Source organism: Pseudorca crassidens, chromosome 4 (assembly GCF_039906515.1).
Source record: "Pseudorca crassidens isolate mPseCra1 chromosome 4, mPseCra1.hap1, whole genome shotgun sequence".
Classification (NCBI taxonomy): Eukaryota; Metazoa; Chordata; class Mammalia; order Artiodactyla; family Delphinidae; genus Pseudorca; species Pseudorca crassidens.
The window spans coordinates 5,962,970-6,251,327 of NC_090299.1; the positions used below are offsets into that span (position 1 = coordinate 5,962,970).

At 37.1% G+C, this 288,358-nt stretch overlaps 1 long non-coding RNA gene across 1 annotated transcript; it reads right to left on the reverse strand.

The window, feature by feature from the left end:
• Positions 1 to 55,963: 55,963 nt before the first annotated feature.
• On the reverse strand, positions 55,964 to 170,673 carry LOC137223071 (uncharacterized). The gene is made up of 3 exons (XR_010942707.1): positions 170,550 to 170,673; positions 136,241 to 136,361; positions 55,964 to 56,043 (listed from the first exon to the last, which is right to left on the reverse strand). It is a non-coding gene; the product is annotated as an uncharacterized lncRNA (long non-coding RNA).
• Positions 170,674 to 288,358: the final 117,685 nt, after the last annotated feature.

The window sequence follows — 288,358 nt, forward strand, 5'->3', positions numbered from 1 at the left end:
TGCAAATATTTCCTTCCATCCCATAAGTTCTTTTCATTTTGTTGATCCTTTCTTTTGTTGTGCAGAGATTTTTAGTTTGATGTGGTCCTACTATTTTTGATTTTGTTACTTGTGCTTTAGGTGTCATATCCGAAATATCACTGCCAAGACCTGTGTAATAGAGCTGACCATTTGTTTTCTTCTAGGAGTTCTATAGTTTTGGCCTCATATTTTAGTCTTTAATGCATCTTGAGGTAATTTTTGTGAGTGATGTAAAATAAGGGGTCTAGCTTACATGTGAATATCCAGTTTTTCTAGCACCATTTATTGATGAGACTGTCTTTTCTCCATTGGATCTTCTTGGCTTCCTTGTCAGATGTTGGTTGACTATACATGTATGGTTTAATTTCTGGGTTCTAAACTCTGTTCCATTGGTCTATGTGTCTGTTTTTGTGCTAGTATCATAATGCTTTGATTATTATACCTTTATAATATAGCTGGAAATCAGGACGTATGATGCCTCCCACTTTATTCTTCTTTCTCAGGATTTCTTTGGCTATTTGTGGTCTGTTGTTTTATATAAATTTTAGGATTGTTTTTTCTATTTCGGTAAAAAAAATGCCTTTGGAATTTGGTAGGGATTGCTTTGTAGTAGTATGGATATTTTAACAATATTAATTCTACCCATTCATGAACTCAGGATACCTTCCCAATTATTTGTGTCTTTTTGGATTTCTGTTATCAGTGTCTTGTGGTTTTTGATGTAGAGACCTTTCACCTCCTTGGTTAAACTTATTTCTAATATTTTATTATTTTTGATGCTATTCTTAATAGGATCATTTTCTTTGTTTCTTTTTCAGATAATTTGTTATTAGTGGAGAGAAATGCTATTAATTTTTGTCTGTTAATTTTGTATCCTGGAACTTTACTGAATTCATTAATTAGATATAACAGTTTGGGGGAGGCTTTAGGATTTTCTGTACATAAAATCATGTCAGCTGCAAATGTAGCCAATTTTATTTCTTCCTTTCCAGTTCTGATGCTTTATTTATTGTTCTTGCCTGGCTGCTCGAGCTAGAACTTCCAGTACTATAATGAACAGGAGTTGTGAGAGTGGGCACTCTTGTGCTTTCCTGATCTTGGAGGAAAAGTTTTTCAACTTTTATTATTGAGTAAGATGTAAGCTGTGGGCTTGTTATATACAGGCTTTATTATGTTGAGGCACTTTATTTCTATACCTAATTTGTTAAGTGTTCTTATCATGAACAGGTAATGAATTTTGTCAACTGCTTTTTCTGCATTTATTGAGATACTTTTTTCATTACATTAATACAATATAACACATGTACTGATTTGTATATGTTGAACCATCCTTGTATCCCAGGGTTAAATCTCACGGATCATGGTGAAGGATGCTTTTAATGTGCTGCTGAATTCATTTTGTTAGTTTTTATTGAGAATTTTTGTATCTATATTCATCAGGGTTATTGGCCTGCAGTTTGTTTGTTTTTAGTAGTATCCCTTTCTAGCTTTGGTCTCAGGGTAATGCAGGTTCTGAAAAATAAATATGAGAGTGTTCCTTCCTCTGGGATTTTGTGGGAGATTTTGAGAAGGATTAATGTTAATTCTTTAAATGTTTGGTAAAATATATCAGTGAAGCCACTTGGTCCTGAGTTTTTGTTTGTTGGGAGATTTTTGATTACTGATTCCATCTCTTTACCAGTAGTTGGTCTTTTCAGATTTTCTATTTCTTCCTGATTCAATTTTGGCATATTGTACGTTTCAAGAATTTTTCCATACCTTCTAGATTTTCCAGTTTGTTGGCATATATTTGTTCACAGTAGGCTCTTATGATCCTTTGTATTTCTGTGATGTCACCTATAATGTCTCTTTTTTCAGTTGTAATTTTGTTGATTTGGGTCCTCTCTTTTTTTCTTGCTAATCTTTTCAAAGAACCAACCCCAGTTTTGTTCATCTTCTCTATTGCTTTCCTGTTCTCTGTTTTACTTATTTCTGCTCTAATCTTTATTCTTTCTTTACTTCTGCTAACGTTGGGCTCAATTTGCTCTACCTCCCCTGTAATTTCTTTTTTGTTCTATTGGTTTTTCAGGAGAATGTTCTTTAATTTCCATGTATTCGTGAGTTTTCCAGTCTTTCTCCCGTTATTAATTTTTATTAATACCACAGGATCAGAGAAGATATTCGTATGATTTCAATCTTCTTGAATTTGCTAAGACTTACGGACTAACACATGATCTATCCTAGAAAATGTTCCATGTGTGCTTGAGAAGAATGTGTCTTCTGCTGCTGTCAGATAGTGTTCCGTATATGTCTGTCATGTTCATTTGATCTGTAGTGTTGTTCAGATCTGTTGTTTCCTTATTGATTTTCTGTCTGGATGACGTATCCATAGTTGAGAGTGGGATTTAAAGTCCTCAACTATAATTGTATTACTGTTTATTTCTCCTTTTAGCTTGGTTAGTTTTGTTTTATATATTTAGGTGCTCCAGTGTTGGGTGCATAAATATTTACAATTGTTATGTCTTCTTGACGGATTAACCCCTTTATCATTATAAAGACCTTCTATGTTTATTTTTACCATTTTTAAAGTATATTTTTGTCTGACCTAAGTATAGCTCTTCCTTCCTTATTATGGTTACCATCTGCTTTCCCGCCCTTCACTCTCTATCACTTCATTCTCGCTCTATGTGTGTCTTTAAGGCTAAAGTGAGTCTCTTAGAGGCAGCATATCGTTGGATCTTCTTTTTTGATTCATTCAGCCATTCTATGTCTTTTGATTGGAGAATTATATCCATTTACATTTAAAGTAGTTATCCATTTGTAAGGACTTACTTTTGCCATTTTGTTCATTGTTTTCTGGCTGTTTTGTAGATGCATTGCTCCTTGCTTCTTATCCCGGCCTCTTTTCTTGTGTCTTGATGTCTTTTGGCATCAGTATGCTTTGATGTATCGTGCTGTTTTATGTAGTTACTACAGGTTTTTTCTTTGTGGTTCCCATGAGGCTTATATTAACATGCTATTTTAAGCTAATAGCAATTTAACATGGATAGCATTTCTAAACATTCACCTCCCCCTCACATTTTAGGGTATTGATGTTACACTTTACATACTTTTATATTGTGTATCCAATAACAGATTATTGTAGTTACGGTTATTTCTACCATATTTGTTTTTAGCTTTTAAACAACTTGTAACTAAATTATGCACCATCATTACCATATTACAGAATCTAATTTTGACTAAAAACTTACATTATTTTCTTCTATTATTTGTTGTTGTGCTTTTAATTTCTATTTTATATTGGATTATAGTTGATTTACAATACTGTGTTAGTTTCAGGTGTACAGCAAAGGGATTCAGTTTATATATATATATATATATATATATATATATATATATATATATATATACACATACATTGTTTTACAGTTTCTTTTCCATATAGGTTATTACAGAATATTGAGTAGAGCTCCCTGTGCTATACAGTAGGTTCTTATCGGTTATCTATTTTATATATAGTAGTGTGTATATGTTAATCCCAAACTCCTAATTTATCCCTCCCCCCAACCTTTCCCCTTTGGTAACCATAAGTTTGTTTTCTAAGTCTGTGAGTCTCTTTCTCTTTGGTAAATAAGTTCATTTGTATCATTTTTTTTAGATTCCACATATAAGTGATATCAAATGATATTTGTCTTTCTCTGACTTATTTCACTTAGTATGGTAATCTCTAGGTCCATCCATGCCATTGCAAATGGCATTATTTTGTTCTTTTTTGTGGCTAATAGTCCATTGTATATATGTACCACATCTTCTTTATCCACTCCTCTGTCGATGGACATTTAGGTTGCTTCCATGTCTTGGCTGTTGTAAACAGTGCTTCAATGAACATTGAGGTGCATGTATGTTTTCTAATTAAAGTTTTCTCCACATATATGTTCAGGAGTGGGATTGCTGGATCATATGGTAGTTCTATTTTTAGTTTTTTAAGGAACCTCCATACTGTTCTTCATAGTGGCTGTACCGATTTACATTGCCACCAGCAGTGTAGGAGGGTTCCCTTTTCTCCACACCCTCTCCAGCATTTATTGTTTATTTTTTTAACGAGGGCCATTCTGACTGGTGTGAGGTGAGATTTCATTGTAGTTTTGATTTGCATTCCTCTGATAATTAGTGATGTTGAGCATCTTTTCATGTGCCTCTTGGCCATCTGTATGTCTTCTTTGGAGAAATGTCTATTTAGATCTTCTGCCTATTTTGATAGGATTGTTTGTTCTGACGTAGAGCTGCATGAGCTGTTTGTATATTTTGGAGATTAATCCCTTGTTGGTCACTTTGTTTACACATATTTTCTCCCATTCTCTGGGTTGTTTTTTCATTTTGTTTATGGTTTTCTTTGCTGTGCAGAAGCTTTTGAGTTTAATTATGTCCCATTTGTTAGTTTTTATTTTCATTACTCTAAGAGGTGGTTCAAAAAATATCATACTGCGATTTGTGTCAAAGAGTGTTCTGCCTGTGTTTTCCTCTAAGAGTTTTATAGCATCTGACCTTACATTTAGGTCTTTGACCCATTTTGAGTTCCTTTTTGCATACAGTGTTAAAGAATGAAATTAGAACACTCTCTAACATGTAGCTGTCCAGTTTTCCCAGAACCACTTATTGAAGAGACTTTCTTTTCTCCGTTGTATATTCTTGCTTCCTTTGTTGTAGATTAGTTGACCATAGGTGCATGAATTTATTTCTGCGCTTTCTATCCTGGTCCATTGATCTATGTTTCTGTTTTTGTGCCAGTACCATACTGTTTTGATTACTGTAGCTTTGTAGTATAGACTGAAGTCAGGAAGTCTGCAGTTCTGTGTTTCTTTCTCAGGATTTCCTTGGCTATTCAAGGTCTTTTGTGTTTCCATATAATTTTAGAATTGTTCTAGTTCTGTGAAAAATGCCACTGGTAATTTGACAGGGATTGTATTAAATCTGTAGATTACTTTTGGTAGTATAGTCATTTTGACAATATTGATTCTTGCAATCCAAGAACATGGTATATCCTTCCACCTGTTTGTGTCATATCTGATTTCTTTTATCAACATCTTATATAGTCTGCAGTGTATAGCTCTTTGGCCTCCTTAGGTAGGTTTATTCCTAAGTATTTTATTCTTTTTGATGTGATGGTAAATGGGATTGTTTCCTTAATTTCTCTTTCTGATCTTTCTTTTTTAGTGTATAGGAATGCAAGGGATTTCTGGGTATTAACTTTGTATCCTGCAACTTTACCATATTCATTGATGAGCTTTAGTAGTTTTCTGGTAGCCTCTCTAGGATTTTCTATGTATAGTATCATGTCACCTGCAAACAGTTACAGTTTTACTTCTTCTTTTCCAATTTGGATACATTTTATTTCTTTTTCTTCTCTGATTGCTGTCTAGGACTTCCAAAAAACTATGTTGGATAAGAAAGGTGACAGAGGATATCCTTGCCTTGTTCCTGATCTTAGAGGAGATACCTTCAGCTTTTCACCACTGAGAATGATGTTATTAGCTGTTGGTTTGTCATATATGGCCTTTATTATGTTGAGGTAAGTTCCATCTATGCCCACCTTCTACAGAGCTTTTATTATAAATCGGTTTTGAATTTTATCAAAAGCTTTTTCTGCATCTCTTGAGATGATCCTATGGTTTTTATTCTTCAATTTGTTTTTCTTTTTAACATCTGTATTGGAGTGTAATTGCTTTACAATGGTGTGTTCGTTTCTGCTGTATAACAAATCAGCTATACATATACATATATCCCCATATCTCCTCCCTCTTGCATCTCCCTCCCACCCTCCCTATCCTTCCCCTCTAGGTGGACACAGAGCACTAAGCTGATCTCCCTGCGCTATGTGGCTGCTTCCCACTAGCTATCTGTTTTACGTTTGGTAGTGGGTATATGTCCATGCCACTCTCTCACTTCGTCCCAGCTTACCCTTCCCCCTCACCATGTCAAGTCCATTCTGTACATCTGCATCTTTATTCCTGTCCTCCTCCTACGTTCTTCAGAACCATTATTTTTTTTTAAGATACCATATATATGCGTTAGCATATAGTATTTGTTTTTCTCTTTCTGACTTACTTCACTCTGTATGACAGTCTCTAGGTCCATCCACCTCACTACAAATAACTCAATTTTGTTTCTTTTTTGTCTGAGTAATATTCCATTGTATATATGTGCCACATCTTCTTTATCCATTCATCTGTCAATGGACACTTAGGTTGCTTCCATGTCCTGGCTATTGTAAATAGAGCTGCAGTGAACATTGTGGTACATGACTCTTTTTGAATTATGGTTTTCTCAGGGTATATGCCCAGTAGTGGGATTGCTGGGTCGTATGGTAGTTCTATTTTTCGTTTTTTAAGGAACTTCCAAACTGTTCTCCATAGTGGCTGTATCAATTTACATTCCCACCAACACTGCAAGAGGGTTCCCTTTTCTCCACACCCTCTCCAGCATTTATTGTTTGTAGATTTTTTGATGATGGCCATTCTGACTGGTGTGAGGTGATACCTCATTGTAGTTTTGATTTGCATTTCTCTAATGATTAGTGATGTTGAGCATTCTTTCATGTGTTTGTTGGCAATCTGTATATCTTCTTTGGAGAAATGTCTATTTAGGTCTTCTGCCCATTTTTGGATTGGGTTTTTTGTTTTTTTGATATTGAGCTGCATGAGCTGCTTGTATATTTTGGTGATTAGTCGTTTGTCAGTTGCTTCATTTGCAAATATTTTCAACCATTCTGAGAGTTGTCTTTTCATCTGTGCAAAAAGCCTTTAAGTTTCATTAGGTCCCATTTGTTTATTTTTGTTTTTATTTCCATTTCTCTAGGAGGTGGGTCACAAAAGATCTTGCTGTGGTTTATGTCAAAGAGTGTTTTTTCCGTGTTTTCCTCTAAGAGTTTGATAGTGTCTGGTCTTACATTTAAGTCTTTAATCCATTTTGAGTTTATTTTTGTGTATGGTGTTAGGGAGTGTTCTAAATTCATTCTTTTACATGAAGCTGTCCAGTTTTCCCAGCACCACTTATTGAAGAGGCTGTCTTTTCTCCATTGTATATTCTTGCCTCGTTTATCAAAGATAAGGTGACCATAGGTGTGTGGGTTTATCTCTGTGCTTTCTATCCTGTTCCATTGATCTGTATTTCTGTTTTTGTGCCAGTACCAAACTGTCTTGATTACTATAGCTTTGTAGTATAGTCTGAAGTCAGGGAGCCTGATTCCTCCAGCTCCTTTTTTCTTTCTCAGGATTTCTTTGGCTATTCAGAGTCTTTTGTGTTTCCATGCAAGTTGTGCAATTTTTTGTTCTAGTTCTTGAAAAATGCCATTGGTATTTTGATAGGGATTGCATTGAATCTGTAGATTGCTTTGCATAGTATAGTCCTTTTCACAATGTTGATTCTTCCAATCCAAGAACATATATCTCTCCATCTGATTGTGTCACCTTTTATTTCTTTCATCAGTGTCTTACAGTTTTCTGCATACAGGTCTTTTGTCTCCTTAGGCGGGTTTAATCCTAGGTATTTTATTCTTTTTGTTGTTGCAGTGGTAAATGGGAGTGTTTCCTCAATTTCTCTTTCAGATTTTTCATCATTGGTGTATAGGAATCCATGAGATTTCTGTGCATTAATTTTGTATCCTGTTACTTTACCGAATTCATTGATTAGCTACAGTTGTTTTCTGGTAGCATCTTTAGTATTCTCTATGTATTATATCATGTCATCTGCAAACAGTGACAGTTTTACTTCTTTTCAATTTGCATTCCCTTTATTTCTTGTTCTACTCTGATTGCCATGACTAGGACTTCTAGAACTGTGTTGGATAAAAGAGGTGACAGTGGACATCCTTGCCTTTTTCCTGATCTTAGAGGAAACACCTTCAGCTTTTCACCCTTGAGAATGATGTTACCTGTGGGTTTGTCATATATGGCCTTTATTATGTTGAGGTAAGTTCCGTCTATGCCCACTTTCTGGAGAGCTTTTATTGTAAATTGGTGTTGAATTTTGTCAAAAGCTTTTTCTGCATCTGTTGAGATGATCATACGGTTTTTATTCTTCAATTTGTTGATGTGGTGTATCATACTAATTGATTTGCAGATATTGAAGAATCCTTACATCCCTGGGATAAAATCCCACTTGATCATGATGTATTATCCTTTTACTGTGTTGTTGGATTCAGTTTGCTAGTATTTTGTTCAGGATTTTCATGTCTATGTTTATCAGTGATATTGGCCTATAATTCTTTTTTTGTGATATCTTTGTCTGGGTTTGGTATCAGGGTGATAGTGTCCTCACAGAATGACTTGGGAGTTTTCCTTCTTCTGTAGTGTTTTGGAAGAGTTTCAGAAGGATAGGTGTTAACTCCTCTGTAAATGTTTGATAGAATTCGCCTGTGAAGCCATCTGGTCCTGGACTTTCATTTGTTGGGATTTTTAAAATCAGTTTCAATTTCAATTTCAGTAATTGCGATTGGTCTGTTCATATTTTCTGTTTCTTCCTGGTTCATTTTGGAAGGTTGTACCTTTCTAAGAATTTGTCCATTGCTTCTATGTTGTCCATTTTGTTGGCATATAGTTTTTTGTAGTAGTCTCTTATGATCCTTTGTATTTCTGTAGTGTGCATTGAAACTTCTCCTTTTTCATTTCTAATTTTATTGATTTGAGTCCTCTCCCTTTTTTTTTTAACATCTTTATTGGAGTATAATTGCTTTACAATGGTGTGTTAGTTTCTGCTTTATAACAAAGTGAATCAGTTATACATATACATATGTTCCCATATCTCTTCCCTCTTGCGTCTCCCTCCCTCCCTATCCCACCCCTCCAGGCGGTCACAAAGCACCGAGCTGATCTCCCTGTGCTATGCGGCTGCTTCCCACTAGCTATCTACCTTACATTTGGTAGTGTATATATGTCCATGCCACTCTCTCGCTTAGTCACAGCTTACCCTTCCCCCCCCCCATATCCTCAAGTCTGTTCTCTAGTAGGTCTGTGTCTTTATTCCTGTCTTACCCCTAGGTTCTTCATGACATTTTTTTTTCTTAAATTCCATATATATGTGTTAGCATATGGTATTTGTCTTTCTCTTTCTGACTTACTTCACTCTGTATGACAGACTCTAGGTCTATCCACCTCATTACAAATAGCTCAATTTCGTTTCTTTTTATGGCTGAGTAATATTCCATTGTATATATGTGCCACATCTTCTTTATCCATTTATCTGATGACCTTTTTTTTTTTTTGATGAGTCTGGCTTAAGGTTTATCTTCTCAGAGAACCAGCTTTTAGTTTCATTGATCTTTGCTATTGTTTCTTTGTCTCTATTTCATTTATTTCTGCTCTGATCTTTATGATTTCTTTCCTTCTACTAGGTTTTGTTTGTGCTTCCTTCTCTAGTTGCTTTAGGTGCAAGGTTAGGTTGTTTGAGATTTTTCTTGTTTCCTGAAGTAAGATTGTATTGTTATAAGCTTCCCTCTTAGAACTGCTTTTGCTGTATCCCAAAGGTTTTGGACTGTCATCTGTCTCGAAGTATTTTTTGATTTCCTCTTTGATTTCTTTAGTGATCCATTGGTTGTTTAGTAACATATTGTTTAGCCTCCATGTGTTTGTGTTTTTTACAGTTCTTTTTCTTGTAGTTGATTTTTAATATCAGAGCATTTTGGTCGGAAAAGATGCTTGACATGATTTCAGTTTTCTTATATTTACTGAGGCTTGATTTGTGGCCCAAGATGTGATCTATCCTGGAGAATGTTCCATGTGCATTTGAGAAGAAAGTGTATTTGGCTGCTTTCAGATGGAATGTTCTATAAGTATCAGTTAAGTCCATCTGGTCTAGTGTGTCATTTAAGGCCTGTGTTTCCTTATTGATTTTCTGTCTGGATGATCTATCCATTGATGTACGTGCAGTGTTAAAGTCCCCCACTATTAGGGTACTTTTACTTCCACTCAAAGAACTCCCTTTAGCATTTCTTGTAAGTCAGAGTTAGTGGCAATGAATGCCCTCAGCTTTTGTTTGTTTGTTTGGGACAGTATTTCTCCCTCCTTAATTTTTGAAGGATGGTTTTGCCAGATATAGATTTCTTGGTTGGTGGGGGCTTTTTTGTTTCAACATTTTAATATAGTATTCCATTTTTCTCTTGGCCTGAAAAGTTGCTGCTGAAAAATCTGCCAAGTCTTAGGGAGGCTCCCTTTTATTTAAGTGTCTCTTTTCCTTTGCTGCTTTCAAAATTCTTTCTTTGTTTTTGACTTTTGACAATTTAATTGTAATGTGTCTAGGTGTAGCCCTGTTTGGGAACTTTGGAGTCTCATGTGTCTGGATGTCCATTTCTCTCCCCAGGTTTGGGAAGTTGTCAGCCATTATTGCTTTAAATACACTTTCTGTTTTCCTTCTGGAATTCCCATATTGTTTCTTTTGGCTGTGTCCAATAAGTTCCATAGGCTTTGTTCACTTTTTCCTTTTGGCGCCTCTTACTGGGTAATTTCAAACATCCTGTGTTCTAGGTCACTGATTCTTCTGCATGATTGAGTCTGCTCTTGAAGCTCTCTGTTGAGTTCTTTAGTCATTTTATTTTTAAACTCTGGGATTTCTGGGGGTTTTTTCCCCAATGGTCTCTCTTTCTTCATTGGACTTCTCATTTTGTTCATGCATTGTTTTCCTGATTTCATTTAGTTGTCTGGATTTTCTGGTATTTCACTAAAATTTAAGAGGATTAGTCTGAACTATTTATTTGTCTGATACTTCCTATACCTCTTTCTTTAGGGTCAGTTATTGGAGCTTATTAGTTTCCTTTGGTGGTGTCATGTTTACCTCATTTTTTATGGTCCTTGATTTCTTTCACTGGTATCTGTGAATTTGAGTAAGGAAGTGTTATCCTCTTCCAGACTTCACAGGTTCACTGTGGCAGAGATAGTTTTGGTTTTTTTTAACCAGTCAGCTCAGTTTGAGTTTCTGGATGTGTCCACAGGTAATTGCCTTGGGCAGGTTTGGCTTGATATCAGGGACTATTTTTGGGTGCGGCAACTGTCTGAGCTCTGAGGTCAGAGTGGGATATCTGCTAGTGGAGGAGATTTAGATAGGATTGCTGGCTTTCTTCCCTGCCCAAGCAAGGCTGAAGTATGGTTTCTGCAGTTGCTTGGTGAGATTTAGACGGTTGGGACTGGGTTCTATATTTATTTAGTAGTAGTTGGGGGGCTATGAATTAGCTCACCTGCCCTGGCAGGGCAGCAGAACTGTCCCCAGGACCTGCACAGCTTCTTGTTTGGGGACCCAAATCAGGCAAAACTATGAATTCCCTGGCCAGAGAAACCACCAGATTTGCTCTGCAGATGGGGCAAGCCACAGGCTGTGCTCTCTGTTCATCTATACTTTAAACAGATCTGCTGGGTGGGCTCTGGTTAGATCACCTGGTTGGGAGGGCCTGAAGCTGGGTTTAGCAATGAACATAGCTATGAATTAGTTTTCTTGCCAGGGCAGCGTGGGCGAACTGGATCCAAATCAGTAAGGCTCTTTTTGCTCTTGACTGAAGTTGAGCTGCACCCCAAGTTCCCTGGCCAAGTGGGGCCACTAGCTTTGCTCTGTGGACAATTAACTCTGCCTGCTGGACTCTTCAGTTGAGCATTATTGGGCTACATGGCTCTCCAGTCAGATGACGCAGGGAGCTACACTCAGCAATAGATGGGGCTGTGAATTAGCTCACCTGCCTGGGCAGGGGCCGAATAGGCTCCAGAGCTAAGAGGCTCTTGGTTTGAGGACCCGAATCAGGCTGACCTGCACCCTGCCAAGTTCCCTGGTCAGACTGCACCACCATCTTGGTTCTGCAGATGAGCAAAGCTGCTAGTCGGGATTACTACTTGGGCACTGCAGGTAGGAACTTGGTCTGCCAAGATCTGAGTGTTGATTGTTGAAAGCCCTTTCCTCCTTCTCTGTCATAATTAGATTCCCAGCAGTAAAGCCTGTCAGATTCCCCCATGGGGCAGTACCAGAATGGGGGCTCCCAAGAAGTGACCGACAATGCTGGGGGAGATGGATGTTTACCCTGGGTTCTCCTTCTCCTCTGGAGGAACCACAGGCCCAAGGACAACCATGCCGTGGGATGCTATGCTGGCCTGAGGGAGGGGCAACGTGGTCAGCATATGGCTACTTTTCTTACCTTCTAATGCCATCTGTCTTGGTCTCTGGTGCAGGGGGTGCTTCCTCCTTCAGTCCCGTGTTCTAGGATTTTTTCATTCATGTCTTGCCTATGAATAGTTGTTAGTTGTTCTTCTTGTGCTGGGGAGCAAAGTCAGGAATGACTAGGTCACAATCTTGGTGATATCACTCTTTAGAAGCATTTCTTTATATGTTCATTTGGGAACCCAAATGATGGGGGAATCTACCATCTTCAGCAGAAGCTCCAGATGTCACCTTGGAAGGCTTGATTCTGAGCAACAATCAGGATTATAGGATCTAATAAGAGGTTTTTATGGGCCAGGGCTAGAATTGCTATAAGAACTTTGGCCCACGTTCCACTGGTCAGAACCCAGTCACATGGACATAAGATGTTTAAGGAAGACTGGGAAAAAAATAATATTGTCTACTCAGGCAGTTGCTATCAGTAGGAATTGTACACAATGATTAGGGAGCAAAAATTTTTGGCAGACAACTAGCCATCTTTGCCACAGGAGATTTAAAAATATATAAGCCCAAATTAACACACACAACATTGTAAAGCGACTATTTTCCACTAAAAATTAATTTTAAAAATATTTAAAGGTCCTATTCATGTTGTCTAGTATGTAGTTGAAAAGATATAACTCTCATAGAAGGTCCGCTTATGTAGCATGTTCAAATATATTATACCCTGTCTGAAGATTCCTTTACCTGAAGGGAATGATTTGAATATTTACATAGAAGCTAGAAAAAGGGTGGCAAAGAAGAAAATTTTAGTATCTTCAGCAGGTCTAGTAAAGAACCTATAACGACCAGTAGAGTTAAGCATCTAGACCTCTTGACAGGCATATCTTTTTAAGAGAATAGATGCATCAAACTTGTGTGTTGGTGATGGTAGCCATCCAGATTACCCAGTAAGCCTTACCCCGATTGTATATTTATTTAACGTAAAATCATCTAATAATCATATGATTTCCTACATCATTTTTCTTATAGGAAAAGAAGATGATACCAGCTAACAAGTATTCTCTTTTGCCTGCCTGTTTTATTTCTCTCTGTAAGACAATTAATTAGTATTTTGGTTAATATATAGGTTTTAGAGTTTTATAGCACTAATTTCATCATCCAATTTCTAATCAATTGGGAAATAAGACCAACAGAGTGAGGCAGATGAGAGATCAAATATGACTTTTTTAAATTAATAAAGTTAGTGTTGGAAAATGGGGCATATATCTGCGGTCAAGTGGATTACTGTATTTTGAAAAATTACACAGGTTTACCCTTCCAATTAAGGCAATGGTGTCAGGATGCAGCCCATCCTCTATAGAGCTTCCCCTGCACAGTTTATGGCAACAAGAAGCGAAGGATAGCATTGGACACATGCTGGCAGCTCAAAGAAAGTGGCACAAGCATGCCCAAACTAGCAAGTCAGAGAAGTCATCTATTTTCCATGAAGCAGAGAAATGTTTGTTAGAAGAATTAAACTAGAAGAGCTCATGTGAAACTAATTTGATTGGGGGCAGCTGAAGACAGCAGCGTTAACATATTACAGATGACTTAGCCTCCTAGAGATAACCAGTGACCTATGGCTGTATGTAATTTTTTTTAGTTGTAGGTCTGAGAACCAAGGTTTATACCGCAGAAAACAGTGAGTGTTTTCTAAGTGCTTAGGCATCATTTTCAAATAATATTTCTATCTCATTGCTCCTCACCTTCAGCAGTTTCTAATAGGTATAGTTTCTTATAATACTTGTTAACGCAACATTCTTACTTTGTCCAACCACTTTTGGTACAGAGCAGTTAGTCTTAACATGTAAATAATAGATGCTCATTTTTTCTATCAGAGCATTTGTGTATTTCCAAAAGTTTAAATCGTACATCTGAATGAAAATAGGAAACGGAAAACATGTACGATGCTGTTATATTAAGGATGATTTCAAAGTTATATTGCCAGTAAGAAATTTCTTAGATAGGAAGAAAAAAATTAGTATCATGATATACTGAATGAGAGCACAATCAGATTTTAAAGATCTATTACTGAGGGTTTACAGTTGAAAGGCAGATGTGGTGCTCATGCAAAAATCAAAGAAAATGGTCTGATATGCCAAGGAAGCAAAACACTACTTCAGCAAAGCTGAAAAATTAAGCACTGACTCATGGAAATAAGACACTGAGGAGACATTTTTGTACCTTTTGCCTTTAAAAGATAAAAGGAAACCTTTGAGAAAGGAATAAAGTAAATTTGACATTGTTTGGGCAAGTGACATTTAGAAGTTGCATATTTTAATTTTAGCATGCTCTCCTTTTCTTATGGAAGACTAATGCGATAGCAGATAGTTGCTAGTTCATTTAATCGTATAGTAACTCAGTAAAAGAGTGAATATTGCTATTAGTATATCCAGAAATAATTTTTCTTGCTTTAAACAATTTGGAGTTCTATTTCAAACACTTTTCATAATTTTTGCAGTACGGCACGTAAGTCGCAACTTCATTTAAACCTACTGTGAACAATCCGTTGCAGTGAAAGTGACACAGACCTTTCCCCAGTGGTCATCAGGTAATTGATGCTTTACGTGAAAGAATCAATGCAGAGCAAGAAGTTTACTTCTGGCTTCATGGAAATAGTAATTAAACTGTGATTTACATATACAACCAAGTGAGTTGGATTAAATTTATAAAGTGAAATTCAGAAAAGATATATTCAGTGGCCAAAATGAGGAAGAAAGAAAGCTGTTGGTAAAGCAGTAGCCTGTGTATACTACATTTCTTCTGAAACCCGGTAGAACATTATGGATAAAGGAAGGAAGGATATTGTTGAGGCACCATCTCTATTTCTAAGCCAAGAAGAGCATCAATCGTCACGGAGGCTAGGATATGAGTAGCATCCAGTTTTACAGCAGGGGATGGAATGGACTAAACAGAAATCAACACTAACCATCATACAAAATACCCAAGCACTACAAGCTTCACTGAGAAGTAACATCCTCTGTCTGGGTGACTGCTTGTCCTGAGGGTGGAATGCCAAAAGCTGAATTGTCAGCGTTTTCTTCCTGAAGTTGTGATCACAGATCAATATCCATTTACTTGCCTTAACCACTGCTGAACAAACAGCTGTACCATAGAGAATTACCTCGTTCAAAGATGAAGTGGAGACAAAGAAGAACACATGCACAGATACGGTAGAAAAGGGAGGAGTGATTGATTGATAATGAAAATCCAGATGAATTGTTAGGTGTAACACACTTCAGAAAAAATAATTCTGTCCAGGTAACAGAAAACATTTCACACAAATACATCTACATACCCTTAAATAAACCAAAGGAAAAAATTCTAATATAAAAAGGAGATTGCAGTAGTGATTCACAAAGAGAGGAGACGTACTAGCAGATCAAATAGGAATCAGCAAAACACAGAAAACAGAGAAATAAAATAAAACCACTACAGAAATGAAAACTACATTTGAACCAGAAAGAAACAGAATAAATACTACTGAAAAGAGAGATAGGAACAAGGACAAACACAAGGTGACTATGAAAAACAAATTACTTAAAAACATTTTAATAACTGTGCTTAATGAGATGATAGACGTGGAAAAACATAGGTAAACAAATGGGTGGATTTCTAAAAGAAAAGAATATTTTAAAAATCAAAAGGAATAAGATATTTCCTGAAATAATAGACGAATTGACTCTCTAGACCAAAAATGCAAAATTTGTTCCAGGAAAAGTTGATTTAAAATGACGAACACTGATACATGTGTTGATAACATTATTGAACTTGAAGGATCAAGAAAGAAACCTATGGTATTCAGACAGAAAAATTAAATTACTTGTAAAGATGAAGCATAAAATAACTGGCTCCAGGATTCTCCTCAGTAAATTTGATGTAAGCCAACCGTTGCGCTATATAGAGAGTGTTCCTGAAAATTTTGTAACACTCATGTTTTTATTCACTTAAAATATGAGTGGGAGTTCTGGTTCAAGATGACGATGTATGAAGACCCTGAACTCACCTCCGTCCACAGACACACTGAATCTATGCTACCTATGGAGCAATATCCCCTGAGGAAGAAGAAAAAACCTAGCTGAGCAGCTCCTGCGTAGCAGGTAAGTGAGAAGGAAAACTCATCAAAGTGGGTAGGAGAGGCTGAGTCAAACGCAGCATGATCCCCACCACCCCACAGTGGTGACTCACAGGAGGGGACTCCAAACCCCACCTTCTGCCTGAGAAGCAGAAGGTGTGAACTACACACTGAGCACCCCAACTTTGAAGACTTCCACCTGAGAGACAAGACACCAAAGCATCTAGTTTTGAAAGCTAACATGGCTTGCATCCGTGAGAACCAGAGGGCTAGAGCGAACGCAGAAATGGTTCCTAAAGGGCTCTCACACTCAGCCTCACCTGCCCCAAAGCCCAGCGCCGAGGCAGCCAACCGAAAAGCACCCAGACTTTCTGTGAAAGAGGTTATTTGCTTCTAGCGTTGATGTGAGGCGCAGGCCTCTGATTGACACACGTTTAGGAGCCGACTGAAATACTCTCCGGGGATAAATTCTCACAGGCACCATTCTTACACTCTCCCTGTGCCTCACTCCAGCTCACTGCTCTCTTCCAGAAAGATCTTGAACCCTTGTTGGTACCCTGATGTTTGTGGCTGCTGCCCAAAGGACACCCCTATGTCACCTGGCTCTGGTAGCCAGAGGGGCTTATGCTCTCAGACCCCACAGGCCTGTAAGAAACTGAGAAAGAATTCGTAACTGGTTACCAACTCCAGGGCACAGCAAGAGGCAGCAAACAGAAATGCCCAGTCTTTCTATGAAAGACGCCTAGGAGCTAATATTCGTAGGTACAGTCTGAGAGGCAGGGTTGTACTTCAACACATATGTAAGGGCCAACTTCAATCGTCTCCAGAGGCCTCAGAGGATGGGCGATATCTTTATGCTGTCCCTCTGCCATGCCCCAGAGTGCCAACATCTCCCAGAAGGGAACCTGTACACGTGTCTGGTGCCCCAGCTTTGTAGCTGCTGCCCAGGGGATGCCCTGTGATCGTCTGGCTGTGGTGGCCAGTGGGGCTTGAATTCCTGAGTCCCGTGGCACTGTACCAATGGAAAGACAGTTCTTGGCTGGCTGCCACCTCCATGGCACAGTACAGACGGCAGACTGAAACACATCCAAAGTCTTTCTGTGAAAGAGGACTATTATTGACTTGTCCTGGAAGCCTGAAGGGCAGGCATCTCCTTTGGCACACAATTAGGTGCCTACTGAGGTGCTATCCAGGGACGAAAGCTAGTGGGAGCTGTCTTTGCTCTCTTTCCCTGAATCACTATGGCTCACCAGTATCTCACAGAAAGGAGCTCGTACACTCTTCTGACACCTCAACTTCTGTGGCTGCACGCAGGAAACACCTCTAAATTACTTAGCTCTGGCTGCCAGTGAGACTTACGCTTGCAAGGTGCCAAGAATATGCAACGGGAACAGGGCAGTCTCTTCAATAAATACTGTGGGAAAACTGGACAGTCACATGCAAAAGAATGAAACTGGATCACCATCTTATACCATTAACAAATAACTCAAAATGGATGAAAGACTTGAACATAAGACCTGAAACCATAAACTCCTAGAGGAAAACATAGGCGCTAAGCTTTTTACATTGGTCTTGATATTTTTTTGAATTTGACACCAAAAGCAACAAAAGCAAAATTAAACAAGTGGGACTACATCAAATTAAAATGCTTCTGCACAGAAAAGGAAACCATTAACACAATGAAAAAAACAGCCTACTGAATGAGAAAAAATATTTGCAAGTGATGTATCTGATATCTGAATTCTTTACATATTTTTTGCATCTATAACTCAATAACAAAGAAACAGGCAATCCATTAAAAAATAGGCAGAGGACCTAAACAGACATTTTTCCAGAGAAGACATACAGATGGCCAACAGGTACGTGGAAAGATGCTCAACATCACTTATCATCAGGGAAATAAAAATCAACACCACAGTGAGATGTCACCTCACACCAGTTAGAATGGATATTATTGAAAAGACAAATGAAATAACCAATGAAATATGACATAACAAACGTTGGCAAGGATGTGAGGAAAAAGGAATGTGCACTGTTGGTGGGAATGTAAATTGGTGCAGCCACTATGGAAAGCAATATGGAGGTTCCTCAAAAAATTAAAAATAGAACTACTGTATAATTCAGCAATTTCACTTCTGGGTATTTGTCCTAAGAAGACCAAAACAGTATCAAAAAGATATCTTCCCAATTCGCTGAAGTGTAATTACCATAGCCAAGATAGGGAAGCATCCCAAGTTTCCACTGATGGATGAATGGATAAAGAAAGCATATAGAGATATAGAGATAGATAGATAGGGATATAAACACACACACACTGGAATATTATTCAGCCTTGAAAAAAAGAAAATATTGCCATTTGCAATAATATGGATGGATCCTAGGGCGTTCATGCTAAGTGAAATAAGTCAGAGAAAGACAGATACCACATGATCTCATTCACATACAGAATCTAAAGAAAACCCCGCAAAAGACACAACCAACCAAGCTCATGGATACAGATAACAGATTGGTGATTGCTAGATGTGGGGTGTGTGATGGGTGAAATGGATGAAGAAGATCAAAAGCTTCCAGTTATAAATAAGCCATGGGGATGTAATGTACAGTATGGTGACTACGGTTATACTGTATTGTAGATTTGAAAGTTGCTAAGAGTAAATCTTAAAAGTTTTCATCACAAGAAAAACTTTGTAACTTTGTAACATGATGAATATTAACTAGACTTATTGTGGTGATCATTCTGCAATATATGTAAATGTTGAATCATTATGTTGTATACCTGAAACTAATATATTGTTATATGTCAATTATATCCCAATTAAAAATAATTAAAATTTTAAAAACATGAATATAAAGTATTTCCTAAGTATATACATTTAACAAATACATGTATAAACCTTTCTTGATAAAAATTATTTGATAAAGATATTCAACCAAGAGATAAATTTAGCATATACAAATCAGGAATCATGCAACCATATTTTAAAGGTGTTGTTTCTTTATATAGAAATATATATATATATATATATAGAGAGAGAGAGAGAGAGAGAGAGAGAATAAATATAAAAATAAATCTAGGAGAATCCAGGAGAAATTTGGGGATTATTGATACAGATGACAATGGTTTAAAGCTTATTGATACAGAGACGACAATGTCTTGGGAGAATCTCTCTCTTTCTCTCTCAAAGGATCCTTTCCCCCTTCTCCTTCTCAATATTCAATGAGTTATAGAAGATGCAAATTTTCATTTGTGCTGTGTAAGAGCCAGTAATATCTTTTACTAGGTTTAGTGGCTGTTTAAACAAATCGTTCTGTAACTCTGAAAGAATAAGAAATCTCTAACTACATTCTTTGTTCCTCATTTGTAATGGTACCTGTGAAATGGACATTTACAGACTCTGATTTGTACTTACCTTTCTTCATGCAATGCCTCTATTCAGTCTTTTTCAATTTACTTATTAATTGTACATCCTTACATCCTAACCCTTTTTGTGTATCATAGATTTCTTTCCAAAGAATCACTTCTTTGTCCTGCATGTCACCAATAATTTCTTCAAAAGTTTCTAAAATTTCATGAAATACACATGAAACAGGTGCTAAACTGAATTCAGTTTAATCATATCAGACCAAAAAAATCTTTATCGAACTAACTCAAAACGCCTTTTTCTGTAGGTAAACCACAAGAAAGAAGAAAATATCAGTTTTACAGCTCATTCACCCCAAAATATTTATGGAGTCTTAATTATCAGTGACAATTTGATGTCTGGCAAATTATGTATCTGTGCTTCTTTATTTGTTAAATGTTAAATTAAGTAGCGATAATGCTATCAGTAAAATTTTTTAAAGGACATTAACTCACAGAATTATGATGATTGAATTAAATGATGCAATGAGAAATCTCTCAAGTTAGTGCCTGCGATTTATCAAATGCTCAGTAATTATTCAGTTTGCTTCTCCCAGAGAATTGGCCCACCCAATGCATTCACATAAAACAGCCCTACTGTCTACAAGGTGTAACGCCAAGCGCTCCCAACAGAATAGCGCTCCCCAAACAAGACGCTTCTAGCCAGAAATCGCTTTGGGGAATACAAAACCGTATCGCCTCTTTCTTTTCAGGTCTGAGAAATGTAGCTTGGATAGGTCTCCCTTCCACAGAGTGACATTTTGGCCTTTGCTCTGTCTTCCTGCTTGTCTAAATCCTGTTTTCTGCCAATTCTCTTTCAAGACTGACATGATTCCAGGTGCTGTCGCTGCCAGTTCTACAACATCTTGCCTGTTTGGCATCACAGGACTGGAAGGACAGTTTATACGAGAGAGAGATCCTTACTGCCTGCTGTGGCAAGGAGCCTGTTACTGTGGTCACCTTGGCTGTTCACTTTCTCTATGTGGGATCTGGCTGTCTTCTTGGATTACCCTGTCTTGGACTTGGATGCAGAGCTTCTGAGATTAATACCACGAGTCTTCCCTGATACACTACCCAGACTATTTTGTCCATTATATAAACGCTCACAGCTTGTCGTTTATCAGACACTGCGGAAACAAAAATTAATTATCGAGTACCACACTAAGTATTAGGGACATAAAGATAACTAAAGATAGCTCCCTATCTTCAAAACCTTCTGCTAATAAAATAATCCTTAGTCATTTTTTCTGACATCCCTCAGAGAACGGAGATCCGGTATCACAACTCCTCATTTCATCCGGCCACACTGCTCTACCAGATTCCTCAGCATAGATGGTCAGGGGATATTATAGGCAAAAAGCTTCAACAAAGTAATAATAAAAACAGCAACCAACATTTCTTGAGAGTGTAAAAATAGCAAAAGGGTTTGACATGTATTCATTTATTTGCCTAACAATCATAGAAGTGTGGTACCATTATTATCTGTTTACTGATGAAATGGAAGCATAAGGAAATTAACCCAGGTTACATAGTAAATTAGACCTATATTTTGAACAGATAAAATAAAAATTTGTATTCTATGGCAAGTCAAGGAAGATTTAAACATAAAAATTTTTCTCTGCCTTTTGGCCTCCTCTCTCCCCTCTACTGTGCATTAGGTATCTGTATTATGCATCGAGCGGACCTCCCCATCAGCAGAAATACTTGCTCAACTATAAAGAACAACATTCTCCTACCACCAACACCTAGCACCTTAGGAGATAACCTTCCTTCTTAATTTTGTAAGGGGCCACGGTGACCCATAACCCACTATTCGTCTCGTACTTGCAGACCTGGATTGTGCAAACTGTCTACATCATTTAATGTACGGCCCTTTGTCTCCAAAACCCGTATAACTGTGCTTTGACCTCCCAGGAGCAGGACAGTTCTCAGAGCTTTCTGAGAGGCTCTTCCCAGGTTATAATCCTCAACTTGGCTCAAATACAATTTTCTATTTCTTTCTTAGATCGACTGATTAATTTTTTTCATCAACAGAACTCAGCTCTCGAGTACTAGAAAAATCACACATACACAAGATCATTAGTAATAGATATAAATACACGTAGAGGTACCACTAGACGTTTGGAATGCTAGAATATTACTTTACTAGATCACTGCATTGCTCCACTAGTATTCTGAGATTCAAGTGCTTTAAATTGTACTGCAGCCATTCCACTAAATATATATGGGCTTGGATTTCAAGAAATCTTTAAATTACACAGCATAAACTTTCCTTAACACAAACTAAAAGACCAATAGCATACAAAGGCTGACACGTAGCACGCATGCCTTACACATTCACTGAATTATTTCCCTGGGTTTATACTTTTTGTTGTCCCAATTAGAAGATTACTCTTTCATAGCCTATTCTTCTACTTATGTTTAGACTTTGTTCAATCAAATATCAGACTTTATGCAAGAATGCAAATTTCTTAAAATACTTGAGGGTGCTGTCAATTTAGGTATGATTTGTTAATCCTGTGTGTATGAATTTTGTTCTTGTAACCCATCTTACATTTTCAGGTGCATATATCTCACCTAATAAACTAGGAAGGAAAAAGTTTCATAAACTCCATAAGCTTTAGCACTGGAATGGAACAATTTCAGAAGATAATGGTCGTTATTTTTAGTGCAGGGATTATTTCACAATACCAGACACATACAGGTAAAAAAGAGTTTACTATAATTTACTATCTTTACATGCTTTTATTACTAGAAACTTATTATTACATTTACAGTGCTCTAAGGGTGTGTTCCCATGTAGGGACAGCAATGCTTTTAGCTATTGTAGCTGTTCTGGGATCACTGTCAAGCTTTATACGTGCTCCTTCCACAGTTTTTCAGGGTGAATCAAAGTAGTCTTTAAAATCTGTGGCCTGACACATTGTGTATATTAGCCCTGTCAATATTGTGTGTTGATTTGAATCCTAGCTACATTGAAAGTGCTGAATTCCCAAACTTTAGAAGAAATCAGAGCTATCTAAACTCCATTTTCTGTCATCTCTAGAAAACGCGTAGTGGCAGTTATCTTTTTTTTTTCTCTCTCTCTCTGAAAGTCATTTCTTCAGCTCACCTTCCTTCCAGTATCTGTTAACGAGCTTTCTATGCCTGGCCGATTTTGAGTAAGTTAAAAATTTTATTGGGTATGAAAAAGCTCATGTCCCTTGGACTTTTATCCCTGTAATGTGGAAGCATGGCACGTCCAAGTGTGAAAAGTACCCGTGAATAATTGAGAATTTACAGAGCAATGGAAAATAAGACCCTTTAAATATAAAAACAACTTGAGCAAATTAAGCCTTACCAACACCTGTATGTTGACGGCTGACTCATAATGAATGTTGGATCAATCATTGCCAGATTTTAAGGTGCCCCTAACGATCACTCAAGATACATAGAAATTATTAAGTTATGAGATGATTCTCGTTGACGCAGGTGTCAGAACCCATGTTTTAAGAATAGTTTATTAGAAGATTGGGATATTCTGGACAAATTTTTAAACACCTAAGAAAATATGGAACATGCTAACAAAACCAAGAGGGAGAATGGAAACTAACTTGCTCTGACAAAAAGGTGCAGTGAAAAAGAGTCTTTAAAGGTACCACACTGCAGTCTGCAGCGGATTGCAGAAATGCTCTATACATTTACACTTGCCAGAAAAGATTGCATATAATGTCTGATTCTTTTAGAGAATTTGTAAAATTCTCTAAAATTTTACCACTGGCCTGATTTGTAAATGTGTGATTAATTTACAGCCCATTATTCAGGAATGGAACTGGCCTCTTCCTTTCAACTTACTCCGAAGGTTAAGCAATGTGGTTGAGTTTAGCCCAGATGTTAGCTATCACTGGCTTTCATGGAATTATCATGCCGTATGTTGGCAGAAATATAGGTGTTTCGTAGCTTGCGCTTAAATGGCTCAGTTTTCAAATAGGAAAAATGAATGACCAATAGATGTGACATAAGCCTTAAAAAATCCACGCAGCAGTCAACTTTAGCTACAAGATTTAACAAGCTTGGGCAATACTAAGTTTTCGACGGTGTTGTCTATAATTTGCACATAATTTATATAGCCTTTGGAGCACAACTTTGTATTTAAAGTTGAGCACAACTTTAAATATTGTAGCATACTGGCATCACAACAGAGCACACTAACCATTAGAATCTCAAGGAATGCAAAATGAAATTCAGTGTGGGTTTTTGTTCTTACTTAACCTTAAAAGTGTATAGACTATTTTAATCTAATAAGCCATGTGAAGGTGACTTAAAACATTCAAAAACTCACTTTTTTCAAGATATATAATTAACTCTAAGATATTTTATTTAATAAATGCTTGGTATGGCTTAACTGCCCTTTAATAAGATAATGAGCCTTTTATGAACATCTCCCCCGTTTTGTGTCTCATAAAAAAAACCTCCTGAAGGGCTTCCCTGGTGGCGCAGTGGTTGAGAGTCCGCCTGCCGACGCAGGGGACACGGGTTCGTGCCCCGGTCCGGGAAGATCCCACATGCCGTAGAGTGGCTGGGCCCGTGAGCCATGGCCGCTGAGCCTGCGCGTCCGGAGCCTGTGCTCCGCAACGGGAGAGGCCACAACAGTGAGAGGCCCGCGTACCGCAAAAAACAAACAGTTTAACAAAACCTCCTGAAGCATCTGCTGTCGACTTTATATCCAAGAGACTGTCTTTACATAGAGTAATGAAGAGCCGTCTGTCTCAGTTTTATAGTCATTGGCATTATGCTACCTAAGAATGAGACTCGATATCTATTTTACAACTATTTTTTGGCATATATGATTATGTCTTCTAAATGGGAAGACAGAATTTTTGAAAAAAAAAATTAAATAATTTTTTTGGTCTTAATGTTTCCCCTATATTTTCTCGGTTAGAATAATGGGAGAGTTACAGGGAAGGTGCTATTATTGGGAAAAAACCCTGTCTTTACATAGCAAAGTTAACAAAAGCTCATACTTATTATATTCTTAAACGTTATAAAACCTCTCTTATTGTGGAATTTTGTAGTCCCATATCAGCAAACACAAGTGTATGTTATAGGATGTATTTCTCTATATAGAAGAAGCAACAAGTGAACACACATTAAAGAGCTCCTGTTTTGCAGAATGTGTCCAGTAATCTTAAAGATATGCCAAAGCGATGAATCAGATAAGAACACACCTGGGCGGTTGAGGTTGAAGATGCAGTTCTCAAAGACGTTGCTGTTTGAGTAGGGAGAAAAAGAACCAGGTAGCAGGACACATTTTGCTCACTGGAGGCTAAGGAATCAATTCTAGAAAGGCACCTAGCTCTCAAAATTAGACCTGACGGACATAATCTGAGCTATGTGAATCCAGGCAACCTAATGGTATAATAGAAGAGGTCAGTTACATGGGTAGGACTGAGGGCTTAATCCAACAGATGGAGAATTACTGCGAAGCCAATCTAGGGGAGGAGGAAAACACAGGGGAGTAATTTACTTTGGAGATTTGCCTATAACAGAGGATGGCAGGGCACATGGGGGAAAGGTCCAGTGCTTCAAGGAAAGAAAGTAATGGAGAAGTATTCTTTCTGACTACTGTAAGATTAGCCATTCTTCTCAAATACATTTAAAATGTTTTGTTTTGTTTTTGTTTTTTCCTCTTTGGATATTTTGCAGAGTTATCTCTGTTGTTTTTAATTTGATTTGTCAAGTCTTTTCTGTGTACTTCTATGCTTATTTACAGGTGTAACAAATATCTTTTCCCTGTGGATGGATTTGCTTTTAAATTGTTTATGCTGATTCAGGTGTCCAGAAGATTTTAATTTTAATTATAAAGTAGTCAAATGTATTAAATGTTTCCTTAATGGTTTATGCTATCTTGATTCTTGCCAATAGAGTCCTTCTCTGCCCCACCTTCAGAAAGATTTTCTCCTATATTTTCTACAATTTTCATACTTTGCTCTAAATATTTAGGTTGAATTTTACTGCGATTATTTGTATACATGCATGTGTGTACTGAATAATCCACTTTGATTTTTTTAACTATTAATAATCAATTTTCCCAGCAAATTTACTAAATGATTTAACTTTTCCCCACAGATTTGGAAAATCATCTCTATCACACATTAAAACCTCATTCACTATTGGGTCTATTTCTGACTCCTTAATCTCTTCCATTGTTTCTTTTTTCCTGCATTGTCCTAATTCCTTAGCTTTCATCCTTATTTCCCTTCCCTTTCACATTTTTAAATGAATTCATACGAATCCTTATTTTTTAAATGACTACATAAATGCTATTTTACTGTTGATCCAAATGGGGTACTGTATTTATTTAGCTTTTCTTATACTATCTCCTAATCTCTTCTCTGGCTTAACTTCCTATTGGTTTTCTCTTTCTTAATTTACATGTGATAAATCTCTGGCTAATTTTGGATATTCTCTAACCTTTATGGAAATCACCTCTCAATCAAATATTTCTCATATTTATATCTTTGTTATTCCACTCTGAGAGGGTAGAATAAAAGAGCAGATAAATAAAATTGGAAAGTGGAAGACAGGAGGGTAGAAGAGAATGAGTGCATCAAGTGATCATGCATTAGGAGTATTTTCAGCTGAAAGTAAGAGACTAGTCAAATAAACCTGACATAACCCATACGGTCACTTATTATTTTCTTCAACAAAATGTTTGGAATTAAGCATCCCCAGAGCTTTTTTTTGAGACTCATTCAGGGTATCAAGGACCAGGGTCTACGTTTCTTGTTGGCCATTCTTAGTGCGTTAGTGGTTTACCCCACAAGGTCAGCCATAGCTCTAAGCAGCATCCTTACATGGGATAATCCTAAACAGAATGTAAGGGTAGAAGGGAGATCAGTAGAAAATATTATCCTGTAAACCAAGCAGGAAAGGGGGAAATAGCTGCTATCTAGACATCCAACAGTGTCTTCCATGATACTCTGCATAATTTATCGAATAAGAAACAGATGTGCAAGTACATTACATATAGGTACCAAGTAAATTTACTTGAAGGTTTTAAAGAGTGGAATTACAAATACTGACATAACTCTATTGAAAGAATGGAGAACTCAGGACAAGACGGCAGAGTAAAAGGACGCTGAGCTCACCTCCTTTCAGGAGCACACCAAAACCACAACTAACTGCTGAGCAACCATTGATAAAAAGGTCTGGAATCTACCAAAAAAAGATATCCTACATCCAAAGACATAAAGAAGAAACCAGGAGGTGGTAGGAGGGGCACACTCATGATGTAATTAAATCCCATACCACCCGGCTGGGTGACCCCCACCCTGGAGAATAATTATATCACAGAAGTTCTCCCACGGGAGTGAGAGCTCTGAGCCCCACACTGGGCCCTTCAGCCTAGGGGTCTGGCATGGGTAGGAGGAGCCCCCAGAGCATCTGGCTTTGAAGGCCAGTGGGGCTTGATTGCAGGAGCTCCACAGGACTGGCGCAGAGACTCCATTCCAGGAGGGTGCACGCAAGGTCTTGTGCACACCGGGACCCAGGGCAAAAGCAGTGACTACATAGGAGCCTGGGCCAGACCTACCTGCTGGTCTTGGAGCGTCTCCTGGGGAGGTCAGGGGGTGGCCGTGGCTCTCTCTGGGGACATAAAAACTGGTGGAAGACATAGCAGGGACCTACATGACCACTGGCTGGAGGCAGATATCTTGGGTCCTTGGCCCAGAGACCTGGCCTCACCCAACAGCCTGTAAGTTCCAGTGCTGGGATGCCTCAGGCCAAACAAACAACAGGGTGGGAACACAGCCCCACCCATCAGCAAACAGGCCACCTAAAGACTTCCTGAGCCCAGAGCTGCCTCTAGACATACCCTTGACATGGCCCTGCCCACCAGAGGGCCAAGACCCAGCTCCACCTACCAGTGAGCAGGTCCAGTCCTTCCCACCAGGAAGCCTGCACAAGCCTCTAAACCAGCCTCACCCACCAGACACCAGAAGGAAGGAAACTATAATCCTGCAACCTGCAGAGCTGAGTCAACGAACACAGGTCAGAACCTACCCTGGGACCAGCCGATCCCTGGCCCTTGGGTGACAAGAGGGGAGTGCACTGCTGGGACACACAGGACATCCCCTACAGAAGGCCGCTTCTCCAAGGTCAAGAAATGTAGCTAAGCTACTACATACATAAAAATACAAATAGAAATTTAAACAAAATGAGATGGCAAAGGAATATGTATGTTCCAGACGAAGGAACAAGATAAAACCCCAGAAGAACAACAGCTAAGTGAAGTGGAGATACTCAATCTACCCAAGGAAGAGTTCTGAGTAATGACGGTAAAGACGATCCAGGAACTCGAGAAAAGAATGGATGCACAGGAGAGCTTCAAGATGGCAGAAGAGTAAGACGCAGAGATCACCTTCCTCCCCACAGATACATCAGAAATACATCTACGTGTGGAACAACTCCTACAGAACACCTACTGAATGCTGGCAGAAGACCTCAGACCTCCCAAAAGGCAAGAAACCCCCCACGTAACTGGGTAGGGCAAAAGAAAAAAGAATAAACAGAGACAAAAGGATAGGGATGGTATCTGCACCAGTGGGAGGGAGCTGTGAAGGAGGAAAGGTTTCCACACACTAGAAGCCCCTTCGCGGGCAGAGACTGCGGGTAGCAGAGGGCAGGTGCTTCGGAGCCACAGAGGAGAGCGCAGCAACAGGGGTGAGGAGGGCAAAGCGGAGACATTCCCGCACAGAGGATCGGGGCCGACCGGCACTCACCAGCCCGAGAGGCTTGTCTGCTCACCGGCCGGGGTGGGCGGGGCTGGGAGTTGAGGCTTGGGCTTCGGTTGGAGCGCAGGGAGAGGACTGGGGTTGGCTGCGTGAACATAGCCTGCAGGGGGTTAGTGCACCACGACTAGCCGGGAGGGAGTCCGGGGAAAAGTCTGGAGCTGCCGAAGAGGCAAGAGACTTTTTCTTCCCTCTTTGTTTCCTGGTGCGCGAGGAGAGGGGATTAAGAACGCTGCTTAAAGGAGCTCCAGAGACGGGCGCGAGCCGTGGCTAACAGCGCAGTCCCCAGAGACGGGCATGAGACGCTAAGGCTGCTGCTGCCGCCACCAAGAAGCCTGTGTGTGAGCACAGGTCACTATCCACACCCCGCTTCCGGGGAGCCTTTGCAGTCTGCCACTGCCAGGGTCCCGGGATCCAGGGACAACTTCCCCGGGAGAACGCACGGCGCGCCTCAGGCTGGTGCAACGTCACGCCAGCCTCTGCCACCGCAGGCTCGCCCCACATCCATGCCCCTCCCTCCCCCCGGCCTGAGTGAGCCAGAGCCCCCAGTCAGCTGCTCCTTTAACCCCATCCTGTCTGAGTGAAAACCAGACACCTTCCAGTGACCTACATGCAGAGGCGGGGCCAAATCGAAAGCTGAAACCCAGAGCTGTGCGAACAAAGAAGAGCAAGGGAAATCTCTCCCAGAAGCCTCAGGAGCACAGGATTAAAGCTCCATAATCAAATTGATGTACCTGCATCTGTGGAATATCTGAAGAGACAATGAATCATCCCAAATTGAGGAGGTGGACTTCGGGAACAAAGATATATTATTTTCTCCCCTTTTTGTTTTTTTCTGAATGTGTATGTTTATGCTTCTGTGTGTGATTTTATCTGTATAGCTTTGCTTTTACCATTTGTCCTAGGGTTCTATCCGTCTCTTTTTTTTGCTGTTTAAAAATTTTTTTCTTAATAATTATTTTTTATTTTAATAACTTTATTTTATTTTATCCTCTTTCTTTCTTTCTTTCCCTTTCTTTCTTTCTTTCTTTCTTTTTCTTTCTTTCTTTCGATTTCTTCTCCCTTTTATTCTGAGCCATGTGGATGAAAGGCTCTGGGTGCTCCAGCCAGGAGTCAGTGCTGTGCCTCTGAGGTGGCAGAGCCAACTTCAGGACACTGGTCCACAAGAGACCTCCCAGCTCCATGTAATATCAAACAGTGAAAATCTCCCAGAGATCTCCATCTCAACACCAAGACCCAGCTTCACTCAATAACCAGCAAGCTACAGCGCTGGACACCCTATGCCAAACAACTAGCAAGACAGGAACACAGCCCCATCCATTAGCAGAGAGGCTGCTTAAAATCATAATAAGGCCACAGACACCCCAAAACACACCACCAGACGTGGTCCTGCCAACCAGAAACACAAAATCCAGCCTCTTCCACCACAACACAAGCACCAGTCCCCTCCACCAGGAAGCCTACACAACCCACTGAACCAACCTTAGCCACTAGGGACAGACACCAAAAACAATGGGAACTACGAACCTGCAGCCTGCGAAAAGGAGACCCCCAACACAGTAAGTTAAGCAAAATGAGAAGACAGAAAACCACACAGCAGATGAAGCAGCAAGGTAAAAACCAACCAGACCTAATAAATGAAGAGGAAATAGGCAGTCTACCTGAAAAAGACTTCAGAATAATGATAGTAAAGATGATCCAAAATCTGGGAATAGAATAGAGAAAATACAAGAAACATTTAACAAGGACCTAGAAGAACTAAAGAACAAACAAACAAGGATGAATAACACAATAAATGAAATTAAAAATTCTCTAGAAGGGATCAATAGCAGAATAACTGAGGCAGAAGAACAGATAAGTGACCTGGAAGATAAAATAGTGGAAATAACTACTGCAGAGCAGAATAAAGAAAAAAGAATGAAAAGAACTGAGGACAGTTTCAGAGACCTCTGCAACAACATGAAGCACACCAACATTCAAATTATAGGGGTCCCAGAAGAAGAAGAGAAAAAGAAAGGGACTGAGAAAATATTTGAAGAGATTATAGTTGAAACTTCCCTAATATGGAAAAGGAAATAGTTAATCAACTCCAGGAAGCACAGAGAGTCCCATACAGGATAAATTCAAGGAGAAACATGCCAAGACACAATCAAACTATCAAAAATTAAATACAAAGAAAACATATTAAAAGCAGCAATGGAAAAACAACAAATAACACACAAGGGAATCCCCATAAGGTTAACAGCTGATCTTTCAGCAGAAACTCTGCAAGCCAGAAGGGAGTGGCAGGACATATTTAAAGTGATGAAAGAGAAAAACCTACAACCAAGATTACCCAGCAAGGATCTCATTCAGATTTGATGGAGAAATTAAAAGCTTTACAGACAAGCAAAAGCTGAGAGAATTCACCACAAAACCAGCTTTACAACAAATGCTAAAGGAACTTCTCTAGGCAGGAAACACAGGAGAAGGAAAAGACCTACAATAACAAACCCAAAACAATTAAGAAAATGGTCATAGGAAGATACATGTCAATAATTACCTTAAATATATGTGGATTAAATGCTCCCACCAAAAGACACAGACTCCCTGAATGGATACAAAAACAAGTCCCATATATATGCTGTCTACAAGAGACCCACTTTTGACCTAGGGACACATACAGAGTGAAACTGAGGGGATGGAGAAAGATATTCCATGCAAATGGACATCAAAAGAAAGGTGGAGTAGCAATTCTCAGACAAAATAGACTTTAAAATAAAGACTATTACAAGAGACAAAGGCCACTACATAATGATCAAGGGATCAATCCAAGAAGAAGATATAACAATTGTAAATATTTATGCACCCAACATAGGAGCACCTCAATACATAAGGAAAATACTAACTAACAGCCATAAAAGGGGAAACTGACAGTGACACAATCATAGTAGGGGACTTTAACACCCCACTTTCACCAATGGACAGATCATCCAAAATGAAAATAAATAAGGAAACACAAGCTTTAAATGATACATTAAACAAGACTGACTTACTCGATATTTATAGGACATTCCATCCAAAAACAACAGAATACACATTCTTCTCAAGTGCTCATGGAATATTCTCCAGGATAGATCATATCTTGGGTCACAAATCAAGCCTTGGTAAATTTAAGAAAATTGAAATCATGTCAAGTATCTTTTCTGAACACAACACTATGAGACTATATATCAATTACAGGAAAAGATCTGTAAAAAATACAAACACATGGAGGCTAAACAATACACTACGTAATAACCAAGTGATTACTGAAGAAATCGAAGAAATCAAAAAATACCTAGAAACAAATGACAATGGAGACACGAAGACCCAAAACCCATGGGATGCAGCAAAAGCAGTTCTAAGAGGGAAGTTTATAGCAATACAATCCTACCTTAAGAAACAGGAAACATCTCAAATAAACAATCTAACCTTGCACCTAAAGCAATTAGAGAAAGAAGAACAAAAAAACCCCAAAGTTAGCAGAAGGAAAGAAATCATAAAGATCAGATCAGAAATAAATGAAATGATAGCAAAGATGAATAAAATAAAAGCTGGTTCTTTGTGAAGATAAACAAAATTGATAACCCATTAGCCAGACTCATCAAAAAAAAAAAAAAGGGAGAAGACTCAAATCAATAGAATTAGAAATGAAAAAGGAGAAGTACCAACTGACACTACAGAAATACAAAGGATCATGAGAGGTTACTACAAGCAACTATATGCCAATAAAACGGACAACCTGGAAGAAATGGACAAATTCTTATAAAAGCACAACCTTCCAAGACTGAACCAGGAAGAAATAGAAAATATAAACAGATCAATCTCAAGCACTGAAATTGAAACTGTGATTAAAAATCTTCCAACAGGGGCTTCCCTGGTGGCGCAGTGGTTGAGAGTCTGCCTGCTGATGCAGGGGACATGGGTTCATGCCCTAGTCCGGGAAGATCCCACATGCCGTGGAGCGGCTGGGCCCGTGAACTATGGCCACTGGGCCTGTGCGTCCAAGGCCTATGCTCCGCAATGGGAGAGGCCACAACAGTGAGAGGCCCGCGTACTTCAAAAAAATAAATAAATAAATAAATCCAACAAACAAAAGCCCAGGACCAGATGGCTTCACAGGTAAATTCTATCAAACATTCAGAGAACAGCTTACACCTATCCTTCTCAAACTCTTCCAAAATATAGCAGAGGGGGGAACACTCCAAAACTCATTCTATGAGGTCACCATCACCCTGATACCAAAATCAGACAAAGATGTCACAAAGAAAGAAAACTACAGGCCAATATCACTGATGAACATAGATGCAAGTATGCTCAGCAAAATACTAGCAAACAGAATCCAACAGCACATTAATAGGATCATAAACCATGATCAAGTGGGATTTATTCCAGGAATGCAAGGATTCTTCAATATATGCAAATCAATCAGTGTGATAAACCATATTAACAAACTGAAGGAGAAAAACCATATGATCATCTCAATAGATGCAGAAAAAGCTTTTGACAAAATTCAACACCATTTATGATAAAAACCCTCCAGAAGGTAGACACAGAGGGAACTTCCCTCACCATAATAAAGGCCATATATGACAAAACCACAGCCAACATTGTTCTCAATGGTGAAAAACTGAAGCCATTTCCACTAAGATAAGGAACAAGACAGGGTTGCCTACTATCACCACTATTATTCAACATAGTTTTGGAAGTTTCAGCCACAGCAATCAGAGAAGAAGAAATAAAAGGAACCCGAATTGGAAAAGAAAAAGTAAAAATGTCACTGTTTGCATATAACATGATACTATATATAGAGAATCCTAAAGATGCTACCAGAAAAGTACTCGAGCTAATCAATGAATTTGGTAAAGTAGCAGGATACAAAATTAATGCACAGAAATATCTTGCATTCCTATATACTAATGATGAAAAATCTTAAAGAGAAATTACAGAAACACTCCCATTTACCACCGCAACATAAAGAATAAAATACCTAGAATAAACCTACCTAGGAGACAGAAGACCTGTATGCAGAAAACTATAAGACACTGATGAAAGAAATTAAAGATGATACAAACAGATAGATATACCATGTTCTTGGATTGGAAAAAACAACATTGTGAAAATGACTATATTACCCAAAGCAATCTACAGATTCAATGCAATCCCTATCAAACTACCAATGGCATTTTTCACAGAACAAAAAATTTCACAGTTTGTATGGAAACACAAAAGACCTCAAATAGCCAAAGCAATCTTGAGAAAGAAAAATGGAGCTTGAAGAATCAAGCTCCCTGACTGCAGACTACACTACAAAGCTACAGTAATTAAGACAGTATGGTACTGGCAGAAAAACAGAAATATAGATCAATGGTACAGGAGAGAAAGCCCAGTGATAAACCCATACACATATGGCCACATTATCTTTGATAAAGGAGGCAAAAATATACAATGGAGAAAAACAGCCTCTTCAATAAGTGGTGCTGGGAAAACTGAACAGCTACATGTAGAAGAATGAAATTAGAACACACCCTAACACCATACAAAAAAATAAAGTCAAAATGGATTAAAGACCTAAATATAAGGCCAGACACTATAAAACTCTTAGAGGAAAACATAGGCAGAACATTCTATGACACGAATCACAGCAAGATCCTTTTTGACCCACCTCCTAGAGAAATGGAAATAAAAACAAAAATATACAAATGGGACCTAATGAAACTTAAAAGCTTTTGCACAGCAAAGGAAACCATAAACAAGTCCAAAAGACAATCCTCAGAATGGGAGAAAATATTTGCAAATGAAGCAACTGACAAAGGATTAATCTCCAAAATTTACAAGCAGCTCATGCAGCTCAATATCAAAAAAACAAACAACCCAATCCAAAAATGGGCAGCAGACCTAAACAGACATTTCTCTAAAGAAGATATACAGATTGCCAACAAACACATGAAAGAATGCTCAACATCATTAATCATTAGAGAAATGCAAGTCAAAACTACAATGAGATATCACTTCACACCAGTCAGAATGGCCATCATCAAAAAATCTACAAACAATAAATGCTGGAGAGGGTGTGCAGAAAAGGGAACACTCTTGCACTGTTGGTGGGAATGTAAATTGATACAGCCACTATGGAGAACAGTATGGAGTTTCCTTAAACAACTAAAAATAGAACTACCATATGACCCAGTAATCCCATTACTGGGCATATACCCTGAGAAAACCATAATTAAAGAGCCATATACCAAAATGTTCATTGCAGCTCTATTTACAATAGCCAGGAGATGGAAGCAACCTAAGTGTCCATCGACAGATGAATGGATAAAGAAGATGTGGCACATATATACAATGGAATATTACTCAGCCATAAAAAGAAACGAAATTGAGTTATTTGTAGTGAGGTGGATGGACCTAGAGTCTGTCATACAGAGTGAAGTAAGTCAGAAAGAGAAAAATAAATACCGTATGCTAATGCATATATATGGAATCTAAGAAAAGAAAATAAAAAGGTCATGAAGAACCTAGGGGCAAGATGGGAATAAAGACACAGACCTACTAGAGAATGGACTTGAGGATATGGGGAGGGGGGAGGGTAAGTTGTGACAAAGTGAGAGAGTGGCATGGACATATATACACTACCAAACGTAAAATAGATAGCTTGTGGGAAGCAGCCGCATAGCCCAGGGAGATCAGCTCGGTGCTTTGTGACCACCTAGAGGGGTGGGATATGGAGGGTGGGAGGGAGGGAGACACAAGAGGGAAGAGATATGGGAAGATATGTATATTTATAACTGATTCACTTTGTTATAAAGCAGAAAGTAACACACCATTGTAAAGCAATTATACTCCAATAAAGATGTTAAAAAAAAAAAGCAAGAAAAGGAATGCATGCACAAATCGAGAAGTTAAAGAAGTTCTTGGCAAAGAGGTAGAATATATAGAGAACAACCAAAGAGAGTTGAAGAATACAATAACTGAAGAGAAAAACACACTAGAAGGAATCTAACAGGAGAATAAATGAGGCAGGAGAACGAATCAGGGAGCTGGAAGAAAGAGTGTTGGAAATCACTGCCACAGAACAGAATAAAGAAAAAAGAATGAAAAGAAATGAGGACAGTTTAAGAGACCTTTGGGACAACGTCAAATGCACCAACCTTTGCATTATAGGGGTTCCAGAAGAGAAGAGGGAGAGAAAGGGTGTGAAAAAATACTTGAAGCGATAATGGCTGAAAACTTCCCTATAATGGGAAAGGAAACAGTCACCCAAGTCCAGGAAGTGCAGAGTCCCAAACAGAATTAATGAAAGGAGGAAGACGCTGAGACATAGTAATCAAATTGACAAAAAATAAAGACAAAGGAAAAATATTAAAAGCAACAAAGGAAAAGCAACAAATAACATACAAGGGAATCCCCATGAAGTTATCAGCTGATTTTTCAGCAGAAACTCTACAGGCCAGAAGGGAGTCACATTATATATTTAAAGTGATAAAAGGGAAAAACCTACAACCAAGAATACTCTACCCAGCAAGGCTCTCATTTAGATCTGACGGAGAAAACATAAGCTTTACAGACAGACAAAAGCTAAAAGAATTCAGCGCCACCAAACCAGCATTCCAAAAAATGCTAAAGGAACTTCTTTAGGCAGAAAAGTAAAGGCCACAACTAGAAACAAGAAAATTACAAAGTGGGAAAACTCACTGGTAAAGGCAAACATACAATAAAGGTAGGAAATCATCCACACACAAATGTGATATCAAAACCGGTAATCAAGGCTGGAGGAGAGTACAAATGCAGGATATTTGAAATGCATTTGAAATTAAGCGATCAGCAACTTAAAACAATCACGTATACATGTAGACTGCTGTATCAGAAGCTCATGGTAACTGCAGCGGAAAAATTTATCATAGATAAACAAATTTTAAAAAAGGAAGAATGGAGAAGGGAAGGGAGGATAAGGAAATTTGTAGTTGAGCTATATTCTCTCTTTTTTTTTTTAGAGTAAAAAGTCTATAGATAATGGTTAAAATTGATTTTAAAATATCTATATGAGAATACACTTTAGATAAAATTAGGTTTCAGAAGAAAGATCCAAGAGAATACAAAGTATTTTTTTCCTGCAAGGAACAGGACAGAATATGAAAAAAATAGAGAAGGGACAGTTGCTTTTATGTCAAGTAAGTATGTTCCATTTTTTTAAAATCATGTGCATACTTTATTTGATCAAAACTTAAAACATTTCATTTATTTCTCCACAAGGTCTTCCACTAAGATAAAAGATCTATTATGATGACAGTTAAACTTCTATTTCCTACCCTAGGTATATTAAAAAATCTATCTATCTCAAAATCAATTCCTGCCTATTTCAGTCTCTTTGAAGCATTTAGTAGTATCTCAGAAATTGCCACATCTTCAATTATACTATAATTCAGTGAGAACTCCGTACCACTGGACTTTGAACTAGACTGTTATGTTCCCCAAACACCAATTCTGAAGCTAAGTCGCAAGTCTATAGTGAAACACTGTTACTTTAATTGTTCTCTCTGTCAGTTTTTTGGCTTCCTAACTCTAGGTTTCTCTCCACACACTTGTTAAGTGATATAATTCTTTAACTCATTAATCCTTTCAATCCTCTATAGTTCCTTTAAAGCATTCCTTGAAAATTAACTGGGTCATTGAAGCTCCCCAGTGGTGCTTGTGCCCCTTATTGACCACCACACAGACATCTTGTAACATCCTCAACAAAATCACAGCAGTCCGTGGGTTTCATCATGTCAGAGTGCTTTTAAAGAACTATAGTTGTCAAATGAGACATTTAGTAGGATTTTCAGGGTTTCCTCAATTGGCACTGACTCCTGAGGACAAAGAGAACTTATGTGCCTCAGTTCTAAAATAAGCCTTAAAATTTGGGACCAGACAAGTCTTTACAAAGAAGCTGAACTAGTCCAACCACAGTCAAGCACTACCATGACTGCCTTAAGAGTGGCATTCCTATGTCTAGGAACTACCTTAGGATCTTTTAAAAGTGTAACAGGAACTCTCCAAGATAGAGCCAGCATTTTATACTTGCCACATGGAGGTCATCGATGCCCAGACAGTAGCTAAAGACAGTGGCAATGAACAGAAGCTGCCTTCAATGGGCAGTTGAATTGAGATAGTTGCCACTTCTGCCCCATGTCCCTCCTATTTCACTTTACCAATGTAGCAGGAGAAGAGAGATTGTAGGGCCAGTCCAGGCATCAGACTCTCCTGCTTTAAGGAGGTAGAGTGGGAAAAAGAGTAAAGAGCAGAGCAGGTTGGCTTTCACCAGCCTGCGTGGCACCTGCCAGAGGTAGCAGGGTAGGGATGGGGATGATGGACATCATTTTAAACTGATCAGACTCTTAAGAACCACAATATTATAAAGCACTTCATAAACAATGGACTCTATTCAAAATACAGAGCATTAGCATTTAATTATGTACTATTTAGCATTCCTTGATACAGATAAGTTCAATGGTTCACATGGTTTACTGGAATTGAGATGTCAAAACAAACACTGTACTTTGAGCTGCTTTATCAAGACTTAAACATATTCCTAGAATATAGTTACACAGTTATAGGCAATACACTTCTCCTTAACTAGCCCTACAGGCATTTACAGAAGGATTATTTTTGTGAAGTCACATATAAACACAACCCAACAATAGGTTACTAGTCTGAGTTAGAAAGAAAGAAATTGAGGAAAAGACAAATGTGAAAAGAAGGAAAGGGGAAAATGAAAAGATAACTAGAGCTTAAGTTGATGGATATGTAGATTGTAAGTGAAGGAATCTGAGTTTTCCAAATGTCTGTATTTATCTATTTATTTTAGTTTGCCAGGCTAAAATTCTGATTAAGAAAATGGACAGGTTGGATAATATATAGTAATGGCTGTGTCTAAAACTATGAAAGTTTCTTTATGCCACTACTTCTGTTGTGAGTATGAGTCCTTAACGTCCTGCTAAAGTCAGATTAAATTCCACTTACATCTCCTAAATGGCAGAGCATTTGTTTCTGCTCCCAGAGCATTTTGTGCTCGATCAGAGAGGCACATTTTATATATAATACTTACGATCAAGTAATTGTAGCGTAAGATTCTATCTGTTCAAAAGTCAGAAGTAAAAAAACAGTAAAAAAAAAAAAAAAAAGTCAGAAGTAGTGTTAAAATATTCAGCCCAGCCATGCACATGGTAAAAGTCTAAAGAAGCTAAAGCTTTTCCTTTTTTGAAAAAATCATTTGAAGAAGAATACAGCAATCCATTATTCGTTAGACATATGCATTATACAAAGCAGCTGTTTTAGTTTTACAGAACATTTCATTTCTACCAAAGCTATCTTCCGAATTCAGCTCATCTATGGAATTTAGCAGTGTCTGAATACGTGCTTTATTTCATCAGTATTTCACAGATTCTTTGTTAAATTTAACTATATCTATGGTGTGTTTCTGAAAATAAAGCTTTATAAGAGGCAAGTTTTATGGTCAATGTATTTTTTCACTGGGATAACTAATCAACTGTTTAACTTACCACAAGCTAGAATGGTAAAGTTATGTTCTGTCATTTGAATTATGAAAAAAGAAGAAAAATTAACAGCTCAAAGTTCAACTAAGCTTCGGTGAGTTTGCCTTTAGAGCAGCATTTATTACTCTGACTGATAAATAATGTGCTCCACGTGTCAATGCTGTATAATCCATTTCCATGCCTCGCTTGATTCAAGTACTCAACTCCCTAATTAGACATGTGTTAGACAATGAAACTTTGTTTTCCCGCACATAATATTGGTCTCTTCACTAGTATAGCTTGAATAACAACTTCTTTCTCAAGAGATTGATTTGATGCCTAAAGTGTCAGGAGGAAAGATTCAACATTTACTTTATATTAATTGTTAGGGTGTGAATATGACATTGTTATTACAGAAAGCCACATATGTTAAAATTCAGTCATGGAAACCAAAACTCAACAATTTTGAACACAGGAAATACTGCCACATCAATGAGATATCAATGAATATGGTTTCCATGACTGTTTATTTTGTAGGCTATTATATTCAAATAGACTAACTGACATATCATTCTTCTTTGCTTTGTCTATAAATATGAGTCTAGATAGCCAGTAGTTTTATCTGTATTCTTAGGAGAGGACATTTTCTCCATTAGAAAATTCAGTGTATAAAAATATCTGTGTTGGTTGGTCATTAGTTTCATAAAAAGAAATTTGTTTAAGGAAAACCACCCAATGAACAGAGAAGACTTATCAGCCATGTAGAGCTCTCAGATGTCAAAGTGGTCAATTAGGATACCGAGTCAAAACGGAGGTAACAAGCATGCCTATTGACTCACTGCAACAGCATAACAAGAGACAAAAGTAGATGCCAGTTCCCCAGTGTTCCATGTCTCACACAGAACAGCAAGGCAAGGGTTCAGTGATGCACAGTGCAGACAGGAGGCTTCGTCTAACTGCCAAGGATCCCCAAACAGACAGCCCCTATCTCTTTATGGAACTGAGGGGCTTGGGAGAAGGGAAGGGCTAAGAGTAGAGAAGTACTGAGCCACTGGATAAAAGTGTCTTAGTCAAGGTTCCCCACTGAGAAGGTCCTGGCAGAGACACCTGAAAAGTGCCTCGGCCAGTTGCCCCAGTAAAGAGGCTTCTGGATGGGCACCGAGGCTAGGAAGCAGGTATGTGTCTGAGCATGGCTGGCCTGTGGGACCTCGAGTCCTGAACTTGACTCTCTCCGGACAACTCTAACATGTGGGCTGCACACCAAGTCTGGTGAGGAGGGAGCAGCTTTCCCCATGAGACCTGTAAGGCAGAGCCTGTGTAATTGCCTATAGTCGGGCCTGAAAGGTCACACAGGGATCTCTGGCCTGGAACCAGACGCCTCGAACCAAAGCTGTCAGATTCACCAAATACATCCCATACTTCTGAAGACCTGTCGCCTTCACAGATAGCACGGCGGAAAACGTTTTTGCTATTTTTCGTCATTAAAATTAAAGCTCAATTCCTCATTCAAATTTTCTATTGTATAAGAAAAGACTGGCTTACTTTATTTTGTTGAGTTTGGTATGTTGAAGTGTTATATAACTATAATTTCAGTGTTCACAGAATGCCTGACCTCAGATGCTACGGCATGTGACATTTACAACGTGGATGAAATACTAAGCCTGTGAATGACTGCTTTCTTGGGTTGGAATTTATTGCAGCAATGGTACAGCTTGTCTGAAAGGAAAACTGTATTTTTTTCAAGATGCATCATTGTGAAGCAAAAAATATTGGCTACAATGATGCAGTTATATACCAGCAATAATGAGGAAAGCAGAATTACTGTTGAGCTGAAGTAACGGTTAAATAGTTTTTCATTAACTTGAACGGTACATGAGATGTAATAAAGATGAAATTTTTACTGAAGTAATTTTCTCTTCATTATGGAAACATTTCTGACAATATTGAAAAGCAATGAGAAGGAAAAAAAACAATCCTGTTTAGCTTTAAAGAACTGTTTGAAAAAGTAATGGATAAATAGAGAAGTTCTACTGAGCTGCAAATCCAAACAATTATTTCCTTACCAAGAAATCCCAGCATTTAATAAAATACAGTTCCCATCTCATTTTTAAATTTGTTTTTTTAAGCAAAAAGAAATGTATGTTATATAGAATAGTGAGGACAAAAAATAAGCAGGAAAATGAACACAGTTAATATCTGTATGTATTATAAACAGATACCCCATACATACACATAAGCCCTAGTCCTTGAAAATGTATTAACAATTTTTGAGCATTAATTTTGCTTTAATTTTTTAAATTCGTTTTAAGTCAGAGTTTCCTCTGATTTATCGAACAATATGAATATGCATATAAAAGTACTGGGCAAAACACTGAAAGTAAGTACTACAAAAATATATACATGCAAAACATATGACATGAAAGGATGTTATATACACTATTTTATAGCTCCCTTTATAAAACCATACGACATGGGGTGATGATCTGAAGCCTAGAAACTAGGTTCGTGTAATTCCCAGCTATCCCTGGTTTGCCACTTGGCTAGTCACTTGACGTAAGGCATTGACTAATAACAATCCTGACAGTTAAATTCACTGAACTAATAGGTCTATTGTAAGTAGCACAAGAATAATAAGTATAAATGACTTGGGAATTATGTAGGACTGTTTAGACTAATCTTAAAGTAATAACACATTTGTCAGAAAAGTGAGTCATGAAAACAATATTTTTCCTAATTAGAGCTGAAAAATCATATTTAGTGCGTATAAATATAAACAGGATTCAAGTATCCTTGGATTGTCACAGGTTATATTTCTTTATATTTCCCTTCTCAAAGTAATGTGGTGGTGCTGTGTAAGATTTTCAACATTCATATCTTTAAATAAGTTCCTTCACACTTTATTTATGGAATAATTTTGTAACTTACGGTTATATGATCAGTAAATGTCAATATTTCACAGTTAGTTTTTCAAATATATTTGCCTACCTGATCATTTGAATTACAATGAACACATTTATAAAATTGGAAATTGTAGTTACTCAGTAGAACTAAATACATATTGTCTTACCAAATGCAATATGGGTGCTCAAAAACAAAGACTCCATTTATTGCAACCAAAATCACATTCTTGTCCTGATTCCTGTTTCTGTTGCACTTAAACATTAACCATGTTAAAACGAAAGCGACAGGGCTGTAACAGTTTTTGTTGTTGTTCTGCTAGCACATTTTTGCTTTCCTAAACAGGCAAATATCATAGTGAATTACATGGATCTTCTTAATGCCAAGACAACTGCTTTTCAGTACCAAATTATCTTTGATATTTGAATTGAAAACACAATATAAGCGAGCATAGCATTCTAAAGATGACTGATAAAGCAAAATTCAATTAGTCAGATTTATCTCAGCTCCTTCTTCCTTGAAGCTTAATCTTTATAACTGGGTAACTTGTGAAACCTGTAACTTTTGCAGAGGCATAATGTCACAAACTACTTTAAAATAAGAATACCAGGACAGAATCAGGATTATGATATAGAAACTAAAACTGCTTCTGGTAGTTTCACTTTACAAAATAGCAGGATTAATTTAGCTATTTTACTGAGAACATATTCATTTTTGTTTCATCTAGCTTATGTCCTATAGGCATAATGGAAAGCCATGTGCAAGGCTAAAGAAATGCCTACTTATGAGGGTAGAAAAATAAGGATTCAATAGTCAAATAATAATACCATCATGTCTTCGTGTCTTTGGCATTCGTGGAGATTTTCACCTTGACCTGAAAGTATATACAAACTACAAGTTGCTTTCCAACTATGTAGATTTGAGTAACATGTTTTTGTGTATGCCTTCAGTATAGCTCTGACCAATCTTCATACATAATCCGAACATAAAATCCCAGGCTCGACAACCTAGGTAGAGGAATTCTGGCTTTGGTAATATGGTGAAATAGATAACGTGGCTTCAATCTCTGACCCCGACCGACAAAAACTAACCCTGCTACAAATGTGGGATAAAATTTAAGAGGCATTCTCACAGGGAAGAAAGGGAAATCCCCAAGCAAAAGAAACAAAATAGAACTTCAACGTGTATTATAAGAAAATGAGCTGGCAGTGGGCTGCAGGGAGATCTTAGTTATTGCTCTTTGTAACCTGAGCAGGGATGTAGTACTTAGACTCCTGTGTAAAGCTGAGACCCTCAGAGCCTCCATTCATGTGAAGAGGGTACACAGAGAAAGTTTGCCTAATTGCACATGCAGATACCTGAATAATGATGCAAAACCATGGATCTTTTTCTACTGGGCTTTTGGTTCAGTGTATAGCAGTGGTCCCCAACCTTTTTAGCACCAGGGACTGGTTTCCTGGAAGATAATTTTTCCACAGACGGTGGATGGGTGGGGGAGGGGGGGGTGTCAGGTGGTAATGCGAGCAATGGGGAGCGGCAGATGAAGCTTTGCGCGCTTGCCCACCGCTCACCTCCTGCCGTGCAACCCAGTTCCTAACAGGCCACAGACTGGTACCGGTGCATGGCCAGGGGGTTGGGGACCCCTGGTATATACTAACTAAATGGTTCTGGAAAACCTACGGTAAGAAACCTACACTATGACATAAGTGTTGGCCCAGAAGACAGTGGTAGGCTTGGGGTACTAGGGAAAAGCAAGTGCAAGATCTCTTTGACCCCTACAGGATGCCCATAAATAAGGCCCAGAAGGCAAGCTCACAGTCCAAAGTTATAACACACTCAAACAAAACTATCCCATACAAGAGAGTCACAGCCATGACGAGCCAGTTGAATAGAACCTCCGAAATTCAGGTAATAAAGCAAACTGGTAGACATTATGAAAATGTATGTTTCAAATGATTTAAAAATATGTAAAAATGAAGTTATAAAACTAAAAAGCAAATTTAAATAAGAGGAGTATTTGAAAAGAACGAAATATAAGTTTCAAAAATTAAAAATTGGCATTTAAACATTTATGAAGTTAAACAATTGATTAGAAACAGGTGAATAGGAAATTAGTGACCTGGAAGCTACATAATAACTAATGCCTATAGAGTGCTTACCAAGCCTACAAATGCTAAAAAGGTCATTGCTATACTATGATTTTTTATTGTCGTTCGTCACTAATTTTATTATTATAAGTATGTTCATTAGTATAGTCTTGCTGGATGGAATTTGTTAGTGACAAGCAAACTGGCTCTGTGACCTGTGCTATCAACCACTCTGCTCTACTGACCCTGAGGAAATTATCTAGAATTCAGCATAGAGTTATAACTAGATGGATAATATGAAAGGGATTAGGAGATGTGGAGAATGAAATTTAAAAACCTAACCTGTGACTCTACTCAGTCTTCCCTGACACTCTTGTGAGACGTACACACTCCTGGATTTCTGGCTTCTTCACTGGCTACTGCATCTCAGTGACTTACACTGGTTCCTGCTCATGTCTCTGACCTCAACAGTGGAACACCCAGGGCTCAGTCTGCAGACCTTTTTCCTCCCTGGATTGCTCACTCACTAGATGATCTCACACAGTCTCATAGTTTTAAACATCTCCAGGCTGTTAATTCCCAGTTTCTATCCTATGTATACCTATATCATATATATGACTGACTTAGTAATACCCCAAATTAATATGTTCAGAATTGATATGATCTCCCATCCCCCCAGTCTGGCTCTAAAAGTGTTCCTCATCTTAGTTCCTTCTAGTTCTTTAAGCCATATTTCTTCTCTTTCTCTTACAAACCACATCTAAGTCATCAAAAAATTCTGATGGCCTAAGGGTCTAACCCTGCTTCCCACCTACACCATTAACCACTCTGGTCCAAGCTACCATCATCATTCTTCTGGATAACTGCAATAGTCTCCTAACTTGATCCCTTTCAGTCTATTCTGAATACTGAAGCCTGTATGATCCTACTTCAATGTAAGTCAGATGATGTCACATCTTTGCTCAAAGTTATCTAATGGCTTCCTAGTTCACCCAGAGAAATAAAAGTGTATAAGGTGGTAAATAATGATGTGCCATCAGCAGTGTTCTCATAATTTTCCACTCTTCTCCTTTTTTCCTGTGTTCCAGGCACACGGGCCTCCTCTAATAATCTAGGCATGCTCCTACCTCAGCATATTTGCACAGGTTCTTTCTCTGCTTGGAACATTCTTTTCCCCAGGGATGTCCACATAGCATTTTCCTACACCTCCTTTTCCGTTCTCTTTATACAACTATCACCTTCCCTCATCATCTATATGAAATTACAACCCTAAACAACTCATCATTTCCTCTACCTAATTTTATTTAATTATTTAAAAAATTTCTCCTTAGCACTCACTACTGTACACAAAATATGTCCTTTTAATTTTTTTTCAGTCTGAACCTCACAGAAGGTAAACTCCATAGTCACTGCTGAGTCCCCAGTGCCCAGAAGAAGAGGAGGTCCTGAACAAGGTCCTGAAAACATGACTAGGTTGCATGAGCAGGTAGCTTGCACTCCCAGTGCATGTATTCATCCCTGTTTTATTGCCTTGTCTTTTTCAACCCTTATCAATGGCCTCATGGAAAGTTCCTGTGACTGGCTGACTAAGGGATTAAAAAAAAATGTACCTGTCCTCTAGATGGCGCTACGTGATACACTATCACCAAACGAAAATGGAAGTCTGTAGCATTAAAACCTTCTTTAAAGGTCGTGGGAAGAGAAATCTTTGCAGAGGGTAGAATTTGGACCAGTGCACCTGGCTGTCCACTTTGTCTATATTGATTATACTTATTTATGAATGACAAATAGTGGTTGAATGGTGAGGAACTTTGATGAAGTAAGATTAGTGGATTGGAGTAAAATACAGCAAGCCCCTGACTCTGCACTCTTCAGGTCTATCAGATTCTTCCCACCACATATGCAGTCCTGATCAAACTTTGTGCGCACCTCTGTGAGGCTCTAGGAAGAAACTGGGCACCTGCCTCCAGTCATGTTGATTCTTCCCTCATAAATCCTTTGCATGGCTTCTGCTAGTTCGATAATAACAACAACCTTGAAGCAGCCTGAAGTTCCCCTTCTGGTAAACTTTGTAATCTAGTTGGCCCTGAAAGGTGATAGCTTGCTGTATGTTGGAAGTATTTCAGAATTAAAATCTAGGTATTTAGAAATAGAAATGAAAACCTAGGATAATATTTCAAAAGTGGCACAGTGGCCAAAGTAGGTGGCTCTAGACAAAATAGTTATGAGAGTTATTTCACTCTCACTTATATATTCTAGGTCTGTTTGTCTCCAAGACCTTCAGTAACTTTCACTTTACTGTTCCCTAATTGACCACAACCCTACCATGACATCCTATCCAGATTTTCCCACCTTTCTACTGTCCCACACTTCAAAATTCCTTCCATGACTTTTCTTTTCATAACTCTTATTCCTAATATTTAACATATACAACATATATAATTCATATTTCCTAATATTTAACATTTCCTGAAGCCTTCACAACTAAATCTTCATAAATATATAGAAGATTCCTATTCCCCCTAATTTCTGGGGATTATGAAAGAGGATGCTGTTGATCCTTATGGATTATTCTCTCTCACATTCCACTTTCTAAAATGAGGGACCTATTTTTACCAGGACAGAAGGTAAGATCAACTTTGGTCGAGGGAGATCTAGAAGTAGTTACAGTTTTTGCACTTCTTTTCTTTCTGCCCCTCTCTTCCAACTCCTGTCTCACTATCCCATTTTCCTATTTTTTTTTTTTTATCATAGGGAGAGGTTTCTCTCACTTTTAAAGATTTTTTTATAAAGTTAGTAACTAATTATATTATGTATTTTCTTTGTATACAACATAATTATTTCTTGCTTAGACATTCAGAGCCTCTGGCTTTTCACAGTTATATTTCTTCAGTTTATACTGAATGTGGAGGATTTTAATTTGACTAAATTGTTACTCAACAGTATTAAATTTCAAGATAACAAGCATAGACTGGTTATAAAATTTTTGTAATTAGCTTATTTAAATATTAAAACAAATAAAACCATAAGGTAAAAGGCAAGATAATTTTCATTTTTGAAATAAGGCAAGTTAATTAATAAAATTCCACCAATAAATAGGGCTTAACGTTGACAGTTCCTTGTCGAAATATGCAAGTATTTATCTGTTCCAATTGCAAACATGGATTTTTTTTTTAAAACTGACATTTTTACATTTATATTAAATGTTTATATTATCCAGAAAAACAGGTAAAATTTAATTTATTAACCTATTTTTCCCAAAATTTTAATGTTCCAGGTATCCTTGGAACTCCATATATTTAACAGGACTTCACTTTTAAAGTATTTTCAAACCATGGAAAGAGAATTTTCTATTATGTAAATTAATTTTATTTTGGAAGAGCAGAACATATTTCTGTAACTGAAATACTCATTCGATCTTTAAAAAAATGTCCTAAATAAAAAAGCTAAATCGTTAAAGGATAATACCATGACTTGTATTGTGGAAGGGCATTGAACCTGACTGTCTAACTAGGTTTTTGAGATGTTTTGAAAGAATTTATTGAAGATAAGAATTGGTTGGCTAGATATTTGTATGGTTAGACCTAGTGTACCAAGAGATGATTATGAAGAATACCTTAATTTATGATGAAAAGTGGCGATTCCAATGACTTTACTGCTATTTTTGGATGGCATGTAGAACTTAGGTGTGCAGACAACTAGGAGCTATCTCTGTTCCTAGTCCCTCCATTCATGATAACTGTATTTTTTTTTTTTTAATTTTTTGCGGTACGCAGGCCTCTCACTGTTGTGGCCTCTACCGTTGCGGAGCACAGGCTCCGGACGCGCAGGCTCAGGGGCCATGGCTCACGGGCCCAGCTGCTCCGCGGCATGTGGGATCTTCCCAGACCGGGGCACGAACCCGTGTCCCCTGCATCGTCAGGCGGACTCTCCACCACTGTGCCACCAGGGAAGCCCAACTGTCTGTATTTTAATAATCAAAGTGCTGGGTTCTGGTTCAAGATGGCAACATAGCAGAATTCTGAACTCACCTCCTGCCTTGGACACACCAAATCTGTGACTATACATGGAAGAACTTCCTCTGAAAAATCTTAAAAACTGGCTGAGCAACTCCTACACATCAGGCAAATGAGAAAAAGCCCACATTGAAGTGGGTAGGAGAGGCTGGAACACAATCTCACCATGAATCCCACCCCCAGTGCTATGACCCACAATCAAGAGGGAACTCAAAACCTGAAGGTTCCCCTGAGGAGTAAAGGGTTTGAACTACATCTTTTAGGGTGGCCCATCTTTTAAGACCTGCATCTAAGAGATGAGATTCCAGAACATGTAGCTTTGAAACAAATGAGGCTCATATCCATGAGAGCAACAAGACCACAGTGAAGTGAGAAATGGTTAATAAGGGGCTCATGCACGAACTCACCCAACGCAGGGATCAATGCAGAGGCAGTCGATCAAGAGATGCCCAGACTTCAGGTGAAAGAGGCTCATTTGCTAATCCTAAAGTTTCAGCTTGAGGAGCAGGAATCTAATTTAGTACACATCTGGGTACTTGATGGCTGGCAGGCACCGTCTTTGCACTCTCCCTCTGTCTCAGTCCAGCCAGTGGGCACCACCTAACCACCCACCCCAGTGGGTGCCATTTATACGCTTTCCCTCTGCCTTCCTCCATCTTTTTTTTTCCCCCCCGAGCAGACACAACCTTCACACTCTCCCTCTGCCTTGCTTCAGCCTGTGGGCACCATGTTCAGGCACACTCTCTGCCACACTCCATAGCACAAGTATCTCCCAGATGGGAGCTTTCACATGCATCTGGTTCTCTGGTTTTTATATCAGGTGCCCCAGTTTTTATGGCTGCCACTAAGGGCATATGCTTCGATATCTGGCCCTGGAGGCCAGGGAAGCTCGTGATCCTGGGTCCCATGGTACTGGAACAATCAGACAGACAGTCCTTGGCAGACTACCAGCCCAGAGCCCTGCACAGACAGCAGAGAAACATACCCTCAAACTTTCTGTGAAAGAAGCCTATTTGCTTGCCCAGGGACTTTGGTCTGAGGGGCAGCCTTCTACTTTGGCACACGACTAAGAGCGCTATGGTGGTGCTCTCAGGGAAAGGAGGCTGATGGATGCAATCTTTGCACTCTGCCTCTGCCTCACTCCAGCACACTGGTATCATCCAGAAAAAAAAAAGTTATACCTTTGTCTGGCACCCCGATTATTGCCTGTGGCTATAGGACATCTGTATATCACCTGGCTCTGGTGGCCAGTGGGGCTTATGTTTCTGGTTCCCACTGGGCTGTAACCAATAGAAAAAAATCTCAGATGGCTACTACCCCCTAAAACAACTAGAGAAAGAAGCACAAACAAAACCCAAAGTTAGCAGAAAGAAAGAAATTGAAAAGATCAGAGCAGAAATAAATGAAATAGAAATGAAGAAAATAATAGCAAAGATTAATGAAACTAAAAGCGTGTTTTTTTGAAAGGATAAACAAAATTCATAAACCTTTAGCCACACTCATCAAGAAAAAAAGAGAGAGGGCTCAAATCAATAAAATTAGAAATGAAAAAGGAGAAATTACAATGGACACCACAGAAATACAAAGGATCATTTGAGACTACTACAAGCAACTGTATGCCAATAAAATGGACAACCTGGGAGAAATGGACAAATTCTTAGAATGGTACAATCTCCCGAGACTGAACCAGGAAGAAATAGAAAAATATGGACAGACCAATCACAAGTACCGAAATTGAAACTGTGAATTAAAAAATCCCAGAAAACAAAAGCCCAGGACCAAATGGATTCACAAGCAAATTCTATCAAACACTTAGAGAAGAGTTAACACCTATCCTTCTGAAACTCTTCCAAAACATTGCAGAGGAAGGAAAACTCCCAAACTCATTCTATGAGGCCACCATCACGCTGATACCAAAACCAGACAAAAACACCACACACACAAAAAAAATTACAGACCAATATCACTGATGAGCAAAGATGCAAAAATCCTCAACAAAATACTAGCAATCCAAATCCAACAATACATTAAAAGGATCATACACCATGATCAAGTGGGATTTAATCCCAGAGATGCAAGGAATTTTCAATATCTGCAAATCAATCAGCGTGATACACCACATCAACAACTGAAGAATAAAAACCATATGATCATCTCAATAGATGCAGAAAGAGCTTTTGACAAAATTCAACACCCATTTATGATAAAAACTCTCCAGAAAGTGGGCATAGAGGGAACCTACCTCAACATAATAAAGGCTATATATGACAAACCTATAGCTGTTATCATTCTCAATGGTGAAAAGCTGAAAGCATTTCCTCTAAGATCAGGAACAAGACAAGGATGTCCACTGTCACCTCTTTTATCCAACATAGTTTTGGAAGTCCCAGCCATGACAATCAGAGAAGAAAAAGAAATAAAAGAAATCCAAATTGGAAAAGAAGAAGTAAAACTGTCACTGTTTGTAGATGGCATGATACTACACATGAAAAATCCTAAAGATGCTACCAGAAAACAACTAGAGCTCATCAATGAATTTGGTAAAGTTGCAGGATACAGAATTAATACACAGAAATCTGTTGCACTTCTATACACTAACAGCAAAAGATCAGAAAGAGAGATGAAAGAAAGAATTCCATTTACCATCGCATCAAAAAGAATAAAATACCTAGGAATAAATCTACCTAAGGAGACAAAAGACCTGTACTCTGAAAACTATGAGGCACTGATCAAATAAATCAAAGATGATACAAATAGATGAAAAGATATACCATGTACTTGGATTGCAAGAATCAATACTGTCAAAGTGACTATACTACCCAAGGCAACCTACAGATTCAATGCAATCCCTATCAAATTACCAATGGCATTTTTCACAGAACTAGAACAAAAAAATCTTAAAATTTGTATGGAGATACAAAAGACTCCAAATAACCAAAGCAATCTTGAGGGGAAAAAAAAAAAAATGGAGCTGGAGGAATCAGGCTCCCTCACTTCAGATTATACTACAAAGCCACAGTAACCAAAACAGTATAGTACTGGCACAAAAACAGAAATATAGATCAATGGAACAGGATAGAAAGTCCAGAGATAAACCCATGCACCTATGGTCACCTAATCCATGACAAAGGAGGCAAGGATATTCAGTGGCGAAAAGACAGCCTCTTCAATAAGTGGCGCTGGGAAAACTGGAAAGCTACATGTAAAAGAATGAAATTAGAATACTTCCTAACACCATACACAAAAATAAATGCAAAATGGATTAAAGACCTAAAGGTAAGACTGGCTACTATAAAAGTCTTAGAGGAAAATGTAGAACACTCCATGATATAAATCGCAAGATCTTTTCAAGCCATCTTCCAGGATAACGGAAATAAAAACAAAAATAAACAAATGGGACCCAATTAAACTCAAAAGCTTCTGAAAAGCAAAGGAAACCATAGACAAAATGAAAACACAACCCACAGAATGGGAGAAAATATTTGCAGACAATGCAACCTACAAGGGATTAATCTCCAAAATTTATAAACAGCTCATGTGGGTTAATATCAAAAAAACAAACAACCCAACCAAAAAATGGGCAGAAGACCTAAATAGACATTTCTCCAAAGAAGACATACAGATGGCCAAGAGGCACATGAAAAGATGCTCAACATCACTAATTATTAGAGAAATGCAATCATAACTACAATGAGATATCACCTCACAACAGTCAGAATGTTCATCATCAAAAAAATCTACAAATAATAAATGCTGGAGAGGGTGTGGAGAAAAGGGAACCCTCTTACACTGTTGGTGGGAATGTAAATTGGTACAGCCACTATGGAGAACAATATGGATGTTTCTTAAAAAGCTAAAAATAAAGCTACCATATGATCCAGCAACCCCACTCCTGGGCATATATCTGGAGAAAAACATGGTTTGAATGGATACATGCATCCCAATGTTCATTGCAGCACTATTTGGAATATCCGGGACATGGAAGCAACCTAAATGTCCATCAACAGAAGAATGGATAACGATGTGGTACATATATACAATGGAATACTACTCAGCCATTAAAAAGAATGAAATAATGCCATTTGCAGCAACATGGGTGGACCTGGAGATTATCATACTAAGTGAAGTAAGTCAGACAGACTTACATATGATAAAATTTAAAAATTAAATTAAATTAAAATTTAAAAAAATGATACTAATGAACTTATTTACAAAACAGAAACAGACTCACAGACTTAGAAAAGGAACGTAGGGTTACCAGGGGGAAGGGTGAGAAGGAGGGATAGATTAGGAATTTGGAATTGACATGTACACACTGCTATATTTAAAATAGATAACCAACAAGGACCTACTGTATAGCACAGGGAATTCTGCTCAATATTCTGTAATAACCTAAATGGGAAAAGAATTTGAAAAACAATATATACATGTATAAGTGAATCACTGTGCTGTACACCTGAAACTAACACAACATTGCTAATCAACTCTGCTGCAATATAAAATAAAAAAATTTTAAAAATAGAAAATACTAGATATGACTTGAAGTTATGGTGGACAGATGAGAATCATAATGGAATACAATGGAGCAGAAACATGAAATGTTGAAAACATATGTAATGATTAAAAATAGAAAAGCCTGTAATAAAGTAAAAACTTAAAACACTTTAAAAAAATGGCTACTGCCCACAAGGCACAGCAAGAGGCAATGGACCCAGGAGTTCAGTCTTTCTTAGCTTAACATCACAGCTGTAGCCTGAGGGACATGTTCTAATTGAACATACAGATAAGAGCTAATACAGTCCTTTCCAGGGACCTTGTAGAGTGGGCACTGTCTTTGCATTCTCTGTCATGCTCCAGAGCAACTGTACTTCCCAGAGGAGAATGTGTACAGTGTCTGATGCCCTGGTTTCTGTGGCTGCCACCCAAGTGATGCCACATGAATACCTGGCTCTGGTTGCCAGGGGAGCCTGTGTTCCTGGGTCCCATGGGACTGTAACAATCAGAGAGACAGTTCTACACACCCAAAGTCTTTCTGTGCTTGTTCTGGAGTTTCAGCCTGAGGCACAGGCTTCAGGTGTGGCACACATCTAGAGGTCTTTGGAGCTACTTTCAGGTAACACAGAGTAGTGGAAGCCATCCTTGCACTCTACTTCTGCTTTGCTACAACTCATGTGTATCTCCTGGAAAGGAGGCCCAATTTTTGTCACTGGTAACCAGGCAACACCCTTGATTGCATGACTCTGGTAGTGATACTTATACTTGCTGCCCCTCAGGTTTGTATATATTTGCATACCTTAATAGCTGTTGCCGGGCTTCCTATCAGCCTGAATCTAGGTGCTGAATGAGATCCTCCCCTCTGGGACAATGACAAGTCTTGCACAACCACAACTAATGAGAGCCATTAAAAATAAAATAGACTGCATTGGCAATCACACAAGTCTGAGAGAAAAATAAGAGCGAGGGCAGGATAGAACAATAAGATTCATCTCCTACACAAAGCCACTCTTTCAAGACTGGGAGAGGCAGCTGTTTTATCTAATGCATAAAAACCAATATAGAGATTCAAAGGAAATAAAGAAACAGAGGAATGTGTCCTAAGGGAAAGAAAGAGATGAAACCCAGGCATGGGGGAGGGGGGATGAATGAAGCAGGGATAAGTAATTTACCCGATAAAAAGTTCAAAGTAATGGTCAACAAGATGTTCACTACCTATGGAAAAGAACAGATGACCACAATGAGAACTTAAGCAAAGAGATAGAAAATATAAGAAAATAGCAAATAGAAGTCACAGAGCTAAAGAATACAGTTAATGAACTGAAAAACACAATAGAGGGGTTCAATAGCAGACCAGACAAAGCAGAAGTGAGGATCAATGAACTTGAAGACAGGGCATCGGAACTCACCCAGAGCAGGTAAAAGAAAAGGAAAAAAAATGCAAAAGCACAGATAGATTAAGGAAATAACATGACAATATCAGATGGATTAACATCCACATTACAGGTGTCCCAGAGGAAAAGAGAGAATGAAAGTAGCAGAAAACTTATTTCAAGATAAAACAGCTGACAACTTCCCTAACAGGGAGAAGGAAAAAGGCATTCAGATCCAGGAAGGACAGAGAGTTCCAAAAAAGATGAATCCAAAGAAACCCACACCAAGACACATTATAATTAAAATGTCAAATTTAAGGGGAGAATCTTAAAATCAGCAAGAGATAAAACAACTTGTTATATACAAGGGAACCCCCATAAGATTATAAGCTTAGCTTTCAGCAGGAATTTATAGGCCAGAAGGTGTGACTTTTAATTTTAATTGTATGTGTATGGCAGAGGGGAGTTTACCATAAACACATATATACTGTACATTTTCTTATTTACTGCTTGTCCTACTTACCTTAGGTCAGGAGTATAATTTTTTTTTTCAGAATTCTGAGCACTTGCCAAAGCTTTCTGACAATAAATATACCCTATCTGTCAACATACAGTAGACATTCATTTATGGTTCATAATATTCTTTGTCTTCCCTCATTTATAAAACAGAAACCAAGAGTTTTCTTACTGTATTGAATGAAGTATAGAAATCTCATTTCAAAAATCTGTTAATTATAAATTAAGTAAGTCAAAATCATATTTTACAGATTTACTAAAAAAGATAATGTACATTGTCTATGTGATCTTGACTTCTCCAGAAGATGACATCTACCAGAAATTTTTTTTTCTAAACCATGAATTATAAAATTGGAGGATTTATTAGGAATGATGTCAGCTTCATGGTGGTCTAAGTCATTTCTCTTCTTTGCTCTCCCTTTTTTAAACAACTAATTAGATATCCATAACCAAAGTGCCTCTGCATTTTACACCAAGGGACCTAGGAGGTTCCTAGCCCACAAAAGCATCCAAAGCTAAACAAGAACTTTGTAAGGGCTGTGGATCCAAGGGATTCAGTGAAACTGCTCCACCCCCCACCCCAAAGTGGGCTTGATTAGGAAAAAAAAAAAAAATTGGAGAGCGTAAAACTGGGCAGATACCTCTGGGCAAGAGAGAATTTATAAAAGTATAGCCTGCCAGAGGCGAGATTCTATCACCCCAATGAATCAAGAGAGAGGTCAGTTTGGACACAGAGGAGAGGGAGTAACACACCACCCTGCTACCAGGGCAACACTGCAAGGGGCTAAACTTTTGGCTGCTGTAGTGGTGACCCCTCCTACAGAGGAGGTGGGAAGCAAAAGTTGTGAGTGATTGCCCAGCCACCCCAGGTGTGTGGGTTACATCTGGAGAAACCTGCTTGTTTCCAGCAGTTCTTGATTTCCGAGGAAATTCCATGACTGGGGGGAAGGAGGAGAAAGAGAAGGAAGCCGATAAGAATATCGAAGGGCATTAAAGGAATATATTTCCTGCGGTCTGCTTCAGGACTTCAGCAGGAAGTCTACCCACCAACCTCTGGGAGTATCGCACTCAAGGATCTCCCTACCAGCCTCTGGGTAGCCCCAAATCACCAAGTGTTAAACCCACATCTCCCCACCACTGCACTCTGTTGCTGGCTCCTTCTGCAAGCTCTCAAGTGCATCCTTAAGAGGGAACTGGAGTAGACGCATAGGGTGATCAGATAATAGGCAAGGGAGAAAGTACAAAACTGAGGTATAGCACCACCTTCTGGAATACAAAAGAAAGGTTTCTAATGGCCAGTCTGTTGAGTTGTAAGAAGCAAAAAAGTCATAAAAACTTAGTTACAGAGATGTCTGCTACTTAGAAGAAACACATTTCAGCTCTAAAGACACACATAGGCTCAAAGTATAGGATAGAAGAAGGTATTTCATGCAAGTGGAAACCAAAATAAAGTGGTTATAACCATACCTATGTCAGATAAAATAGACTTGAAGCCAAAAATGGTAACTAAAGACAACGGTCATTATATAATGATAAAGGATTCAATACATCTAGAAGCTATAACAATCATAAACATATACACACACAACATTGGAGCACCTAAATGTATTAAGCAAATACTTACAGATCTGAAGGAAGAATTAGAGAGCAATGCAGTAATAGTAGGAGATTTCAACACCCCACTGCCAGCAATGGATAGATCACCTGGAAAGAAAATCAAAAAGGAAATATTGGAATTGAACCATGCTTTAGACCAAAGAGACTTAGCAGACATATATAGAACATTCTCAAGTGGCTTGACCATCTGATAGGGAACAGATCAAGTCTTAGCAAATTTTAAAAGATTGAAATAATACCAACTATCTTTTCTGACCACAATGGTATGAAACAAAAAATCAAAAACAAAATGAAAGCTGGACAGTCTATAAATACGTGGAAACTAAACAACATATTTCTGAACTACCAATGGTTAAACAAAAAATAAAAATGGAAATTTAAAAAAATCTCTTGAAACAAATAAGAATGGAAACACAACTTACCAAATCCTATGAGATGCTGCAAAAGCAGTTCTAAGAGGGGAGTTCATGGCAATAAATGCCAACATCAAGAAACAAGAAAGATCTCAAGTAAACAACTTAACTTTATACCTCAAGGAAGTAAAAAAAGAGGAATAACGTAAGCCCAAATTTAGCAGAAGGAAGGAAATAATAAAGATCAGAATGGAAATAAATGAACTAGAAATGAGAAAAACAATAAAAAGGATCAATGAAACAAAGAGCTTGTTTTTCAAAAAGGTAAACAAAATTGAGAAACCTTTAGCTAGACTCACCAAGAAAAAAAGAATGCTCAAATAAATAAAAATAGAAATTAAGGAGAAAAGTACAACTGATACTACATAAATACATAGGGACATAAGGGACTACAGGCATACCTCAGAGATATTACAGGTTCAGTTTCAGAACATTCCAATAAAGCAATTATTACAATAAAGTGAGTCACATAATTTTTTTGGTTTTCCAGTGCATATAAAAGTTATGTTTACACTATACTGTAGTTTATTAAATGTGCAATAGCATTGTGTCTGAAAAATGTGTATACCTTAATTAAAAATACTTTATTGCTAAAAAACTCTATTGCTAAAAAATACTTTAGTAATAAATCTTAATCTTTTTAAGATAGTAACATCAAAAGATCACTGATTACAGATCACCATAACAAAGATAATAATAATTAAAAGTTGGAAATATTGTGAGAATTATCAAAATGTGACAAAGAAACATGAAGTGAGCACATGCTGTTGCAAAAAATGGCACTGACATAACTTGCTTGACTCAGGGTTGCCACAAACATTCAATTTGTAAAAAAAATGTAATATCTGGAAAGTGCAATAAAGCAAAGGGCAATAAAATGAGGTATGCCTGTACTATTAACAATTATATACCAATAAATTAGATAACCTAGGGGAAAAATGTTATCTATTCCTAGAAGCACACAACCCACCAAGACTAGATCAGGGAGAAATAGAAAATCTGAACAGACCAATAATGAGTACTAAGATGTTAAATGAGTAATCAAAAATCTGCCAACACAGAAAACCCCAAGACCAGATGACTTCACGGGTGAATTCTATCAAACATTTAAAGAATTAATGCCAATGCTTCTCAAACTCTTCCAAAAAATTGAAGAAAAGAGAACATTTCCCAACTCATTCTATAATTCAGCATTACTCATACCAAAACCAGATAAGAACACTACCAAAATCAAACAATAGAAATAAAAACTATAGATCAATGTCCCTGATAAAAATAGATGTAGAATTTTTCAACAAAATATTAGCAAACTAAATTCAAGAACACATTAAAAGTATTATACATCATGACCAAATGGGATTTATCCTTGGGATGCAAGTATGTTTCAACATACACAATTCAATACATATAATACATTACATTAATAGAATAAAAGATAAAAATTGCATGATCACCCCAGTAGGTGCAGAAAAACGTATAAGGTATAGAAGAAACATACCTAAACATAACAAAGGTCATATACAACAAACCCACAGATCATATCCTTAGTGGAGAAATATTGAAAGCTTTTCCTCTAAGATCAGGAACAAAACAAGAATGCACACTCTCACCCCTCTTATTCAATATAGTACTGGAAGTCCTAGCTAGAGCAATTAGGCAAGATAAAGAAATGAAATGCATCCAGATTGGAAAGGTAGAAGTAAAACTGACATTTTTATCAGATGATATGATTTTGTATACAAAAAATTCCAAAGACACAATCAAAAAATTATTGGAATTGATCAGTGAATTCATTAAAGTTGGAGGATGTAAAATCAACATACAGAAATTACTGTATTTCTATACACTAATAATGAATCTTTTGAAAAATTTAAAGAAACTATCTTATTTACAATAAAATTACCTAGGAATAAATTTAACCAAGGAAGTGAAAGATCTGTAAAATGAAAACCACAAGACTTTATTGAAAGAAATCAAAGATGACACACAAAAAAATGAAAAGACATCCCATGTCCATGGATTGAAAGAATTCATATTATTAAAATGTCCATACTACTGAAAGCCCTCTATAGATTCACACAATCTTTACCAAAATTCCAGTGGCCTTCTTCACAGAAATTTTAAAAAAGTCTAAAATTTGTATGGAACCACAAAAGACCCCAAATAGTCAAAACAATTCTAAGCAAGAAGAATAAAGACAAAGGTATTATACATCCTGATTTCAAACAATACTACAAAGCTATAGTAATTAAAACTGTATGGTACTGGCATAAAAATTGACACATAAACCAATGGAATATGAATAGAGAAGCAACAATTAAACCCCCAAATACACAAAAAATTAATATTTTACAAGAGAGTCAAGAACATCCAATGGTGAAAGGACAGTCTCTTCAACAAATGGTGCTGGGAAAACTGGGTAAATACATGCAGAACAATGAAATTTGATCCCTATCTTATATCACTCACAAAAATTAACTAAAAGTGCATCAAAGACTTAAACATAAGACCTGAGGCCATAATACTCCTAGAACATAGAGAAGAATTACTCAACATTGTTCTCATCAACGACTTTTCGTATATGTCATCAGAAGCACAAACACAAAAAGTAAAAATTAACAAAAGGGACTGCATCGACTTAAAAGCTCTACACAGCAGAAGAAACAACAAAATGAAAAGGTAACCTACGGAATGGGAAAAAAAGTTGCAAACCATATATTGGATAAGGAGTTAACATCCAAAATATATCAAGAACTCATACAACTTAAAAACAAACAGACAAAAAATAAAAGAATCCAATTTAAAAATGAGTAGAGAAAGTAAAGAGACATTTCTCCAAAGAAGACATCCAAATGGCCAAGAGGTACATGAAAAGATGCTCAACAGAACTAATCATCAGGGAAATGCAAATCAAAGCCACATTGAGATACCACTTCACAACTGTTAGAATGGCTATCATCAAAAGGCAAGAAATAACAAGTGTTGCAAGGACATGGAGAAAAGAGAAAACTTGAACACTGTTGGTGGGAATGTAAACTGGTGCAGCCACTATAGAAAACAATATGGATAGTCCTCAAAAAATTAAAAATAGATTTACCATATGGTCCAGCAAAGGAAATGGAAATGGAATATAGATGGAATATATGCACTCCCATTTACTGCAGCATAATTCAAATTAGCCAAAATATGGAAACAACTTAAGTGACCATCAATGGATGAGTGGATAAAAAAAGACGTGGTATGTATACACACACACAGGCACATGGAGAAATATTACTGAGCCATGATAAAGAAGGACATCGTGCCATTTGCACCAACATGGATGGACCTTGAGGACACTACGCTAAGTGAGATAAGTCAGACAGAGATAGACAAATACTGTATGGTATCACTTATATGTGGAATCTAAAACAGCCAAACTTGTAAAAAGAGAGAGTAAAATGGTGGTTACCAGGAGGTAGGAGGGTGGGAGTGGAAGGATAGGACAAACACTGTTTAAAGGTACAAACTTGCAATGAGTAGTAAATAAATCCTAGAGATCTACTGGGTTGGCCAAAGAGTTCATTCAGTTTTTCCATAGCATCTTACAGAAAAACCCAAATGAATTTTTTGGCCAACCCAATAAATCAGCACAGTGTAGTGATGTATTATAATCATCAAGCTTGGTAAGAGAATAAATTTTAATTATTCCATCCAATAAAAAGAAATAATTAGGGACTTCCCTGGTGGTCCAGTGGTAAAGAGTCCACCTTACAATGCAGGGGATGTGGGTTCAATCCTGGGTCAGGGAACTAAGATCCCACAACTAAACCTGTGCCACAACTACTGAGCTTGTGCGCCTCAACTAGAGTGCCTGCATGCCGCAAACTACAGAGCCCACGTGCCCTGGAGCCTGCGTGCCACAACCTAGAGAGAGAAAACCCACATGCCACAACTAGAGAGAAACCCATGATCCGCAAAAAGAGAAGCCACTGCAATGAGAAGCTGCACACCATAACTAGAGAAAGCCCGCATGCAGCAACAAAGACCCAATGCAGCCAAAAATAAATAAATTTATAAAAAAAGATAAACTGTCACTTTTTTTGGCTCACCGAGAACACTGGTTCACAGAAGTAGAAAATTTAAATCATTAAATATTTCAAAGAAAATAGAGCAGTACAATTAATTCAAACAAAACTCAACAAGTAGTATTCATTCTGAGTGCTGGAATGTGGGGTTTGGAGGGCAGACCTAAGGGAGAGGACTGCTGTTGGCTGTGAGGAGACAGCCTGAGGGGACTGGAGTGAGGAAATCAGCTACTGGGAATGCCTGTGGAGGAAGCTCGGACCACCACAGAAGTGAAGCACCATTGCTGAGTGTCATGCAAGGGGTGGGGCCACCACTGCAGCTTCTCTCCCCATGCACCGGCCCCTGCCTCCCCAGGCACTAGGAAGGGCCCCTTCTGGGGCCAGCTCTCTCGTGCCTGCAACTGAGCACTAGGAAGGGTCCCCACCAGGGCTGCCTCTCTCATGCCCATGGCTGCCAGCTACCTTGCATGCCCCATCCCCACTGGGGCTCCCATGGCCAAGGCCGCTGCCACCTCTGTACCCCTTCCTCACCAGGGTGGTCTCATGTGATCCTGGGCAGCCTCGGGAACAGACACCTGTGGGTGGCCCACACGCAGTGGTGGGGCTGAAACCACAACTGAGCCCCAGGGGCCATGCAACTAAGGAAGAAAAGCTGAAATCTCTCCTTGCAGCTGTGCAGACCATGCACTGACACCCCCGCAACCGGCTTTGTAAACTCAGTGCATACAGAACATCTGAATGGACAAGTGCTCCCACAGCCAAGACTGGTCTAACTTTAGCAGCTGTAGACTTTATGGGCACATACACATGGGGGTTGGGCCAGGCCAGAGCCTGAGCTGCCCCATAGCGTCAACAGCAGGTCCAGATCCATAATTATTGCACTCCTGGGACCTGAATTCATTGGATCTATGCTGGTGCCCTCGTGAAAATAACGTCTGAGAGACACCAGGGCCAATTGCCAGCATACCCACAGTTAAGGTGGGCCCGAGAGCAGTGTCAACAACAACATATCTGAGAGCGCACACAATGGGTGAAAGGTGACACAACAGAGCACACCCACAGGTGAACGGCTCCAGAGGAGGAATACTCATTGTCTTCTCTCCCAGTGGGAGTGCTCCAATCCCACCTACCTTGCACCGCAGATCAGAAACACAGCTAGAAACAGATCTGGGGGCCTCTACTCCAACAACTAAGGAGGATACCCCACCTCTAACAGTGCAGTAACAACCACAGAGAAAAGGGGAGGCCCTGCTCAATAGCCAGTGCAGGCTCTGGTCATCACACCTCCTATAAAGAGGATAAAGGCCACGATACACTAAGGAAAGAGATAGCAGACATGTATACTGAAAACAACACTTGCACCAAAAAATATTAAACTCACGTAGGCTACACAGGGACATTCCCACATAAAATGGTCCTTGAAGACCCTCTGAGGGTCTGGCATTGGCGGGAGAACCTCCAGAGCATTTAGCCGTGAAGGCCAGCAGGGATGGAGTGCAGAAGATCCACAGGGTTGGGAGAACAGAGACTGCACTCTTGGAGGGAACACACAAGGTCTCATGTACACTGGGACCCAGCATGAAGCAGTACCTCCATAGGAACCTGGGTTCTACCTACCTAGGGGTCTTGGAGAGCATCCTGGGAAGGTGAAGGTCAACTAGAGCTCACTGTGAGGGCAAGGACACTGGCAGCTGAAGACCCAGGGAATACTGACCAGAGTGAGCTCTCCCGGAGGTCCACATTTCAGCACCAAGACCCAGCTTCATCCAAAAAACTGCAGACTCCAGTGCTGGAAGGCCTCAGGCCAAACAACCACCAAGATAGGAACACAGCCCCACCCATCAGAAGAAAGGCTGCCTAAAGTGGTACTGAGCTCACAGCCACCTCAAAACACAGCCCTTGACATGGCCCTAGCCATCAGACCAACAAGACCCAGCTCCACCCACCAGACGGCAGGCACCAGTCCCTCCAAACAGGCAACCTGAACAAGCCTCTGGAACAATCTCACCCACCAGGGGGCAGACACCAGAAGCAAGAGGAACTACAATCCTGTAGCCTGTAGAAAGGAGACCACAAACACAGAAAGTCAGACAAAATGAGACAACACAGAAATATTGGGTTGGCCAAAAGGTTCATTTTTTTCCCCTGTCAGATGGTTCTAGTAGTGCTTAGTTGTCTTTAACTTCATTCAAAACAATTTTGTTAGATTATATTGTGACAGCTGTCATATCATTGTGCATTTTTAAAAACATTATCAAAATTGGTGAATTTTTGTGTAGCCATTTTAATATTGAAGATGGAAGGAAAAAAATCAACATTTTTGGCATACTATGCTTTATTATTTCAAGAAAGGTAAAAACCCAAATGAAACACAAGAAAAGATTTGTGCAGTGTATGGAAAAGGTGCCGTGACTGATTGAACGTGTCAAAAGTGGTCTGCAAAGTTTCCTGCTGGAGATTTCTTGCTGAACGATGCTCTATGGTCAGGTAGACCAGTTGAAGTTCACAGTGATGAAATCCAGACATTAATTGAGAACAATCAATGTTATACCACACAGGAGATAGCCGACATACTCAAAATATCTAAATCAAGCACTGAAAATCATTTGCACCAGCTTGGTTATGTTCATCATTTTGATGCTTGGGTTCCACGTAAGTTAAGCAAAAAAACCCTTCTTGATGGTATTTCTTCATGTGATTCTCTACTTAAACATAATGAAAACTTTCTGTTTTTAAAACAAATTGTGATGGGCGATGAAAAGTGGGTACTGTCCGATAATGTGGAATGGAAGAGATCATGGAGCAAATAAAATGAACCACCATCAATCACACCAAACCCCTGTCTTCATCCAAAGAAGGTCATGTTGTGTATATGGTGGAACTGGAAGGGAGTCCTCTATTATGAGCTCCTTCTGGAAAACCAAACGATTAATTCCAACAAGTATTGCTCCCAATTAGACCAACTGAAAGTGGCACTCGATGAAAAGCATCCAGAATTAGTCAAGAGAAAATTCATAACCTTCCATCAGGATAATGCAAGACTGCATGTTTCTTTGATGACCAGGCAAAAACTGTTACACCTTGGCTGGGAAGTTCTGATTACTCTGCCTGTATTCACCAGACATTGCAGCTTCATATTTCCAATTATTTCAGTCTTTACAAAATTCTCTTAATGGAAAAAATTTCAATTCCCTGGAGGACTGTAAAAGGCACGTGGAACAGTTCTTTGCTCATAAAGATAAAAAGTTTTGGGAAGATGGAATTATGAAGTTGCCTGAAAAATGGCAGAAGGTAGTGGAACAAAAGGGTGAATACATTGTTCAATAAAGTTCTTGGTGAAAATGAAAAATCTGTCTTTCATTTTTACTTAAAAACTGAAGGAAGTTTTTGGCCAACCCAATATGTTGCAAATGAAGAACAAGATAAAAACCCACAAGAACAATTAAATGAAGAGGAGACAGGCAAGCTACCTGAAAAAGAATTCAGAGTGATGATAGTAAAGATAATCCAAAATCTCAGAAAAAGAATGGTGGCACGATCAAGAAGATACAAGGAATGTTTAACAAGGAGCTAGAAGATTTAAAAAACAAACACACAGAGATGAACAATACAATAACCGAAATAGAAATATACTAGAAGTAATCAATAGCAGAATAACTGAGGCAGAAGAAGGAATAAGTAAGCTGGAAGACAGAGTGGTGGAAATCACTGCCACAGAACAGAATAAAGAAAAAAGAATGAAAAGAAAGGAGGACAGTCTCAGAAATTTCTGTGACAATATTAAATGCAACAACATTCACATTATATGGGTCACAGAAGGAGAAGAGAAAGAGAAAGGGCCTGAGAAAATATTTGAAGATATTATAGCCAAAAACTACACCAACATGAGAAAGGAAACACTCACTCAAGACCAGGAAGTGCAGAGAATCCCATACAGGATGAATCCAAGGAGGATCACACCGAGACACATATGAATCAAATTAACAAAAATTAAAGACAAAGAAAAATATTAAAATCAACAAGGGAAAAGCAACAATTAACATATAAGGGAACCCCCAAAAGTTATCAGCTGATTTTTCAGCAGAAACTCTGCAGGCCAGAAGGGAGAGTCATGATATACTTCAAGTGCTGAAAGGGAAAACCAACAACCACGAATACTCTTCCCAGCAAGGCTCTCATTCAGATTTGATGGAGAAATCAAAAGCTTTATAGACAAGCTAATGCAAAGAAAATTCACCACCAAACCAGCTTTAAAACAAATGCTAATGGAACTTCTTTAGGTGGGACAGAGACCAGCAACCTAAAACAACTGTGTACATACATAGACTGCTATATCAAAACCTCATGGGAACAGCAAATGCAAAAACTACAATAGATACACACACAAAAAAGAAAAAGCAACCCCAAAACAACACTAAAGATGGTCATCAAACCACAAGAGAAGAGAAGAAAAGAGGAAGGGAAGAAAAAATACCTACCAAAAAACCCCCCAAAACAATTAAGAAAATGGCAATAGGAACATACATATTGAAAATTACCTTAAGTGTAAATGGATTAAATGCTCCAACCAAAAGACACAGACTGGCTGAATGGATATGAACACAAGACCCGTATATATACTGTCTACAAGAGACCCACTTCAGACCTAGGGACACATAGTGACCAAAAGTGAGGGGATGGAAAAATATATTCCATGCAAATGGAAATCAAGGAAAGCTGGAGTAGCAATACTCATATCAGACGAAATAGACTTTAAAATAAAGACTGTTACAAGAGAAAAGAAAGGACACTACATAATGATCAAGGGATCAATCCAAGAAGATGATATAACAATTGTAAATATATATGCATCCAACATAGGACCACCTCAATAGATAAGGCAAATGCTAACAGCCATAAAGCAGGAAATAAACAGTAACACAATAATAGTGGGGGATGTTAGCACCCCACTTACACCAATAGACAGATCATTCAGACAGAAAATTTATAAGGGAACACAAGCCTTTAAATGACACATTAGGCCAGAAAGACTTAACTGATATCTATAGGACATTCCATCCAAAAGCAACAGAATACACTTTCTTCTCAAATGCATATGGAACTTTCTGCAGGATAGATCCCATATTGCGCCACAAATCAAACCTCAGTAAATTTAAGAAAATTGAAATCATATCAAGCATCTTTTCTGACCACAAAGTTATGAGATTAGAAATTCATTACAGGAAAGAAATGTTAAAAACACAAACAAGTGGAGGCTAAACAATATGTTACTAAACAGCCAATGGATCACTGAAAAAAATCAAAGAAGAAACCAAAATACCTAGAGACAAATGAAAACGAAAATCTATGGGATGCAGCAAAAGCAGTACTAAGAAGGAAGTTTATAGCAATACAATCTTACGTCAGGAAACAAGAAAAATCTCAAACAACTTAACTTTACACCTAAAGCAACTAGAGAAAGAAGAACAAACAAAATCTAAAGTTAGTAGATGGAAAGAAATCATAAAGATCAGAGCAGAAATAAATGAAATAGAGATGAAGAAAACAATAGCAAAGATCAATGAAACTAAAAGTTGGTTCTTTGAGAAGATAAAATTGATAAACCTTTAACCAGACTCATCAAGAAAAAAGGAGGGGACTCAAATCAATAAAATTAGAGATGAAAAAGGAGAGATTACAACTGACACTGCAGAAATAGAAAGATCATAAGAGACTACTTCAAGCAACTATACGCCAGTAAAATGCACAACCTAGAAGAAATGTACAAATTCTTAGAAAGGTACAACCTCCCAAGACTGAACCAGGAAGAAATACAAAACATGAACAGACCAATCACAAGTACTGAAATTGAAACTGTGATTTAAAAACTCCCAACCAAAAAAAGTTCAGGACCAGATGGCTTCACACGTGAATTCTATCAAGCATTTAGAGAAGACTTAACACCTATATTTCTGAAAATATTCCAAAAATTTGCAGAGGGAGGAACACTGCCAAGCTCATTCTATGAGGCCAACATCACCCTGATACCAAAACCAGACAAAGATATTTAAAAAAGAAAAGAAAATTACAGGCCAATATCACTGATGAGGAAAGACACAAAAATCTTCAACAAAATACTATCAAACCAAATCCAACAGAACACTAAAAGGATCATCCACCATGATAAAGTGGGATTTAACCCAGGGATGCAAGGATTCTTCAACATATGTAAATCAATCAATATCATACACCACAGTAACAAACTGAGGAATAAAAAACATACGATCATCTCAATCAGTGCAGAAAATCCTTTTGACAAAATTCAACACCCATTTATGATTTAAGAAACTCTTCAGAAAGTGGGCATAGAGGGAACATACATCAACATAATAAAGGCCATATATGACAAACCCACAGCAAACATCAGTCTCAATGGTGAAAAATTGAAAGCATTTTCTCTAAGATCAGGAACAAGACAAGGATGTCCACTCTCACCACTTCTATCCAACATAGTTTTGGAAGTCCTAACCATGGCAATCAGAGAAGAAAAAGAAATAAAAGGAATCCAAATTGGAAGAGAAGAAGTAAAACTGTCACTGTTTGCAGATGACATGATGCTTTACATAGAAAATCCTAAAGATGCTACCAGAAAACTACTAGAGCTCATCAATGAATTTGGTAAAGTTGCAGGATACAAAATTAATGCACAGAAATCTCTCGCATTCTTGTACACTAACAGTGAGAGATCAGAAAGAGAAATAAAGGAAACAATCCCATTTACCATTGCATTATAAAGAATAAAATACCTAGGAATAAACCTGCCTACGGAGGCAAAAGAGCTGTACTCAGAAAACTATAAGATACTGATGAAAAAAATCAAAGATAACACAAACAGATGGAGAGATATACCAGTTTCTTGGATTGGAAGAATCAATATTGTCAAAATGACTATACTACCCAAAGTAATCTACAGATTCAACACAATCCCTATCAAATTACAAACAGCATTTTTCATAGAATTAGAACAAAAAAACTTTACAGTTTGTATGGAAACACAGGAGACCCTGAATAGTGAAAGCAATCTTGAGAAAGAAAAACAGAGCTGGAGGAATCAGGCTCCGTGACTTCAGACTATGCTACAAAGCTACAGTCATCAAAACAGTATGATACTGGCACAAAACCAGAAAGATAAATCAATGGAACAGGATAGAAAGTCCAGAGATAAACCCACGCTACTATGGTCACCTAATCTACCACAAAGGAAGCAAAAATATACAATGGAGGAAAGATAGTCTCTTCAATAAGTGGTGCTGGGAAAACTGGACAGCTACATATAAACAAATTAGAACATTTTCTAACACCATACACAAAAATAAAATCAATATGGACTAAAAACCTAAATTAAGACTGGATACTATACAACTCTTAGAGGCAGAACACTCTCCAACATAACAGGCAGAACACTCTCCAACATAAGTCATAGTAAGATCTTTTTGGATCTACCTCCTAGAGTAATGAAAATAAAAACAAAAACTAACAAATGGGACCTAATAAAAAATTAAAAGCTTCTGCAAATCAAAGGAAACCATAAACAAAAGGAAAGAAAACCCACAGAATGGGAGAAAATATCTGCAAATGAATTGACTGACAAGGGATTAATCTCCAAAATATACAAACAGCTCATGCAGCTCAATATCAAATAAAAAATTAATCCAATCAAAAAATGAACAGAAGGGCTTCCCTGGTGGCTCAGTGGTTGAGAGTCCGCCTGCCGATGCAGGGGACACAGGTTCGTGCTCCGGTCCGGGAAGATCCCACATGCCGCAGAGCGGCTAGGCCCGTGAGCCATGGCTGCTGAGACTGTGCATCTGGAGCCTGTGCTCTGCAACGGGAGAGGCCACAACAATGAGAGGCCCACGTACCACAAAAAAAAAAAAAAAAAAAAAAAAAAAAATGGGCAGAAGACCTAAATAGACATTTCTCCAAAGAAGACATACAGATGGCCAAGAGGCACATGAAAAGATGCTCAATATCACTAATTATTAGAGAAATGCAAATCAAAACTACAATGCGATATTACCTCACACCAGTCAGAATGGCCATCATCAAAAAATCTACAGACAATAAATGCTGGAAAGGATGTGAAGAAAAAGGAACCCTCCTGCACCACTGGTGGCAATGTAAATTGGTGCAGCCACTATGGAGAACAGTATGGAGGTTCCTTAAAAAACTAAAAGAGCTACCATATGATCCAGCAATCCCACTCCTGGGCATATATCTGGAGAAAACCAAAATTCAAAAAGATACACATACCCTAATGTTCACTGCAACATTATTTACAATACCCAGGATGTGGGAGCAACCTAAATGTCCATTGATAGAGGAATGGATAAAGAAGATGTGGCATATAAATAAATATATATATATATACATATATATATATTCATACATACTCACACACAATGGAATATTATTCAGCCATAAAAAAAGAATGAAATAATGCCATATGCAGTGACATGGATGGACCTAGAGACTGTCATACTGAGTGACGTAAGTCAGACAGAGAAAGACATGTATTATGTGATATCGCTTATACGTGGAATCTAAAAAAATGGTACAAATGAATATACTTACAGAACAGAAATAGAGTCTCAGATGTAGAAAACAAACTTATGGTTACCAAAGGGGAAAGTGGGGGAAGGGATAAGTTGGGAGACTGGGATTGACATATGTACACTACTATATATAAAAGAGACAACTAAGAATCTACTGTATAGCACAGCAAACTCTACTCAATACTCTGTAATGACCTATATGGGAACAGAATCCAGAAAAGAGTGGATATATGTATTTGTGTAACTGATTCACTTTGCTGTACAGCAGAAGCTAACACACCATGGTAAATCAACTATACCCCAATAAAAATTAATTTAAAAAATCTAATTAAAATTAACAGCTTTTGTGTTGCAAAAATCACCATCAAGAAAGTGAAAAGATACCCCACAGAACTGGAGAAAATAACTGCAAATCATTTATATGATAAGGAGTTAACATCTAGAATATATAAAGAATTACAACTCCACAAGAAAATGACAAGCAATCCAATTAAAAATGAGCAAAGATCTGAGTAGCCACTTCCCCAAAATTGATATACAAGTGACCAATAAGGACATGAAAAGATGGTTAACATTAGCCATCAAGGAAATACAAATCAAAACCACAATGAGATACCACATCACACCTATGAGGATGGCTATAATAAAAAAGATAGAATAACAAGTGTTGATGACAATGTGGAGAAACTGGCACCCTTACATACTGCTGGTGGGAATTTAAAATGGTGCAGTTCCTTTGCAAAACACTTCGGCAATTCCTCGCAAAGGTTAAACATAGAATTACAATAAGACCCAGCAATTCCACTTCTAGGTATATACTTGGAGATTTGAAAACATATGTCCACGCAAAAACTCGTACACAAACATTCATAGCAGCATTATTCATAACAATGGTGGAACTCCCAGAAAGTGAAAACAATCCAAATGTCTATCAACCGATGAGTGGGTTAACAGAATATTATTAAGCAATAAAAGGAAATGGGGGCTTCCCTGGTGGTGCAGTGGTTTAGAATCCACCTGCCAATGCAGGGGACACGGGTTCGAGCCCTGGTCCGGGAAGATCCCACATGCTGCAGAGCAACTAAGCCCGTGTGCCAGGACTACTGAGCCTGTGCTCTAGAGCCTGCAAGCCACAACTACTGAGCCCATGACTCGCAACTACTGAAGCCCGCGTGCCTAGAGCCTGTGCTCCACAACAAGGAGTAACACCCACTCACCACAACTAGGGAAATCCCGCACGCAGCAACGAAGACCCAATGCAGCCAAATAAATAAATTATTTTTAAAAACGAAATGAAGTATTGACACATTCTACAACATGGATGAACCTTGAAAATGCATATTAAGTAAAAGAATCCAGTCATAAAAGACCACATATTATATGATTCCATTTATACACAATATTCAGAACAGACAGATCTACAGAGACAAAAAAAGTAGACTAGTGGTTGCCTAGGACTTGAGGAGGCGGGGAGTGTATGAAGGGGAAGAGGGAAGTGACTGCTAACAGATACAAGGCTTGGGGGGAGGTAATAAGAGTGTTCTAAATTGTGGTGACGGTTGCAAAGACTGCTGTACAATTTTGGTTGTACCAAAAATCACTGAATTATACACTTTAAATAGAAAAATAAAGTGCTTAGCTTTATATATACACACACACATAAATACAGGGTTGGCCAAAAAGTTTGTTCGGTTTTTTTCCGTAAGCTGTTACAGAAAAATCCAAACAGATGTTTTGGCCAATCCAATACCATCTCCCACTATTTGTGGATTGTTTATTTAGATATATTCTCACCAGAGAATATACCAGAAGAATATACCAGTGCACTTTTGATAACTGCCATAGTTGAGAATACACGACCTACAGAGGAAATTTCTTTCATCTTTGGATAGCTCTGCAATGAGGAAAGTTTTGGTCATTTCGAACCCCAAATCAATATTCTGGAATCTTGCAATCTAACACAACTACAATTCTATTCAACTAGGCTAGCATTGTATTAGTTATACAGGTTGGTACTTTATACCAATATATTGGGTATTAATTGAGATTGATATTGAATTTAGTAACTAACATTCAGATGTCATGCCTTCTCAATTCCCAGGTACTGTTTCCCAATCAAATTTTATTTTCTTCCATCCTTTGTGGAACCAAATGCGAGAATTTTTATTTACCCACTTTTAAGTTCATTCTACTAGGCACATTGCTCTATTGCATTGCACCTCCTTTAGATTTTAATTACTTTCACTAATGACCATTCCCTGTTATTTGCAAATTTTGCAAAATATATTCAATGTCTTTATTCATATTATTGGCTAAAATGTTATGAAAAAATGCCTCTCTAAATTTCTGTGTCACCCATATTTCTGTTCCTATCCACTAGGTTACATGACAAACCTTGACAAATGTCTTGCTAATTTCACATAAGAAAAAAAAGAGAAAATTAGATTAGTCATAATGGCACGTACTAAATGAAGCCATTAATACTCCTAGTGATTAATGGTTTCATTTTCTAAGCACACAAATTTTAAGTACCTAATTCTAGAAACTTAACCAGGACCTGTATAATCACATCTGCTAATAATTATCAGAATTTAATTTCTTTGTCTCTTGGAAAACTCAAGCTACATCTTTCCTTCTTTCTCTTCTTCATAATTCTTCCAATAGTAATGCAACCACTCAGTAACTTTATCTGAAACTTTACTTAGTATCCTGGTATATAATTCATCAGAATTTTATTGTCAAATGATTCCTAGATCAGGTTCTTCCTGTCTGGGAGACTTATCTCTTCTTCTCTAATAAACCCAGGAGCCTTCCTTAAACTTGAGGAACAGCCCAGCAGCAAGGCGTGCGCTGTGCTTGAGGCCAACTTGCCTTCAGATGCTGGTGCTGACTCCTATTGGCTGAATAAACTGAAGGCCAGGTTTTTAGTTTTACTGAACATAGTTTGTCCTGGCTACATAATTCCATAATGAAATCAACACTGCTGGGATGTAGGGATTTAGAAATTTTGCATTCAAAGCAATGGTGCATAGCACTAACAAAATTTTCAATCCATTTCAGCTTTTATGATCATTCAGTGCCCAGTTTCTAATTCTTACATTTCCCTATTCTTTGTGCTATTCTCTTTTATTCTTTCTTGTCTATGTTCATATTAACTTATCTATAGACTCAGAAAATCAGAGATTTTCAACGGTTTGTTGTTTGATTTATAAAGCTGCATTGGGTATTGGTTTTTGTAATCAATGCTCTTTTTTTTTCTTCCTCAAGATATTTTGTAAATTCCTTTTGTTTTTACAGTGAGTATAGTCTTGGATATTCTTTCATTTTAACATAAATATAACTGAAGCAAAAATAATCATGTGTGATAATATTAAGAATTAAATATAGAAAAATATTAATAGAAAGTAAGAACAGGGTATTATATTAATGGCTTCAATTATTCCTATTTTTTTTTTATCTTTTACCCCCATTGATGACATGAATTGCCTAAAATAAATAATAAGCTAAAAGGACATGCATTCTTAGGAACTGAGGGTGAAACACGTTTCTGTACTGCTTATTACTCTTGCTTTATTCTAAGGATTGGGTATGTGATTTAAATATTTACACTGACGCCTTGAGGAACATCTGTCTTACCTGTGTGAGTAATGTGCTTACACAGAATTATTCAATTCAGAACTAGGCAATTAATTCCATAAGTGCCTTCATGACCCTCTACATATTTCATGAAGCTGCTGTTACTACATTTGCCTTTGTACTTTGTGTTTGCAGATTACATCATAATTATTTTATCTGTAATTTATTATTTCCATCAGTTCTTAATACCATTATTTTCCATATTTGCAATGTAGAGTAACTGAAGCGTAAAATAGGTTGTTGTCCACACTAAATAACAAAGGCAGCATCCAAACAACCTGTTTCTTTGTTTAAATTAAAGCAGCAATGTTGCCATTTTAACTAGTAACTTCTTTTCAACGGTAAGGGGCTAGAGTGTGTTGCTTTTAGGAAGAGAAGATGTGACATTTATGTTTTCATAGTCTATATGTTTACTACAGTAAATAAAATACATGAAGCAATAAAAAAGTGAAAATTCATTTTGACATTTGACTTTATGTCATAAGTTATGTCTGGCTCTGAGTCTAGATTTTTCTGGTTCACTCAGCAGCAATAATAGCTTTATTCATCATAAAGCAAGTGATTGCAATAACAGGATCACAGGAATCAGAAAGTATTGATTTTTTTTTCTTCTAATCAAAACTTCTGCAACACGTAAGTACTGGCTCAGAGTCTCTAAAGTTGAAAGCTGTAGAATGTGAACATTTTTCTTTCTCAAGAGGCTATAACTTTATTTTTCCCACCTAGCTCTAGAAAGAGGTTACAGAGGGGTATGTAGTCAAACCTTAGTACTTTGCAAATTGCTCCTAGAGCCTAATTGGTGACTCAGCTGCCGGTACAGCAGCTGTAACAAAAGACTTTGCCTACAGACAAATGTCCATAGAAACCATTTTTTCCCTAACTTGCTTAGAAGCTCTGCTCCAGGCTATACTTAGGGCATTAAAACTCTGCATTTCCAATGATTTTATCTGAATACCAAGTCACATTGTAGGTTTCTTATATTTTAAAAAATTTTCATTAACACACTCCTGCTCCCCAGCCCCACAGCCCAAATATTCAAATGACTTCAAAAAATCTTTTGGGGCTTCCCTGGTGGCGCAGTGGTTGAGAATCTGCCTGCTAATGCAGGGGACACGGGTTCGAGCCCTGGTCTGGGAGGATCCCACATGCTGCGGAGCAACTAGGCCCGTGAGCCACAACTACTGAGCCTGCGCGTCTGGAGCCTGTGCTCCGCAACAAGAGAGGCTGCAATAGTGAGAGGCCTGTGCACCGCGATGAAGAGTAGCCCCCGCTTGCCGCAACTAGAGAAAGCCCTCACACAGAAACGAAGACCCAACACAGCAAAAATAAATAAAAATAAATTAATAAACTCCTACGCCCAACATCTTAAAAAAAATCTTTTGAAGTACTAAAGTAGGACTAGACCCTCACAGATCTCATCAACATTAATGTCTACTTATTCAAAAATTCTCAAAAACAATGAGAAAAACAAATGTTTTAAAGTATTTACAGAGCTGACATTTGAGACTGACTCAAATCAAGGGTGTGGTAATAATTAAAGTCTCTGTGATGGAGCATAATGCTCTCCTGTGTACTCTGTAGTAAGAAATAATCTGACATTTTAGTAAAGATGAGTTAAATGATAAATTAGAAAACACAATTGTATACAAGGGATAGAAAGATGGAAGACAACCAGAAAATCCTTAAGACTGGCCAATATTTATACCAGATTCCAATAGGGAAACTGGTAGTTGACATCAGAACCCCCCAGAATACTGCATTTTAATGATTTTTTAACATAATAAGTAAATAGACATCATAAATGTCTCAAAAATTCCTTTCACATCTTCGTTAATTCCCAGGTGACACAATGTGGCATATGGAATGCAAGACTGGGTGGTTCCTATCAGGGCTATGAAAGTCAAGGTTAAATGTCCACAGTAAAAAAGAACAAGCAAACTGCACTCCTGACAGATGCTGTCTTAGGAGATACAGTGATGCCACCTATCACTTCCATCACATAGTCTGTGGTATCATGAAATTTATGCAACTTCCTGTGGATGTTTTTATATATACTATTTTCAAATATCTGTGTAAGTTTCTGAAACCATTAAAAAAAATCCTCCCAGAGAATTCATTTTTGCCTGAGGGTGTTCCTGATTAGGCTGAAATTCTACTGGGATTCTCATCTTGTTTTTATTATCACCATCAAGTTTCCTTCTTTTTTTGTGTACTCAGAAACATATAGGTAGTACTTTAAACTTTAAAATCAAAAACAACAAATGACAACACATTCATGACAGGCATGTAATTTGTGTGTGCATATACACACACATTTAGCACTATTTATCTTGCTAATGTTGATATGTTGAAATGGCACATTTACGTACTTTTATTAACATTCTAATGGAAAATTAATATATGCATATGATAAACAAAGAGGGGTTAAAAGATTCTTTTCTACAGAAGACTCCACAAGGCTCTTTTTGCTATGCAAACATTGTTAGTATTATTTTGTGTATCTTACCATAATTTGCCTATGAATATGCCCAAATACATTTATATTTTTTAACAAAAATGAGATCATGTTATACACACACACACACACACACACACACACACACACACAAGTGTTCCCTCTCATGCAGTCTTCAATTTTCAGTAAATAAGCCAATATATATTTTGGCTCATTCTACATCATCAAATTAGATCTACTCCATTATCTTAGCAGCAGCAGAGTCAGTATTTCATTAGACAATTGCATTTTGATACATTTAATGAGCCCTATATTAACTGGCATTTGATTCGTTTCTAGCATTTTATTAATACAAACTATGCTACTAGGAGAAACTTTTTTCGGGTGTGTTTGCACACTTGTAGACTGTAATGTACTTTAACTAAAAGAATGTGGAGGACAAGGCATTTGTGCTGCTTTTGTGTTACCAGAAGCAGGTTACGAAGCGAGAAATGCAACTTCGAGGGACTGTCATACCCTCCCCAATTTCACAATTGTGAGGAAATAATACAATGTTTTAAGTTGCTAATTTTGATGGTAGGTACTCATACAGCAATAGCAAATGGAAAGAGGTTTTGTTAAATTTAAGACTTTCTGTTCATCAAAAGATATCATTAACAGAATGAAAAGGAAGTCACGGATTGGAAGATATTTACAATACATACAACTGAAAAAGGAATTATATTCAGATTGTATAAAGAAACTCTATGAATCAATAAGAGAAAAAAATCTAAACAGTAAATGGGCAAAAGACTTGATACACTTCACAAAAGAATATATTGAAATTATAATAATTATATAAAAGGTGCTCATCATTAGTAATCTGAGAAATACATATTAAACTGCAAGGATATATCAGTATACATCCATCAGTGGCTAAAATAGAAAGTTTGACAATACCAAATGTTGACAAGGATTTCTGTAGCAAGTGAAATTTTCTTTCATAGTTAGTGACTGTAAACAGGTAAAACCATATTGTTTAGTAAGTACTGCCAAACATACTTCCTATCAGCAATTCCTCTCTTAGGCAGATTATCAAGGTAAATGAGCGCACATGTCCACCAAAGACACATAAAAGAATATCATAACAGCTTTACTCAGAGTAGTCAAAAATTAGAAGCAACTAACCATAGAATAAGTGTTACATTTATGCAGTGAATACACACCAGTAAAAAAAGTACTCTACCACAATCTACAATTACATGGATGAATATTGTTTCTCTTTTTTACTTCATACCTGGCATCTTTTCATCTAAATTTTAAACCTTTTGCTTATAAAGGACTTCCTCAACTAAGAATCTTTTTAAAATATATTGTTTTATTTTAGTACTGTTATAGATTCCATTTTAAATATTTAAATCTTTGATTCATTTGCAGTTAGTGTTTGTTTCAAGAGGAATTAAAAATCAGCATTATTTCTTTCTAATGGCTAGCCATGTATCCAACATTTACAGAGTATCTGTATTTTCTTCACTAACTGGGAATGGCAGTTTATCATATGTTATATTCCCATACTTGTTTGTGTTTACTTCTTAATTTTTTAATTGGTACCATTAATGTCTGTAGATTTTTTTGCACCAATATGAAGCTGTTTCAATTACTAAAGCTTTAAATATTTCAGTTATCTGATGAGACTACTTACCCTTTACTCATTTTTCTCTTTAGACTATCCTGGCCTTTTTAAAAAATATATATTGTTAAGAATTTTAACATTAGAACTGTTGAGTTCCAGAAACTATGATACATACATTTCAGATTGAGGGGAGAAATGACATAGTTAAATATGAAGAACTTATAATCAAAAACAATGTTTATGATTCCACTTACTCAACTCTTATTTTATGTCTTACACAAATATTTCAAGTTTCCTTTGTAGATCTGCAATTCCTAAACACATCCACCATATATTATCTATTGTCTTTTTCTCTTCCTTCCTCCCTCCCTCCCTCTCTTTTCTTTCTTTAAGGAAATGTTGCAAATGAAATCTTTTTTCTTGTTAGATTTTCTCTGTTACAGTACACAAATGATTGACTTTATTACTTGTGTAGCTAACCATTTTAATACAGTTTCTAACCATATTCTGGTTGAGTCTTCAGAGTTTTGGACAAATACAACAACACCATCTGCCCAAAGTGTTCTTATTTATATACTGCATGTGTAATTGGACTACCTAGTACTATCAAGAATATTCAAAATAATTATGTTTTTGGAGTAGTCTTCATGATGATATTAAGCTTAAATAATGTATTTGAATTCCTTATATACTACCCAATTGTTTTTTAAAGACATCACAAACTATTTTCCCAAATCTTACCCTTATTTTAGGTGGAGTGTCTATATTGATTGTGTTTGTTTTCATTAACTAATGCAGAAAAGCACCTAGTGAGTTATCTTTTTTTTCCTTTGAATCAGTAAATCTAATAAATGTCCTAATACTGAAGAATTTTTACATTCCTTAGATAAAATTCAATCAGTTGACAGTACTTATGTATTAATACATTTTTCATTTAGCATTATTGGACTCATATTCTTAAGTAATATTGGTCAGTAATTTTCTTCAATTTATTCTTTACCATTTTTAAGTTTTTGGTGACAGTATTTTCCTACTTTTCTGAAAACCATTTTACAAATTTTTCCTTTTTTCTATGATCTAGATGAATTAGTTAATTCATCTAGATCATAGGTTAATTGATTTATGTTATATTAATTTCACATCTACAGCCTAGTGATTCAGTATTTTTACAGGTTATACTCCATTAACAGTTATCAGAACATAATGGCTATAATTCTCTGTACTGTACAATATATCCTTGTTGCTTATCTATTTTATACGTAGTAGCTTGTTTCTCTTAATCCCATAACCCTATTTTGCCCCTCCCCCTTTCTTTAAATATAATTGGAGCTGTTTGTTTCCTAATGAAAAAGAGTGCACCTGTAAAAGATCTGGAAATAAGAGTTTTGGAGAATAGTTCCTTTACAATTTTCTCAAACATCTCCTTAGAATTTTCTTTTAGATTTCCATCTCTTTTAGACACAGTTTTTCCAATCCAGCTTTTCAAATTAACTCATATGGAGCTGAGAGAAGTGGTCAAAAGTAAGTCTTTTGTATTCTGCCATTCATTTTTCTAATATCATTTGTGCTTAAACTTTGCCAATTTTCTGATTTCTATTTTATAAATTTTTGCTTGCTTTTATCTTTTAAAGTTACTTTCTTCTCCATTCCTTTGTTATGTTTTGTTGTTCTTTTAATTATTTTATAAACTCAATGTTTTCCTTTGTTTCCATTTTTTTCCTTTTTCTTGTAAGCTAGGTGCATAATAGTATTAATTTTTCATCTGAACTTTTTTACCAGATACTACAAAAGAGCTGATAGTGTTTACTGCCTTTATATTTTGTGAAGTGTATTCTATGCGTTCAGTATATATAAGTACAAACATGTATCTTTTTCTTTGTGTCCTACCATAAATGCACTATTTATTTCTCCTATATACTTGATTTTATTGAAATTATTTAATCTATTATTGGCTAATAGATAAGTAGAAGTTCCTGGTATTTTTCCAGAGAGTTCTTGCTTTATTAATTTTAATGCTCCTTAACTATTTAACATATGTATAATACTCACCTGACTTCATACTAAGTCTTTTATAAGTATTAACTAATTAAATTCTAGAAGTAACTTTTTTGAAAAAAAGACTATCGTCTGCATTTTAGAGATGAGGAAATTGAAATATTGAGAACTTAAGTGACTTGTTCAAGTTCACATAGCTATAGCTGGTGGACCAAGAATTTTAACTCAGCCATACTGACCCAGAGTCCCTCTTCTATATTATGGAATTATTGGCACATATAGAGTATAAAATATTTGAGTTGTGCTTTCTGATATAGCCCTGAGAACACTGTGGACATTTGCCCCACAGTTTTTAGTACTGAATGGTGTTAATTACAAGTCTGCAATGAGCTCTATTTTTTTGTCCCTTTTTTAAGTGACTTGATCTTTTACCTAAATTCCCTTAGAATTTTATTATTTGTTATTGAAGTTCTATAACTTCACCAGGATTGGCCTGGTATTGATAATCTCTGGGACAGTATGGACTATTTAAGGTGATAATACAGGTCTTCCTTTTAAAATAATTTCTTTCTTTGATTATATATATGAATTTTTTCTAGGTTTATTTATTCTATCCTCTAAAAACACTGATTTGTTACATGCTGTTTTGCACATTGCTCATTATCTTTCTCTTTCTTTACAGTCTTTGTTTCTAATCTGATTTTGTATATTTTCAAACCTTTGACCAATGACCGCTTTATTGGCTAATATTATTTGAATTTTCATTATATATTTTCTTTTTCCTTTTCATTTATTTTCTGGAACCAGTTGGCTCACTTTTCATCTCTTTATGTTACCTTGTCATTGCTTTTCTGGGAAATTATTTCAGAGGGGCCATATCTTTCACTGTTCTTTGTTTCCGTTGTTGATTTTTAAGATTTGATCTACTTTGTGATAGAATTCGTCTTTTGTTCGTCCACTCCAGGTCATTTGTTTTGGAGTGTCCTTGCTCAGTCCTTTCTAGATTTCACTCATCCCTGAATGGAGACTGTTCTCCACAGTCCAGCTTTTTGTAGACGTGATTTTAAGGGGAAAGGTCCATGAGCTGTAATAGCCCAGCTTGAACATTTTTTTCCTGTGGTTTCTAAATTTCTCTGTCCTTGAGGTAGCAAGCAGTCCTCTTGGTTCTCAATCTTCCTACACAGACTTATTGTATGCTGACATGGCATTTTCTTTCTTTCTTTTTTTTTTTTTAACAGACAAGATTGAAAACTGCAGGGCTGCATACTCCCCAAAGCTGCTTCATCCTGCCTCCTAAAAGCGTGCTTCTTTCAAGGACAGTATGTACGGATGGGTCCTTCCCAGCCCCTTTTCCCCGACACACCTCTGTGATAAATATGTTTAAGGACATCTCCTTGTTTGTTTTTCTAGACATTGCTATTTCAATCAAGGACACCTTGCAATAGCCTCTGAGAAAGTGACACTGAATTTGTCATTCTCTGTGCTCCTCTCACTCTGACCTAGATACACAGAGACAATTTTCTCTCTGTCTCTCTTTACTGCTCTGGTCCAATAATTTCTGCTGTTGGCAACTTTACTCCATGTTTAGTTTCTTTTTTTTTTCTTTCTTTCTGTGTGCTTTGTCCTAATTTTATCAATTTTATTATTTTCTATTTCTCATTTCCTTGTCTTGGAGAATTGGATTCAGGACGAAGGTGAACAAAGTGACCTTTGTTGTCTCCAAATGGAAGTCAAAACATGCTTTAGACCTTGGTGTAATGCCTTGTAAAATACTCAGGACACAGAATAATTAAAAGATAAAATGAACTTGATGTAAAAGTAATGGATGAGTACATTAACATACTTAACAATTCTATTCTTCTCCAAAGCTTGTAGCTGTATGTCTCATCTATATTTGGTATTATCATATACCATATTCAGTATAAAATACACCACTGTACAAAATTCAAATTCTGTATTAAATTGTGTTAATATACACTACCAATAACATACCAAATATCTCAACATCTACTATGTAACTGAAAAAAAAGCACATGAATGTTACTAAGGAATAAAGTACTAGATCTGTGTAATATTATCATTTAAAGTGTTTTGATTTTTAATCAAATTTTCTGGGTCACTAAGAACTAAATTATCTGTGTCCTTCCACAAAGTATGTCGAAAAACAAAACATTTTCTCAAATTACATTCTTAACCCCAAGATAGTATATTTTTTTCTCATATATTTTGATTCATTTCAAATTTATTTCCAATGGTTACTCCTGACTTTGGTTACCTAATGTGGGTAACTGAATAGTGACTTCAAATGTTATTTGAGTTCAGAAGGTTTAGATGCTCTATGACAATTTGGGACACTTGGATTGGAGGGAAGATTGTTGTGTCATTAAGACATGAAAGAGTGGGAGTGTCTAAAGATGTTTTATGTTACTGTATTGTTTATCTATTGCTATGTACCAAAATATCTCAAAATTTAGATATTTAAAAATAACATTTATTAGCCACAGATTCTGTGGGTCTGGATCTGGTCACAACTGATCTGGGTGCCTCTGAATTTGGTCTCTCTTGAGGTTTCAGTCTAGCTCTTAGCTGAGGCTGCAGTCTCATCTGAAGGCTCACTGCGGGGAGGGATCCAATTTACAAGCTCACTGATATGGGTGTTGGCAGGTCTCAGTCCCTTGCCCTGTGGGCCTCCTCATGCTCCCTTAAGGGATAATGCATCATGAAGGGATGCTTCCTGATGTGGCATCTGGTTTTCCTCAGAGTAACTGAGGTTGCATTCTCATTACCTGATCTCAGAAGTGACACGTCATCACTTTTGCCGGTTCTCTAAGAAAGGAGTTGGTAAATTCAGCCCATATGAAGGGAAGAGGATTACACAAGGGCATGAATATCAAAGGGTGGGAATCACTGCCCCCCATCTTAGAGGCTGCCTACCACAGCTATCTTCTGAAAGGGTGTAAAAAAGGGTCAGAAACACCAACTTTAAAATACCCTGTTCTGATTTATACCTTTTCATCCTTTCAAAGTGGCTCAAGGGGATATTTGTAAAACTCTTTCAAAAAAAGGTACACAGTGATAGAAGAGGCTGTGTATCTGTGTCCAATGGAAATAAGGATGTTTATTGATAGGTAATTGTTCCACTCCCTAGACAGTCTCAGAAATAGCTTGACTATTTGGGGTTCATTTCAGAAGCAACAAGAGAACACAGAAAACTAGATAGATTGTAAATTGTCCTGGATTTTAGAAGAGGAATATGTGTGGGATCCCCTGTAAGTTTCCAAACGTCTCAACCAATGGAATCGTGGAAAGGAGGTTATTTCAATTCTTCAAGCTTCATCTGTCAAATGAAGTGTAAAGTACGAACAATTCAGGTTTTTTCTAATGCAGGGGACACGGGTTCTTTATATTAATAAAGGAAGAAATATCCTGGCAGAGTAGGAATCTTTCTGCTCTCTTCTTTATCCTCATCCCCTCTTGTTTCCTTTCTCCCTCCATCATTTCTTTAACACTGCAGAATTTCTGGACCCATCAAACTTCATGGGATTTTTCCCTTCCTCCAAAAATCTATAGCAGTTTGAGTATCTAATGCCATTGACTGTGCTTATTATTATATTTCATATTTATTATAATTGCTCATCTCTATATTTTGTAGTATTTAGCCTAGTTTCTGCACATTGTAGATGTTCAACATATATTTATTTAATTCTACTGAGTTGAATTCATAAATGAATCCAAATATTAACATATTTGCATTAATCAAAGCAAACATTATGTGCTAGTTTACATTAGTATTCTACAAAAATAATGGATACCAAATTTATACATTGCAATAGTTGTGATACTGTCCTTCAGATGTGGTCATTTTGCTTTGAGCATTGACATTAACTCAAAATCCATTTAATCCAATTTTTCAGTTTATTTTTAAAGAATCAAGATGATTTGCAATGTGAAATGAATCCAGTGCAGTGGTATGAATAATATTTAAATTGTTTCATGTATATTTTGACATAGAAACATTTTTTTCTAGCTTTTGCTCCTTTGAGGGTATTTGGAATTTTAATATAAATTCATGTACACACATATTAGAATAAACTCAAAATCACCAAGCAAGGGCTTCCCTGGTGGTGCAGTGGTTGAGAATCTGCCTGCTAATGCAGGGGACACGGGTTCGAGCCCTGGTCTGGGAGGATCCCACATGCCGCGGAGCAACTAGGCCCGTGAGTCACAACTATTGAGCCTGCGTGTCTGGAGCCTGTGCTCTGCAACAAGAGAGGCCACGATAGTGAGAGGCCCGCGCACCGCAATGAAGAGTGGCCCCTGCTTGCCACAACTAGAGAAAGCCCTTGCACAGAAACGAAGACCCAACACAGCAAAAATAAATTAATTAATAAACTCCTACCCCCAACATCTTCTTTAAAAAAAAAAAAAAATTACCAAGCAAAACTATATATAGCAAGAGACTTTATACTACTTTTTTCCCCCCCAATAAAATGCCATCTTCAAATTATGAGCTACTTATTTAGCTAAGGGAAAGTACCAAGTGTCTTAGGAAAACGTAAGCCATATTTATTTGCTGTTCAGAATGGCAATTTTAGCTAGTTTGGAGAGATCAATATTGTTTCTTATGACTATGACATTGATTCAGTTTTACGATAAAGAAGAAAATTTATATTTGAGAAAAATACAACTATTTCTTCTATTCTTTTGGCATAGTAAAATATACAAGACAGGGAAAAGTTACACAATTATCCTAATTGCATTTCTTTATTCCGAAAATTATTTTCATAAGACAATACAAATCGTTCAGAAGATTGCCTGGTACCCAATAAATATTTCTAAATGAGTTTTTATGATTATTTAATTTTTAAAAATAGTTGTATTATCTTTCCATTAACAGTAATTAAAGTATGCAACAATAGAAACAAACCAAAATGCAGACACTAATCCTTCCTAATTTGAAACCACATCTCTTCAAGTAAATAAATAAATAACATTCAATCTTGCCTTCTTATTACAATGTGCGTGTGTGTGTGTGTACATACTGCATGTGCAGGTGTCTGAATATTTATATGAGAGTAAGGATTTATATATTTATCAACTGAAATAATTTTAAAATATTTAAAATAATTTGAATTCTAAATTCTAGTATTATAGCATATTCTATCATTATTACAATGCAAGTATGGTAAAATTTCAATTTAAAAATTCTCCTAAATTGCATGTTTTACTTGCCATCTTCCTTCTTCTTGTCCTTTTTCAAATACTTTGTGCATTCTTCCATACACATTTTCTCCATGTAAGTATGTGTGTATGTATATTTATATAGGTAGGTAGATAACAGGTAAATTGATAAATGTGCAGAATGTCTTGACCATTGTTTCCAAAATTCATACCACATTAAATATACTTTTCTGAATTATGAATGTATATCACCTAATAACAGGGCTTTAAAATATATGAAGCAAAAATTGACAGTTCTTATAGGAGAAATCAACAAAGCCACAATAATGGCTGGAGACCTTAATACATTTCTGTCAGTTACCGATAGAGAAGCTTGATAAAAATAAAGAGTAAGGATATAGAACATCTGATTGACAACATTACCTACTTTAGTCAAAGTGACATTTAAAGAACACTACATCCAATAACTGCAGAATGTGCATTTTTTTCAGAGTAGATATAACACATTCAATATGCTGCACCATAAAATAAGTCTCAGTAGATTTCAAAATCAAATAATGACAATCCCAAGGAAACTTTTCTATGATAGAATTAAATTAGAAAGCAATATAAATATAACATCCAGAAAAGCCCTCAAATATTTGGAAGTCTGAGAAATCACACTTAAATATCTCACAGGTAAAAAGAAAAAATAATTATGAAAATTACAAAATATTTTGAAGTAGGTGATCATAAAAAACATGAAAATTTAAAGCATTTAAAGAGAAATATATAACTTTAAATATTTCTATTGAAAAAGAAGAGTCTAAAATTATCTAATCTCCCACCTTAAGAAGTCAGAAAATGAACTCAAGTAAGTAGAGTGATAGAAAATAAAGACAAGATTAGAAATCAATAAAATATAAAACAGATGAATAGAGAAAAAGTTTTAAAGTCCAAAGCTGTTTGTTAGAAAACATCAACAAGACTGACAGTCTCCTAGACTGAATAATTAAGAAAAAAGGAGTGAGAACAAAACTACCAGTGCCAAGAATGAAACTGAGGGCCCCACTAAAGATCCTACAGAAATTAAAAGTGTAAGAGAATATTAGAACAACTTTACACCAATACTATTGACAGCTTAAATGAAGAAGATAAATTCCTGAAAGACATAAATTACCAAAACTGATAAAAGAAATAGAAAAATCTGAATTCTCCTATATCTATTAAAGAAATTGAAATCATAATTGAAATCTTCCCATGAAGAAAACTCCAACATTAAATTGCTTCATTGTTGAATTGTATCAGATATTTAAGAACAAAGACTAAGCCAAGATGAATACATTCCAGAAATAGATGAGTAGGAAGTACTTCCCAACACATTTCATTTTGCTAAGATTCCTCTGGTCCCAAACCCAGGAAAAGACATCACAAAAAATGAACCTCATACTAATTATTTCATGAATGTCAATGCGAATTCCTTAATAAAATATCACCAAATCAAATCCAACAATATATAAAAAGAATAATATATTTTGACCCAGTGGAGTTCATCCCAGAAATGCAAGTTTGTTTAACATAAAGAATCAGTCAGTCTTATATTCAGAAGATACAAAGAACTCTTAAAAATCAACAATAAGTAAACAATCTGATTAATAAATGGGCCAAAGACTAACAGATAGCTCAACAAAGAAGATATACAGATGGAAAATAAGCATGTGAAAAGGTGCTCCACATCATAGGTCATCAGGAACATGCAAATTAAAACAACAATGAGATACTATTACACTATTGGGATGGTCGAAATCCAGAACACTGACAACACAATGCTGGTGAGGGTGTGGAGAAACAGGAACTCTCATATGCTGCTGATGGGCATGCAAAATGGCACAGTCACTTTGGAAGACAGTTTGGTAGTTTCTTACAAACAAACATAATCTTACTGTATGATCCATCAATTGTACTCCTAGATGTTTACCCAAATAAGTTGCAAACTTATGTCCAAAACAAACCAAGAAACTTATGTCCTGCATACAAATGTTTATAGCAGTTTTACTCACAATACCAAAGCTTAGAAGCAACCAAGTATCCAAGGTGTCCTTCAATAGGTGAATGGATAAGCAAACTGTGGCATGTCCACAGAATGCACTATTATTCAGTGATTAAAAACAGATGAGGTTTCAAGCCACGAAAAGACATGGAGGGACCTTTAATGCATATTGCTAAGTGGAAGAATCCAGTCTGAAAAGGCTTCATATTGTATGATTCCAGCTATACGGCATTCTGTAAAATGTAAACAGTAAAAAGAACAGCTTCCCATGGTTTGGGGTGGGTGTTGGAGTAGAGGTCAAGTTGAATGGATAGGTCAAGTTTAGGAGATTATTAAGGCAGTGAAACTATTCGGTATGATACCATAATGGTGAATACGTGATATTATGCATTTGGCAAAACCCATAAAACTATGCAACACAAAGAATAAACCCTAATTTAAACCATGGATTTTAATTATGAGGTATCAATGTTGGATCATCACTTGTAACAAATGTAGCATAGCAGTGAAAGATGTACGCTACTGTGGGAAACTGGGTGGCAAGAGATGGAGCATATAGGAACTCTCTGTACTTTCTGTTCACTTTTCTGTAAACTCATTACTGCTTAAGAAATAAGGTCTATTAAAAATTTTAAAAAATCGATTTGAGTCCCCATGCCACTAAATAAAGGAGGAAAGCTAATTATTTCAATATATGCAGAAAAAAGCATTTGACAAAATTGAACATTCTTTTATGATAAATAAAACATCTTTGCAAGTTAGGAAAAGGTATATAAAAATAGATTTGCCTTCAATCTGGTCTGGGGTAGCTCCATGCTTAAGTTTGATAATGCTTGAAAATCTGGTTCTAACCCTTGGCCAAGATAAAAAAAAATTGTGGTAGCTAGTCCTTTTAATGTCCTGTTTAAAGTTCACAATTTCCCTGGAGACAACTCTATACTCTTGTCTCCATTGTTTACCAAAAATGTATTAATTAACGGTTTAGACCTTCTTTAACTGGTTTACACAGCCTGGTTTTAGGTACTTTACCAGTGGAATATGGGAAACCCCGCAGTCAACTTGTACTTTGACTCCCCTGAAATCAAGACTTATCACATAGTTTGAAAATGAAGCATATTCTGTATAACTGAGAAAAATCCCTAAACGCTGTGCTTGGACGTTTTCTTTATTAACACCATAAATGAGTTTACCCTATGGATGTTCTTTCAATGATCTGATTGTTTAATTGCTACAGCTGGTACTGTAAGCAGGTTATTTGTAATACACTTGACTCTATAATTAAGTAATTGCTAAGGCTTTTGGTTTAGGAAAAAGAAGGATGAGGAATCCAGAATGGAGAATCTGCAAAGGCAGGATGGCTTCCTGACAACCTCTGCTTTGAGGTCCTCACTCAATCACTGTGACAACTGAAAGGAAGGAACAGTCATCAGTGGGAGTCAGAGGTGGCAGATCCACAACAGAGGGGAATAGCTAAACGGATATTTAAAAATTCAAAGAAGGAGGAAGTCAGCCCCTTAATATGGTACTTTTGTTGCTTTTGGTTGCTTTGGAGAAAACAAAAGTAACTGATAAAGATCTCAAGCTGCCCAGGCCCTCAAATTATGGCCCATGAATCCGTGTGTTCAGAGGACACACATGACACCAAAGAGAGGCATTTTTTTTTTATAACATGTGGCCATCATCCAATAATAAATCACTGAAAGGAGTATATAGATTATAGGAGATAGGAATGAAGAGACACCTAAAAGATGGGAATATTGATTCAAATAGTCAAGTCACTTTGTGTAACACTACTAGTACATTACTTTTAAGACATTATTGAAATAGATCATTGGTGATCAGGGAGCTATTTCCCTTGCATTAGATATTACCAAATGAAAAGGCATATTTGGTCTTACTCAGGATCTTCATTAATCTCAACTTTTGCATGAAATATAGCCAGACAAACTCCCAACCTGTTGAGTGAGATAAAGTAGAGATATAGCCTAAGAAAGAAATTGTCCAAATCCATCCTAAGCTATTAAATGGAATACTGTTTCTGAGGCTGCTGAAACGTGGAAGATGCAAACACATATGGATTAATTTTAGGATGATACTGAAGTATTTCTTAATTCTATTCCTTTGACCCAAGTGATGTTAGATGCTGAGAAAAGAGTTTCCAATTGCTTGGACTCCTTATGTGACCCTATCGTCAGAATAAAGTCACATAAGGCAGAGAGATGTGACAGATGTTGTGGAGTACATCCTTGCTGAGCTTCCACAGGATGGGGTTGAATAACGGGAAAATAGTTACAATTTAAGGAACAAGTAAACAATACAAATTAAACGGATGAAATATTCTTGGGACAATTAAACTAGGTAGAAGTGTTTAGATAATTTAAAATGACATAAAAAAAGAGGAGATAGATGGAGTAGCTATTAAAAATTTAATGGATTGCCGTAAAAAATAGGTGGTTTGGCTACTCTCAACCCCTAATACTGCACAAAGGCCACAATGAGTTTACTCAATTTGCTATAGCCTTGATTAATTTTAAAAAGTGATAATAACACAAAGGAGGCATCTACAGTCCCTTCCAAACAGTGCCAATTAAAAGGTGTGAAGCAAAGGAGATGTTATAATTTGAGTGGATGGCTAGGATCTCTCAGTACAACCCCAGCAGGGGACCAAAGTCCATTTGCCTTAATAAAATGGACTAGGTATTGTGAAGAAATTTTACTGGGATTTCTGGACACTGGTGAAGAAAGTACTGTCATAACTAAACCCACTAATCAAAACCTAAAGGGCAATAGAATTATGTTAAGAGGGTCTGGTGATGCAACTATAATAGACTCCAAAGTATGAGTAAGACTTAAAGAATTTAAGAACAAATGTTATCTCTGATTGCTGTCTCACCCACCAGAGTATATTACTGTAATGGGAGAGATGTTTGAATGGGAGACTATGTCCTTTTCCAAACCATTGGAAAAGGGATATCATTCAAATCTGCTGTTGAACTGTTTTCAAATCTGTTTGTACTATTTTAATTTGTATGCCAAATAAGAACTTTTACAATTACCTCAACACACTCAAATGGTTAGTTAAAGCAATATCAGATACATTGGAGAGTATCAGTACATTTCAGCTTTAATTAAGGATATATTAGATGCGCGTCTATCAGTACCCACAATTTTTTTTTTTAATAGTCCAGTATGGCTATTGGAGAAAAGGTGATGGATCCTGGTTAACTTTATTTTCTTTAACTTTTTTTTAAAAATGAACTTATTTATTTTCATTTATTTATTTCTGTCTGCATTGGGTCTTCATTGCCGCTTTCTCTAGTTGTGGCAAGCGGGGGCTACTCTTTGTTGCAGTGCACATGCTTCTCATTGTGGTGGCTTCTCTTGTAGTGGAGCATGGGCTCTAGGCACACGGCCTTCTGTAATTGTGGCACACAGGCTCAGTAGTTTTGGCTCGCACGCTCTAGAGCACAGGCTCAGTAGTTGTGGTGAAAGGGCTTAGTTGCTCCGCGGCATGTGGGATCTTCCCAGACCAGGGCTCGAACCTGTGTCCCCTGCATTGGCAGGCGGATTCTTAACCACTGCACCACCAGGGAAGTCCCCTGGTTAACTTCACACTACAAAAGATTACATGGAGTGTTGCCTTCAATAGCATCAGTTCTTCCCAATGTGTGGTGTATTCAAACTGTGTAAGAAACTAAGGCAGATCAGTATTCTGTGTTCAATTTGGCTAACACTTCCTTTTCAATAACTACTTCAAATTTTTTTAAGAAAAGAAGAAAATCGGGGTGGTGGGGAGCCAGAACCAATACACAATCATGTGAGACAAACCCAAATATACTTTTAGAGTTTATAATATTGTGTTTACATAGGGATATTTAAATTCTCAGGCTTATTGCCAGAGCCTAGAGATGAGACGTATACTTGATTAACTTGGAAGTACAGACAATCACACACACAGACACACACACACACACACACACACACACACACATAATGTTCATGATATAATGTTGATTCTCAATTGGTAGATCAACCTAAGATTGAGTTACAAATTCTGGTTAATCATATGAATTTCAGTGTGTAGCTGATTATTCTGGATGAGGTACACTGCTCATCACAAATGGGGAAATCCTTAGAATATTCAGTTAGCAAATCGAATCCAATAACGTATAAAAAGAATTCTCCACCATGATCAAGTAAGATTTAACCCAGCTGTGGAAGGCAGGGTCAAGATTTGAAAATCAGTTAATAAAATCCATCACATAAATAGGCTAAAAAAAAGCAAAATCACATGATCATATCAATAGATGCAGGAAACATTTGACAAAATCCAACACTCATTCATGAAAAAAACTTTCAGTAACCTAAGAATATAAGGAAATTATCTCAACTTCATAGAGAATATATATGAAAAAATCTACAGCTAATAATGTACTTACTGGTGGGGAACTTGAAACTCACCTACTAAGATCAGGTATAATTCAAGGATGTTCCCACATTCCACTACTTTTAAACATCATACTAGAAGTCTCTGTTAATATAATAAGTCAATAAAAGGAAATAAAAGTTAGATTGGGAAGGAAGAAATGAAACTGTCTTTGATTGCATATGACGTGATCGCCTATGTAGAAAATCCAAAATAAATTCAACAAAAAACTTCCTGGAAGTAATGAGCAATTCTAGCGAGGTGGCGGCATACAAGATTAATATAAAAAAGCCAATCACTTTCTTATTTATTAGCAAGGAACAAGTGGGATTGGAAATTTAAAATACAATGCACCCGCCAAAATTGAATTCTTAGGTATAAATCAAGACCTATATGAGCAAAACTACAAAACTCTGATGAACAAAAAGAAAAACTGAATAAATGGAGACATTTGGCCTACATAGATATGGTCAACTGATCTTTGACAAAAGAGCAAAGGCAACACATTAGAAAAAAGATAGTTTCTTCAACAAATAGTGCTGGAATAAGTAGATATTCACATGTAAAAATAAACACATAAGTAAATCTGCATACAGACCTTACACCCTTCACAAAACTTAAGTCAAAATGGATCACAGACCTAAATCTAAGATGCAAAACTATGAAACTATGTAAGATAACAGAGAAGAAAACCTAAATGACCTTTGGCATGGTAATGACTTTTTAGATAAAATGCCAAAGGCACAATTCATGAAATAAAAAAGGATGAGTTAGGGCTTCCCTGGTGGTGCAGTGGTTGAGAGTCCGCCTGCCGATGCAGGGGACGCGGGTTCGTGCCCCGGTCCGGGAAGATCCCACATGCCGGCGGAGCGGCTGGGCCCGTGAGCCATGGCCGCTGAGCCTGCGCGGCCGGAGCCTGTGCTCCGCAACGGGAGAGGCCACAGCAGTGAGAGGCCCGCGTACCTCCCCCCCCCCCAAAAAAAAAAAAGAATTAAAAGGCAAAAAGGATGAGTTAGACTTCATTAAAGTTAAAAACTTCCGCTCTGTGAAAGACATGTCAAAAGAATAGAAGATGAGGTACAGACTGAGAGAAAATGTTTGCAAAAAATTATATCTGATAAAGGGCATTTATTGAAAATACACAAAGAACTCAAAACTCAGTGATAAGAAATCAAATAATCCTAACAAAAATGGGCCAAAGACCTTAACAGACACCTCAACAAAGAAGATACGCAGATGGAAAATAAACATATGAAAAGATGCTCCAAATCATATCAAAGAAATGCAAACTAAAACAATAATGAGATACTACTATACATCTATCAGAATGGCCAATATCTGGCACAATGACAGTCCCAAATGCTGGTGAGAATGTGGAAATACAGGAACTCTCCTTCATTGCTGGTAGAAATGGAAAATGACTCAGCCACTTTGGAAGAGCTTGGCAGTTCCTACAAAACTAAGCACCTTATCTTACCACAAGATCCAGCAATTGTAATCCTTGCTATTTACCCAAAGGAGTCCAAAACTCCTGTCCACACAAAGATCTGCACATGGATGTTTATAGCAGCTTTATTCATAATTGTCAAAACTTGGAAGCCAACAAGATTTCCTTCAGTAGGTGACTGGATTAGTAAACTGTAGTATACAAAGACAATGGAATATTATTCAGCACTAAAAAGAAGTGAGCTATTAAGCCATGAAAAGGTATACAGGAAATTTAAGTGCATATCACTGAGTGAAAGAAGCCCATCCGAAAAGGCTGCATACTGTATGATTCCAACTCTGACATTTTAGAAAAGGCAAAACTATAGAGACAATCGAGGGATCACTGGTTGCTAGCAACTGGGGGTAGAGGGGAGGGATGAAGAGGTGGAACACAGAGGTTTTTTATTTAGGACAGTGAAAATACCCTGTAGGATATCATAATGATGGAGACATGACATTATAGAGGTGTGCAAACCCATGGAATGTACAACACTAAGAGTGAACCATAATGTAGACTACAGGCTTTGGGTGATAATGATGTGTCAATGTAGGTTCATCAATTGTAACAAATATACAACTCTGGTGGAGGATGTGGATAATAAGGGAGGCTGTGCATGTGTAGGGGCGGGGGGTAGAGGGGAAATCTCTGTACCTTCCCTTCAATTTTTCTGTGAACCTTTAACTGCTCTTAAAAAAAGAAAGTCTTAATAAAAAATAAAAGCAAGTCACAAGTCCCATCCACAATCAAGGGGTGAGAATTAGTGGGAGGTGGGCAACATAGCAGCCACCTTAAAGTCTGTCAGCCACTATAAGTTTCTTTCTCCCCTGTATTATACTAATTTTACTTAGTTTATTTTTCAAATAATACTTCTCTGAATTGCCTGCATCCTTTTTTTTTTTTTGGTAGCAAATAACACTGTCAAAATAGTATATAGGTGTGAAGGACATTTAGCAGGTAAATGTCTATTCCATTTTCTTTTTTTTTTTCTTTTTTTTTTTGCGGTACCATTTTCTTTCTAAAGAAACTTATAGTAGTGGTAAACTGAGTATAGTCAAATGTAAAATTGACCAACTGACTTGCAGCTCTGCCCTTATGAAGTTCACAGTCTGCCAAGTCCTGATGTCAATCTAATGTGATAACATCAAGCTAGATAATCTCAAAAACACACTTGAACATGAAATATTTAGGAATTCAATGTACTAGCAAGAGCAGATTTTTAGATTAAGAAATTAGTGTTCAGTACTCCAAAAATGCCCACTTTGTATCCATGGACTTATTTTGGTAGATCATCAGCTGTTTGCCAATTAGGCCATTTGTACCTATAAACTCATTATATAGACTAAGTCTGAAATTCTAGCATTTTTAAAAATTCATAAGCACATTGGATATTATCTAAAAAGTTAAACCTTTCTTTCTCAGGGAAAATTATTTTAAAGCACAGAAGAGGTTGATCTTGTGAAATTTAATTTGCATTCTATGTAAATTAGTTTTAGTAAAGAAATTGAAAAGTCCTGTTTAACTTGACTCTTTTCTGGTGATTAAAAAAATATTCTGAAACAATGTTATTCCAAAAAAAATTGATTGTTTTCCACAGTTTGAATTTCTGCCACAGCCTACATAGAATACTGGTCAATTTAGATGCTGTTAGTTCATTCTTTTCTAGACTTATGGACTCAAAAATTCTCCGACATTTTAGAGAAACAGCATGCAACTTTCTATTTTATTATAATCTTGTAATCTCTATTCTCATCCTCACTGCATTTCCAAATTAGAGAAGGAAATTTTATTTTTCCTACACTTTCCAGATATTTCTAGAACAACATTTCCATGCAGCAGGCCAACATTTTAGCACTTTTTTATGGTGCACAACAATGAAAGCCTTCTTGTAGAAACACATCTAGGAGGACACTTGTGATTACGTTTAATGAGCCTAATTGGCTAATCCAGAATAATCTCACCATCATAAGATTAATAATCACAACTACAAAATTCCTTTGCCACATAGGGTAACATTCACAGACTCCAGGGATTAGGACGGGGGTATCTTTGGGGAACATTACTAAACACCACATTTATCCATGACTTACATTACAAAAGCCTCAATATCACAGGTGAGAAAATCACACCCCTATTTAGCAGTATTTTTTACATGTATAAGACATTAAGCAGGTAAGATGTTTTCACTGTCCCTGATATGAAATTTATAAATGGAATGGAGCTTGCCAAAATTTATGTTTTCACTGTCTGCCAAATATGGAGAGAGGTAAACAAAGTCTAGTTTGTATTTTGAAAAGATATTAGCGATATTTTGATTTACGCTTTCTGTGGTTTCACTAAAATCTTCACAGAAACAAGGATTTCATTTGAAACTACATTTTTTTGAAATGAAAGTACCTAAGAGTTAGAGAGAACATCTTTGGATGCTTATTCAGCACATCACTTTATATATCCTAGAAAGCATGATAGTTGGTAAGGTCTGACAGAATGAGCTCTATACTGTATTGATTTCCTATGGCTACCATAACAAATAACAGTAAACTGAGTGGCTTAATAGTATAGAAATTTATTCTCTCACTGTTCTGGAGGTTAGAAGTTCAAAACCAAGGCACTGACAGCACCATGCTGCCTTTGCAGGCTCTGGGAAATAATCCTTCCTCGCCTCTTCCTAGTTCTGCTGTTTGTCGACAATCCCTCGTTTTCCTTGATATATAAACGCATCATTCTAATCTCTGCCTGTCATCACATGGCATCCTTATAAGGACACCAGTCATTTGATTCAGGACCTACTCTAATCCAATATACCCAATTTTAACTTGATTAAATTAACCTGATTACATCGGCAAAGGCTACTTCTGAAGAGGTTCATATTTTGAGGTTTTGGAAAGATATGAATTTTCAGGGACACTATTCATCCAAGTGTAATACTATAAGACACCAACACATCCGTTATCAAAATTTCTTCTTTTGCTTGCCCATAGGACATTATAGTTACAATCTTTGACTCAGGGAATACAACTCTATCCTGTTTAAGGAAGCAATGGAAAGAGCACAATGATAACGCATGTTCACTCATGTGGTATGTCCAAGCTAATTCAGGGCTCGCTATTTTGGACTGAGCATTTGGGGAAACAATAAACGTTTCCATTGCTTTAGAAGAACTTGCCCACATCATCTGAGACTTGTGAGAGTCAGTCTCCTTTATGTGATTTTATACCTCCTTCTCCACTCTGCCCAATTTTGAATTCTTTTTTGCACATCATACAGTATGCTCTGTTTTGGTCCTAATGCCATTGTACGTGTCCTTCCATTGCCAATAAAATAACCCAGTTGTTAACTTTCTTTGTCAGTGATATCTGAGTCTTGCTGGCATTGGTATTGTAATCATCCACATATTCATTATCTGAACTCTCAGAAAACACTGTCACAACATTCACAGTATTATAAATAAAACTAGCAGTATTGCAATAAAAGGCACAACAAGTACTCCACAAGCAATCATATCACACTTAAATCACATCATTTCAAATGATTCAACAATGGATTATTTATTATTGTGAGTTGTAAATCATGGTTAGCAATATCAACAGTCAGGTAAAAGCAGTGACTGTGATTATGGAAGTTATATAATCCCATACCCATTTGACACCAAAAACAGTGTTTCTTTCAGCCCCTATATTTGGCCCATCATATGGGTTTTATACTTTTCCTCAGCCTTCTACAGTGACTACTGAAACTTTTTATAGCTTAGGGTGGGTTTTCCTGGCATTCAAGACTTTCAGTGCTAAACTTATACAGTCCAGACAAATCAGGACAGTTGATCACCCTTCTTAGGACCTAAATGTTTGAATGATATTAAAAGTGTCAGTAACTCAACATCATGCTGACTGCTAAGATTTTGGACTAGAAAATTAATTACGTATTCTTATCATATATACCCTTTGAAAGACAATTAGTGGATTATTTTTTGGCTTTAGTTGAAACTACTTCTATTACCAGAAGCACAGAAAATTATTTGAGATAATACCCATCATGTCATGGTTTATGTCACAATAGCATTTCAATAGAAAAGGAAATACAAAGAAGGGTTACCTTGTCAAATGGATATGGTATGTTTAGGACATTGTTACAGGGGTTACACTTGGGAATAGATATTGCATTTATAAACAGGTAACTGGCATGACTTTGAGTCCTACATTAGATACCACTGAGGAGTTAACTAACCCCAAAGCTGAATAGTTCCTTTCCTATGATCAGTATCTGAGGATGCCAAACTAGCACATGATCTAAAGACGGTAGCTCAAGAGTGGAGTAGCAACCGGTAATTCGGAAAACAGCTATATTGCCCCTGTTTAAGGGCTGTATTTTGACCAAAGAAGGAAGAGGTAAATATGCTTAATGGGCAGAAGAATTAGATAATAACAATTATATGGCCTCCAGAATAATTAGATAACAACAATAATTACCTGATATATATTTTTTAGCAACACAGGTGATAGACAATGGATTAACAGTATAGTTTAAGATGGGTTTTAGATAACTGGAAAATTAAATTTCAATTTGGGCGCTATGTTATAAAAAATTTTGTGGGTTTAAAAAGGAAAAATCAAAGGGGGCGTGCTGATAATCTGAAAAGAATCTTTTTCCAACTTCAGAAGTATTCTGGGACCCGTGAGTGGATGCCTGTATTCATCCTTTCAAAGAAGTCTCTCCTGTACATGAGATGAGTGGTGTGGATGCATTTAATCATTGAAACAATTGGTGGATAGAAAAGCATCCCACTAACCTAAGGCACTTAAAAGCTTGAAATGTGGTAACGATTGTTCTGTTTTTCAACAGAAACGAAAGAGACAGAAAAAGGACAGCCATGGGTCACCCACTAAGAATGTCTTAGTGTAGCTGCTATAATGAAATACTGCAGACTGGGGCGCTTAAACAACAGACATCTATTCTCCACAGTTCTGGAGTCTGGGAAGTCCTAGATCAAGGTGCTGGTAGATTACAGTCTTGGCTACAGACAAATGCCCTCTTCCTACATTCTAGCAAGGCAAAAAGCAGAAGCTCTGGTGTCTCTTCCCTTTCTTATAAGGGGACTAATCCCATCATGGGATTTCCATCTTTATGACCTCATCCAAACCTAACTACTTCCCAAGGGCCCACCTCCTAATACCATCACATTGGGGGTTAGGGTTTCAACATATTCATTTTTGTGGGGGAAACAAACATTCGTTCCACAGCAGAGAAGTTAAGAGTTGGCCCGGAGCTGTCCTATTGCCCATGGCTCCAGGTGATACTAGCAGGTATCACCAGTATATTGCCAGGGGTATATAATTTATTCCAGATTTGTATTGGCATACCCAGTAACTGAAGCCAGTGTTTTACACACTACCATAGGTAGTGCCTGACAGAATTCATAGCATACCCTTTTCTTATGCTCTCCTGAGGAGGGGTAATCATAACCAGTTCAATCTGTCTATGCCAAAGAGACCTAAAATCACTTATCACATACTCTTCTGTCAGCCACATAGCACTTGTCATTGCAGCTATCCTCATCCAGACTCCTTGAAGTCACATAGGAGTTACCACTCTAATAATCGCCCATGGCCTCCCATCATCTATATTATTCTGCCTAGCAAACTCAAACTACGAGCGAGTCCATAGCTGAACTATAACTTTAGCCCGAGGCCTACAAACCCTCCTCCCACTACTAGCCACTTGGTGACTACTGGCAAGCCTGACAAACTTAGCCCTACCCCCAACCATCAATCCAATCGGGGAACTATTCGTAGCTATAACAACCTTCTCATGATCAAATCTCACCATTATCTTAATAGGAAGTAACATTGTAATTACAGCCCTATATTCTATATACATATTAATTATGACACAACACAGTAAATACACACACCATATTAATAATATTACACCCTCCTTCACATGAGAAAAGGCCCTTATAGCCCTCCACATTCTACCCTCCTATTCCTGTCACTAAACCCCAAAATCACCCTGGGCCCCCTGTATTGTAAATATAGTTAAAAAAAAAACCCCACTAGATTGGCAATCTAGTAACAGAAGACTGAGACTTCTTATTTACTGAGAAAGTATTGCAAGAACTGCTAATTTGTGCCCCCATGCCTAACAGTATGGCTTTTTCAAGCTTGTAAAGGATAATCGTTATCCATTGGTCTTAGGATCCAAAAAATTGGTGCAACTCCAAATAAAAGTTATAAACCTATTTCCCTCTTTTGCCCTGGTCACACTACTGATACTAATCATCCCGATTATAATAACGCAAATTTCTACAAAAGTGATAAATATCCATCATATGTAAAAAGTACTGTCTCACGTGCTTTTATTACCCGCCTAGTTCCAACAATAATATTCCTCCACACAGGCCAAGAAATAATCATTTCAAACTGACATTGAGTCACTGTTCAAACCCTTAAATCCACACTTAGCTTCGAAATAGATTTCTCAATGACATTCGTACCAGTAGCATTATCTGTTACGTGGTCCATCATGGAGTTCTCAAGATGGTACCTACACTTAGGTTCTTACATTAATCGGTTCTTCAAGTACCTACTCCTTTTCCTCATCACCATGCTAATCCTTGTTATGGTCAATAACCTCTTCCAAATTTTCATTGGATGGGAGGGGGTTGGAATGATATCCTTCCTACTCATTGGGTAAAGGTATGGAGAGGCAGATGCAAACAGAGCTGCTCTTCAAGCAATCTTACATAACCACATTGGAGATATCAGACTCATGATATCAATAGCATGATTCCTGTTTAACTCAAAACACATGAGACCTGCAACCAATTTCTATACTCGACCAAAGTCCCTCAGACCTCCCCCTTATAGGATTCATACCAGCCGCAGCCAGAAAATCAGCCCAATTTGGACTTCACCCCTGGCTCCCCTCAGCAATGGAGGGCCCCACCCCTGTATCAGCCCTGTTCCACTCAAGCACAATAGTTGTGGCAGGAGTCTTCCTACGTATCCGATTTTACCCCTTAACAGAAAACAACAAACGTATTCAAACAACAGCACTGTGCTTAGGAGCCCTCACCGCCCTAGTCACAGCTACATGCGCTCTCACCCAAAATGATATTAAAAAATGATCACTTTCTCCACTTCAGGCCAATTAGGCCGAATAATGGTAACGATCGGCATCAGCAAACCCCATCCAGCATTCTTGCACATCTGCACACATGCTTTTTTTAAGCCATGCTATTCATATGCTCCAGATCCATTGTCCACAGCTTGAACAACGAACAAGATACTCGAAAAACAGGAGGGCTATTCGAGGCTTTACCCTTCACCACAACAGCCCTTATTATCGGGTGTCTGGCATTGACAGGAATGCCTTTCCTCACCGGTTTCTATTCTAAAGACTTGATCATTGAAGCCGCCGACACGTCTTATACCAACGCCTGAGCCCTGTTAATAACTCTAATTGCCACCTCCCTCACAGCTGCCTATAGCACCCGCATCATCTTCTGTGCTCTATTAGGCCAACCCCGCTTCTCTCCCCGAACCCCCAACAATGAAAATGACCCCCTCTTAATTAACTCCATCAAACGCCTACTAATTGGAAGTGTCTGCTGGATTCATTATTTCCAACAACATCCCCCCAACCACAGTCCCCCTAATAACCATACCCTTACATCTAGAACTAACTGCTAACTGCCCTTGCAGTAACCATCCTAGGCTTCCTACTAACACTCAAAATTAACCTTAACACACAAAACTTAAAATTCATCTACCCTTCAAATTCCCTTAAATTCTCTAGTCCTTAGGATATTTCCCCACCATCATGTACCGTCTGCCTCCATACCTAAACCTATAAATAAACCAAAAATCAGCATCCTCCCTTTTAGACTTAATCTGACTAGAAAACATTCTACCAGAAACCACATCCCTTATTCAACTAAAATGATCCACGCTAATCGCAAGCCAAAAAGGCCTTATCAAACTATACTTCCTGTCATTCCTCATTCCTCTCACCCTTAGCATGCTTTTATTTAATTACCACGAGTAACCTCCATAATAACCACAACACCAATAAACTGCGACCAGCCAGTAACAATCACCAACCAACTACCATAACTATACAATGCCACAATCCCTATAGCCTCCTCACCAAAAAAGCCAGAGTCACCAGTATCATAAATAACTCAGTCTCCCAACCCGCTGAACTTAAACACAACTTCCACCTCCTCATCCTTTAAAATATAAAATACCATCAAAAACTCTATTATCAACCCTGAAAGAAATGCCCCCAAAACAGTCTTATTGGAAACCCAAACCTCAGTGTACGGCTCAGTTGCCATAGCCGTCGTATAATCAAACACAGCTAATATCCCTCCTAAAAAAATCAAAACCACTATCAAACCTAAAAATGAACCACCAAAGCTCAACACGATCCGGCACCCAACACCACCACTTACAATCAACCCAAAGTCCCCATAAATAGACGAAGGTTTTGAAGACCCCCCAAAGAACTGATCACAAAAATAACACTTAAAATAAATACAATATATGTCATCATCATTCTCACACGGGTCCCAGCCATGATCAATGACATGAAAAATCATCGTTGTCATTCAACTGTAAGAATATCAATGACCAACATCTGAAAAACTCACCCACTAACAAAAATCATCAACAGTTCATTTATTGACCTCCCAACCCCATCAAACATCTCATCATGATGGAACTTTGGCTCTCTACTAGGCATTTGCCTGATCTTACAAATCCTAACAGGCCTAATACTAGCAGTACACTACACACCAGACACAACAACCGCCTTCTCATCAGCAGCACACATCTGTCAAGACACTGACTACGGGTGAATCATTCGATACATGCATGCAAATGGAGCTTCCATATTCTTTATCTGCCTTTACATTCACATAGGACGTGGCCTATATTATGGGTCCTATACCTTTCAAGAAATATGAAACATTGGAATTATTCTACTGCTTACAGTCATAGCTACTGCATTCATAGGCTATGTACTACCATGAGGGCAAACATCATTCCAAGGGCCAACAGTCATTACCAACCTGCTCTCAGCAATCCCATACATCGGAACCACCCTTGTCGAATGGATCTGAGGCGGCTTTTCCGTAAGCAAAGCATCACTCACACCATTCTTTGCTTTTCATTTTATTCTCCCCTTCATCATTACAGCACTTGCAACTGTCCACCTACTATTCCTCCACGAAACAGGACCCAGCAACCCCACAGGAATCCCATCTGACACAGACAAAATTCCATTCCACCCCTATTCCACAATCAAAGACATCCTGGGCACCCTACTACTAATCCTAGCCTCACTAATACTAGTCCTGTTTTCACCCAACTTGCTAGGAGACCCTGACAACTATACCCCAGCAAATCCACTCAATACAGCACCACACATTAAACCAGAGTGATACTTTCTATTCACATATGCAATTCTACGATCAATCCCTAACAAATTAGGGGTCTTAGCCCTATTACTCTGAATACTAATTCTAGCATTTATCCCAATACTCCACACATTCAAACAGAGAAGCGTAATATTCCGACCTCTTAGCCAGTTTTTAGTTTGAGTGCTAGTGGCAGATCTACTAACACTAACATGGGCTGGAGGGCAACCTGTAGAACACCCTTCATCATTATCGGACAACTCGCATCTATTTTATACTTTCTTTTAATTCTAGTGCTAAAGCCAGTAACTAGCACCATTGAAAATAATTTCCTGAAATGAAGAGTCTTTGTAGTATATCACATTACCCTGGTCTTGTAAACCAGAAGAGGAGAACAACACACCTCCCTAAGATTCAAGGAAGAAGCCCTAAGCTTTGCCACCAGCGCCCAAAGCTGAAATTCTACTTAAACTATTCCCTGAAAATAAGACATTTACAAAATTATTAAGAACTGTGTCAGTATCAAAACAGTCCATTTTATCACAAACTATTATGTACATCGTACATACTTGTACTACCACATTAATAAGTACATATACCTCATACATACATATTACATTATATGTATAATCATGCATTACATTATCTACCCCATGCTTACAAGCATGTACATCTTATTAGTAGTATTACATAGTACATACAGATTATTAATCGTACATAGCACATTAAGTCCAATCAATTCCAGTCAACATGCATATCCTGTCCATTAGATCACGAGCTTAATCACCAGGCCACGTGAAACCATCAACCTGCTCGGCAGGTGTCCCTCTTCTCACTCCGGGCCCATAACTTGTAGGGGATTCTACTGATGAACTTTATCGGACATCTGGTTCTTACTTCAGGGCCATCTCACCTAAAATCGCCCACTCTTTCCTCTTAAATAAGACATCTCGATGGACTAATGACTAATCAGCCCATGCTCACACATAACGGTGACTTCATGCATTTGGTATTTTTTAATTTTTAGGGGGGATGTTTGGACTCACCTATGACCTTAAAAGGTCTTAACACAGTCAAGCAAGCTGTAGCTGGACTTCAACTGAAAGTTATTTACCAGCAGCAACAATCCATGGTGTGCAATTCAGTCAGTGGTTATAGGACATAACAATATTATGTGTGTACATATGTACAATAGACATAGTATTCCACTCTCCCTGCCTCGTCTAAAACAAACACCCATCAAAACAGATTAGCCTCAAAACACCCCCATTATACCAATTAACTACTTAGATATTCACCACCCATATAGACAGACGTCCTCCTAGATTCAACAGCCATAGGTCTAGAGTCAAAAATATAATTTCAAGTTGGATTCCCTGCTTATATATCACCTGATCAACGCATCTGCTTTTATTAAAGCTGCACTACAACAATGGGCTAAGAAGCATCATATATACTGAATTTATCCTATACTCTATCATTTACCAAAGTAGTGTACTGATTGAAAATTGCAATGGGCAACTGAAACAGCCCTTTACTAAATTAGTGGAGTGGAGGAGAAATGAGGGACTGAAAGGAAAGCTTACATGATTGAATATATGTTAAAACTTAATTTCTATGGAAATAAGATGATCATCGTTGGATAGGCTATTGAGATATTGTGGGAAAGATATGGAAGAGGAGGTGGGGGATGACCCAGGAACTTACATAAACTTCTTTCTTACCACTAAATTTTTATTTTTCTCTACCTTGTCATATAGTATGAAATCTGAACTACATATAAAATTCCAAAGAGATCAACTGCTGAACATCATGAATATACCCCTAAATAAGATATAATAAAAACAGAGATTCCATGTACTATAACAAAAATAATATATAATACATAATAAGCCATAAATATAAACTAAAGATGGTCAGGTTTTTTAAAAAGGGCAAAGCCTTAATTATCAAAAGATCTGAAAATAGACATACATCATACTCTTGGATATAAACACTAAATATTTATAAATATATATCTATTTCCTGAGTTAAACATGTAAGTTTAAACAACACCAAGATGACAATCTTTAAGAGGACATTTTTAAAACTTGACAGAATGTTTACAAAACATAATGGAAATAAAAAGACAATGTTGTAGGACATTTGGAAGAAAATATGGGACAGCTGGACTCTTTTCCTTTCAGAAACTAAGTTTAAAATTAAACTCTTTCAAATCAAACATTTAAAAATTTCTCTTTTGTAGAGGCAAACAGAGAAATAAATTAGCAGAATAGAGAACTCGGAATGCAATCCATTAAATATAAAGCCTAATATCTCATGATTATACAAAAGTTTAATATAAGTTAGTGTAGAATGTTATTTAATAAAGAGTTGTATTTTAATACAGTCAGTGATTTAGGGGCAAATATTGAGTTCTATCCATCTTATGCCAGTTGTTCTCAACTGTTCTTCAGTGTCAACTCAGGCACTTGTAAAAACATACTTCCCAAGATCTCAAGACCAGAGATTGCTTTAATCTGTATAAACAAACCACATGCATCTGATAGCGTATAGTTTTGATCTCTGCATTGACAAATACTGTCTTATATCATACTCCTAACTAAATCTCATGAATAAGAGGAGAAATATAAAATATAATTTAATGGGACAAATAATAGAACCAACAAAAATTCTCAACCTTGAAACAAAAGAAAATTTATGATGGAAAATATTGGCAGACTATAACATATAAAAACTAAAACTTAGAGTGAATATAATAAAACTCAAAAAGCACAATAGAAGAGGAAAACACTTCTTCTATCAATGGGTTAATAGGTGTTCATATATCTATTTTGTTACTATAATTTATAGGAAAGTTATCAAACTATAATACTTCAACAGTTAAGTGGGAAAAAACTAACAATTGAGCTAATTAGACAAAATTCAAATAAAAAGTGTTTAGTTTCCATGATAAAGGATTGCAAATTAAAGGAATTTTGAGTCTATTTTATACTTACAAAATTAAAAAATTAAAGTTATCAAAGAAAACATGATTTATTAAATGATGTTACAGAAACTTGGTAAAATATTTATAACCTTAAGATCATTTTGAACATTTTAAAGAAAATATGTAATAAAATTATAGATAATTTAATCTATAAATACAACAATGATACCTAAAGCACAGCAACAAAATAAAAAATAAAGTGGGACTATATCAATTAAAAAGCTTCTGCAGAACAAAAAACAATCAACAAAATAAAAAGACAACATGTGGAATGGGGAAAATATATCTGCAAATCGTGTATCTGATAGGGTTAATATCCAAATATCTATAAAGAACTCAAACAACTCAATGGAAAAAATAATCCAGTTAAAAAATGGGCAAAGAACTGACTAGACATTTCTTCCAAGATATACAAATGGCCAACCGGTGCATGAAAAGGTGCTCAACATCACTAATCATCAGGGAAATGTAAATCAAAACCACACTGAGACATCACCTCACACCTGTTAGAATGATTATCATCAAAAACACAAGAAACAACAAATGCTGGTGAGGATGTGGAAAAGAGGATCCTTGGGCACTGTTGGTGGGATTGTAATTTGATTTAGCCACTCTGCAAAACAGTATGATTGCTGCTCAAAAAATTAAAAAAAAACTACCATACAATCCAGCAATTTCATTTCTGGGTATTTTTCCAAAGAAAATGAAAACTCTGACTCAAAAAGATATAGGCACCCATGTGTTCACTGCAGCATTATTTATAACAGCCAACACATGGAAATAACTTAAGTATCTATCAATGAATAAATGGATAAAGAAGTTGTGGTATATATAAACAATGAAATATTATTTAGCTGTATAAAAGAAGGAAATCCTGCCATTTGTGACAATGTGGATGGACCTTGAAGACATAATGTTAAGTGAAATAAGTCAGGCAGAGAAAGACAAACGCTGTATGATCTCACTTATCTTTAGAATCTAAGAAACAAACTAACTAATAGAAAAAGAAGTCAGATTTGTATTTACTGGAGGTGGGGATGGAGGAAGGAGGAATTGGATAGAGGTGGTCAAAAGGCACAAACTTCCAGTGATAAGCTAAATAAGTACTCAGGGTGCAATGTACAACATAATGTCTATAATTGACACTGCTGTGTGGTACATTTAAAATCTGTTAAAAGAGTAAAACCTAAAAGTTCTCATCACACGGAAAGAAAAATATTTTTTTCTTTGTGTTTATATGAAATGATGGATGTTAACTTATTGTGGTAATCATTTAATAACATATATACGTAAGTCAACTCATTATGCTGTACATCTTAAACATACAGCTATGTCAAATATATCTCAATAAAACTGGAAAAAAAACTCAGTGGAAAAATATAACAAAATTGTATATGGTATGTTGTCTCAATAGCATACTATGTACATGATAAAGATAACATACAAATGTTAACATAGGCTCACTAAAGTGGTGGGATTATAAAGTTCTAATTTAACGTTTTAATATTATCTTTTCAATAAAAACAAATTTAAAACAGTTACTGTATAGTAAATTCCCCCCTAATTATGAATTCATGGCATTTCAGATATGTCCTATGTAACTTTATTACATTTGAGTACTTAATTAATAGAAAGTGCAATTATTCACTCATTTCACAATTATATATTGACTATCTACTACCTGGCAAGTACTAGTCTAGGCAAGGGGGGTACAGGACTGAGGAAAACTGGAAAAACAAAACAATCCAACAAAAACAAAAAAAAGACTTGCCCTCATAGTTAATATTCTAGTGGAGAAAATGATAATAAATACCATGAACATTTATAAGGTATTAAAATGTTGTGCTGTGGGAAAAATAAGAGCAAGCAAAGAGAGATGAAAAAAGTGGATTTTGTGGGAGAGAGCAATTTTAAATAGAGAGGTCAGAGTAGGACTCAATGAGAAGGAGTTTAAAAAAAGTTGTAAGAAAGATAATGCAGCAAGCATGTGGAAGAACATTCTAAGCACAGAGAGCAAGTGATTCAAAGACTGAGCAGGAGAATGACGGATTAAGTAAATACTAGGAAATCCACTGCACTTAAAGGGCATGAGCAGGGGAATATATAAGAGAATGAAGGTAGTAGGAGATGAGAGTGGGGGGACAAAAATTATTAGTATTCTAACATCTTTTTCTACATACTCCTAAATGAAATAAATTTTAAGGATGGGTATAGGGAAGCCATCTTTAACTTCTCTAAAGCAAGAGCTTGATAAATACTTATTTAAGAGAGTGGTCCAATTGTTATAGTTTATAATGTTTGGGAAAATAATGACAATATACATCTAAGATGTATTATGGGTGACAATTATACTTCATATATGTTTGAGTTTGTAAATGCTATGTTAAGAGTTATGCAGAGTCTCACTCTAACTCTGTACTTAGGTGATTATTTTCCTTTGATAACAGTGTATTTTGCATATGTATACATTCAGATACCCACTAGCGATCCCAGACCCAATGCAAAAGGAAAGTGTGTGCTATAATTAATACTGATCTAAAAAAATATAGAGTTGTTCCAAAATGTCATTGCAACAGATACTAGACAAAGGATGCACACATCCTAAACAGAAGAGTCGTTTACAAAACAAAAATGTTACTGAGGACTAGAGAGACTAAAAAACCAACTCCATTGAGAACAGAACAGGTCATAGCATGAGCACAAGGAAATTATGTATGTGTGGCATTTTCCACAGGCATTTTAATATACTAAGCAGAAATCATCATATATACATCTTACTGTCTTACATTCTCTAGGAGAAAATAATGGATACCTTAAATATTCTATTTCTTTGCAATACATATCAACATAAAGTTTGCAGCATAGAGATAGTTGTAGTGAGTACCTGATATAAAACACTCAATTTAGTTATTTCATTTTATTCTATAATTATAGTCAATGTTACCAGTAAAGTAAAACATACTGATTTATACTTTGAAACATAAAGGTAATGTTACTCAGTGTAGCTCCTTATAATTGATGTTATTAAATGCAAATAACTTGGGAGAATATTTGCACAGATAAATGTGTCAAGTATTTTTTAAAATTTACATCGGCATCCCACCTAAAGTGTTTCCTATATTTGGGAGGGGATTCTGAAAAACAACAGTACCCTAATCAAAGTAAGATATAAAGCAATTTAACAGAAGTAAACTGTGACATCAAAACATAAATCATGGAGAGGAGTGAAAATGTAGAGCTTTAGAATGCATTCAAACTTAAGTTTCTATCTATTTAAATAGGTTGTTATAAATATAAGTTGTTTTATGTAAGCCTCACTGTAAACACAAAGCAAGAACCTTATAGGAGATACACAAAAGATAAAGAGAAAGGAATATAAGTATACCACTACAGAAAGTCATCAACTCACAAAGGAAGAGAGCAAGAGAAGAAAACTGAGGAACTGAAAAACAGCCAGAAAACAATGAACAAAATAGCAATAAGGACATACCTATCAATAATGACTTCAAAAGTAAATGGGATAAATTCTCTAATCAAAAGACAGAGTGGCTAAATGGATAAAAAAAATGACCTATGTATGTGCTGTCAACAAGACACCCACTTCAGATATAAGCACATGATCAAACTGAAAGTAAAGGAATGGAAAAGCATCTTCCCAGGAAATGGAAACCAAAAGAAAGCTGAGATACCTATGCTTACATCAGACAAAATAGACTTTAAAATAAAGACTCTAATGAGAGAAAAAGAAGATCATTATATAATGGCAAGGGGGTCAATCTAACAAGAGGATGTAAACTTGTAAATATATATGCACCCAACAAGGGAGCACCTAAACACATAAAGTGAATATTAACACCTAGAGAAATAGATAGCAGTACAATGATGGTAGGAGACTTTAATACACCCCTTTTATCAATGGCTAGATTATCCAGACAGAACATCCGTAAGAAAGCATTAGCCTTATATGATACTTTACCCTAAAAGGACTTAAAGACATATGCAGAACATTCCATCCAAAAGCAACAGGCTCTACATTCTTCTCAAGCACACAGTGAATGTTCTCCAGGATAGATAATATGTTAGGCCACAAAACAAGTCTTAAAATAATTTAAGAAGACTGAAATTATATCAACCATCTTTTCTGACCACAGTGGTATGAAACTAAAAATCAATTATAAGAAGAAAACTGGAAAATTCACAAATATGTGGAGATAAAACAACATGCTACTGAACAAATAATGGGTCAAACAAAGCATTGAAAGAGAAATCAAAATATACCTTGAGACAAACGAAAATGTAAACACCACATACCAAAACTTGTGGGATGCTGCAAAAGCAATTCAATGAGGAAAGTTCATAGCAATAAATGCTCACATCAAGAAACAAGAAAGATCCCAAATAAACAACCTAACTTTACACCTCCAGGAACTAGAAAAATAAAGATAAATAAAATCCAACTTCAGTAAAAAGAAAGAAATAACAAAGATCAAAGCAGAAATAAATGAAAGAGACCAAAAAGACAATATAAAAAAATCAATGAAAATAAGAACTGGTTTTTTGAAAAGATAAACAGAAGTGACATATGTTAGCTAGACTTACCAAGATTAAAAGAAACAGAACTGAAATAAAATAACAAATGAAAGAGGAGATAATAAAACTGATACCACAGAAATACAAAGGATCATAAGAGACCACTATGAACAATTATATGTCAACAAATGGACAACCTAGAATAAATGGATAAATTCCCAGAAACATATAACCTACCGGAAATATACAACCTACAAAGACTGAATCATGAAAATAGAAAATTGGAACAGAACAATTACTAGTAAGGAGATTGAATTAGTAATCCAAATTCTCCCAACAATACAGTCCAGGACTAGATGGCTCACTGGTGAAGTCTACCAAACATTTAAAGAAAAATTAATACCAATTCTTCTCAGACTCTTTCAAAAAACAGAAGAGGAGAGAACACTTCCCGACTCATTTTACAAGGCCAGTATCACTCTGATACCAAAACCAGACAAGGATGCCACAATAAAAGAAAATTACAGGACAATATTTCTGATAAACATAGATGCAAATATTCTCAACAAAGTATTAGGACACCAATTTCAACAGTACATTTAAAAGATCATACACCATGATTAAGTAGAATTTATTCCAGGCTTGCAGGTGTGATTTGATATTTTCAAATCAATTAACATGATATACCACATTAATAATATGGAGGATAAAAATCATATGATCATCTCAATAGATGCAGAAAAAGCATTTGACAAAATTCAACATCCATTGATAACAAAAAGTATTGACAACAGGGTATAGAGGGAACATATCAAAATAATAAAGCCCATATATGACAAGCCTACAGCTAACATCATACTCAACAATAAAAAGCTGAAAGATTTCTAAGACCAAAAACAAAACAAGGATGCCTCATCTTGCCTCTTGTATTCAATGTAATATTAGATGTCCTAGCAAAGAAATTACTCAAGAAAAAGAATAAGCATTCAAACTGGAAAGGAAGTAAATTGTCACTATTTTCAGATGACCTAATATTTTATATACAAAGCCCTAAAGACTTTTCCAAAATACTGTTAGACTAATAAATGAATTCAGCCAAGTAGCAGGATACAAAATCAATTTACAAAGATGTGTTGCATTTCTATACACTAAAAAATATCAGAAAGAGAAATTAAGTAAACAATCCCATTATAATTGCATCAAAAAGAATACCTATGAAAAAAATATAACCAAGCAGGTGAAATATCTATACACTGAAAACTATAAGATATTGATGACAGAAACTGAAGAAGTCACAAGTAAAGGGAAAGACATTCTATGCTCATGCATTAGAAGAATATTGTTAAAATTTCCATACTACCCAAAGTAATCTAGAGACTCAATGCCACCTCCATCAAAATTCCAATGGAATTTTTCACAGAAAAAGAACAAACAATCCTAATATTTTCATGAGACCACAAAACACCCCAAATAGCCAAAACAATCTTGAGAAAGAAGAACAAAGTATGAGGCATTATGTTTCCCAATTTCAAACTATATTACAATGTTATAGTAATCAAAACAGTGTGGTATTGGCATAAAAACAGACACACAGATCAGTGTGACAGAACAGAGAGCCCAGAAATAAACTCATACATATATGGTCAATTAATTTATGGCAAAAGAGCCAAGAATACACAATGGGGAAAGGATAATCTCTTGAAAAAATGGTGCTGAAAAAAATTGAACAGCCATATGCAAAAGAATGAAACTGGACCACTATCTTACACCATACACAAAAACAACTCAAAATGGATTGAAGACTTGAACATAGACCTGAAACCATAATACTCTTACAAGAAAACATATGGGGTAGTTCCTTGACATAGGTTTGGCAATGAATTTTTGGATTTGACACCAACAGTGAAGGCAACAAAATGAAAAATAAACAAGTGGGATTATGTCAAACTAAAAAGCTTCTGCACAGAAAAGGAAATCATCAATAAAATAAAAAGTTAACCTACTGAATGGGATAGAATATATACAACTGTATATATGATAAGGGTTAATATCCCAAATATGTAAAGAAGTCATACAACAGAAGAAAAAACAATTAAAAATGGGCAGAGGATCTGAACAGACTTTTCCAAGAAAGACATACAGCTAGCTAACAGGTACATGAGAAGGTATTCAACATATCACTAACCATCACGTAAATGCAAATCAGAGCCACAATGAAATAGCACCTCACAACTGTTAGAATAGCTATCTTCAAAAAGACAGAAAGTAACAAGTGTTGGTGAGGATGTGGAGTAAAGAGAACCCTTGGGCATTGTTGCTGGAAATATAAATTGCTGTAGCCACTATGGAAAACAATATGGTGCTTCCTCAAAAAATTAAAAATAGAAATAACATATGATCCAGCAATTTCACTTCTGGGTATTTATGCAAAGGAAACAAAATTACAACCTCAAAAAAATTTACAGTACATGTGTGTGTATTATACATATATGTGTGTATATATATGTATATGTATATATATATATACACACACACATATATGTATAATACACACACATATACATCACCATATTTATTGCAACATTATTTACAATAGCCAATAGCCAATAGCCAAGACATGGAAACAACTTATGTATTTACTGACTGATGAATAGATAAAGAAGATGCAGTATGTAACTATGGGTGGTGATGGACGTTAACTAAACATTATAGTAATCTTTCACAATATGTACATATATCAAATCATTATGTTGTATACTTAAAACTAATACAATGTTATATGTCAATTATATCTTAATAAACATCTTTTAATTAAAAAAAAAACAGGCGGGGCTTCCCTGGTGGCGCAGTCGTTGGGAGTCCGCCTGCCAATGCAGGGGATGCAGTGTTCGCGCCCCGGTCTGGGAGGGTCCCGCATGCCACGGAGCGGCTGGGCCCATGGGCCATGGCCGCTGGGCCTGCGCGTCCGGAGCCTGTGCTCCGCGACGGGAGAGGCCACAGCGGTGAGAGGCCCGCGTACCGCAAAAAAAACAAACAAACAGGCGAAGTGTGTGGTTAAGTAATTTACAGCGCTCAATTGCACTAGAAATCAGGGAAATACAAACTAAAGCAACAATAAGATATAATTTCATACCCATCAGTATAATAAAAACATAAAAGTTTAATTATATCAAGTGTTGGTGAGAAATATAAACTGTCCCAACCAGCTGATAAGTGTATTAAAAATTAAAAAATATTTCGTCTCTTTTTATGGCTGAGTAATACTCCATTGTATATATGTGCCACATCTTCTTTATCCATTCATCCGATGATGGACACTTAGGTTGTTTCCATCTCTGGGCTATTGTAAATAGAGCTGCAATGAACATTTTGGTACATGACTCTTTTTGAATTATGGTTTTCTCAGGGTATATGCCCAGTAGTGGGATTGCTGGGTCATATGGTAGTTCTATTTGTAGCTTTTTAAGGAACCTCCATACTGTTCTCCACAGTGGCTGTATCAATTTACATTCCCACCAACAGTGTAAGAGGGTTCCCTTTTCTCCACACCCTCTCCAGCATTTATTGTTTCTAGATTTTTTGATGATGGCCATTCTGACTGGTGTGAGATGATATCTCATTGCCATACAGAGTGAAGTAAGTCAGAAAGAGAGAGACAAATACCGTATGCTAACACATATATATGGAACTTAAGAAAAAAAAAATGTCATGAAAAACCTAGGGGTGAAACAGGAATAAAGACACAGACTTACTAGAGAATGGACTTTAGGCTATGGGGAGGGGGAAGGGTAAACGGTGACAAAGCAATAAAGAGGCATGGACATGTATACACTACCAAACGTAAGGTAGATAGCTAGTGGGAAGCAGCCGCATAGCACAGGGAGATCAGCTCGGTGCTGTGTGACCGCCTGGAGGGGTGGGATAGGGAGGGTGGGAGGGAGGGTGACGCAAGCGGGAAGAGATATGGGAACATATGTATATATATAACTGATTCATTTTGTTGTGAAGCTGAAACTAACATACCATTGTAAAGCAATTATGCTCCAATAAAGATGTTTAAAAAAAAAAATTAAAAAATAATGTTTAGACAAGACTTATTGTCAAGTTGATGTGCACCATCATTATCATTATATTAACTTTTCAATATTACAACTAATATTTATTCAGAGGTTGTGATGTGTCCAATTTTCTGTTGAGCTTTTCATGGACTGTCTCATTTATTACTCATAAAAATCCTATGAGGTAATTACTATTATACAAAGCAAATTGAATGAGTAAAAAATATTTTCAATTAATCTTTAATTTTTGTTCAACATGAATATTTATACAAATATATCTAATCAGAAATAAACTCTAGCATAATTATTGTTCTAAGTATGGTTCTCATTGGCGACTCTAATACATTAAACCCAAATAATGCTTATGCCTTGTAAATGATATCAAAGTTGAGTTTTTCTAATGCTAAGCAACATAAATTTTCTAATTTTCTAATGTTCCCATTAAACTGTCCAGAATAGTGGCATTCTTGAGGAAACGAAGTCTTTCTTTCCTTGTAGTTGTTGAATATCATATATATGTATATGTACAGCAGAACTTCAACTTAATGAAAAATATCCATGGCAAAAAAATACAGCAGCCCCTATTCTTAACTGTAGTCTATGAAAAATTAAGATCTTAGAGAAATACATTATATTATGTGGATAGCAGTTACAAAGAAGGATCCTTTTTTAAGGTAAAATCAATGTAGAAACTAGTTTATCTACATATATGCAATAATAAATAATATTTGACTTCACTTACTAACTCATGAGGAGTCTTCTCAACATCAGAAATACATGGGGGGAAAATCAGTGAAACAGAGAGTTTCCTTCAAAATAAAATCCCATGACAGCATTATTCATAGAAATAGGAGGTTTGTCTTATTCAAGGTATTAAGAATACTATGACACTTTCAACTGCATGCCTCTGTCACGAGGTTTTATACCATATCACAGCTTCAACTCATAAGTATGGTACTTATACTGTTTTCATGGTTGTAAGCCTCAGAAATCACTTTAGCTAATTTAACAAAAACAAAATTTACTTGAAGGAAAGAGGTTTCTTATAGAGTCAAAAGAGTAATTGATGTATCAAGCTTAGAAAGGTTTAGGAATCAGGGCAGGTTCAGGTCTCCAGAAAGTAAGCTGATTTACTAAAGAACCACCATTGACATAAATCAGCCTAAGAGCAAAATCTCAGGAGAGAGAGGCCAGTTTCCTGACCCCGAGTTAGGTGTTCACCTCTTGAAAGATGAAGGCTAGGGCACATTGAATTAGATCATTCCTAAAAGACAGAATTGACTAATGTGAATGTAAATAAAGGGTAATGGTTACCATGTGCACTAAGGAATCCAGGGCCTACTACCACTTAGAAGAAAATGCAGAGAGAATATAGGTGTAGCAATACTGAATTAGTAACATCGTACAGTAATCTAGTAATTTGCAGTAGAACGGAGCATGGAAAATCAATCATGATTCTTAAAGAACTTTCTATATTTCATATTTGATAGATACGCAAAGGCATTCATTGAGAAGTTAATCTCAAAGTGAAGCAGTAAAGTGGAACATTTAGAAGCCACTAAAAAATAAAAGTTAGTGGTTTGCATTTTTTGAAAGCCAAACTTCATGTTTCTGGGGTAGGCAAGATTCAAAAATATTGCATTCTTCCTAGTTTAACTTTATTCTATTTCTCTGATGTTAGCACACTTCCAGCAGCTTTCCATCATTATGTCAGGGTAGTACTTCATAATATTTGTCACATTTTCTACCTCATACATCAAACTATAAAATTTTACCCATAAGGCAGAGCTGTTGTTCTGTAAAATTTTTAGCAATGTTCTCATTTTTATCTGATATCTAGAAATACCTAAAGTAACAAAAAATTCATTTTTACCCCATATTTGCTTTGGTTTTCATTCTGTCCCTGTCAGTCTATATACAGTATAGGAAGAGAAGATTTATATAATATCATTTTGGGTGTTCTAGAATCAGACAAAGAACCCTCACTTTAGCTGGGTTTTTCCCACAGAATTTTATATAAAAACACAAAATCTATACTTAAAATAATACTATGTTTCTCTTACAACTTTACCTTTTGCAATGAACACTTTCCACTAAGTTTTGCAATATACATATATATGATAATTTACATATAAAAATATTCAACAACTACAAGGAAAGAAAGAATTTCCAAGAATGTCACTATTCTAATGAAAACATTAGAAAATTGCTTTTATGTCACTTAGTATTGTCTCATGATAGTTTTCAACTATCAAGATAGTTAAAAAATAAGATTTTGCCAAACATCCAGGTTTCAATTCAATTCTGAGAATGCAAACTAAGCACTAAAATAAGATCCTTATCTTCAAACAACTTATTTCCCTAAGTGGTTTAAATAAAAATGTAGATTCTATCCTTAACACGTTAAATTCAATGTATAAAACCTTGAAATTATTTAAGGCAGCAAGAGATATTAATGACCTGAAAAATCTAAAATGCTATACACTCTCCTTAAAGATGATCATGTATTAGTTTTCGTAGTTTCATTATGAAAAATAACTAGGTATTTTACTGAGCACTTTGTATGTGCCAAATACCATGCAAATGTATTAACTCAATGGACCCTCAAATAAGACTAGAAATGATTAATTTTCTTATTTAATACTGAGGAAACTGAGGCTTAGGAAGGCTGGCCAGTTTGTTCAAGTTCATTTGCTGGTAGGTAGTGGAGCTGGCATTTGACTCCAGCACGAAGACTTGGGCCCTCTCCCTCCAGCCCTCTGCTGTACTGCTTCTCACAAAGTGGTTTCATTGTACAAAACCCAAAGAATGCCAGAATGCAGATATTCCAATTTATTTTAATCAAGTATATATTTTCATAGTCATGACTTCATAACGGGGACAAAAAGGATGGTATAGATGATGTAATTCATCATTCCACTCAACAATCTCAGTTTTGACATAAACTCCAAGACAGAAGTACAAAAACAACTCATCAGTGTGCAACATTTTAAAAATGAGCCTTTTTGCATGTTTTTTCCAATCTGTGTACCTTAGAGGACTAGTTGTGTGTTCTGGGGAAAGGAGATGGAAGCAGAATGATCCAGAGAGCTTGGGAAGTGATGCATACTCTCTTCTTCTCAATATACATCACCATGTTAATACTAAAGAGAACACTGAGGCCTGCTTATCTTTATTTAGTACGGTGTTTTCCAAACATGTTTGAGACAATTAATGAACAAGGTTCTTTGAAGTTTTTATTTAGCCCGTCATAATATACAAAGCAAAAAGTACTTTCACTTTTTATTTTAAAATAATAATATTGAATAGTTTTCTTCATGTCTGAACCATTTTTTAATCACAGCTAGGTTTTATTATAATGCCTACATATGCTTCAAAATTAACTGTAAGATGTCCATGATAAAAAATTATTTCCTCTTTGAATAATAATTTCACAAAAAAGACAAATACTATATGATCTCACTTACATCTGGAATCTAAAATAAGTGAATTCACAGAAACAGAGTACATTAGTGGTTGCCAGGGATGAGGGGGTGGGGAAAATGGGTGAAATTGGTCAAAGATTACAAGCTTTTTATAAAAGAAATAAGTTCTTTTTATAAGATGAATAAATTCTGGGGATCTAATGTACAATATCGTGACTAAAGTTAATAATACTGTATCGTATACTTGAAAGTCGCTAAGAGAGTAGAACTTAAATGTTCTCACCCCCTCCACACACACACACACACACACAACTGGTAACAATGTGAGGTGATGGACATGTTAACTAACCTTATCGTGGTACTCACTTTGGTGTACCAAATTATTACATTGTATACCTTAAAGTTACACAATGTTTTATGGCAATTATGTCTCCAAAAAGCTGGAAAAAAATAACTATACATAAAAACAAAACCCAAAAGAATTTAGTGTTCGTATTTTCAGACATGATTCTGAAATTTAGGTATTTGCCAGCAAGTGAAGTAGTGTCTGCATTGACAAATCAAAACAGACAGCATTGCTTCTAGTAGCCAATCAACAACACACTGCATTGTGTCTTTATTCATAAAAATATAATTTTTATTATATGGCTAATACAGTAGCAACAAATAGAACAAAGAGAATATCTATTCTCTTGACTACTGATACCTTTAGCTGTGTGTTTTAAAAGGTAAGAAAGGAAATGATCCTTTACCGAGATGAACTAGCAAATGGAGTTTTGGATATTCATTATATAGGTAATTTCACTCATAACCCTAATAACTGGATGGCAAAGGAAGTATTTCACTTTTGATATTTTATTGATGAGGAAACAGCTTATATAACTCCCAAAGTGATGGATTTGAGATATGGATCTAAAAACAACAGAAAAAGAAAAACCTGTCCTCTTTTTTCCACGATTTGTCAACTTTATCAACTAATACCAAATCCCAGGTGAGAATAAAATTACAAATCTCCACTTTCAAGTGTCCGGCTCTTTAATACGCATCTACCCATGGCTCTCCGGGCACATTATCACTTCCTAATGCAATGACATCCACTCAAACATTATTGCAAGAATCTCTGTAGGGGCCAAGAAAAATGGTTCATTCTCTTCATATTGTGTTTAGCCTGTCTTTATTCTTAGGTACCACTTGCCTGATTTTATCCAATGATAACTATCTCTGAAATTGGTGAACATGTTGTGTTTTCCTGGCCTAGTATCCTGATTCCTGAACCTTAAGGGCTAGTGATATATCATGGGAAAAATCACTGACATTTGGTATTCTGAGTCAGATTCCAGTCTCTGCTACCTAATAGCTATAACTGTACCTCTTTTAGCATCTGGTTTTATAAAATTCTGAGCTTGATCTGAATGATCATGTTTCTTTCCAGTTTTAATATTCTATGATTCTAGTTGTCAGTAGCTAAAATCTTCTATGATTATAGTTGTCTATATTCAAATATAGTTGTCTATATAGTTGTGACTATATTATAACACTTGTGACTTGGATGTGTTAGCTTACTTTCACAATAATACAAGTTTTAATAATAATGATTATAACCATGTTTTTGAATAGAATTCTTCAGGTATTTCACCAAAGCCATTTCTCTAAGCCCTCAAAGTCTCTGAAAAAGTTGAAACAAATTTCAATCTTCATGATCAGGTCAACATTAAATGAAAAGATGCAGGGCATTTCAGGTTGAACTAGGTCTATTTTGGGGGTAGAGGCAGAACATTGCCAGTTTGCATGTCAGCAGTCAGAGAGATCAAAAGTACTTTGCCACTTTACCTACTAGCAAAACAACAAGCCTACATAAATATATCCCTATTCAATGAGAGTAGCCTGAATTTTTTTTTTTTTACATATAAGCCCACTTCCAAAAAAAAAAAAATTAGGAGAAAAGCAGAGACTAAGTACATCTGTAAAGATAGATTTCTAAAACTAAAATACGGAAATATTATGAGATATATGCTTGGTGTTATCAAATATATCAAAGAAGAAAGGGCCTCTAATACACAAAGTCTTGGACCCATAGGGGAAAATCAAAATTGGGCTGAAGTCAAAAATGCAAAGAGAGTTAAATGAAAAAAAAAATGCCAGAAAATACAAAATACACTAGTGGCAAAGATTATGTTTGAAACTTTTGGAAACGTGAATCAGTGATTTGAAGCATACACTTGAGAGAGCCTGAAAGACTCACCAAGAATGCAGTGGAAGATTAAAAGTAATTTTAATGGGGCTTCCCTGGTGGCGCAGTGGTTGAGAGTCCGCCTGCCGATGCAGGGGACACGGGTTCGTGCCCCGGTCCAGGAAGATCCCACATGCCGTGGAGCGGCTGGGCCCGTGAGCCATGGCCGCTGAGCCTGCGCGTCCGGAGCCTGTGCTCCGCAACGGGAGAGGCCACAACAGTGAGAGGCCCGAGTACCGCAAAAAAAAAAAAAAAAAAAAAAGTGATTTTAATGAAACAGTGGGTATGAGCACTGAAGACCAGAGAATGGTAATCTAACTTAACACCGTTGCTGACAGAAGTACAACCAACTCAAAAAGAATGGGAACAGTGAAATTGCTAATATTATAGGGAAAACAAAACACAAACTCATTAAGCCAAAAACTGAGTTTACAAATTAATAAGAATCACATTACATTCCTGTATTAGAGTAATACTGATGTATTTAATAAACTAAAGAAACTACTATTAGAATTTAACATATGTTACCACCAAAATAACCATAGAATTTAAGATAAAATATAATCTATTCAGTAGCAGAAAGGAGGCTGCAAAGAAATTTCCCCAAATTTCAGAAACTGAGCTAAACATTTTGATTATGAGGGTAGACACATTTATTATTTTATAAGCATTTAAGAAAAGGGGAAACAAAATAATATTATATCATCACAAAGCTGAATCCATAATAGGGGTTTAATAATCATGAGTCTTCAGGTGATATATTGATACCGAAACTTAAAATGGTTTAACTTTTAGAAGTACAAAGACAAACCTAGAGAAACAAAATTATAGAGATAATGTGGCAAAGACTGAAAAAATGTGTTTAAGTAGACTAAAATAAATGAGATCCAATATTTTAAGTATTAAACACTTAATTTATGTAATTTGTATATAAAAGAATATATGTTATTTACACAGAATGTATAGGACTATAAAAATACATCTCTAAATTTGCTCATAAATGCCATAGAAGTTTAATAAATTAAGATATATTCAGTATTTCTGGATATAAAAATGGACTATTGTAAAAGAGTATGATTTTTCCTGCATACTTTAGAGGTTTTAATTATACTATAATAGAAATCACAATGAGAGTTTAAGGAAACAAAAATTATGATTCTAAAGTCCGTTTTGATGAATTAAAGGAGAAAAGTAATATAATGTTGAAGATAAAGATGAATAAAAGGGCACTTGAACTGTCAGTTCAAATAATATTTTAAAACTATAGTATTAAAGATGTGGAACTGGCACAATAAATAATAGATCAGTGTAGCAGAACATATAGTCCTGGAAGAAAATCTACTGAGCGTGTGTTAAAGGCATACACATATGCCAATATGTAATTGTTAGGTATTCAAGAAATTATGTGGGGAAAAATGGCTACCTGGGAGTTAATAAAAAGAATCAAGTCAACTGTTCATCTCAACATAGGCTAAGACAAATTCCAATTGAATTAAAGTAAAATGTAAAAGAGAAAAACATAAAACATTGTGGGGAAAAAAACCATAATTTAATACGTAACTGATGATGGAAAAGTCAAGATCTTTCATTACATGATAGCAATGGAAAAAAACCACAAAATACACACAATTTTGACCTGAACTTCAAATGTCTATATTTATATATTTATTTTATTTTTTTTGAGGAATTTAATGTACAAAGATTTACAAACATTAATGTTTTATTAACATTAAACACCGAGAATAATGGTTAACATGTCTTTTTTTTAACTTTATTTTATGTTGGAATATAGTTGATTAACAATGTTGTGATAGTTTCAGGTGTAAGGCAAAGTGATTCAGTTATACATATATATGTATCCATTCTTTTTCAAATTCTTTTTGCATTTAGGTTGTTACATAATATTGAGCAGAGTTCCCTGTGCTATACAGTGGGTCCTTGTTGATTATCCATTTTAAATACAGCAGTCTGTATATGTCAATCCCAAACTCCTTAACTATCCCTTCCCCCACCCTTCCCCCCTGGTATCCATAAGTTCCTTCTCTAAGTCTGTGAGTCTGTTTCTGTTTTGTAAATAAGTTCACTTGTATCATTTCTTTTTAGATTCTGCATGTAAGTGATATCATACAATATTTCTTCTTTCTCTGTCTGGCTTACTTCACTCAGTATTACTCTCTAGGTGCATCCATGTTGCTGCAAATGGCATTATTTCATTCTTTTTAATGGCTGAGTAATATTCCACTGTCTATATAAAGCACATCTTCTTTATCCATTCATCTGTCCATGGACATTTAGGTAGCTTCCATGTCTTGGCTATTGTAAACAGTGCTGCAATGAACACTGGGGTGCATGTATCGTTTTGGACCATGTTTTTTTTTTTTTTTTCCCAGATATATGCCCAGGAGTAGGTTTAACACCTTACACAAAAATAAGCTCAAAATGGATTAAAGACCTAAATGTGAGACCAGACACTATAAAACTCTTAGAGGAAAACATAGGCAGAACACTCTGACATAAATCTCAGCAAGATCTTTTTCAATCCATCTCCAAGAGTAATGGAAATAAAAACAAAAATATACAAATGGACCTAATTAAAAGCTTTCACACAGCAAAAGAAACCATAAGCAAAACAAAAAGAAAACCCACAGATTGGGAGAAAATATTTGCAAATGATGTGACCGACAAGGGATTAGTCTCCAAAATTTACAAACAGCCCATGAGGCTTAATATCATCAAAACAAACAACCCAATCAAAAAATGGGCAGAAGAGCAAAATAGACATTTCTCCAAAGAAGACATATGGATGGCCAAGAAGCACACGAAAAGATGTTCAACATTGCTAATTATTACAGAAATGCAAATCAAAACTACAATGAGATATCACCTCACACTAGTCAAAATGGCTATCATCAAAAAATCCACAAACATTTCTTTATAATTGTTTCCACTTTTTTTTATCTTAAGAGATTATATATTATGGATATTACAGATATGACTAAACTTACCTTTTACTAACACCTATATTCCTATTCTTCTAACCCCAGGGGCATAAAATATCATACATTTTGTATTTATCCTTTTACTCCATTGTACACACATAGGTATGCATTCACAAATGAGCTGAGTGTTGGTTTTGGTGTGTTTTTTAACTGCCACAAACTAAAAGATGTATATAGATCATGTTACATCTTGCAGCATTATGTTTCTGAAATGAATCCACATTCTATCTGCTTGACAATGTTTCATCCTGAGATTATGCCCTATCATATGAATGTCTTTATTCATTTCTCTACCTGTAAACACTTAGGTTATTCCCTTGACTTTGCTATTAAGGAAAAATGCTTCTTTGTGGATATCTCTTTTGTTTTTTTCTTCTTCCAGTTTTACTGAGATATAATTGATACAGCACTGTATAAGTTTAAGGTGTACAGCATAATGATTCAACTTACCTACATCATGAAATGATTACCATAACAAGTTTAATGAACAATCATCTCACATAGATACAAAATAAAAGAAAAAAAACTTTCCTTATGATGAGAACTCTTAGGACTTAATCTCTCAACAACTTTCATATACTGTATACAGCACTGTTAATTATATTAATAATGTTGACATTATATCCCTAGTACTTGTTTATCTTATAATTAGAAGTTTGTACCATTTGACTACCTTCACACAATTCCCCTCCTCCCATGCTCTGCTTCTATTAACTGCAGATCGGATCTCTTTTTCTATGAGTTTGTTTCTTGAAGTGTAATAGATCTACAACAGTGTGTTAGTTCCTCGTGCACAACACAGTGGTGATTTGATATATCTATACATTACAAAATGACCACCACTATCAGTCTATTTACCACAAACACATCCTACTCAATGGTGAAAAGCTGAAAGCATTTCCTCTAAGATCAGGATCAAGACAAGGATGCCCACTCTCACCATGTTTATCTAACACAGTATCAGAAGTCCTAGCCATAGCAATCAGATAAGAAAAAGAAATAGAAGGAATCCAAATTGGAAAGGAAGAAGTAAAACTGTCACTGTTCACAGATGACATGATACTATATATTGAAAATCCTAAAGACACCAACAAAAAACTATTAGAACTCAATGAATTCAGTAAAGTTTCAGGATACAAAATTAATATATAGAAATTTGTTGTATTTCTATACACTAAGAGTGAACTATCAGAAAGAGAAATTAAGAAATCAGTCCCATTTACAATTGCATCAAAAAGAATAAAATAGCTAGGAATAAACTTAACTAAGGAGGTAAAAGACCTGGACTTGGAAAACTTTAAGACATGATAAAAGAAATTGAAGACTACAAAAATCAAATGGAAAGATATACTGTGCTTATAGATTAGTGGAATTAATACTGTCTAGATGACCATACCATTCAAGATATTCTACAGGTTTAATCTGATTCCTATCAAAATACCAATGGCATTTTTCAGAGAAGTAGGACAAACAATTCTAAAATTTGTATGGAAACATGAAAGATCACAAATAACCAAAACAATCTTGAGAAAGAAGAACAGAGCTGGAGGTATCATGCTTCCCGACTTCAAACTATACTTCAAAGCTACAGGAATCAATACAGTATGGTACTGACACAGAAAGAGACACATAGATCAGTGGAACAGAAAAGAGAGCTCAGAAATGAACCCATATGACCCATTAATCTACAACAAAGGAGGCAAGAATATACAATGAGGAAGAGACAGCCTCTTCAATAAACAGTGTTGGAACAACTGGACAGCTACATGTAAAAGAAACAAGCTGGACTACTCTTTCACACTATATTAAAAAATAAACTCAAGAATGGATTAAAGACCTAAATGTTTAAGACTGGAAACCATAAAACTCCTAAGAAGAAAATAGAGAGTATGTTCTTTGACATCAGTCTTAGCAATATTCTTTTGAATATGTCTTCTCCGGCAAGAGGAATGAAAGCAAAAATAAACAAATGAGACTAGATCAAACCAAAAAGCTTTTGCATAGCAAAGGAAACTATCAACAAAATGAAAAGGCCACCTACTGAACTGGAGAATATATTTGGAAATAATATGATATATATGATAAGGGGTTAATATCCAAAATATACAGATAACATGCAACTCAACATCAAAAAAAACAACTGATTAAAAATGGGCAGAGGACCTGAATAGACATTGTGCCAAAGAAGATATACAGATGGCCAACAGACATGTAAAAAGATGTTCAACATCACTAATCATCAGGGAAGTGCAAAAGATAACCACAATGAGATATCACTTCACACCTGTCAGAATAGCTACAATCAAAAAGACAAGAAATAGCAAGAGTTGGCAAGGATATGGAGAAAACGGAACCCTCATGCACTGTTGGTGGGAGTGTAAACTGGTGCAGCCATTATGAAAAACAGTGTGGAGGATCCCTAAAAAATTAAAATAGAACTACCATATGACCCAGCAATTCCACTTCTGGTATTTTTCCAAAGAAAATAAAACATCAACTTGAAAAGATATATGCACCCCTCTGTTCACTGCAGCATTATTTACAATAGCCAAGATATGGAAGCAACCTAGGTGCCTATAGATAGATGAACGAGTAAAGAAGCGATTATATATATAGTACATCCATTATGCATATGTACACACACACACACACACACACACACACACACACACACACACACACTTACAATGGAATATTACTCAGCCATAATAAAGAATAAAATCTTGCCATTTGTGACAACATTGATGGACCTAGAGGACAGTATGCAAGTGAAATAAGTCAGACAGAGAAAGACAAATACCATACATTCCATTTATAAGTGGAACCTAAAAAACAAGTGAACAAACATAATAGAATTATAGATACAAATATATACAGAGGACAAACAGGAGGTTGCCAGAGGGGAGGCATGTGGGGGAATGAGTGAAATAGGTGAGGGAGATTTGTACAAGAGGCACAAACTTCCAGTTACAAAATAAAGGAGTCACAGGAATGAAATGTACTGCCTAGGGTATATAGTCAATAATAATGTAATATCTTTGTATGGTGACCAGTGGCAACTAGACTTAAAATGTCTCTATATGTTTAGCATCATATTGAAATAATATATTGATGTTAACACTTACTGAGAGCTTATAGTGAGTGAGAGAAGATTAGAATTGATTCTAAAAGTGGGTGTGAGCCCTGAAGAACAAAGAATGATAATCCAATCTAACATTATAGCTGAAGGGACAGCAACCAATTTAAAAGAACGAAAGCTTTTTTAAAAGTTTTACATTTATTAACATGTCTAATCCTCATGATAACTCAGCGATATAGATGCTATTATTGTCCCCATTCTACGGATGAAGAAATGAAAGAAGAGAGAGTTTAAGAAATTTACACAGGGTAACACAGCCAGTAAGTGCAGAAACAGGATTAGAACCCAGAACACATTCTTTTAAGTAGTACTTCATTATATTACAATGAAAATGGAAAAAATTTAAAAGTTTCTTACTAACATGATAGGGAAATATTTAATATTATGTACAGAACTCAAATACACATAGGGAAAACGTCATTCAAAAATGCAAAATATAGAGAATTTTAAAATCAAATATGAATTTTTAAAATAATACAGTCCAGTAAGACTGGTATTTTCATATAGAGTGTCAAATTTCTGGGAATTTTCTAGAAAGTGATTTGATTATATGAATTAGAAGCTTTAAAAAAAACTTTCAATTTGGAATTTGATTCAGACATTTTAAATCTAGAGGGTACCCTAAGAAAATATTTAGTGAAGTAGAATGTAAAATCTTTCATTACTTGTCACACTGGTAATTTGTGTAAATATATTATAGTGAGAAACCTCTTTTCAAACTTGACTAACACAATCGCCTGTAGAGTTTCTACACAGAATGACAGATTCAGAATTTTAAAAAGGCCCACTGGTGATCTGTTGCAGAATCAGTGTTAAATAAATTATAGTACTCATTAGAATTTTTCTATCCATTAAAATAATATTTTTGAATAATATTTAATATTACACAAAATATTTATAAACTATTTCTCAAATATTTGTACTTAAAACATATTAATTTTACAGTTAAAAAACATGAAGAACAGAGTAAATATATTGGATCATGTTGAACAAATATGCCACAAAAATTCACTCTGGTCTACACTTCACTAGGAAAATAAAAGTTTACACATAGAGTATAGGCATTTACTCCAAGGCTCAGTATATTTCACTATTAATATCACGGTCAAGTAACATATATTCTGTTAAAGGTAGTGTTTTTATCTTGCTAATCCTCACATCTCTAGCTACTAACAATTTTGCAGAAAGTGGGCATTCAAAATATGAATAAATTAGTAAGAGAATGGCTAATGAATGAACGAACAAATATGAAATGAATTACAGTCAGCCTTCCATATCCATGGGTTCCCTATCCACAGATTCAACCAACCCAGATCAAAAAGAATTGAAAAAAAACCTTTAGAAAGATCCAAAAAGCAAAACGTGAATTCACCAAGCAGGCAACTATTTACATAGCATTTACACTGTATTTACAACTATTTATATAATATTTACATTGTATTAGGCATTATAAGTAATTGAGATGATTTAAAGCATAAGGGAGGATGTATATAAGCCTAGGCAAATACTAGGCCATTTTATATAAGGGATTTGAACACCTGTGGAGTGTGGCATAGGGGAGGGTCCTAGGACCAATGCCCCATGGATACTGAGAGATGACTCTATAGAACTTCTTATATATGAATATATCCTTAGAATGTGTATATATGTTTTCTTATCATTTATTTTCTAATATGAGTTTCTCTACTCATATGGTTTAGAGTAGCCTTTTTTGAGTAGCAATTTTTCTTACTCCTTACTTTAAAAACATATTAATATCCTAAAATATATACTATTTCTCTGTTGGATTCTTAATTGCTTTATGTTCTTTTGCTAAGATTTGTAGACTTGAGTTTATGGTCAGAATTCTCTGTCAAGTATTAGAATTGCAAATAGAGCACACTTGCTTTATATTAAAAGAACAGGAGCTGCCAGTGTCTGAAAAGTTAATTAGACAAAACAGACTATTAATTACATCTTATTAACGTGTAAAAGGCCTGTGACAAATTGCACTAATTGCATGCTCTTATACATCTGAAGAGGTCAGGCTACTTTAAAAGTATGTTGTTAATGGAAGACAAATGTATCTTTACGTGCTTGATAAGAATATTATAAACTGCATTATTTATGACTCTATTGGAATCCTTAATATTTTTAAGTTTTAAATTAAACTGCTCATTAAACAGGAGAGCTCGTACCAAGTTCTTAAAATAGGCCATAAAAGCTGGCAGCAGTGTAAGATAAACTTGAAGGTCTAGCATTTCCTCAGAATGTCTTTATACCCTACTTTAAGTGAGCCCTGGAGATGTTAAACTTATCTTATTGTGGCCTTAGTAAGGGGGAGAATTCTTCCATTAACAGTATTCACCCCAAAGAAATATGATTCATTTTTAAAAGCCCCTAGCTGCTTAAAATACTCTTCTTAGCCCTTAAGCTTTATTTTCAAACAAAAAAGATGTAAAGAAAAAAAATAAAGCAATGGGTGTGCATTGTTTGAAGGAACTAAGGGCATTTTAGGAGATGGGTGAGACTAGTGACAAAGAAACAGTAGTGGTAAAAGAATATGTTAGAAAAGTGGACAAAAAGCCCAATAGAAGCTTAGAGAGACAAAAAGAAGTAGATGGAAACAACTTAAAATAAGGAATGAGTCACAGAGGCTCTCACAGGCAAATACTTAATTACACAAAGGCACTTTAGTTTGTTTCATTGCGTACCTGTCAAGGGGAGGGTACACTAGCAACTGGAGAGGAAACTGTTTCTATTTCAGTTAACAAAACCGGATGCTCACCCAGGGCTCTCAGAGGGGTTTTGCAAATAATGTAGATTATTTTTTTTCTGTTCCCCAGAACCAAAAGGCCTTCTAAAATGAACCTGACTGTCACCACACTTTAGTTGTTTATGGTTGGTGAGCTCAGTTCACCAAAGCAGTGTGCTAATGAAATCACCATGCCAAGTTTCACTCTATCAGGAGTCTAGAAACTGCACACAGGCTTATAGTTAAAGGGGGGCCGAGGATAAAGGATAAGCTCACGCCTTCTGCTCTCTGTGTACCCATCCCAGCATCTTCATGCTGTTTTGACAGGCAGGTAGGTCAGAGTACGCCAGAGCCCTTCTTCAGTTATGTGATTGAAACAGCTGAACATCAGTCATTTCAATATAAGGCCCACAGAATCCATTTACTTTTTTTTAAAATTTATATTTATTTTTATTGAAGTATATTGATATACAATATTATACAAGTCACAGGTATACAATACAGTCACCATTTATAAAGGTATACTCCATTTATAATTATAATATATTGACTATATTCCCCTTGTTGTATAATATATCCTTGTAGCTTATTTTATACCTAATAGTTTGTACCTCTTACTCTCCTACCCCTATGTTGCCCCTCCCCCCTTCCCTCTCCCCACCGGTAATCACTAGTTTGTTCTATACCTCTGTGAGTCTGCTTCTTTTTTGTTATAATCACTTGTTTGTGGTATTTTTTAGATTCCACATGCAAGTAATATCACACAGTATTTGTCTTCTTCTGCCTTTTTTAACATCGTTATTGGAGTATAATTGCTTTACAATGTTATGTTAGTTTCTACTGTACAACAAAGTGAATCAGCTGTATGTATACATATACCCCCATATCCCTTCCCTCTTGTGTTTCCCTACCACCCTCCCTATCCCAGCCCTCTAAGTGGTCACAAAGCACCAAGCTGATCACCCTGTGCTATGTAGCTCCTTCCCACTAGCTATCTATTTTACATTTGGTAGTGTTTATATGTCAATGCCACTCTCTCACTTCATCCCAGCTTACCTTCCCACTCCCAGTATCCTCGAGTCCATTCTCTACGTCTGTATCTTTATTCCCGTCCTGCCCCTAGGTTCTTCAGAACCATTTTTTTTTTTTTTAGATTCCATATATATGTGTTAGCATATGGAATTTGTTTTTCTCTTTCTGACTTACTTCACTCTGTATGACAGACTCCAACTCCATCCACCTCACTAAAAATAACTCAAATTTGTTTCTTTTTATGGCTGAGTAATATTCGATCGCATATATGTGCCACATTTTCTTTATCCATTCATCTGTCAATGGACACTTAGGCTGCCTCCATGCCCTGGCCACTGTAAACAAAGCTGCAATGAACATTGTGGCACATGACTCTTTTTGAATTATGGTTTTCTCAGGGTATATGCCCAGTAGTGGGATTGCTGGGTCATATGGTAGTTCTATTTTTAGTTTTTTAAGGAACCTCCATACTGTTCTCCATAGTGGCTGTATCAATTTACATTCCCACCAATAGTGCAAAAGGGTTCCCTTTTCTCCACACCCTCTCCAGCATTTATTGTTTGTAGATTTTTTTGATGATGGCCATTCTGACTAGTATGAAGTGACACCTCACTGTGGATTTGATTTTCATTTCTCTAATGATTAGTGATGTGTTGAGCATTCTTTCATGTGTTTGTTGGCAATCTGTATATCTTCTTTGGAGAAATGTCTATTTAGGTTTTCTGCCCATTTTTGGACTGGGTTGTTTTCTTGATATTGAGCTGCATAAGCTGCTTGCATATTTTGGAGATTAATCCTTTGTCAATTGCTTCATTTGCAGATATTTTCTCCCATTCTGAGCTTGTCTTTTCATCTTGTTTATGGTTTCCTTTGATGTGAAAAAGCTTTTAAGTTTCATGAGGTCCCATTTGTTTATTTTTGGTTTTATTTCCGTTTTTCTAGGAGGTAGGTCAAAAAGGATCTTGCCATGATTTATGTCATAGAGTGTTCTGCCTATGTTTTCCTCTAAGAGTTTTATAATGTTTGGACTTACCTTTAGGTCTTTATTCCATTTTGAGTTTATTTTTGTATACAGTGTTAGGGAGTATTCTAATTTCATTCTTTTACATGTAGCTATCCAGTTTTCCCAGCACCACTTATTGAAGAGGCTGTCCTTTCTCCATTGTATATTCTTGCCTCCCTTATCAAAGATAAGGTGACCATATGTGTATGGGTTTATCTCAGGGCTTTCTATCCTGTTCCACTGATCTATATTTTTGTTCTTGTGCCACTACCATACTGTCTTGATTACTGTAGCTTTGTAGTATAGTCTGAATTCAGGGAGCCTGATTCCTCCAGCTCCATTTTTCTTTCTCATGATTGCTTTGGCTATTCTGGGTCTTTTGTGTTTCCATACAAATGGTGATATTTTTTGTTCTAGTTCTGTGAACAATGCCATTGGTAGTTTGATAGGGATAACGCTGAATTTGTAGATTGCTTTGGGTAGTATAGTCAGTTTCACAATGTTGATTCTTCCAATCCAAGAACATGGACTATCTCTCCATCTGTTTGTATCATCTTTAATTTCTTTCACCAGTGTCTTATACTTTACAGCATACAGGTCTTTTGTCTCCTTAGGTAGGTTCATTCCTAGGTATTTTATTCTTTTTGTTGCAATGGTAAATGGGAGTGTTTCCTTAATTTCACTTTTAGATTTTTCATCATCAGTGTATAGGAATACAAGATTTCTGTGCATTAATTTTGTATCCTGCTACGTTACCAAATTTATTGATGTGCTCTAGTAGTTTTCTGGTAGCATCTTTAGATTCTCTATGTAGAGTATCATGTCACCTGCAAAACAGTGACAGGTTTCCTTCTTTTTTTCCAACTGGGATTCCTTTTATTTCCTTTTCTTCTCTGATTGCTGTGGCTAAAACTTCCAAAACTATGTTGAATAATAGCAGTGAGAGTAGGCAACCTTGTCTTGTTCCTGATCTTAGAGGAAATGGTTTCAGTTTTTCACCACTGAGAATGGTGTTGGCTGTGGGTTTGTCATATATGGCCTTTATTATGTTGCGGCAGTTTCCCTCTATGCCTACTTTCTGGAGAGTTTTTATCATAAACGGGCATTGAGTTTTGTCAAAAGCTATTCCTGCATCTACTGATATTATCATATGGTTTTTATCCTTCAGTTTTTTAATATGGTGTATCACATTGATTGATTTGCATATACTGAAGAATCCTTGCATTCCTGGGATAAACCCCACTTGATTATGATGTATGATCCTTTTAATATGCTGTTGGATTCTGTCTGCTAGTATTTTGTTCAGGATTTTTGCATCTATGTTCAGCAGTGATATTGGCCTGTAGTTTTCTTTTGTGACATCTTTGTTTTTGGTATCAGGGTGATGGTGGCCTTGTAGAATGCGTTTGGGAGTGTTCCTCCCTCTGCTATATTTTGGAAGATTTTGAGAAGGATGGGTGTTAGCTCTTCTCTAAATGTTTGATAGAATTCCCCTTGAAGCCATCTCATCCTGGGCTTTGGCATGTTGGAAGATTCTTAATCAAAGTCTCAATGTCAGTGCTTGTGACTGGTATGTTTATATTTTCTATTTCTTCCTGTCTGGTCTCGGAAGTTTGTGCTTTTCTAAGAATTTGTCCATTTTTTCCAGGTTGTCCCTCTTATTGTCATATAGTTGCTTGTAGTAATCTCTCATGATCCTTTGTAATTCTGCAGTGTCAGTTGTTACTTCTTTTTCATTTCTAATTCTATTGATTTGAGTCTTCTCCCCCCTTTCTCTTGATGAGACTAGCTAACAGTTTATGAATTTTATTTATCTTCTCTAAGAATCAGCTTTTAGTTTTATTGATCTTTGCTATCGTTCACTTCATTTCCTTTTATTGATTTCTGATCTGATCTTTATGATTTCTTTCTTTCTGATAACTTCGGGGTTTTTATTTTTCTTGTTCTTTTTTCTCTAATTGCTTTAGGTATAAGGTTCAGTTGTTTATTTGAGATTTGCCTTGTTTCTTGAGGTAGGATTGTATTGCTATAAACTTCCCTCTTAGAACTGCTTTTGCTGCATCCCATAGGTTTTGGGTCATCGTGTTTTCATTATCATTTGTTTCTAAGTATTTTTTGATTTCCTCTTCAGTGATCTCTTGGTTATTTAGTAGCATATTGTTTAGCCTCCATATGTTTGTATTTTTTACAGGTTTTTTCCTGTAATTGATATCTAGTCTCATAGTGCTGTTGTCGGAAAAGATACTTGGTAAGATTTCAATTTTCTTAAATTTAACAAGGCTTGATTTGTGACCCAAGATATGATCTATCCTGGAGAATATTCCATGAGCACTTGAGAAGAAATTGTATTCTGTTGTTTGATATTTATAGTGTCTATACATATCAATTAAGTCCATCTTGTTTAATGTGTCATTTAAAGCTTGTGTTTCCTTATTTATATTTATTTTGGATAATCTGTCCATTGGTGAAAGGGGGGTGTTAAATTCCCCTACTATTATTGTGTTACTGTCGATTTCCCCTTTTATGGCTGTTAGTATTTGCCATATGTACTGAGGTGCTCTTATGTTGGGAACATAAGTATTTTCAATTGTTATATCTTTTTGGATTGATCCCTTGATCATTGTGTAGTGTCCTTCTTTGTCTCTTGTAATAGCCTTTATTTTAAAGTCTACTTTGTCTGATATGAAAATTGCTCCTCCAGGTTTCTTTTGATTTCCATTTGCATGGAATATCTTTTTCCATCCCCTCACTTTGTCTGTATGTGTCTCCAGGTCTGAAGTGGGTATCTTGTAGACAGCATATATATGGGTCTTGTTTCTGTATCCATTCAGCCAGTCTATGTCTTTTGGTTTGAGCATTTAATCCATTACATTTAATGTAATTATCAATATGTATGTTCTTATTACCATTTTCTTAATTGTTTTGGGTTTGTTTTTGTAGGTCTTTTCCTTCTCTTGTGTTTTTTGCCTAGAGAAGTTCCTTTAGCATTTGTTGTAAAGCTGGTTTGGTGGTGCTGAATGTTTTTAGCTTTTGCTTTTCTGTAAAGGTTTTAATTTCTCTGTCAAATCTGAATGAGATCCTTGCTGGGTAGAGTAATCGTTGCTGTAGGTTTTTCCCTTTCCTCACTTTAAATATGTCCTGCCACTCCCTTCTGGCTTACAGAGTTTCTGCTGAAAAATCAGCTGTTAAGCTTATGGGGATTCCCTTGTATGTTATTTGTTGCTTTTCCCTTGCTGGTTTTAATATTTTTTCTTTGTATTTAATATGTGATAGTTTGATTTGTATGTGTCTTGGCATGTTACTCCTTGGATTTATCCTGTAATGGACTCTCTGTGCTTCCTGGACTTGAATGACTATTTCCTTTCCTATGTTAGGGAAGTTTTCAACTATAATCTCTTCAAATATTTTCTCAGACCCTTTCTTTTTCTCTTCTTCTGGGACCCCTATAATTCGAATGTTGGTGCATTTAATATTGTCCCAGAGGTCTCTGAGTCTGTCCTTAATTCTTTTCATTCTTTTTTCTTTATTCTGCTCTGTGGCAGTTATTTCCACTATTTTATCTTCCAGGTCACTTAATCATTCTTCTGCCTCAGTTATTCTGCTACTGATTCCTTCTAGAGAATTTTTAATTTCATTTATTGTGTTGTTCATCATTGTTTGTTTTCTTTTTAGTTCTTCTAGGTCCTTGTTAAACGTTTCTCCATTCTATTTCCAAGATTTTGGATCATATTTCCTATCATTACTCTGAATTCTTTTTCAGGTAGACTGCCTATTTCCTCTTCATTTGTTTGGACTGGTGGGTTTTCACCTTGCTCCTTCATTTGCTGCATATTTCTCTGTCTTCTCATTTTGTGTAACTTTCTGTGTTTGGGGTCTCCTTTTCACAGGCTGCAGTTTTGTAGTTCCAGTTATTTTTGGTGTCTGCCCCCAGTTGGTGAGGTTGGTCCAGTGGCTTTTGTAGGCTTCCTGGTGGAGGGGACTGGTGCCTGTGTTCTGGTGGGTGGGGCTGGATCTTGTCTTTCTGGTGAGCAGGACCATGTCCAGTGGTGTGTTTTGGGGTGTCTGTGAACTTGGTATGATTTTAGACAGCCTCTCTGCTAACAGGTGGGGTTGTGTTCCCATCTTGCTAGTTGTTTGGCATGGGGCGTCCAGCACTGGAGCTTGCTGGCCATTGGGTGGAGCTAGGTCTTAGTGTTGAGACAGAGATCTCTGGGAGAGCTCTCGCTGACTGATATTATTTGGGGCTGGGAAGTCTCTGGTGGTCCAGTGTCCTGAACTTGGTTCTCCCAAATCAGAGGCTCAGGCCTGACACAAAGCCAGAGCACCAAGACCCTGTCAGCCACACAGCTCACAAGGAAAGGAATAATAAAATAAAGAAAATAATAATAATAAATAAATAAATTATTAAAATAAAATAATAATAATAAAGAAAGAAAGAAGAGTGTAACCAAACCAATAAACAAATCCACCAATGATAACAAGCACTGAAAACCATATTAAGATAAGCATAAAAAGCAGAAACCAATCAGTCACAGACAGCAAACCCCAAGTCTACAGCTGCTCCCCAAAGTCCACCACCTCAATTTTGGGATGATTCGTTGTCTATTCATGTATTCCACAGATGCAGGGTACATCAATTGACTGTGGGGATTTAATCCGCTGCTCCCGAGGTTGCACAGAGAGATTTCCCTTTCTCTTCCTTGTTCGCACAGCTCTTGGGGTTCAGCTTTGGTTTTGGCCCCACCTTGTAGGTGGCCCTCAGGCATCTGTTCCCCCCCAGAAAGGACGGGGTTAAAGCAGCAGTTGATTAGGGGGCTCTGACTCAGTCAGGCTGGGGGGAAGGAGGGGTACAGTAGTTATAATTGGAATGCAGGGCAAGCCTGTGGTGTCGGAGGCCAGCATGAACTTGCACCAGCCTGCAGCGCGCCATGCGTTCTCCCAAGGAACTTCTCCCTGGATCACAGGACGCTGGCAGTGGCGGGCTGCACAGGTTCCTGGGAGGGGAGGTGTGGAGAGTGACCTGTGCTCGCACACAGACTTCTTGGTGGCGGCAGCAGCAGCCTTAGCGTCTCATGCCCGTCTCTGGGGTCTGCACTGACAGCTGCGGCTTGTGCCCATCTCTGGGGCTTATTTAGGTGGTGCTCTGAATCCCCTCTCCTCGCGCACCCTGAAACAATCGTTTCTTGCCTCTTAGGCAGTTCCAGACTTTTTCCCAGACTTCCTCTCGGCTAGCTGTGTCGCACTAGCCCCCTTCAGGCTGTGTTCACGCAGCCAACCCCAGTCCTCTCCCTGGGGTCTGATCTCCAAAGCCCGAGACTCACTTCCCAGCCCACACCCACCCTGGCAGGTGAGCAGACAAGCCTCTCGGGCTGGTGAGTGCTGGTCGACACAAATCCTCTGTGCGGGGACTTCTCCGCTTTTCCCTCTGCACCCCTGTGGCTGCGCTCTCCTCGGTGGTTCCGAAGCTTCCCCCTCGCCACCCCCCCGTCTCTGCCAGTGAAGGGGCTCCTAGTGTTTGGAAACTTTTCCTCCTTCACAGCTCCCTCCCACTGGTGCAGGTCCTGTCCCTATTCTTTTGTCTCTCTTTTTTCTTTTTTCTTTTGTCCTACCCAGGTATGTGGGGATTTCCTTACCTTTTGGGAAGTCTGAGGTCTTCTGCCAGCATTCCCTAGGTGTTCTGTAGGAGTTGTTCCACATGTAGGTGTATTTTTGATTTATTTGGGAGGAGGAAGGTGATCTCCATGTCTTACTTGTCTGCCATCTTGAAGCTTCCCCCCATTTACTTTCTTTTGCTTTTCCCTATCTCTTTCCTGCCTGCTGTCCATAGATTAGACTCATAGGTCTGATGACAAAGATTTATAAAGTATCTACAGTAAGGTACTTTTTAAGCTAATACATGTGAAAAGACCTATTTATAATAGGCACTCAAATAATAATAGTTGAACCAAAATCTGAATAATGGGAAAATCAATTCCCCCAAATTTAACCCTAAGATATTGGCAGAGTATGGTGAGATTTATTAAAGAATACGTAGACAGGGCTTCCCTGGTGGCGCAGTGGTTGAGAGTCCGCCTGCTGATGCAGGGGACGCGGGTTCGTGCCCCGGTCTGGGAAGATCCCACATGCCGCGGAGCGGCTGGGCCTGTGAGCCATGGCTGCTGAGCCTGCGCGTCCAGAGCCTGTGCTCCACAACAGGAGAGGCCACAACAGTGAGAGGCCTGCGTACCGCAAAAACAAAAAAACAAACAAACAGAAAAAACAGAATACGCAGACAGATTGAGGCAGGAGATAGATGGGCCCCAGGCTAAGCAGCTGGAGTCTGTACCCTGTGGACAGATACTCCAAGATGAAGACGAGAGCAGAAAGGAGCTGAGCCTGCCCAGATAAGAGAGAAAGAGATCACGTATGCTTCATTCTCAAGGTCAAGGAGACTTTCCCGACTACAAATGTGTAGAAAGGCTCCTCGGGGTCAAAATGGAGGTGGCATCACCCCACAGTAAGTGATATCAACCTCCCCATAGGCCTCTTTGCTAGAATCCATCTTGGCTAAGAGAGGACAATGCACACATGGGAGGACCCTGAGATAAACCAAATATGGACTCAGAACCAGGCAAAGCAAGATGATTGGCCAAGGGAAACCCAGAAGAAATGCCCCATGTAAGTGATTCAAACTACCACGAGGGTGCGACTCTCTCTCTCTCCGAGCCCGCCCATGCGAGTCTTCACGCATACCCTTTTTCCTCCTAATAAACACTTTACTTGTTTCACTACTTTCTGTCTCTTTGTGGGAATTCATTCCTACAAAGCCTACAGGCCAAGGCCTTTTTACTCACCACTGGTCTAGTGGCTAGGATTCAGTGCTGTCACGGCTGTGGCCTGACTTCAATCTCTGGCCAGGAACCGAAATCCTGCTTCAAACCACTGCAGGCTGAGGCCACTGGAGATCAAGATGACCTGTGGGATTAGAAAGGTAAGTCTTAAGGGGAGAGGATATCGCATTCATGGCCCAATGGCCATTCCAATATTTTACTTGAACAACTTTTGGATCACTAAGATATCTATCATTATAAGAACACAGATGAAATTAGTTGTCCAAATATATGGAGAACAATGCTATAAATGATCTAATCATAATCCCTGTTCTTTGAGAAATTCTTGATATACCTTCTGAACTAGGCACTTGGTAGAAGTAAATTTTCAAAGTGACCATCTCTTCCATGCACTCGTATTTTATAAACGTTCTTCCTGGTGAAAATTTCTCATTATTGCTAATTGATTTGCAGCATCTTTCAGGTAAAACACTGAGTGTCAGAGAGATTAAAGGTATGCACATGAGAAATTCACATATAAAATATTGGCAGAAAATTATGGTATGAGCATTTATGTTGACAAGTGTGTAGTTTATTTACGTCATATTTCTTTTTTTCTGGAGATGGGAAAGCTGAAATCAAGGTTGGACAAAAGCCAAGAATAAGGGTCAGAGAGGGATTTTTTAAATGTCACTCGCCAGAATATGAAGCCAGGAATTCAAGCACCAAAGGGATGAGTCAAACTATTAAGTGGTAATATGTTTAGCATGGTCATGGTCAGGTAACTGAAATCCATGTTGCCTCTGATCATCTTTTATGTGCACACTGTATTAAAAAAATGCAATTGCTCAGCAATAGATAGAGCAGACATAAATGGTAATGCTTTTAAAAGTTCAATTATAAATTCATTTTGGATTATGAAAAATAATATAACCACATTATAATCACTGATAAAAAACAGAACTGACATTAGTAGTCTTATTTCCCTGGTTCCATCTCTATAAACATTTGGTCATACTTTGAGCTATTTAGACTCATCCTCTCTTCCTACCATGTATATTAGTTTCCTTTTGATGTTATAACAAATTGCCACATATGACTAACTTTAAAATGACACAAATTTTTATTTCACATGTCTGACAGTCAAAATCAAAAAGGATCTGCAGGGTTGCATTCCTTCCGGTGGTCCTAGGGGGAAAATCTGTTGCCTTTCCTTTTCCAGCTTCTAGAGGCTGCCTACATTCCTTGGCTTATGGCCTCTTTCTCCATCTTCAAACCAGCAGTGGAACATCTTCAAATCTCTGTTCCTTTGCTTCTGTCATCACATCATCTATCTGATTCTAATCTTCTTGCCCTCTCTGAAAAGGACCCTTGTGATTATATTGGACCCACCTGGATAATCTAAACTAATCTCCCCATCTCAAAATCCTTAATTCAATCACACCTGCAAAATTGCTTTTACCATGTAAGGTAACATATTCACAAGTGCTGGGGGCTAGGATGCAGACATTGTTGGGGGATCATGATTCAGCCAATCACACTGTGGTTTCTTCTGGAACCAGTGAGCAGGGAAGCAGATAATCAATATATCAACAACCCTAAATTTACACGTTAGCAAGATTTGAAAATAATTGTTTCTTCTTGTTGCAGATTTGCTTCCCCAGGGAACCACTTTAAATATATGTATGTGGGAGGAATATTGAGAATATGCTAAAGAACATCTGTGAGAGTGAGAGAGATTAGTCAGAAGCCCAGCTGTGATGCAGATGCAACAGGGGCCTCGAATAATCAGAGAGTTCCGAAGTGGGAATGCATGGGACCTGGCCGTTGGATTCCTTCATTGGTGCCGTTGTTGGCAGCGAGTGGACAGGAAGAAAACCTCTGAGTAAGTGCTTCTTCTGCAAGAGGGACACAGCTATGAGACGGCAGCAGCCAACAATGCATGCAGCTAGGGACTGAGAGCCTTAGCCCGGCTCTGACAGATGAGCTGGTTAGCTCATCACAGCAACCACTACCCTGCTCTTCTATCAAGGGTTGAATCCATGAGTATTCAACAAGATATACATAGCGAGTCACCTCACTACCTTCCTTCGTCGTATCTAGGGTACTGATGTTCTCTTTCTCCTTCCTCACAAGGTAATGAGCCCCCAAAAGGAAGGTTCATTCTCTACCCCAGTTTGATAGGCAAGTGCCTGACCTCTCTCCTGAGCCTATGAACTCCATTTTCTAGAAACTATTTCCCCTTTTCCTTTGTTTTCACCCAGAATTCTTGAAAAATGGCATAGTTCTATATCTGACCTGACTACTGAATTGCTACAGGTTTCCTTATTTGCTAGGCTTTTCTATTAACTTCCTGCTAAATGTCCTCTATACAACTGATTCATTTACCCATTCATTTGTTCATATCTTTGTTGCTTCACTTAACAGATATATAATGTTCACCAAATAAGGGTCAGGTCTGGTCAATCACTAGGTATACTCATTCTCCTCATGGGAATTAATTTTAAGGGAGACTCACAACAATCACAACAAAAATTAACAGGGCTTTCCTAGGATATTAAAAGCTGAAAAGAGGATTGCTTTGCCCTGACAACAATATTGCATCAGCAATCTACAAAATCACAACTTTTCTTGAGTCTATCAGAGAGCTGTGGATGCAGGGCAACCAACTAAGCCAATACTTAGGAAAAGCAGATACATCTAAGGAGACACAAGATGTTAGTATTTGCTTACCTGGAATAAACACAGGATGGCTTGCCTTGGAGGCCAGAAAGAACTCAGCCCCAAATTTTTGATAAATTGTTAAATGTTGAGTATGGGTGAATGTGAGAATACAGAAGTATTGGAAGCCACACACAAGGGGAATTTTCACAAACTCACAGGTTCTTCCCCAAAGACCTCACTAAGAGCTCATGGCAAAATGTGGTGGCAACAGACCCAAGAAGAACTTTTTCTGGTGCATTCCTAGGAAAGAGATGTATCTTCTAGCCTCTATCTCCTCTATGAAATAAAAGCCTTGAGTCAGCAAGAGTAGGGCAGCAAATCATATCAGCTTTAGGGCAAGCGTGAAAACCCATCCCAGCTGGGAAAAAGAACGGAAAATAATCCTCTCTACCCCTGGAGGAGGGGCAGGAATACATCTTGGGCCCAGACAGTTAGAGGTCTCCCACAACAGGTGGAGACAGGCAAGAGCGCTGAAAAGGCTCCACCAGGACACGATGCCTACCTAAGATAGAGGCTGACCCAGAACAACCGGGAGCTGCTCTCCTCCCCTCCACCAGTAGGCTAATAGTCTGAGTTATAAGTAATAGCAGTCCACTGCTGGAGGAAGGTCAAGAGCAAGGAGAAAGACCCTTTCCAAAGTGTAGTTAAAAGGGAAGATTTAAAGCTATAGATGGAACAGACATTGAGAAAAACCTGCCAAACCCATCTCATCCCAAACACAAGAAACCAGTACTAGATGAATGGGAAGCCTTCCGTGCATCGTGAATAACGTGCGGTGGTAGGTAGAGTCCTGTTTGTCCTTCAACAACCTGAAGTCGCAGGGCTTTTCATGTTGACTTTGAAGGAGCAAACTGTCATGGTTTGCAGGAAATGACAGGCCCTTCCAGCTGCTAAGAATGATCCCCAGTTAACACACAACAAGAAAGTGAGGACCTTAGTCCTACAACCATGAGAGATTGTATTCTGCCAACAACCTGAATGATCATGGAAGGCGACCAGAGCCTCAGATGAAATTGCAGCCCGGGCTAAAAACTCGATGTTTAGCCTGATGACCCTGAGCAGACACTGTATCTGGACTTCTTACCAAAGGAACTAAGAGATAATAAATGTGCGTTTTGTTTTCACCTCCGTTTTTTATCACGTTCAGTTGAATAGACTCTAATCAGCTCCTCAAGGGAATGAAAATCCTTGACTTCAACAGATGGTGATTTTTTTTTTTAAGGTAACATTCACATAACACAAAATTGACCATTTTAAGGTGCACAACAATATTATACAACCATCACCTCTTTTTAGATCCAAAAATGGGTGTCATTTTAAGTTTGTGGTAACCTGTGACACAGCCCAATATACACTGTTGGAGGGATGACGGATCTGCTCAAAGGAATGAAGGTCTCTGAAGGTGGCACGAACTAACGTAAATATAAAACTTTAAGAAAAATTAATTGCCGTAGAACATAACTGTCTAAAACAAGATGGAAAGCAATTTATTGTGGACAGATATATATTTTACTTTCATAAACGTTAACAACAATAGTACAAAGGATGTGAGGGAGGTACTGGGAATATGTTGTGTTCGGTCATTACCGTGTGAGTTTCCTATTGCCATGTAACAGGTTATCAGTTAACTTGCTTCAGTCTACTATTAATTTAGTTAAATATGTATGTGTGTGTGTGTGTGTGTGTGCGTACATATATATGCATATATATATATATATATACATACATACATATATTACACTCGAAGGCAAAAAACTTTTTCATGAAATTTATGAATAACAATAATGGAAAAAATAAAATCATAAAAACTCATCAATCCAAAAGAAGGCAGAAATTGGGGGTGAACAACAGATGAAACAGAACATAGCAAGCAAGACGGACATATCAATATCAAACATAAATGCTTTGAATACACCAAATAAAAAGAGACCCAACCAGATACTACCTATACTACTTTATACCTACCTTAAATTGAATTGAAATTAAAAAAAATCTCCTGCAAATATAATCAAAAGAAAGCTGGAGTGGCTATATTAATATCAGAAAAAGTAGACTTCACAGCAAGGAATATGACCAGAATAGAGAGGGACATTATGTAATAATAAAGGGGGTCAACTCATCAAGAAGACATAATAGTCATAAAATTTTATGCACATAAAAACAGAGCTTCAAAATATATAAAGCAAAATAATACTAAAAGATAGAATTGAAAGGAAAAATGGACAAATCCATGATTATATTTGGAGTCTAATTTTCTAAACATCTCAATAAACTTTGTTTTAGGTCGTGTGTTTTTAATGAAGGTCACAGATGGTTGTAACTATTTAAAATTCAAATAGGGCTTAAGGCTCCCCATGGCACATTTCTCAGCCTCCCTCCACTCAGTCATAACACTGTACCCAAATACAATCTCCTCTAGTCCTAACCAGGAGCATAGGACTCCCAAAGGAAGGATGAATTACAAATTGAACTGTCTGTAGTGAGGTGTATGGACCTAGAGTCTGTCATACAGAGTGAAGTAAGTCAGAAAGAGAAAAACAAATACCCTATGCTGATGCACATATATGGAATCTAAAAATCTGGTACTGATGAACCTAGTGGCAGGGCAGGAATAAAGACGCACACGTAGAGAACGGACTTGAGGACACGGGGAGGGGAAGATGGGATGAAGTGAGAGAGTAGCATTGACATATATACACTACCATGTGTAAAATAGATAGCTAGTAGGAAGCAGCCGCATGGCACAGGGAGATCAGCTCGGAGCTGTGTGACCACCTAGAGGAGTGGGATAGGGAGGGTGGGAGGGAGATGCAAGAGGGAGGGGATATGGGGATATATGTATATGTATAGCTGATTCACTTTGCTGTACAGTGGAAACTAACACATCACTGTAAAGCAATTATACTTCAATGAAGATGTAAAAAAAAAAAAAGAAATTCATCAGAAAACCCATCTCAGATACTCTAGGGCAGTCTTCAGATTAGTGAAATCTGAGTTTCTTAATGGGCATCGGCATTCTTATAGCTAGAAAAAGTTCAGTCAAAGGCTATATATTATGTTTGAGGCAAGTTCTACCATGATGCCGCATAATCCCTTTTTTCCTTCCCCCCTTAGCAATGGTTCTCAAAGTTTTTAGTCTCAAAACAATTTACACTCTGAAAAACTACTGAGTGTCCCAAATCCCAAAGAATTTGTGTCTATATGGGTTATAGTTATGAATACCTAATGTTGTAGAAAATTGAGAAAAACATTAAAATATTTTTTTACTAACTTTAAGGTAATAAATCCATTATACTTTAATATAAATAACATATACTATGAAAATAACGCATTTTTCCTAACAAAAGTACTAGTAGGAAGAGTGGCATTGTCTTATGTTTGTGTCAAATCCCTTTAATGGCTGGCTTAAAGGAGGAAATCTGGATTCCCAAATCTGCATTCAACCTGTTGTATATGTTGTTTTGGTTGAAGCATACGAAGGAAACGCAGCTTTACACAGATATATAGTTGGAAAAGGGAGGAGTATTTTAATAGACTTTTCAGACAATTGTGAATATTCTTTTTTGACAAACAATAGTTTCTTTTTTTTTTTTTTTGCGGTATGCGGGACTCTCACTGTTGTGGCCTCTCCCGTTGCGGAGCACAGGCTCCGGACGCGCAGGCTCAGCGGCCATGGCTCACAGGCCCAGCCGCTCCACGGCATGTGGGATCCTCCCGGACCGGGGCACGAACCCGCGTCCCCTGCATCGGCAGGCGGACTCTCAACCACTGCGCCACCAGGGAAGCCCAACAATAGTTTCTTAAAGATTAACTGCAACGTGGAATCTGAAGCTAGTGAATTTTTGTACTCTGTTACACTAAAATCTATTCATCAGTCATGCATTTTGAATGGATCGTTTGCCCATATACAATTTTGAGATATCATAAATTCATCATTTGGAAAATTGATTCCTTATGCTATGTAGACATTCCAAATGTTGATCGATTTCTTTATACAGTAATAATATAAAAACACATTTGCTACTATCATCAATCTCATCAGAAAACCTTTAAGTATTGGGAAATTACCCAGCTTGTGGTGGCAGATACAAGCTTTCCAAATTTCTAACTTTCAATTGAAAGTTCAGGTTTTATCACTGGTAACAAATATTGTCAGTTATTTTCTTTGAAGTGACAGGCTCACTGAATTGATTTTCAAGAAAATGTCTGTCAAATACCAAGGTCTGCATAACCATCAGCTTGGGAGTCATTCTTCTAAATAAAAACGGTGCTTCGTGAAAAAGTGGCTAGTTCACCTCATTATTCAGACAAGTGCTTTCCTTCAGTCACCAACATATTACTCTGCAGAGCACTTTCTGTGTATTTCTGTCACACAGAACATTAAAAAGAGGTATGCATAAGGGTTGAGATTTAATAACAGTAGTAGTTTTTACTGCTTCATCAGGGCATTCTTAATGGAAACTGGTTTTTGTTTCGTTTTATCTGCAAGGTGCATGAGCAATGCCCTGATTACTAGCAGCTTTGTACTGCTGCCTTGGTGCACGCTAAGGTAGTAGCAGTTTTATTACCAATATTTCACTATCATTGCAAATGGCAACAGAGTGAAAGAGCAAATAACAGTACTATTATAAAAGATAACTTTGATAACACAGATCACCTTAAAACAAAGCTTGGACACCGCTAGGCGTCCAGTGGAGCACACACTGAGCACAGCTGCTTTACTTCAAACATATATTGGTGAAAATAAAGTTTATGGATACACTTACTATAACTGCTAGGGTAAAAGGATGGCAAGGTTAATTTTGTGAGTTAAGGCTATATTTCATATATTTCCTTAGTCACTCTTACCTAAAACCTTTCATAATTAGTCACTGCTAACATTTGTCTCTGTAAAAGAAGAAGTACACACTCCTTAATTAAAAGGGATAGCATACTTTCTAATCCTAAAGGTGACACTGAGGAGAAGAGTTTAGCCCCCTACCCGGCCTTCCTCTCAATCCCATCCTAATTTGGAATGAAGGTTTAGTTGCTACAGACAGCGTTCTTGATACAAAGAGAAGACTCGAATTATAACGTCCTTGAATTATAACTACCCAAGGAATTCAGTGAGACAGTCAGTTACAAATAAATATAAAAAAGTTAGGGCTTCCCTGGTGGCGCAGTGGTTGAGAGTCTGCCTGCCGATGCGGGGGACACGGGTTCATGCCCTGGTCCGGGAGGATCCTACATGCCGCGCAGCGGCTGGGCCCGTGAGCCATGGCCGCTGAGCCTGCGCGTCTGGAGCCTGTGCTCCGCAACGGGATAGGCCACAACAGTGAGAGGCCCGCAAGTTATCAGCCATATATACTAAGTATAAACAGAAAACCTAACAGAAAAAAATAACCCTTTGACAACCCAGTAAAAATATAAAATTCCTAGCAATAAACTTAATAAGAATATGCAAAACCTCTCTGAAGAAAACTACATGAATTTACAGGACATAAAAGGAGACTTGACAATAGGCAGGGGCATATCATTCTACTAGGTAGAAAGAATAAACAATTGTAAACCACGTAAATCTTGCTCTAATTGACTCATATTTAAACCAAGCACAATGAGAAACCAGAAAGAAATTTCTCTTTTGAATTTGGCAGTATGATTTTAAGTTTCTCCAATAGAATAAATATGTGAAAGTAGCCAGGATAATTTTGACAAAGCAGAGAATTTTCACTTATTAAAGATATGCATGTCAAAGCTACACCCATTGAAACATGGAGTACTAGGGTAAGGTTAAACACATTATCTATTGCCACAGAACTCAGAGTCACGAAGGAGACCCAAGTTATATAATAAATGTTGTGATGATCATGAAAATAAGTGATCACATGCTGAGGTATTTATTATATGCTGTACACTATTCTAAGTGCTTAATATTATACATTAACTCATTTAGCCCACTCTGAAACTATGCGAGGTAGGTATTTCGTCACTTTAGAAATGAGTTTTCTGAGTTTACCAAATTGAGGATGACTGAATAACCAATTTGGGAAAATCTGCTTGCTGTTAAGGAGGAAATAAAGTCATAGTTTTTTTTTATATATCTGCCCCAAAATATATTTCAAATGAGCTGTATTAAATATAAAAAATAACTGACAAAACTTTAAAAACATAGCAGACTATTTACGTAAACTAGTAGCAAAAAATACCTCTTTAAGCACGATACCAAAGGCATAATGCAAAAGGTATAAGTTCAGATAAATTATATTTTTATTTCTACCTTCAGGCAAAAATCTAAGTTAGATGATACTCAGAATGGTGGAGTTTTAGGAAAATGTACAACCTCATTTCCTGCTGGAGGGATGACAAAGCAATAGTCTTAAACATATCTATACTCTTTAAGCCAATGATCATATTTCTAGAAAATATTCACCAGGAATTATAAAAATGAACAAAGATGTATATATAAAAGATGTTCATAAGTATTTTTGTAAGCATAATAAATTGGCTACAATGTAAATATCCTGCAACAGTGACCTGTTGGGATAGAAATTACAGTATGTTCATATAGTAAAGTAATAGGTAGGCATTATAATGATGCTGTAGGTCTTGTATTTATGGGCATGGAAAGATGCTCTATGGTATGTTAAATGAACATTGCTTATAAACTGCGTGAATAGTTTGATCCCATGTTTATTACCTCAACACACACATGCCCTCTATAACAGTGATGCTTAACCTTTGCTGCAAATTAGAATCACCTGGAGAGATTATAAAATCCAATTAGCAAGAATTAATTCAGGTCAGATTTTCTGGAGGTGAGATACAAGTATCAAAAATATTTTAATGCTTCTAAGATGATTCCAATATGCAGCCAAGTTTGAGAACTATGGATACAGAACCATCTGCTACGTGGTCCGCTATGAGTGTCTCTGTGGGATAGAATTATGATATATTTTGTCTTTTTGTGTGTTTTCAACTTTAATATGTGAATAATTTGAGTGATGATAATGGTATGGAGTGTACCGGTGTGTGGAATGAGGAGTCTGACCCCATTTTTTTGATGTCTGACTGCTGACAGCTTTAAGCCTCACCCCTCCTTCCCCTGAGGCCCCATATCTGATCAAGCTGATAAGGAGACCTGGGTTGCCCTCCTTTGGCACAGATGAGGGATTCAAACAATGAAAGCCTCTTCTCACACACGAACCACCACTCCAGCCCTATCTCGTAAAGATGCTAAACTTCCAGGCCAATCTCCTTTCTTTGGTTTCTCAAGCCATTTCAGACCTGCTGGAGAGACTGCCCTATACTCCCCAGAGGCCTCAATTATGTAAGCAATAAACTTGTCACGTTTTTACTTACAAACTCTTTGCATGTGTCTAGCGTCGGTCTCAATATGAACCAAAGTTTGGGCAGGGGTCCATTTGACATTTCAGGGGACTCTACAATAGCATGGAAAACAGTCACCTTTAAAAACTGTCACTGCAACTCCTCATGAGACCCCATGCCTTCATGTATCACCAAATATTCTTTTTACTGCACGGTTCTAGGGCTTTTATTGTCCTCAGCTGCTAAAGACTCCTGCTTTGTCCTCTGGGAGCAGACTAAGGGTTTCTATCTCTATTATCCAACCAGACATAATTCCCAGGGGATTTTGCTATCCAGTCCCTGTCTTCAAACTGAATTTCTGAGGCCTGGGGTGGGGTGCGCACGGCCTCTGCCTATTCTGGCATGGCTGCTGTCTTTGCTCTATTCTTCCGATGTAACGTAGCAGCACTATCCCTCGATTCAAAGTCCTCTTGAGTTTTGATGCCAGGATAAGACGTGGACTGAAATTTCAACATCTCGGTTTTAGAGCCTCAAAGGTGATTATATTTTTCACCTCCTTCTCTAGAAGAATCACACCTACTGTAGTTTTGACCAAATTTCTTTTTGTTTCAAGCAATAAATCTTTAGCTGTGTATTGATATCTTTTATACTCATCTTGTCATGCTCCTGGCAATATTATTACAGCATCTTTTTACACTTATTAGCCATTAGTTAGCCTTCTTTATAATATTTTATATCTATATTTTAATAGTTAGAATGATAAAAAATGTATTCTCCTTATTCTTAATTATATTAAATACTTTCCAACTCTAAGAGTTCTAAATAATTATTATTAGGTTTTTTTTCACTTTAAAAAATCATTTTATCTAGCCTCTCTTGCATCTATTAGGCTTTCCAATGGTGTAACTATGAGGTGGGATGCATAAAGAAAAAAGGAAAATTGTAAGCTTTGAATTTAAATTTCATCATAAAAGATCAATCATAACTTCTAACTGTGAAAATAGAAAAATGTTCTATTTTGTTTCAAAATGAAACAAAAATATTATTAGTTTTTTGATTAATAGTTTTATAGTAAGCTCAAGTAAATGAATCATAATTTATCTCAGTGGTTGGTTGGCAAACGATGGCCCACTGGCCAAATCCTGCTTTTGTACATGAAATTCTATTGAACTCATTTGTTTGTGTTCTCTGTGACTGCTTTTGTGTTACAGCAGCACAGTTGAATAGTTGTGACAGAGACCATCTGGCTGCAAAGCATAAAATATTTACTACCTGTCCCTTTATAGAAAAAATTTGCTGACCTTGATCTATGTTATTGTGAAACAGCTAGTGGTGTTAAGACTCTCCACAGTAAAAACTGCTAAAACAAAAAGGAATAATAAAACCCTTTAAAATATTTGATAAGTGAAAAAAAGTTACAGGATAAGAACTGTAGTGGCATGAAGGGGGGTTAAGACTTTTTAAACATCCACCACACAATATAGGCTGCTATGTAAATACCTATCTGCACTCACAAAACTCTAAGAGCCCCATGTCTTCCTTTTACATTTACAAAGGCAAACTTTCTGATAAATTCTGGGGGGAACAGGAATTATTTACTTTCATAAACTCTTAAGCCAGATGAAGTCCAGTGTTTCCTAAAGTGGTCTGGTCTCTGATAGTCTTGGCTCTGTTAAAGAATACTTTTTTTTTTAAGGTAAAATTGGGGCTCTCTTAGAAATATAAAAATGAACACAAGTATTTCATTTAACTCAATTAATGATGGAGCTAGTAAGATGCTATTACCCAGTCAAAGGAGAATTTTAAAAATTTGTATGCAGTAAAGAAATGCTAAAATGAACTTAAAATAGATGCAAAAATTGCTCTAGCCACAGGCAATAATCAATTGCATTCTACTGGACACAACACACTTATGTTTCTATGAATAGCAATCGTTTGCATTATTATCTGTTTTCTACAATTTATAGAGTTGTAAAATAGCTCAAAAACCAGGAGAGGCAGGGATCACACAGATGGAGTAACCAGATAGGACCTCTGCTGGTCCTTTTTGGCCCATTTCAAAGTCACAATTTTTCCTGACAGCTCAAATGGTCCATTTCTTCTCTCCTTACCTGCTTTATTACCAATATGGAACCCTGCCTCTTTCATTTGTTTCTGCAACATTGTGGTTCTTTGAAGGGATGTACAGCACTTTGGGGACTAATGCTAAGGTAGTTCTAATACGAAAGCACAAAAAAGGAACAACTTAACATTTGGTTTTATACATTACTGTCCAAAGACCTAGGCCACTCCTCCCTCTAGAGTAGTTATTTCTAAAATTTCTACTGTTGTCCTATTCTCAGCCATCTCTCTACTTTCAGTGCTCTATAGAAATTTAATATTCCTTACTTTACTATACAAAGAAATCAAGCATCTTCTTTATCTCATCCTTGGACCTGACTCTGCCCAAGATGACACAATGGGTCAATTAAAAATTTCCATTGATTTATTTTCCTAAATAAAAGAACGGAAAACCGAGCCTCCTTAGACGTAAAGTTATGTCAGTTCTCTAGAGGACAAAAATGTCTTTAGTCAGTTTTTGGTTTTGATTCAATAGCAATTTCTTTTTCTGAGTTAATAGATACTGTAGGGGGAATAAAAGGTAGGGTAAGGGGTATGGGCAAGGTACAGAGCTGAGGTGGGTTCGCTATTTGTATTGAGCTGCTAGGGAAGGCCTCGCTCTGGTAAGAGATTCCAGTGAAGTGAAGGAGGATCTTTCCCCAGACAGAAGACCAGCCACTGTATAGTCCTTAACCGTTAGTGTATTTGAGGAAGAGCAAAGAAGCCAGTGCAGCTGAGCAGAGTGAGTAAGGAGTCCAGTGTTAGGAGAGAGAGAATGTGGTAGAAACCAGCTCATGAAGGACCTTATTGGTAAGGTGTCTACAATGCAAAACTGTAACCCTTCTGGGCGGAGTGTCTATTGCTTTCTTTTACTCTCAAAAGAGTTTTGGTTTAGCTTTGGTTTGCTTTCTTTTACTCTCAAAAGAGTTTTGGTTTAGCTAAAAAAAATTATATGGTCACCCTACTTAAAAATAATAGCTAAAGGTTTTTTTACCACGGTATATGAGTGAAATCAAGAGTCACTGTGCGATTTTGAGCAGAGGAATGATGGGAAACCATATACATTTTAAAAGGAGGAAATTAAAAAATTAAGATAATATTTTCAGAGATACCGAAATCACCGACAATTATGTGGGGAGTAAGAGTTACATTGGGCTATGGAGGAGGGAAAATGTCTTTCCTCTATCCATCTCAGGTTCTCAGCTGTGTCTCTGTAACCAAAGACAGATTAGCCAGAGAAAAGCACACACATTTAATATGAGTTTTACATGACACGGGAGGCTTCATAAGGAAATGAAGACCCACCCAAATAAATGGTTAAACCTGAACATTTTTATGCGAAGTTTGATGAAGAGTGGAAATCATGGGAAAATGTGACAGGACCAGGGGTCCGAGGTAAGTGTAGTGAACCCAGGGGAGAACTTGGCAAGTCCTGTGGTTCAGATTTCCCCACCGGGTCCTTCCTTCTTTGGAGATGAGGATGCTGCATTCTTCCCAGTAGAGGGAGGACGCCTCTCACATGAGAGTCTTACGACCTGCTTCAGGGGAGATGGTCAGAAAGTCCTTCCTGAGCCTGCCATTTCTCAAATTCCTTCAGCTTAAAATATTACATATGACAGAGCACCATATTTGGGGGTGGTATGTCCTGAATCCCATCATAGCCAATTGCTAAAATCTCCTAGAGTAAGGAGGGATATTCCAAGGTCTGTAGAGATGTCAGAAAAGAGACCTGGCAGGTGACGTTTCCCGTAAGAGCAAGTGAGCTTCAAACCCGGGGGTTTCATGGAAAAGGAACGGCAATAGTCTGGAGGTAGCAATAAGGAACAAAGAAGAGATCCGTCCCACCTCAGGGCCCACTAGGAGGTTTTAGGGGAAACAGTGATTCCTCGAGAGGGGCCAGATTTCAGTTAGAGCAAGAAAGTGAACATCATGTTTTCTGAAGGTACTTACTATATAGTACCTTGAATGTATACAGTACGTATAACGTCTCAGAGCATAGATACTGGAGCCAGACAAACTTGACTTTGAATTTTATTACCAAGTATGTGGACTCAGGGAAGATGTTTAAACGTTCTAAGTCTCATTTTTCTCTTCTGCAAAATGAGTGTAATACACTTACCTAATTTTGGTAAGAATTAGCGGGAGTAACAAGAATCACGTATCTAACATGGAGTCTGACGTAACTGTCAAACAAATAGCAACTCAAATAGATGCTTAAAAAGCTTGTATTAAATGGATAAGAGACTGTAGCCAGCTGCTAAGACAAGCAGTTAACTAGATTACATTATCAAAAAGCATCTACTGAGTGCATGCTATGCACAGGTTGCAGAGAGAAATGGGCCCCATTCCTTAATTTCCCCCTTTGAAAATAGGCACGTTTGCATGTCATTCTCATGCTCCGAATTCGACAATGGCTCTTGATTTTACTAAAAATAAAGCTAAAGTTTTAAAGGACCAATGTAAACGATTTCTCTATGCAAATGTAATTGTAATACCGCTTTCTATCTTCATAGCAAGATGAAACTGAGATTTCTACATCAGGCCAAGATGAAATAACAGACTGGGTTTACCTCTGGCTTAAAATAGCAAAAACAAAACCAAAACAAAACTGGAAGTGATTTTTAAGATACCGGATATCAAGAAGCAAAAACCAGCTATCCTTGAAAGAGAAGCAAACGCGGGTGGTGGAGGGAATGGAGAGCGGCTCTCAAGCGCCCCAGTTTACTGCCCTGGGAGAGTTTCCAGCAACAGGGCAGGAAGGGGGATCTAAGTGGGGTCCCTCTGCAGTGAGAGGTTGCAGCTGAAGTCCAGGAAGGCCAAGGCAGCCAGAGTTCACAAGACAGAGTAGAGGAGAAAGGAAGCTATGCAGAAAAAACCCTCTGAGCTACGGAGGGGGTCCATGGTGGCGTATTCAGCTGAATTCTGATAAGCACAAGTCTGTGAGGAAACTGCCAATGCTGACAAAAACCACGTAAAAGGAGCAGAGGTATCAATCCCTGGAACTCACACAGAATAGAGCTGGTTTTCAGCAGCCACAATGGTGGAAAGAGAAAGAGAATAAAATGTCACTAGCTGCTGCTATACAAGTTGTTCCAGAGCTATGGTATTTACTATTTACTAGTAAAGGGCTTAGTTGAGATGGTGACAAAAAGAAGATCTAAAGAGGGGGAAAATAAAGGAAATAAAAGTGGTGCTTTTGGGAAAATTACTACTACTAGAAGTGATGGAATAAAAGGTAGCCACCGGACGGTGATCTGGGATCAGAGGAAGCTATTGATCCCAAGCAGTTTGACGATCCACCAGTGAGCCTCCCTGCTTGGAGGCCAGTATCTTATCTTTCCAAAAACACTCATCTTTTAAAGGGACGAGGGGTAGGAGTGTGGCTGCCTTCCTCTGGGGGAATATGATGCAGTATAAAGTGTCTGAAGCAGTGTGTCTCAAACTCTAATCTATTAAATAAAATTCATCTGGGAAATCTTGTTCAATTTCAAATAACGATGCAATAGGCATGGGGTGGGGCTAACCCTTCCACACTTCTAAGTTTCCTCCCAGAGATTCTGCCGCTGGTACGTACGCCACACTTTGAGCAGTAAGGGTCTAAACATTTTAAAGTGCTGTGTGCACTTTAATTAGAGGTCCTATAAATTGGGCAGTGGAGCTCAAGTGTTCGTGGTACCAAGGTATATATACTATTTCTGTTATACTAAGTAGTACTACTCCCAAGGAAAGAAGTTACCTAATGGAAACAACGTATGAAGGATATCAGAGCAGTAGACCTTCTGGATTCAAAAGGGATAATTTTATAATCTACGTTAGCAATGTATTTTCAGGATAAAACATTTATAGTCTTAAATTAGGTGATTTATACTTGGTTGCCCTTGCCGTACATACATAAATCAATTTTATCTTGAACTGAGAACCTTATAAGAACCACAGTAAGATAACTAAGCATTTATATACAAAAAAGGAATGGTGGAATGGGAAAGTTAATCCTTTGACAATAATGCCAATCGTTTATGGGCTTCTCCATTATAAACTAAAACAATTCTAAACAAAGCAATAGAAACTACAGATGAACGACTACTGATCTCAAAAATTCCTTCTATTGCAAGACCTTAATTGCCATCATTAATGCCTAGGCTAAAGTTTTCGGAAGATACTAAGACAATTTAGAAGCAACTTATCAGAGAGAATTCCTTTTAAATCATCTCAGATCACACGTGGCCAGGAGAAAATTGATCTTAGAGATCTACCAATGTTAAGGGGCATCCAGGAACGATGTGCTTGATTACATTCTCTATGTCCTTCAGCTATTATCTTAGAAAACTGAAGGGAGACAAGGAAGTTATAAACCGTAGAGCAGTATCATTTTCTTCAAGGCACTCTTCAGTAACAGAACTGGAGCTGTACAATCACTAACAGGCAGACAGGCCGGAGAGGGGCAGCTTATTGTCAAGCAGGGCACTGAACCGGCAACAGGTGTGTCTAATCCTTCTGAGTCCTCCTACACCTAGGAGCTAGACCGGTAAGATAATGAAACTTCGTGAGTTGAGAACAAACTATGATGTCGTTTGTCAAACTGGCCTGGGTGAAGGTTTCTTTCATAATGAAATTTGTGAAATAGTGACGTACCTGTTATCTATTGCTATTCCAGGCAAGGTGCTATTTCAGTAACTGTGCGTGCGAAAGGTGGTGATTTTCACCCCACTCTGTCACTGCCCCCTCCTTTGCACCTCCCCGCCAGCTGTGCGATTTGCTGGGGATTTGGCCGCTGGAGTTCACATTCAGAACAGCGTCTCAAAATGCTATTTTCCCATTTATTTCCTACGGAAGGAAATGAAAAGACTAGCGTTTCTAAAAATTTATTCAAGCAATGGTTTGGTTCTCTTTTATTTCCTTTGGGAAAGAGTCTTGTTGACTATGGCTGGTATTCTGTCTTTTTCGTTAGGTGCCTCTCACCGTTAAGTAGAAAGAAAATGTTGTATCATAGGGGAGCTAAAAGTTCTCCCACGGATCGACTTTGGCTATTCTGACTTTTTAAAAGCAAAGCAAAGAATTGTCTATCAGGTTATCCAACCAAATAGCTGCTTAATTTTCGGGCCATACTGCAATACGACTTAAAGCCCCAGAGGAGGTGTGAAATATACACTGTGAATTCAGCGTCAGCAGCAATTTATGACAGACAATTATAAAAATATAGTTTAACAAAAGGAATTTTATTTGTTATACTGTGGGAAGAATGAAATCTTTTTAGTTTTAGCTTTGATGTAAAGCAGGAGGGGAAAAAAGCAAGTTCCAAAAGAGTTTGAGTTTTTCTTCCTTCCTTCCTTCTTTCTTTCTTTCCTCCATCCTCTCTCCCTCCCACTACCCATAACAACCAAGATGCCAGGACGCTCCCTAGGTGGAGGTGATGTCAGGATTTAGTTTTCTCATTTTAATGATATGTCTGGTTTTCCAACACTCAGCCTTTGAAATATGTCACCGTAAAGGAATATCAAGCCCACTTTGTAATTTGGAGGTAATGTACAAAGTGTGTGGCTGTATATTACGTAACTTCTCTTTCGCCGTTATATGCCCTCAATTCAATTGAGAAAACACTTATTGAGGGCCAAGGATTTGCAAAGCGCTTTGCAATAAATGACTGATGACGCCCAAGTTGATTAGAAGTGGCCTCCGCCAATTCATGGGGGAGATAACTACTTGCAAAAACCGTTATCAGACAAATGCAGGAAAGCCTTGTAAATAATTGATTTGTTTATACGTTTGCTGAGCTCGTGCTATGGCAGGTGCTATGCAAAGCAGTGATCATCCAAGACAAAAAGACACAGCCTTGACCTTAAGGAACTTGGAATTAAAATTTAGAAAGATAAGGGAGCACCTAATTAGTGTCTATGATAATTGCTATACAGGACAGAGGCACATATACAGTGAATCTCTGAGGAATCTTATCAATGTTGAAGATGATAGGTACTATATCTACACATATGTACGACCATTTCAGTGGCAGACACGAATATCAGATCATAACACTGCTAAGTCTGAACAGAGCCCTTTCGCCACAGTATTCCAGGCAGTAACCATAAGTTGAGCAACAATGACAGAAGAAAACTATTATCCATTCTTTATGTCTTTCCACCTGTACCTCCACCCATTCATTTTTTTTCCTCAACTGTTCTCCAGAAAACATCTTATATATGTCAGGATGCCCAAAGGTGTACTTTCAATCATAGTCTCATTCTGGCCAAGTTTGCAATGGAGTATCTTTAGTATTTTTTCATCCATACTTCAAAAAATGCATTTTTTTCTTCCTATGCACAACTTAAATGTTAAGTTCTTGCTCTAATTCCTGTTCCCTCCCAAATCTATTACTAATTCCTACGGATGCTTTTCATTGTAATGCATTCGTTGCAAATCTGTCTGTGCAGTTCAATTCGTCATCCAAATCTAGATCCTCACTTCTTTCTTAATCTACTTCTACTGTAGCCTGCAAACTGTACTCCTTGATGTAATCCCTTTAGTCCTATAGCAAGTGTCCATAACACTCCATATATCACTCCCAGGTTGAGAATCATAAACTTAGGATTTAACTGGGAGATTGGGATGGACATATATACACTACCATGTGTAAAACAGATAGCTAGTGGGAACCTGTTGTACTGTGCAGGGAGCTCAGCTTGGGGCTCCGTGGTGACCTAGATGGGTGGGATGGAGGGGTGGGAGGGAGGTCCAAGAGGGAGGGGATATATTGTGTACAAATAGCTGATTCACTTCATTGTATAGCAGAAACTGACACAACATTGTGAAGCAACTATACCCCAATTAAAAAAAAACTTATGTTCTGCATAAATTAGAACCTTAATTCTTCAATCTAGTAATTAAGGCCCATCATAATTACTGTAACTTTCACTGCACAACCAACATGCATAGCCGTCTAAAGGGCACATTTAAAAGGCACATTCATATTGTGATCATGACATTAACCTAGAGAGCTGGGTAATATACATTATTTTTCTAAGAGAGATATGACTTCTCTGAAGGAACAGGGCAATTGAGAACACCCCAGTTTGAATTTAGGTATTCTGCCTTCAAATACGGATCTTCTAAAATACAACGATCAATACATATCATATCATACATATCAAAGTTCCCCATAATGATCTTATTCTTCAAGAATAATGGGTTACTTGGCCACGTGAAAACAAAAACCAAAAGAAACCCTTGACCTGAAATGCTATTCTTTATTCTTCCCTATCTACTATTTCCTCAAGAATACCAACTCACCTTCTTTAGAAAATCATTTTTGGGTAGAATCTTTCTTGCTTACATTATTTTTTAAATTAATTAATTAATTGTTCTCCATACTTATTCAAATTTTACTACACTATCTTCACTTGCTGTATTAGTTTGTAGTTTGTTTCACTTTGGTATGTTTTGTTTCCTTCCACTCTTTTAGGGCATACTGTGTCTTCTGATATTTAAAAATATGATATAATACTTAGTAAAATCCTTGGCACATAGTAAATATTCGCTGAATGCTTGTGGATTCATCACTGGTCTTTCCCATTGCACATTGGCCCTTTTTAGGACGTTTTTTTGTCAGGCTCTATACATAGCTGTAGTAGGCAGAGTGACGGCCTCCCAAAGATGTCCGTGTTTAATCCCCAGAAACTACAACTAGCTTAGGTTAAGCGCAAAGAGCAATTAAGGCTGCAGGTGGAGCTGAATGTGTTAATCAGCTGATCTTGAGCTGGGGAGATTATTCCCAGCTTACCTGAGTGGGCTCAACACAATCACAGCGTTCTTATGAACAGGAGAGGGAGACAGCAGAGAAAGAACCAGAGGGACGGTAGCCTGAGAAGGATTCCCCCAACATTACTGGTTTTGTGGATTCAGGCACGGGCCATGAAGGAGAGAATGCTGGGGGCCTCTACAAGCTGGAAAAGGCCAAAATACCAGATTCTCCTCTAGAGTCTCTAGAAAGAAGGGTAGCCCCATTTTAGTCCCGGGAGACCAGTTTCATGCTCTGACTTCCAGAACTGTACGATGATAAGTCTGTGCTGTTTTAAGCCACTGTTGGGGAGAATTTGTTACAGCAGGCATGGGAAACTAATATATAATGAATATACCGTTTATATTTATAAAAATATTAAAGATGGGCTTTTATGGAAAATCCACTGAGATTTTCTGAATCATATGAAGAGTATATTGCTACTCAGCTTAAATTTTCCACAAGTGTGTTCTGTGTGTGTTTGCAACCTGATTATTAGACACCATGTAGCGAAATGTCAGCTAAACAAGAACAATCTTGGCACGACCCCTGCTAACCTCTTCAGCTGCATCTCTCGTCATTCTTCTCTCACTCGAGCCCCATGCCACGCTCTACATGCAGCTTTCTAAAACAGCTAAGCTCGCCCCTACCTTTTGGCTTTTTCTCCTGCCTCCTGGCCCTCCGTAAACTTAGGTTTTAAAACTCAGTTTGGACATCACTTCCATGGCAGCCTTGCTGTCCCCCATGGGAGGCAGGCCCTTTCCTTTGCCTGCTACACATGACGTGCTATAGTTTAGGTACCTTTTTTTTTTTTTTTTTTTTTTTTTTTTGCGGTACGCGGGCCTCTCACTGTTGTGGCCTCTCCCGTTGCGGAGCACAGGCTCCGGACGCGCAGACTCAGCGGCCACGGCTCACGGGCCCAGCCGCTCCGCGGCATGTGGGATCTTCCCGGACCGGGGCACGAACCCGCGTCCCCTGCATCGGCAGGCGGACTCTCAACCACTGCGCCACCAGGGCAGCCCTAGGTACCTTTTAACATCTCAGTTTTCCCCTCTAGGTCTTAAACAACTTGAGGTCAGGAACTCTGTTTTTGGTTGTCCTTGGAACCCCAGTCTTGGCAGTGCTGTTCACAGTAGTGACTCAATAAAAATGTCGGGCAGTGAACGGAAGAATTCTCTAGCAAATCTCTCAAACATCTCTCTACGGCACATTTTCAAATTACGTTCTGCATTCGATTCATCCTAGTTCCCCAACATCTTTGCTGACATTTTAAATTTCTCCTTTTCACAAATTCCATGGTAACATTCTATTTCCCTTCTTCCTTTCATTGCCAGTTCCTGAGATGTGTGAGCTACACACCTGTGCCACAGCTTCTATTCATTTGCGTTTTAATCCCCTGCATATCTGGCTTATGAAAGCACTCTACTATGGAAATTATTCTCAAGATCGCCAGCTGCCTACCCCAATTCAATAACCTTTTCTCAATTCATCTTTTATTAAATCTCTCCAATTCTTTAGACTCTTGATCTTTAAGCCTCTTTACTATTCGTGTTCTTCTGCTCTTTTCTGCTAGTTTCTCTTTCTCCATAGCTGACACTTTTCTTCTTGTGGTTCCTAACTGTGGTTCATACTCTAATTTGGGTCTGTGTTTCCTGCTCGTCCCCCTAAAGACTCACATGCTTTGTCGTCTCGTAGCTTTTCACGTTCCACTCTCTGGCTTCTCACCTTTGCTTCAGTCCCATCTGTGTAAAGCTAAATGGCAATACAAATTTGTTTCCCTGACATTATTGGAAACTCAGCCTTTCCTAAACAAGTATTATTTTCCCTGAAACTACTTACTCTTTGGAATATACACATGACTGCCAGGATAACTGCTTTTGTTGTAGTTCCCTGTGGAAGTTTGGAAACTGCATGACTTCCTAGTTTTACTTTATCCATTAGAGTCAATCATTCATAGAGTTTTCTCGTATCTATGATATAAATTATGTTAATATTCGTGTAGATTATGTTAATACTTTTGCCCTTCAATGATTGTGCACTCATCACTTCCTACCTTTTTTTCCTTAAAGTCAGATATGATTTGAGTACAAATCCTGATTCCTTCTCTGCTATATAGCCAAGAGGAAGTTGCTGGTTTTCTCAATTTGTAGAAATAGGACTATAAAAATACCCGAAAATACTAATAGTTCATAGAGACTCTTTGAGAGTGAATTAATGCAAGTAAAACATTTAGCACAATTTCTAACAAGTAAAAAGTAAATAAATAAATAGTATATATTAAATAGTATATATTAAATAGTATATATTATTGTATTAACCTACTGAAAGACACACTTTTTCACAGGTTAACATCTCAGAAATCAGACTCTGTTTTATAATCAAGTGTCATAGATTATGTGCCAATTTTATTTTCTCCTGGTTCTAGAATAATCAATACACAATTGTGCATCTTTCCATAGAGCCTGTTTAAGATTCACTGAAATAAGGTAATATATTTATCCCATGTTATTATCGTATCAACTTCTTAACTGGTCTTTATTCCTTTCAACTTTCTTTGTAATATATTGTTGTCCGCCTACGTCTCCTAAATATCACTGATACTATTTAACTCCATGGTTAAGGTCTTACATAGTCCTTTGTTTCTCAATATTTTTAGTTTTAAACGTTCTCCAGCACTTAAATTCCTGTCAGTGTCTGCTGCTACGTACCACTCCCCCGACTCTTCATTAATCTGGCCAGAGGAGTCTCACAGCTGCTGCCTGCCCCCCAACTTTCACACCCATTCCCACCTCCATTCCCACCTCCATACCCTCCATCTGGTGACTCTTCTCTGAGAGTCTCCCTTTTTCTACCTAAATACTGCTTATCTTTATGGATTAGATTCAGTTTTAATAAATTATTCTATTAAAATATTTTCATTTTGAGAAAATTTACCAAAAAAGTTACATTAAACTGCTCCTGCATATGTTCAGAACATATTTTAACATTATATATACATATATATGTTATATATATGCTATACATATAACATATATATAACATTATATATATATATATATATATGCAGCAGGATTAAACAATCTCAGAATTTGTTCTTTTCTGATTCCATGGAAAATGTATGCATTTAATCTTATTTTCTCACCTAATGTCATAGCATCAAATAGCCGGATGATGGCTCTCTTCATGAATTCATTTGAAGTTATCTGCCTCCCTCCTTGAATCAGAAGAGGGCGTATCATTGCCTCTTTCCTTCCATTATGATGTTTCATGTGTTTTGGACACCTGTCTCTTGTGGTAGTTGCCCCTTACCTTTGTCCTCTTTAACATTCATTTCTGAGAGCCATATACAAAGTCTCAAGCCACATGTTAGCAGGCCTACCAACCTCTGGTGCCAGTAATGTATCCGGATAGAGCCATTGGCTGGGAGTAGGCAGGAAGCTGGCAGAGGGATGGAGAGGACACCTGTTCCCTTGAGTGATGTTTTTTCCCCGATGAGCAGGGAAGAATGGGCCTGTGTCTGATTTTCACATTCTCCTAGTATCTATAGTAGGAGGATATTCAAACTTTTGGAAAAATAAAATTTGAATATTTTATATTCAATAATGTATATGCATTATATTTCTAGATGAAATAAAGTATCAGAGGACTAACTTTAAATTAAATTAATTATAGGATTTATTTTAATAAAAACCAATATAGACTCAAGTGATTTGGATTATAGTACTGCTGTCCACTGAAAAGCGAGATTTGAAGTTTATAGTATACAGACTGGATGGAATGGTGCCAAAGTTACTTTGAACAACTAGCCTATGTTTATGTGTGATAATTATTTATGCAGCAGATATTTAGTAATGCAAAATGATAAAACATCAGAATGCTAGTGACTTAGACTTCTATCAACCATGTCATGTAACCTTAAAAGAGACTCATTAACATATTTTAAATATCGGTTATCTTTTAAGTAAATACATGCATATTTCTTTATTCATGAAGCTTGCCTAATCTTATCAATGCAAAACTATGTAAATTATTGTTAAATAATTTAATACCTTCATATCTGATTCCTTTTCTTTATATTACATCTACCCTGCCTTTGATAAGATCTAACTCCTACTCTGCACAAACTGTCAGAATCCAATCACTTCAACTAACTTAATCGTTCTTATTTTTGTTTCCCTCAATCACAAAAATTTCTTGAAAATAGCGTTAGGGATGTTTTGAAATTATTCTTTAAAAGCTCAGTTGGAGCTATCCAAATTTAAACACTATACATGTTGCCAAAACAAATATGATTCAACTTACAATTGATATAATTTGTCCTTCCTTTAACTCAGTAACTGATACTGTGCCTGCAGTATACTTTTCTAGATTAAAGGGTCAAAAAGATCATTGTCTTAATTTGCTCAAACCAATAAGAGTTATATACTGATTTTATTTTTAAGGGAAATGTATTGCCATATTTACTCTGTTTGGTGGGTCTGAAGATGAATCAGAGCTATTATGATGAACGTTGAAGAAAATAAAAATAGACAGTCTTGGAAAAGGCTCTATGAACAGAAATGCTTTCTGCTATGCTGGAAATACCAATTAGAGAGATAGTAACAAAAGTGAGACACATAAAATCTTTTTATATCTACGATTATTCAAGATTAGCCAAGATAACCCCAATCACTTAGGTACATATACTCATCGTTAAATAATATCTCAAACACACCCAAAGAGGTACAAAGTGGGTCAAGAGACATTTATCTGAATCCCCTCCTGCATAGGCAGATCTATATAAGTGGCTATGACTCTTGTAAATATTTGCAGGAGGGGATTTTATAGGTGTAACAATACACTTGACAAGCAAAAATGATTACAGATCACATTCTAACGTTCAGATATAAATGTTTCTTCTGTACGTCTATCTCCTAAATATAAAGACAGGAGAATCTCCTTCATTTTGTCTTCACTCCAGCATCAAACTAACATTCTAGTTTCTACAAAATGATGGATCACATTTCATAGACAATTACCTTTGTGTTTGTGGAAAATATACCCATTCTAGGTGAGGTTGCTTACTTTAGTGGTTTTGGTTTCTCATGAAGCCTCTCTCCTTGGCTTGCAGATGGGTGCCTACTTGCCGTGTCCTCACGTGGCTTACCCTATGCACACACTCCCCAGTGTGTCTCCCTCTTTTCATAAGGACACCAGTCACACTGGACTAAGTCCCACCGATATGACCTCATTTAACCTTAGTTACCTATTTAAAGACAAATCTAATTCAACCTCCCAATACAATTACATTCTGAGGTGTACTGAGGTTTAGAACTGCAACATTTGAATTTTGGGGAGGAACACAATTCAGTCCATAACATGAGGGAATTTGTGGAACGATTTATAGTTGATTATACTAACAGTATTTTCCTTTTGGTTTAGCCATGGTATTCTCTACTGTAAGTTAAAATAATTGATGGCGTTCTCTGGGACCAGTAACTTTTTAATTAATAATTTAGGTGAAGTGCACATAAAATTAGACATCTAACCAGCAAGATCTTGAAGGAATGGCTTACCTAACAACAACATCTTCTGGGGAAGAGGATCAAGGAAGCCCTGGAGCTGAAATATGAACCCAAGATGGGACATGCTAGGGGAACACTATCAGCTATTAAGGTGTAGATAGAGGAGGGTACTGGCTATCTGAGAAATGAGAGATTCCTCAAGATATCCTTAAGTATCTTGATACTGACATTTGAGAAGGAGATTCCTCAAGATAATCTGATAAAGGAGAGATAAACTAGGTCTGGCCATGACCACATGAGCCTGGAGCAGATACGTATTTGCACACTTAGCCCTTTGATCCATCAATTATTCACTCTTTCTCCGAGATCTTCAACCTGGATCTCTCTAGCTGCTTGAAGGCATAGGCCAAACTTTTGTAAAAAAAAATGATATCCCCTAATACTGTGGTCCAAAGTCTAAAGGTTTATTTCTTTCTCATAGGTGTACAGATCAGGACTGCTACAAGACTACATGTATTCTTCTAGTTATCCAGGTTCTTCCTTCTATCTTTTTGCTCTACCATCCCCTAGAGTCAGTAGTATCTTAGAAAAAGGTTAACCACCAGCTTTCCAACTGTAGTTGCAACATGATGTTAGTTCATACTTCCTCTACATTATGAAACACAAAAAAATGAAATAAAAACATGTCAGACTTTGATTACTTATTGGTCAATATTATCAGTCAGTTCTTTGCTGAACTAGATAATATTTGAACACAGGAAGGCTATTTCCTCAGGGTTTCGATTTGTTTCGTTTTGCTATTTACAGTGAAAAGGCGATAGTCACAATGAACATTCAAGTTTAGTCTGCATTATTAATATTTTTCCCATTACTATCTTAACTCCAACAACTGCAAAGTGAAATCAAACCTCAGTTCATAGCATTTGCTGATGTCTGTGTTCTAAATAGTTCCAACCCAGTTGATTTCAGGCTACCAAAGTGACATTACTGGATGCAGCCATAGGAGGGGAAGGACACTAGAACACCATTATATAGTACTTCCAACATAAATGCATAGGTAATATTCAGATGCAGTAAAATAACTAAGAAGCAATGATTTTGAGTATTACATTAAAAATATAATCTGTATCATTATAAGTTTATATCATTTATTTTTAAATACGCTTGTGTTTCACCGTCAGCTCATAAAATTGTTTAAAATGTAAACAACCATTTCTTGCAAGCCAGTACAAACCAGCTCTTGCACGTGACTGCTAATGGGCACCCTCATTTCTCATTTACTTGGTCAAAACTTGTTCAGCAGCACCATATTTGAATTCTAGTTTATGGGAAGGAAGAAACGAAGGAAAAGTGGAAAGCAAGAGAGCATATGGAGGTCTTCCCTGGTGGCGCAGTGGTTGAGAGTCCGTCTGCCGATGCAGGGAACACGGGTTTGTGCCCCGGTCCGGGAGGATCCCACATTCCGTGGAGCAGCTGGGCCCGTGAGCCATGGCCGCTGAGCCTGCACGTCCGGAGCCTGTGCTCCGCAACGGGAGAGGCCACAACAGTGAGAGTCCCATGTACCGCAAAAAAAAAAAAAAAAGAGAGCATACAGGACTTGCATACATCACTTTTCATGATATTTTACTAGTGACAGCCGGGTCCAAAGCCAATGCAGAGAAAGCAAGGTAATATAGTCTCTAGATCAGTAGGTTATTATTTAAAAAGAAAGTGTACACTAGATCCTGGTGGTCAGGTGACTATCTATGCCATCATCCTCCCTTCTGACCAATCCCCTATCCATATATTCCTTCCTATATATGTGCACATTGAAAACACTTTTCCAAGGGCACCAAACTATAGACTCAGCAATTTCTATCTTTTATCTTGACCAAAATAAAATCTTGGGCTACTGCACATTTCTATTTGTTCCAGTGATGCTCCTCTTGGCCCAGCGACTTACACACTAATAAACAAGTAATTTGTGCCCCAACCCTTAATGTATAATGGTACCCTAATACCATTATGTTAAATTAAGAACAGCATACTTGAAATAATACATTCAATTGAAGAAAAAGAACTCTAGGATTTATACAGTGGCCATGGGTCCATAACACTGCTGAAATCTTACTATGCAGGCTAACATTTTCCTGTCTTGGAAGGGAAATACATCCTGAGTTAGGCCCTCATTTCTTCCAATTTAAGGAAACTCCCCATCAGTGAAGTTAGCTTTTCATTCCAGTTGATCCTTCATAATCTTAGCTTAGATTTTCATTCCAGTTGATCCTTCGTAATCTATCATTCTCCTTGGCCATATCTGAGATGGGCATTGGAGGCCTCTTGAGGGTTGCCCAGTTTCAGAAAATCAATCTCCTTGATTTTTAGTACAGGTTTGTGAGCCAGGGGTTGCTTTAGAAGTCTGGGGAAAATAAACATTTTTATGTACCTGTTTTTTAAATTATTAACATTAGCTCCATCACCAATATCAGAAACATGGTCGTACTCAATCTCCTTCTTTACCTTCAACTGAAAATAATTATTGCAACAGATTTCTAATTGACCTGCTTAATTACGTATTCCTTCAGTATGTTCTTCAAATTATCACCTGAGAATTACTTTCTGAAATCTAAGCCTGCTAATGTTGCTTCTCTTGATAACTTATCAATTGCTTCCCATCATCTGCTGAGTAAAACACACATTCCTCAGCATGATATGCAATATTGTTTAGTTCTCAACTCTTCAACCCTATCCTTTCTGGCCTGATTGATTTGCTGGATTTCCACACTCCAGATAAAGCAACCTGTTGGCAAAATTTTAACTCCTTGAATACATATGGCATTTATTCCACATCCCATGTGTTTTCACATGGGTGAAAGTCTACCTTGCCTAACCTCCACTCTGTTGATATCTATATATTCATTTTTCAAATCATAGTTCAAGACTTCCTCTCTGATATATTCCCTTCAAATAGGGTTAACTACTCCCTGCCCTGGGCTACAATAAATACCGCATAGACTTTCCGTACTGCTCTTATCATATGAACTAGTTTTACCAGCTGGAGTGTGAAATCTGGAGAACTTGAATGTTTATACATCCTTACATTTAACATAACATGTGATACGATTTTTGTGTTCAAAACATTAACTGGGGTAGTAAAGAATAATGGCAAGAACTTGTACCTGATAGTAAGATAAACATTAGTTTGTTATTATTATTATTATTTTGGCCACACCACACAGCATGTGGGATCTTAGTGGCCTGACCAGAGATAAAACCTGCGCTGGCTGCACTGGAAGTGAGTCTTAACCACTGGACCGCCAGGGAAGTCCCTATAAGCACTAGTTTAAATCCTGATTTTTCTACATCTAGCTTTGTAACCTTGCATAATCTAATTAACCTTTCCAAGCTATAATTTGTACATCTGCAAAATGGGAATAATGATAGAATTGATCACAGTTAGGATTTAGTAATGTGATCTTCATGAAGAACTAAGCACAGTGCCTGGCCTACAGTAGGTGTCTTATAAACATTAGATTGTACTATTTCTGTTGGATGGATTAAAGAATTGGCCTATTTTTTTATTTTTCCTTTTTTCTTTTTTTTTTCACACACACACACACGCTGTATTTTATTTTTACAGGAGATAGACTGACACCAAGCATTGTAAATGGGTGACCGCAACAAAAGCAACAATGCTGCAATTAACAAACACGAAACACACTCAAACTATGTCATAATATTGACATTCAGTCCAGGGATCCTCCACTGTAACAGCTCCTTTACTTTGCAGTGAAAACTGATTTGTATATTTTTTGCCTCTGAGTCCTTGTGGGTTTTTGGGTTTTTTTGTTTTTTTATTCAAACAGAAAGTCACAAAAATTATAATCATCCTCATCAGTTCACTTAGATTTAGAATTCTTCATATATAAGGCCATCCCAGTATACCACTTAAAGAGATCTAGTTAAATACCACCAAGATCTCATTATAACTGACAAAATTGCTCTCTATATTTCTACAACCATCCTATAATATTATGGGTTAATTCAAATTACAATATGAATTTCTAATAGTTGAGACATGTTGCCACTGTATTTATTATTGTTGGATATATGGTTTCCAGAGGGAAGCAGATCTTATAGACTGAGGAGTAGTAGGGGAAAACAGTTTTATACTTGGTAGGATTTTCATAGTAATACGGGAGCTGGGCTGCTTAGGTGGCTTCCACATCAGAAACTTATGTTCTAATACTGATTTTTCACTTTTTATCGTATTTATCTTAATGCACATTTATGAGTCATAAACATCTTATTTTTCTCTCTGAAAAACAGGGTTTTTTTCAGGGCTGTTATGAGTATTGTGAGGGCTACGTAATGAGTAAATCATTAACATGTATCTTTAAAGCATCCCAAGGAATGGATATTTCTGCAATCTCAGGAGGCAAGAATTGTAAGGCATAAAGGCAAAATAGTATTGCTCTTGCATAGTTATTTCACAGTGACTGTCAAACAGCTCATTAGCTCTGACCAACAATTTCCTTTTTCATTTAAGCGTAGTGAGGCTAAATTATTTGTGCAACCCTGGTCATAGCTACTAACCTGCCTCTCATTGCTGTTTCACAGCTTCCTTCCTTCCTGTTACTTTAGCATGGTGGCATAAGCTATCTTTATCCACCCACAATTTAACTTAGAGCAGACAAGCAAATCTAACTTGATTTCTAGAACAAGGTCCAAAGCACCTTATTACTGTATTTTCCCCCCTTAATAGCTCAAAACAAAGAGTAGTCATGGAAATTAAAGGTCAGACCTTTCTCTCCATCTGAGGTCTTTACTATAGTCCCAGAATGTATTAAACAACAACAAAGAAAGATCCGCAAAGCAATTCGACAGAACCTATTTCCCATCCCCAACTTCATAAGAACATGACTACTGGTCTAACCCAGCAAACAGATGATGCTCTCGATGAAAAGACAGGCCCTTTGACCCTGGGCTAGGCTGACACAGGTTGTGTTGTTCTTCATTTTGGAAGGACAGACCTGAGTTGAGACTTTTCCTTGGAATGGTTGGGTGACTGACCACAGTGATAGAAAAGAACCACGTTAGCAAGAGTATGGTCATTTGTCTTTATTGAATCCTTAAGAAAAATCTTCACGTCATCAATTTGCTTCAGGGAAAATGCATGCCTTATGTGTGATTTCCACATGTTTCAGCAGGTATTTTTAAAACAAATTACCATATTTAATAATATTAGGAACTCAATCATAATCATAAATCAAATGATTGGATGAAAGATTATGTTGACTAACTCCTAATTCAAATCCACATAAAATATTTCCAAGGAAGAAACTTTGTTGATGTGTCAGGCTACCCAAGTTTCTGACAGCTCAGATGTGAAAATAAGTAGTTTCATGTGGTTTTTAGAAAACTGTTGTGTGTGTACATGCACACGCCTGTGTCTGTGTGTGATAGTAGTGACGGTAGTCATCTAAGTTCTTTTTAGCTCCATGTTTGACAGGAGTGGTTGAATTCCAGCAAGTATGTCATGAAAAGAGAAAAGACTACCCCCATATCCTATTTCAGCTGTCTAGTTTAAAGGGAGATGGTAATATCCATTTGTTTCACGAGCTGAATTTTATTGCATAGCCTTGACCCTACATCTCGCTTTCTAAATTTGCGAAGTGGCACGTATTATTGAAGAGAAATTTGTGCCCAATGCGTATGACGAGTCATCTACCCAACACAGATGCCTAATTAGGAATAAAAAAGAACAAGCACAGGAACAAAGAATGAGAAAGTCCATAAGTTCCAAACAGGAGATACCTGAAACTGCATGAAAACTATAAGAAGTCAAATGAACGTGGTTATCTGTCTCAGGGGGTGGGTTTGGGGAAAACACTGGATAAAACAAACACTCTTCTTCAGTTTATCTTCATGTTCACTTGAAAATGTCAACACTTGTTATAGTTCTAGTTACAGGAGCCAAAGATCTCTCTGAGTGACTTAGAGCCTTCCTTAAAAGAGCGCTTAATTTCCTGAGGAATCAAAATATATTTTCTTGGGCTTCCCTGGTGGCGCAGTGGTTGAGAATCCGCCTGCCGATGCAGGGGACACGGGTTCGTGCCCCGGTCCGGGAAGATCCCACATGCCGCAGAGCGGCTGGGCCCGTGAGCCATGGCCGCTGAGCCTGCGCGTCCGGAGCCTGTGCTCTACAACGGGAGAGGCCACAACAGTGAGAGGCCCACGTACCGAAAAAAAAATATATATATATATATATTTTTTTTTCTCACATTAATTTCAGAAGTTCCACTAATTGAATTACACTTAAAATACTTACAAATAGCGCTTACTGAAAGTTTAATATGCCCTTTGCTAAACATTGCAGACATCTGCCTTATTTGATCCTTTCTATCATTCTATCAGATAAGGACTATAATTATCCTCATTTCAGTCAAGAAAACTGAGTTTCGGGAAGGTTAAATAATTTGCACCAGGTCAAAAGTAGCTAATTAGTGACAGATCCAGATATTAGACCCAGTTCTGTGTTAACTTCTATTATAAAATGCAGTATTGATAAAAACAGTGGGAAATAAGCAAAGAAAATATGCAAAGGTGCCTCAGAGTTCCTAGGATGACAACTGGCTCTAGGAGGATATCCAAACCTCTGAAATGAAATTGAAGTTAATCTCTGTACATAACTCTTTATGCCACACTGTGATTTCTGAATTTACTGAAACTGACAGTGTACTTCCCAATTCTGAAAACAAGCAATCTTTCCAAATGTTGAAGATGTACTAATTAACTGTGTTAATTCTGTGTCTGAAATTCTTTACATTCTTGCCTTTAAATGACAATTAGATGCCAGAAACGCTGTGTAGCAAAGTATAGTATAGTGCTCAAAAGAATTCCAGTATCTTTGAAAATAGCCAAGGGTCATCACTAGCTGTTTTTAACCATTGGCAATTGCTATCTCAATATTTGTATAAAGTCAAGAATCTGTAAAAGATTTGAACAGTAGAAAATATGTTTATTAGAAATATTTCTTCCCCTAAATCATTTTTGGGTAGCTGGAAATGTGGCCCTAACCTCCAGTGCTTTCATCTGGAGAAAATTTTAGTGTGAAGCCTGTTACAAGATCGAGTTATATGACTTGCATGTATGATTACAAAGCAGTGGGGCATCCAATTAAAGACTTCCAGTGGGAGGAAGTAATGCAAACCTATAATGATGAGGTGCTTTCAAGGATAGATTGAAAAGTCAGGCACACACAGAAGTGAATTTAGACAGCGGTATTTCTTTGAGGGTATGAAAAAATGAAATTCTTTTTTTCAAGAGTAGAAAGTCTTTTTTGCAGGGGGATGGGGATTTCTAGCTCCAGTATACTTCATAAAATATATATATATATATATATATATTTTTTTTTTGCGGTATGCGAGCCTCTCACTGTTGGGGCCTCTCCCGTTGCGCAGCACAGGCTCCGGACGCGCAGGCTCAGCAGCCATGGCTCACGGGCCCAGCCGCTCCGCGGCATGTGGGATCTTCCCGGACCAGGGCACGAATCCACGTCCCCTGCATCGTCAGGCGGACTCTCAACCACTGCACCACGAGGGAAGCCCTCATAAAATCTTTAGTCGCTCTAAATACTCCCTCTGATGGTTAATTTTATCTGTCAACTTGATTGGGCCATAGGGTACCCAGATATTTGATCAAACATTATTTTGGGTGTTACAAGGTGCTTTTTGGAGTGTGATAAGGGTGATTTTAGATAGATTAACAAGTAAATTGGTGACCTGAGTAAGGCAGATTCCCCTCCAGGATGATCCAGTCTACTGAAAGACTAAACAGAAAAGGCTGCACAGGGAACTCTACTCAATACTCTGTAATGGCCTATATGGAAAAGAATCTAAAAAAGAGTGGAGATGTATATATATACACATAACTGATTCACTTTGCTGTACACCTGAAGCTAGCACAACATTGTAAATCAACTATACTCCAATAAAAATTAAAAAAAAAAAAGGAACAGGAGGCTGACCCTCTCTCTCCCTGAATAAGAGAATTCTCCTGCCTCACAGCCTTGAACGGGGACGTGAGTTCTTTCTCATCCTACAGCAACCTGCAGACCTTCAGACTTGACCTGGGGTATTGTCTAAAAGTCTTACCAACCTCCATAAGAGCGTGAGCCAGTTCCTTATAATAAATCGCTCTCGGGCTTCCCTGGTGGCGCAGTGGTTGAGAGTCCGCCTACCGATGCAGGGGACACGGGTTCGTGCCCCGGTCCGGGAAGATCCCACATGCCTCGGAGCAGCTGGGCCCGTGAGCCATGGCCGCTGAGCCTGCGCGTCCGGAGCCTGTGCTCCGCAACGAGAGAGGCCACAACAGTGAGACGCCTGCGTACCGCAAAAAAATAAAATTAAATAAATAAATTGCTCTCCCTCTCTCCTACGGGTTCAGTTTCTCTAGAGGACCTGGATTAATGTTCGCCTTCTATAAAAGATTAATTTTGTATAAATTTTCATTATGACCTATCCCACGTGCAAATAATAGATCCTGCTTCTAAGCTACTGTAAGGAACTGGTAGAAATAATGTATTACAGCAGATTTGTAATGGGATAACATCAATTAGCAGAGAAATTAGCAGAGCAGTCTCTTGAAAACACCCAAGGTTTAAGAATTATGAGACACACAGGGATACAAATGTACAGATGTGAAGTCACTTTTTTTTTTCTGGCCACGCCATGTGGCTTTTGGGATCTTAGTTCCCCAACCGAGCCAGGCCACGGCAGTGAAGGCGCCGAGCCCTAACCACTGGACCACCAGGGAAGTCCCAAGAATCACTTCATCTTGGTTTGCTGAGTACATTTTGCATAGTAACTTTCTGTCAGTTATCTATTGCAGCAATACAAACCACCCCAGAACTTAGTTACATAAAACATCACGAGTTATTTACGTTACTCACTTATATGCAATTTGAACAGGACTCAGATCAGTTCTCTGCTTCTCCTTCACAGCTGTGACTCAGCCGCAGGACCTACTTGCCATGTAGCCGGCTCACAACGCTGGCAAATTTGTGCCGACTGATGGCTAAGGGCTTGGTTTTCTCTATTTTGGCCTCCCCACGGGCTGCCGTGGTCTCCTCCTCTCACAGGGAGGAGCTAGGTCTCAGGGGCAATCGCAAAACAACAGGAAACAGAATCCACCCGTTTTTCAGCCCTGGCTCTAGAAACTAGCATAGAATCGCTTCAGCCGTATACTGTCGGTTAAGCTGTCCATGAGCCTAAATTTAAGGATGAAGCACGTAAACCTCCTGATCAGGGGGAGGAATGTCAAAAGCGTTTTGGAGTCGTGCTGCTTTAAAACTGCCGCAGTATGCCCTCGGGCCACAAATTATCTACATTCCCTCCACGTGTAACACATACCCTCTTTCAAGACCCTAAAACACTTCATCCCATTACAGAATTGGTCTCAGGCTCAAAAGCCCAGAGTTTCATTAACTAAAGCAGGTCCAGGTAAGACCAGGGTGCAGCTGAAGCTCCTTGGGCTTGGCTTTTCAGAGCCTGCTCCTTGAGTATGGTTCTGCTAATTTGAAGACCTGGGACCTAAACAAGTTATTTTCTCTGTAACACACATGGCACAGAGTAAGGCAACAGGCATAAGATACTTGCCGTGGATAACAGGCACACAGCAGTCACTAGTATATCACAATTGTTAAACTCCAGGCTGGGCCCATTTCCATTCTTTAGGCCTTTGATAATTAGGCCTCAGTGCGGCTCTATAGGAATTCTCATCCGTGGTTCTTGCCCCTTCTCTGAGCTCACGAGTCTGCCCTCCGAATTCTTCTCCACCAGCTTCCTGCCCATAAAAGTTTAGGGATCCAAAGACGTCTTTCCATTTTATTCTAAGCTGGAGTTATTTGGACCAGGACAGTTCTCTTAAAAATTGTGTGGGTTTTCCGTGAACGTAATTAGGTTCTATTAGGTAAAAGCCACAACTTCAAGTCTTTTTGCAATAAGTCCTTGTCTATCTTGGGTTCCCTGCTGAACTCCTCTGAGACAACAGGTTTAAAGCTCTTAGAATCCCCATTGTTAAATGGAGAGGATTTGGAAAACATGCCCTTCTAATTCTCATAAGCCTTTCTGTCTACGTGAAAGGGTTTCTGAGTTACCATCTCATTTTTTTCTGAGATATTAACCAGCCTATGGTCCCACACCGAATCAGATTTGGGGCAACAAAGTATTTACTATTTTGAGAATTTTTTTGTCATATGGAAAGGCCTAGAAAGAGAAAGTGTTTTATTTTTGAACTTAGCAAATTCTGGCTCCTTTATACTTAAGTCCCTCACCCTGCACCTTCTCGCCTCTTGCATTTTTTTCATGGATGCCAAGAAGCAGCTATGTGAGATTTTCAATATTCTCCTAAATCACTGAATGTATTAGGCTCATTTCCTGTTTTCCACATTTACTGCTGGAGACAGGTTGCCAACACTTGCACCACTGCATAATGAGCCCCATTTCTTCCAGCTTCCAGTGGCATTTCCTTCATTTTCCTTTAAACTGTCATCAACAACCTCCTGAATAACCTCTGAGATACATCACTAAGACTCTCCTCAAGGCTTCTCTGGCTTCTACCTGCTTCTCAAACCAATAACACATGTTGCTTTTTGTTATGGAATCACCCCCCAACCCCAGGTGGAAATATCTGTATCAGTTATCTATTACTATGTACAAAGGAGCCCCAAGCTTGGTGACTTGAAGCCATAATAACTTGTTATTTCCCTCAGAAATGTGCAAGTTGGGGAGGGCTTAGCAGGGAGTTTCCCTTTACTCTTGAATACAAGAGTGTCAAAGATTAGGGGCCATCTTTTAAAACCTTCACAATGCCCAGATTAAAAAAACTATGAAAAAAAGCTGTTTACTTTAGAGCAATGGGATGATACTTTTGAACAACACAATATAACTGATAGTATATTATTAAAATTTTGAGATGAGAAATGATTCAGACTCGAGGAATAAACCTACTTGAAAAACTTACAAATCTTGGACAATGTCAACTTATCATGTCAAAAAGGATTAAAAACAATTGACTTATAATTGAAAGGAGGGAATATAATTTTGAAAGATAGGGAATTGGATTCCAGACAACAAATAAACTAGGGGATAATTTTCCACTTCTCCTTTTGAAGCTGCATAACCATAGATTTCCTTCTGCTATTCTCTCCAGTAATTCCCTTCTCAATGGACATCATCCAATATCCTCACAACAGCACCATCATTCTTCCTCTATTTCCCCTTTTTACCAATTCCCCCAAATTTCCCTTTTTGTTGCTTGGTTGTATGACTTTTGAACTAAGTCACCTTTGCTTGTTATTGGTTATATCTCTTTTGGTTTTCTCAAGGCCTTTGACTATATATATATATATATATATATATTTTTTTTTTTTTTTTTTTGCGGTACACGGGCCTCTCACTGTTGCGGCCTCTCCCATTGCGGAGCACAGGCTCCGGACGCGCAGGCTCGGCAGCCATGGCTCACGGGCCCAGCCGCTCCGCGGCATGTGGGATCCTCCCGGACCGGAGCATGAACCCGTGTCCCCTGCATCGGCAGGCGGACTCTCAACCACTGCGCCACCAGGGAAGCCCGACTATATTTCTTTTATTATCAATCTCCTTTTTTTGTTATGAGTTTTGTTGGTTTCTCAAATGAATCTACCCTCACATTTACAGACCTACTTAAGTTACAGAGTTTACCGAACATGGGAGAGCCCACCTAGCTTTCCAATTCTGAAATCAATTTAAAAGTATTTCAGTAGAAAAACAGTGTTATACAGCCCACAATAATCACAGCGTTTCCTTTAGTGATCAAAAGCACTGATATTCAAGATCTAAATCATTCTTCAGCAGGTAACCAAAAAAGTCCCAGAGGTGTTAATTGTACAACCAAAGGAAGGAACTATGAGATTCTTATCTTACTCGAAAAGAAAACTTCCCAATACTAATTTCATTTCTGGCTTGCCATACGTAAAGGAAGGGTTGACTTTGTGGGTTTAAGCTGAAATTTAGAAGAAGGAGAAATACTTTGGTATGAATATGCCAGAGGACAGGCTCAAAAAGCATTGTAAGTTTAAAAGTATATTTCACTGAAAAACTTTAAAGGAGAGAGTGGAAAAGGCAGGGCAGAAAAGGTTTTATCCTCACCCAAAATGAGACAGAATGTAGACTTGATTGTTGAAAAGAGTCAAGTTTTATCAAAATGAGAAATTATATCTCGGTTTTTTCAATCATACATACTTTCCAGAAACAGACAGCATTTTATGGTTAAAAAAGACCTTACAGATTAAATGTTCTCTGTTCTGTAAAATGATCACGTAGGATTAGATTTCCAATGAGAAGTCTAACTATAATTGCCTACGGCTGCTTAAGAATTTCATTAAGAATTCCAAACACTGCAGAAGTAACTTTCAAACATTTTCATTTCTGCTAATATTGTGATTCTTAAAATAGATGAAAAGATAAATTAAAATATTTTCCAATGTTATAGGGATTTTCAGTTTAATTTACTTACAGCTAAGTATTGAATCAGCTTCCAGAAAAAGTATCTTTTTCAGTGACTCATTCAGAATGGATTACCTAAGAAGCGTTTGATATTTCAGAAATGTCCTTAATATTTAGATGTTACAATCCTGACTTTAGCAGATTTTTACCTGGAGCTACAGCAGACACCATATTGGCCTATAGCAACAATGATTTTGACCCACCTGAAAATTATTAGTGAAGTCTGTCTACCATATCTCTAAATGATGGCAAAAACAGGCTCTGCAACATTGCAAACATTTTTTTTTTAAGTCAGTAATTCTGTAAATATCTCAGTCTTTCATTTACAAAAGAAGACTTCTCGCTATGTCTAGTCTGTCTTTTCTCACACATGCAGTCCCTATAAATACATTAAAAATTCTTATTGGTATAGAAACAAAACAAAAAGGGAATTTTTATTATCTTTTTAAAAGAGACTATGAAAGTTTCATTGCCTGTTACTTGACTAGGAATTCATTTATGAATTATGTGGATTCTTTAGCTTGTATTGGATTATTTGACTGTTAATTTTATTTACTTTGAATTACCACTTTGGAAAGATGTGATTAAATGCAAATCAACAAAGGTTTTAGTAAAGGCATCAACAATAAGAGTAACAAGGAAGACCTGTCTCTCCTTCCACACATCTGTAAGTCATTACCCAAACCTACAAAATTACATCTATCTAACCAAACAGGCAACGTTTACGTAAAACATTAATTTTCACCATTTATACATTACTTAACACGTATGTAAAATGGCTAGTGTTACAGTGATGAACATCATGAGTGCACTTCAGCTAACTCAGAAGGGAGAACGCCCAGGCTCGAGTCACTCAATGAAATGAAAGGTGACATGGGATGACTTAGCTTGGTGTTCCCATCCCCAATCTCTCTGCTCCAAATCTGTGCAATTATTTTTTGCCTGCATCTGCGGTTCTGAGCTATTTACAGCTGGAATTGGTCTTTGCACATGCAGAAACTAGAAGACGGACAAAATACCTCAAAATAAACCAATAAAAAATTTACTGTCGAAACTAGAAATTAACCAGAAAATCTAAGACTCATTGGTGAATATTTTGGTTCCTGATTATTTTTCTTCTTTGACCAACTGCCTTCCTCTTTTGCTATTTTTTCCCTATGGATCTTGGTTATGAATATATATATATATATATGTGTGTGTGTGTCTGTATATATATAGTTTGAATTTTGTCTTATTCCAAACTCGGTAATGACTTGTTCTCTGTCTCTAAAATGCTTAGATAATTCCAGATTCTATTTCTATCTACTTTGTTGACTGACTGACGAGAACTCAGCTTTATCAATGCATCTCCCTATTTGTGCACTGTCTCCCTTCGGTGTTCCTCATCCAGACCCCTTCTTGCATAAGAGCATCCCCTTTATATCAGCCTGTTTCCTTAATGGTGAGGATGTTTGCTCTGGTTTGTGATAAAAGACATCTTTCTCAATTTTGTCTAAATGTCAGTATCTCATTGTGATAAGCTCAATTCTTGGAGGAAAGAGATTTTGCTTATTTTTAAGCAAAAGTTTGTTTCTCAAAAGTTACCCATTTTGCTTATCTTGATCAGTTGTTATTAACACTGGCTGTACAACAGAATCACGTGAGAAACTTAAAAATTACTCATGCTAGTGTCCCACTCAAGATGAATTAAATAAAATCTCTATTGGTAAACCCTGGGCATTGCTATATTTTATATACCTTGTGATTCTGATATGAAACATGCATTGAGAAACTAGTCTAGATTTATGTGATTCACACTTACTCGTATATAAAAATCACCTGTGGATTTTATCAGACTATAGATGCTAATTCAGAAACTCTGAGTTGAAGCCTGAGACCCTGTATTTCTAAGTTTCTAGAAAAGACTGCTGGTCCATAAACCATACTAAGAGTAGCAAGGGTCTAAATGAAAGTAGTTAACTACCTAATTATGTGATTATAATTAACATAATGAAGAATTTAGGACTTCTTTGGTGGCGCAGTGGTTGAGAATCTGCCTGCCAATGCAGGGAACGTGGGTTCAAGCCCTGGCCCGGGAAGATCCCACATGCCGCGGAGCAACTGAGCCCATGCGCCACAACTACTGAGCCTGCACTCTAGAGCCCACGAACCACAACTGCTGAGCCCACATGCCACAACTACTGAAGCCTGCACGCCTAGAGTCCGTGCTCCACAGCGAGAAGCCACTGCAATGAGAAGCCCGCACACCAAAACAAAGAGCAGCCCCCACTTGCCACAACTAGAGAAAAGTCCACACGCAGCAACAAAGACCCAATGCAGCCAAAAATAAATAAATAAATTTATATTAAAAAATGAATTTATGGAACAGATACTGCTTAAATACATGTCAGATGTGTTCTTTGGGCTATAATAAAATATTTTAGGAGACTTTTTGCCTATGGTCACCTGAAAACATCATTACCCTTGATGTTGCCCTTGGTAAGTACTTTGTTTTAAATTATCCCGTTGAATAATTATCATTCTCTTTTTCTCCCAAGTGTTCAGGATTTCAAGACATTTCTAAAATAGAAAAAGAATCTAATTTGATTATTTGATTTGGTTAATCCCTAAATAGGAAGGCATTAGTTTGTGTGAGTGTATGTATGCAATGAACTAGCCAGATAGGACTTTGTGTCTTATTTGAACGACCGCCATTTCCATATACCATCAATCGCATCTCAGAAAGGAGATGACATTCCTGTTCCGTGGCTAGGCAGGTAAAGAGGAGACTAATCCACTCGCTTTGGAGTGAGCCTCCCTCTTACTATTGCCTCACATCTTTCTTATTCTTTCAAGTATTAGAGATCTCTAAGATATCAAAGGATTTAAAACATCTTGGAAATATCTGCAACTGTATGAGTGGGTGGTGATACAAATGTGAAACCATGGTTAAAGATATCAGTTTAGAAAATTAGAAGAATAACTAAAGTAGGCATCAAGCTTGAAATCTAGAGATGCTTTGTTAAAGGAAAAAAGTCACACAAGTTCGTTCATCAATATTATTAGGATTCACGACCCACTGTATTTTAAAAATGTAGACTCTTGACCGCCCTCACTCAATCTTGTCCTTCTTTCTGCCATCAGGTAGTACTCTCTGTTTTTCTGAGAATATTTACTGTTAATTATTTTATCCCATTTTTAATTCCTTACTTCTCCCTACTCCTTCCTACTTAATGCTATCCAAATCATCTCTGCCTTACACTCTCTTTGTATGAGTAGAAACCACTAACCTTTATAGACTATTTACTACACGCCAGATAATGTCCTATGCCCTTTATAGGTGGTAATCCATTTAATCTTTCCCCAAATCTTGAGAGGTAGGTATTTTTCTTACTTCACTGCAGGGGAAATTGAGACGCAAAGTGGTTAAGTAACGTTCCCAAGATAATACTGCTTTTAAGTGACAAACTCAGACGCAAGCCCAGGTGGTCACTTCACCTGCAAAAGAGATCCTTATAGCACTTCCTCATAGCATCACCGGGATTACTGCATTCATACCCAAACAGCTCCCTGAGCAGAACACTCCCTTTCTTTCTGTCTGTCCCAAGGCCCAGTCTGCTACCAGGCAGTTAAAATGAGGGAAGATCCCAGCTTAACAACAGACTACCCTTACCTATGGTTTACCATATGTGAGGTTCCAGTCAAAATACTTTACATGTATTAACTCAGTCTTCACAGCAAGCCCTTTGAGGAAGCATTTTTATCTGCACTGAAGGTGAGGGAATGGAGGCACTGATGGTTGAAGAGCCTCACCCCTACCCCAAGTTCACAGTCAGCAGCACAGCAGAATGTGGACACAGGCTGTCAGGCTCCAGAGGTGGTGCTTTCAGCCACCTCGCTTTTCCCGCCCTGAAGATAATGAGAATATGTTCACCTCCTTGTCTTGTGGGTCAACCTGACTAACTCTTTTCAAAATATCACAAAGCTCCCACAATGCCGCTTAGTGATTTATGAAAGTGCAATTTCATCTTCGAATTCAGACGTATTTCCCACAAGTAGGCCCCCAGGAATTATACGATACCTGTTTGCATGCTGTTATCGCTTCTTTAAAATTCTGACCACATCTTGAGTAAGGAAATATGGATTTAAGGTAAATAAATGCTCTGCAATCTTTGTCAGTCAACCTTGAGACTGACGGGCTGAATAAATGTTCAATTACCATTTTTATAAGCAATATAAAAAGTGTCTGTTCAAAGTTTGGAGGAGTCAAACAAGCACTGCAGTGGTCGCGACTGCACACAGGGGTTTGGTCTGGAATTAACACCACTTCACGTCCCGCTCATGTATCCACCACAGCCACGCCCCTGCCAGCACAGACTGCTCTGGGTGCAGATCGCTCTGTTAGTACATGTGCCCTTAAACCATGTGTTCATGTCTGACTTCACTTTACACTTATACAAAGCTCATTTTAACCGAAGCAGAGGCAATTAACCAAAGATGTTCTATTCAATTTCATTTTTTTTCCCTTACACTGGTATGCTAACTTAAATAGGGTATAAGTGACACCAGTGTATAGCCATAGACATACCTATAGGTGCAATAGAGTGAGTTTAAAAAGCCTTTCTCAATTCTTTGATTTCAAAATAAAATCCGGTGTTACTTTTTCAAAAACCTTAAGAAAAATAAATTTTAATAGAGAAGTCTGAAACTTACTGTGAAAACAAATTTAAATTATATTTAGAAGAACATGAGATATTTTTATAAACAAACACAAAGACATATGTATAATACTTAATTTCACTAATGAGCTAGAACCACTTCAGAATATCAGAATCTATGTTTGAAAGAAAATGTTTGAAAAAATTATTTTAACTGTATCTTTTCCATCTATAATGACTGATAATTATATATACATTAAAATGACTCAATTACCCATACAAAACATTGTTTATTTTTTATATTTACCGATTTCATAATAAAGTTTGTTTGAAGGAATAACAACTTTAACTGTTCAAGAAAGAATTATCTTTACTTTCAGATAACTGGTACTATGGAAAAATTATAAACTAGATTAGTCAAATGCTGACACCTAAATACGAAAAGTTTGCATGTGAAATACGTAGTGACTGACTGGTTTTTACAGCAAATAGTTATCTTTCTCTAATGTTAAAGAATAAGCTTTTTTGTCTCAGCATTTTTCTTCCAGCCTTACGGTACTTTGAACCCTCTAATTTATAATCAGTCAGAAAAATAGCCACTGCTACTGAGTAATAAAATTTTGTCCCTTCCTTCCTTCCTTCTTTCCTTTCTTTCCTTCCTTCCTTCCTTCCTTCCTTCCTTCCTCCCTCCCTCCCTCCCTCCCTCCCTCCCTCATTCTACAAACATCTTACACTATGCTAGTATTATTTGGATGGCTTAGTATACCATAAATTCTATGTAAGTGCATAAACGTATAAAGCTGAGCATTCTGAGTTTTTGAAAAGAAATGAGTCCAAGTTCCTATTAAAAGTCTTGCTAGGGGCTTCCCTGGTGGCGCAGTGGTTGAGAGTCCGCCTGCCGATGCAGGGGACGCGGGTTCGTACCCCGGTCCGGGAAGATCCCACATGCCGTGGAGCGGGCTGGGCCCGTGAGCCATGGCCGCTGAGCCTGCGCGTCCGGAGCCTGTGCTCCGCAACGGGAGAGGCCACAACAGCGAGGCCCGCGTACCGCAAAAAAAAAAAAAAAAAAAAAAAAAAAAAAAAAATTCTTGCTAAACTCTCATCACATATAAGCTCCATAGTAACCAGTATGCTCTGTGTTGTCCTGGTTAAGGTCCGTGTTAGAGGTTCATGGGTTTACTCTTAGGCAAGTGACTTCATTCCTCCAAGCCACATCTATAAATGGAGAATAACAGTATCTCTCCCTTCTGGCTGTTAAATATATTACAAACAATACATAGGAATTGCTTAGCATATGTGACAAGAGCCTCCAAAATTTTAAATGCTATTTTTTAAAAATTAAAGAGAGGGGACTTCCCTGGTGGTCCAGTGGTAAAGAATCCGCCTTGCAATGCTAGGGGACACGGGTTCGATCCCTGGTCAGGGAACTAAGCTCCCACATGCGATGAGGCAACTAAGTCCACGTGCCACAACTACTGAGCTCACGTGCTTCAACTAGAGCCCACGTGCCGCAAACTACAGAGCCCACGTGCCCTGGAGCTTATGCGCCACAACTAGAGAAGAGAAAACGCGCACGCCACAACTAGATAGAAGCCGGCGCACCACAACGATAGAGAAGCCCGGACACTACAACAAAGAGCCCACGTGCCACAATGAAAGATCCTGCATGCCTCAACAAAGATCCCACGTGCCGCAACTAAGATCCCAGGCAGCCAAAAATAAAGAAATAAAATAAATAAATACCAAATAAATCTTAAAAAAAAAAGTAAAGAGAAATATCAAGAACCTGAAAATCATGACTGCTAATCTGTGTTTTAGGAAGGAAACACCTGGAGCCTTGGTTATCAGTATTAGGATGGTTTTTGTTGGTACTATAAATGATGGATTCAATTATCATAAGAATAGCTTTCAACCATTTAAAACTGTCATAATTCTATTTACATTATTTCCTAGGTATGCTTTCAATGTAAGACTATTTTGAAATAGTCTTATGGACTGATGGAATCCAGCTATTATTCATCTAAATGTTATGTTCCCACTAAACTTAATTTTGATTAATTTGATTAATTTTGATTAATTTTGATTATCTGAATTGGTTCTTTATAGACAGTCCAGAGGAGACAAAAACTAATCTAGAGGATCAATAAAACAAGATTTAATTTTATATTGGATTTGAGTTACAATGAGGTGTTCTGATACTATGAAAACTTAATTCTTTTTAACATGAAGTAATACATAACAGTTCTTGGAGGCTGTCAGCATAAGGATATGAATCTCATTGTAATAATCTGCACACTGTACTCATTGTGTAGGGCCCAAATGAGTAAGAACTGATGTTATAGTTTTAAACACAAGTCATCCTGGCATTCCCATGCTGCCTCTCAGTGAGGCTCTTGTTTTCTGAAAAGGAGGCAGGTCCTCGGAACTGCTTCCTACAGATGTCCTGTAATAATGTGAAGTGTTAGAAATGTACATTAACTAAAACTATGGATTACATAGTTAATCGGAGTCACATATCATGTTTTTATCCACAAGAGTCTGAAAATAATAAGACTCCTGAAAATAATATAATTTCCATTTGATAAATATTAATGCTTACCATGTGAAAATCACTTTCTTATAAAATTTCGAAGTGCATAGCAAATGTTCAAGTTACTCTTTAAAATCCTCTAGTAAACAAAGGTTTTATTACTTTCATGTTTGTAATACTAGATTGTAGAAAATAAGGTATTAAAACACTGAGTGGTTGAGAGAGCAAATAAATGGAGTCTGGACAGGTGTCAAAGGGAGAAAAATAAAGAGATTCAGATTATCTAGCCCAGTGGGTCAAATAAATATAGTATGATAGATTCTTACAATAAAATCATCGTATATATTGTCAGAATAGCTTTATTAATATCAATACTTAAAATATTAGTCATCTTAGACCAAAAATACCAACTTCAAGTTAGTTGAAGGACCCAGGAATTCAGACAACTTTTTTCCTCTGTGACTCTGCTTAAGTTTAAAACATACTGATCCCACTTTTTTAATCCTAATAGCCACATAGGATGCCTCCTATAAGCTGGAAGAGGCCTTATCACCTGAAATGTAAAATATTTTGCAGATGTTTTTTTCTTTTTATACCGCATATCTAAATTTGCCAACTACTTTCACAGTAAGGGAAGACTCTTTAAATACTATTTTCAAAATGTGATTTTTTTTGGACTAACGTTTTGACTTTGAGTCATTTCTTCTGACATTTTGATGAGATTCTTTCGATTTAATGGATCCTTGGAGTCATGCCAAAACATGTTATTTGGTTTCAGTAAACAATTACGAAAACGGTATCCAGAAATTTTAGTTGGTTGTGTAAAGGATGTGCAAAATCCTATTTCAGTATGAACACAGTTTCTAAACAAAACCATATGTTGCTGGCCGACCTTGGATAGGATTTCAAATCTGTTGGCTATCTATAAACATTCCGTTCTAGAAGAGAATGTTAAGTTCTTCCCTTTAAAACATTCAACTTAGAAAAAAATTTTTCCTTTTTATAAGTAGTATCATACAAAGAGTAGAATAAAGAGGAAAGAAAGTAAAGAAGGATGAAAGAATGAGAATTTTATGGGTTTTTTTTTTTAGCATATGTATTAGTGAGCAAAAGATAAAGAATGATGCAAATAAGGGAAGTGAAGATGAAGTTTTCTGAACCCCACTCTCTGTCATAGGCTACAATTTGGCAAAGGTCTGGTTGTCTGTATTAGAGGCTGGTTTTCAGAGACTGGAGCCAGAGGAACTGAAGAATTTGGAGTGACAAATCAATTAGGGAAAACCGATTACAAAATGCTAGGAAGAACAAAAACACGATCTCTGCCCATGAAACTAGAGCTGGGATCCTGTGAGGGTGTTGGTCCAATAGTTTGAAATAAGTTAGGGACATGGTAAACTGGAAAGTCAGTTTGTAACCAGTGAAGCAGACACAAGGCAACTGCTATAAACAGCTCTAGTAGGTCTGTAGTTCTCCCTCATGTTCTAAATGCTTGAGTATCTCAGGCAGGGAGAAAGTGTAAAGCACTAGAACAGAGAGGAAAACATGATGGAATGGGAAGGGGTGCAGAGCACACGGTAGCCTTTCTAAAGATGATGACTTTCTTCCCTAAAATTATAAAAGAGAGCGGAAGGATAGATGGAAAGACGAGAGACTTTTATAAGATGTGAAAGTAATTATACTAGATGGAAAAATAGAGGTGGGAGGAGGTTTAGAATATGGTGGTCATATCACACTTAACTCACACTGAATCTAAAGCCAACTAAAACAAGTGAATAATCTTATACCTGTATTTTGGCTATGTACTGTTGATGAATTGGATTTGGGTTTTGAGGGGAAAAAAATGAAGGCAGGATTTCTCCTAGATTTCTTGTCCAAGCAACTTAGTGAATAGTAATGACAATTTCTAAGATGGATTACGCCAGCAGCCCTCAAATTATCAAACACTGCAAGTCCCTGAGTCCCTTTAAGTGGATCTGTAAAACAAAAAAATTTTCTTAATAATTCTCAGACATCATATGACTTTAATTCTCATTCTCTCATGGGTGGAATTTTTCAGAGATTACACATTGTGTGATAACATAATGATTGTTCTGTTGGACGACAGAATGGTAATATGTATACTCTTGTGTTCAAATGCTTAGTTCTAATTTCTAGTTCAGTAAGACAGTTATAACTCTCCTAAGAAAAAGTCTTTGGAGTCCTCCATTATTTAAAAAACTTCATGACAAGACATTCAATAATATTAACGAAATAGGCAGAGTCTTTGAAAGTGACAAACTACCAAAGCCCAGTTAAAAAGCAATAGATGGCTAGAATAACTCTATATCTTTCTATTACAAAAATCAAATTCATAGGTAAAAGCCTTCCTATAGATAATATTCCAGGCCCAGATCCCTTTATTGTTAAATTATTTCTAAAATTTAAGGAAAAAATAATATTGATTTTATATAAGTTCTTGAAAATAAGAGAACAAGAAACAATTTCAACTCATTTTATGAGGTCTGTGTTACCCTGATATCAAAACAAAAGACAGAAAGATATTACAAAAGAATATATAAAACTACAGAGCAATATACCTTACAAATATAGACACAAAAATGAGTAATTTATATATATCCTATTCCAAGTGAGGTTTTCCCCAGGAATAAAAGGGTAGTTTAGCATTTGAAAATCAATCAACTTAACTTACCATATGATTAACTCAATAGATGCAAAAAAAAAAATTGACAAAATTCAACACCCTGTCCTAAATTTTTTAGCAAATTGGATACTGAATAGAACTTTCTCAATTAAATAAATGATATCTACAAAAATCCCATGATAGCATCAAATTTAATGGTGAAATACTGAATTCCTTCTCCCTATGATCACAATAAAAGGGTAGATGACCTTTATCATCACTCCTATTTGACACTGTGGTTGAAGTTCTACCCAGTTCAATAAGGCAAACACACTGGAAAGAAAGTAAAACAATTTGTATTTGCAGAAGACATAATAACCTATGTACTCGAGAACTATTAAGTTTAGTGCAAACAGCCTTTGCCTAAAGACATTTGTCAAAATCAATCACAGGCAATTCCTGAATATCATAAAACAACCTGATTCAGTTATTGAATATTGAAGAGGTAAATAAGAGTTGGGGCAGGGCTTCCCTGGTGGTGCAGTGGTTGAGAGTACGCCTGCCGATGAGGGCGACACGGGTTCGTGCCCCGGTCCGGGAAGATCCCACATGCCGCGGAGCGGCTGGGCCCGTGAGCCATGGCTGCTGAGTCTGCGCATCTGGAGCCTGTGCTCCGCAACGGGAGAGGCCACAGCAGTGAGAGGCCCGCGTACCGCAAAAAAAAAAAAAAAAAAAAAAAAAAGAGTTGGGGCAAATAATAGGCTAGCAAAAAGCTTAAAGGAAAAAGCTCTGGGTTGAATGAGATGTCTGTAAGGGATACTGAAATTCTACAGCATATTCCTGGGAATGTAGAACGCTACACATATCTGTACAGCTGTGCACATACCCAGGGCAGTGTGCATGCTCCAGAAAAACCTGAGAAGACCCTAATTCGGTTCACATCCAGCTAATCTTGAGACTCTGTAAAAAGAAAGTGAAGGCTAAGATGAAGTTGTAAACTCTGGAAGAGGTTGAAGGCATGCCCCAAGAACACATACAGAGTCCCTTGGCAAAGACTGGGAGGCTTACTGACTTGAGGCATCTAAGAAAAATCTCTGTCCAATTATTGGCTGATAGCGAAAGAGAGAGAACGAGTTCAGAAATGTCACTAAACAGACAATAGCAACAACCCTGGTGAGGGAGAAACATCTGAGTTCCAACACTGCCACATTCCATTATTTAAAATGTTCAGTTTTCAACACAAATTGTGAGATATGCAAAGAAACAGTAAATTATGGCTTGTATACAGGAAAAAAGGCAGTCAATAGAAACTTCCTAAGAAAATCCAGCTGTTGGATTTACTAGATAAAGACATAAATCCTTTAAGTATGTTCAAAGAACTAAAGGACCATATCTAAAAACTGAAGAAAAACATTAGGTTTATGTCTTACCAAAAAAAAAGAATATCAATAAAGATGTAGACATTATAAAGCAGGACCAAATAGATATTTTGGAGTTGAAAAGTATAACTAAGATGAAAAATTTGCTAGAGGGAATCAACAGCAGATTTTAGCAGATGGAAGGAAAACTCAGCACACTTGAAGGCTGATCAGCTGAGATTATTTAAACAGAGCCTCAGAAAACTGTGAGGCACCATCAAGTACACCAGCATATATCTAATAAGAGCTCCAGAAGGAGAGGAGAGAGAGAAGGGGGAAAACAATACCTGAAAGAATAATAGCCAAGTTTTTTCCAAATTTGCTGAAAATATTTATTTACACATCTAAGAAGCTCAACAAAATCCAAGTAGGATACAGTAAAGAAATCAAATTCCTTAAGGTAAAAGCTAAAAATATCAAATGCTTAGAAGAAAACATAGGTGTAAATCTTGATAACCTTGGATTAGGTGATAACTTCTTAGCTACGACACCTACAGCACAAACAACCAAAGAAAAATAAATAAATTGGACTTCATCAAAATTGAAAACTTTCGTGCATTAAAGGATACAATCAAAAAGTAAAAGACAACACACACAATGGGAGGAAATATTTGCAAATCATATATCTAATAAGGACCTAGTAGTATTCAAAATACATAAAGAACCCTTATAACTCAACAATAAATAGACACATAACCCCATTTAGAAATGGGCAAAGGATCTGAATATACACTTCTCTGAAGAATTATATAAGTAGCCAATAAGTGTATGAAAAGATGATCAGTATAGTTGGTCACTAGGGAAATACAAATCTAAACCACAGTAAGACAACACTTCACACTCGCTAGGACAACTATAATCAAAAAGACAATAACAAGTGTTGACAGGGATGTTAAGAAACTGGAACTCTTGTATATTGCTGGTGGGAATATAAATGTGACCAACATTCGACAAAAAACATTTTGACAGTTCCTCAAGAAGCTGAAGATAGAAATACCATATGACCCAGCAATTCCACTCCTAAAAATAATACAAGATAATTGAAAACACAGGTACACACAAACACATGTATGCAAATGTTCATAATGGCATTATTCAGAAGAGCCAAAAAGTGGAAGCACTCCAAATATCCCTCAAGTGATGAAATGATAACATATTGTATATTCAAAAAATGGCATATTATCCAGCCACATAGATTCATCTTCTCAACTAATTAGCTGGATCACTTGGATACCCATATGCAAATAAACAGATACACAAACAAATAAATAAAATTGAACAATCCTTGTTTCACAGCAATTTGCAAAAATTATATGAAAATTAACTCAGAATGGATACTGAATATATCTGTGTAATCTAAAGTTGTAAAGCTAATGGAAGAAAAAATAGAAGAAAAAGCTTTGTGACTTAGATAAGACAAAAAGCATGAAAATGAAAGTTAATATTTTAGTCTCTTAAAATTTAAAAACTTCTGCTCTTCAAAAGCCATTGTTAATGAATTGCAGAAGCAAGCCACAGTTTGGGAGAAAATATTATAAAACATATTTCCTATAAAGGGCTTTTATATCTACTAAAGAACTCTTATAACTCAAATATCTCTAAGGTAATGAGGCCTTGTTTCTAATCACTGTATGGTGAAAGAACCAGGCTTTCCTCGGCATACGGTAAATAGGTGAAAAGCACTAAAAATTCTGGGACCTGGGACTCCCCTGCTGGCGCAGTGGCTAAGAATCCGCCTCCCAATGCAGGGGACACGGGTTCAAGCCCTGGTCTGGGAAGATCCCACATGCTGCGGAGCAACTAAGCCCGTGCGCCACAACTACTGAGCCCGCGTGCCACAACTACTGAAGCACGTGTGCCTGGAGCCCATGCTCCGCAACAAGAGAAGCCACCGCAATGAGAAGCCCAGGCACCTCAATGAAGAGTAGCCTTCACTCACTGCAACTAGAGAAAGCCCACGCGCAGCAACGAGGACCCAATGCAGCCAAAATAAATAATTTATACAAAAAAAAAAGTTTTAAAAAAATTCTGGGCCCTGGCCACATTTCGAGATATTGTAATAATATTCATCCTGTTCCAATCCCTGAAATCCAAATTTACCAAATATCTCACTTCTCCCCAGGAAAGGAAAGACTGACCGGTGAATTTGTATTGTATTCTAGAAGGAAAGAGCCATTAACACTACATACATCTTGAGAAAGGGGGTGACACAACTTGGTTGACACAGGACTCTCAGGACTATGCCTGTCATCCTATCTTAATTATTAATAACATCCCTTTTATTTTGCAATTTTCCCAATTTAGTAGATAGTTATTTGGTTATGCTAAACTTAAGCCACATTCAAACCAACAGATAAACAGCTGATCTTCCTTGAAAGAGTTCTTCCGATAGACCAGGATAAAAGAATGAGGGGATAAATAGCTGGTGATGCTTTTTTTTTTCATAGCACCCACATCGATACAGCCCTTTTTTATTCTGAGAGCCTTGTTTAGAGTTGCTGAACCATCTCAAATGTATAGGCACACCAGAAGTACTTAAAGAGGCTGCGTCCAAATTACTAGCCTAAAAGCCATTCTGTCCCACCTTTCTGACATTTGGTATTCTATTTTTAAATAAGGTGGTACCATCCTTCATATATCACAGGATGTCGTAAGGATCATATGTGATAATGCATGTGACTGTAATTTGTAACTTCCAATGTGAAATATATAACTGTTTAGAAAAAAGTCCCCTTTTCTTCCAAAATCTCGACCTCCATTTAAGTCTTTTGGATGAGTATTTCATAGACATTCGTGAAACATCTTTCTTATTCACATTGCTCTCCTTAAATTGTTCTAGTCTCTGATGAAGGTAAGCCAAGAAATCAGTGTTTGCACCAAGTGGCAGAACTAAGTTGGGCGTATGATCCAGGCTGACTTTATCATCTTTCTCCCAAGAATTTGAATTGAGTTACACAGAGTGGTTTTCAGATGATGTCCCTGGAACCATACATAGGGTTACATAAAGTCATGGTCATAGTTGGTTCACTGTTTACCCAAATCCTCTGACAAACTAAAATTATGAGGAAAGTGAAACTAAGGACCTTGCTGAGGAAGGTTCTTCTCGAGAGAATGGAAAAGAGCAAAAGGAGAGGTAAGCAGAGCCTGGCTGCCTGAGGCTCTAGCCTAGAGTAAGAGGAGGGAGTTGCTGCCCTATGACTTTCTGCATTTGAGTTCTGTGATCTATCTTGTATTCTTAACATAAATCTCCCTTCACTTATGATAGCTGGTCTGAGTTTTGGATCTTAGCAACCAAATGACCCCTGACTAACTGGACCAAGGCAATTCACCCACTGTCTACAATATTCCTTGTTTCACCTCAAATCTTCTTTGACAAAAATACGGCATTAGACTTATCCTTTCGCTTCACTCTTATAACTACTACATTCACATCTCTGGACTTAGGTTTATTTATCACTCTTAGTAAGTATTCAGAAAAAAAATATTGCCCATTTTTCTAGAAAAATCCATAGTAGCTAGTACCCTTAAATGTACTATCATTGATATGTGTATCTTTCCAATGATTACTTTTGTATTTATAGGAAAGAAAAAGAGATTATTGTTTTAAATAAGGAAATATTTGGATTCTGTTACATTTTCTTCTAGTAGTACAACTCCTTTGTCCCTTCCTAGTTTTCTCCTGCTACAAAGTTTTATGCTTTAAAGATTGCCCAGCTAATGCAGCACTTGCTGGGAAGTTGAGGTATTATCTGTGCAGCTTAAATATTTATGAGTAAAAAGAAACTATAAGCTGAAGGGTGTGCCATTTATGAAAGCTTTAATGGATGCAGTTTAGCCCAAAATGAAACCTGTTTGGGGAACACAACTGCATTTGTTTAATGATACATGAAAATATTACTCTGTACTTGGTATAGCATCAGCGAGTAATTGGAAAGCAGAAAATGCCTAACTGTAGTTGGTGAGACTCGTACTGCTGGGAGAAAAACTGCTATGATTATAGCAGAAGACTATGTTAGCTAAATAACCATGCTTCTGGAGCTTAAACACGAGGAATATTACTGCACATATATCATGACAATGCAGTCCCTGTCTTAGTAAGTGTGGGTTTGGTCCCACGTGGGCAGTGGTGAGCAAATATTGGATAGCATGGGCGCTTGGCAGTGACACCTGCAAAGCACAGACGTCACTGGCAAATGTTGCACTTAATTCTAATTCAGAACCCCACTGGCTTCTAATTAGACTTCCGAAAAACATGGGATAGTGGATATTCACAGCTTCCAATTAGACATCCTAGAAAAGGGAAACAAGCGTGTAGGGAGATTACTGGGGAGACTCTGCATTTGTTTCCTTGGCATATACTCTACCCACTCTCTACCCCCCTTATTTCCTATTCTTTTCCTTGAGAGACAAAGAACAACTCAGGCTGAGTAGGTCTCAGCTAGTTGCTTCAAGTGTGGATAGTTCCTAGTCACAGCGGATTGACTTTGCTATTATGTGTTAATGGGTGGATGGAAAGGGGATGGATGAAATAGAAAAGAAAGAAAGACCCATACTGCAGTGGGATAAGGGTGAAAAGTGTCAACTGGGGTTTCCCATGCAGTCTGAATGGAGGAGATCACTTCTATGAAAACGCCTTTCTACTGTCCAAGAAAAGGAATACTCTTGACGTACATCAGACTACAAGTGTTGGGTCAATTCAGCTCTTGGTCTTCTGGATCAAACTGAAAAGCACACAGCTTTTATGACATCTATTCTGAAAATAGCCCTAACTATTCATTAAATCTCACCTTAATTATTTAGTAATTAAGAATTTAATATATGGTAAAAAATGATTTTGATTTGACCTATCCAAGTATTAAAATTCCACAGATTGTAATATATATGTGTATGCATAAACACATATACTTAAATTTTCTTTTTCAGTTCAGTTCTGTATTCATTAAAGAAAAACTAAAAATTATACATGCAGAAGTTTCAAATACTTCTACATGGTTAAAAAAGGGTAGCATCCCTTCCCCTTTCCCAAAGTAATCCCCACATCCCCTCACCTCCAAAAGCAACCATTTAAAACTTTAGTTTTTTCATTTGATGTTTACCTCCATGTGTCTAAAAACATGCTAATGCTGATATGTTTGGATTCTTTTTCTTAGGCATCTTACCTTCCCCTATGGAAGATTTGGATTTATTCTTTTATATGCACCTGTTGAAAAACATATTTTGATACTTGTTAACATGATAAAGACTTTATTCAGGACTATTGCAATAGGTGTCAAGCCTCTCACAATAGGGCAGAGAGATCAGGCTGAACTCTGAACACAGCAAAGACATCTGGGGATTTGTTGCCAAGGAGCAGGGTGAGGGAGGCAGTGGGTGGAAAATTACTAAGAGGAAACATCAAGGGTAGGGGGATGCTTGCTAAACTGACTTAATAGGATTTTTGCTGAGTCATGCCAGGGTGACTGGATGTCAAGAGTGGGGACGAGGATTTGTCAGGACCCCACCTTGATCAGCTATCAAGGGTGGCAGGAATTCTTGATAAACTGACTTAACAGGACTCTTGCTAGAACTGGGCTAGGCGGGCTGAAGATGTGGGTCAAGCAGGAGGCCTCGTGTAAAAGAGGACTCAAGGAGCCTGTCTGAAGTTTGGTCAAGGAGAGCATCTTTATCATACTCCCTTCCCCCACTACAACTAAATACCTCTCCTTTTCCCAGATGGAGATGGAATAATTTTTCTTTCAATCAATAGTCAGTGTTTGCCTATGATTTCACAAATTATCATAATATACTTTATGCTCAGCTATGTCGAATGGTTTATTATGATTATATTTCCTTTTTATTTATGTATTTTTTTGCAACCTATTGATTTCCCTTAGGTTAATACTTGCCTCATTTTTTTTTTTTTGGTTTTCTATAATCAAATTATTCTCCAGTCTTCTTCAAAAGTATAAATCTCCCCTCCAAACATTCAAATATATCAGATTCTCTTTCTTCCCTCTCCTCCCTCCCTCCTTTCATTTTCCTCTTGTCTTTCCTTTCCTTCCTTCTTTCCTTTTTCCTTCCTTTCCTTTCTCTTTTCTCTTCTCCTCCCTTCACTTTCTTTTCCTTTGCTTTGCATTCCTTTACCTAAGAGTAATTCCACAGTAATGGTGCTTGGATGAGCAGGTGTCCCTAAGCCCTGTGTAAGCACAAAGAACAGGGACACTGCAACTCCATTTAGTACAGCCCAGACCAATCATTACGGCACAACAGAAGCTCACCCTGCACACAGCACTGCACCTGATCCATATCATTCTTATGGATACCTGGGGGTAGAGACTGCCTGCTGCAGCCAAACATGCATCCTAGACTTTCAGGACCTACAGCCAGTCCAACCACCCCAGGTCTCAAGTGTTATGTGAGTCCAAGTGATGGAATCGTGGTCAGGAAAGGTGAGAAAAGAGATACCTGTCCTACCAGAGCTCACCCATAAAACTGCTCATGAACCTCCCACTGTGCCTTGACCTTCCACTAGCTTGACCTTGGACCTTGGAGGCCAAATATTGGAACTGATGCTGCCACAAGACGGAAGTGACCTGGATACCTGAGTCACTTTTGGAGGGGACAAACCTTCAACCAGCAGTTCATATTTTGGCCTTTATATGAACTGTACATAACTGATTTCCTATTGACCATCATACACACAGGTGTTTGTTCCAGCATCTTACATTGCCTTAATTCATTCATCCCTACCACCAACTATGGTCCACACAGCAGGACGGCTTCCTGAGTGAGTCAGGGCAATACTATGTCCACTCTAGGTGAGACCAGAGGCCAGAGACCTGACCAAAGTCACATCCTGTAAGGAAGGAGGTGTCCAACACAGTCACAATGGAGCATCTCAAGCAGGTCTTAGCAGGACGTTGCATAGAGCTTACATTTTACAGGGAAAAGTCTTTGCTATAAAAAATGGATTTGTCAGGACCCCACAGATCTTAAAGCATCTTTGGACTACACATCTCTGAGCATGGGAGGTCCCTGCTGTGCGTGAACTCCTCTCTTCCCAATCCCTGTCTAGTGTTTTTGGATGGAAACACAGTTACCTGCTGGATCATTGGACAAAGTGCCACCCTTATGGGCTTTAGACAAAGAACACTCACTACAGGAGGACATCAGACATGCAGATCCTGGAGACTACTTGGGACGTGGGGATCTGACAGATGACATCATACCAACTGATCCAGGATATGACATGGGACATGAGGATCTGACAGACAACATTAGACCAGCTGATCTAAGATACGACATGAGACGTGGGAAGTGTGGATCTGACAGAACACGTGGGATGTGCATCCAGGAGGTGACATGGGGAAGGTAGACCCAAGAGAGGATGCCTGTTGGGGTGAGTAAAGACCAAGCTGGCAGAGCATGTGCTATGCGATGAACATCCAGATTTTATGAGCTAATCCCACAGCCCCCTGTCTGAAATAAAGTGGGGGTAGTGTACTGGCTGTGGGAGGTACTGAAAAGTTGCCTGAGACACAGAATATCAGGGAAAGGGGCTGTGAAAGGAAACATGAAGAGCCGCCTTCTTTGCAACCAGCTGATTGTGAATGTGGCTCAGAAGAGGGGCCACTGCAGAAGATACTGGCCATCCCAGGTCTTTGAGAACTAAAGATGGTTAAATAAAAAACCACACACAGAGAGGCAGGGATGTGAGAAGGAAGGGAAGTGAGAGGGAAGGAAGGAAGGAAGACACATGATAAACAAAAGGAAGATGAAGAGTTCAAAGCAGAATAATGTTGCTGCAGATCAGAAGAAACCATGCCATACAGTTGTCTATGAGTTCAAAGAACTGGATAATACAGCCTCTATGAATCAGGAACTCATGGCAGAGACACAGGGCTTAAGGATGAAATAAGACAACAAGGTGATGAAAAATTAGTTGGTGGTACTCAAGTAAGAGAAGGAAAAAAATTAAATTATCAAAAAAATGAGGTCGATGGGGCAGAGTGAAGATGGTGGTGTGGTAAGACACAGAGTTCACATCTCCCCACAGCGAGGGTGCCTGCCAGATGCTGGTGGGGGACCCCGATGCCCAAGGAGATGGGAAGAACACCCAAACGAACTGGGCTTGGGCCGAAGCTCCTGCGATGAGAGCTCCAACTCTGAACCACTTGACTAACAGAGAACCTCGGACCCGAGGGAATATTCATCGGAGTGAGGTCTCCCAGAGGACCTCATCTCAGCACCAAGACCCAGCTCTACCCAAAAGCCTACAAACTCCAGTGTTGGAAGCCTCAGGCCAACCAGTAAGACAGGAACACAATCCCACTCATAAAAAAAAGGGGGGGGGGAATGAGATGGCAAAAATATATGTCACAGATGAAGGAGCAAGGTAAAAACCTACAAGACTAAATAAATGAAGAGGAAATAGGCAATCTACCTGAAAAGCAATTCAGCGTAATGATAGTAAAGATGACCGAGAATCTTGGAAATAGAATGGAGGCATGGTTAAGAAAATACAAGAAATGTTTAACAAAGATCTAGAAGAACAAACAGAGATGAACAACACAATAACTGAAATGAAAAATACACTAGAAGGAATCAATAACAGAATAATTGAGGCAGAAGAACGAATAAGTGAGCTGGAAGACAAAATGGTGGAAATAACTGCCGAGGAACAAAATAAAGAAAAAAGAATGAAAAGAATTGGAGACAATCTCAGAGACCTCTGGGTCAACACTAAACAACCCAACATTTGAATTATAGGGGTCCCAGAAGAAAAAGAGAAAAAGAAGGGGTCTGAGAAAATATTTGAAGAGATTATAGTTGAAAACTTCCCTAACCTGGGAAAGGAACTAGTCACCCAAGTCCATAAAGCACAGAGAGTCCCATACAGGATAAACCCTAGGAGAAACACACCAAGATACATATTAATCAAATTAACAAAAATTAAATTCAAAGAAAAAATATTAAAAGCAGCAAGGGAAATATCAATAACATACAAAGGAATCCCCGTAAGGTTATCAGCTGATTTTTCAGCAGAAACTCTGCAGGCCAGAAGGGAGTGGCAGGATATACTTAATGTGATGAAAGAGAAAAACCTACAACCAAGATTTACTCTACCCAGCAAGGATCTCATTCAGATTTGACGGAGAAATCAAAAGTTTTTCAGACAAGCAAAAGCTAAGAGAATTCAACACCAGCAAACCAGCTTTACAACAAATGCTAAAGAAACTTCCCTAGCATTCTCTAGGGAAACACAAGAGAAGAAAAAGACCCACAAAAACAAACCCAAAACAATTAAGAAAATGGTAATAGGAATATACATGTCAATAATAACCTTGAATGTAAATGGTTTAAATGCCCCAACCATAAGACACAGACTGGCTGAATGGATACAAAAACAAGACCCATATATATGCTGTCTATAAGAGACCCACTTCAGACCTAGGGACACATACAGATTGAAAGTGAAGGGATGGAAAAAGATATTCCATGCAAATGTAAACCAGAAGAAAGCTGGAGTAGCAGTACTCGTATCAGATAAAATAGACTTTAAAATAAAGACTGTTACAAGAGATAAGGAAGGGCACTACATAATGATCAAGGGATCAATCCAAGAAGAAGATATAACAATTATAAATGTTTATGCACCCAACATAGGAGCACCTCAATACATAAGGCAAATGCCAACAAACATGAAAGGGGAAATCAGCAGTAACACAATAATTGTGGGGGACTTTAACACCTCACTTACACCAATGGACAGCTAATCCAAACAGAAAATAAATAAGGAAACACAAGTTTAAATGACAAAATAGACCAGATAGATTTAATTGATATTTATAGAACATTCCATCCGAAAGTGGCAGAATACACTTTCTTCTCAAGTGTACATGGAATATTCTCCAGGAGAGATCACATCTTGGGTTACAAATCAAGCCTCGGAAAATTTAGGAAAATTGAAATTGTATCAAGCACTTTTTCTGACCACAACGCTATGAGATTGGAAATCAATTACAGGAAAAAAATTGTAAAAACTACAAATACATGGAGGTTAAACAGTGCGCTACTAAATAACCAAGAGATCACTGAAAAAAATCAAAGAATAAATTAAAAAAATACGTAGAAACAAATGACAATGAAAACACAATGACCCCAAACCTATGGGATGCAGCAAAAGCAGTTCTAAGAAGAAAGATTATAGCAATTCATTCTCACCTCAAGAAACAAGAAAAATCTCAAATAAACAATCTAACCCTACACCTAAGCCAACTAGAGAAAGAAGAACAAAGAAAACCCAAAGTCAGTAGAAGGAAAGAAATCAAAAAGATCAGAGCAGAAATAAATGAAATAGAAATGAAGACAATAGCAAAGATCCATGAAACTAAAAGCTGGTTCCTTGAGAAGATAAACAAAATTGATAAACCCTTAGACTCATCAAGAAAAAAAGGGAGAAGACATAAATCAATAAAATTAGAAATGAAAAAGAAGAAATCAAAACTGACACTGCAGAAATACAAAGGATTATAAGAGACTACTACAAACAACTATATGCCAATAAAATGGACAACCAGGAAGAAAGGGACAAATTCTTGGAAAGGTACAATTTTCCAAGACTGAACCAGGAAGAATTAGAAAATACAAACAGACCAATCACAAGTAATGAAATGGAAACTGTGATTAAAAATCTTCCAACAAACAAAAGTCCAGGACCAGAAGACTTCACAGGTGAATTCTATCAAACATTTAGAGAAGAGTTAACACCAATCCTTCTCAAACTCTTCCAAAAATTGCAGAGGGAGGAACACTCCCCAATTCATTCTACAAAGCCATGATCACCCTGATACCAAAACCAGAAAAAGATATCACAAGAAAAGGAAATTATAGACCAACATCACTGATGAACATAGATGCAAAAATCCTGAACAAAATACTAACAACTAGAATCCAACAACATATTAAAAAGATCATACACCATGATCAAGTGGGATTTATCCCACAGATGCAAGGATTCTTCAATATATGCAAGTCAGTCAATGTGATACACCATATTAACAAATTAAGGAATAAAAACCATATGATCATCTCAATAGATGCAGAAAAAGCTTTCGACAAAATTCAACACAGATTTATGATAAAAACTCTCCAGAAAATAAGCATAGAGGGAACCTACCTCAACATAACAAAGGCCATATATGACAAACCCACAGCAAACATCATACTCAATGGTGAAAAACTGAAAGCCTTTCCATTAAGATCAGGAACAAGACAAGGATGCCCACTCTCGCCACTGTTATTCAACATAGTTTTGGAAGTCTTAACCATGGCAATCAGAGAAGAAAAAGAAGTAAAAGAATAAAAATTGGAAAAGAAGAAGTAAAACCGTCACTGTTTACAGATGACATGATACTATACATAGAAAATCCTAAAGATGCCACCAGAAAACTACTAGAACTAATCAATGAATTTGGTAAGGTTGCAGGATATAAAATTAATGAACAGCAATCTCTGGCATTCCTATACACTAACAACGAAAAATCAGAAAGAGAAATTAAGGAAACAATCCCGTTTACCATCACAATCACTTGTACTCAGCAAACTATAAAACATTGATGAAAGAATTCAAAGATGAAAGAATTCAAAGATGACATAAATAGAGAAATATAGCATGTTCTTTGATTGGAAAAATCAAAATTGTGAAAATGACTATACTACCCAAAGCAATCTACAGATTCAATGCAATCCCTATCAAACTACCAATGGAGGGCTTCCCTGGTGGCACAGTGGTTGGGAGTCCACCTGCCAATGCAGGGGGCGCGGGTTCGTGCCCCGGTCCGGGAGGGTCCTGCATGCTGCAGGGTGGCTGGGCCCGTGAGCCGTGGCTGCTGAGCCTGTGCGTCTGGAGCCTATACTCCGCAGCGGGGGAGGCTGCAGTGGTGAGAGTCCCGCGTACCGCAAAAAACAAACAAACAAACAAAAAACTACCAATGGCATTCTTCACAGAATTAGAACAAAAAATTTACAATTCGTATGGAAACACAAGAGACCCGGAATGGCCAAAGCAATCTTGAGAAAGAAAAATGGAGCTGGAGGAATCTGGCTTCCCAACTTCAAACTTCACCACAAAGATACAGTAATCAAGACAGTTTGGTACTCGCACAAAAACAGAAATATAGATCAATGGTACAGGATAGAAAGCCCAGAGATAAAGCCATGTACATATGGTCACCTAATTTATGACAAAGAAGGCAAGAACATACAATGAAGAAAAGACAGTCTCTTTAATAAGTGGTGCTGGGAAAACTGGATAGCTACATGTAAAAGAATGAAATTAGAACGCTCCCTAACACCATATACAAAAATAAACTCAAAATGGATTAAGACCTAAATGTAAGGATAGAGACTATAAAACTCTTAGAGGAAAACATAGGAAAAACACTTTTTGACATAAACCACAGCAACATCTTTTTTAGCCCACCTCCTAGAGTAATGGAAATAAAAACAAAAATAAACAAATGGGACCTAATGAAACTTAAAAGCTTTTGCACAGCAAAGGAAACCATAAACAAGATGAAAAGACAACCCTCAGAATGGAAGAAAATATTTGGAAATGAAACAACAGACAAAGGATTAGTCTCCAAAATATACGAACAGCTCATGGAGCTCAATATCAAAAAAACAAAAAATTCAATTAAAAAATGGGCAGAAGACCTAAATAGACATGTCACCAAAGAATTCATACAGATGGCCAAGAGGCACATGAAAAGATGCTCAACATCACTAATTATTAGAGAAATGCAAATCAAAACCACAATGAGGTATCACCACACACCTGTCAGAATGGCCATTATCAAAAAATCTAGAAACAATAAATGCTGGGGAGGGTGTGGAGAAAAGGGAACCCTCATGCACTGTTGTTGGGAATGTAAATTGATACAGCCACTATGGAGAACAGTATGGAGGTTCCTTAAAAAACTAAAAATAGAACTACCATACGACCCAGCAATCCCACTACTGGGCATATACACTGAGAACCATAATTCAAAAAGAGTCATGTACCACAATGTTCATTGCAGCTCTATTTACAATAGCCAGGACTTGGAAGCAACCTAAGTGTCCACTGACAGATGAATGGATAAAGAAGATGTGGCACATATATACAATGGAATATTACTCAGCCATAAAAAGAAACGAAATTGAGTTATTTGTAGTGAGGTGGATGGACCTAGAGTCTGTCATACAGAGTGAAGTAAGTCAGAAAGAGAAAAACAAATACCATATGCTAACACATATATATGGAATCTGAAAAAAAAGAAAAAACTGGTACTGAAGAACCTAGTTGTAGGGCAGGAATAAAGACGTGGACATAGAGAATGGACTTGAGGATACAGGGAGGGGGAAGGGTAAGCTGGGACGAAGTGAGAGACTGGCATGGACATATATACACTACCAAATGTAAAACAGATAGCTAGTGGGAAGCAGCCGCATAGCACAGGGAGATCAGCTCGGAGTTTTGTGACCACCTAGAGGGGTGGGATAGGGAGGGTGGGAGGGAGGCAGACGCAAGAGGGAGGGGATATGGGGATATATGTGTGCATATGGCTGATTCACTTCGTTGTACAACAGAAACTAACACAGCACTGCGAAGCAATTATACTCCAATAAAGATCTATTTTTAAAAAATGAGGTCGTATTGACTACGGAAAGTAGAAAAAATGATATGAATGAAGTTAGAGCAGCAACAGAGAGAATATATTTGAAAAACAGACAACACAAATAATTGTAAAAAGAATTAAAGAGAAAGTTATTGATATGGAAGCCAAAGGAGATACAGGGTGTGCAGTTTGTTACATGGAAGACGAGGAAAAAAGAAATGGAGAAGTAAAATATCCAGAGATATAATTTAAGAGAGTTTTCCTGAAATTAAGAAAGGGTTGAATCCACAGTTTGAAAGGGTGTGGTACATTTCAGATTAAATCCATATGGATTTATCGACTCCAGGATATGCCCTAATTTTATGAGACCTCAAAGGCAATCATTCCTCTAAGTTTTAGGCAACAATAATAACAGTGAAAAGAACAACAAAATATAAGTTGCTTTTAGGGGAAAATTCAGACTTGCTCAAACTTTTCTAAGAAAAATGAAACATTTGAAATGCAGTCATTATGTCTGGAGGGAAGTGAGTGCAGGTATGAAGACAGAAAGGGATAGAATGAATTCAAAGGAGAGCAGGACATGAATTATGTTGTGATTTTAAGTTGCAATAAGAGATTTAGATTTTAAGTGTAATAAGAAGGATTTGAGAGATGCTGTTGCAGTAGTGGAGTTTGGAAGTAGAGTCAACAGGATTTGGTGATACACTATGTGTGAGTGACAGTAGGGAGAGCAGGGTAAGAGAAAGCGTGGGAATAAGCAGGCTTTAGGGGTTGAGCAACTGGGTTATGGTGGTGTGATTTCACTGAGATGCAGAGACTGAAGGAGAAACAGTTTTGAAAGTAAAGGGTGTGGTTTTCGACATATTAAATTTGAGATGTCGAGTGATATTAAAATAATTAAAAGGTGATATTCTCATAGCAACCTGCTAATAAGAAGGGCCTCTTTTCCAATTGTAACAGATATGATTCAGTATATATCAATATGCATATTGATATATATATATACCAACCATTGCTGCAGTTCCTTGCTAGAAATCATGGTGCTATGCTGAGAAGGCACTATGTTATACGAGTGGGAAACCCAAGATGGAGATCAGGACTAAAACAAAACAAATATAGGGTTCATTTGGGGTATAGGTGATGTTCACTGCCTGAAATTGGATGATATTTCTAGGGATGTAGAAAGAAAAGTCAAGAGGTCCTAGGACCGAGCCCTTGGGGCACATGAACACTGAGAAATCAAGAGAGGAATAGGAATAAGCAAGGAGACTGAGCCTGAGGGGTAAGAAGAGAACTAATTATGAGTGACCATGAAATCTAGGCCAAGAAGGCGTTTAGGAAGGAAAGCGTGGTCGGCTGAGTTGAACTGGTAAGGACTGTTAAGAGCAGTAGGATGAAGACAGAAGGAAACCATTGGTTTGGCAACACTGGGGGTCCCTGGTGATTTCGACAAGAGTGGTTTCAACAGTGGAGTGAGATTTCAACACTTAGCTGAAGAAGGTAAAGGGGAATATAGGAGGGAGGGTTGCAGAGGCTGACGCCATAGACAATTTGATCAAGAAGAAGAGATAAGCAGTGGGGTGGTAGGTGGAGAAAGATGAGAGATCAAAGAGAGTTATCATTTTAAGATGGCAGATGTTGAGGCATGCTTGTCCACTGGTAGGACAGATCCAATATAGAGGGAGTAGCTGATGATCCAACAGATAGAGGAGAGAGTTACCCAAGAAGGATTTTTGAATGGGCAGGAGAAGGTGAGATCCAGGATGTCGGTGAGGGATTTGATGCTGACAGGGGAAGGGCCACCTCAAACATTGCACCAAGACAGAAGCAGAGGGCATGGGTACAGATGTGGGTTGAAGATTTGAGAAGCTGAGGACACTATCATTTGTTTTTGTATTCTCCATTGAAACATGAGGTCAGGTCAAGGGTTGAGAATGGGGGAAGAGAAGGAGTGTAAGAGGCTTGAAGAGAGAAGGGAAAGTGTGAAAGCATTATTTCTGAGAATGAAAATGAAATTTACCAGGGGAATGCAGGGGTGCAACTTGAGATCTGAAGACTCTTCTTATAGTTTTAATTTCTAAGAACTTTCCCCTCTTTTTAAAAAATAATATCCTATTTTTTATCATATTCAATATGTTCTCATATACCTCTGAGTATATTGTTTTTTCTTTTCAAGTTTTAATCTTTCAGCATAGTCTTTTTCTCCCAAATTCTATTTACCTCTTTGCTTATTTGAGGTTCCAACTTTCATATTCCTTTCATAGTCTTTGTATGATTACACTTATGAAGGACAGTTGCTATTGGAAGGGTATCTGAGAAAGTAGCTTAATTTTACACAAACTTTCAAACTTAACTTTCATTGTAGCTTTTGCTTCTCTCCATAACCCCATTCTAGGGTAACGGTGCTACCAATTGTTGAGCCTTTTGGGAATTCTGAATTGTTCATTAGGTTAGCTCTTGGTTTTTCCCACTCTCAGCTTAGAATTTAGTTTAGACCTAAACTAAAGACCTAAACTAAAGTTTAGACCTTGAGTCCTTTAAGGTCTTTGTTATATCCTTTTTTCCATCTTTCCTTCAATTCTCTTTCCATCCTCATTTCTATGAGTGAAATAAAACTGGACTAATATCATTTTGGTAGGAAGTGTCCATGTTGCCAGTTATACCTGGAAGTCCTATCCACTTTGCATATTTCTGCCCTAATAATATAAGCTATATAATGTCTCTTTTCAAATCCTTTGAATCAAATCCTTTGATTTCAAATCACATGCTCTTTCCACTTAATCGATTCATCTTTTATTGTTCAACAAACATGTCTTTATGTACTTGTTATTTGCCTGGCTGAAATTAGAGTAGTTGACATGATTGTCAACTTTTATGATTTTGTAGAGTTTATTCTCAGGGAGAGATGGATCACTGATTTTACAAATAACTTTTAAAATATTAACAGAGACTTCCAAGTAAAAATAGCAGTTGGAACACATTTATTCACACTTCTCCCTCTCCAAATTCCACAAATTACTCTGAGTTTTGTTGTGCTGTTTTTTAATTTTTATTTTGTTTTAGATTTAGTGATAAGAAAACCTTTCTCCATGGTTGAAATCAGAGCTAAGACTTGAATATGGCTACAGTAGATGGCCTGTATAAGCAACACTACAGCTCTGGGCTTGAATTATAAGAAAGATCCAGATATTCCAAGATTAAGGGGAAGAGTATTCCAGGAAAATGGAGTAGTATTCTATGCAAAGGAGAAAGTTTCTGCAATGTGCTAAGATACAAATGAGAAGCAGAAGGAGTGTCAACATGGTTGGAGCAGAGAGAGCAAAGAGATGTAAAGTAAAGGTACCAGATTGGGATTCTAATAGCTAGACTCAGAAGTCTATCCTAAGTGAATGTAAAGACTCTAAGCATGACTTCAAGATTCTGTGTGATTATAAGAAGTCACTGGAGTGAAGTACGTATGGCTATATAATCTGGTTTAAGCTCTTAAAAGACTACTCCATCTTCTCAGTAGAGAATGAAATGAAGGGGACTATATTTTCGGAATACATTTGGAAAGTTATGTCACAGGATTTGCTAGTGGATTGGATGCTACTGTGACAGAAAGAGAGGAATCAAGAATGTTTCTTTGGTGTTGGCTTAAGCATCTGGGTACATGGAGGTGGCATCTACTGATATAAACAAGAAAGCACAGGAGCAGGCTTTGGAGAAACAACAAGTATTTTGTTTGGGCCTGTTAAATTTATGAGGGTTAGTTTCACTAACCAGCAATTCTCTTGCAAGGCAGAGAATTGAACGAACCGCTTGGAAATGAGTCGACAGATTTCAGTAATAGAGAAATAGATTTTGGATTACATAGATATTATTTAAAGCCTCCGCTCTCGATGAGATTTATTATCTAGAGAGAAAAAATTTACTTGAAGCAGAGAAAGGGGCTTAGAACTGAGCCCTAAGGCATTTCAAACACTTTCATGTCCAATAGGAGTAGGAGAAAACAGCACTGAAATTTGAGAAACACAAGGCAAAATGGGAGAAAAAATAAAACCCAGGAAAATAGTAGGACTGAAGTCAGAAGAAGAAAATGTTTTACGACTTGTCAACTGTGTTGAATGCTGTTGAAAGAGAAAGAAATATAAACTCAAACAAGTGCTCATTCAATTTGGCAAAGCTACTACAATAATAGCAGTGTCCATGAAGTATGGAATGTGGAGATAGTTTGAAACGATTTTAGGAGCAAAGTGGAAGATGAAGAGGAAGTGAAGATGTGATTGAAGACAATTTTTTCAAGTGGTTTTACTGGGAAGAGGATCAGAGAAATGTAGCAGCAGATGGGAAGAGTGAGATGAAAGGACATTTTTTTTTTACTGAAAATCAGAGCTTTAATGCATGTCGCTATGTTAATTGAAATGGTCGAGAGGAGAAAGAGAAACCAATCTTGCAAGAAAGAGGGGTTGATCAAGTAGCAAAATCCTTGAGAAGGGAGAGCGGACGGCATCCAGAGCTGGAGAGGTGAGTATTTGATGGGAGTAATAACATTTCCTGCAGTTGTAAACGGAGGGAAGCAGAAAGTATACAAATGCAAATGAGCTGGGAGATTTAATGGAGGTAAGTGAGCAAGTTCACGTTTGACTGTTTTTATAACGTCATGAAAATACAACCAAGGTTATCTGCTCAGGTAGTTGTGTGAGGAGCTTATTGGAGTTACTATCTCCAAACTGAAACTTTGACTATGCTTTTTATTTTATTTTTTTTTAAAAAGCTAAATCAAAATGCATTTTTCAGTACCACTTTAGCATATGCCAGCAATGAAAAATAAAGATTTATGATCCTTGAAAGACACCTCACTAACCATTAACAGCTTTTCACTCAGATATAAGCCTGGACATACTGCCGCTACTCACTAACTCTAAAGTTTTCAACTTGGAGTCAAAATGTTAGCATGCTGATGGTCTAGCACATTGAGTTATGATCACCAGTAAAAAATCTTCTACATCATTGTACTTTTTGTACATGTGTGCCATGTAAATCAACGCTTGCTCCTATTTCTGGCCTATCTATAGGGTGTAAACATTCCCCACAGTGTGCACAGGCAAACAGTGTAACAAAGACAGAGCTCAATCCTGACTGCAGCCTGTATCAATCATCATCATCAACTTGTATTTAACAAGCACTAAGTGCTATTAGGAGGTAGGTCTGTTACTATAACCCCAAAACAATGAGGTATACAACTGTTTAATCATATTTGAGAAAATGTTTTATTTTCCCCAAAGAGTCTCGGAGACATTCCATGAACAAGAACAGTATAAATGCCTAAGGATGTAGAAAATGATTTCCATGTATTCCACTTGCAGGTTAGAAGGAATAAGATGGCTAAGATGCCAAAGCTATGCAAAACAGAAGACCATGTGGAACTTCAAGATTTTGCTAAGTAATATTTCTTTGAGTGAAAATACACACTCACCCATTTTTCATGATAATGTTTGTTTTAAAATGAAAAGGAACATAGACAGCGGGTCATGTTGTCTAGATTTTTTACTAGGGGACCTTTTAGCAGAAAGTAATTTATTTTAATGAAAGTACACAGCATCTCATTTAGTGTGTTAAGGAGAAGGCTATTGTTTGGGAGGAAATAAGTCTATTCATCTGTATGAAACGTAGTCATCTATATAATCAATGAGTTGAGGACAAGTGTGTAAATGGCTTCATTTTTTCCCTAAAGATCAATAGTCCTTAATTTTAACATGCAGATTATATTTTTTAATGAAGTAAGGATATCAGGTACACAGCATAATACATATCTGAGACTTATGGATTTTTATAAAATGTTCAATAAAATTTCTTCACAAAAAAAATGATAATTTTGATATTGAAGACCTTCGGGGAAAAAGAATGAATTAGATAAACTGGGCCCATAAAAAGATAAAATGCAGATACAGCACAAAGATGTCCTTTCTAAATTATCTCCTGAAACAAATCATTGTTTCACTTCACTTTCACGCCAAATAATTCTCTGCATTTCTCCTTATCTCACCGAGACCAATCATCCTTACAGAAAATCGAAAAGAAAAACAAAAACAAATTGAACACCTGATCTTCAGAAAGCCATTGTACAATGCACATGAGCTGCTTAGATGCCCTTTAACCCTCTTTTGTAAGCATTTATCATGGGTAAGCCCCCTGAGTGAATGCGTACAGGTCATTAGCACTTTGGATCATATTCTCTCCAATTATAAAAGGAGATATTAAGAATTATTGATCTCTAAGAGTCCCTTGAGCTGCCAGCCTCTATCATTGGAATCAGATTACCCAGTGGAACTGTAGAGCCTTCACAGGATGACACTTGGGCTAAAACAGAATTGATTAGGATGGGAGTGACAGCGGCAGTCCTACAGTTATAGCACTTGTCATGTTTCATTACTGTTAGTCCTTTCACCCGAACACTGAGCATTTTGAGAGCTGTCATTCATGCCCTTACACAATCTTGCATAGGACTACCACAAAATCTAGGGAATTCAATAAAATGCTTGCTGTATTGGATTGGACTGTACCTGCACAACACAATTTTCTCCAACTGATAGGTCAGGTTTGAGGTCAGAAGGCCCCAGGAGGAGGAGAAGGCAGTATCATAATAAATGACCTCGTTAGCCCCTTGAAATGCTACTTTCCCTATCTAGCTATGGAAACATATGACTCTAGCTACAGAGCCAACAACATCTTTTGAACTTTCCATGTAGATAGATTTCGCCTCTCACAGAGAAGTAAAGCTTGAAATAAGTTTAAAATACAGACTCATAATTCTTAGAAACATTATTTAAAATCAAGTAAAGAAAATGTTACTGCAGGGTAGAACAGGAGGGGTGGCAAGGGAGGATTGTAACCTTCACTGTATATACCAACTGTGTTTTAATTTTGCTTCCCAACAAGTTCTCTTTGACTGCAACAAGTGTGTTTTTGTAACTAAATATCTAACTAAGCCACTAGATAGATAGACGATAGATAGATAATAGATAGATAAACAGATAAGTAAAACCAAAAAGCAACCACAGGAACAACAGGTGAGTGAAGAAATCACAGAGGAGAAATGACTCAAAGCACACTGATCTAGAATAATTATCTGTTCCTTATTCATTGTCTGTTAACACCTTTAAGTTCACTCTCTCACACCTCTCTTAATGCCCTCATACCCTCAGGGAGTTAGAAGCCCATCTTCTTCTGCAATCCTTCTTAGTTGTATTTAACGGAGGTGAAACCCACGACCTTTTTACCCTAGTGGGTATTTGGAGACTCCGTATATGTGTTGAGAAGGGGCATTTTTTGGTCCTCGAATGACTATGGAACACTGCTGTCATTTAGCAGTAGGGATGTCAAATATCCTGCAATGCATGGGGTGATCCCACAAAAGGAAGAACTGTTGTGGCCTAAATGCCAATAGCATGTACGTGGAGAAACAGCGTGTTTTTCTAGTGCAGTTGTTATCCCTCAGTGATATGTAATCTTCTGTAAAGACCCACGATTATTATTCAGGTGAATATTCCTTTTCTGAAGAAAGCTTAGGAACATCTGTGACACTGAAACCCAACAGTATTTTTTCCTGTGTATAAAATGTACATCTTTATACCCTGGCTATTTTGTAGCGTTAAAAACAAGTTTTATTGTCAGAGAATAAGAAATAAAAACATCAAGGCAAGGATCAATTTATAAAACTGACAGGCATTTCCCTGTGCTTCCAAATTCTTGATCTGCACGCTTCACTCAAGATACTCCACGTGTTCTAACCTACTACCTGTTGAAACTTACCACCTCTATATATAGCATTTTCCTTTAGTGCTCAAAACTCTAGTTTCTCTTATGCCCACCCTGGGGCCTCTAATTTATGATCTTTATGGGAATATGCAAACTGCTCTGGGGCAATCAACCCATTCTCAGCTATGTATTCACCTTCTGACTCTGAAAGTAAAAAGAATAGCTTGGAAGGGAGAAAGAGAGGGGGTCCCAATAGGGAGACAGAGAGAAATGTTTAGTTCTTTTTTTTAATTGCTATTTACCATTTGTTTTCTGAAACAGCAGACCGCTGCTCTAATGTAAATATTATGTTTGGCTTCCCTTGAATGATTTCTCCTTAATCAGTTCAAAGGTCTAGTTGTCATTTTCTCCTTCCTGATCCAATTCCATTGACATTTGTGGTTAGGCCATCAGCATGCTTGGTCTGGTGTGATCACTACATCTGTAATTTGGCATTTACCAAACCTTCATAGCCACAATCTCTCCGTGTAGAGATTCAATTTGGCAAAGCTACTACAATAATAGCAGTGTCCATGAAGTATGGAATGTGGAGATAGTTTGAAACGATTTTAGGAGCAAAGTGGAAGATGAAGAGGAAGTGAAGATGTGATTGAAGACAATTTTTTCTTCTATGTGATATTTCTTCTATGTGATATTAAGAAACTGAGAGCTTCCCATTTACTCTCACTTCATTTCAGGATGAAACAGGCTAACTTCATGCAAATGACTTCAGTGAGTTCAGTAAGATAAATAAATAATTTTATTCCTTTGTCTGAACTGTGCCAAATAACTGGCTAGATGAAAACTTTTATTTTTATTCTATTTGTTTGGCAGTGCAGGAATTCAGTTATAGTGTGCTTCTGTGGTTGAAAATACATTTGCTTTTATGCTGCAGCTTCTCTAAAATTGTGTTGAAAATTATTCTTTACTCAAAGCATCACGATATGTACTCTCTGGTTCTTCCAGGGGGGAAAATATTTCCTTGATTTTTGGCAGTAATATCTATCCATCAGTGAATTTAAATTTAATGAACGTCACTTGAAAGTATATTTTGTAAGCACAGAGAAGTATAAAAAAATCAGAAATAAACTAATTTAAGTTTTATTAAGAAAAAAAAAAACCCCGCAAGATGAAGACACCATATAGATGATCATGGTGAATTGAAGCAGTACAATTTTATAATATAATGAATCAAACTTGGCCTCTCAATACTTATAAATTTAGGATTTATCCCATATAGTTTTATATTGGTTAAAGATTGTGTCTCCGCTAACCTCATATCTTGAAAATCCCCAGCAATTTACATTTTGTTACTCAGTGCCTTTAATTCCAAGGCAGGTGTTTAAGGAAAAATTGAATGGTGAATGAATGAACTATGGATGAGAAGAACAACCAGAGAAACAAAAACATCATTGGTTAACCAGTAAGAACTTGGAGAAAGACACTCAACTCATTATAGAGGCTTACGAGGATGCCTAGAAAAAGTTAAAGGGTCTAAACTTCGTAAAAGTAAAATCCAGTGACTTGGGCGGAATTCTGAATTTGTGGCTGTGAGAAATCTTTGGACAAATCTAGACAGTTTAGAGTAATGTTGCTCAATGGGTCTTCTCGTTATGTTGAAAATATTCTACATCTATGCTACCCAATAAGGGTAGTCTCTAGCCATATGTGGTTATTGAGCACTTAAAATGGGGATAGTGTGATTGGGGAACTAAATTTTGAGTGTCATCTAAATCTAATTAATTTTAATTTAAATAGACACATATACAGCCCTATACAGTCAGTACAGCCCTATACAGTCAGTACAGCCCTAGAGAGTTCTTTGTGATGGAAAACAGAGATGTAAGCAGCAACAATCCAACTAAAAGTAACCAAGACTTGAAGTAACCCTCCACTATTTCTCATTATTGTTGGTCATACATTCCTTCAATGAATACATATACATAAATATCGCACAGCACATCGTGTGCAGTGTCAACAGAAATCAATCACTATATATGTAATGACTTAGAAATTGTGCCAGCCATGAACATTTCCTGAGAAAGGTACACAGTGAATACTTCAGCTGGAGGTAAGTCAGACAAATAAGCATGGATATAAAAAGTTTACTGTTACAAATGAAGCAAGTAACATATGTTTGTCTAAACAATGGCTTCACATAGAGTGATGAAACGATACCTGTGCCAACTGAGCTTGCTTTATATTTGTAACAAGAAGAAAAGAAGGCTGTAAATGTTTAAATAGTAAGTGGTATATTTTAGATAGATTATATTGGGTAAAATGAGGGTATTTATGCTCTGAAGTTGTTTTAGCATAAAATTCAGTTCTAGGCATATAAAGGGGACTCAATTTCTATTCTTTTTTATATATATATAATGAAAACATATAATATCATTCTTTGGATGTCTTTTATGATGTCTCTTTAAAATTGATTCTTGTAACACTGTGAGTTTAGTAAGGCAGGCATTATTGTTAACACTATTTTTTCAGAATCAAACAATACAAAAAATTTACGGACGTAACCCAATACCATGTAATTAATAAGCTTGTGGAACCAGGATTTGAAAGGGGTTCTTGGGAAATGAGGGCAGTGAACTGTCTACTCTATATTCTTGGCTCTCTGTTAATGATGATGATAATGGTTATGATAACTATACAGGGAAAATAATGATGTTGATGATTATCATCATTTATAAGAACCATGGATAGTTCTTTTTTTTTTTCATGGATAGTTCTTTTTTTTTTTTTGAGGTGCACGGGCCTCTCACTGTTGTGGCCTCCCCTGTTGCGGAGCACAGGCTCCGGACGCGCAGGCTCAGCAGCCATGGCTCATGGGCCCAGCCGCTCCGCGGCATGTGGGATCTTCCCGGACTGAGGCACGAACCCGCGTCCCCTGCATCGGCAGGCGGACTCTCAACCACTGCGCCACCAGGGAAGCCCGGATAGTTCTTATAAATAGATTTACACACATCACATTACTCTCAAATTGGAGTAACTTCTTCATTGATTGTACAGTATTTCATTTTTCACATGTGCTGTTTGAAATTATAGTCTTTTAAAATTTTATGTCATATTCAAATAAGTTTTTAAAATACTATATTTTTCCTTCACCTTATGCTATTTTCTCATACATTCTGGCTTGCAATATTTTCTTCCTTTCTACTTTATTGTACTGATTTCTGACTATAACCTTAATAATCAGAAAAAAATATTAAAAGGCTTTAGTTCGGTTTTACACCATTTGTCAGAGAGTTCAAAAAATAGAATCTGTCAAATATTTTTGTAATCCACTCCAATTGATGAGATAAATTTTTAAATGTATTCTGTTTTTTTAAAAATCAATTATTAATAGGAATTTAAAATTACCCAAAGCACATAATTTTCATGCTGTCTATTACACAGATAAGTATCTTTCTGATGAAGCTTTGTATCTTTACAATTTAGTTTTGATAAGATTTAATATTGTTTTGCATTACATCTATTTTTACACAGGATGCTAATATTAATGTAATTAGTAAATTGAATTGATATAATTCAATAAGGAACAGATTAAGTATTTTGTCATCATACTTAATAATACAATAATTTTCCCCATAGCATCTGTTATTTAACAATTTTTTTAGATTCTGAGTGGTTTTAAATAATGGTTCATTTCCTCTAATGTCTACTAAAATGCAATTGCTAGAAAGGTGTATTTGTTGAGAAATTAGAAAATAAGTGCTCTAATTAGGTTTCACATAGGGATTTATTGAATGTTCATGTAATTATCAAATAATGAGATTATTATGTTGGTGTTTCCCACAGTGGAAATATTTACTTTGTTCAAAAATATTATCTTGAAAACACTTGCATGTAGGATCGGTCTTCAAGGGTTTAGAAATCATTGAAACAATATTAATAAAAATGGAGGAACACAAAGTAGGTAAAAAATTATTAAAAATGACAGAGCAGGCTTATATTAAGTTTAATATAGTTAAACAAATAATTCTTTCCCACCTACATCCAAAAAGGGAAATAAAATAAAAAATGAAAAAAGAAGTGAGGGAAAATCCAGTTCCATGAAGTTGGTAGACTGAGCTACTTTTTACTTTCTCAATACAACTATATCTGTGCTCCAAACTATTACAAAATGATTAAATATAAAGCTCTACATATAAAATAAAGGAATTCCCTAGTGCCCGAAATAAGGAGGGAAATCATAGGTAGAGAAGGTGGTACAGGAACCCATGGGGAGAATGGACCAGCCATTGAAGACAAAACTTCAAATGCCAACACATGGACTATAGAATTGGCCATAAGCCCATAAAAGATGAGCATCTGGAATTGAAATTCTCGTGTTCATCCAGGATACTGGAAGAAGTAGCCCAAGAGTGTGTCATGAATAAAGGACAAGCAAGCCACTGCTCCCTGGCTCAAGGCATTGGCCGGGAAGTGCGTCTTCACTCTCTGGGCTGGAGATATAAATAACTAAAAACACAAGTCTCAACTACACAATATTATGGGTTCAGAATGTACAGTATCTTGATGGAATCCCAAGCCTAAAAATTAACACCACCAAGGAAACGAGATCAAGCCTGGTTTGGAACCGAACCTCTGAGATACCCGGTAAAAACAAATGTAAGCTATTTCTCTTTTCAAGGAAAATTCCTCATCTCAGGTTTCTTGTGAATCCCAAAAGAAATCAGAAGGAAACAACAACTAATCCTTGTCAGACCTGATATGCCCCTTACCTCTCAAACACACATTTACACAAAAACTAGCTGCTAATGAGCTAAAAGTAAAAAACATTAAGAAAACATGGAATCCATTTACTCTAAAGAAAGTGAGTGGCAGACTAAATAAATAGAGGGAATGGCATCCATCCCAAGAACTTGAGATGATGGAACAACTTGAAAGGGATCATAAACTGTATGTTTTTAAATGATGACAGATATGAAAGAAGAAATACAAAATATAATTAAAATAAAGCCCATTATGAAAAAAAATTTGGAAAAAGTATCTAACGGAATGTCTGGAAATAAGATATGTAGTCATTGAAATTAAGAACTTAGTGTATGCTTTGAATAACTTAGTTTATTTTTAATTTATTTTTATTTTTTTTCTTATAAATTTATTTATTTTATTTATTTGCTTTTGGCTGCACTGGGTCTTCGTTGCTGCGTGCGGGCTTTTCTCTAGTTGCGGTGCACAGGCTTCTCATTACGGTGGCTTCGCTTGTTGCAGAGCACGGGCTCTAGGCGCCCAGGCTTCAGGAGTTGTGGCTCACAGACTCTAGAGCACAGGCTCAGTAGTTGTGGCTCGCAGGCTTAGTTGCTCCGCAGCATGTGGGATCTTCCCTGACCAAGGCTCAAACCCGTGTCCCCTGCATTGGCAGGTGAATCCTTAACCACTGCGCCACCAGGAAAGCCCTGAATAACTTAGTTTAGGCTGAAGTAGATTATAAAGAATAGTGTGCACTAATATGCAAAAAGTCTAATACAAACACCTATTCCCTGTGAACCTACACTCTGGGAGTAAGACCATGTTTCCCTGAGGTCTTCCTCCTTATATGCACAGGGATCCAGAAGAGACCCAAGCTGAGCAGAATATATTTTCCAGATGCCCTCAACTTCATCAATCATCTTCAAGAGGGAGTCAGGTTTTCTCCAAGCAATCCTGCCAGACAGAGATCAGCGCTTGGCAACACGCACTGGATTAAAGCCAGGCTTCCTCAACTGAAGCAGCACAGATGAAAGGGGAAACTTTTCATAAATCTTCTGTACCCTCAGCACAGATTAAGAGTGGACCTTGCATCCTGAGACCAAGACCACTATTCCTAAGACCATTTACTTCCATCACCAGGGGCCAAGAGGGGACAATGCATGCAGGAAAAACCTGACTTTCCCAGATGTTCTTAACCTAGGATGAACATGGGTCCCAGCTTCCCTGAGGCGGTTTCACGTTAGGCTTCTTATCCCAGGAATTATGAATAGTGCCTTCTTCAGTCTCCCAGGGTATCCAAAAATGGGCAATACATTATTTGATTACCCTCCCTAAACTCATCAATACATCCTTTGAGTAAGTCGATTTCTTCCCCAAAAGGAGACAGGAGTGACTCAGTTTACACCTTATCTTCTGGATTTTACCCCCTGTAGGGATTGGCGTATTCTCTACTTTGCGAACCCATCCACCTTACTGTCTGAAATTAATGGACCGTTATTAGCATAATTGCTGTATCCTTCCGTACTTCTCTGAAACTCTCTGAAAGCACAACTGTCTGCTGACAACACTGTTTCCTCCACAGCCTGCTCAAGTGGTGGCTACTCTACACTTCCACTTGGGCACCCAACAGAAATCTCAAACTAGCACATCCAAAGATGAATTCCTGACCTTACTCTTAAATTTATCCTCCTACAGTCTTTTCCTCCTAAAACTCAGTCCAAAATTTGGAGATGCCTCTTCTTCTCAATTTCTCTCTTATACTCCATTCAATCTGTTGGCACATCATTTTGGCATGGTCTTCAAACATATTCAGAATCTGAGTATGTCTTGCCATCTTCTCTACACTCTGGTACCAGCTACAGGCTCTTTCTCAGCTTTCTGCAATATCTCTCTAATGGGTCTCCTTTCTTTCACTCCTGCCCCATTTAGTATACACTCAACACAGTAGCCAGAGTGATCCTGCCATCAGTTACATCATGTCACCTCTCAACCCCAAAACCTGAAAGAGCTCCTCATTTCACTGAGAATAATTGATTTCCTTAAAAATCTCACATAACCCTGCCATTTACTCCTTGACGTATCTTCCACTTCTCTTCTCTTTCCTGATTCAACTCTGGACACGTGGACACCCCCCCCACCCTTAAACTCTTAAAATGGCTATTACTCTGCTTGTAGTTTTCTGCCTTGGATATTCATATAACCAACTTCTTACCTGTCTTTGGTCAATTGTTACTCACTCAATGAGACTTACCCTGATGACACTACTTAAAATTAGCACATCAAGGATACCCCTAATCTCTCTTATGTTGAGTGATAATCACTTGCCGTGATAAACCCAAAACGCAGGTCCTAATCCCTGGAATCTCTGAATGTTATCTTATGTGACCAAAGGACCTTTTCAGATGTAATTAAACGAAAGAGATTGAGATGGGAATATTATCCTGTATTATTTATGTGAACCAGGCTCTAAATGCCATCCCACGTGCACTTAAAAGAGGGAGACAGAGGGATGTTTGAATACAGAAGAGGAGAAGGACGTGTGATGATGAAAGAAAGAGATAAGGGGTCACAAGTGGACTGCAGGTGACCTCCAGAAGCCAGAACAGACCAGGAAACAGATTTTCCCCCAGAATTCTGCTGACACTCTGACTTTAACCTAGTGAAAGTGATTTCAGATATCTGTCCTCCAAGACAGTAAGAGAATAAATCTGTGTTGTTTTAAGCCAACAAATTTGTGTTAAATTGTTACAGTAGCCATAGGAAACTAACACGCAACCTAAGATATAATTTACTTTTTTGTTGTTGTGTTTTTCGTTTTTTTTTTTTTCCTTTTCTCCACTAGAATGTTCCAAGAGGTCATTTTGTCCAGAGGTACAGCCCTATTTGTCAGAAAGTGATTGACACAAAGCAGCTACTCAATAAATGTTAAAGAAATTTGTTAAAAGCCCAGTGATTAAAACTATGACATATCCCTAATTTTAACCTGTGTATAAAATGTCTAACCATGTATTTCTATACTGTCATGTTTGTTATTTAATTGCACTCATTCTTTCAGCACTGAACATATAGTTGTCCTCCTTAAGTCTAGTTACTTTGCACATCAAGCTACAGATTAAAAATTTTTGACACAACTAGATTTATAATTTCGTTTCAGTTATTTTAAATTTAAACGTGTTTCTTTCAATTGGTATCATCACTTTAATTTCTGTATTTCTCAATTATTTTAATAAAATAAGTTTCTATGATTATATTTTACCAGGAATCCAATGTAGCACACTAACAGAAGGCAGCTCTGGTTGAAACCAGGTAGGGGCACCTGAATCCATCTAGCTACTGCCTCATGCTATCCACCAGACTTTCAGCTGTGGTCTCAGGTATTTAAAAGGACTCTGAAACTCTGTGGAAGAACTTTTAAATTCCCTGCAACAAATATTAATGATCACTTGAATATTTTTCTATAAATATGATAGTGCTATTTAACACGAACACTTGACTGGAAAAAAATGACATCATGAATACTGCTTACTTTTTAGAATATCGTCATATAACGTTAATTACATGGAAAGTCAAATGTGCATAGCTAAGGGCAACCTATATTAATTTTGAAAACTATTCTCCCTGTGGAGCCCTTAATCAAGTGCCCACAGCTATTGGGCAGATGCAATACAATAGCAAGCCATGCCCCTGGAGTTTCAGTACAGGTCTTTAGACTAATTTTGTAATTTCGAGTACATTATTTTTCTGAAGTCTTTATTTCAAACTGTGGATGGAAAGAAATTAAGTTACTTGGATTTGAGGGTTCAAATGGTTTATAGGAATTCTTTGATGTCTTGCTCATTGACTTCATCTCCTCTGAAAATTACACAGAATTTATTTGTATTTTTATTCTCTCAGACTCTCTTCTACTGACTCTGAACCCAAACTTTCTTTCTTTGAACCTGCTGCTAAACATCACAACCTCAATCAGTTTACAGAATACCTCATTTCTCTCACTTCCTTGACATCATTGTCTATTTTGAAGAGAACATAATACATGTAAAGAGGGAAAATCTTAACAGTGCTGCAACATAAACTATAGCACCATAAATTGCTGGTTTCCATTTTATAGTGGAAAGAACACATTTTGAGAATGTGCAGTCCTGTTTCTAACTCCAGCTGCACCTCTCATTAGCTATTTAGTCTCGAAAAAGTGTCTAAACTTCTCTAATCTCTAGTTTTAACATTTTCCCCACAAAACCATTAGCTTCCTGAGACCATGAGTTATACATTTTTAAAATTAGTGCCATGGCTCTTTCCCTCCAACACATACACAGACATCCTCTCACACACATGTGAGTACGTGTGAGATGGATGGATGGATGGATAGATAGTTTATTGGGGAGTTAATGGCAGAGAGCATGCTGAGGAAGTGAGGGAAGTGACATAACGTAGGAGATTCATTGTTGAGTTGGTCACTGCTGTGGATAATTGAGGCAAAGTCAAGCCAAGAGATTCTAAAAAGCCAGAATTGTTTACTCAAGGGAACAAAATGTGGACCATTTGTCCACTGGCTCCCAAGCCCCATTGGTCGAGGGTCACTCATGGAATAGGGTAACTTCCCCACATTTCCAGATCGCACAGGCATGAGTATGAGGCACCCACGGCTGCTGAGATGTAAGTGGTTGTCAGTTGCACCATCTCAAAGATGGTTGCCATAAAAAAATGGTTAGAGTGAATTTGGGCTCCATAGATGTTAGGTGGGGCACAATAAGTGTCTGTTATAACAGAGAATATCTAGAACCTGGTGCAGATTTGGGCACCTAGTAGCCCTAATACATTTTATTTATGATGAATGAATAAGGAGTGGGGACCAATAACACCTACAACATAGAGTTACTGTGAGGTTAATTGAGAATGTAAGTAGCAGTTCTAAAATATATGAGAAATAGGCATACAGGTTCATTGAGTTTAGATACTCAAGGGTGAAAATGAAGTAATTTTTTTTCTACTTTGTAACTGGATTATTAAACAATCTCAAACCCTATTCTACCTGATGACAGAAAAACCTAACCTACCATTATGCAATCAGTTGTGATGCAGGGTGGGTAGATCTGAGGCAACCCTCTCTCTTACCAGAGTCCATGGTTATGGAGATGGGGATGGAGAGGAGGACACTTTTTCAATTTGGTATCTACAGAGGTTCCCAGGCTTCAGCCTCCCTTGAGCCTCTCACTAGCTTCTTTCCCTTAACTAAAGCCTGAAATTTTATTGGGGAGATTGGAATATTTTTTTTCTCCGCCGCATCCTGGAACCCAAACGATGTGGAAAGACCATCTCCCATTCCCATCCAATGTCAGCATCCCAATCAGATACCCCTGCTACACTGCAGAGCCCTATTCTACTCCTGCAAAGTCCTGTTCTAATTCTCCAAAATACCAGAGTTGACTTCTCTTCCTCTTTCCCCTAAGCTCTCTTTACCCCTCCTTGGTGACAGTCTATTTACCTATTCTGGGTTTGAGAAGGAAAGGTTTGAAGGGCAGGTGGTCACTGCCTCCACAAGGATAATTTTTTCTAGGAAAAATTGTGACCTCAATTCCCAGGCTAAGAGATGAGATAGATACAACCGGAGAAATTCCGTAAGGCTCAAAGTAGGAAAACTCATCAGTTACTGCTTTAACACTGTTTCCCGCTGTACCTGATGATGTATCATCGCTGTATTTTCAATACTGAATAAAAAGCATGACATACCTAAGACTGAGTAAGACTACGCGTCTAATGCACAACTGAAAGCCTTTCTTGTGGCATCTAACACCTGTTCACAAGTATTTTCAAGCAGTGGAATTTAAGGTAATGTAATTAGAACTAGTTTATAGTCTCATTAATTTCTATCAGTATACACACATGAGCAACTATCCTCAAAATATCTATTTCTTACCATGTAGGTAAAATTGTAAGTTAACAGAGGGTCTTTATAATATTTTTGGTAGTTTGCTGCAATTACGCTAATTTACAGATTAGTTGTTTATAATACAAGACGTGGGAGAGGAGAGTTAACTTATCTTCATTATAATAGATTTGCCCACCCTAACCCTTAATACTTTTCATTATTTTATTATGGAGCTAAAAATCCTAGAAAATCTTAGAGTAGAGCTTTAACAGTACTGTTTGTGGTAATGGTAGTAGAATAACTTTTATTCCCTTTGTGCTTTTCTGGATTTTCTAACATTATTTGTCTTTTTCACTTTTTGCATTCAACATTTGTTACTTTTTTTTTTTTTTGTGGTACGCGGGCCTCTCACTGTTGTGGCCTCTCCCATTGCGGAGAACAGGCTCCGGACGCGCAGGCTCAGCGGCCATGGCTCACGGGCCCACCCGCTCCGCGGCATGTGGGATCTTCCCGGACCGGGGCACGAACCCGTGTCCCCTGCATCGGCAGGCGGGCTCTCAACCACTGAGCCACCAGGGAAGCCCTGTTACTTTTGTTATTAGAGAAAAATGATTATTAAAAATTCTAGACTCACATTTCTCGTGAATTTATGTCTGGCCTTTTACCTCTCCTCACTTCTGGCTCCTTTCTATTCCTATTTCCCATTTGCCACACTTTTATGAGTCTTTGTACCATCCACCTGCCTGAAGTGCTATTCCCTGCAGTCTGCCGCCCACATTGCCCTCTCACGGCTTATGTTTTTAAAGACAATGTCTGTGCTCATAACATTAAATATGCTGATGAGTCCTGGTACCCAGTGGGTTGACAATCCCCTGCCAACATCAACTGGCAGGCACCAGACTCTCTCCATCCTCTCAAATGGCTCTGATTGCCTCCCCATGCCGACTGAAACTGTCATTTTCATGAAGTCCCCATCGTTGCAAATTAGCTATTGCTGGCACAAGTTCACAGGCTGTTTCCAAGCCTTCATTTATGATCTGTGCATCTATTCTGTCCATTCAGACCAACATAGCCCAGAAGCTCTTCCAAGTTTGAGCCCTTGCTTATCTAGGTAACCTAACTGAAAAAAACAAATCTAAGTAGGTTTGTAGCCATGTCTGCTATCTTGCAGTCATCTTCACAGGAAAGGGTAAGCATATCTCAGCTTACCCAAGCCTTCCTAAGTTGCACTCATTCATTTCACTGACTGGGTTTATATACAGAAAGGAAATGCTTTTTCTGTATCTAGGTTTATCTCAACAGTAATACTGAATGACTGATGATGGTATTAATAAGACAAAGAGTGGGGCTGAGATCAGGAGGTCAACATTACTTCTATCTCAACTATTATTTCAGTAATTGTTTGGAGACCTGGAAAAGAAAACTAAACTATTCTAATGGAAAAGAACTAAGTCTAAGAGCAGTGCCCCTCACTGCATTTTTTTTTAACTCCTTAGGAAATGTCTTATAACATTACTATTTGCTGAAGCAGTTAGCTAAGACAACATTTATTTACTATACTATGAAAATAATGAGATCAACATATAAGCTTCTCCTCCTTATATCCCCAGTCTCTCTCAGAGTTCCTGGAGGCACAGAGATGTTCAATAAACACTACGTTGATGTGAATTCTGGGAAGGCACAACTATTCAAGGAAGAAACTATATCAGAATTTATCATTCCAAATGATCAACTCAAAAATTCTCATGAGAAACCCAGATTTCACAGAACCTCTTTTAATGTTAAAAATGGAGTCGCGTGTATACTCACCTCTCTCTCCCTCTCCCCCGCCCTACCAGAGGGAGTTTTAAGATGACCTCGGTGTCGGGTGGGAAATAAAAGCGTCACATTGAAAGTGATGGGATGGTTCAAAGCCTCCAAATCATAGGTACTGCTTCATCCTGGACCAATGGAGATTGCTACTAGCTAATACTACTAGCTAACTGTCACACTGCATGCTAGAATTAGCTTACTCCACCTCTCTCTAAATTACTTAATCTATGCTATTCAAATGAACCGTGAGAATGAGAATACCCATAAACAGCTGAATGTTTTCTATTCATATTATGCAAGGAAAGAGAATATAGTCTCCATTAATAAAATACCTTAATAAAGGTAAAGTTTATTTTTAAAGTTAGCAATGCTATCTAAATAATGGAATAATAAATTTATAAGCAGGATAATTCTGTAATTCTGTTCACTCTGCCTCATATGTATTCAAACAAATGTTTTAAATAAATATCCTGTCCAACATGTGGTTATTTTGTGAGAGCCATGATTTTTCCCTAAAGTTCTTCAGCAAATTTCTTTTAATACAAAGTCTGCCTTGTGGCTTTGCATAATAATCAAGGCAAACAAAAATACTGTTCTTTAGACATACACCAAGTGATGAGTAACAGTCTCCTCTATTCCCAAGCTAGGAGAAAAATACTCACCTTTTCGCAGATGTAAACGAACATTGCCAACTTTCAATGAATCTCATTTGAAGGCTGGGTTATATATAAACCATCAGTATAACAGAGCAATTAACACTACGCCCAGGGTAGATGAATGAGTTGCTGATGCAAGACTTTGTAAATGCTGTCCCTAAGTCCTGAGTATTACAATATATATTAGATAAACATATACCTATACCAGCGTACAAATGAGCAAAAACACAGACACACACACATGTACACACACATGCCGTATGTGCCATTTGGCAGACTGCTGCTAATTTTCATATGGTGATACACGGACAAGAGGAAAAACAAACATCTGCTATAGTTTATTTCTTCTTGTGAGTAGTTAAAGTAGCTCATCTTGTGACAGTGAGTCTATACGTTGGTCTTACATGTCTGGCCCAATCTTAACTTAAGCTTTTTTTCTCCCTTAATGATTTGAGAAAATGGTAAAGGCCAATTGATACGGTGGATCATGGCACTCATGGCTCTTAAGAGGTGACGGTCTTGTTTATGGGGAAAGCAGAGAGCGTGTCTATCAGAAGGTGTGTGAACAAGACAACAGATTTCAATTCCCAGTTCTTGCTTTGGGATTCTGCTTCTCTTTATAGAAAAATCTGGAAGTAGAAAAAATATACCTACTTTCTCTAATATAAAATCTCAAGATAATCTTCTCTTTAACAGACAGCCTCTTACAGGAGACAAATAAGAACTAGCATCTTTGCTTGCTACAGTGGGCCTCTGCATATAACGGGCAATGACATAGGTGGGGGAGGGGAATCAGAAGACTAGCGGTCTGAACTGGCTACCAGGGGTAAACCTAGAGCTGTGAAGCGGCTCTCTCCAAGTAAAAGAGAAAAAAAACTTTCAAAGATCAGTAAAAAAAAAAAAAACAGTTGAAAGATCTCTCCTTGTAGAGATGATGAGAGAAAAGAAGCAATAATAATATTAGAAGTGAGTTCACTGGATGGAGTTCACTAATAGTGCAAAGATGCCCTAATGAAGGCGCATTACCCAGGTAAGATCAAGCTGAGCTAAACCATCGACTGCCTCATGACGAGTTGGGGACTGAGAGCCATTATAAGACACAGGTTAAAATAAAATTGAATTTCTTTTTCCTAAGCTAGCAAAATTGTACATTCTTCTTCCATATCTGTATGAATCACACGAAGCACAAAAATAATCTTGTAACCCAAAAGAACTAATCTTTTTTTTAAAGCTACTCCCATTTACAAAATGTACGGACTTACTGATTTTTCTTTATTTTAACATGGAGACTTTGTTTCCTTTTCTTAGTAGATTATGGTCGTTGTTGTCGACAAAGCTGCTGTGCCTATTCCGTCCTCTAGAAAGGGAGAGGTTTTGGTTGGATGTATGTCCCTGGCTGCTGTGGGGCAGCATAGGGAAAATAGTCTGCTTATTTTTGGTAAAATGAAACTGAACTAAACCCCTGTTTCTGTTGGCAGAGGGAAGGGAGATCCGAACACTAATGAAAAGAGTCAAAGAAAGGCAATGTGCTCAAGAGGGGACTTCGACTTGGCTCTTAAGAGGATGAAGGAGAAAGCTGACAATGAACGAGAGCCACTTTGGTCACCATCTGTTACTAGTTATTTCCCTTCTCTCAACTTGACATGTTTTTCTTTTCCTGTCTGTGCCAACAGAGAGATTCTGTTGTTTGAACTATCTACTAGCCTCTCTTTCATTTAGTATTATCACCTGATTTTCCTCAGGGTACCACTCTCCTCTACTCTCAGGCTATGTGGCTTAGATGGGACTGAACTCACAGCCAGTTCCAGGGGGTCAAACACATGACCTAGATTTGGTCAACTGCAGTCACAGGGATCAGTTTAGGAATGGATCAACCAGCCAAAAACGCAGAGGTTGGTTCCAAGGCTTTTCCTGGAACCAGTGGGTATCAGACCTTCTCTTTCTGCTGAGGTCCTTAAGCTGGTAGCATTTAGGTCTGGAGCTTTGAAAACTATATGGGGAGAGAATCCTTCAGAACAAAACCTATGAAGAGAGGAATCAGAACCAAGATATAACATATGTAAGAAAAACAAATTCCTGGTGATGCTGTTTGAGAATCTTAATCCAGCTATTCTGGAAATTAACCTTGACTATTTCAGTAATGTGAGCCATGTACCTTTCTGTTTTGTTTATGACAGACTGAGTTGTATTTCTGTTACTTGTAACCCAAGAATTATGTTAATAAACCATAGAACTGATACAAATAATGTAAGATTAAAATTATAGACATTTGTCCCTAGATAAACAAACAAACAAAAAACCCCAAATAAAACTATCAAAGGCACTGCAGGGTAACAAAAAACAAGGAGGTTCAGGAGGGAAATCAACCCTCAGATTAAGGGAAGGCATAAGGGAAATTTCTTAATTTTGCAGTTTTTAATCTGAGGGTTTCTAGCCTATGCCATATGGGATGGCTCAATCGCTGATAAAAAGCCTGCAATCTTTCTGCTTTCAGGCAATCACAACTGCTGGAAAATGAAGGGAAAATTCCAAGAAAGGTAGACTCATAGATAGGAGCCTTAAATTCTCCGTGTAAACTACACTCAAATCCCTGGCTCATTCCAGACTTCAGGCAGCCCAGAGCAAGAATCGAAGAACTGAGGTGAGATTTGATCTGCCACCCAAGAGAGAGTTTGCAATTTGGTTCCAAACAAATTAACTGATGGCTAAAAGAACAACACAAAGCAACACTCTTCAGGGGAATATAATAGAATCCACAATTTTTACAACCTAATATTCACAATGTCTAGGAGACAATACAAAATTTGACCTTCAATGGAAATCAATGTCAAGATATAAGATTTTTGAATTCACAAAGACTTTAAAGCATGTATTATAACTATGCTTATGATGTAAAGAAAAATATGCTTATGATTAATAGAAAAATTAGAAGAAGAATATAAATGGTAAAAAAGAACTCAAACAACTTACTATGAGGGAGAAAGAGTAGAATTCCATAAAATAAATAAAGGATGAGTAAACTGAGTGGAAAAATCAGCATCTCATATAGACTGGGATACATTTCTTCTTGTCCCAGCAACATTTAGTTATGATAAGCTTATTCCAGCAATTAGTTTATACTTGTTATATTCTTCATTTAAAACATAGTGAGTCCAGTAGTCATTGAATACATTAGTCTGTAAATGCACTCTAACTTCTTTATTACCTAGGATAAACTTTACAAAAAAATAAAAGAGTAAAATTCACTTAAGTCAGAATTGTCATTTTAGCTTTTGTCATTCCTACAGTTTAAGTTGATTTAAATCCATTTTGGCACAGAGAGGATAAATAAGTAAATATCTTAAAGTAACAGTAGAAAAACTAATTTTAAAACGTCTCAAAAGACGAAAAGATATAAGTGATAATGTAATATCTCTCTCATGAAAGCACTTTTGCAACATTACAGAAAAAGTGAATTTTACCAGTTCCAAGGGAAAGGCAAAGGATCATGGTTGTAAAACACATAGGCATTAGAATCAAAAAGATATAGATTTAAGTCCCAGATATACTATTTATTAGCTATGTGAACCTGGGCATATTCCTTAGCTTTTCTGAACTCCAGGTAGCTCATTCTCAGAATAAGAATGTTGGCAATTACCCTAACCAGTTTCTTTTTTCTCAGGGAACCTATAGCTACATTAACTGATAATAGTGGCTGTGTATCTTAACATCTCTCATGATACAGTTTAGACAATTATTTGGGAATACCCTATTGGCCAGTGATAAAAAAATTATATGATTCTTTTAAAAAAAGAGGTCAATTTGAAAATAAAGTAAGGCAAACACGTTTTCTTCATCACACTATACATAGCAAGCCACTTCCCTTGTAATGGTGTCAATAGTTGTTTCATTCTTTGTGATGAAAAGTATACTATATTGTTCTACTGGTAAGAAGTATGACAATACTGAATCCAGTTTTAACATGGCGATTTTCACATGTATATACTTTTTGTCTAGGTTTCATAATTATTAAAAGGACACAGCTCAGTTTGAATAGTTCCTCATAGGATCAACCAGACTGACACACTTCCTTTTGAATATCTGCCTTTAAAAAAATCTGCTGAATAAAAACAACTTATAAGTATCCTAGTTCCCTCTTCTCCTACAATGTGTTCTTGGCTAATTCCCCACATCCCCCTGATGTGCCACTTTGGAATGATTTACAATCCTCTTCTTCCCTCTTTGTCAATAACTTCAGTATGTTGCTACTCCTTCATCTGGTACGGGAAGCAGAGAGCAGCTCTGTTCATGAACATTCGTGAGAGGAAAAGCCAAAATACTCATCCCTCCCCCACACCCATACATTTTTTAAAAAAGAAAGAATTATAGTCTAATGAAAAAATACAGCTGTTTGAGACTTTCAAAATTCTAGCCATAGTGTTGAAATGACATTCCTTCAATTACATATGAATCATCATTTTTGTAGAGGGAAACAGACGCACAAAAGAGTATAGCACTTTCTCTGTGAAATGGCTTAATAGCTCAGGAATTCCCACAGCCTGTCAGCTCCTGCATTAGAACTCTTCAATAAAACACAATGGCTCATTTATCTCTGCCTTCAGATTGGATGATTATCAACAGGACCCCTGAGGTCTTCTGAGGTATCCCTGTGAAAACTGGAACTGTAGTTGGCAATGAAATTGTCGTAATCATTAAAAGGGAAGTGAAGGGCTTCCCTGGTGGCGCAGTGGTTGAGAGTCCACCTGCCAATGCAGGGGACACGGGTTCGTGCCCCGGTCCGGGAAGATCCCACATGCCGCAGAGTGGCTGGGCCCGTGAGCCATGGCCGCTGAGCCTGCGGGTCCGGAACCTGTGCTCCGCAACGGGAGAGGCCACAACAGTGAGAGGCCGGCGTACGGCAAAAAAAAAAAAAAAAAAAAAAGGAAGTGAAGGTTGGAAACTGACCCCAAGGAATGACTATTTCAATAGATCCCTGACTCTATAAATTTATGCTCATAGGCTGGCTGAACGCTAGACAGAGTGGAAGTAAATTTTTATTTCATCATGACAAGGCATTATGTACAAAGAGCATAAAAGCATGCAGCAGCAATTCGTAGATTATTTTTGTGTCCATGGGACACTACCTGTCTATTTGGTACAAAACCAAACAGTTGAAAATATCTTAATCATATACATATATATGTGTGCACGCACACGCATACAGCATTAACGATAGCCACAATTGGATTGTGTGTTACCATTTTTTATGAGTTTTAATTATTCAAGTGTGTTATCTGCTTAATGACAGAGCCCAAAATTATTAAAATAGAAATAAGGGAATTAGTTCACATGAGACCAAAAATATAAGCATAAGTATAATGATAAAATAAGTATAACCATAATTATAAAAGTATAAATGTATATCATAATTATAATTATAAAAGTAAAATATTACATAATTATAATAAACTTAGAATTAATAGTTCTACTTTCCTGATTTTGAAAGTGATTCAGGCTTATTATCAAAACATTCCAATAATAATCTTATAAAATACAAGATGAAAATCCTACATAATCTTCTCTGCCTAAAGTAAATCACTGTTAATAATGTGATTCATATCTTTCCTGACTTTCATTATTGTCACACAAGTATGCATATTACTTTAAAACCAAATAATACAGATTATGCTATAAATAATGGTTCCCAGAATCTTTTAAAAAACCATGACTAAACATACACACAGACACACACACAAGACATTTTAAAAATTAAGAAGATATTTATGTACTGATGTACAACATATGATTTTTTTCCATAAGTACATGGATATCTGATTAATTTTTTGACAAGTTATATTGTGTTCCATTTAATGGCTGGTATACAAATTATCTAATTATTATCAGTGCAATTTAAGTCACATACATTTTATTTTAAGACTTGCTCTGTATGTAAAGAAAAGCATAGCTGAAATTTTGATATTGTCAAATGACCCTCCTAAAAGAGGTAGTATGACTTCAGAAATGTATAAAATGGCCCACTTCTCTATATCTTCCAAACTATGCATTGATCTTTTTTCACTTTTGCTAAACTGATAGGTGATAAATATCTCAAATGTATCTTTTATATATTTATTTATATGCCTTATATTATTACTAAAACTGGGACCTTTCTATGTGCTTACTAAATATTATTATTTCTTCTATGAATTGCTCATTTTTATCTACTTTTTCTATATACGTTTTCCATAAAAATGAAACCCTGACTACCTGATTTTCTGCATAACATGTGATCTGATATACACAACGCCTATATTCATTTTTCACTGAAAGTGGATGATAAAAAATTTGATATCAGTTGATACAATAAATATTTATTTATTACAAAAACCATTTATTGGACACTGGTCTCTCCTTAGAAAAATATTAGGTGCTGAATACATGAATGTAAATAACTTTAAACCAGAATTAGGCAAGTCTCTCTTGAAAAAAATGATTTCTCACATCACCTGAATAAAAGTAACTATTTAATTCCCCTAAGTTGTTTAACAGAACCTGAAAAAAAGGCACAATATTCAACTTTGGCCTTTTATTTTATTTTTTATATTTATTATTATTATTATTTTTTGCGGTACGTGGGCCTCTCACTGTTGTGGCCTCTCCCATTGCGGAGCACAGGCTCTGGACGTGCAGGCTCAGTGGCCATGGCTCACGGGCCCAGTCGCTCCGCAGCATGTGGGATCCTCCCAGACTGGGGCACGAACCCGTGTTCCCTGCATCGGCAGGCGGACTCTCAACCACTGCGCCACCAGGGAAGCCCAACTTTGGCCTTTTATTGGTGTTCTGTGCAGATTGCTTGCAAATCTCAGACATCATCTGCTGCCCTCTGCCTTTACGGAAACATATTGCCTTCCACGTAGTCCTATAACCCGTAGAAAGGGACCTGCCTCAGTATCCTTGCCTGGCTCAGTGGTCATCTGACATTAACCCATAGGAAGTGTGGCCTCTGTGTGAACTTGGTGGTGGATTCAAACCACAGCAGCTGGGGTCCTTCATCCGTCATCCTCCCCATAGCAGGAGATCTGAGTGGTGCATCTTCATGGCTGCAGGAGGATATCCCTCAACTTTTGTTGGTTGTATCCTGGAAAGGTGTAAAGGCCAGCAAGTTCAAAATAGCGGCTAAAGTCAAAGCACTGTTGCAGGATTGGAATCACAGTAGAATCCAATGACAAGAAAGAAAAAAAAAACAGTGGAAATAAGTGCTCTTTTCACTTTTTCGCTGTAGTTTTGGAGCAGACAGAAGCGATGAGAATAGGGTAACAAGGGGAGCAAAAAGCCCTATGTCAGTTCTGGGACACAGAACTGACAGGGAGCTACCTGCCCCTGGTAGCAGTAGTAGATAGATCCATAATCAAATCGTGAACAGGTCTTCAGAGTTACAAAAAGTACGGTGACGGATACTTTTTCTTCTGAACAGTCTTCCCAAGTACTCTTTCCCAGTTGAGTTGAAGTCACTGCCACAACACGAACACCAGGACCCAGTGTTATGTTCATAGGTTTAAGTATTAAAAAAACACCGAACCATCTGTGCTCTGCCATTTTCCATTATGTTAATTCAAGATGACAGCTTCTTTGGTGAAACAATTTTTTTTCTGTTTTACTTGCACACTGTGCCCCATGATAATTATTGTAGACATTATTTCACATGGGGTGGTCCACAGTCATTTAACACCTTCTATCACATTGGGATCTCTGGATAAGGACTCATTAATTAGGTGGACAGAAGATAAATGTTTCTGTAACAATGGCAAGGAGCCAGGGCTTACTCCTCCCAGGTGTTCAGAGAAGTTGCTAGAACCCAATCCATCCTCAGAGAATGACTAAGATCCGTTCAAGATGGGGAAACACTGACATGGAAGAATGCTATTTTATTTTATTATTTTTTAAAACATCTTTATTGGAGTATAATTGCTTTACAGTGTTGTGTTAGTTTTTGCTGTATAACAAAGTGAATCAGCCATATGCTTACATATATCCCCATATCCCCTTCCCTCTTGCATCTCCCTCCCTCCCACCCTCCCTATCCCACCCCTCTAGGTGGTCACAAAGCACCGAGCTGATCTCCTTGTGCTATGCGGCTGCTTCCCACTAGCTATCTATTTTACTTTTGGTAATGTATATATGTCAATGCCACTCTCTCACTTCATCCCAGTTTTTTTTAAATAATCATTAAAAATAATGATCGATTTACTCATTCAGATGAAATTCCTTTAAATAAATCTCCCCAAAGAGTTACTAAGTAATGGTCTTGGAGTATTTCCAATTCTGGGCTGACACAGCTTCCTGGAGAGTCTAGTAAATGTTTTGAGGGATTCCCATATTAGGGTCACTTCATTAGGACCTAACTGACATCAATAAAGGTATTCATAAAATATACTAGAACTGGCATTCATTTGGAGAAAATGAGGGGGTCTTTTATGTCTAGGAAATGAAATTCTTTGAACAAGAAACGTTTTCACTCATGTGTTTCTCTTTACTGAGGTCTTTTATATATCTCAAGTAGTATGACTTTTTTTTTTAACTGTCAATGTTTGGGATTTTTTAAAATAAATTTATTTATTTTATTTATTTATTTTTGGCTGTGTCGGGTCTTCGTTGCTGCTCATGGGCTTTCTCTAGTTGCGGTGCGTGGGCTTATTCTGGTGGCTTCTCTTGTTGTGGAGACGGGCTCAAGGTGTGCAGCCTTCAGAAGGTGTGCAGGCTTCAGTAGTTGTGGCACGTGCGCTCAGTAGTTGTGGCTTGCAGGCTCTAGAGCACAGGCTCAGTAGTTGTGGCACACAGGCTTAGTTGCTCCACAGCATGTGGGATCTTCCTGGACCAGGGCTCGAATCCGTGTCCCCTGCATTGGCAGGTGGATTCTTAAACACTGCACCACCAGGAAAGTCCCTGTCTGTGATGTTTTGAATCAATTTTTGTTTGACAATCAGGACAACAAAATTTAGTTTATGATGATTCATATTCTGTGAAGTTTTTGTTTTTTAAAGATACATCTCCAAAATAAGGCTTTACCTTGATGTAAGGTACCTTGTATGATACTTGGTGACAGCCGTGAAAACCAGTCAAAGGTGGCTGATTAGAAAGTTGCCTGAAATTGTCTACAAAAACGAAATTTGGGGGATTTCGTGAATTTGTGTATCATGTAAATATATTCTAAGTCATAAACCTTACTGAAACAAGTTTTAGAAAATCAAGTCACTTAAAAATTTCAGCTATTGGGAACACTACACAACTATAAGGACTGGCACTGCCCTAGCAGACCATGAACAGAGACATTCCATAGAATGGGGAGAAAAATGCTTTGATTTTTCAGGAAAATATTCTTCCTCTTTGCCTTACATTTGAGATATAAACTAACATGTTGATGTTTAAATTCTACTGTAATCATACACTTATTCTTAAATGTTGTAAATGAATCAAATACTATGAACAATTCTGTGCTTGGAAAAATGCCTAAAAGTGAGACCCAGATGTGTATTGTGCCACTTCAAATGTTGATTACACAGTATTTGAAATAGGAATGTGTATCATTGTCAAAGGATGTGTATTATTATCAGCCTCTTTATTTCATCTTCACTGTGTCCTGTTTAGCCACCAGAATAAAAACTCAAAAGAATTAGCAATTGCTTGCCAAATCCCATGTCTTCTCCAGGCATTTGAAAATAAAACTACCCCAAATTTTATGGCTTGCCATTTTTCAGCACTTACCAATTATATTTTGAGCTATATTTTTTTTTACCAGTGAAGAAGTGATACCAAAAAAGCCACGATGTTTAAAACTTCTCTTTTCCTCTCCTTTTCAAAGTGCAACTCTTTTAAAAGGAAAGCATATTTGTCTTTATAATCTCTTGACACCTTCCTTTCAAAGAGGAGTTTCAATTTTTATGTTTCCAATGTTATTCTTAAAGCTGTATGTCATTGCATCATTTTTTAAAATTCCTACCAGAAGAGATACCCTGGATTTCTCTTTGACTAATAAAACACACTTTGTAATCAAAGTAAGCTAAGAGATGTTCCTCAGATATCTTTTTTTTTTTTTTTTTTTTTTTTTGCGGTACGCGGGCCTCTCACTGCTGTGGCCTCTCCCATTGCGGAGCACAGGCTCCGGACGCGCAGGCTCAGCGGCCATGGCTCACGGGCCTAGCCGCTCCGCGGCATGTGGGATCTTCCCGGACGGGGGCACGAACCCGTGTCCCCTGCATCGGCAGGTGGACTCTCAACCACTGCGCCACCAGGGAAGCCCCCTCAGATATCTTTTGATTTAGAACCTAGGAAAGCAGTAATATCTGCTATAGATTATAGAGAATTCTGGGGACTAATAGGAAGAAGAAATTCAGAGGTAAGGTAAATAAGAACTGGATTATGGGGTACAAAGACACAAAAGTTCTTTTATACTTTGTCATATATTAATTTATTTAACAAATATTTGGTGAACTCTCACTAGGTTTCAGGAACTGTGTGGGAACATATGTTCTCCGGTATTTAAACTAAGAGAATAAGAGTATATCGTTATTGTTAATAGCATAGATGAATGAATGATACAATAAATATGTAGATTTCCCTTTTGTTGATTGTGGCATTAAGATAAATTCTTTCTACAGATGTTTTAGAAATTGGATTGTTGGTCAAATATAAACCATTGCTTGACTCATTCACACTTAAGAATAACATTTGTCATTCCTTATTTTCCTGAGGTCACTTTCAATTTTAAGTGTCAAAATGAAGTGTAGCATATTGTCAGTTTTACAAAATAGTAATGGTAATCATCTTAAAAATAGAGATACGATCCTCTAATGAGTTTGCCGTGAAATTCTTATCAGAGTGACTTTGTTTGAATGTGTTTGTTTTTTATAATTAAAAAGGGATTAATCTCCAAAATATAAACACAGCTCATGCAGCTCAATATCAAAAAAACCCAACAACCACCCAATCAAAAAATGGGCAGAAGACCTAAATAGACATTTCTCCAAAAAAGACATACCGATGTCCAAGAGGCACATGAAAAGATGTTCAACATAGCTAATTATTAGAGAAATGCAAATCAAAACTACAATGAGGTATCACCTCACACCAGTCAGAATGGCTATCATCAAAAAGTCTACAAACAATAAATGCTGAACAGGGTGTGGAGGAAAGGGAACCCTCCTACACTGTTGGTAAGAATGTAAATTGGGACAGCCACTAAGGAGAACAGTGGAGGTTCCTTAAAAAAGTAAAAATAGAGCTATCATATGATCCCACAATCCCACTCCTGGGCATATATCCAGAGAAAACCATAATTTGAAAAGATATATGCACCCCAATGTTCACTGCTGCACTATTTACAATAGCTAAGACATGGAAGCAATCTAAATGTCCATCAATAGTTGAATAAAGAAAATGTGGTACATATATACAATGGAATATTACTCAGCCATAAAAAAGAATGAAATAATGCCATTTGCAGCTACTTGGATGGACCTAGAGATTATCATACTAAGTGAAAGTAAGTCAGACAGAGAAAGACAAATATGATATCACTTATATGCAGAATCTAAAAAAATGATCCAAGTGAACTTACTTATAAAACAGAAACAGACTCACAGACTTAGAAAACAAAGTTATGGTTACCAAAGGGGAAAGGTTGGGAGGAGGGATAAATTAGGAGTTTGGGATTAACATATACACAGTACATATTTAAAACAGATAACCAACAAGGATCTACTGTATAGCACAGGGAACTCAATATTCTGTAATAAACTAAATGGGAAAAGAATTTGAAAAAGAATAGGTATATGTATATGTATAACTGAATCATTTTGCTGTATACCTGAAACTAACACAACATTGTAAATCAACTCCAATATAAAATAAAATTTTTATAAAATAAAATTTTTTTAACTTTTTTTCACCCAAAAAATATAAAAATATATTTTCTCTGAGTATAACCATAGGACAATACATTTAAAAGAGCGGTTTCCACTCAGGTTGAATAAGCATTTATATAGACAGGATGTAAATGTGCCACCTAGCTTTGTTTCAGAGCAGATGAGCCAGTTACTAGAATTACGTGTGTTTTCAAACCTACTCATCTCTGACCAGAATACAATCTCCCATGATCACTATTTAAAATTTTAATGTGGACAACGTTCATCATTACTTTTCCCCAAATATGGTTATCTCTTACGTAATGGAAAGGATTCTTTTAATAGAAATCCCATTCCTTTATTTCTATTCCATTTAACTTCATTCCCTGCACCTTTGAGTTCATACTTGTTTATTTTGTTGTTGCTTAAATATAATTAAGGTAGAGACTATTTTTAAAGTAAATTAACTAGTTTATTACTATTGCTCTTGATGGTACCTCAGATTGTTGTCTTGGCTTTTATCTCACATTAATCTCTTTAGGTCATTTTATATTCTATCTGTCTTGCTGAAATGTGGACTTAGTGTTACTGATACTCAAATCAAAATCTCCTTTGCAGAACTGTCTTACATTTGCTCCACCAGCATACATCCAACTGCCTTCCAGGACCTCTACTTAGACATTGCACACATTTCTAATCTCCACAAGTCCAAAACTAAAGCCATTACCTTCACCCAAATGTATCAAAACTCTATTTCTTCCAGAATTTCCCATTTTGATTTGTAGCCCAACCACAATCTCTGGTCACAAAGCCAAACTACTGGAAATCATTTATCATGATAAGGGTGTCAGTTTATAAGCTAGTTGACATAATTGATAAACTCCTCAAACTTGATAGCCTAACTTAATACAATTTATTTCTCACTCTCATCACAGTAAAAAACAGGTATTCCTCCTGGCTTGTAGCCCTTCTGCAATATTGACTCAGAAATGTAGATTCCTTATATCTTTTGTCTCCAACTTTAACTTTTGGCTCCCAAAGTCACTATGAGAGTCAGCTCCATACAGGAAGTCAATAGAGGTAGAAAGCATAGAGATTTTTTCTTCAGTGGCTTTTATGGACCAAGTGTAGAACAACATGCAAGTTTTCTGCCATAATTTTATTAATTAGATCTCTCTCTGTGCATGACTATACCTAATTGCATGGCAGTTGCAAAATTTAGGCACCTGTGTGTCCGGAAGGAAAATAAAATGGGTTTTGATAATTACAAGTATCTACTCCATCATCATACAGTCTTCTCCAAAATCTCCCCAGCTAATTTCCAAATATCTTTCTCAATGTTTAGGTGGCTGACTCACTCACTCTCTCATTCTCATTCTCTCTCTCATTCTCTTCTCTCTCTCTCTCTCTCTCCCACACACACACCTCTTAACAATTACAATGGGTTTTTAATTGGTCTGTAAAATAGAATTATAATAGTGTCAAAATTTCAAGTTTATTTTAAGAAATAAAGATGATCCATGTCACATTCCTTGCATATAATAGCGTTTAATAGATGGTAGCTATTCATCATTATCAGATGCTACATCATTTGGTTCCCATGTGGATCAAGAGATGCTTGAAGATGCTGTACATGTTTCAACAACTTAGTATCCACCTATCTGTTCTATAAGATTTAAAGATTCTTTTGATAGTGAACACAACAAAATGACACTAAGATAGGTCAAAGGGAGAACTGTCTGTTATACAACTCCAAACAAAGGAAGGCTGCCAAGGAAGGCTACAAAGTGACTTTCACCTGAGAACTGAGCAACAGAAGATTGGAGCTCCAGGGGGAAGCCTACATACAGCAAGAGGGACTTATGGTTACCAAAGGGGATAGTGGGCGTGGGAGGGAGAAATGAATTAGGAGTTTGAGATTAACAGATACACACTACTATATATAAAATAAACAACTAGGATCTACCGTAGAGCACAGGGAACTATACTCAAGATCTTGTAATAACTGATAATGGAAAAGAATCTGGAAAAGAATAAGATATATATACATAATATCTGAATCACTTGGCTTTACACATGAAACTAACACAGCATTGTAAATTAACTATACTTCAATAAAAAATTAAATATCGACTTCATTGTTAAAAAAAAGAGGGATGGGGTTAGCTAGGTTTCCAGGGCTCCCTATAGATGGACTAATTTGAATAATTTTGCAGGCTCTGGGGAACAGAGGAGTGCTCTCTCGTTTTCTGGTACCTGGCATTGGGCAATTAGGGCAGGTGCATAGTGGCCCCCAGTGTGAGAGCCTGATAAGGGAGTGTGGACTTCAGCTGGTCAAGAAGAATTGACTGGCTCCTAGTCAGGGCTTCAAAACTGGGTCAAGACAAAAAAAAAAACAAAACTATTTAAATATATTACAGAGTCCTTGGTTAAAAAACAAACAAACAAACAAAAAACCTGTTTATCTTTTAAATAGAATGAAATTAATGTACTGGGAAAATATTATTCAACATTATTTCTTAGATCTTGTGCTTAGCATTAATGTTTGGCTAGACTGACATCAGTGATGAATTTAAATAGTTATTGCAATGCCTTTTATTAGAAATCTATTAGGAGATAGTGATATATTACTCAATATGTCTAATTTTCAGTAACCTTTTAAAATTCCAGAAGATTTTAAAAATAATGGATTTTCACTTCTGACCATAAGTTAACTCATGTTTTTTTGTGTCATGTTAGACAATGTCTCCAGACTCTCACCTTCATCATCTGATGCAGAAAACATCATGTGCTCAGCTTTCATATCAATTGCATCCCTTTCACATTTAACCAATCAAAAAGTATTCATACTAAGTCTCCATTTGCCATACATTCTATTTCAGTGGTAATTAGCAAATGGAAACATAGTCACTGGTCTCAACATCTGTGAAAGATAATGGACATCCAAGAGGAAAACAAAGTTATTTTATTTTATTGTGTATCATGCATCCTAATTTTGACTCGTTTTCACTCTTAATCATTTAGGATGCCTTGCACAATTCCATCTGCTACATAGAGCTGGCATGGTGGTCCCCTTGGAGTCAATGTGCATTTCTATTATGTCTCCCTCATCTTGATAGCAGAAAGAAGAGAAACCATTTTCATCTCTCCTAATGCCAGACACCTGTTTCAATTATCTGCTTTGGTTCATAAAATTCAGTCATTTCCAGGATTATTATAAACTTACATTGGGAACAATTCTGGCAGAAGACACACTTTCATTTGAAGCTCTTGCTTCTGGATCCACCTTTGTACCATTCACTGTCCCGTTGCTGCCAGCTCTTTCTCCTCAGTCTTCATCCATTTTTTCCCCCTAATTTTCACTACTGAGTTACCTCCCTATTTAGGAATACTTTAAGATTTCCTTGTTTGACATATGATATATTCTCTGTTATGGTAATGATGAGATTGAGCTGAAAAGATCTTGGTTTAGAGTATGTCCAAGAAAACCTTATACTACAGAGCAGTTTACAAAAATTATGGCAACCTAGATAACAATAATATTACCTGTATTAATATGGTGCTTTTATGTAACTTCCTTATACATACATCAATTTATTTGACTTTTACACATCTTGTGAGCTAAGTAAGTCAGTATAGTTTTTTCCATTTCATAGATGAGGGCTGAGGCTGAGACAGGTTAAAAGAGCTGCTGAAAGGTCATTGCTTTTTCTATTAGTTATCACAAAGTCATGTCTAATTCTTTGATATCTTAAGAAATCTGAAATAACTAATCCAACCAATCTTTTAAAATAATATGATATATTATAATAAATGTCAGAATAGGTAAAATGAAATATTCATAATTCAAATTGATTCTTAATAATCCTTAGTCAAAAACCACATGGAAATTCTATAGCTAAGATATTTGCCAAGTGTCTTTGATTTGTAGTAAGTAAATTTAAGTCCTTTGATTAGAGTAAATAAATTATAAAATATAATTCTACACCTGAATTTCCAGTCCCATAAATGCTATCTTGTGTACTTCTTTGAAATTAAAAAGAGAACATAGTGCTATAAAGAAATGAAACCATGGTACTATTTATTGTAAATCACATTACCTATCAGTGAAGGTAACTGTTGATACATTTTTACTTTTAGATTTTTTTATGATGCTATAAATTATTTGTATAACTGATATAATATACTGTTTGAACAAACCTGTCCTCTATATAAATATAATCATATAAAGCCAAAAATATTAAACATGGATGAGCTCAGGATGGTGGAGTAGGACGTGAGCTCACCCCCTTCTTATGAAAACACCAAAATCACAGCTAACTTCTGAACAATCTTCAACAAAAAAATGCTGGAACCTACCAAAAAAGATACCCTACCTCCAAAGACAAAGAAGAAACCACAATGAGATGGTAGGAGTGGTACAACTGCAATAAAAATTAAACCCCAGGCCTGCCAGGTGGGCAACCCACAAACTGGAAAACAATTATACCACAGAAATGATCCCACAGGAGTGAAAGTTGTGAGCCCCATGTCAGGCTTCCCGGCCTGAGGGTCTGACAATAGGAGAAGTCCCCTGAGAAACTTGCTTTGAAGGCCAGTGGGGTTTGATCACAGGAATTCCACAGGACTGGGGGAAGCAGAAACTCAACTCTTGGAGGGCACACACAAAGTCTCATGAAAATGAGGACCCAGGGGAAAAAACCAGTGACCCCATAAGAGACTGAGCCAGACCTACCTGCCTAGTACTGGAGGATCTCCTGCAGAAGTGGGGGGTGGCTGTGGCTCACCGTGGGGACAAAGAAACTGGCCGCAGCAATTCTGGGGAGTACTCACAGGTGTGAGCCCCCCCAGAGCCCACCACTAGCCCCACCAAACAGCCTGTCGGCTCCAGTGTTGGGTGACCTCAGGACAAACAACAAACAGGGCAGGAACACAGCCCTACCCATCTGCAGACAAGTGGCTTACAGTCTCCCTGAGCACAGCCCTGACCACCAGAGGGACAAGACCAACTCTACCCAGCACTGGGCAGGAACCAGACCCTCCCATCAGGAAGCCTGCACAAGCCTCTTAGCCTCATTGACCAGATGGAAGACAGCAAAAGCAAGAACAACAATTCTGCAGCCTGTGGAAGAGAAACAGCAATCACAGAAAGTTGGACAAAATGAGACAGCAGAGGAATATGTCCCAGATGAAGAAACAAGATGAAACCCCAGAAGAACAACTAAGTGAACTAGAGATAGCCAAATTAAGGAAAAAGAATTCAGAATGATAGTGAAGATGATCCAAGATCTCAGAAAAAGAATTGAGGCAATGATCAAGAAGATGCAAGAAATGTTTAACATAGACCTGAAAGAACTAAAGAACAAACAAACAGAGATGAACAACACAATAACTGAAATGAAAAATACACTAGAAGGAATCAATTGCAAAATAAGTGAGGCAGAAGAACGGATAAGTGACCTGGAAGACAAAATGGTGGAAATCACTGCTGCAGAACAGAATACAGAAAAAAGAATGAAAAGAAATGAAGACAGTCTAAGAGACCTCTGGGAAACATTAAATGCATGAACATTCATATTATAGGGGTCCCAGAAGGATAACAGAGAGAGAGAAAGGACTTGAGAAAATATTTGAAAAGATAATAGATGAAAACTTCCCTAACATGGGAAGGGAAACACTCACCCAAGTCCAGGAAGCACAGACAGTACCAGGCAGGATAAACCCAAGGAGGAACATGCCAAGACACATAGCAATCAAATTGATAAAAATTAAAGACAAAGAAAAAATATTAAAAGCAATGAGAAAAAAGCAAAACATAACATACAAGGGAACTCCCATATGGTCATCAGCTGATTTCTCAGCAGAAACTTTGCAGGCTAGAAGCATGATATACTGAAAGTGTCCAAAGGGAAAACCTACAACCAAGAATACTCTATTGAGCAAAGCTCTCATTCAGGTTTGATGGAGAAATCAAAAGCTTTACAGACAAACAAAACCTAAGAGAATTCAGCACCACCAGACCAGCTTTGAAACAAATGTTAAAGGAATTCTCTAAGTGGAAAGGAAACACCACAACTAGAAACAAGAAAATTACAAATGAAAAAGCTCACCAGTAAAAGCAAACATAGAGTAAAGGTAGGAAATCATCCACACACAAATATGATAACAAAATGAACAATTATGAGAAGAGGAGAGCACAAATGCAGAATATTGGAAATGCATTTGAAATTAAAAGACCAGCAACTAAAAACAATCTTGTTTATATACAGACTGCTGTATCAAAATCTCATGGTAAATGCAAATTGAAAATCTACATACATACACACACAGAAAAAGAAAAAGCAATCCAAACATAACACTAAAGTTAGTCATCAAATCATAAGAGAGGAGAACAAAAGAGGAAGGGAAGAAAAAAACCTACAAAAACAAATCCAAAACAAGTAACAAAATGTCAGTAAAAACATACTGATAATTACATTAAACGTAAATGGATTAAATGCTCCAACCAAAAGACAGACTGGCTGAATGGATACAAAAATGAGACGCTTATATATATGCTGTTTACAAGAGATCCACTTCAGATCTAGGGGCACATACAGACTGAAAGTGAGGGGATAGAAAAGCACAGTCCATGCAAAAGGAAATCAAAAGAAAGCTGGAGTAGCAATACCCATATCAGACAAAGTAGACTTTAAAGACTATTATAAGAGACAAAGAAGGACACTACATAATGATCAAGGGATCAATCCCAGAAGAAGATATAACAACTGTAAATATATATGCACCCAACATAGGAGCACCTCAATATATAAGACAAATACTAACAGCCATAAAGGGAGAAATCAACAGCAACACAATAATACTGGGGGACTTTAATACCCCACTCATAGCAATGGACAGACCATCCTGACAGAAAATCAATAAGGAAACACAGGCCTTAAATGACACATTAGACCAGATGAACTTAATTGATATTTACAGAACATTCCATCCAAAAGCAGCAGAATACACATTCTTCTCATGTGCACATGGAACATTCTCCAGGATTCACCACATGTTGGGTCACAAAGCAAGCCTCAGTAAATTTGAGAAAACTGAAATCATATCAAGCATCTTTTCTGAGCACAGTGCTATGAGATCAGAAATCAAGTACAAGAAAAAAACTGTAAAAACACAGGGAGGCTAAACAATATTCTACTAAACAACAAATTACTAAAGATCTTTAGATCACTAAAGAAATCAAAGAGGAAATTTAAAAATACCTATAGACAAGTGAAAGTGAAAGCACAATGATCCAAAACCTATGAGATGCAGCAAAAGCAGTTCTAAGTGGGAAGTTTAGAGCAATACAATCTTACCTCAAGAAAGAAGAAAAATCTCAAATAAAGAACCTAACCTTACACCTAAAGCAACTAGAAAAGGAAGCACAAACAAAACCTAAACTTAGTAGAATGAAAGAAATCATAAAGATCAGAGCAGAAGTAAATGAAACAGAGATGAAGAAAACAATTCCAAAGATCAATGAAACTAAAAGCTGCTTCTTTGCATAGACAAACAAAATTGATAAACGTTTATCCAGACTCATTAAGAAAAAAGGGACAGGACTCAAATCAATAAAATTAGAAATGAAAAAGGAGAAGTTACAGTGGACACCACAGAAATACAAAGGATCATTGAGATCAAGGAGACTACTAAAAGCAACTATATGCCAATAAAATGGACAAGCTGAAAGAAATGGACAAATTCTTAGAAATGTACAATCTCCCGAGACTGAATCAGGAAGAAATAGAAAATATGAACAAACCAATCACAGGTCCTAAAATTGAAACTGTGATTTAAAAACTCCCAACAAACAAAAGTCCAGGACCAGATGACTTCACAGGTGAATTCTATCAAACATTTAGAGAAGAGTTAACACCTACTCTTCTGAAACTCTTCCAAAAATTTTCAGAGGAAGGAAGACTCCCAATCTCATTCAACAAGGCCACCATCACACTGATACCAAAACCAGACAAAGATATCACAAAAAAAGAACATTACAGGCCAATATCACTGATGAATATAGATGCAAAAATCCTCAACAAAATACTAGCAAACAGGATCCAACAGCACATTAAAAGGATCATATACCATGATCAAGTGGGATTTATCCAGGGATGCAGGGATTTTTCAGTATCTGCAAATCAATCAGTGTGATACTCCACATCAACAAATTGAAGACTAAAAACCATATGACTGTCTCAATAGATGCAGAAAAAGCTTTTGACAAAATTCAACAACGATTTATGATAAAAACTCTTCGGGGCTTCCCTGGTGGTGCAATGGTTGAGAGTCTGCCTGCTGATGCAGGGGACGTGGGTTCATGCTCTGGTCCAGGAAGATCCCACATGCCGTGGACCGGCTAGGCCCGTGAGCCCTGGCCGCTGAGCTTGTGCGTCCGGAGCCTGTGCTCCAGAACGGGAGAGGCCACAACAGTGAGAGGCCCACGTACCGCAAAAAAAAAAAAAAAAAAAAAAACTCTTCGGAATGTGTGCATAGAGGGAACCTACCTCAACATAATAAAGGCCATATACAACAAACCTACAGCAAACATTAATCTCAATGGTGAAAAACTGAAAGTATTTCCTCTAAGATCAGGAACAAGACAAGGATGTCCACTCATACCACTATTGTTCAGTATAGTTTTGGAAGTCCTAGCCATGTCGATCAGAAAAGAAATATAAATAAAAGGAATCCAAATTGGAAAAGAAGAAGTAAAACTGTCACTGTTTGCAGATGACATGATACTATACATAGAAAATCCTAAAGATGCTACCAGAAAACTACTAGAGCTAATCAATGAATTTAGTAAAGTTGCAGGATACAAAATTAATACAGAGAAATCTCTTGCATTCCGATACACTGACAATGAAAGATGAGAAAGAGAACTTAAGGAAACAATCCCATTTACCATGGCAACAGAAAGAATAAAATACCTAGGATAAACCTACCAAAGGAGGAAAAAGACCTGTACTCAGAATACAGTAAGATACTGATACTGATGAAAGAATCAAAGACAACACAAACAGATGGAAAAATATACCATGCTCTTGGATTAGAAGAATCAATATTGTTAAAATGACTATACTACCCAAGGCAATCTACTATGAAATTACCAATGGCATTTTTCACAGAACTAAGTCAAAAATCTTAAAATTTTTATGGTGACAGAAAAGATGCCAAATAGCCCAAGCAATCTTGAGAAAGGAAAATGAGTTGGAGGACTCAGGCTTCCTGACTATACTACAAAGCTATAGTCATCAAAACAATATGGTACTGACAGAAAAAAAAAAAAAAAAGAAATATAGATTAAAGGAACAGGATAGAAAGCCCAGAAATAAGCACACACACCTATGGTCAATTAATCTATGACAAAGGAGGCAAGACAATACAATGTAGAAAAGATAGTCTCTTCGATATATGGTGTTGGGAAAACTGTACAGCTACATGCAAAAAAAATGAAATTAGAACATTCTTTAACACCATACACAAAACTAAACTCAAAATGGATTAAAGACCTAAATTTAAGACCAGACACTATAAAACTCTTAAAGAAAAACATAGGCGGAACACTCTCTGACATAAATCGCAGCAAGATCTTCTTTGATCCGTCTTCCAGAGCAATGGAAATAAAACAAAAATAAACAAATGGAACCTAATTAAACTCAAAAGCTTTTGCATAACCAAGGAAACCATAAACAAAACGAAAAGACAACCCACAGAATGGGAGAAAATATTTGCAAACAACGCAACTGACAAAGGATTAGTCTCCAAAATTAACAAACAGCCCATGTGGCTCTATATCACAAAAACAAACAACCCAGGCAAAAAATGGGCTAAAGACCTAAATAGATATTTCTCCAAAGAAGACATACAAATGGCCAAGAGGACACGAAAAGATGTTCAACATAGCTAATTATTAGAGAAATGCAAATCAAAACTACAATGAGGTATCACCTCACACCAGTCAGAATCGCCATCATCTAAAAATCTACAAACAATAAATGCTGGAGAGGGTGTGGAGAAAAGGAAACCCCCTTGCACTGTTGGTGGGAATGTAAATTGGTACAGCCACAATGGAGAACAGTACAGAGGTTCCTTAAAAAACTAAAAATAGAGGTACCATATGATCCTGTAATCCCACTCCTGGGCATACATCCAGAGAAAAACATGGTCCGAAAAGATACATGCACCCCAATGTTCATTGCCGCAGCGTTTACAAGAGCCAGGACGTGGAAGCAACCTAAATTTCCATTGACAGATGAATGGATAAAGAAGATGTTGTTCATATACACCATGGAATATACTCAGCTATTAAAAAGAATGAAATAATGTCATTTGCAGCAACATGGATGGACCTAGAGATTGTCATACTGAGTGAAGCAAGTCAGACGACAAAGACAAATATCATATGATATCACTTATATGTGGAATCTAAGAGAAAAGCATACAAATGAACTTATTTACAAAACAGAAACAGACTCACAGATTTAGAGAAGGAACTTATGGTTACTGGGGGAATGGTGGTGGGGGAGGGATAGTTAGGGAGTTTGTGATTGACATGTACACACTGCTATATTTAAAATGGATAACCAACAAGGACCTACTGTATAGTACAGGGAACTCTGATCAATATTAAGTAACAATGTAAATGGGAAAAGAATTTGAAAAAGAATAGATACATGTATATGTATAACTGAATCACTTTGTTGTACACCTGAAACTAACACAACATTGTTAATCAACTATACTCCAATATAAAAGTTTAAAAAAAGAAATTTTAAACATATAATTTAATAGGATCTCTAGAATTGTAAAAGCTAATACCAGTGTCAAAAATTTTATTTTTAGTAAACACTTGGAAGAGAGCAATAACCTTGGCCAATTTGCAAATAAAATTTTCTTGGCCAGCTTTTCTACAGAACATAATCAATTTTTTCAATAAAACCTGTGTAGGAAAATGTATGTGGAAAACTTAGCATTATTCACTTTGCAAATTCATTTGACAAATATGTACTGATTATCTACTATGTAATAATATGTGCAGAGACCCTCAGTGCTCTATTAAGCTACAACTCCAACAAATAAGCCTAGAGACAATAACGGCTCGGTAAATATTTGTGTCAGTAACTTCCAAATAAAATCAATACTCTCAAGAATTTTATAAAATAGTTTATTTAAAATATTGTCTTCACCAACGAATATAGATGCTTATCAAAATTTCTTGAAAATCTGGCTAGTTATTATCCTAAAATTTGCTATGATCATCATGGAAAGTCACATCCACTTCACTAAATACAGAATTTCAGCCCAGAATCATTTTCTTATCCTCTTTCACACCACCTCAGTGTGGAAAAATTCTCTCATATTTTAGAAAAATGTCCTTATCTATCTTATTACATTATTCCAGTCTGTGATACAAGACAACAGACAGCTAACGTTCCCAAAGGGGATGGGCCTTCTTTTAAGGATGATATATTAGTCTGCTTACGCTGGTAAAACAGGGTACCACACACGACATGGATTAAACAACACAAATGTATTTTCTCAAAATTCTGGAGACTCAAATCTGAAATAAAGGTGTCAGCAAGGTTGGTTTCTTTGGAGGCCTTTTTCATTGGCTTATGGTTGGCCATCTTCTCTCTGTATCTTCCTCTGGACTTGCCTCTGTGCATATCTCTGTCCAATTGTTTTCTTCTTATAAGGCACCAGACATACTGGATTAGAGCCCATGCTAATGACCTTAATACCTCTTTAAAGGCCCTATATCCAAATATCATCACATTCTGAGGTACTGAAGGTTAGGACTTCCACTTTGGATTTTTAAGAAAGCCCATAAATGAGGTCAATATCCACCAATCAAGGTATACACACCAGGGATCCATCCAGAGAACTTCTCAAGACATTATTTCTTGCCTTCCCAAATCTTAGAAACTCATATATTCTTTTGCATTCCATTTGGAAACCTTAAGCATCATCGTGATTGACATTCTATGTATTATAGTGATTGTATTATGCATTGATTATACATCTGTACAGAATTCTTTGGTGGGTATTTATCTGTTTTGCATTATGCATTATACAAGCCAGTAGAGTTCTCAGGTACTTAGAGAAGTCCTGGATATTTAGAAAAGCCTGTGTCTCTCTAGATCTAAGTGCTTTTACCTCTTTTTCCTTGGAAAGCTGATACCTTCTAATGCTGATCCTTAGCAGAATCAAAATAATAATAAATTTATTAAACATTTTAAACTTCCTGACTACTAAAAGATGTGTATATGTATGTATGCACTTTTTGACTAATATTTTCCTTGTATAAAAAAATCAGCTAGTCTGCATTCCACTCTGATTGCTCTCATTGCAATGACACAGCTAGGCTTCTTAACCACTTCCTTCAGAAGAGTAACAATTTTCTGCCTGACCATATTTAGAAATTTAAAATTTTCTGTATGAGGCCTCTAATTTTAAGGTAGTTCATGAAGTATTCTTCCTGTTTATTTTAAATATTTTCCTATTCTATATTCCATCTTCTTAATGTGTTTATTGAGAGTTGCACAATTTTTTCACACTAAGCAACCATTCACATACATAATATTTCAACTCATAAATTTAAGAATGGAAAGATTTATGACTTCCTAGCTATTGAAATAAGTGAGAAAATTCCTTTGATCTGTTATTTCCCCATCAGAGTTTAACCTGTTGAGATAATTATTTCAAGTTCTTTTCCTTATATTTTAGATTCTAAATTAAAACTAAATATTCCTAACAGTGAACAAAGATGTTCAAACTCTTTAACTGTTTCCTTTATTAACCAAAACACAATTACACAAAGGTGAGGACAATAAACTTTCAAGCATACAGAGAGTGGCATCTGTTTGTATATTTGCTGCTTGTTTGGTTTGTGTTTTATTACCATATTATTCTTAAGTTAGTACATTGAAGCAGATATAAATATATCAGAGGGGAACCAGATCTAGACTTCACATAAATTATTTTCTGGTAAATTTCCCAACATATATAAAATCAGTAGGAGTTAAAATCCAAGTTATTAATTCTTCAAAGCACCTCTAGTTGGGGCTTCCCTGGTGGCGCAGTGGTTGAGAGTCCGCCTGCCGATTCAGGGGACATGGGCTTGTGCCCCGGTCCAGGAAGATCCCACATGCACGGAGCGGCTGGGCCCGTGAGCCATGGCCGCGGAGCCTGTGCTGTGCAACAGGAGAGGCCCCAAAAGTGAGAGGCCCGTGTACTGCAAAAAAAAAAAAAAAAAAAAAAAAAAAAGCACCTCTAGTATCTAGTGAATATCCCCTATGATAATTTTAAATTATCACCTATTTTTATCAGACAGATCAGTTCTCATCAATGAATTGGTCATGAAAAGCTTTCTGAAGCATAAAGAACCCTCAGAGTTCACAAGGTATCTCCTGCATCCATGACTCTTCAGCAGAGCTCCAAGACCTACAAGAAAAGCTCCTAAAGAATCCCTATACCTTTTTAATTTTTATCAGTTGACATTTCATAGTCCCTAGAGTATCACTCAGTTCTGGAAGGGTTCCTGGCATCCTAGGGTTTCCATAATAGTTTCTCTCATTTCTATAACTATTATGACAAATTTAATATTAGAAGTTACAAATTTTTCATCAGCTCCTCCAATTAGATGATCTTAGCAATGCATTATATTGACTTTAAACTTTTCTTGTTATAGGTTTACTATAATGGATTTTCTGATACAGAAATGCTGTCTATTAGAAAGGGAAACTTGAAAGGCCAGGAAAGATTCCAGCAAGCTGCCTGTGTTAGATGCTACAGTACAGGGTTCTTACAGCTCAGGCAACAAAATCAAGGCAATGGCATTTGTATAACGATTTCAATTTGACAAAAACGGTTTCATCATTATTTCCTCTTTCAGTTCAAGCAAATGCATCTTAGATCACTTAAATGACCTATTTATCGCCCTAGAAGTAGTAGGGAAGTGCTAAGATTTGAGGCAATATCTTCTATTTTTAATAACAGAAAATTGAAGCAATTGTGGGAGAGGTTGAAGTATGATGAATGGCGTTAATGAAGATTGTTATCCACTTCGTTGTCTTTGAAATTCACTCTTAAAAACATTATTAAACTAACAATAATAAGATTCTAACATGTTTATTGTAAGATATCCCTTCTTAATCTCTATCTCATCATGAAACCACGCCCAAGATATGAGAACAAACTTAGGCCAGTTTTCACAAATAATGACTTTCTGTCCGAGATTGAAAGGCAATGTTCCAAGTATAGTATTAAATTACCAGCATGGCTCTGTGCACTGTTCCACTTTCAATTCACTGTCAAACGAAATTGGTATAGTATCAAAACCTACCAAACACCTAACACAACAATTTCTCCCTGGAGAAACATACTGTAACTATTACAAGGCACATTTAAGGTTTATTGATTTGGAGATAGGGAAGCACAGCTGGATGGGAGAGATGACAGAGATGAAGTGCGTATCTCAGCATAATAAACATGCTCCCAAGTCAAGGATCATATATATATAAAAACAGAGCATCATTTAATTGTCATATGTTCTGCTTTTACAGCTACATTTGCACCAGATTATACATATCCAAAAGACAAAGATATTGGTTTTTGAGATGCTGGTACCAATATTTACATTATCTCTGAAAGGAAAATGAGGAGGACAGTTTTTTGTTTGTTTGTTTGTTTGCAGTACGCGGGCCTCTCACTGTTGTGGCCTCTCCCGTTGCAGAGCACAGGCTCTGGACACACAGGCTCAGCGGCCATGGCTCACAGGCCTAGCCACTCTGCTGCATGTGGGATCTTCCCGGACCGGGGCACGAACCCGTGTCCCCTGCATCGGCAGGCGGACTCTCAACCACTGTGCCACCAGGGAAGCCCAGGAGGACAGTTTTTTAAAAGTCTAAGAACTAGGAGGCTCTATGTAATATCATGATTATCAACTTTAGCAGAATTCAGAAAGTTGATCAGCCAATTTCCCATATCTGTTTTATCCCTATTTAGTATCTTCCTGTAGAGCAGGACCTTTATAATGTGTTTCTGGGTAAAGGTGACTATTGAATTGATTTTTCCCTGGGAGAAGAATTATCATTATAATTATCCCTGTTTAAAGTACTAAAAAACAGTACCAATAGAGTAAAGTATGATCTTAAGTATTCTCTATTCAAAACTATGCTACTTTGCCATACAGGTTAAAGAGTGTCACCTCAAAATTATTTGACCAAATTTAAATTCAGTATTAAAATTAGCAGTTGAAACAGTGACTTAAAATAAAAGCTATATTAACAAAATGCATAACCACTTTCTAATTCAAGGATACCCATAGTACATTTTTCATTTTGTTTTAATACTAAGAATGCTATTTCCTTTATAATAAGTCAAACAGATTGCTTATGTACACTGATAATAATAGAATGAATCTGCTTCATTATTTCACATATTTGTAAGTTCAAATAAAAATAGCGTTATATAACTATCAGGTATGGAAAATATCCATGTATAGTAAATTAGAGTAAATGGTCTTTGAGAGTTTTCAATAAACATTTGAATTTTGTGAAAATGTCCAAGATTTTTTGTCATCATTAAACAAGATGTATAGCTTTCGTAAGATTTTCAAAGAGGTTTATGGCCCTAGTAGATGAATAACTACCACATTAGAGGCATTTTTACCCAATTCAAGAACAAAGAGATGTTCTAAAAATTATAGCTTATGTAGGAAGACATAAAACCAAAAAAAAAAAAATTAAATCATAAGGAAAGTGTTTTTATTTACAGAAGTCATAACATTCTGAATGCTATTTAAATGATGAATCATTATATCAGTAAAGAAAGTTTAGTGCAGTAGGCTTGTATATGAAATATCCTGACAAGGAAATTAATAATTCTTATATCCTTAGATATAAGAATTGTTATAATTCTAACTAAATATCTTAATTATAAATATATAATGGGAAACTCCCTCATTCACAATAGCATATATAGTCACAAAATCACTAGAATAACCATAAGAATATGAGTCATAGGTGAAGAAAGCAATAAAAACTATCAAATATATAAAAAAGGAAGACAATGAGAGGTTTAGCATATTAGAGTGAAAAGTTTGAGCATTTGCAATATAACTTCTTAAAAAATAATGCAATTTCAATCTGAATCATAGTTTTTTATTTTATTTTAAAAATTTGAAAAACTTAACTTCCATTTAAAAATATCAAATAGATAAAAATAAAATTGAAGGAGCCATAAGCCCATAACACACTGTAAAAATACAAAAGTAGAAATTAATTTATGTTTTGGGAATTAACAGTATTAATATATATGCTTAGGAGGAAACAGAGTTAATTGGGAAATGAACATTTATTTAACAAATGATGTTGGCACTCGTTAGCCATTTAAAAAAAATTTAACTAACATATATAAAAAGAAGTCCACTGCACACAAATAAGTAGCTTTCTATATGTCACTATTAAATAATTTAAAAGAATATAAAATTAGAAAATATAAACTCGTCACAAAAATAAATAAAATATTTAAGAATAAAACTAGCAAAAAGTATGCAAGCTTTACAATGTAAAGACAATAATACTTTACCTAAAGGCTCTAAAAGATCTAAGGGATGGAGACATGCCAAAACCCTGGATGAAAAGACTAAAAATTCAAAAAATGCCAATTCACCCAAATAAATCCATATATTCCATGTGCTTCTGAATACAACAAAAGTTTGTAAGAAGATAATTATATTTGAAAGGGAAAGTGAAGATGAATATTTTAAATAGCTTTGCAACAAGTAAATAGCAAAGAAAACATCTTTTCCAAAGATTAAAGATTACTGTGAAACAATAGGAATTAAAAGACCAAGTAACTGCAATAAACAAGCAAGGGGACCCAGAACAGAATTCTACAAATTGACTTGACTATCTGAAGATTTACTTAATGATAAAGGTGGGACTGCAAACCAGAAGGAAAACTGTAAGTTATTCAATAAATGGTCTGGTTATTCAAAACATATAAAACATTCCAGATGGATTAGAAATTACATTTCAAGTTATTTAGAGTTGTTGTATAGCTTAATATACATAAATGTATACAAATATTAAGAGTATATATACAAACATATTTGTTCAGTGGGATATCATTTAGAAAAATAATTTTGGAGTAAAGAAGGCTTTCTAAGTAAACATTAAACTCAAAAAGCATAGAAAAATAAAAGATGTGGCTAGAGAAATAATTCTCTATTTTAAGTGCTATTATATTTAATGTTGAAAAGTCTTCTACAAATCAATAAAAATTTTTAAAAAGACAAACAGCCTACTCCCAGAATAAAGTATGGCATAGGCCAATACATTTATAAAAGTATGACCTAACACAGGGCTTCCCTGGTGGCGCAGTGGTTGAGAGTCCGCCTGCCGATGCAGGGGACACGGGTTCGTGCCCCGGTCCGGGAAGATCCCGCGTGCCGCGGAGCAGCTGGGCCCGTGAGCCATGGCCGCTGGGCCTGCGTGTCTGGAGCCTGTGCTCCGCAACGGGAGAGGCCACAACAGTGAGACGCCCGCGTACCGCAAAAAACAAAACAAAACAAAAAGTATGACCTAACACAATTATTCAGGGAAGTTTAAATAAAGCAACACTGAAATGCTGATTTTTATCACTCGGATATTAAAAACAGAAAATAAATGTTACTGTATTATTAATAATATAATAAATTGGAACAGCCCATTTAGTGAACAATTTAGCAGTATTTAGCAAATTTAATATGCTGAAATACATTGACCTAGAAATTCTATTTCTAGGTACCCTATAAAATTTCTGTTCTCTATGTAAAACTATATAAAGCAAAATTTTAAGTCTTGATACATGTGAAAATAACTGTAAAGGAGCTATATTTCCATCATCAGTATGTGGTTAAATAAATTATAGTGCACCTATACAATAGCAGAACAAGATTGACCTCTATGTACTGACCTGGAATGAAGTCCAAAGTATATTGATGAGAAAGACAGCAAATAAAAGAACAATATGTAAGACATATATTCATTTATGTTAAATAAAACAAACTTAAAAACACAACTGTGTATTTTATTTCATTAACTATTTATTCTTTTCATGTTAGAAAAGAATAAACATCAAACTTTTAACTCTGGTTGCCTCTGGAAACAGTAGTGTTTGAGAAGCACTAAGGATAATAGTATTGGGAAAATAGAACATTTAACTAACTATATTCATCTATTATTTGAGATAAGGATATACTTAGGTATTACATACAACTTTTAGAAATCAAAAATTTGATGAAAAACTAATACAATGATAAGACATAACACTAAACAAAAATAACTTTCTAAATTTTAGAAAATTTTAGAAAATAACAAAGCAACAGCAGAAAACGTTGATTGATGGGGCAAAATTAAATAAATAAGTTTCCATATCCAATAATAAAGAAAACATTTTAATGTAAACAATAAACTGAGTACACTTGAGCCAAATACATTAGAATAAAAGGGTGACATTTTTAAGATGAAGAATTGGAACAAAGGAATAAGAAACTATTATGAGTCCAATTGGCAAGTAAACAAAGAGCATAAAGAGACACGTGGTGATATGAAAAATACTAGTGGCAAAAAGTGTTAGTTATATGTGAAGTGTGCAAATTTAAGCAACAAAACGTATTTCAGAGAGGGGAGGCAATGTCCCATTCACTCCCCACCACAACATCAGAAAAGCCTATGTCAAACAAACATGTTAAATTGTCCTATATTGTTATCTGGCGAGAAAAAAACACTGCTAATAACAGACTCCCAAACACCACCTGATAAAGGACACTTTTACAAAGTTTTGTTTTGGTTTGTACTTTGTTGTTGTTCATAGAGATAAGCTAATGTTGGAACCTGAGGGATTTAGGGGGGATGAGCTTTGGAAGGGGGGGCAGGGCACAAGTTAGGACTTGGGTAAAACAGGCCAGGCAGAAGTATCTTTCAAGTTGTGGGGCTTTTTAAAGCTGTAATTTTCTGAAATATTTGTAATCTTGTCTTTCAAGAGCCAGTTGTGGCCTCAGAGCTCACTTCTGCAAATTTATAATCTCTGTAAATGTTTATTTCTCAGCAATGAAAGATACGATGCGTTGAGACAGATTGTATATGCTGAAATCTCTCAGGAAAGTGGTTTTCTAGGAAGTATTACATCAGGCACTTTAGATGATCCACCTTCATCTCTGAGTCACATGAGTTAATCTGGAGCTGTGGACAATCCCTAGCGCCCTCAACACTTCCCACATGAAGCACCTGCCTTCATCTTTTCAGTGATTCTGGAGCTGTGGACAATCCCTAGCGCCCTCAATGCTTCCCACATGAAGCACCTGCCTTCATCTTTTCTACCTGAGGACTTTCTAGCTCACCATGTCCCCAGGACAAACCTCAGTCAATGGGTGAAGGGAGTCTCAGCCTTTAGCGTCTAGTGGCACAGCTGAAGCCAATTTCTACACAGTTTCTCAGTTCCTCCTGGGACTCCAAATACTACTCTTCAAGATGGGAACAAAGCTGCATTGCCATTCCAGGTCTTTAGACTGTCTTGAATATCTGCACAGCCTCTATATTTATTCTTTTAATTATACATCATTATTTTTCCTTAAATAACGTGGTCTCTCTATCTTACCTAGGCAAGTTACTTCACTCTGTAGCTCAATTTTTGAATTTTTTAAACAAAGATAAAGTAACTGTATCAAGAGTCATTGTAACGGTTGAATTAATTTAAGTCAAATGCTTAGACCTATGTCTGTTAATTAATACTAATAATTATAATAACAGTGATTACTATTAGTTGCATTTTTATAGTTACTGTGATTGTTATTATTCAAGTTTCCTGAAAATATTTTGACTCTCAGAAAAAATTTTCTGATGGCCAGAAAGCACATGAAAAGATGCTCAACATCACTAACTATCAGAGAAATGCAAATCAAAACTACAATACAATGAGGTATCACCTCACACCAGTCAGAATAGCCATCATCAAAAAGTCTACAAAGAGTAAATGCTGGAGAGGGCATGGAGAAAAGGAAACCCTCCTATGCAGTTGGTGGGAATGTAAATTTGTTCAGTCATTATGGAGAACAGTACGGAGGTTCCTTAAGAAACTAAAAATAGAACTACCATATGACTTAGCTAACCCTATTCCTGGACATATATCTAGAGAAAACCATAATTTGAAATGATACATTCACACCAACGTTCATTGCAGAACTATTTACAATAGCCAAGACATAGAAGCAACCTAAATGTCCACTGACAGAGGAATGGATAAAGAAAATGTGGTACATATATACAATGGAATATTACTCAGCCATTAAAAAGAATGAAAAAATGTCATTTGCTGCAACATGGATGGACCTAGAAATTATCATACTAAGTTAGACAAAGACAAATATCATATGATATCATTCATATGTGGAATCTAATTTTAGAAATTATATAAATTAACTTATTTACAAAACAGAAACATGCTCACAGATTTCAAAAACAAACTATGGTTGCCAAACTTATGGTTACATAGTGAGGAGGGCTAAATTAGGAGCTTGGTATTAACATACACACACTACTATATATAAAATAGATAACCAACAAGGACCCACTTTACAGCACAGTGAACTCTACTCAATTCTGTAATAACCTATATGGGAAAATAATCTGAAAAAGAATGAATACATGTATATGTATAACTGAATCACTATGTTGTACACCTGCAACTAACACACACTGTAAATCAACTATACTCCAATTAAATTTTTTAAAAAAGAAAAAAATTCCCATATTGTTGAGACTTTAACCATTTACCATGAACCACTTTTAAGAATTTGCTCAAAATAAACGTTTAAAAAAATGTCATGTTTACTCTCAAGCTAATTATTTGTCGTTTTCTCAATACATTTAGAATTTTTTAAGTAAAATTTACAGAATAGAAACTCCTATCATGTAATAAGTGCATACCTTGATGACTTATTCCAAAATGCACATAACTGTGACCCCAATGTCCAGATCAAGACCCAGCATATTGTCAACACCACTCTTTGTACCTTCTTCTATAACAACCTCCTTCAAGGGCAACCACTATTCTAACTTTGTAAAGGATAGACTGGCTCTGTCTGGTTTATAGTTTATATTACGCAAATCATTAATATGTCATTCTTATCTGACTTCTCTCATGCAATATTGTGTTTGAGAGATTTATCTGCATCATTGGCGCTTTCTAAAGCTGATGTTAACTTGCATCCAAAATGTATCAGAAGCTTAAGAGTTAGGATCCAGACTTTTACTTGGATCCCCTTGAACACCCAAGGTACATCATACGTGACAGACACTTGGTAAAACCTTGAATAAATATTTTGGCTCCTTGTTTCTCAAAACAGTAATTCCTCACAAAGATTTTTCACCTTCCTGCTTTACCACACTAACCTATCATTCCTTGTGGTTCTCTTCACTGTAATCTTCCCCAAACCTCCTACTCCGTTGCAAATATTTTTATATAATGATGCATATTTAAATATAGATTTATAAAAGAAAAATATAAAATATTCAAAGCTATCCATCAGCAACAATCTAGCATGTAACAACTGGTAACACGCTTTTACTGAATTCTATGTTAATTTTAACTTGGTCACAGATATTCTTACAATTCAGTTGGCTTAAGTCTCAGATACCATTGCATCACCTTTTGTGTCATCTCTTTCTTTCCTATTACTGGATCATATATGTAGATCATGTTCTTTATTATTCATACCATTCATCATCTTAAATGGAAATTTTTAGCTGGTTGATTAAAAGACAGGGGAAATTGGTGGGGTTTTTTTTAAGTCTATTCCTTATAGATGATTCTACTTTCCTTTTGTAGGAGCACTTTTAAAAGTTCATTCCAATTTTGGATTATGGACTTGAGAAATGTCTCAACCTGTTTATCTGTTGCTTCTTAAAATACTTTTAAAAAGTCCCTATTGAACTTGACAAAGAAAAATCAGGAAGAGTCAATGATAGGGAAAAAAAAACTATAGCAAACAGACTACAGTGTTTATAGAAAAGTAAAAGTAAAAACCATGTGGCTGAGGGACAGTTATTTCTTTTCTTTTGTTCAAAGAAAAGAGAAATGCTTGAAGTAAATGGAAGGTATTTTAGTTTACTGTGAACATAACAAATACACTACCCACAAGTCTGTTACAGCACAGATGAAGAAGTTAGTTCACAGCGACAGGGAGAAAAAGCACCATTCAGTTTTCATAACTCTGTTACCAAACTAACACTCCAAACACCTGGTGAACTTGCATATTGAAGAAAGGTAGAAAGAACTTCTAAAAAGGAAACAGAAAAACTTCTGATTGCATGCAGGTGTAGTAGCCATACTCTAAAAAATATGTGATTTTTAAAGTGCACAAAGTTCTTAGAAATTAGGTTGTCATTACTTAAATCATTTGGAACATTCTAGAAGCTCAAAATGTTACTCAGGTAGGTGAAGAAAAAATATTCCTTCTTTGAATTATTCTTACTGATTCTTTTAACTCTATCTTGAAAATAATATAAAATTTTGAATTTTAGAATTAACTCACAATGTAGAAAATGTTTTTCCTCCTGTTTATGAATTCTGGACAAGAAAACATTTTTTAAGTTGAGGAAATACCTATATGCATAATATCTATTTATATACGAACCATATTGAAGAATGTACAGATGGTGATGTTTATTTTATTAATGAGGAAAAATTGTTGTTTTTGTTTTCTTTTGTTGCTCATACCTAGATTTTTCCATAATCATTAAGCACGTTGGCATTAGTTACCTTTCGAGACTTACCCATGTCAATGGAGCTTTTCCACGTTTATACTGGGCCTGAAGTTCAAGATAATTATTTCTCATTTCTCATGTATTTATGCTTTATATCTTTATGTAGGCAACTTTCCTTGAGATAGCTTTGAAATGCACATAGATTTGAACTTCAAGTAGCTAGAGTTCCTCCTAACAACTTATTTTCTCCCCAAATCAATATTTCAAAAACAAGAACTTCCCTTTAAATATTGACTGCTTGTTTGAATGTCAAATATAGTGAACTTTCTATTTGTGAAGACCTTTCCAGTCAGATGCTTGCAAAAATTTACTCTGCTTCCAAATTATTCATTTTAAGCACCTTGTTCCATTTCTTACATCCTTTACATGTTTGAAAACACTTAAAGGGTTTTTCTTAACTCAGACAGAGAAAGCTGAAAAAAAAAAACAGACCACTAAACAGTTTGAAAAACTTTTATTTAAACAGTCACATGAGGTGTAAAAGGTGGATATAACTAACTTGTTTTCAAATTTTTCTTTGTAGAGATCATTTTTAAGGCGGAGTCATCACCCCTGAATTAATACATTTGGTTATGTGAATCAGCAGTACCAAAAATAAAAGTGGTTGTGATAGGTAACTTACTCATGGCAGCTGTGGCTCTCATTCTCAAAAGAGCTATAGAGCATTGGAGTTTTAAAAGAAAAGGTGTTCTCATGTTAACACTGCATTATGATTCTGCATTATGACTTGGGATAATTAAGCAGTGAAACTTTTGTTCTACATGTTTTTTGTTTTGTCATAAGGATAAAAATCCCTGATTAAAACTGTGAACTTGGGACTTCCCTGGTGGCACAGTGGCTAAGACTCCATGCTCCCAATGCCAGAGGCCCAGGTTCGATCCCTGGTCGGGGAACTAGATCCCATATGCATACCGCAGCCAAGAGTTCGCAGGCCACAACTAAGGAGCAGGCAAGCCACAACTAAGCAGCACTCCTGCCCCAACTAAGACCGGGCACAACCAAAAACATAAACTAATAAATTAAATAAATCTAAAAATAAATCAATCACCTCTTTAAAAAAAATGTGAACTTGGAGCTCAAATCTAGTGTTGTGGCTCAATTGAATTCACAATGGTGTGTATGTGTTATGGATTACAATAGAATCTCACATATTATATTACTGGATTACTCTAATTCAGGGGAAGGATCATCTTTCTTTCTCTAAATTGACAAATACACTGCTGAATATATCTAGCATATATTAGCAGAAGTCCAGGCACCAATAGAAATATCCATCCTTACAAAATCATCATCTTATTTTCACTTCTTTTATTTTGATTTTTTCAAGTTTCAGTGTAATGGTTAGGAATGTTCCAACCAAATAGCTTTGTAAATTTTTCTAAATTACTTAAGTGTAATGTCTCAGAATCTACAATTTTGAAATTGGTATACAAAATATCTATCGATAATAATTGTGAGGATTAAATTTAAACAACTTACCATAATGTCTACAGATAATGAAAAATAATACTCAACTAAAAAAAAAATATATATATATATTTTTTTTTGGCAGTATGCGAGCCTCTCACTGTTGTGGCCTCTCCCGCTGCGGAGCACAGGCTCCGGACGCACAGGCTCAGCGGCCATGGCTCACGGGCCCAGCCACTCCGCGGCATGTGGGATCTTCCCGGACCGGGGCACGAACCCGTGTCCCCTGCATTGGCAGGAGGACTCTCAACCACTGCGCCACCAGGAAAGCCCCTAAAAATATTTTTATAATAGCTTCCTGTGACTGTTTTATCATAGCTGTTAAAACTCTCTCAAATGATATTGGGAACAATTTTTTATAGGAATCTATGATTCTGAAAGAAGGGTGTTATCATGTGTATATTTTGTATCCCCATAATGCCAAGCATATATATTATATAATCATATTATAGATATTTAATAAGCATTCATGCAAGTGACCAATAGCTCCCAAACTGCTTCACATCTACTAGATTCTAACACTAGAACTAGAAAGATTTACATACCCTGAGGAAGAGCTCACATTAGCATAGATCTGGATATTGTGATTCTAGGAATTACCACCAACACGTAACAAAAATAAAGCCATTTTATTAAAAGAACTAAATGTCCACTGTCCCAGCATTGAAAGACTGCTTTTTCCAAGATATATAATGCTTGGAAGATAACTAAGAATAGTTATTATTCTACCTGTTAGTTCAACGATTTAAAATCTCAGATTTGTAAGAGGTATTATCCTGTATTTGCTGAGTGCATATAAACAAAAGATTATCTAAAAGTCTATTGGGAAATATGACAGCCATGAGTATTTCTTGAACAAAAGTTTGATAAACCATTCTGGCATGTTTTTGACACCCTAATATTATTTTGAATACAACGGCAGCAACATCTACATGGTTGCGATAAATTATGTTAAGTATATAGGTTTGTTCTGAACCAGTGCGGCCTTTGTGAAACAGAGCTCTAGCAGTTAAATTGTTAGAAAAATTTTCAGATCACTCTTGTATTAGTGTAATCTGAATAGACCTGTTGGTGCTTCAATGTTCTACATTTACACATACATAGGAAATAAAACTTGAAAAGCATTTTCAAAAAGTTCCTTTCTAAATGGTCTATGCCTAAGCCATAGACATTTTAAGCGCCTGAACTGAGACCTGGTGATGTTTGCAAGGGCCCCTCTTTGTTTCTGAGCCCCAAATTCCAGGTGGTGTCTTTCCTGGAGAAGGAGATTGTTAAAAAAACCCAACAACTCTGTTTAACATTTTTTAGCTTTCTAGTAAGTGTTTTTTACTTAGTGTTCTGCCCTTGCCTTCCACATACACAGCATTTGGCAAATGCCTAAAGGGATAACTGCATGCAGTATGTTAGACTCACTTCTCTTTGATTTCCTTTTCTCAGAGATCCTGTCCCTTAATTCCTCCCTTCTTGGATGCCTTGGTTGTTTTTCAATGCCACTCCCCTTTAAAAAAATCTAGCTCTCATAGTTATTCTCAGTTGGAGGCTTAGTTTGATATAAGCTACTCCAAATACCCTACAGCAGTCAACTGGAGATAATGATTTTTTTTTAAATGTTACATGTATAGATTTTGTGTATCAGGGCACAGCAGTTAAAAATGGGCTTCCTGTAAGGCCAGACACCATCAAACTCTTAGAGGAAAACATAGGTAGAACACTCTATGACATAAATCACAGCAAGATCCGTTTTGACCCACCTCCTAGAGAAATGGAAATAAAAACACAAATAAACAAATGGGACCTAATGAAACTTAAAAGCTTTTGCACTGCAAAGGAAACCATAAACAAGACGAAAAGACAACCCTCAGAATGAGAGAAAAGATTTGCAAATGAAGCAACTGACAAAGGATTAATCTCCAAAATATACAAGCAGCTCATGCAGCTCAATAACAAAAAAACAAACAACCCAATCCAAAAATGGGCAGAAGACCTAAATAGACATTTCTCCAAAGAAGATATACAGACTGCCAACAAACACATGAAAGAATGCTCAACATCACTAATCATTAGAGAAATGGAAATCAAAACTACAATAAGATATCCTCTCACACCGGTCAGAATGGCCATCATCAAAAAATCTACAAACAATAAATGCTGGAGAGGGTGTGGAGAAAAGGGAACCCTCCTACACTGTTGGTGGGAATGTAAATTGATACAGCCACTATGGAAAACAGTATGGAGGTTCCTTAGAAGACTAAAACTAGAACTGCCATACAACCCAGCAATCCCACTACTGGGCATATACCCTGAGAAAACCATAATTCAAAAAGAGTCATGTACCAAAATGTTCACAGCAGCTCTATTTACAATAGCTAGGACATGGAAGCAACCTAAGTGTCCATCACCAGATGAATGGATCAAGAAGATGTGGCACATATGTACAATGGAATATTACTCAGCCATAAAAAGGAACGAAACTGAGTTATTCGTAGTGAGGTGGATGGAACTAGAGACTGTCATACAGAGTGAAGTAAGTCAGAAAGAGAAAAACAAATACCATATGCTAACACGTATATATGGAATCTAAAAAAAAAAAAAAAATAGGTCAGAAAAACCTAGGGGCAAGACGTGAATAAAGATGCAGACCTACTTGAGGATACGGGGAGGGGGAAGGGTAAGCTGAGACAAAGTGAGAGAGTGGCATGGACGTATATACACTATCAAACATAAATTAGATACCTAGTGGTAAGCAGCCGTATAGCACAAGGAGATCAGCTCGGTGCTTTGTGACCAGCTAGAGGGGTGGCAGGGAGGGAGATGCAAGAGGGAAGAGATGTGGGGACATATGTATATGTATAACTGACTCACTTTGCTATAAAGCAGAAACTAACACTCCATTGTAAAGAAATTATCCTCCAATAAAGATGTTAAAAAAAAAAAAAAGAAAAGAAAATGGACCTGGCACACAAAAAAAAAAAAAAAAAAGAAAAAAAAATGGGCTTCCTAGTGAGATGCTTATTCTTTAGGGCCAATGGCAAGGTAAGAGCAGTGATTTGGATTATTGTTCTAGACTCTGGAAAAATTCTTTAATTTTATCCCTTACTCAAACGTTCTTATAAGATGAATCTCAAAACAGACAATAACATTTAGAGGCTGTACACATTTTCATATACAATGTGCATCCATTATTCAAATTAAAAATGCAAAGTATGCCATAAAACAGGAAAAATGACCACAGAAGAAAAATTATTTATTAAAAATAATATAATTATTTCAAAGTATAAACATATTGGAGTATTGGGTATAGACTTTAAAAAGTATGATTAAAAAGATGGAAAAAGAGAATGTCGCTAGTGTGCTCTCTGAAATAATCAACCATGAGTCATCAAAGTAAAAAAACACAATAAATAAAATTAAGAATTCTGTGTAACATACAGCAGAAGAGAAGTGTAATAAACTAGAAGAAAATTCTGAAGAAACGCCAAATAGATGAAAAATACAGGAAAGCACATTAGAGATATATGAGCTATAGTGAAAAGGTCAAACACTTCACTGGAGTCCTAGAAAAAGAGAAAAAAGAGAATGGGGCAGAAGCAATATTTAAAGGATAATGTTTGAAAATTTCTGAAACTGATGAAAGATACCACTCCACACATTCAAGAAACTCTGTGAATCCCAAGAAGAATAAATACAAAGAAATCTTCATCTAGGCACAGCACTGTGAAACTACTGAAACCTAAGACAAACTTACTAGCAGACAGAGATAAAAGACATGTTATCTTCAAAGTGCAACAATAGAACTGATAGCTAATTTCTTAAAGATATCATATAAGTGGAGCTCAGTCTCATCAGACAACTCTGAGAGACAGTATAGAACACACCACAGAGTTTTTTCAAACAAAGGGTGCAGTAGCTGAATGCTGGTTATTTATGTATCAGTTCCTTTATTCTTCGGCTGAATTGTTAACTCCTTGGCATTTCAGCCCTCTCTGTGTGCAGACAAGGTAGGATTTAGGGGGCAGGAAAAGTCCTCATGTGACTACCAGCAGAAAGCGCTCTGCTGGACAGTGTTGACTACATGGGATTTAACATGTATGTAGACATTTTTAAATGACAAAAAATAGCATGAAATGAGGGAGGGAACAAATGCAGGTAAAGTGTTGTAATATCCTTGCATTGTCCAGAATACTGAAAAAGTATAATTTAAGGCAGTCTGTTATAAGTTTATAATACTGTAAACATTAACTAATAATAGACTAAAATAATGAGAACTTACGAGAATAATAATAAAAGAATTATAACTGGGGTCTTCCCTGGCAGTCCAGTGGTTGAGACTTTGTCTTCCAATGCAGGGGTTGTGGGTTTGATCCCTGGTTGGGAAGCTAAGATCCCACATGTCTCAGGGCCAAAAAACCCAAAACATAAAACAGAAGCAATATTGTAACAAATTCAATAAAGACTTTAAAAATGGTCCACATCAAAAAAAAAACTTAAAAAAAAAGAATTATAACTAATGAGCTAACAGAGGGGCAGAAATCAAATAATAAGAAGTGTTAGCCCAAAAGAAGTCAAGAAAGAAGAAAAAAGAACAGCTAATACAATTGTAGATGGTAGATTTATAAAAGGAAATTGTAGATCATAGATTTCAACCCAACCATATTTACTATGTTAATGTAACTGGGCTAAATGTTACAATTAAAAGACACAAGACCGGATCAAGAAAAAACATCATAACTTCCAAAAAGAACAAAAAACCCAACTACAGGAGGCATAAGTATAAGAATGTAGAACATGAAAGTAAAATATGAATAATAGTTTTACCATACAAAGACTAAACAAAAGAATGGTAACATAATCATACACAAAGTAGGCTTTAAAGCAAAAAGTATCAGTAGAGATAAAGTGACATTTTATAAAATCAAAACCAGCATAAATTATCTACCTTGACAGTTTCTTAGTAGGCAATGACTTGATACCTTTGAAATAAAAATCTTTTCCAATGAAATTACAAATGTGCTATTAGCTTTTGACAATGAATAGCGTAATAGAACGATTTTTAAAATAAATATTTAAAAATATACATTTGTTCAGAGAAGTGCAAAGAAATATTCTGATACATATTATAAATGAAGAAAACATATAATTTCTATTTATTGACAATCAGAAACTACCTGTATACAGTCCATTAATTTCACAAAATTGTTAAAGGCATGGCATATTGGATATGGGTGAGAAAAGACTCCAGGGGGGAGACATAATTCATTATTTCAATCTATTCTATGCCATTACAATTAAATTCCTTGTCATTCTTTACCTTGCCATTTACCTTCTAGTCTTATTGCACATGCCTCACAAATCCTTACACTAAAGATTCTTCTAAACATTCACCTTCCTATGGCAACGTGCAGGTTCCTGAACTGCTGGAGAAAAGCATATAATATGCAGAGTCTGTGACTATGAATTCATGACATTCAAGTTCAACTGGATCCTCAGAGCTGCCAGCAGATTACTTACGAGTCTCTCTCATTCGTCACAGCTTATTTAAAATTGTCATCCCTCTCCCCCAAAGGACACTGCTAAATCTGCCACTGTTACTTTTAGAAGAAGTTTCCTCTCAAATCCCAAAGGCTATTGAATCCAGAGATCTTCACTAATTTTCTGGTGCACAACTTGCCTGTGGAAGCATCTTTCCTCTATCTTCCTGGTAGGATCAAAGAAGCATTTCTCTAGCCCCAGGTTAATCCCTGTAAGGATACTCTAGATCTCATTAAACTTTTCCTTCATAATGACTTCACTCTATCTTTTATCTCATCTGACAACGATAATCAACCTCCTCTTTTTGTTGGTTTCATTTTATCAGCATTTAAATAACTTCGAAGATTTCCAGTCATTAAAAATAAATGGAAAAACCACCTCCCTCAACTCTCATCTCCTTCCTTCATAGCTGGACTAGATTACAGGGCTGTGCATACGCCCTTTCTTCATTTCTTCACAGCCCATTCACTCTGTAATGCACTGAAATATGACATTTGCTGCCATCAATATATTAAACATCTCTCAACAAGATCGTCTTCATCTACAGATTAACTGCATATGTATTTGTATGTATGCTCGTGTATACATGTATAATTATCTTACTTGGTACCTCGTAAGCCTTTTATTTTATTGCTGATCATTTCCTCTTTGGAACAGTTTCTTCCTTCCCTTAGTTTCAGTAACCATGCTCTAGAAATCTACCTTGCTCCCTGGTTCCTTCATCCTTGTCTTCTTACAAGTTTTTCTTTTCATATCTAACCCTTTTTCCTCTAATTATTAAGTATTTCATGTTTACAAGAAACTATAATAATGACAACCCATGCACTTACTACCAAGCTATGTCAACCCTCAACCTTTTTTTTTCCAAAAAAGTAAAGAATTAGGGCTTCCCTGGTGGTGCAGTGGTTGGGAGTCCGCCTGCTGATGCAGGGGACACGGGTTCGTGCCCCGGTCCGGGAGGATCCCACATGCCGCAGAGCGGCTGGGCCCATAAGCCATGGCCGCTGGGCCTGTGCGTTCGGAGCCTGTGCTCCGCAACGGGAGGGGCCACAACAGTGAGGGGCCCGCGTATTGCAAAAAAAAAAAAAAAAGTAAAGAATTAAAACAATACATATACAGTTGAACTGTCTTATGCACCCCACTTTGATCCCATTTCTTTAACTTCCTATGAATTCTTCAACAACATCCTATCTGTTCAACAATAGTATCAGTGTTTTCCTTTTGAATTTAATCACGTTTCAAGATTCCATGCGTGCCTGAAAATAAATTGTGTGGATATAGTGATCTACATATGACAATTAGATCAACCTTGCACTGTGTTGTATTCAAAACTTCTGTATTTGTATTATATTCTGTTTGATATATCAATTTCTGAAAGGACTGTATTAAGATCTCCCAAATATTATGGATTTATAAATGTCTCCTTATATTTTTTTCAATTTTATTTTATATGAGTAACTGTTTTAGCACTTAGTGGTTAGAAGTTTTTCATCTACTGTCTGGTATCCTTAAAATAAATTATAAGGTCCTTAATGATTTATGTATAAATTATCTCTTTCTAGGTTCATCTCATGTCTCTTTCAACTCGCAATGTATATACTGAGCATATAGAACTAAAGCCAGTTTCTCAAACTTACGTTTTTTCTTACTTCTGAAAATGATTTCCTTTTCTGTACAGATTAGAACATTCCTCCCTTTACCTTACACATGTTGTCTGGTTAATATTTAAGCATTTTTTTCTGTCTCAACTAAGAGATCCATTCTTCCCTCTCAGTTCCACTGGAGTGGATGTACTGTGGTGTCACCTGGAACTGCCTGTACTTAGAATAAAAGAGCACTTAGAATTACTTCTCTTGAAGGTTCCTGTCTCTTTTACCCTTTGTATCTCTACACTTAGTACTTTGCCGTATAGAAGGAGCTTCATAAATGGATAACGGCAAGATGAACTGACATAGGCCTGCCTCTATCTTTAAAAGAGCTAGTAGCCTAGTGCCGTGTGTGTGTGTGTGTGTGTGTGTGTGTGTGTGTGCGTGTGTGTGTGTATGCATGTATACTGGTAGTAAAGAATATACGTTTGGAATGTGAATTTATTCACAGTTCCTCATGATTCCAAACTAAATTATGGATGTTAAGAAGTTGCCCCATGGGCTTCCCTGGTGGCGCAGTGGTTGGGAGTCCGCCTGCCGATGCAGGGGACACGGGTTCGTGCCCCGGTCCGGGAGGATCCCACATGCCGCAGAGCAGCTAGGCCCGTGAGCCATGGTCGCTGAGCCTGCGCGTCCGGAGCCTGTTGCTCCGCAACGGGAGAGGCCACAGCAGTGAGAGGCCCACGTACCGCAAAAAAAAAAAAAAAAGTTGCTCCTTCAAAAATTTTACCAACATCATGGTGGGGAGAGTCCTACATGGATTTAGAATCAAAAGAACTGATTGTATAGAAAAGCCATTCTGAAACCATGTCCTAATTACGAATGTGACTGTGATATGCTAAAATAGAATCTATCTATATAGAAGGCTCATGTTGAAATTTTACTAGTTGCCATAAACCCAGATCAACTCACACTCTCAAGTCTAGCCTTTTCTGAGCACCCAAGTAGATGTGGCCCCTCTCCTTCTTTTGTCTTGGGGCTCTTCTCTAAGACTCCCTTTTTTAATGTATGTAACCATCATATTTAGCTACTTGATTATTTTTTTAACTTACTTATTTTATTTTTGGCTGCATTGGGTCTTCGTAGCTGTGTTCGGGCTTTCTCTAGCTGTGGTGAGCGGGGGCTACTCTTTGTTGTGGTGCGCGGGCTTCTCACTGTGGTGGCTTCTCTCGTTGCGGAGCACGGGCTCTAGGCACACAAGCTCTTCAGTAATTGTGGCGTGTGGGCTCAATAGTTGTGGGCTCTAGAGCACAGGCTCAGTAGTTGTGGCGCATGGGCTTAGTTGCTCTGCAGCGTGTGGGATCTTCCCGGACCAGGGATCGAACCTGTGGCCCCTAGCATTGGCAGGCGGAATTTTAACCACTGCGCCACCAGAGAAGTCCTCTAGCCACTTTATTATTAATTCCTGGGGCATTAGTTCCTAAAGCAGCAACATTTGTGATTTATTCGTCTTTTCATTTCCTACAACAGCTAGCACAATGGCTTGCACATTATAGATGCACTATTATGAAATTAAACTTGGATTTTTGTTTTGATAGTATAAGAGCAACCAAAGTCCTAATTTCAATCAAAAAAATTAGTAGAAACTTATGGTCTCTCCTACTTGTCTTGTCCTTTACACTGAACAAACTTGAGTGCAAAGAATTATGATCATACAAAAAATGGTGAATTTATTATCAAAAACAAATCAATTCAGTCTATGGTGGCATAAACTTTAAACTTTCAAACTAAAATAACTCCAAAAGCCACTAGTAAGCAACATTTTATCACACATGCCATGATATATAACATATCACAAACTCCTCCATATTTACCTGACAGCTGGGTTATGGTCACTGTGGGGACTATAATTTCAAATCCATAACACATATTTAATAGTTCAACATTTATCCTGCTCTGACATAGGGTTCTGTACATAATAATTATCTTTTATTTTTGGTTTCATTTTTAGAAAGTAACACTTAGACTTCAGAAACAAAATATGTTCTACACAGATAGGGATACATTTTCACCATGGATCTTTTGGCTGTGTGTTTTACAACAATTATGGGCAGAATTCTTACGAGTTGTCCAGAAGTATTCTGAGGCCTTGGTTTTATTCCTATTTCTCTGTTGGAGAAATTCAAAAAATGCCTAAACTCCTCTTAGAAAACATACTGTCATTACAAAGTAATGATGACATCCCCTTTTTTTAAAATTACAAAAGAGTACATTTGAGCATTCATTTTTAATAGAGAATTATTAGATCACTATGAATCTAGAGCCAGCTTTAGACACAATTACTTGGTAGTAAACATAATTTAAGGAAAAGTACCTATTATTTATCACTTTCCCACCTCTTATCTCCTGTCCCCAGTTTCTTATTTCATAGTATTCTCAGATACTTCATTCTCAGCTAAGGTAAAAATGGTCAATTATTATTTAAAACATTACCCCTGGAAGCAAAAATTTTATTCCCATAAGGATCAAAGTGTTTCAATTAAGGAAATGGGTAACTTCTATCTTTTTGCTAAATTTGGGCAGTTATACTTAAGAGTAAATAGATATGTGTTGAAGGCTATACACTAAGTGCTTCTGAAGTTCAACATTCAGCATTTGTTTAGGAATTGCTATGAGTGAGGCACAGTGCTAGACTTAGCAAAAATAATAGCAAGCAAAGCAGACTTGGTTTTGTCCTCATACAGTTTATAATCTTGGATGAGAGCAGGGGGGAACATTAATCAAATAACCAAAATTAATCAAACAATCACCAACACACACACACACACACACACACACACACACACGTATGTACGTGTTTGCAAACCAATGAATTGATGGTTTGACCAATGGAGGGTGATATAAGATTGTGTAACCAGGGGACCTAGTCTGTTCCGGTGGGACAAGGAGGGCATCTGCAAGAGGGCCACCTGAATTTGCAGGGTTAGATGCTCACGAATATTAAACAATAAGGCCAGTGTTATTCATATGACATTACTTAAAGTAAAATAAAATTACTTGGAAAAATAAACTTGTCAAATAAATAGAGAAGAGAAACAGTAATCAAGTAAAATGAGAGCAATAGAAAGAACATTTTATTCTCAAAATGCTTTGAGAAGTGATTAATAATGTGGTATTATTCAATATGATATCACTTATACGTGGAATCTAAAATATGACACAAACGAACCTATCTATGAGACAGAAACAGAATCACGGACATAGAGAACAGACTGGTGGTTGCCAAGGGGGTGGGGGGGTGGGAGAGGGATGGATTGGGGGTTTGGGATTAGAAGATGCAAACTGGTATATATAGAATGGATAAACAACAAAGTCCTACTGGATAGCACAGGGAACTATATTCAGAATCCTGTGATAAACCAGAATGGAAAAGAATATGAAAAAGAATGTATATATTAATATATATATGCATAACTGAGTCACTTTGCTGTACAGCAGTAATTAACACAATATTGTAATGCAACTATACTTCAATAAAAATAATGTGGCATTATTATAATAAACCATGTAATATACTGATTTTAAAATCTTGATTTTTGAGTCATGTGCCAGATTATTGTTTTATTTTGTTTTCTTTTTGTCCTTATTTAAATACATTAAGCTTTGATTAGTCCAGTTGATTCTTTGTCATAACCTGCTGGAACAAATACTCAGAAAAAGGTGATCCAGGGGACGCAGGAACTAGACAGACCACATTGTGAACTGCAGAGCACTAGAAAATCATTTTCATTGGGCAGGCAAAGGATAGGGATAAAGGATTCTCAGTACTGTGTAAAATGCAAAAGTAGGGTCTAGTCTGATATTTCCTAAAGCATCACCATAAAAAATTATATAGCACAGAATAAAGTTTGAAAGTCATGTTGATTTTATACCTATCTAATCATCCAGTTTGGAGATTCACAATAAACAAATACTCAGTTGTTTATGAGACATTTGAGTATATCAAAGTCCCTGGGAATTTCTGCATTAAAGAAATCTACTTAATTTTCTTTAAGTTTTTTACAAAGCTGTTCACAAAGCTAATGTAATTTACTTATACCCAGTAGAATTATATTATTTGCTGTAATATGATTTTGACATGTTGACCTAGCCCAAATCTTATCAACTGGCAGATGAAAATTACTTGATCCTTGGAAGTTAAATAATTTTTAAGTTATACACACTTAGTGGTATAGCCAGTATGAGAAGCAATGTGTCCTTACTTCCGTACTCTCATTGTCTCTCTTGCACCATTTTAACACACATTAGTAATATATTTTGTCTTAATACATTTAGATACCAGTTTTACTGCAATATTCATCTATATTTGAAGAACTAATCCTATATCAACATACAATCATAATATATACCAATGAAATAATTACTATAAAATAATACTTATAAAATATATAATACTTATAAAAACTAATAAGTTTTTATAAGTATTCACGAACTGATCGTTGGGATGTCTAATTCCTCATTTCCTCTATCGGGGAAAAGGAGGGAGTGAAATTGGTAGTTCTTTTCTCATTAAGGCTACATGACAAGCTGTGAAATGCTGTTAATGGACTTTGATAAGGTTGCTTTCATTGTGGTCTTCCGAAATGTGTTAGGAACTTATGAACATATGCTGCAGTATAATTGGCTCCCAAAGTGGTCATAATGTGGGTACTATAGAAAAACAACCAGTTACACTCACACACTTACAAACAATTATTTTCATGTGGCCATTTGATGTCAATAGAGGGAGCATATATAAAAGTTGCTCTTAGTGGCCATTTCTTAGTGCCTTAATTGGACAGGAACATTTAAAGGAATGAAAGGACAGAAACAGTGAACCTGAATGTTCTACCAAGTAGCTTTTCAAAGTAGTGTTGTACCTAATATGGGTCCCCATAAAAACCTAATGACATTGATAGAAATAATTGCATACCATATCATCGTGAAGAGAGCTTTGCTGTATTGTCATAGAACAGCAAAAGTTCTACCTAAACCAGAATTTATTGGGCAGATGGAGAAAATTGCAACTCTTCTCCTACTTTTGAAAGATAATTTTCAGCAAAATAAAGCAAGAAAAAGGAAGAAAGAAAACAGAAAAACACAAGAAAGCAAGGCCTGCTTAAAGGCAGCAGTAAAATTAATTGGGGTTTGGGTAGGGGTGTGGCCCATACTGCTCATTTTCTACCATATTAGTGTACCTTTGAATTGATCCATTTTATCACCATTCTCTGAGCCCTGGTAACACTGGCATCATCCAGTACTGCAAATGATCACTTAATGGTCTCTGATACTGAGTCTCTAGTTAATTCACTTCTTAGACCATTGCATGGTTGATTGCTAAAAACCAGGTTTACTTTTGAGTGATATTCATTTATATCCTCTCTTCATTAAGAACACTATGGTCCTTTTAATCACATTTTCTCTCTTCATCTGCATTCTTTGTCAAATTTACCTTTTCATTAGATTTTCCTCTATGTTAGAATGACTACTGACTCTTAGTCTCTCATCACATCAAGCCCAAATCCTGCCTGATTTTCAAGTCTCCCCACGTACTTGCCAGTGCGTACCTAGCACTGCATGCTGATACATCCATCTACTTGAACTGACCAAGTGGTTCATTTCACATGCTCATCAGAAATTTGTACTTATTTCCCATTGCCCCCCATGTTTGGTGAATGCTATGCATTCATCCTATGCTATGCATGTTCATTCATTTAGGGGAAACAGCTTCTTGCCCTTTTCCTTATCTAAATTTTACTCCGTTTCAAATTTTGTCCCACTAAAACTGCCTTTCGTCATTCTGACATTTATTTATCTTACCATCCCTTAACATTCTACAGCATTTTTCGTTCTTCAACATAAATCACCCTTTAAGAATATGCTGTGAACTTTGCTAATTATTTCATATGTATTGTTTTTACCTCTTCAAACCAATTTGCATACTTTTTCAGTTTGGGTCAATGTCTTACACTCCCTTTATCTTTTATACACTTCCCTTACATCTAGCACAATGAGGAGAAAACGGTGTGTGCTCAAAATCCTTGTTGATTGACTGAAATAATTGCATACCATCAGCTCGTTTTTGTCATCAGCTGACAGAATCAAGTTTTAGAGATCCAGTTAAATGCCTGCCTATCAACCTGCCAAGAACTGGTGCAATTGGAAGTCATCATCCTGCGAGTCAGACAACTCATTCACTAACTTGAAAGGAACTGCCACATATTAAAAGTTCTCTTTATGGATTTTGATGAATTGCACTGTTTGATTCATTCTTTTGTATTAAACCATATACATGATGTATCTAGAAATAACATTACTTTTGCAGTATATTAAAAAATGTCACTCATTTTCCTGAGTTGTCATCTTAGTTTACTATTAAAAAGTTGAAAAAAAGAAAATCACATGACTTTAGCCAAAGCCATTTTCTGCGTAGTACGGGAGATGCAGAATGATTTTTAGGGAAACTAAAAAATAGTAAGCTTATTGAGATAATGATATTCCTTGTTAAAATAAATATCTACATAAATCAGCTTAAATAGAATTGTAGCAGCATTCTATTTTCTAAATATAATTTTATTTATTTAGATACATGACTTTAAAAATCTATATATATAGTAGAGTGAACAACTATGACTTTCAAATGAAAGGAGAATCACAAAACCTGACCATGTATTTTTAAAATAGATTTTAACATATCTTTCAGAATATGTGGGTAAAATTAGTAAATCTAAATTTTTATTATGAAATTTTGTTTCACAAATATTTTTAAATTTTAAGGAAAAACATAGCATAAGGAAGATTTACTTTTCATGTGATTTTGAATTTCTTTGGTAGATTTTATTCTTAATTCTCAAAGATTTGCCTTCTCACTGATTTAGCCTTTATTGATCCTTTTAATCTCCAACTGTTTTTATTTTCGCTTTGGAAAAAGTTTTCAGTTTTTTGCCCTTTATCTTCCCAGACATTTCTTTTCTCTGTGAAGACAAAGGTAGCAGATTTCCCATAGTTTTCAGACTCTGTTTATTTTCTTCCCACAATTTGTATCTTTCTGATCCCCCATTTCTTCTCTCCATCCATCAACACACTCCATACTTTCTCCGCATTTTCCTCAATAGACTCCAGAAAATTATGTACACACACACTACACACACACACACACACACACACTTAACTAATGAGTAAGAGGTGCCTTTTTGGTTCAATAGCAGTTTTCAATTATTAGTAAAACATTTTACTTTTTAAATTAGTTAATTCACTTAATTCAACTTTTTTAATAAACAAAAGGAGAAAGGAAATTATGCCCCCCATAGTTTGGTACTTTTGTCAGACTGTGTCCTTTGGGGGACCCACAGAAAAAGGCGGTGAATGGAAAGATTAGAGTTGGGGTTCAGACTTTCACACTGGCAGATTCTCACACTCTTGATGGGCAAGCAGTTGGCTTTTCACGTAGGCTTATCTTACGTTCTGTTTTTTTGGTTGATTTAGAAGAGCCAGAGCCCTCATCTGTTCATTGTGTTAAAGCTGAAGCTTCAATAAATTGGCAATCAGGCTGATTTGAGTGTGTGCAGATGGTAGATGGTATATAGTCAAGTGCATATTTTCATTACAACAACTTTAACTGCGCCTCCTATGTGCAAAGAGTGGTGTCAAGTTGCGAGGATCTCCAGCCCTCTGTTGAAGAATGTTGAAGAATTCTTGCTGTCTTAAGGCTAGTACTTCCTCTTCAAGTGACATGAATCAGCACCAAGCAATGCTATTTTTTGCTCTTTGGTGGTGATCCAAGAATATAAAAGGAGAACATCTGGATTTCTGTCAGTTCCAGCCACGCTGAAAAGCTCTCTATAGCGTGTTTGTTTTGATAGATTCATACACATTCTCCAAATGTGATTTTCCAAGGCAGCCACATTTCAGAACTGTGAACTTTATCTCATTAAGTGCTAAAACTAAATGAAATAACTTTTAAGCTCCCACGTGAAGTTCTAGTTCTGTGATTCGGGTCACTTTTCAAAACACATGTTTCAAGCTTGACTCTAATTTCCCTTCTTCCTGGGAATCATGACTTGACTTTGAGAAACACTCTAAAAATGTCTGTGTTCACTGTTTAATGATAATTAACAACTCATAGGTGGGTTATTTTGCAGTCTTTGGAAAACAAAAAAAGCCTTTTTTTGAAGCAGTTGGCACCTCTGAAGTATAAGGTAGTAGTTTTATTTACAGAAGGGGTTGGAAAATAGGGAAAAGTAATATAATCTTCTTCTAATTGTTTAGTCAGTCACTCTCAAATCCAAATAGGTAAAAAGAAGTCTTCAATTAGGAAAATTATTTTAAGTCCCAAATTCTTGGTTGATTTTTACAAAGGTTTTAATTTATCTTTAAACAAGGACAATAATTTAAGGTGAGTGAGTTTGTCACCAACATGGCTGCTTTTTCTCCAAAAACTGAACAAAAATAACCTTAACACTGATAATGAAGTCACTTCCTAGGGCCATCTTTGGCTGCCTGTTGACTCAGTTAGTGTGAGACAGAAGAAACCAAATTTAAATGTTTTAGAACACATTCCAAATCCCTGAAACTGTATTTCCAGCTTAAGTTTCTTAATGTTTTAACATGAATGTAAACTCCATTTTAGGTTTTCAATTTAGATTATAAATCTAGGGAGAGCTAGGTTTTAAATTTCTCCATGTACTCAGCCCCAGTACTAAATTCATTATTAGCTATTGATAAATGAAAAATAAGAATTCATTTCTCTGGGACTTCCCGGGTGGCACAGTGGTTAAGAATCTGCCTGCCAATGCAGGGGACACAGGTTTGATCCCTGGTCCAGGAAGATGCCACGAAGCAACTAAGCCCGTGAGCCACAACTACTGAAGCCTGCACGCCTAGAGCCCGCACTCTGCAACAAGAGAAGCCACAGCAATGAGAAGCCCGCGCACCGCAATGAAGAGTAGCTGCCTCTCGCCGCAACTAGAGAAAGCCCGCACGCAGCACCGAAGACCAAACGCAGCCAAAAAATAAATAAATTTTTAAAAAAGAATTAATTTTTCTGATATATCTATATAGTCTTTTCTATAAGTTTCAAAATTTTGTGAGCTAATATGATCACTGTCATTTAAATATATCTGAATTGTTTCTTGTCCACATCTCCTAAAAACAAACAATTGTAAAATTTTATTATTCTTAATTTTCCTTCCATTCAATGTGCTCTACAATCATTTTATTTTATGAAGTTTTTTTGTTTTTTCTTTTTAAATAGATTGTAAAAGTGTTTCTAAGAGGAGAGAAATATCTCAGTTACATTGTAACTGGAATTATGAGGTTCTAACTATCAACACTTCACCTGCCCCATGCCAACCACATATGTTAACAGAAGTCCATTTGAATCCTGTGTAACATCTTGGCCTGTTTGGTGCATAATTTGTAGCCAAACATATGGTGAGAGGCTTTGGAGAAGAGTCTTCAAGCTGGCAGGCTGCTGTTGATGTCGCTGGGATCACATGCCCCATTTAAGTCTGTGCAGTTCCAGATTGGAGTCTGACTCTTGTCTGCCTGTGCTGAAACATGAGGAGGTCCAGATTTTTTACAGCTTCCAAGCCTCCCAGACAAGTATAATTATCAGCACTCCAAAGAGCTAGGAATATAAGCCAAATGCAAACAAATGAGGGAGGGAGAGCAGAAGAGCTACAGCTGTTGGGTCAAGCTGGGTGCAAAATGGTTTGATATTTTCAGAAATCGGAGAAGAATGTCACCACAGTGAACCTTCTCTGATTAAGATGGGCTTATTCTTTAGCACTTTTCTTTCTAGTACTGGAGGAAATCAGCCTAAGAGGAGAATAGCTTTTAAATTTAAGTATGAAGATGGGTGGGCAAAAATGTAAAATTTCTGAAGGGATAAACATTATACGATCATTTGGAGATCACACATTTCTTGGAAAGAGATAGGCATCACTGGTAATTATAACAAATAGTTCTTTCAAAGTCTAAATTCTAGAACCAGAATTAGAAAGTCTATTAAATCAGAATTAGAAAGAATTGGAAATTCTACCAGAATTAGAAAGCCTACTTGACTTTTTCTCTCAATTATAGTATTTATTTTATTGCATCTCTTCTGAATGCATATTTTCTGATTTCAGGTCTAATTTTCTTGTAAATCTATCCTAGCTAGTCTTCCTCTTTTCTTGAAACATTGCTTTCATGGAACAGCATGCAGATGAAGGGCTTCAGTCAAACTTCCATTTCCGTATTGCACACCACTGATTCTCTGGTTTGGAGGCATGTTTTGTTCTCTGATGCCTTTGATAGTTTCATTCCTGTAGTGCTGGGGCTTGCTGGAGTCCTGTGGAGGCAGTCAGGCAATAAATGCAGCAGAGCGGAAGACCTTAGGGGAGTGGGAAAAGTTAAGGTAAACTGGAGACCATGTCCCCCTTCTAAAGGAAGCTTCCACACCTCAGCTCCAGCTGAGTTTTTTGTTGTTGTTAGGTGGGAATGAAGCCCCGAGGTCTCACAAATCTGGTTTATTACAAAGATGTTGCATGATTTTTAGATGTTGACAAATTGTCTTCTATTTTAAAGAAGATTGATATTCCTAAAAGTGTTGCCAATACAATTCTATGAACAAACCCCTCTGAAGTCATTCAGCCCAATGGCTGTCAATTTATAAACTTTGCTGTAAGACAAGCAAACTTTACCAGAATTTACTCTTACAGAGTATTCAGAACTTTGGTTTTGTCCTAAGGAGATTGGCATTTTTTTTCTCCCAGGACCTCAGCTTCCCTTCCTACCTTTCTAGGAAGGAAATACCTCCTTCATACACACCCTCTCCTTGGGATTCAATGAGTAGCCCAATCCCATCAATTACACTTTCTAAATATCTCTTAAATCCCTACTATCCTATTTCTACTACCATTGTTTTCCACTAGACTATTATCATCCCTTAATTGGGATCTCACCCATTGATCTTCTTCTAAAAATACCTTACCCCTCCCTCTACTTCCTGTCTTGTAGGTAGAATTTATTATTCCTTGTTTTCTCAGCACCCCCTCCTCCAGACTGTTATCCTTATTAACCCCCTATTCCTTATTATTGTTTTCATAGCAACCAGTCTGAATATCATCTACCAACTCAGTATAAGAAACCCATAGTAGTCCATTTCCTAGGTTCTCAACTTGAGCCCCACCATGGTGAGGAATTCAACTTCAACTATTCTTAGAGCTCTTTTGTCCCAAGGTTGTTGCCAAGTTTCTGAAGGACTCTAATGCAATACCAAGGTGTGGTGAGAGCCCTCAGTCACCCATCATTTTAGTTTACTGCTGAAATATACTTTTTCATGTCCATATGGTCCTTAGAGGTGTGGCTTCTCTGCTTCTTCCATCTAAGCTTGGGACAGGAGTATCACAGAGAGGGTAGGACCCTCAGTGGGATTCCCAAAATTGGTCCACCTCCCTGGGCCAGTGTTTCTCAACTTTTTTTTCTTATTTATTTATTTAGGTTGCATCGGGTCTTATTTGCAGGCACATGGGATCTTCAATGAGGCATACGAGATCTTTTTCATTGTGGCACATGGGCTCTTCGTTGTGGCACTTGGGCTTCTCTCTAGTTGTGGCTTGCAGGCTTTCTCTTCTCTAGTTGTGGCGTGGGTTCCAGAGCATGTGGGCTCTGTAGTTTGCGGCACACGGGCTCTCTCACTGAGGTGCGTGGGCTCAGTAGTTGTGGCGCGCAGGCTTAGTTGACCCGTGCTATGTGGGATCTTAGTTCCCTGACCAGGGATTGAACCTGTGTCCCTGCATTGGAAGGCAGATTCTTTACCACTGGACCACCAGGGAAGTCCCTCAACTTTTTTTTCTCAATACTTTTCTCTACATAGCTGCACTTTCCATCTGTTTAGTCTGTTGTGATCCTTTGGAAGGCCACAAAATATAATATGCAAGACTTTTTTCACCATTCAATAGCCAATTTTTGCTCTCCTGGAGTACCATCACCCTCGTTGATAATGCATGCCCTAGACCTGCTAGGAAGCCATGCTTCATGGAGTTTTGCCATGTCCTTGAGTTACCGCTAGAGAAGAGGGCCCAGAATGCTAAGGTTCTAGAACAAGATGCATTTTTTCCAGCCCACCCCCAGCCAGGGTGATCTCTGTCTGGTGTGATGTAAGCACTTTTCTTGCACCTTCAAGGCATTTCTCTTCTTCCTTCAAATCATGTCATTTTTTGACAATATCCTTTGATAAACCATTAAAATGAGATACCAACGTATTTGCGCAAAAATTCTGTTTTCCTTTCTTTTAAAGCAAAAGCAGGCCAAATCGTCATACTCTCCCAGTGGGTAAAAAATATACTTGCTTTTCTTCCTCTTATATAGTAAATAAGAGGAAGAGTTAGGTGAATCTATACAATAAAACTATTTAAAAGCTGTACATGTAGGGTATTTTGTCAGATGTACATTCATCTCTTTCTACTAGACTATATAAGCTTTGGTAAGGTAGAAATGATAATTTTTCTCATCTTTGTAATACTAAAGCTCTATAAAATTCCTGTCACATCATATGTGCATCATGTTCTTGAATAAATAAATGATCTAGGCCAAGGGTCAGTGTATTAGTCTACTTGGGTTTCCATAATAAAAACCACAGACTGAGTGGCTTACACAACAGAAATGTATATTCCCACAGGTCTGGAGACTGGAAGTCCAAGATCAAGGTGTCAGCAAGGTTGATTTCTGATGAAACTTCTGTCCTTAGCTTGTACGTGGCCACTTTCTTGCTACGTCCTCACATGGCCTTTCCTCTGTGCACGCACAGAGAACAGCAAGAGCTCTGTGCCTCTTCCTCTTCTTAGAAGGACAACAGTCATATCAGATCAGGTCCCCATCCTTATAGCTTCATTTACTTTAATTACCCCCTTAAAAGCCTTATCTCCAAATATAGTCACAGTGGGGGCCAAGGCTTCAATGTGTGAATTTTGAGTGGACACAATTCATAGAGCCAGCAAAGAGTTTTAGGAAAAGTAGCAGCAACGTTTTCTGGTAAAAGGGGAAGACAAAATATTTTAGGTTCTCAGACCATCCAGTCTCTATTACAACTACTCAAGTCTGTTGTTGCAGCATGAGTGAGTGAGTGTGGCTGTGTTCCAATAAAACTTTATTTACACAAAGAGGCAGTGAGTGAGCTGGATTTTGCCCATGGGCTGTAGTTTGCTGACCCCTAATATAGACTTGCAAATGTTCTACCTGCCTTACCTATCTATACATCTCTCCATTTCTAGAAGTACTTCACAAGATTCCTACTTGCAACCATTTAATGACTTCTGCTTGCCTCCGGACTATGACATAAACTCCTAGGCATAAGGAGGCTTTTTTTTTTCCCTTCAGCCTCGACGCGAGGCTTGTGGGATCTCAGCTCCCTGACCAGGGATCGAACCTGTGCCCCCCTGAAGTGGAAGCGCAGAGTCCTAACGACTGGACCGCCAGGGGAGTCCCATAAGGAGGCTTTTTATATTGATTTGATAGCATGTCAGCAAACTTCTTTTCTACTCTGTACAGTAAATAAATAATGATCGTTTCTCCAAATAAAACTGAGCCCCTTCGTAGTTGGTGTTTTTGCCTAGGGTATCTCTTTTCTATCTGGAGTATCACTCCCTCCGTAGCCATCACTGCCCCTGTCCCATTTACCTGGAGAGCGGCACTCAGGCTGCGCCATCTTTGCAGCAGCCCAAAGTCTAGTCAAAGTTATTCATTTCTTTTTCTTCTGAGCTAACACAGATCTTTATCATTATACCATTAGGTAATTACTAACTCACCTTCCCCAATGCATAGTGAATCTCTTCTGCATTTCTATAACCCCAGCTAGTCCTCAGCAGTTTGAGAACATTCTGGGAACTCTGTAACCCTTCTGCAACAGGGTTTTTTTTTCTCTGAGTAGAATTCTGTGCTCTAGACCAATAGCTCTCACCCAGGGGTGATTCTGACCCCACAGGAAATTTGACAATATCTGGAGAAATTATTGGTCATCATAACTGGGGGGAGGAAGGGTGTGTTTTTCCTGGCAACAAGCGAGTAGATGCCATAGATGCTGTAAACATGCTACAATGCACTGGATACTCCCCATGACAAAGAATTATCCCGCCCAAAATGTTAGTAGTACTGAGGCTGAGAAACTATGACCTACATCAGTCAAGGATATTCCTTTCCATTAAAATTTGCTTTTCCTATAACCACTGTTTTAGGTGATTCCCCATTCTACTCAAATGGATTCAGATGGCTTTGTACTGCTTACCTCTTTATCCATTTGTTTTCATAGTAACAAGTTCTGAAGATAGACTCTATTAAAGAGATAAGAGTAGCTAGGTCCATCTGGGGTCCATTTTCATTTAAGTACATGAAATATTTGTAGGGAAGACATAGGAATGTTTGATAAGAAGCTATAGTCAGAATATGTCTTGCTGGTCAGTGACAAGTAGTAAATTCATCCAAGTTTCTATCAGCATGCTCCCTCTGGGGAGCCTGGAAGTTCTGAAATGAAAACAGTGGCTTAAAGTTATTTCAGGATGAATCACCTGTAAATACCTCCCCTCTGTGTTTTATTTAGAGTTTCAGAACAGTAAGAAGAAATTAAGAACTTGTTTGCAGAACATGGAAAATAAATGTTATGAATAAAATAATATAAATCAATGTAAAAAACTGAAATATGAATTAACTTATACCTTCTTGAAAGAAGGAGAGAAACAGAAAGAGAGAGAGGATGGAAGGAAGGGAAGGGGAGGGGAGGGAAGGGAAGGGTCAGGCAGGGAGGATGGAGAGAGGGAAGAAGGAAGAAAGGATGGATAGATGGATGGATGGATAGATGGATGGATGGATGGAAGGACGGATGAGGGAAAGACATAACTAGTAAATTAGGACGGAAAGCATGAAATTTGGGTCAGGCAGAGGCAAGTTTAGATTTAGTCACTGAATGTAATCAGTGGTATGACCTTGGACAAGTGTCTTATTTTCTTCTCTTTCCTTAGCTCAAAAATGGAGATAGTATTGTTACGGAAATTAGATGAAAATATATACAGAAAACATCACTGTATCTGGTACATAGAAAGTGCTAAATATATGCGTAAAAAATAATGTTTGACAATCTGGAGAGCATAACTTCCTGGAAGTAATAGAATGTTCCAAGATAAAGTATTTTAGGACCAGGCAGACCAGAGATATGATTCCTATGGAAATATTTGTATGGGTAGCAGTAAAGTTAATAAAAATCTCTGTTTCCTCCTCTCCCCAAAGTGAGTCAAGCATTTTAAATGAACCCCCGGTTGAATTCCTCCACTGCCAGTTCTGCTTTTAAAGTAAAATGTGCTATAGACAGATGTTATTACTTTCTGCTACCACACTAGTCCAAGCCACCATCATCTGTCACCTAGCCAACACAGGCTTCTCCAGGCCACCACAGATGGTCTCCCTGTTTCCCTTTTTACTCTCTTCCGACTTAAAAAAAGTCCATTTTTTAAAGGTATAAATCTGCTTGTTTACCCTTTGTTTAAGATCTTCACTGGCTTTTGCTCTTCACATAAAATCCAGATGTATGGCTCCCAAGGTCTTGTTTGACCCCAATCCTGACTGCACCTCTGTCTCTCTCCCTGCTCCAGCCACAGAAGCCTGTAGACTTATCTTCAAGTGCACCACGTTTCCACCCTCGGGGACTTTGCAAAGGCTCTTCCTCTACTCTTCACAATAACACTGACTTCTGACACCTCAGGACTCAACTTAGAAGTCACTTAACTGCAGAAGAGTTTCCTTCCTTCTCTTTTAAAGTAAGTCCTATGTTGCTGATCTCGAAATCTGCACTCCTTTTATTCCCTTTGTCATTTACCAGAAGTTGCATCTATATACATGTTAAATTGTTTACGTACATACATTTTGTTTCCCAACTAGGCTATCAATTCTATAAAGGGAGAGCCCACTGTGTATAGTTTACAACCCCATAACTAGAATCTATGACCATGCCGCGCAAAAAATAAATATTCAGTAAATATTTGAATGTATGAATGAATAAATGAATGATGAACAATAGGTTAGGAACTGATTTCCTTAAGAATTTACTAAACTTTTCTTGGACTTGTGGGAGATGGAAAAGGAGTACAATAAAAATTTTGCAATGTCTTCAGTTTCAAGTGGTGATTTAAACATTTTTTAATAAAAATGCATGCATAGAAGCATAAAAGGATGACTTCTGATATCTCCATTCCTTGAGGTCTTTTTGTTCTTTATAGATAACAATGTGTCTTGTGTTCAGTAGGTACTCAATAAATTCTGGTTGAATTACAAATTGTCATAAAGAAAATATTCTAGAAATACAAGATGGTTTTTGTTTACTTTTTTTTTGGTGAAGAATGTTCGTATGTGGTAACATATTACTTAGGTAAGACAGTGTTTAAATTTTTTAAGAACTGAAATATGAATTGTGTTGAAGTAACATATTTTAATATCAAAATAATTCTAAAAATTCTAACATCATATAGTTAAAAGCACTTTTGTCATTGTTGTCACATTTATGATTTAAGGCAAAACGCTTGGGACAAGTTTTATTATCTTACATAAAAAATGATGCTCAGAAAAGTTAAAAAAGAAAACTTGTTAAAAATCACACAGCTATTAAGAAATAGGGCCAGGAGTAAAACTCTAATCAGACTTTAAAATCCATGTTTATTCTTCTGCATGACAGCTGTCTTTTCTGTAAATGCATACCTTTCCTTGTAAATCCACACCATCTATGTATCACTAAAGAGAATTTTATCATGGTTTTGAAATTAATAATTTTCTTTTTCTATGCTCTGTCACGTTTCCTTAAAGCCATCTGAATGTCTAGACAGATTTTCTATGGGGCTATCAGTTGGATAACAGCCACCATATACACATTTTTGGAAAAAGTACTACGGCCTCTCAGCTATACTAGGTAATATAGAAGACAGAAAAGAAATACGAGACAAAGATGCTGCATTTTATGCGTATAAGTTGTATAAATTTTGATTCTCCAAGTGTTTGTTGTTTCATGCTATATGCAAGTCACTGAAGGAAGGGCCATGACCCATCCAAGAGAACACGAAGCATGCCAAAGTGCTTACAACTGAACAGGGGAAACAAATCATAAATACATGGATTTCCAAATAAAAGCATATGTCACTATATGACTATTTGGGGGGAAAAACCCCTGCAAACTCCTGGGAATAGAGTGTTGCTGTGGAAATTCAGGAGAGGGAGCAATTAATACAGACTATCATGGGTGATGTGGAATTTGAGTTACACTCTAATGTACATGCAGAATGTGTCTAGACAGACAAGAGGGTGAGTCAGCAGTCTACACTGGGGTATCACATGAGTATCTCTTGTTAGGAACTCTGGAGAATTTATTTTAGAGTCTCTTAAGTATGCGAGAGTAACAACCAAACCAATTACAGAACACTATTAGATAATATATACTATTAAATCACATGGGGGCTTTAGCGTATCAAGTTGTAAAACTAGGGCGCCTTTAGAATTAGGCACTAACGTTAACTGTTGTGCTATTGATATATTTTCAATGGGTACGTATTCCTGTGCAATGTTGCACTTCTTGAGGTCAGCTTTCAGTCCAGGGAGTCAAAGAAACTAAGATAAACTACGAAAGGAAGCATAAATGCCCATCGGACAAACATATTCACTAGTTACCTACTTATAAATTTATCCCCTCCTCCATGATCTCAGTGTGTTTCTGGATCTGTGCCTTGCTGATGGTAGGCTATTATACACTGCTGAACGTTGTGTGAGAAAATCATGCAGATTGGTTGCTAGGTGAAAAATGTTCCCTTTGAAAACAATGCAAAATTTCATAAAGCCAATGAAAATGTTGGAGACTTGTTCAGATTGCACACAGACTTGCAGTACACATATGGAAATACGTGTGTACTTCTCTATGTTTGTACATACAGAATAGGGAGCATGCATACATCATTTATACACAAAGAATGGATTCTTGGCGTATTTGAATGTAACATTTGCAGTTTCATAAGTGACTCAAGAGGCTTATGATATTTTATACTATATAATAAATATCAATATTTACCTACCTCCCACGTAAAGCTGTTATACACATTAAATGAAATAATATACGTAACCTATTTAGAAAGAATAGAAAGAATTTGAACAGCACAAGCAGTGAACCTAACCTACTATCCTGTACTTATATAAGAATCAGTTATTTGTTAAATGCCTTTGGCAGCAAGAGAAGACATAAGAATGCATTCCTTATTAATGTCCAGAGACTCATCTATACATTTACCAAAAAAATAATTTGCTAATCTGATTCATCCTATTTTGTAATAGGGTTTCATTGCATCCTGGTGGCCTTCAAGAGGTATCGTTCATCCTCAATTATCCAACAATAAGAAAAATAATACAGTGTGAGTGTGTGTGTGAGAGAGAGTGTATATATACACGTGCATGTGTGTAAATTATTTTTATCCTATGAAACCTGACTTACCTTTAAAGCACCTGGGATGCTTTAAAGTTATGACATTATTTTCTAGGCGCTACCTGTATCTTTATAAATATTTATTCAGCTTATAGAATGAGGCGTGCTGTTGCTTCTATTCTCATCTTACATATGGCATTTTGCATATGGCCTAGCTGAGGCACCAAAAGACTAAGTAACATACATCAGGTCACGGAAGTAATAAGGCTCAAAGCCAAACCCAGGCTTCTGGCTTCTGTGCCCGTTCTCTTAATCACCAATCAGTTCTCTGATTGAGTGGTTTACTCTGAAAAGTCATATGATGAATTCAATTCCATTTTCTTCTTTCGTTACAGATTAAATTTAGGACCAAATGCCACTCTAAGAAATTGTTTGAATCTCAAAATCTTTGGCAAGTTTTCGGAATTCATTTCCAGGGCCCAGTGGATGATAAGTTTCTTTATAATGAGTTCTTTAACACGTTTCACTTTACTTAGGTGATAGCTATAGGAAAATATTACGACCCTGTTTCCGAGACTGATCTTTCTATTTAGCTTCATAAATTGCTTGGTGTCAGCAGGACATAAATACAATCTGTACATAGGCTCTGTGGAAGCCGATATCCTGAATAAATTTCCAACAGCCTTTTAGAAAATAATGGACTGCAGGATTAACTCTTCTTTGGTATCGGTAGACAAGCACTGAAGGCAACGTCATCTACTAAACTCAGAGGTAAATAACCTCAAAGAGTCTTCCCACACCACTTGAGAACTACAGTAAGAAATCTCACCCTCTGGGAGATTCTCAAGGGTTACGCAACTGTAAGTGTAATGAAAACGTCAGCAATTCTCTCTAGTTTCTGCTCGTGTTCTCTGCTAAGCAGTGGCTCTTCTAAACTGTCACCACACTCCTCAAGCCATCAGTAACCTCATCTCTGCAGGTAACACCTCCTACTTCTCAGATAAGTTAAGACACTGAGGGTGACCTCCTTCCATGTCCTGCCTCTGTCTCTCAACGTTTTTTGCACATAGTGAACTTAGCACTTTCTCGGCTCATGAGAGAGGTTTTACCTATGGCTAAAACTCCCCCATGCACGCTAGATTCCATTCCTTTCTATTCTCTGATAACTTGCCCATCAAATTTCCCTCTTGTTATTTTTTTCTTCGTCACTTTCCTTTTCTTTAACACAGAAGTATATTTATTTTACCTCGAAAAACAAAGACCTCACCTGATACTGGAGGGTCCTCTGCCTGTCTCTGCTCCCTTTCCATTCATGCTTCCTGTAAGTTTGTCAACATTTTCTATCCTGGCTTCCTCACTTCCCCATGCATTTTGATTCCCCTGCAGTCTGGATTTTCTCCTGAAATCTTCAATGAAATGGCTCAGTATCCAGAGCTGCTTCATTTTCAAAGATTTTCACAGGTAAGAATTCCACTTTCTGAATTCCTTCTTTACTTCAATTTTGTCCGTCTTTCAAAATCTCTTTCAACTTAGGCTGAGATTAAGTTTTAGTTCCCATTGCTTCTGAGACATCTCTCTCTGGAGGGCATATCTAAGTCAAAAGGTCCAAACAAAACAAACCATACAGACTGACTCTCAAACCCACATCTGTTTTTCCTGTCTCGGCTAACAGCATAACCATCTTTCCATCTCCTAACCTAGAGAACTGGGATTCATCTTCAATTCTTTCCTCCTCCTGGTAATTAAATCCAATCATACTTAAAAGTAGATATTCTAAACCTTCCGTCCTTTATTATTCCACTTATTCTAGCACATCACAGCTCTCTTGGACTAAAATAATTAGTTTCATGTAGTGAAATAGCGACCCCTAGAATTCATGTCCACCTGGAACCACAGAATGTGACTTTATTTGGAAACAGAGTCTGCAGATGTAGTGAGTAAGAATCTCAAGATAAAATTGTCCTGGATTTAAGGTGGGCTTTAAATTAAATGACTAGTGTTCTTATAGTAAGAGAAGAGAACACAGATACAGAGAAGAAATACGAAGACAGAGGCAGAGTTAATGTGGTACAAGCCAAGGAAATGCCTGGGGACACCAGAGATTAGCAAGACGCAGAGAGGATCTTTCCTTAGAACCTTCAGAGGCAGCATGGTTCTACTGACACCTTGATATCAGACTTCTAGCTTCCAGGAATGTAAGAGAATCAATTTCCATTCTTTTAAGCCACTCAGTTTGCCATACTTTGTTATAAGACTCCTAGGAACCTGATACATTTCCTAAGTGGTGTCCGTAACTTCTTCTAACTCCATGATTCTTTACGGAATGCTTTGGTAATCAGTTGAAAACTATAGAACTCCCAGGAAAAGTGCACAGACGTACAACTCCAAATTTCACATACAATTTCACCAGTTTCCAGAACCTCATAGGTCTGTCTATGGATCTCTTATCCTTGCAGCCAATGAAAAACTCCTTTCCTACACATAGTAACCAGAGTCCACTTACTACAATTCTGATCATGCCATCCTCTGATTTAAAAACATTAACATCCTTCCTAAACTACACAACATGACTCGGTTCTTATACGCTACATCTCCCTGCTGAAACATCCTTTGTTTTTATCCCTCCAAACAAATACCTATTTCAGAGCACACATGCCTCTTTGCCTTTGCACTAGCTGTGCGTGCTGCCTTAAACTCCCTTCCTTCCACCAGCTCCCAGCCCTCTAAGGAATTCCTAGTCATTTTGATGTTTTATATTACTTATGTCATCTGTGAATCAAATGGTCTCACTGGCAAAGGACTATTTTATTTTTACAAAGTCATTAAAGTTTTTGATTGTGACATATTTATGAAATACAAGATGCTTTTGAGTGTAAGAAGTTTTCAATTATATTGTAATATTTTGCTTAAATTTCTCTCTATATATCCACTATGTTTGCAATTCTTTACATAAATAATTATAATTATATAACATATAACATAGTACTAAATATACTACAGTACTAAAATTATAGGTGTTTATTCCAATTAATATATATTGGAATCTCAGAATCGTAATTTGTGGACTTTTTGACCTTGAACATTTTATGATGTATAGAGATATCGAATCACTTTGTTGTGCACCAGGAACTAACATAGGGTTGTAGGTCAAATATATTTCAAAAGCAAACAAACAAACAAACAAACTCATAGAAAAACAGGTCAGATTTGTGGTTACCAGAAGTGGGATACGGGGAGAAGGGATTGGATAAAGGCAACCAAAAGGTACAAACTCCCAGTTATAAGGTAATTAAGTGCTAGGGATGTAATGTACAACATAATAAATACAATTAACACTGCTGTATGCTACTTATGAAAGTCATTAAGAGAGTAAATCCTAAGAGTTCTCATCACAAGGAAAAATATTTGTTTCTGTTTCTTTAATTTTGCATCTATATGAGATGGTAGCTGTTCACTAAACTTATTGTGGTAATCGTTTCATGATGTATGTAAGTCAAATCATTGTGTTGTACACTTTAAACTTATACAGTGCTGTATGTCAATTATACTGCAATAAAAATGGAAGAAAAAATACAAAAAGAATAAATGCTTAAACTTTATATATCTCAATTTTCTTCTATGTAGACTAGTAAAAAACATGCTTACTTACAGGATTGTTGTGAGGATTAGGAAGAAAAGACATCTAAAAGTTTAGCACAGCAACAGATATGTACTAGTAATTGATTTTTTATTAAATTTAACAATGTCTTCGTTTATAAGACTATAAGCAACATCACCTAGTTTATAAATAATACGGTAAGTTCCCTATATACAAACAAGTTCCACTCTGAGAGCACATTCATAAGTCCAATTTGTTCGTAAGTCCAACAAAGTTAGCCTAGGTACCCAACTAACACAATTAGCTATATAGTACTGTACTGTAATAGGTTTATAATACTTCTCACACAAACAATATTGATACATAAAAAGCAAAAAATAAAGAAAACATTTTTAATCTTACAGTATAGCACCTTGAAAAGTACAGTAGTACAGTACAACAGCTGGCATACAGGGGCTCGTATCGAGTGAACAGGCAAGAAGAGTTACGGACTGGGGGAGGGAGAGGAGGTGGGAGATGGTAGAGCTGAAGGATCGACAGCAATAGGAGAGGAGGGCAAGCTGCAATTTCACTCACGCCTGACGCTGATGGCACAGGTTCTAGTTCCTTGCTGGAACCAGATGCACTGTTTGCATCTTTGAAAGCTCGCAACTTGAAGGTTCATATGTAGGGGACTTACTGTACATCCAACCCTATTTTTTCTTATAATTTATCTGTTTCAGAAGCTGGTATGTTGATTGCATGTTCATGGTCTAGTTGAACATGGCCCTTTTTCACTTTACTTCCTGCAAAATGGCTGTTGAATCCAGAGACTTAGATCCCTGTGGCATGATTATACATGATGTTTGGCAAGATCTATAGAAAGCATATACTGCTTGGTTGTCTCTCTTTTTGTGACATAGTAGAAACTGATTGTAATGCCTATATCTATTAATTAATTGGAGGTTGCAAAAATGATGGTATTTTATTCTATAAGTTCTTTTTTTATAATTACTGGGGCTATTATAGAGATATATCCCCAAATCAATTATTTGGTGATCCAGTGGCAAAGTTCATATGGAATAAGCAAAAAAAAGTTTGACTGTTTCATTTCATGAATCAGTTCATATCATACTCTAAAGCTGACCAGTTCTTTTTCAGATGAAATTATGAACACATGGTTTTACATATATTAGATGGGTTTAAGTCACTTGCAATTGTTATCATCCTTGAAGCTCAAATTGTCTTATTTTCAGCCGGTGGAAGGCTCTTGAAGTTGACACTTGAGTCCTTAGCATAATCCTAGTAAGTCACTGCTACCTAGTATGTTAAGATGAGGCTCATATTGAACACTTCCTGCCCCAGACTTGGAATTAGCCATTTTTCCAGGAAACTTTTATTTTAGTGATTAATACAATTTCAAGACATTTGAACTGGATGCTAGAGAAAATTAATGTTACTGCATTGGTCACTGGTCATTATTTCTAGGTCTTTTCAGTGGAACAAGCAAGGATATATATATTCACACACACACAATACATATATATAAAATTTTATTTAAAATTTTAAGTATAAAATATTTATATTTATATATAGTAGTCAAAGTACCACATGAGATTATATTGATATTTTTAATTCAAAAATCAAAACTAGGGGTTTGGAAGACTTACTGGCAAGATGGCAGAGTAGAAAGATGTGAGCTCACCCCTTCTTACAAAAACACCAAAATCACAACTAACTGTTGAACAATCATTGGAGAAAAAACCTGTGAAACCTACCAAAATAGGTACCCTACACCTAAAGACAAAGAAGAAGCCACAGTGAGACGGTAGGAGGGGCACAATCATGATAAAATCAAATCCCATACATGCCAGGTCGATGACCCACAATCTGGAAAATAATTATACCACAGAAATTCTCCCACAGGAGTGAAAGTCCTGAGCCCCACATCAGTCTTCCCAGCCTGGGGGCCTGGGAACAGGAGGAGGAGCCCCCAGAGAACCTGGCTTTGAAGGCCAGTGGAGTTTGATCACAGGAATTCCACAGGACTGCGGAAAACAGAAACTCCACTCTTGAAGGGTGCACACAAGGTCTAGTGCACACTGGGACCCAGGGAAAACAGCAGTGACCTCATAAGAGACTGGGCCAGACCTACCTTCTAGTATTAGAGGGTCTCTGGTGGAGGTGGGGGACAGCTGTGGCTCACTGGGCAGACAAAGACATTGGCAGTGGCAGCTCTGGCAAGTACTCATTGGCATGAGCCCTCCTGGAGGCCGCCATTTCCCCCCCAAGACCTAGCCCAACCCAACAGCCTTTAGGCTCCAGTGCTGGGATACCTCAGGCTAAACAACCAACAGGGCTGGAACACAGTCCAACCCATCAGCAGGCAGGCTGCTTAAAGTCTTCATGAGCATGACCCTGCCCACCAGAGGGACAAGACCTAGCTCCATCCACCAGAGGGTAGGAACAAGGCCCTCCCACCAAGAAGCCTGCACAAGCCTCTTAGACTGGCCTCATCCACCAGACGGCAGGCAGCAGAAGCAAGAAGAAATAGAACCCTGCAGCCTGTGGAATGGAAACTGCAATCACTGAAAGTTAGACACGATGAGACAGAAGAGGAATATTCCCCAGATAAAGGAACAAGATAAAACCCCAGAAGAACAACTAAGTGAAGTGGAGATAGGCAATCTACAGGACAAAGAATTCAGAGTAATGATAGTGAAGATGATCCAAGACCTTGTTAAAAGAATTGAGGCACAGATTGAGAAGATACAAGAAATGTTTAACAAAGATCTAGAAGAACTAAAGAACAAACAAACAGAGATGAACAATACAATAACTGTAATAAAAAATACACTAGAAGGAATCAATAACAGTGTAACTGAGGCAGAAGAACAGATAAGTGACCTGGAAGACAGAAGAGGGGAAATCACTGCCTCAGAACAGAAGAAAAAAAGAACGAAAAGAAATAAAGACAGGCTAAGAGACCTCTGGGAAAACATTAAATGTACCAACATTTGCATTACAGGGGTCCCAGAAAACGAGAGAGAGAAAGGACATGAGAAAATATTTAAAGAGATAATAACTGAAAACTACCTTAACATGGGAAAGGAAACAGTCACCCAAGTCCAGGAAGCACAGAGAGTCCCAGGCAGGATAAACCCAAGGACAAACATGCCAAGACACATAGCAATCAAA